At 41.4% G+C, this 252,341-nt stretch overlaps 8 protein-coding genes and 6 long non-coding RNA genes across 22 annotated transcripts in view; 9 read left to right on the top strand and 5 right to left on the bottom strand.

Annotated features, from left to right (window-relative positions):
* LOC143415651 (ICOS ligand-like) overlaps window positions 1-1,629 on the top strand; it is a 4,842-nt gene extending 3,213 nt beyond the window's left edge. Inside the window, exons 2-3 of the mRNA XM_076880977.1 lie at window positions 308-661; window positions 900-1,629. Coding sequence (XP_076737092.1) covers window positions 308-661; window positions 900-1,120 — 575 coding nt within the window. The 3' untranslated portion in view covers window positions 1,121-1,629. The remainder of the gene's footprint in view (window positions 1-307; window positions 662-899) is intronic.
* Window positions 1,630-9,146: 7,517 nt separating this feature from the next.
* Window positions 9,147-112,502, bottom strand: LOC112431480 (uncharacterized). Of its 2 annotated transcripts, XR_013096077.1 has the most exons (6): window positions 112,112-112,502; window positions 87,965-88,069; window positions 77,650-77,725; window positions 23,966-24,099; window positions 12,837-13,193; window positions 9,147-9,646 (listed from the first exon to the last, which is right to left on the bottom strand). It is a non-coding gene; the product is annotated as an uncharacterized LOC112431480 (long non-coding RNA). The 2 variants fall into 2 exon arrangements; XR_013096076.1 differs by lacking the exons at window positions 9,147-9,646; window positions 12,837-13,193; window positions 23,966-24,099; window positions 77,650-77,725; window positions 87,965-88,069 and adding exons at window positions 100,704-101,081; window positions 101,794-101,869; window positions 106,129-106,233 and having other exon boundaries at window positions 112,112-112,483.
* Window positions 16,148-63,249, top strand: LOC143415653 (uncharacterized). Of its 3 annotated transcripts, XR_013096074.1 has the most exons (4): window positions 16,148-16,288; window positions 18,564-18,917; window positions 19,039-19,310; window positions 19,580-20,517. XR_013096074.1 is itself a non-coding variant. In XM_076880982.1 (3 exons), the coding sequence occupies exons 1-3, from the start codon at window positions 16,219-16,221 to the stop codon at window positions 63,185-63,187; spliced, it is 609 nt and encodes a 202-aa protein (XP_076737097.1). In that variant the 5' UTR covers window positions 16,148-16,218; the 3' UTR covers window positions 63,188-63,249. The 3 variants fall into 3 exon arrangements, 2 of the variants coding, with proteins under 2 accessions (XP_076737097.1, XP_076737098.1); XM_076880982.1 differs by lacking the exons at window positions 19,039-19,310; window positions 19,580-20,517 and adding an exon at window positions 63,003-63,249; XM_076880983.1 differs by having other exon boundaries at window positions 19,039-20,517.
* Window positions 24,108-32,747, bottom strand: LOC105941400 (uncharacterized). Its single transcript, XR_013096079.1, has 3 exons — window positions 31,923-32,747; window positions 27,737-27,852; window positions 24,108-24,513 (listed from the first exon to the last, which is right to left on the bottom strand). It is a non-coding gene; the product is annotated as an uncharacterized LOC105941400 (long non-coding RNA).
* On the top strand, window positions 32,891-34,702 carry LOC101482210 (uncharacterized). Its single transcript, XR_013096088.1, has 2 exons — window positions 32,891-33,658; window positions 33,897-34,702. It is a non-coding gene; the product is annotated as an uncharacterized LOC101482210 (long non-coding RNA).
* On the top strand, window positions 49,800-54,953 carry LOC112431478 (uncharacterized). Of its 2 annotated transcripts, none has more exons than XM_076880978.1 (3): window positions 49,800-50,003; window positions 52,163-52,498; window positions 52,737-54,953. In XM_076880978.1, exons 1-3 carry the CDS (start codon window positions 49,940-49,942, stop codon window positions 52,973-52,975), a joined length of 639 nt encoding a protein of 212 aa, XP_076737093.1. In that variant the 5' UTR covers window positions 49,800-49,939; the 3' UTR covers window positions 52,976-54,953. The 2 variants fall into 2 exon arrangements, 1 of the variants encoding a protein (XP_076737093.1); XR_013096067.1 differs by lacking the exon at window positions 49,800-50,003 and adding an exon at window positions 50,542-50,660.
* Window positions 65,023-69,855, top strand: LOC112432810 (uncharacterized). Its single transcript, XR_013096087.1, has 3 exons — window positions 65,023-65,106; window positions 68,316-68,669; window positions 68,765-69,855. It is a non-coding gene; the product is annotated as an uncharacterized LOC112432810 (long non-coding RNA).
* A 3,481-nt stretch (window positions 112,503-115,983) lies between the features above and the next one.
* Window positions 115,984-120,065, bottom strand: LOC106676532 (uncharacterized). The gene is made up of 3 exons (XR_013096078.1): window positions 119,762-120,065; window positions 117,437-117,529; window positions 115,984-117,017 (listed from the first exon to the last, which is right to left on the bottom strand). It is a non-coding gene; the product is annotated as an uncharacterized LOC106676532 (long non-coding RNA).
* On the top strand, window positions 119,205-122,776 carry LOC112431559 (butyrophilin subfamily 2 member A1-like). Of its 2 annotated transcripts, none has more exons than XM_076880979.1 (3): window positions 119,205-119,394; window positions 121,135-121,476; window positions 121,715-122,776. In XM_076880979.1, the coding sequence occupies exons 1-3, from the start codon at window positions 119,331-119,333 to the stop codon at window positions 121,927-121,929; spliced, it is 621 nt and encodes a 206-aa protein (XP_076737094.1). In that variant the 5' UTR covers window positions 119,205-119,330; the 3' UTR covers window positions 121,930-122,776. The 2 variants fall into 2 exon arrangements, 1 of the variants encoding a protein (XP_076737094.1); XR_013096069.1 differs by lacking the exon at window positions 119,205-119,394 and adding an exon at window positions 119,823-119,955.
* A 5,357-nt stretch (window positions 122,777-128,133) lies between these two features.
* LOC143415698 (hepatitis A virus cellular receptor 2 homolog) lies at window positions 128,134-147,957 on the top strand. Of its 3 annotated transcripts, XM_076881082.1 has the most exons (5): window positions 128,134-128,294; window positions 128,929-128,985; window positions 132,836-132,916; window positions 134,098-134,454; window positions 146,478-147,957. In XM_076881082.1, the coding sequence occupies exons 3-5, from the start codon at window positions 132,847-132,849 to the stop codon at window positions 146,669-146,671; spliced, it is 621 nt and encodes a 206-aa protein (XP_076737197.1). In that variant the 5' UTR covers window positions 128,134-128,294; window positions 128,929-128,985; window positions 132,836-132,846; the 3' UTR covers window positions 146,672-147,957. The 3 variants fall into 3 exon arrangements, 2 of the variants coding, with proteins under 2 accessions (XP_076737197.1, XP_076737198.1); XM_076881083.1 differs by lacking the exons at window positions 128,134-128,294; window positions 128,929-128,985 and adding an exon at window positions 132,579-132,633; XR_013096130.1 differs by lacking the exons at window positions 128,134-128,294; window positions 128,929-128,985; window positions 132,836-132,916; window positions 134,098-134,454 and adding exons at window positions 145,245-145,425; window positions 146,025-146,342.
* On the bottom strand, window positions 142,555-145,479 carry LOC106676533 (uncharacterized). Of its 2 annotated transcripts, none has more exons than XM_076881081.1 (4): window positions 144,993-145,019; window positions 144,199-144,254; window positions 143,736-144,095; window positions 142,555-142,939 (listed from the first exon to the last, which is right to left on the bottom strand). In XM_076881081.1, the coding sequence occupies exons 1-4, from the start codon at window positions 144,995-144,997 to the stop codon at window positions 142,713-142,715; spliced, it is 648 nt and encodes a 215-aa protein (XP_076737196.1). In that variant the 5' UTR covers window positions 144,998-145,019; the 3' UTR covers window positions 142,555-142,712. The 2 variants fall into 2 exon arrangements, 1 of the variants encoding a protein (XP_076737196.1); XR_013096129.1 differs by lacking the exon at window positions 144,993-145,019 and adding an exon at window positions 145,465-145,479 and having other exon boundaries at window positions 142,557-142,939.
* Window positions 147,958-178,004: 30,047 nt separating the features above from the next.
* Window positions 178,005-195,591, top strand: LOC112431557 (beta-1,4 N-acetylgalactosaminyltransferase 2-like). Its single transcript, XM_076880941.1, has 7 exons — window positions 178,005-178,065; window positions 178,528-178,662; window positions 178,864-178,950; window positions 193,215-193,396; window positions 193,588-193,731; window positions 194,166-194,394; window positions 194,479-195,591. Exons 1-7 carry the CDS (start codon window positions 178,005-178,007, stop codon window positions 194,670-194,672), a joined length of 1,032 nt encoding a protein of 343 aa, XP_076737056.1. The 3' UTR covers window positions 194,673-195,591.
* Window positions 195,592-210,895: 15,304 nt separating this feature from the next.
* Window positions 210,896-226,189, top strand: LOC112431560 (CMP-N-acetylneuraminate-beta-galactosamide-alpha-2,3-sialyltransferase 1-like). Its single transcript, XM_024800206.2, has 7 exons — window positions 210,896-210,958; window positions 214,725-215,013; window positions 215,224-215,420; window positions 215,605-215,772; window positions 224,033-224,078; window positions 224,188-224,307; window positions 225,780-226,189. The coding sequence occupies exons 2-7, from the start codon at window positions 214,765-214,767 to the stop codon at window positions 225,945-225,947; spliced, it is 948 nt and encodes a 315-aa protein (XP_024655974.1). The 5' UTR covers window positions 210,896-210,958; window positions 214,725-214,764; the 3' UTR covers window positions 225,948-226,189.
* LOC112431561 (uncharacterized) lies at window positions 223,269-223,792 on the bottom strand. Its single transcript, XR_003022576.2, has 3 exons — window positions 223,663-223,792; window positions 223,443-223,587; window positions 223,269-223,360 (listed from the first exon to the last, which is right to left on the bottom strand). It is a non-coding gene; the product is annotated as an uncharacterized LOC112431561 (long non-coding RNA).
* Window positions 226,190-252,341: the final 26,152 nt, after the last annotated feature.

Below are 252,341 nucleotides of genomic sequence, written 5' to 3'. Positions count from 1 at the left end.
CCAGCAAAACAGCAGTTCTGTGTTACTGGCAGCTTCCATTACAATAACTGGCCTGCATTACTTCTGTAGGGGATTACTTTGCCAGTAATTCATTTTTCTGAGCCACCATGCCACCTACTGGCGGAAATCAATATCGCACCACTTAAGGTGGCAGCAAATGAGCTTTTCCCTCTGTGCTATGATGTAAACTATCATCACAACAAAGGCAAAAAGATGACTGGGGGGGGGGGGGGGGGGCAGCTGTAAAAGTGAACAGTTATACTTAGACATCTGTATCCTCTCTGCTCTGTGTTGTTTTCTCTTTTAGGGCACAAAAGCATCACAGCTGAGTCTGGGCAGGATGTCACTCTGACATGTGGAGCTCCAAACAAGAACATCATAGTGGTAGAGTGGAGCAGAACTGACCTGCAGCCAGATTATGTCCTCTTGTACCGGGATGATCTGTTTGTTCCAGACAACCAGCATCCATCTTTTAAGAACCGGGTGGATCTGCAGGACAGAAAGATGAAGGATGGAGACGTGTCTCTGATTCTGAAGGATGTGACGATTAATGACACTGGAACATACGAGTGTCGTGTCTTCATGAGAGGAGCAAACCGCAGGAAGAGAGCTCATCTGAAGACTAAGCCAATCACCACCATCAGCTTAAATGTTTCTCCAGGTGAGTGAGTAGAGTTGAGTGTGTGTGTGATCAGAGGTGAAGCTGCTTCCTGCTTGTTGATGTTTGTTTCTAAAGATGTTGTTGATGAGACTTTGTAGAAAGCAGCTGGTCTGAGTGATGTGATCAGAGTGCAGTAGATAATGTCTGACAGCAGTTTGAAGAGGAAATGGATTCTGTTCTGTTCTTCACTCATCACCTACCTGACAGCTGACACCTCACACCTGTTTCTCACCTGCAGGTCAGACAGGAGGACACACAGAGGATGGAGGGAAGGAGGCAGGGAAGGAGGATGGATCTGTTGGACTGAAAGTTGGTCTTCCAGTTGGGGTTATTGTTGCTGTTGCTGTTGTTGGTGTTTGTTTTTTGATCTACAGAAAACTTAAACAACGTAACCAGGGTACATACGAGCCTCCAGTTGAATGTCAGCCTGTTGGAAATGTCTCAGTGTTTTCCAGCTGATCTGAGACTCCTGCTGTTTCAGAGGTGACACTGAGCACTCAGGGTAAAGCCAGTTGTGGTTTTTCAATCATGTAAGTGAAACAGGAGCAAACTGAAATGTCACACATGCCATCAAGAAGTGGCAAAAAAGATTTTTATGGGTTTTAAATGTTCTTTTAATTTTAGTCCAGGAAACCTTTTCAGGTTTTATGTTTAAATGTCCATTATAGAGTTGGTTTTTATGGGTAATAGAAAAATAGTTCAGTAAGTTTAGTATTATAAAAGTCTAAACTGCTTACAAAACAAATGTAAGGTTACTAACATCAAACATGTTCTGTTTGTACTGTGAGCTGTAGCTGCTACTTCCTGCTCTCGACCTCCTGCTGAGCTAACGTCTCTTTAACTTTACTTTTAATATCAAACTACCTGCTGCTTCACTTTAAACAGATAAAACACTCATGTTTACATCACAGAAGCTTCTGATGTGTATTATATACGGCTTTAAGCACTGAACGCACTTCTTAACTTTGTTATTGCACACTGTATGTAATATATTTATTTCTATAAGTAGGAATGTTGTTTAGTTTTCTTTTTGTTTTTATCAGAAACCTTCTGACTTGTTGACTCAGTTCATGCAGTTTTCAGGGAGTTTCTGATTAAAATGTTTTTACTATAAAAGAGCCTTCAGATGCTGGTTGTTGTTGTTTCCTGGTGCTTTGTGAATAAACTCCATATTTCAGTTAAATCAGCTTCTCAGAAGTGACACTGAGCACTCATGGTAAAGACAGTTGTGGTTTTCCAATCATGTAAGTGAAACATGTGCAGGCATGTCACACATGCCATGAAGAAGTGCCAAAAAAAGATTTGTAATTATTTTTAAATTTTCTTTGGTGTAAAATGTCGACAAACATTCCAGGAAACATTTTCAGGTTTTATGTTTAAACGTACATCATAGAGTTTCGACCAGCTGCTGAGCTAACGTCTCTTTAACTTTTACTTTAACCCCCTGAGACTCAAACTCTTTCATGGCATTTTTAATTTCTCTTTGATATTTGGGCTGATTGGGACCTGATGAATGTGAAAACAAAGAATAACCAGATTGTTTTTTTGTTTTTTTTTAATCTGACATTTTCTGAGATTTAAAAACATATTAAAATTGGGTTGATCTGAGTCATTTAAACAACAACATCAACAACCAGGAAGCAGCTTCACCTCTGATCACACACACCCAACTCTACTCACTCACCTGGAGGAACAACACTCAGGTAGATGATGCTGATGGGGGAGTCTTCAAAAGGGCTCTCTTCCTCCAGCTTGTTCCTCTCCCGAAGACACGCTACTTGCATTTTCCAGCATCTGAAGTTGTGACATTCTTCAGAATCAGAGACACGTCTCCATCCTGTCTGTCCTGTAGATCCACTCGGTTGTTAAAAGATGGATGCTGGTTTTCTGGATCAAGCTGCTTGTCTCAGTACTAAAGCACACGTTCATCTTCCAGGTCAGCTCTTCTTCACTCTATAACTATGAAGTCGTTGTTTGGAGCTCGACATGTCAGAGTGACGTCCTGTGCAGACTCAGCTTTCTAGTCTGAAAGAGTGAAAGAAACACAGCAGAGAGGCTATGAGGGTCAAAGTGCAGTTACTCATTTTTACAGCAACGAAAATTAAGAGAAGCTGCAAACAGAGACATAAAGTTACTTAACCAGAGAGAGCACAACAGAACTCAGGCAGCAAAATGAAGAACGTTGTCAGAGGTGTCTTTTTGCAACTATCGCCATCTGGTGGCCTTCAGAGAGAATGCAGTCTTCGATGATCATGCATTGCCCAAGACACTCAGCGTGGTGCTATTATTAAAAGGTCAGATCTGTTACATTGTGGGTGTTTGTGCTCACAGGTACAAACTACAAGCATCAATAGACAGCCAGGTCATGTTCTTACATTCATACTGTTCTACTGACCACTCAAAGTGCGTTTAATTACTCGCACATTTACAAAGCAGCTTATTCTGGGCACTTCACCTTCCTCACATACACGACCAACCCAGAATCATCCAGTCCAAAGTGCCTCAGTGCAATCTTCACACAGAATAGATTCCCATGACAGGGTCGGGGTCTTCTTGACCTCTGTCAGCTCTGTCCCATAAAAACACACACACAGACAAGACGTGTAGTTTCCCCACAACCTTTTTTTTTTTTAATTTTATTGATTTTGAGGATCTAAAATCCATTTGAACAGATGCAGGTCATATTTCACTCACAACATCCCAGTTCACATTTGCCACTTTATTTTACATATGCTTTGTACATACAATGACGCAAAATGGTTTCTGTTCTGTTCTTTGAATAAAGGCGGATTTGACGTATGCAGATTGCGATAGGGGGCGGGAATGAACACATCCATCCATTCGCTTCCGCTTATCCTTTTCAGGGTCACGGGGGGCGCTGGAGCCTATCCCAGCTGTCATAGGGCGAAAGGCGGGGTACAACCTGGACAGGTCGCCAGCCTGTCGCAGGGCTAACACATAGGGACAACCATTCACACTCACATTCACACCTAGTGGCATTTTGAATTATCCAATTAACCTATCCCCACAAGCTGCATGTCTTTGGACGGTGGGAGGAAGCCGGAGTACCCGGAGAGAACCCACGCAAACACGGGGACAACATGCAAATGAATGAACAGTCTTGTCCAATAGGAAAGCTGGAAGGAAGCATGCGCAGGACTCTTTTCGCCATCTTTTTGACCGACCACGTGACAGCCTCCTTCGTTAGGAGTCGCAACTAAAGATACCTTTAGGTGCACCTCGTAAACTAAGCTATCTACATACGAAAAGACAGCAGATTGTTTTAAAGTCTTTATTTATTTTTCTTAAATTTCATTTGTTGGCATGAACACATCACATCTGTCATCACCTCTCTTGTTCCTTTTGTTCCAGCTTTTCACAAAGTTCAGTGCTGACGTCACAAAATTAAAATATGATCTAAAATTTCAATATCAAATTTTATCGTTAAATTTCCAGAAAAAGATCTTTGTTCGTCACGTCGCCAGGACCCTTGGAGATAGTTTTCATGTTTTATACACAAGAAGGTGATAAACAATGTTTGCATTGGTATAAGGACTTGCTTACGTATTTCTAAGACTATTATAACCAGGCTGTCACAGCAACAGAGTGCACCTAAAGGCAGCATCGCACTGACCAAAAGCATCCCAGCTTGTGGAAAAGACTCGGTCGGTGCCTCACTTCAGGTTCATGATGACTGCTGCAGCACCTTCGACGCTCTGCTGGACTTTTGTGTCCTTCTCCCTCGTTAGGTTTACCTGTGCAGGTGAGTTTTATATCAAAATCCTATTGATTCATTTCTTACTACAGCTGAGCGCTTTTAGTTGTTAGAGCTGTTTTAGTTTTGGCCGCTCACAGAGACGCAGGTCTCCTGTCACCAAACCTCTTCTGTCATGCGAAAAAGTGGGTGTTAGTTTATAGATGTACTCACACACGAACAGTTTGGCACAGTTACTTTGTGAACAGAAGATTTTTTTGTAAAACAAAGTTTATAACCGACCAGCAGAGGGAGTGTCGAGGCACAGCTTTCTAAAGAAATGTTCTCAGGGAGGCAAAATCAAAGTCATTTCTTTACAGATATGCAGGTGTTACATTCTGTAATATGTATCATACATACGGTTAAAATATATCAATTGTACACATATGTTATCTAAACTAATCTTTTTAACTTTATTTTCTTTAGCCCACATTTCATTTCCATTAAAAAAGCGAACTCTATATCTTATATAATGAATCAGCATCAAATCCAGATAACTACACAACATGAGGTGGTTCAGTCAGTTAGAACTTAAGTTTCACACAACTTTTCTATCAGAAATAATCAAATTGTCACATGCTTACATTTACACAGAACATCAGAAATCTGCAGCGTCATGAAAACATTTTTCAACAAAAACTTTAAACCTAAAGAAGCTGTCAGTCAAAAAATGGTGTTGTTAGTTTGCTAGGTGAGTCATGCTTCCCACACTAGTGATCCACAATCAATCTACACCTCCATCAACTATTATTTCTTAAATTCCTGCACACTGGTTCCTGCACACTCTGACATGAGCTGAAGCTGCTGTGGAGTAAAAACAGAACCTTTAAGTCATTAAAAGCCAAGTTTCTTTTCTCTTAGTAGAAGCTAAATTCATTCATGTCTGTGATTATTTAATTTGGGGAATAATAAGAGATGTTATTGATAATTGTTCTCTGTGTTATTGCAAACACTGTAATGTGATAAGGACTACAGTACATGTTAATCATGTCGGTAGTGCACACGAAGTCCATATAAATACATTCAGTTGAGCAAGAGCACAGAGCAGAAGTTAATACTGCAAATATATCAGATACACAGGCAGGTATTTACATTAATACTTGATCGTTGTTTATCATATCCAGCAGCTAATTAAAAAAACATCTCTCAAGTCATAACTTTAAAACTATGAAATAAATAAACAAATAAAATCATGAAACAATGTTAAAAATTGGGGTTAGATTTAAGACAGGATGAATAAACACACAGCATCTGCAGAATGTTTAAGGTGACTTTTAGGTAAATTCACAACATGGTGACAATAAATATCAGAGCTTTCTTTAATCACACACACACACACACACACACACACACACACACACACACACACACACACACACACACACGATAAAGTAAACACATTTTATTCAACTTCAAGCCAAATATGACCAAAGAGGACACGCTCTTTAAAGTGGATATATTCCAGTTGTAGCCACGCCTCTTTTGTGCCACGCCTCTTTTATGATTAAGAAATCAAACTTCTGAACATTATCGATTACTGGGTCTGAAATTTGTTTGGCTACACAAATAAAACTTCACAAATGTCACTTTTTATCGTTCATTAAAAACACTTTTTTTGGTTTTTTTTTCCTTGAGAAAATGACATTCTGGCCGCGAGAAGGCGAGTTTGCAATGTAATGCAGGTTTACAGAAGCTGGACTTTGTTTGATTTTGACTATTTTGTACTGAGTGATACACAGATGATAGAAAACTTCACAAACTTCACTTCACTGAAAGATAAAAACTTCACAAATGTCACTTTTTATCTTTCATTTAAAATATTTCATTTTCTTATCATTGCCTAACATTATACCAGTATAATGTGAAGGGTATGAGGCCTAGTTTCAATCAAATTTCCGATTAAAATTGATCAGAATTATAATATTTCTGACCGTTTGAGTCAAAATGATCCTGATTCAAATTGAATCGAAATTGGGGATTTAATCGATCTGGGACCTTGTGAATCGGAATCGAATCGATTCTAGAAATCAGTGACGATACCCAGCCCTAATTAGTATGAGGTTCAGAGGGCCTGGTGTATGAACTGAAGGCTCGCTTAATTATTTAATCATTTAATCACTCACTCGAACTGATTTAAATGTGCTGGATGATGACGATGGTAATTTGTGATGGTGAAACTGGGAGACAAAATTTTTTGGGCATCTTCTTGTCAACACAACCCAAGCAAGTTTATCTCATGCTCACAAAAGTGACAGTAAAGTTTAATTTTATTTTAAGTTTTGTTTTTAATGAAATGTGTTTCACACTCTGTTCAGGAGCTTTTATTCCTCTGTGTATTCTTATTCTGACAGATTCTAACAGGTCTGATGGTTTGATTCAGCCACAATTAACATGCTGGTTAATTGTGGCTGCAGCTTCTAATCGTCTCAGTGTTTTCAGCTGGTGCTAATTGGCCACACCTAGTCAGGTGTGGATAAAAGCATACCTGAGGCAAGCTTCCCGGCAGTGCACTAGTCTTTCCCTTGGTGGCACCAGCCATTTTAGCCAACCTGGTTTTCCATTTTAGGATGAAACCTCTTTTCACCCACACTCTGTTATTCATCTCCTTTTTTATGTTGCGGCTTTTGAGCCGGGTCGTAACACAGGATCAGAGATAGACTCTTCACTGTGATTGGCTGTTGTAGAAGTGAACTGTTGTACTGACTTTTAACATCTCTGCTCTGTTGTTTCCTTTTTCAGACCAAGAAATCACAGCTGTGTCTGGACAGAACGTCCCTCTGACATGTCGAGTTCCAAACAACAACGGTGAGACTGTAGAGTGGAGCAGAGCTGACCTGAGAGATAAATATGTCTTAGTGTTGAAAAACAAGAAGCCCAAAGAAGATGATCAGGATCCATCCTTTGAGAACCGGGTGGCTCTGCAGGACAAAGAGATGAAGGATGGAAATGTGTCTTTGATTCTGTACAATGTGACGGCTGCTGATAATGGAACATATGAGTGTCGTGTCTTAACGGAGGAAACACAATCATTGGATCTCATCTGCAGCATAACACTGAGTGTTGTTGATCCTCCAGGTGAGTGAGTAGAGTTGAGTGTGTGTGTGATCAGAGGTGAAGCTGCTTCCTGGTTGTTGATGTTTGTTTCTAAAGATGTTGTTGATGAGACTTTGTAGAAAGCAGCTGGTCTGAGTGATGTGATCAGAGTGCAGTAGATAATGTCTGACAGCAGTTTGAAGAGGAAATGGATTCTGTTCTGTTCTTCACTCATCACCTACCTGACAGCTGACACCTCACACCTGTTTCTCACCTGCAGGTCAGACAGGAGGACTCACAGAGGATGGATCTGTTGGACTGATTGTTGGTTTGGTAGTTTCTGCTGTGTTTCTTCTTGCTGTTGTTGGTGTTTTGATCTACAAAACACGTAAACGACAGAAGCAGGGTTCATACTAGCCTCCAGTTGAACTTCAGTCTGTTTGAAAGGTTTCAGTTTTTTCCAGCTGTTTCAGCTTCTCAGAGGTGACACTGAGCACTCAGGATAAAGACAGTTGTGGCAGAGTCAAATGTCACACATGCCATTAAGAATTGCCAAAAAAAGATTCATAATTATTTTTATATTTTCTTTGGTGTCAGATGTCAACAAACAATCCAGGAAACATTTAAACGTACATCATAGAGTCTCGACCTCCTGCTGAGCTAACATCTCTTTAACTTTTACTTTAACCTCCTGAGACTCAAACTCTTTCATGGCATTTTTAATTTCTCTTTGATATTTGAGCTGATTGGGACCTGATGAATGTGAAAACAAAGAATTACCAGATTTTTTTTTTTTTTTTTTTTTTTTTTTTAAATCTGATTTTTGTTTCTAAGAAAAATGAGATCCACATATGAGGACATTCCTTTTAAATTTCATAGAACAGTGTCAGTATAACGTCCTCGTACGTGGATATCAGGCCTTTGTAGAGTAAAATTCTGTATTTTGGTCTAGACGACCCAAAATGTGATGTCAACATGTGTGGACGTGTTACAGGCTCAGCTGTAGAGGGCGCAGCCAGATTATGATCCTGTAAAACAGGAGAGAGAGTGAACACAGGAACCACGCTGCTGTTCGCCTGATCAGTCTTACCAGAACCACAAGCTCACATGTTTCTTTCATGTTTATTTTTTTAATGTAACTTTGTGACCTGTTGACTCAGTTCGTGCAGTTTTCAGGGACTTTCTGTTTCTCATGTTTTTACTGTAAAAGTGCCGTCAGATGGTTGTTGTTTCCTGCTGCTTCATGAATAATTCTGCAGTGAAACTGAATCTGAGCTGGACCCAAACAAACCTCACTGAGCTGATGTGTAAACTGGATCCAAGCAAGAATCAAACTGCATTAAAAACCTGACAGAAAACCTGCTCACTGACTTTCTCTCACTTTGACTCTGAAACTGTAACGAGAGACAACATTTAGACATTAACTGTCATTATGTAACAAGTTTGTACAGCTGTAGTCTCTTGATGCTACGAACAGAAAACAAAAAATAAATAACTTGGTCATAAAAAGGTGTCGGTGTAACTGGCTCAACCAGGACTTTGCACGAGGGCTCAGACAGCTGTGTTCATGGTCGTACCTCAGTATTTACAGAGTCAGTGACCAATCTAGGACTGGTTCTATGTTCCCATCAGGAAAAGAAAACAACTCACGTTTTCCATCAGACATCTTTGTGAAACCCACAGAAGCACACGAGAAGATCAAGTGAGACCAAAGTTTATTGAACCTGCAGAGAAACCAGATCACTGCTGTGGAGACGACAGCACACTTAGAAATAACATAAATAACAGCAAAGTTACTGAAGACATGAAAACATGGATTACATCTGCATTTTAGTTACATAACACTTATTATTGTTTATGTATAAATTACGTCTTGGTCATGCTTTTATTCTGAAAGGCCTGATGAAGAAAAATTCTTTTTTATATAAAAATTTAAAAACTAAATTAAGTTAAATTTTTCCAGCTTCTTTATATAAGAAAATAACAAAAACTCTCCATTTGAACTTTCTGGCCTCAGTGCTTGTGTGAGGTTTCCTTCATGAGGAGAACAAACAGAATATAAACCAGTGTGTTTACAGTGAATGTGTCAGGTCTGAGCTGCTGTGTGGACCAGTTAGAGAGCAGCAGCTGGATCCCAGTGGTTGGACTGGTGGACGACTTCAGTGAGGAGTAGATGACATTTGGCTCTGGTAGAAACTCTGCACACACAAACACACAGGAGGAGAATATAAGCACAAATTATTATTATTGGCTCTAATTAGTAAACACAGAGTGAGTCTATAATGCTGGGCATACACGCTGCGATCTTTGGCCCATTTTGAGCCGATTTTTGAGTTGTGTGACCGTTTTGGTGATCGGCCCGAGTTTGACCTTCATCGTGCATCGTGTAGTATACGTGGGGTAACGAGAAGCCATTAACACCTCACGACCAGCTCCCGATCATCAGTCGCTTGGTCGGGAGGATTTCAAACCGACGGGTCACCACAGCAGCTCACACTGCGCACGCGCAAACACATAAATGTTGGTGCGAAGACAGAGTAGCACAGCAGCGCAGCGTGTGATCTGGACACAAGCGATGGAGGAACTTGTAGAACTTTTGAAAGCTCATCCGAGCCTTTTTGATGTGCCCTCACAAAATTATCATAAACACAACAACCGTGAAAATAGTTGGATTTACATTGAAAAGTCATGAAAAGAGTTCGATGGACATTGCTGCTCAATCACAGCTGCCTGATCAATGCCCCATATCGGTACTCACTGTGGATTACTAAATATACACATCTATAATTGCTAAACAATATGGGGCAATTATGACAGATTTAATTAATAAAGGCAAAACTAGCTTTATCACAGGACGTACAACTCGAGGCAGTATAAGAAGGACCCTCCAGATAATTAATTGGATACAAACAAAAAAGGACAGTGCGGCCATAATAAGCCTGGATGCAGAGAAGGCTTTCCACAGTGTCGATTGGAGCTTCTTGTATGCCGTGCTTGAAAGGTTTGGCTTTAATAGAAATTATGCCCACATCACACCAGTTTTAGCCAATCTACATTGGCTCCCTGTTAAATATCCTATCAATTTCAAAATTCTCTTGCTAACCTTTAAAATCTTAAATCATTTGGCTCCCAGCTATCTATGCGAACTCCTCCATTTGTATATCCCTAATAAGGCGCTTAGATCTTCCAATCAAATGCTCCTGACGCAACCGAGGCCTCGTCTGAAGTCCAGAGGTGATCGGGCCTTTGCTGCCGTAGCTCCCAGACTCTGGAATAACCTCCCTCCTTATATTTGTTCCTCAGAGTCCATCCAATCTTTTAACTTGTGTCCTAAAACTTATTATTTTAGTCCGGCTTTTGATTCAAACTAGTATGCTATTTTGTGGCTAGTTATGTTTGTTTTTTTACCCATGTTGTTCATATTGTTTCCTGCCCTTCTTTTAACTGTTTCTTTTATTCTGTCTTATGCTATTGTGCTGATCAACTGTGAAGCACTTTGGTCAACTTTGTTGCATTATTATGTGCTATAAAAATACATTTTCATCTGATTTGATTTGAAATCTATTTACCAATCTCCAGCTCGAATTAGAATCAATGGTAGCTTAACAGAGCAAATCTCTCCCGAGAGAGAGAGAGGTACTCGCCAGGTTTGTTGTCTCTCACCTCTTCTCTTCACTCTATACATTGAACCGCTGGCACAGGCCATCCAACAAAGTGAGGAAGTGAGAGGAATAAATATTAAAGGGGAAGAGCACGTCATCAGCTGATTTTCATCTTATCATACTCTATTTAAAAAAATCCAAATCAAACTATAATTCCACTGTTTAATGTAATTCATATCTCTGCCAAAAACTCGAGGTACAAAATTAATGTGACCAAAACTCAGATACTTGCTTTCAATTATTGGCCGTCTGAAGAGGTTAAAATAAGTTTAAACTGAACTGCAAAACAAATAAGATACCTGGATGTAACTGTGACTAAACAATTGAGTGACCTTAATAAAACAAACAATGATGGACTGACCACTCAAATTAAACATGATCTAAACCAATGGTCAACGCTTACACTAGACTTTAGTGCAAGAGTCACAACAATAAAAATGAGTATCCTCCCACAGCTATTGTACCTTTCCCAATACCTGCCAGTTGAGATCTCAGTGGAAAAATTCAACAACTGTGATAGGCTCATCTCTAGATTTGTATGGAGCGATCAAAGGCCTAGAATAAAATATTCAAAATTAATACTGTCTAGGAAGCAAGGTGGTGTGAGACTCCCTAATCTAAAGCCCAAACCAGACCAGCAATAAAGTGGAGTGATCAGAACTTTAAATGGAAAGATATTGAAGTAAAAGTACAGGATGTCCCAGTCCAGACTTTTCTTGGAAGTTTGCAACTTAAGAAAACTTTCCTATAACGTCCCACACTCTAGAGATGGGGTTTCGGCAGAGTTAAACAAAGTAAGTTGGAAAGAGAGGTTAAGACGTTAAACTGGGCTGATTATGATGTTGGTGTTGTACCAAGTGGACATGACTCAGGATCCAGGAAGTGGGAACAAAAAGGAATAACAGTGATTTGTACAATAATGAAAGATGGCCATTTGAAGTGAGAAGTGGAGATTATATGGCACCAAGGAAAATTAATGAACGAACAAAACATTTAAGGTTTATGTCTATAACTTTGTATATCCATATATATATGCATGTAGGAAAAGTGTGTATATGTGCTGGAGAATATGAGCAATGTAGGCATGCATATGGTAGTTGATTATAATTGGCACCCACATCTTTTATTCACATTAGTTAAGTTTGTTTTGAATGCATGTTTGTTGATTTCTCCTGAAATGTCTGTGTTTAAACTGTGACATAAACTATTAAATAAACTATTAATAAAAACTACAGTGTCAAAAAGAAAAAAAACAATAAATGTGTATAAAGTGCTTTAAATACTCAGGTAAAGTAGAAAAGCAATAAGAACCAGTTCATTTACCGTTTAACAATCCTACTACTGCTACATCACATAAATATTGGCAGGCTGCCAAAGAGCTGTGAAAAAGAAGGAACTTCCTGTTTCAAGCAGAAACTGTGTCCACACTAACTCTTCTCCATTTTGTCTTCACCTCCATATTGTGTTGACTCTACACTTCAACGCAGTACATTTATTTCATGGCTAAATTATTTATGCATGTGTCTCTTTTGTTTACTGTCAGTAGCTTAAAGATCCACAGTTATACAAACTCATTATAAAACAATAATTAGAATTTATCCTAAAATGTAACCAAACATTAAAGCTCGGCTGATTTTCTCATCAACAACATCTTTAGAAACAAACATCAACAACCAGGAAGCAGCTTCACCTCTGATCACACACACACTCAACTCTGCTCACTCACCTGGAGGATCAACTCTCAGGTAGATGATGCTGATGGGGTCATTCTTCAAAAGGGCTCTCTCCCTCCGGCTTGTTCCTCTCCTGAAGACACGATACTTCTATTTCTCAGCATCTGCAGCTGTGACATCCTTCAGAATATGAGACACGTCTCCATCCTTCATCTGTCTGTCCTGCAGATCCACCCGGTTCTTAAAAGATGGATGCTGGTGATCTGGATCAAACTGCTTGTCTCAGTACTAAAGGACATGTTCATCTTCCAGGTCAGCTCTTCTTCACTCTATAACTATGAAGTTGTTGTTTGGAGCTCGACATGTCAGAAAGACGTCCTGTGCAGACTCAGCTGGGACGACTTTCTAGTCTGAAAGAGTGAAAGAAACACAGCAGAGAGGCTATGAAGGTCAAAGTGCAGTTACTCATTTTTACAGCAGCGATAATTAAGAGAAGCTGCAAACAGAGACATGTAGTCACTTAAGCAGAGAGAGCACAACAGACACTGGAAGCTTAAATTGATCAAAATCTGAGTATTGCTAGAGATGGTACCCTTCTCCTTGTATCTTTGCCCCACCGGAGATGTGAACTCAGGAAGGGCAATGAAGACAGAAGTCGAGAAAACAGGTTCAACAAAATGAGACATCAGTGAATCACCATGTTGGATCATGTCAGTATTTTAAAGTAAGTGACGTCTCAGATTAACGGGCTACAGTCAAAGTGTGTAAAACAAACGGTGGTGAATGGAGCAGCTACAAAGTTCACTTTTCTTCAGGTCAGAGTTTGTGGATCAGGTGCTTTATGAAGGTTTTAATGGTCATTACAGGAACTGTAATGAAAGAAACTGTAATGAGTGAAAGAAAACTGTAGAAGCAATTACAGGTTGAATCTGGTAGTTGGGGTTGTTAGCTAAGATACAGTCATTAAGAAGCGGCACAACTAATATATCTACGCGAGCTAATTTACGATGTGCACCGCTAGAGTGGCCATTTATTTTTTAATGCACCTTCTCAGATTAATTCACTGCGTGCCGTGCCATCAGTTAACGCTTCGCGTGCCGTGCCCAGGGTTGCCGACCCCTGTTTTAAACCATTTTAGCCTTGAGTGTCCTGTCAAACACAACAGACATTAAAGAGATAAGAAATAGATGCTTTTAAAAATCTATTATGTATAATTACAAACATACTAGTTAGTATATACCCATATTGCAAATAACTCTAAAAAGTGTTATTTAAAAGCTTGATTGCTGTTAGAGAAATAAATTTTAAAGCGATTCAGATGCATTTTGGGACTCTGCATCTTGTCAGAAGGAATCAGCTCATACTCAGAAAGAAGGAGATGTGACTGGTCTGACAGAACTCTGTACCTGTGTGATTACAGACCAATCATAAATGGACTGGAGGGAGAGGTCTTGAGTCCTCCCAGTTGCACAAGACGTGTCATCTCAGAGAGATCACCATACCACGGTCATACTTTATGATGCTCTCCAGTACAGCCTTCTGCTTTCCTCTATATTTGAATGCAATGTTTGCACCTTGTGTTCCACGTCGTTTATTTAAAGCTGATAATTGACAGAGCTACAGACCCATGACAGCCTTACACAGGTAGCCAGCAGCTATGACCAGCACTACTTGTGCAGTTAATAAAAGGACAGGTAATGTTTGTCACGCTGTTGCACACACAGCACGCTCGTTTGTTTCAGTTCGTCAGTTGCAACAAGACAGCTTACCAACGTGTACGTAATAAGCTAATACTCCTGTGTGCTGCACACTACAGTGTACGCTGTACACCTACTTACTGGGTTTGTCGCATCAGTCTGTGTCTCTGAGTTAACTTGTGTTTCTCCTACAGCTCCGGACCGCTAAAAATGCGCGTGCTCTTTGTGAGCTCGTTCCCGGCTCGTAACCAGCACGTTCTGCCGTCAAGGGCGATCATTGGTTAAATGTGATCATGTGACCGATCCTTTTATTTAACAAAACTGTGATTAATAGTCAAATATTATTGTTGAGGGGCACAGACAGGACTCCGCACGCACACACACATTAAAAAAATATATTTTTTAAAAAAGTTGCCTCAACAAAAGGGCACTTTGGGCACCCATCATGAAAGGGGCGGGTGCTCAAGCCCCTCTAGCCCCCCCCCCCCCCCCCCCCCTCCACGTGCCTGGTAGTAGAGGCGAGAGGAAAGTGACCACTGTAGTGATGGGTAGCTGACGCCTCGTGAAGCGTTTCAGCACATTCCCCAAACTGTATCGATACTGTGTCGACACAGTGTTGCTGTTTTGCTCCAAACTGACACCTGCTGGACCTTAAATATCATTGAAGGCAACTTACTTGACACTGATTCAATGACCTAGTCATTCTTGTACACTGTAAGGTATTGTACTGTCCATGGAATCAGTTTATATGTTTTACATTGCAAATATTGTAGATATCTTTAAAATATATTGTAAATGACATTAAGTGAAAATTGAAATGAAAGTATTGTGAATTTATTATAAATTTCTATTCAGAAAAATAGGTTTATCCAGTGTTTTTGCATTCAGTCTATTGCGGGGTTTTTTTAAACCATTTCCACAGCTTTGGAAAACTCACAGGCATAGATGAAGCTGGGGTACACAAACTGTAAAGCCAGGTGGAAAAGGTTCAGATAAGATGTCTTCTTATTTCCCAGTACGTTAAAGGATCCTCTGATCTTGGAATGTTTCTCTCCGACACTCTCCACAATACTAAGGGGTTGGCAGTCCTTTATAATAAAATTCAGGACTGCCTTGTCCAGAACAATCTTCCTAGATGCTTGATTTCAAAATAATAAAACACATACGAATAATTAAAAAAAAAAAAGATAATAAAGCTGTTCAGTGTCTATATAGGCCGACTTGTGTTCATTCTCGGTGTGTTTGTCTCCTCATTTTCATGTTTGGCTCTGTAAAGCCCAAACACTGAGGAGGTGCTTTTGTTTGTGTAAGAAAGCTCCGCAGAACAGATGCAACATTTAACCTGCATAAAATGAAATAAATAATCTACACTTCAAGTCACATTGCTGTTTTTCCTATTCTGATAGATTACACTGAAACAAACAGATACCTTATTTTCAGTTAAAAGATCAAAATGGTCCCACACAGCAGAAACTTTTCTTTTTCTTTTGGGCTCCATTTTGTTATGGAGAGATGTTTTTTTTTTTTTTATCTTTGCGAGAGTAATTTTGTGGGGGTTTTGGTGGCGACTCATTTCGTTGTTAGATGCGGATGCGGTACCTTTTAAACACAGTTTGGCGCGTTGGCAATGAGCGAGACAGCAGCTATATCAATCACGTGACTTTTTCTTAAAGCGACGCTCGCTGGGTGAGCTTGAGCGTCGGTGTGTCAGTGTTGCAGGACCCATCACCACAGCAAGATGTGTCAAGGGAGAATTACATTGCTTCGCTCGGTCATGATTTTCTGCTTTATCTTGCTTCCGGTTGCGGGTGAGACAACTGTTCAATTATTTTAAAGCCAATTTTGACATTGTAAATACACGCCACAAATTTAAGAAAATAAAAAAACCCTGACTGTCTAGGTAGTAGACAGTAGCTTGTTGTTAGCTTGACATAGCTAACAACAAGCTTAGCTCGGCTGCTCGATAGAAAAAGTGTCAAGAGATAAACCGAGGGCTTCGAAAATAGGGGCTCTATTGTATAGTAAGCGCTGGCTCGCGGCTCTGCCTTCTGATGCTTTGTTGGCATTTTACCGGCATAGCAAATAGCATATACACGGTGGTGTGATGGCTGGCTGTAAGGCGTTGGACGCTCACAGCTGATGCTAACGTTAGCATGTAAAACTTTTTTTTTTTAGCATGTAAAACGACTACAAATAACAAAGGCGTCCTCTGGGGGGGGGGGGTCCCTTGAGGAAACTTAAAGCTCTCTCACAGTTGTAACATTGTTTTGCTCTCGGAAATGAGACGAGGCTCGGCGAATGGCTTCTTAAAAGCCCTTAAAAAAGCAGGGCATCAAATTAAATCAAACTCTTGTTGCTCCTCTCCACGGAAATCCTTACTAAAATGTGAAAGCTTTGTAAGATCTGAAGATTGCTATTAGTACGGCTTATTTAAACCCCCTTTCCACGTTGGGTGACACTACCGTAACTCTTCAACGCTGTGCGGAATCTAAAAACGGTCCACTAAATCAGCGACTCCACACTCAGATATACAAGTGAACACCAACTGTCAGCAGTGTATGACAGGAAGTGCTTCTTGGAGCTCTACTCGGGGCCAAAAAGCATGTGGAATTATTTAGAAAAAAGAGTTGCCCATAATAAAATGCAAAATGTGCTTTTTATTGTAAGGTAGACCTCATAATAATTCCGCGGTTGTCTGAGGAGGGTTACTTTTATTTCTTGTCCTTGATTGTTCTTATGCAGCACGATGCAGGTGACGTTAGTTCTTCATAACATTGTCATGGCGGTGTTTTAGACAACTTACGTTGACCTTCTTTTAAAAAAAAAAAAAATATATATATATATATATATATATATATATATATATATATATATATATATATATATATATAGATATATATAGATAGATAGATCCAAATCACTAGATCAAATCTCCACGCACTGTTACATTATATGTAAAATAAACTGCATTAAACTGAGTCCAATTCCTCGGTGTATGCTTCTCGTCGTGTCGCACAACTCAGCGCCACCTACACCATTTTCCCCCCACAAAGAAGCTCTCACACAAGTGAAGAGCGACACCAACCAGGGCAGCAGCCATGTTTGCGAATTGTAACCAGACGTGGCCTCTTTATAACTCTGTGCTCCGTGTTTTACTTACCCCGACATGCAGAGACTTTAAACAGTAAAAGCAGCTCATTTGTGCCTGATCCCGCACGGTGTTAAACATTAAGCGGTTGAAAGCAGCTGACATACTCCGTTTTCTCGACGCTGAGTACTGAGTTTAAAAAATAGCTCCGATATCCACAGCCAGACCCACGTCGTCTTCGGGTACGGAACATCCTCGTTTAAAGTTTTTAAGAAAGCTGTTTTATCGTCCATTAACGATAACACAACCGAACTTCACCGACAGACGCCACGAAGCGATTTCAGAGACTGGAACGAAGGGTGGTTCCTGTCGATCCGATTACAGAACCGACAGTCTGTTACAGCCCTCCCCCTCCCATTTGAACGGAGTCGTGCACGCGGACGAACACATTTGCATAAACAAAACGAAAACGGCAGGACAAGCGCGCTCACGCTACCCACTAGAAGAAAACAAAACAACGTTAAGCCCCCTCCCCCAGCACCTGCAGAGTTAAAACACAGGGTTACCGTGGATGCAGTAGCATAGCAACACTGGTTTCTGTCAAGTTTACCACACTTTAGGTGGTGCAAGTTTTTGTCCCTGTTCTGTTCTACTTAATAACCTCGCAAATATTACATATTTCTGAGGACAAGAACAAAGACAACAAATAAGCAGTTGTTCAAAGGTGTTTGCAAAAAATACTTTTCCCTTTTTTTCCCCCCTAAATCTTTTCAGATTGTGTTTTTGTTTTATTTATGACACTGGGAGCTAAACACAAGTTGTTTTGTTTTGTTGCTTTATTGCTCTGAATTCTGTGGTTCCTTAACAGGTATGTGGTCACATTTGTGTGATTCAACCAGCATAAACCAGAGAGCAGTTGTGTCTGTTCCTAATTCTAATTCTTGGCTGATGTAGAAGTGACTGTTTCCTCTCTGCTCTGTTGTTTCATCTTTCAGACCAAGAAACTATCACGGCTCAGTCTGGACAGGATGTCACTCTGACATGTCGAGCTCCAAACAACAACCTCATAGTTGTAGAGTGGAGAAGACCTGACCTGGGAGAAGTCTTTGTGTATCGCAATAACCATTTTGATTCAGATGACCAGCATCCATCTTTTAAGAACCGGGTGGATTTGCAGGACAGACAGATGAAGGATGGAGACGTGTCCGTGATTTTGAAGGACGCGATGATTAATGACACTGGAACATATGAGTGTCGTGTCTTCATGGAAGGAACAAATCGCGGGAAGAGAGCTCATCAAACTATTGACCCCATCAGCATCATCTACCTGAGAGTTGTTGATCCTCCAGGTGAGTGAGCAGAGTTCAATGTGTGTGTGTGTGTGTGATCAGAGGTGAAGCTGCTTCCTGGTTGTTGATGTTTGTTTCTAAAGATGTTGTTGATGACCTCACACCTGTTTCTCACCTGCAGGTCAGCCAGAAGACACGAAGCGGGAAAAGGATAGATCTATTGGGCTGAAAGTTGGTCTTCCAGTTGGACTTGTGGTTGTTGTTGCTGCTGTGTTTGTTTGTTTTTTGATCTACAGAAGAGTTCAGCAGGATTCATACCAGCCTCCACCTGAGCCTGTTTGAATAATCAGACCTTTTATTATTGGTTCTCTTCCAGCTTCTCAGAGGGGACTCTGAGCATTCTGGGTAAACACATTTGAGGATATCCTAAAATTAATTTCCACGACATCCAAAGTTTGATGTTAAGTGTCTGAAATTAGACTAAACATTTATTTATTCCAAACATTTTTTTTTTTTGTTCTTTAGAAAATGTAAATTAGATTATGTCAGTGAAACAAGAACAGACTGAAATGTCACATGTGCCTTCACGAGGTGCCAAAAGAACAGTTTCATGAAAATTTAAAATGTTCTTTTTCTTTGGTGTAAAACCTCAACAAACAGACCAGCAGATATTTTCATATTTAAACGTCCATTTTAGAGGACATTATTCCATGACATCCAAGGTTTGATGTTAAGTATCTGAAATTAGACTAAACATTTATTTATTCCAAACAGATTTTTTTGTGCTTCAGGAAATTTAAATTAGTTATTATAAGTGAAACAGGAGCAGACAGACAGACCACTGTGCCTTCAAGAAGTGCCAAAATAAGATTTTCACGAATTTTTGTATTTTCTTTTTCTTTGGTGTAAAACATCAACAAACATTTTCATAGTTCATGTTTATCGTCCATTATAGAGTTTTTAAGAAGTAGAAAACTGTCCCAAAGTGAAAGTTGTGCCTTTAGCTCCTCACTCGCTCATCGACCTCCATGAACACCAGCTGAAGTCTTCTTCAAGAAGTTTATCAGACTAAACTTGTCTTTATACTGTGAGCTGTAGCTGCTATTTCCTGCTCTCGACCTCCTGCTGAGCTAACGTCTCTTTAACTTTACTTTTAATATCAAACTATCTGCTGCTTCACTTTAAACACATAAAACACTCATGTTTATATCACAGGAGCTTCTAATGTTTATTATATTCAGCTTTAAGCACTCCACGCACTTCTTAACTTTGTTATTGCACACTGTATTCAATATATTTATTTGTATGAGCAAGAATCCTGTTTAGTTTTTATCAGAAACTTTCAGGCCTGTTGACTCAGTTCATGCAGTTTTCAGGACTTTCTGATTCTAATGTTTTTACTGTAAAAGTGCCTTTAGATGATGGTGTCTATTATTATAACGATTTCTCTTTAAAGTATGAATTCATATTGTATTAATTCAAAGTCCATCAGTACGTATATTTACCTTATACAATTGCATCTGCTGCTGTTCCACATGAAAAATTTTAATATTAGGATATTAAATCATGTTCATTGTATCTCACAGTGACACAGACAGCTGTGAACATCCCATTCATAATCAATGATTCATTCTTCTCTGAACTTTAAAGAAACGCATTAAAATACATTTTTCTTCATGTGGTCGTCTGCTCTGAGTCACTTTATAAATCTGCATCATACTATATTTTACTCTTACTGTATGAAAACGTGCTGTGAGCGCTTCAGATATGACTCTCAGCTCTACGAGCCGTAATTTTTTTCTTTACTTTACTGATGAGCTTTCTGAAAATGGTCGTCTGTGTGCAGATGAAGACAGATGTCACAGATGTTCTCTTTATTGCTCCTGACAGATCATCAGACATCAAACTTCACAGTAACTAAGACTCATGTGTGAAAGTGTTCCTGCTGCTTTTAAATCTGTGGCTCACATTAAGTTCGTTATCTGCTCTGAAGAGGACTGAAGTGTGTTTGGGTTCACCACAACAACTCAACGTTTCCATCAGACGTCTTTATGAAACCCACAGATGCACACGAGAAGACGTTTATTGAACCCGCAGAGAAACCAGATCACTGCTGTGGAGACGACAGCACACTGGGGCTGTGTCCCAATTAAGAGACTGCACGCTTGAAGTACGCATTTTAAGTCCGGTTACGTCACCGCCACGCAACGACGGCTGTCCCAATTCGAAGTGTGCTTCAAATGCATACTCCAAATGCGCCGTCGATTTCCCCAAATATCAAGCGTGGTCTGGTGCACGCTTCGTGGTCCCATATAGCCCACAATTCATAGCGCGGCGGTGGGTGTGGAGACTTGTGCCGCAAAATACGGCAGAAGGGAGCGGCCGAAGAGGTTGTTTTTTTTTTTTTCCAAAACTTTATTGAAATCATCAAGCGAACAGTCAGTCATTCCAGTTCAGTTTGTACAGTAGACATACAAGGCAAATAAGAGTAACAATATACAGTACAATGAAAGAAGGATAAATAAATAAAGGATAAGAAAAGAAAAAAAAGGGGGGAATGTGACAGACTTCATAACAACTTTGTACTTCAAAGTTGTGACAGCTCATTCGTTACACATTTCTGAATGAACTTCAATCAATGATAAACCTTTTTTATTGGAAGTTAATTTAAGAGAGTTTAAGTAATATTCAATTTCAATCAAAAACAAATTAAATGATGGGGTTTAGTTTTGAAATTTACATTTATGTATATGGAATTTCCCTAATAAGATGGAGCGGCCGAAGAGTGAACTGTCAAAAGTACTGAATATGACGTCACTTACTTATGTGCGAATGTGTAATAATTAAAGTCAGTCATATATCCACAAACACAACAAGCTGCAAGTCAGTGATATATGTATATGTGTGTGTATATATATATATATATATATATATATATATATATATATATATATATATATATATATATATATATATATATACACATATATATATATATATATATATATATACACACACAGTGGGGCAAAAAAGTATTTAGTCAGCCACCGATTGTGAAAGTTCCCCCACCTACAATGATGACAGAGGTCAGTAATTTGCACCAGAGGTACACTTCAACTGTGAGAGACAGAATGTGAAAAAAAAATCCATGAATCCACATGGTAGGATTTGTAAAGAATTTATTCGTAAATCAGGGTGGAAAATAAGTATTTGGTCACCTCAAACAAGGAAAATCTCTGGCTCTCACAGACCTGTAACGTCTTCTGTAAGAAGCTTTTCTGTCCCCCACTCGTTACCTGTATGAATGGCACCTGTTTGAACTCATCATCTGTATAAAAGACACCTGTCCACAGCCTCAAACAGTCAGACTCCAAACTCCGCCATGGCCAAGACCAAAGAGCTTTCGAAGGACACCAGGAAAAGTATTGTAGACCTGCACCAGACTGGGAAGAGTGAATCTACAATAGGCAAGCAGCTTGGTGTGAAAAAATCAACTGTGGGAGCAATCATCAGAAAATGGAAGACATACAAGACCACTGATAATCTCCCACGATCTGGGGCTCCACGCAAGATCTCATCCCGTTGGGTCAAAATGATCATGAGAACGGTGAGCAAAGATCCCAGAACCACACGGGGGGACCTGGTGAATGACCTGCAGAGAGCTGGGACCAAAGTAACAAAGGTCACCATCAGTAACACACTACAACGGCAGGGAATCAAATCCCGCAGTGCCAGACGTGTTCCGCTGCTGAAGCCAGTGCATGTCCAGGCCCGTCTGAAGTTTGCCAGAGAGCACATGGATGATACAGCAGAGGATTGGGAGAATGTCATGTGGTCAGATGAAACCAAAGTAGAACTTTTTGGTATAAACTCAACTCGTCGTGTTTGGAGGAAGAAGAATACTGAGTTGCATCCCAAGAACACCATACCTACTGTGAAGCATGGGGGTGGAAACATCATGCTATGGGGCTGTTTTTCTGCCAAGGGGACAGGACGACTGATCCGTGTTAAGGACAGAATGAATGGGGCCATGTATCGTGAGATTTTGAGCCAAAACCTCCTTCCATCAGTGAGAACTTTGAAGATGAAACGAGGCTGGGTCTTCCAACATGACAATGATCCAAAACACACCGCCCGGGCAACAAAGGAGTGGCTCCGTAAGAAGCATTTGAAAGTCCTGGAGTGGCCTAGCCAGTCTCCAGACCTCAACCCCATAGAAAATCTGTGGCGGGAGTTGAAAGTCTGTGTTGCTCGGCGACAGCCCCAAAACATCACTGCTCTCGAGAAGATCTGCATGGAGGAATGGGCCAAAATACCAGCTACTGTGTGTGCAAACCTGGTAAAGACCTATAGTAAACGTTTGACCTCTGTTATTGCCAACAAAGGTTATGTTACAAAGTATTGAGTTGTATTTTTGTTATTGACCAAATACTTATTTTCCACCCTGATTTACGAATAAATTCTTTACAAATTCTACCATGTGGATTCATGGATTTTTTTTTTTCACATTCTGTCTCTCACAGTTGAAGTGTACCTCTGGTGCAAATTACTGACCTCTGTCATCATTTTAAGTGGGGGAACTTGCACAATCGGTGGCTGACTAAATACTTTTTTGCCCCACTGTGTGTATATATATATATATATATCATAATAATCTGACAATACTATAATATTGGCCATATTATATTTACATTACCACAGTGAGATGACTTTAGTCTCATGAACAACATTAACTAATTGTTATTTACTAACTAATCTTAAATGACTGTTCAGCACAGAAATGAAGCCCAACAATCATGTTTTACAGTCCCGTGGTCTCAGCCTCAGATACTCAAAGTGATGTCATGACAAAAATGAATGACCAACAAAACTTTTTTTCTCCTTCATTTCTGTCAAACAATGCTGTATGCAACGTGTCTCGCGGTTAGTATCATGGTTGCTAGGCAATCTGAACAGTCCCATTTCACAAGCCTCTCACTTCCACACTAGTGCGCATACTTCAAGCGTGCAGACCCTGAATTGGGACACAGCCTTAGAAATAACATAAATAACAGGAAATTTACTGAAGACATGAAAACACGGATTACATCTACATTTTAGTTACATACCATTTGTTATTGTCTTAATGTGTCAGGTCTGAGCTGCTGTGTGGACCAGTTAGAGAGCAGCAGCTGGATCCCAGTGGTTGGACTGGTGGACGACTTCAGTGAGGAGTCGATGACATTTGGCTCTGGTAGAAACTCTGCACACACAAACACACAGGAGGAGAATATAAGCACAAAGCAGAGCCTCTCTGTTCTCTTTGTATACAGCAAAGCATCAGGACATGTCAGTGAACGCATCACAGTTACAATAATGTAACTTATTGAACTTTGACACATTTTGTGCAGGTGTGTCAGATCACACAGCATCTGCAGACACACAATCTTGTTTTGATACATTTTAACTGCAGGATGAAAATAAACTGATTAAATAACATCAAATTGCTCCATCTTAACAGGTTACTGGCACCAGAATATTTAGTGGAACTGGTGCTTGTGTCCCAGTCAGTGTGTACATCCTGAGATGCTGCAGCCACAAACCTGTTCACTGTTCCCAGCTCACACTTAAAGACGACTGAATGTTTGCTGTGAGGACTCCTCGATCCTGGGATGACCTGAAAATGGAAGGTACTCATGTTTAGCTGGACAGAGAAAAGTTACAGGAAGTCGTGATGTCGCTCTGATGTTGTTCAGTTTGTCTTGTACAACATTTTTCTGAAGTCTCATATAAAGACGTCGCTTCTCTGTTTTCTTAACAAAGTGGATTTTCTACAACAGTTTCAATGATAAGAAACAAAATGAATGACATTAGTTATGGAGCCTTTGGTAAATATTCAGAGAACAAGATGGAAAAACAATCAGTTACAGGAGCAAACATCATGCTGGCTTGAACACATATTTGTTGTTGAAGCTTCTCAGTATTTGAATCATGAAGATTTGTTAGTGTTTTTTTAATGAGTTCATCTTTTAAACCATTTTAGCCTCGATTGTCCTGTTAAACACTATTTAAACTTCTGTCTCTATAATGCAACAGAGTCAAGTTTAGCCTCTCTGCTAACTTCAGGCTAAAAACACTGATGACCTCCAACGCTGCCCCTCAGCCTCCTGGTAGAGGCTCCTATGGACCCAGCAGGGTGACAACAACACCCCATCAAAGGGACAAAGACACTGAGCAGCATGCAAAGAAGCCCACTCACTATAAACATCATGTAAGAAATAAGAACTACAATGGGATCATTGATGGAGCTGGACTGTTGTCAGAGTGCAGCTTAGAGGAGATTCTGAGTTTAGCAAAACCTCCTCATGGCTTAAAAAGTCTAACAAGTGTTAAGATTTCCTGTGAATATTACTGTGAACACTGACACGCTCTCCTGTTTTCAGTGCAGCTCACTTTGTTATTGTTACTCATATAGAATTAAATAAAGTATTCAAATAAAAAGTGTAAATATAGACTTTAATTAGCCAGTTTGTTATGCTGCACCGAACAAACGCACTACTCTCACATCTGGTGTGACGGGACACGAGCTCCAGCTCAACCTCTGACTTTACTGATGAACGAGTGAAAGTGAATTCCTTTGTTTAGTTTATTATTAGAATATGTTTGTTTGTTAGAAAGTGTTATAGATGCTATGTTATGTCCTACAGAGCAAATATTTCATATTCAGCCTTCATGAAGCGACCAGTTAAGTATTAAATCTTCTATAGCAATAATTCATCTTTGACGTTACATTATTTATATCATTTCAATGTATTCTTCATTTCACACATTTACATTGTTCTAAATATAATGTTTAAATAATTTTCATATTATTGAAATCAGGATTGTTCTGGTAAATTTACCTTTATGTAGATTTTCCTATATTAAAGTATTAAACCGTGTTCTTAATATAGTGTCATATTAATATATTTGGTACCATGTATTTACAGCATTTTAATATGTATGCAGTGTAAGTTACCGTAATTGTCGGGCTATAAGCCGCTACTTTTTGCACAAGCTTTGAACCCTGCGGCCTTTAGTCAGGTGCGGCTTTTCTATGGATTGTCCATGATTTTTGTCATATCGTAAGAGGAATTGTTTTGTTTGTTCCGCTGTTGTACGGCACTACGTTGCCTGGCGGAAGGGCATGTGATCAGACACACAGTATCTGGGTTCAAGAGTGGTATGTTGGTCACATGTCCGTCCGCCAGGCAACATAGTGCCGTACAAGTAGCACGAAAAACAAACTTCAAAGTAGCGCTACGCGTTCAGCAGGAGGCATGGATGATGTGCGGCAATAAACTTGCGAAAAGCAAGTTATGCTCAACTCCACCGGTGGAATCTGTCAGCGTGGAAAAGTGTGAAAACATCAATGATCACCAACGGATTTCGAAGGGCTGAATGCTGCATGATGGAGAGGAGGACACCGCCACGGCCCTTCAGAGGGTGTTCGACTCTGACACTGACAACGAGGATTTCTTTGGTTTTGAAAGTGACAACGAAGGAGAGAAGCTGAGAGTGGATGACGAAGCCATCATGAGCCTGTTTGTATCCGATACTGGAGAAGAGGACTTTGGTGGTTTTAGTGGGCAGGAAGATGGTGGTGAATGACTGACTTTTCTTCTTGTTAAAGCCGTGTCACTGCACCTGAGCCTAAAAGGTAGTCCGAATCTATTTTTCTGATGTGCTGTAGGTTATTGTTATGTACTACATTTGTTACTCGTTTATGAAGTACATGTTTTGTACTTGTAATTACTGCTACTTGTACATATACCTAAAAAGTTGTGCAAATATGTACCCATAACTTGTTTTTCAAAATATTAATAAAAGGGGTGTGTCTCCAAACAGCCATCTCTTTCCTGACAATTCGCTTTGTGCATATTCTCTTACATATGATAAGTCAACATTGAAACACCTGCGGCTTTTAGTCAGGTGCAGCTAATGTATGTACAAAACAGGATTTTCCCCTGATTTTAGCTTGTGCGGCTAATATTCAGGTGCGCTTTGTAGTCCGGGAAATACGGTACATGAATCTATTTGCCATGTCCAACAGGATTAGGTGAGGACAGTTCAGGTAAGAATGCTGTGCTGACATTATAACAGAAGGGTCACAATCATGGCAATATTTCTTCATCGTCTTGATGTCACTGTAGTGGCTACATTAATTTGTTACAGTTCTCTCTTTCTCTTATATTTAATATAACCACACTACGGATGGTCAAGCAACTGTTTTTATGCTTTGTCATTAGCAACAGCGATGGTAAAACCATGGCGTGGCTCAGCCGTCCACTTGTTTGTTTTCCACGTAAACCTTTCACAATAAAGCTCAAGATCCTGTTGAGACTTTCCAAAAAAAGAGCCGTCAGGTGTTAAAAAATAAACCTTAGACTCAAACGTTAGAACAGGCTTTTCCCCGCAGCACGGTGTGTAATAAATACTCAAAGAAAACGGCGGCTGTTACAACTAATATCTAATAATGTATAGCTTCATGCATCAGTTAAAACTCACAACTCCAGGTACACGACGCCCAGCTGGAAAGACCTCAAAGACCTCACACACGTCGAGCTGCCCGAGATTCACAGAATTTACAGAAAATGTTACATTTTTGTGATTTATATCGTTGTCGGGACGATAGATGTCTTATATCGGGATATGAGATTTTGGTCATGTCGCACAGCCCTACCAGTGCAGGTGCAGGGAGGGAAACCCCGGGTTAACTGAGTGAGTTGATAATGAGCTTCATATGACAGAATATCCTGATTACCAATGTTAGCATAAACCAATCTGAATAACAGAGATACACCCTGGGTATAATAAACCTGCTCTGTAGTGCAGGACCCAGGAGATCAGATTCTACTTACAGAGCAGACACAGCACAGATGTTTCCTTCATCGTCCTTCTCACTCATTTCAGCTTTTTCTCATTTCTGTCTCTGACACCAAGTAAAGTCGCCCTCTTCCTCTGAGTCTGTGGTTTTCTGTTGGTATAAAAGAGAGTAGTGGTAAGAGAAACTATATTAAAAAACATAGAACTTAACACACTGCAGTGTGTTAAACAGTTTGAATTAAAACCAAGACCCTTAAAGACCGAAAAGGTTCATATTTTCATACATGCAAATAATGCATCTTGCAAAAAACAGCATGGCAATACGTATGAGCCGGTTTCTGATGAGGATGATAGAGAGCATCAACCAGAGGACACAGACACATCTGATGAGTCTGATGAGGAGGTCACAAGTGCTAAAGCTGCTCCTGCTAAATATACAAATGGCTCACATGGCTCGGCATCAAACTGCACACTGGGCTCACCGGGTTTGCTGTGACAAGTATAAGTGTCTGTTTATGCCACTGACAAGAACGACATCATTGCTGTGACAAATCATGAAAGAAAAAAAGTCGATGGCAACATTTGGAATGAGACTGATGAGGAATAAATGGATTCCCATGTTTTTGTCTCTGTAGTTTACAGATTCAGCTATTATAGCAGTGATACCTTGATTGGATCAAACCATTCTGGAGGTTACAGTCAGACAACAAGCAAAACAAGCGCACCCACAACTTACACACACCAACCACACCCACCGCTCGTGTAACTCAGCTGAAAACCTGACAATAAATAAAGGTTTTAACAGTCCTCCAATTATCTGTTGCTTACTTCACTGCACAATAAGCCTGCACAATACAGTGAAGCTATAACATGAGAAAAATGTCCGTTAAAATATTTATTCCGTGGAGGTAGCTCGCCGTTATAAGGTCCTTGTCTGATCTTCAGAGGTGACAGCGTGGTCCCTTACCATGGAAAATGCTCCTTCTGGTTACACAAGCACAGCAATCCAGGCAAATATGAGACAGAAATCAGGGCAGCTTGTGATGCAAAAACCAGCTATTCATCGACTCTGCAGATTTACACAGGCGAGCCTGTGATTGGCACCCTATGGGAAATTTAGTGTTTCCAATGAACCTGTCCCCACTAAGTGCATGTCTTCAGTGCTAGGATTCTGACTTTGGAAAGGGCAGAGTAATACAGAAGTTTGTTTTTAACGCTATCATTTCTTTTTATTAAAAGCAGACATATGCACGCATGTATGAATGAGGAACACAGCACCCAATCTATCATTGTGAACTCTCCTACTAAACAGCAAAACCCAAAGTGACATTAAGCACATTCTATCTTTATTTTGCTTTATTTGTTGTTGTTGTTTTCCATTATCATTTATTTTAATAATTACCATCATATGGGCCAGCAGTCTCTCATTTGAGTGAGAGAAAAACACTGCTAGGTGAACTACAATCACATCAGCAGGGAGAGAGTGACACTGCCAGGAGAAACCCTCTCAACAGTGACACCTGCTGGCCAACTTGACTATCACACACCTAGATGACGCTGTTCTGTGAAACTGTAATGCAGACCAGCCGTGCAAATTCCAAACAAAGTCAATTATTATACCAGACTGTCAGTAGGTTTTGCTAGGTTTATGGCCAACTGTTGAAATTAGTGATAAGAACAAGATTAATAGAACGAATCCAGTGGGGCTGTTTGTTGTTGCTGTTGGTCCAGCTCCTGACTAGGGGGCGGTAATGATGGCTGGTTTGCCAACCGAAGAAGAAGGAGGAGGAGGCGGAAGAAGGAAGTACCTGTAAACATCGAGCACCCTTTTCTCGCTTTTCACGCTTGGAACGCTCGTCAGCTTCTCCAAATCACCAGCACGACATGGGGGGTTCGGAATGGTTGTACTTTCTCCTCGGTATCCTCCGTGTCTGCTGTGCCTGGTCTGCAGGTGAGATTTCAGGCTTGTAGCAAACTATTGCTAATGTGTTGTTAACGCGTGTATTACAGTTTTCTTCGACTGATTTGCATTGTCCGGGCCACGGTGGGAGCACAAGCCAGAGTACGGCACACTGCTGTTGTTTGTTTATAATCGCTAGCAGCCGATACTGGCTAACACCTGGTTAGCTACCAGCTAATCTGGTTAGCCGTGTGAAAAGAAGCGTGATTATTCATTCACAAGTTTCTACATTAAACGTAGCCCAACAATACGCCACACGGTCCCGCTAACCCGGAGTTAGCCGTGCGCAAACCGGTACCAATACATCAGCTGTGCCCAGAAACAGCTAACCTAGTCGTAGCCGAGCTACATTAAACAATGAATCAGAAATTCAAGTCGCTCTTGATGTTGGTTCTTTATTTTATAAAGCAGGGGTCACTAACAGGCGGACTGCGATCCGGGTCCGGAAACATAAGGACCCGAACCTACAGCAGTAACAGCGGCTCAGTTTTTCTGTTTTTGCGGTAGTAGCAGTGGCTTGAGAAACGCACAGACCAATTGGATGCGAGTTAAGCCATCCCACGTGATACCAGTAAGCGAATCAACCGTGCATTACAGGCAGTAAACACTGGGAAGCAAGTGACACATGAAAAATCAGAAAGAAAACAGATCGTGCCACATGTAGAAAGAAAGAGGGATAGACGAGTGCACCAGAGAAAGCTGAGAAAAACAGAACTGTTAACTGGAGAAAGAGAGAGAAAAATAAGGAGCAAATTGTGCTGTGCAAAAAAGAAAACCGGAGAGTGATAATAGAGCACTTAAGGTTCAGTAAATCCTGGGCTCCTTCAGATTTAATTGGTTGATCACACACCAAATGTGGTCCTGAAAGAGCAGTTTGACCTGGAGTACTCAAAGCACTCTTTACAACATGCCTCTTCACCCATTCACACCCACTCATACAAGCACTTGTAAACACAAGTGCAAACTAATCTACTAATCCACACACATTCACACTCCGATGAGGGCAATTTGGGGTTAGTATCTTGCCCAAGGATACTTGACATGCAGAGTGGGGAAGCCAAGGATCGAACCACCAACCTTCCGATCAGTAGCTGCTCTACCACCTGAGCCACAGCCACCCCAAATTTAGTATAATATTAAATTATAATTTAGTATAATATTATTATTTTGTGTCACTGTTTCACTAAAGTGTCACTACACAAAATGTTGCGATTCGGTTGTTACATTAATTTACTTTCCCCCCCTCACTAATAGTCTTTACATAAGGTGAAATGAAATTTTGTCATCGGGTCCCAACAAGAATAACACTATTATAACATGACATGAAATATTTAGTTAATATTTAGTGTATTTAACAGTAGTGAGTGAGTGTAACAAATATGAGTGAGGAGCGCTTTTACCCAGATACTAACATGTTTAGTGAAGCTGCGGACAATGAAACTTTTGGAAATTTTAGGGTTTATGATTCTTTTGTAGATTTTTTTTCTAATACTCAAAGTCCATCCATATTAAGGATTACTTGCATTGAAAAGTAAAAATTGTAACCTTGATTGAGCATTTCAGTCTGTGAACCACAAAACCTTACTTTCAAAATAGTGGTGATTTTAATTGTAGTACAGTGGTCCTTCGTTTATCGCAGGGGTTACGTTCCAAAAATAACCTGCGATAGGTGAAATAAAGTAGCAAACTTTACATTTTACAGTTAGAATAGATGTTTTAAGGCTATAAAACCTACACCGCCTTACAATCGGCGTTTTTTTTGCTGGTTTGTCGGTAGCGGCTCCTGAAACGCAAGACTGCCACACATCTGTTCGACCAACGCCAGTAGATCTGGAATCCCGGTGTTCTGACAAACCATCCTCCGTTGCCAAAACGTCCTACCGTAAGTAGTTTATGCACATTTCTGCTGTCACAGAGTAATTCCACCACAAATTTAACTACGGTTTGCCACTTATGTTTGCCCATCACAGTATGCTTGTAGCTCATATTCATAAAGCCAGGACGGTTTGGCACTTCATTTTACCGGTCAAAGTATGTTTCTAGATCTTATTAACAAAGGTAGGAAGATCTGCCACTTAATTTTAGCTGTTAAAGTATGCTTGTAGGTCACATTCACAAAGGTAGGACGGTTCGCCACTTAAATGCGTGTTGTGCTCATACGCAGAAACAACGGGTAGGATGGTTTGTCAGGTAGGATGGAGTCCCAGAACACCGGGCTCATGGTGTCCGTGGTAGATCTACACACACAGAAACAACCTTACCAGAGTCATGTTTCCCGTCTTCACCACTTTTCTCTTTCAATGTTCACGCTGCATGTCTTGATGGAATTGTCCGATCAGGAGATCCAATCCTTTCACGTTATTGTGATGGATGTGGTGTTTGTGGAGAAAACACCGGGAGCTGGAGGTTTAGCCTGGCCGCGCAGCAGATCGACATGTCCGCTTCTGCCTCAGCTCTCTTCGCCGTGTAAGTTGCTGCTGGTCCGGCTGACGATCCACGGCGAGCTCGGTGGTTTAAAGATTTCCTCCAGAGTGTTGTAGACCCTCTAAAAGAAATCGTTGTGATGGATTTAACACCGTTAATATGATGTCGGTTAGGTCTGGTCAGCTACCCGCAGTGCAGACAGCACGTCCACCCGCAGAGACTCGCAGGCTACACTCCACTGTACAGTCGCCATGTTTGCAGATTTCCTGTAGTCGTATCCAGGCCTCAAACACAAGCTCCTTATTCCTCTCTGTCTCCGCTCCATGTTCACTCCAAACAGCTTGTAGCTGCTTTGACAAACACACACAGCTCCTTTGTGACCGATTAAAGACGAAAACAAACATTTTATCGTCGAATAATCCGGAGACGGAGGAAACTTCCCACCGCGCTCATCGACGTCCAGAAACAACCGCGACGAAACAAAAAGGTCCAAATCCAGAATTAAGCCGAGTTTATCTCCAGGTACTCCTTCAACGTCGTCCGGCCACCACAGATGGACTTTCTGAGTTATATTACCGTCTTTATACCGATAATGTGCTGAAGATCGCGTCAAACGACGAGAGCGGAGGAGAACTTGTCGTCAGAGGGTTCCGGATGCGCGTTGTCACGTCACGTGATTCGTAAATTTAAGTTAAGACACAAACTGTCATTTTTGTGGGGTAGTTATTCATGTGTAAATGTATTTATTTATAAAATTTCAAACTATATCCAGTTGTGCATGCGATATCAGAGCTGTTGAATTATATGCATTTATCTAATTTTAACTTCAGCTCCTCTGCAGAATCTCAGATAAAACTTTAATTCTCCAATTCTGTAATATCGTGTCGAACGACATTGAAATAACAGAATATACAAACAGACTATGTAAAGATGTGTCCCACTAACAGGAGGACTCTGCACTAACTGTAAACAAATGATTAATAAGACTGACGAATAGAGAACAGCTGAGTGGGATGGATGGAAGCAAAATTTCAGCTGACATCAATTCATTGACACATTATTGGACATAAGAACATATTTATTACAGAGGATCTATTTGAATTTCAAGCAGAAAAAAACTGTAAATAAATCTAACATGAAGCTGTATTGTTTGCACTCTGTCTTTCACACTGTGATGTGAAGGCAGACTTCTAGTAGTTTTAACGTCTCTCATTTGTTTTGTTTCCTCTTTCAGACCAGAAAAACATCACAGCTCGGTGTGGACAAAACGTCACTCTGACGTGTCGAGCTCCAAACACCAACAATGATCTTGCAGAGTGGAGCCGAGCTGACCTCGGAGATGAATATGTCTTTTTGTACCGGGATGGGCATTTTATTCCAGATCACCAGCATCACTTGTTTAAGAACCGTGTGGACCTGCAGGAGACACTGATGAAGGATGGAGACGTGTCTGTGATTCTGAAGGATGTCACGACTGCTGATAGTGGAACATACATGTGTTGCATCATTGTGGCAGGAGCAACCTCATGTGAACCCATCTGCAACATAACACTGAGTGTTGTTGTTCCTCCAGGTGAGTGAGTAGAGTTGAGTGTGTGTGTGATCAGAGGTGAAGCTGCTTCCTGGTTGTTGATGTTTGTTTCTAAAGATGTTGTTGATGAGACTTTGTAGAAAGCAGCTGGTCTGAGTGATGTGATCAGAGTGCAGTAGATAATGTCTGACAGCAGTTTGAAGAGGAAATGGATTCTGTTCTGTTCTTCACTCATCACCTACCTGACAGCTGACACCTCACACCTGTTTCTCACCTGCAGGTCAGACAGGAGGAGACACAGAGGCTGGAGGGAAGGAGGCTGGATCTGTTGGACTGAAAGTTGGTCTCTCAGTTGCTGCTGTTGTTGTTGTTGTTGTTGCTTTTGTTGGTGTTGTGATCTACAGAAAATGTAAACAACAGAAGCAGGGTTCTTTCCAACCTCCAGCTGAACAGCAGCATGTTTGTAATGTTTCTGTTTTTTTCCAGATGATCTGAGTCTACGTCCACACGTACACGGGTATTTTTGAAAACTCAAATTTTTCTTCTTTTCTTTTTTCTTTTTTTAAATCCCGTCCACACATGCGTTTTTAAAAAATGTCTCCGTTCACATGCGAACGCCAAAAACAAAGTCAAACGCTGTCAAGAACATGCCACATCCTAGCCATGTATAAATGTTGGCCAATCAGAAGTCTAGAAGCCTGGGAGCGAAAGAGTAAGCTGTAAGGTTTTATGCAAACTTTAAGAATTTTAAGTTTTTGTGTTTTTCTGGTAATTTTGATACATATATTTATATTACAAAAGCGTCTGACATTTATTATATATAGCTTTAAGCACTGCATGCATTTAACTGTATTGGAGCACACTGTATTTAATATATTTATTTTGACTGCAGACTTCATTGGTGATGATGAGTAGGATTTTTTTATTATATTGTAAAAATGAAATGTAATTGACTTCGATTCATACAGTTGTTATGCTCCTGTTTCAGGGGGTTTGTGCTTCTAATGTTTCTACTGTAAAGATAAAGTGCCTTTTGATATGACTGTTGTTGTTTCCTGAATAAAACTGAAGCTGGAATCAAAGTGATCCATGTTTTGCTTGTTTGTTTTTTGTTTTTCTTGCAGTTTTCAGACAATTTTACTACAAATATTATTTTACCAATAAATATTAAGAATACATAATGACTCTCATAAACTGTGACAGAGTTTATAAACACAACAGCTGCTATAAATGTTGTAAAACATGTTTGTTTTAATTTGTTAACCTGGTTGTTTATGACTGCAGAGAGAAAAAACAAAGGATTTAACTGATTTTTGTATTTGTGAAATGTCAGAAAAAAGAGAGAGAGAATTGTTTTGTACTTTTTATTACTTTCATCATCATGCATACATTTCCTTAGTATTTGGTGGATTTGCCCTGAAATTGTTTCACTTGGGCCAGACATTTATGGTATCCTTCCACAAGCTTCCATCTATAATAGTTTGCTGGAGTCTTGACTCACTTGACAGAACTGGTGTATAAATAGATAAATAAAAACTTTGGGGTCATTAAGACTGACAAAGTGGAGTTGTGGTGTAATGTCGGCATTACACCACAAGAGATGTTTAAAGGGGTGGGTGCTCAGAGTTAAAAAGGGGCGCATTGAACCAGGCTGAATAACAGCAACACACATTCATCAAGAATCTAATATGGGATCACATCATACTATATTGCTGTTGTGAGGTGGCGACAAGGCAAAGCAAACGTAGCCGATGTTTTACCTGATGGGTACAATGTTGCTGTTGAGGGGTTTCTGCTGCTCCTGCTGCTGATAGTGCTGGAGGGCAGGGCTGTGCTGATCTGAGACTGTAGACATTAAACAGTCCATAGGAGAGATGGTAGCTGATTAAACAAGTGTCATGAGATAATAACACAATGCAAAGATTGGTGAAAGCGCTTGGAACAAGGGCTGGGCGATATATCAAGTTTTTTAAAAATATCGATATATTTTCATACGAGATATAAGATGTGACAATATCGTTTATATCAATATAGTATATGTTACATTATAAAATCCTTTCATTTTCTCAAAAATCAACAGTGCACCTTTTGTATGAATTCTGGTTGTGCTTACTGACCGCAAACCGATTTTATGTGGTACACGGCGCTCAGCAATCTCTCAAAAAATGTTTTAGTACGACTTTGTTAAGCTACGGGGCTGCACCGCTTGATGGATTGTCGGAGCATTACAGCTACTGTAGTCTGGTGCCTCGCGGAGTGATACGTACTGTACTTCAACCTAATATTACCGTATTGTGTGTGTAAGGGCCATAAATGGCACCTGTTAAGAGACATGGTTACAAAGAGGATTTCAAACTCAAGGCTGTCAGTCAAGCAGTAGAACTCGGAAATAGAGCAGCTGTGAAATCTGTCTGTTTGTTATTATGCTCATTGGCTTTTAATTTACATTTTGACTGCACAATTGTGAGCTTTTTGTTATGCACAAAAACGTTTTTATGGAGCATTATTATTTAATAAATGCTGTTAATTTATTTTTGAGTAAATTCTTCATGTACATCTATGCTGTATGTAAATAAAAGTTCCTGTGTGACTAAGAACTCTCTTTTTGTTCTTAACTTATGGCTTTAAAAAAATATCGAGATATATATCTTATATCGCCATCCAGCTAAAAAATATCGAGATATGAATTTTGGGTCATATCGCCCAGCCCTACTTGGAACCATAACGCAACAAAAAACTGTGAGAAATAAACTAGGCCCTGCCTGTGCCTCTTTGCCTCTTTTCCTCCTTCCATCTCCTCATCTCATATATCACTCCCAATTTGCTGTCCATCTGAGAACAAGACACAAACTGCTACACACTACAGTGTATGCTGTACACCTACTTACTGGTTTTGTTGCATTAGTCTGTTTCTCTGAGGTAATTTGTGTTTCTGCTACAGCTCCAGACCACCCAGGCAGAAAAAAATGTGCGTGCTCTTTGCGAGCTCATTCCACTCATAACGAGTGCGTTCTGCCATCAAGGGCGGTCATTGGTTAATGACGATCATGTGACTGATGCAAGCCAGATCGTTGTATTTAGCAAAAACTATGATTAATTGATAATATAATTTTTGAGAGGCACAGACAGGACTCCACAAGCACAAACACATTAAAAAAAAAAAGTTGCCTCAACAAAAGGGCACTTTGGGCTCCTATCAGGAAAAGGGGGAGGGCCCATCCCCCCTTTCTCTCTCTCCCTCCTGCTGTAACTACCACCCCTCCCCCCTTTCTCTCTCTGACTCCTGCTGTAACTACCACCCCTCCCCCCTTTCTCTCTCTCCCTCCTGCTGTAACTACCACCCCTCCCCCCTTTCTCAATCTCCCTCCTGCTCTGTTCCCGCGCTACTGCGAGTGTAACTACCACCCCTCCCCCCTTTCTCTCTCTGACTCCTGCTGTAACTACCGCCCCTCCCCCCTTTCTCTCTCTCCCTCCTGCTCTGTTCCCGCGCTACTGTGAGTGTAACTACCGCCCCTCCCCCCTTTCTCTCTCTCCCTCCTGCTGTAACTACCACCCCTCCCCCCTTTCTCTCTCTGACTCCTGCTGTAACTACCACCCCTCCCCCCTTTCTCAATCTCCCTCCTGCTCTGTTCCCGCGCTACTGCGAGTGTAACTACCACCCCTCCCCCCTTTCTCTCTCTGACTCCTGCTGTAACTACCGCCCCTCCCCCCTTTCTCTCTCTCCCTCCTGCTCTGTTCCCGCGCTACTGTGAGTGTAACTACCGCCCCTCCCCCCTTTCTCTCTCTCCCTCCTGCTGTAACTACCACCCCTCCCCCCTTTCTCTCTCTCCCTCCTGCTGTAACTACCACCCCTCCCCCCTTTCTCTCTCTCCCTCCTGCTGTAACTACCACCCACCCCCCTTTCTCTCTCTCCCTCCTGCTGTAACTACCACCCATCCCCCCTTTCTCTCTCTCCCTCCTGCTGTAACTACCACCCCTCCCCCCTTTCTCTCTCTCACTCCTGCTGTAACTACCACCCCTCCCCCCTTTCCCTCTCTGACTCCTGCTGTAACTACCACCCCTCCCCCCTTTCTCTCTCTCCCTCCTGCTGTAACTACCACCCATCCCCCTTTCTCTCTCTCCCTCCTGCTGTAACTACCACCCCTCCCCCCTTTCTCTCTCTGACTCCTGCTGTAACTACCACCCCTCCCCCCTTTCTCTCTCTCCCTCCTGCTGTAACTACCACCCATCCCCCTTTCTCTCTCTCCCTCCTGCTGTAACTACCACCCCTCCCCCCTTTCTCTCTCTGACTCCTGCTGTAACTACCACCCATCCCCCCTTTCTCTCTCTCCCTCCTGCTGTAACTACCACCCATCCCTCCCCCCTTCTCTCTCTCTCCCTCCTGCTGTAACTACCACCCCTCCCCCCTTTCTCTCTCTGACTCCTGCTGTAACTACCACCCATCCCCCCTTTCTCTCTCTCCCTCCTGCTCTGTTCCCGCGCTACTGTGAGTGTAACTACCACCCCTCCCCCCTTTCCCTCTCTGACTCCTGCTGTAACTACCACCCATCCCCCCTTTCTCTCTCTCCCTCCTGCTGTAACTACCACCCACCCCCCCTTTCTCTCTCTCCCTCCTGCTGTAACTACCACCCCTCCCCCCTTTCTCTCTCTGACTCCTGCTGTAACTACCACCCATCCCCCCTTTCTCTCTCTCCCTCCTGCTGTAACTACCACCCCTCCCCCCTTTCTCTCTCTCCCTCCTGCTCTGTTCCTGCCCTACTGCAAGTGTAACTACTGCCCCTCCCCCTTTCTCTCTCTCACTCCTGCTGTAACTACCACCCCTCCCCCCTTTCTCTCTCTGACTCCTGCTGTAACTACCACCCCTCCCCCCTTTCTCTCTCTCCCTCCTGCTGTAACTACCACCCATCCCCCCTTTCTCTCTCTGACTCCTGCTGTAACTACCACCCATCCCCCCTTTCTCTCTCTCCCTCCTGCTGTAACTACCACCCCTCCCCCCTTTCTCTCTCTGACTCCTGCTGTAACTACCACCCATCCCCCCTTTCTCTCTCTCCCTCCTGCTGTAACTACCACCCATCCCCCCTTTCTCTCTCTCCCTCCTGCTGTAACTACCACCCATCCCCCCTTTCTCTCTCTGACTCCTGCTGTAACTACCACCCATCCCCCCTTTCTCTCTCTCCCTCCTGCTCTGTTCCCGCGCTACTGTGAGTGTAACTACCACCCATCCCCCCTTTCTCTCTCTCCCTCCTGCTGTAACTACCACCCATCCCCCCTTTCTCTCTCTCCCTCCTGCTGTAACTACCACCCATCCCCCCTTTCTCTCTCTCCCTCCTGCTGTAACTACCACCCATCCCCCCTTTCTCTCTCTGACTCCTGCTGTAACTACCACCCCTCCCCCCTTTCTCTCTCTCCCTCCTGCTCTGTTCCCGCGCTACTGTGAGTGTAACTACCACCTCTCCCCCCTTTCTCTCTCTCCCTCCTGCTGTAACTACCGCCCCTCCCCCCTTTCTCTCTCTGACTCCTGCTGTAACTACCACCCCTCCCCCCTTTCTCTCTCTCCCTCCTGCTCTGTTCCCGCGCTACTGCGAGTGTAACTACCACCCCTCCCCCCTTTCTCTCTCTGACTCCTGCTGTAACTACCGCCCCTCCCCCTTTCTCTCTCTCCCTCCTACTGTAACTACCACCCATCCCCCCTTTCTCTCTCTCCCTCCTGCTGTAACTACCACCCACCCCCCCTTTCTCTCTCTCCCTCCTGCTCTGTTCCCGCGCTACTGCGAGTGTAACTACCACCCCTCCCCCCTTTCTCTCTCTGACTCCTGCTGTAACTACCGCCCCTCCCCCCTTTCTCTCTCTCCCTCCTGCTCTGTTCCCGCGCTACTGCAAGTGTAACTACCGCCCCTCCCCCCTTTCTCTCTCTCCCTCCTGCTGTAACTACCACCCCTCCCCCTTTCTCTCTCTGACTCCTGCTGTAACTACCACCCCTCCCCCCTTTCTCTCTCTCCCTCCTGCTGTAACTACCACCCATCCCCCCTTTCTCTCTCTCCCTCCTGCTGTAACTACCACCCACCCCCCCTTTCTCTCTCTCCCTCCTGCTGTAACTACCACCCCTCCCCCCTTTCTCTCTCTGACTCCTGCTGTAACTACCACCCACCCCCCCTTTCTCTCTCTCCCTCCTGCTGTAACTACCACCCACCCCCCCTTTCTCTCTCTCCCTCCTGCTGTAACTACCACCCCTCCCCCCTTTCTCTCTCTCCCTCCTGCTCTGTTCCTGCCCTACTGCAAGTGTAACTACTGCCCCTCCCCCCTTTCTCTCTCTCACTCCTGCTGTAACTACCACCCCTCCCCCCTTTCTCTCTCTGACTCCTGCTGTAACTACCACCCCTCCCCCCTTTCTCTCTCTCCCTCCTGCTGTAACTACCACCCCTCCCCCTTTCTCTCTCTGACTCCTGCTGTAACTACCACCCCTCCCCCCTTTCTCTCTCTGACTCCTGCTGTAACTACCACCCATCCCCCCTTTCTCTCTCTCCCTCCTGCTGTAACTACCACCCATCCCCCCTTTCTCTCTCTGACTCCTGCTGTAACTACCACCCATCCCCCCTTTCTCTCTCTCCCTCCTGCTGTAACTACCACCCCTCCCCCCTTTCTCTCTCTCCCTCCTGCTGTAACTACCACCCATCCCCCCTTTCTCTCTCTCCCTCCTGCTGTAACTACCACCCATCCCCCCTTTCTCTCTCTCCCTCCTGCTGTAACTACCACCCATCCCCCTTTCTCTCTCTGACTCCTGCTGTAACTACCACCCATCCCCCCTTTCTCTCTCTCCCTCCTGCTGTAACTACCACCCATCCCCCCTTTCTCTCTCTCCCTCCTGCTGTAACTACCACCCATCCCCCCTTTCTCTCTCTCCCTCCTGCTCTGTTCCCGCGCTACTGTGAGTGTAACTACCACCCCTCCCCCCTTTCTCTCTCTGACTCCTGCTGTAACTACCACCCCTCCCCCCTTTCTCTCTCTCCCTCCTGCTCTGTTCCCGCGCTACTGTGAGTGTAACTACCACCTCTCCCCCCTTTCTCTCTCTCCCTCCTGCTCTGTTCCCGCGCTACTGCGAGTGTAACTACCACCCCTCCCCCCTTTCTCTCTCTCCCTCCTACTGTAACTACCACCCATCCCCCCTTTCTCTCTCTCCCTCCTGCTGTAACTACCACCCACCCCCCCTTTCTCTCTCTCCCTCCTGCTGTAACTACCACCCACCCCCCCTTTCTCTCTCTCCCTCCTGCTCTGTTCCCGCGCTACTGCGAGTGTAACTACCACCCCTCCCCCCTTTCTCTCTCTGACTCCTGCTGTAACTACCGCCCCTCCCCCCTTTCTCTCTCTCCCTCCTGCTCTGTTCCCGCGCTACTGCAAGTGTAACTACCGCCCCTCCCCCCTTTCTCTCTCTCCCTCCTGCTGTAACTACCACCCCTCCCCCTTTCTCTCTCTGACTCCTGCTGTAACTACCACCCCTCCCCCCTTTCTCTCTCTGACTCCTGCTGTAACTACCACCCATCCCCCCTTTCTCTCTCTCCCTCCTGCTGTAACTACCACCCACCCCCCCTTTCTCTCTCTCCCTCCTGCTGTAACTACCACCCCTCCCCCCTTTCTCTCTCTGACTCCTGCTGTAACTACCACCCATCCCCCCTTTCTCTCTCTCCCTCCTGCTGTAACTACCACCCACCCCCCCTTTCTCTCTCTCCCTCCTGCTGTAACTACCACCCCTCCCCCCTTTCTCTCTCTCCCTCCTGCTCTGTTCCTGCCCTACTGCAAGTGTAACTACTGCCCCTCCCCCCTTTCTCTCTCTCACTCCTGCTGTAACTACCACCCCTCCCCCCTTTCTCTCTCTGACTCCTGCTGTAACTACCACCCCTCCCCCCTTTCTCTCTCTCCCTCCTGCTGTAACTACCACCCCTCCCCCTTTCTCTCTCTGACTCCTGCTGTAACTACCACCCCTCCCCCCTTTCTCTCTCTGACTCCTGCTGTAACTACCACCCATCCCCCCTTTCTCTCTCTCCCTCCTGCTGTAACTACCACCCACCCCCCCTTTCTCTCTCTCCCTCCTGCTGTAACTACCACCCCTCCCCCCTTTCTCTCTCTGACTCCTGCTGTAACTACCACCCATCCCCCCTTTCTCTCTCTCCCTCCTGCTGTAACTACCACCCACCCCCCCTTTCTCTCTCTCCCTCCTGCTGTAACTACCACCCCTCCCCCCTTTCTCTCTCTCCCTCCTGCTCTGTTCCTGCCCTACTGCAAGTGTAACTACTGCCCCTCCCCCCTTTCTCTCTCTCACTCCTGCTGTAACTACCACCCCTCCCCCCTTTCTCTCTCTCCCTCCTGCTGTAACTACCACCCATCCCCCCTTTCTCTCTCTGACTCCTGCTGTAACTACCACCCATCCCCCCTTTCTCTCTCTCCCTCCTGCTGTAACTACCACCCCTCCCCCCTTTCTCTCTCTGACTCCTGCTGTATCTACCACCCCTCCCCCCTTTCTCTCTCTCCCTCCTGCTGTAACTACCACCCATCCCCCCTTTCTCTCTCTGACTCCTGCTGTAACTACCACCCATCCCCCCTTTCTCTCTCTCCCTCCTGCTGTAACTACCACCCATCCCTCCCCCCTTCTCTCTCTCTCCCTCCTGCTGTAACTACCACCCCTCCCCCCTTTCTCTCTCTTCTTCCTGCTCTGTTCCTGCCCTACTGCAAGTGTAACTACCACCCCTCCCCCCTTTCTCTCTCTCACTCCTGCTCTGTTCCCTTTGCTAAATGATTTAATGAAATTTGTTTTCATTACATGTGTGCACACATTCAATCTGAATGTAAAGTTGTGTGTAGTGTAGTTTTAGAAAATGTAACAGACCAGCACACAACAAATGAGACAACAAACGAGAAGGATTTAGAAGCTCACAAGTGTTTCTTTCTTAAAGAACAGGCTCTGGTAATACGTACAGCAATGGCACGGTTGTAAGGTTTATCTAGGCACAAACCTATTGCTGGAACAGCCGAAACAATTCTACTGCAACTAGCAAAGCACTGGACACAGGTAGAACCCTTGTGTGATCTCGTGCACGAGGGAGGTGACCGAGATGGTGACATGTGACATCTTAAACAGGCATATATGTGAACAAAGAGTACTAGTCTGTGTGTACATGTAGGTATGTGTTTGTGTGTGTGTGTGTGTGTGTGTGTGTGTGTGTGTGTGTGTGTGTGTGTGTGTGTGTGTGTGTGTGTGTGTGTGTGTGTGTGTGTGAGTGAGACATTCTATGCATCCATCCATTCACTTCCGCTTATCCTTTCCAGGGTCGAGGGGGCAATGGAGCCTATCCCAGCTGTTATAGGGCGAGATGCACAGAGACACAGACAACCATTTGCACTCACAGATTCACACCTATGGGCAATTTAGATTAATCAATTAACCTATCCCCCACTGTATGTCATTGGACGGTGGGAGGAAGCTGGGAAGAACCCATGCAGGCTCTTCTTGCTGTGCGGCAACAGTAACGACCGTGCTGCCCTGAGACATTCTATCAATATGCAACTGATTATATACCTATAATAATAATAATACTAATAACGAATTGCATTTACATAGCGCTTTTTGAGACCCTTAAAGCGCTTTACAATTCCACTATTCATTCACTCTCACATTCACACACTGGTGGAGGCAAGCTACAGTTGTAGCAACAGCTGCCCTGGAGCAGACTGACAGAAGCCAGGCCGCCATAACGCGCTATCGGCTCCTCTGGCCAACACCAGTGGGTGGTAGGTGAAATGTCTTGCCCAAGGACACAACAACCAAGACAGACAGAGCAGGGCATCGAACCGGCAACCTTCCGGTTACAAGATGAGCTTCCCAACCCCCGAACCATGGTATTATGTGTTTCTAAGTATAAATGACAACCCAAAAATATAACCCTGACAACGATCACCTCTGGGTTTCAGCCAGGACCTAGGTTGCAGCAAGAGGATTTGACTTGATTATCAAAGTGCTCTCCTAGGAGTATACAGGCTGAGAAGTTCAGTTAAATAGCAATATTATTTACGAATTTTGAATGTAAGCAATAAAATCTTAAAATCAATCCAATATTTGATGGGCAGCAAGGATCGGGGTAATAGAATCAAACCTTCTAGTACCAGCTAAAAGGCGCGATTGGAGGCCCAGGTAAAGGGACTTGCAGTAGTCTAATTTTGAAGTAACAAATGCGTGTATAAGTATATCAAGATCCATTTGCAGTATGTAATGCTTAGCCTTAGAGATTTGTCGTAGTTGGTAAAAGCTAGACTGTACTACAGAGGATACTTGTTTATGAAGCTCTCCAAAAGAACACCTACGTTACGTACTGTATCAGAGAGGGAGGTAGCAAGGGGCCCAAATATATCGGCTAGTTGTCCTCGAGGGACGTGGCTATCAAAGACAATAATTTCCACTTTCTTTTCATTTAGAAAAATGGAGTTACTCGATAAACAGCCTTTGACCTCCCTCATACAAACAAGAAAGCAGTGTAGTGTAGTCAATGAACATTTTGAGCTGTTACTTGGTTTGTTACTTCTTGGGCTCGTTGTTGTTGCTCTCGTGATCACTTCAAAACTGCCAAAGAAGAATTTATCCAATAATCCTCCTTCTGATGAACCAGATGACAGCTGCTCTGAAATCAGAGTGTCAGGATGATGACAACAGCAGCCTCGTACAACATCAAGTCTTACATGGACCGGCAGCCATTTTTTTTTACTCTGTAAGCACTTTCTTACTACAAGCCTGACTCTCATGTGCCTTTATCTAAGTGTGTATAATCTGAGAGTCACACCCTCACACTATGATGGATCCATCAGGTCCAACTCAGGGTTCAGTTTCTTGTCCTTGCAGATTAAAGGTGTCAGGATTCAAACTGCTGTCCTGACCTAATCAGTAGACGACCCTCCTGAGCCACAGCTGCTCACAGGACAATCATCAGGCCTAAAAGGAAAAACTATCAGCAGCAGATGAACAGCATGTGAAAGTGACTCAGGACCTGAGAGATCCATGTGGACCTTCAGCTGATCATCTGCTGTTCATGAAGCCTCAGAAATGGTCTGAGTGGAAGGACGACTGTCAAGAAGCCAAAGAGGAGAAAAGGCCGAGGTTTGCCACATAACACAATAACTGCACTGAAAGCCAGTGAAGCACACTCAGGGAGTCTTTCTGTAACCTGGATTCACTTATGCTCACATCATGAATCATGATAAGAACACAGGAACAATAATTGACTCTTTGTCCACATCACATAAAGACAGACGAGCCTCTAACAGCTCTCTAGATGAGGAACTGCACTGAGCTCTGTGGACTCTTTACTTCAATCATCTTAAACTGTGATTATTGAATAATTCACAGTTTAACATCTTTATCTTTGATCCTGGCTCCTGGTGCAGCTCCTCAGTTCATCTACATCAGGACTCACTGTTCTCCTGCACACTTTGTTCCTCTACAACAACAACAACACAAATCATTGAGTTTTATTTATGGAGACTTTTGGAAATTGTGTGAATATTTTTATGATCTTCATGAGCCTCCTTGTTTCTTCTGTGGTTGAATGTGAATCCAGCATGTAGCTTTACAATAACTGTTGTTAATAAAGGGTAAAATTATGGTTAATTAAACTGTAATAAATATGTATTTTACTGCTGGGAGTGAAGTTTATATACTTAAGATGTTTGATCATTAAAATCTTTGAAAACTGAAAAAACATGATTTGTTTTGTCTGTTCAAAATTTCCATCTGTAAAATTGTAAAAATGAGGTCCTTCATATTCAGTAAAATTAAGATGTGAAATTAAAAGCAAAGGTGAATTTTACCTCTGTGTTGCAGGCAGAGGCAGAGCCAGACATTTTATACACCCGGGGCTTAGCCCTAAAGGGTAGTATGCATGTGGGATTGGGGGGGAGGGGTGAATGAGATATTTATTAGGCTTTGCTTTCATTAAAAAAAAAAAAAAGAATAGCTTCATATAGGAAAAAATATATATCACATATGCAGGACATCTTAAACTCCTTTTTTTAAGTTAAGCAGCAAGGCAGAACAAAATCAGGGCTGTATCAAGACGCAGGGACTAAACCCCAATTCAACCAGACCCAGAACTGATTGGGAATTAAAACAGGACTACTTAGGACTTAACCAAGACAGAACCAGAATCAAAACACTCAGAATCATCATAGACCTGCACTACACTTATTTTTTAATTCTACCAAAGTCCACTATTTAGATTCAGAAAGGTTTATTTAATTATTCAGCCTTGTTGTGCAAACAAGACACATTAACTTAATAAATATAGAATTTGAAAAATAGCAAACCTAAAAAGATACACTAGGTACTGGATACATGTTCTGATGAGTTTTGGCAAACAACCATTTGACTAACGTGTGTCTCACCTGCTCTTGTTCATCTCTATTCTGTCCTTATTCTCCATCTCTGTTCCTCTCTCTCCCTCTTTGTGCTGACAATCAAGCCAAACACCAACATCATCAAATATACGTCATCATCAAATATCTGGTTTCAATAGTTGAAACCAGATATTTACAAACTCTTCAGATAAAAACACAAACACTTTTTAATTGTAACATCAAATCAGACTAAATGTTATTTTTTTAGATTGATAAATATAAAAAACATATTTGTTAACTTTAAGAGTAAAGAGAGAAACTGTCTGTATTTCTTAATTGCAAATGGCACCAAATTGTATTCAAAACTGAGCCACACTTATGGAGCTCCACAGTTCTTTTCCTGGTTGACATCTCTTGATGTTCCCATGTCACAGAAACAGGCTCTGTGTTTTGCCTTATATGCATCCACAGCTGTGCCACCAGTTTACTCACATGGACTCTATTAACCTATCAGAAGCTTCTTCAGCTCAGAATGGAATCGTCTGGAGTTTCTTATTAATTAACAATAAACTTAGTGTATATGTACTCCTAAATTTGATGAAAGTGATAAAAAATAGAAGCTCTGTCTCTCTTTATTCTGACATTTAACTAATTCAAAAGATATTTCAATATTTATTTATCCAAAACAAGTTTACTCTAAATTGATGTTTAACAGTAAAAAAATGGTCTTGTGTTTTCCATAAAGTGTATGTAAATATCTGGTTTAAACTGTGGATATCCTGCTGTGTATTGAAATTCCTCTTGTTTCGCATAGAAATATACTGAACAACATACAAAGCATAATATATAAAATACTACCAGAGTTTTTTCTTTGAAAGAAGCTCCTTATGTCACAACGGGACTGAACGGACTCACGCGCAGGCTCTAGGTCTTGAAAGCACAAGAGTCTTTATTATGATACACCAGGTGATTATTTACAAAAGTGAGGGGAAAGCCGGGCTCCGGGGGTCCACACACGAACGGGAAAGACGCTGATAGTCACGCACACACACACTCCATCCACTCCTCACGCTCCTCTTCACACTCCAATCACTCGGGTAACACAGGGGTTGGTCCAGGGAATCTGTACACAGAGACACGAAGGGATTGTAAGGTAAATCGCTGTGAAAACACCCTAGAAGTAATTGAGCTGGGGTTACTTCTGACAAAACAACCCGGGCTTAAGCCCAGTAAGCCACCCCCTCCCCCGCTCCGCCACTGGTTGCAGGCATCGATTTCTAAATGTGTTTGTCAAATAGAAATGAGTTTGTTATTGAAAACACTGAAAATCTTTTCTCTGTTAATTTGCCAGTTAAATCAAAGTTAAAGTGAATTACAAAATTACAAATTTTAGTTTTTATTGCAGTTTTAGAAAGTTTTCCAATGTTTTTGGAAATGGGGTTTGTAAAATATAGACTATTATTAATGTCTACATATATTTCCATGTATTCATGTTAGATAGACAGAAGTTCCATAGAAAAAAGCGCTTGTACAAATGTGTATAAAGTGCTTTAAATGCTCAGGTAAAGTAAAAAAGCAATAAGAACCAGTTCATTTACCTTTTAACAATCTTATCATTGTTACATCAGAAAAATGAAACAGAAAAAAATGTACATTTTCAGTGTGGCTCTAAATGCAGTTTTACAGCTGACCAAAAAAACTGTCTATAAAGAAGAGTGGAGGGTTGATAGAAGGTTGAATCAGACCAAACACACAAAATTAAAGCTTAATTTGCAGCCGGTCAGAAGTTTGCTGTTCACTGCTCTTTTTTGTTTTCTGATCTTTTATAAATTAATATTTTTAAGATGGAAAATAAAAAAAAATGTCAGGTTGCCAAAGAGCTGTGGAGAAAGAAGCACTTCCTGTTTCATGCTGCAGGAGAGATTTCTCCAAACTAACACTTCTCCATTTTGTCTTCACTTCTATTTTGTGTTGACTCTACACTTCAATGCAGTAAATTTATTTTATATTAAATCTTTATTCATGTGTGTCTTTTGTTTTCTGTCAGTAGCACAAGGTGACCACAGTTATACAAACTCATTATAAAGTGATCATTAGAATTTATCCTAAAATTGAACCAAACTTTGAAGCTCGGCTGATTTTCTTTGCTGGAAAAAAGTCGACAAAGAAGAAAACGTGAAAATTCATTAAGTCTTGTTTCAGGGTGAATTCAACTTTAATTAGGATTTTTCAGCACGTCTTAAGAACAAAGACTGAGCTAACAAATTTTATTTTTAACTCATAAAACAAACTAACATGAATCAGAAGTAAAATCAGTAACGTGACAAACAAACTACATTAAACTCTGCAGATTGTAAATGTCAAATATTATATTCTGACCCCACTGTGGACCAGATTAAACCACTTCCTGTTTGAAAGGGACGTAGTATTTACTCCTCTTTAACTCAATATATTATTCAGACATCTATAAATAAATGAACCTAAAGCACGGTCACCAATGTATGTCTGTATTAATATGTTCATTTAGCTTTGGTCACTTAACTACACCCATCTAAAAATACTGCTTTAAAAGCATCATTTAATGTACAGTACACGATTATCTGAGCCTACAGTTTGCAACCTGAACATCCACTCACTGTGAAACTATGCTGCTACTTCAGTGGTTTTTTAACTGACATTAGAAACGACTGTGATTATTTTCCTGTGCTGAGAACTTTTAAGTCTCCCCACCTGCTGAATCCACTTTAACCTGACTGTACACATTTTACTGTTTACAGGCAAAGTCACCCTCTACAATGTGGACAACAGATAACATATATATAAAAAAACATCATGTTCTACTTCACTGATTCAAACTAAGGATTTAACATTTAGACTGAAAGGGTTTGTTAGAAATCCAGAAATTTATGTGTTGGACTAAAAAGTCATTTCTGATGTTTCTGAGTGTTTTTCTCTAATATTCTTATATTTTTAAACAGACTGTAGTGAAGATGATTTCTGAATGAGCTATAAATACAATGAAGAAATGAGCTGTTGTTGAAGTATCTTTATGACACTGTAATTGTTCCACATTGCAATCAAATCAGTCCTTTATGGTGACTTAAATATCCTCATACGACTGCAATGTTATATTTCTTACAACTTCTCCCGCCATCTTGGCCACATCTCTTTTTAAAAGGACGTTTTTAATATAAATGACACATTTACCCAGATAAATAAAGGAAATACATCAGTTGCTATCATTCATGAGAGAGATATATTAGAGCAATTTTTGACACATTATAGACAACAAGACCCTTTTAACCCTCATAATGTCCTCCCGATTGCCATACTCTTGTCCTCTGGATCAAAAACGACCCACCTCATTTAAGGTTTTTTTTTTAAAGTACATACACCTTTAGTTTTACTTAAAACCATCACATTACCACAAAATCCCCCCTTCATTTTGCGATTAAGGACCACCAGACCTTGTTTACATAAAAATATACCCTGGTTTGTTTGTGTTGTTTTGTTTTCGAGTGAAAATAAAATGTGGGGTCATTTTTGATCCCACAACACGAGGAAGTTGGGCGGAAAAATTTTTGACTGAAAGCTAAAACAACCTGCACTTGCAGTTTCCGTATTGATGACGCAAGTTCCTTCAAAATAAAGTTTTGCCTCGTCAGTCAGCAGGAAGTTATCCAAGGCTTTATTTTACTTAACTTTACTCTGAAAGCAGACATCGGTATTATTTCCGGTTAGTCCGGGAATCTTGATTTTCTCGCTTTTCTCCGCCTTCGTCCACTCAGGGACATCACAGTTCCACCGACGGTTTTGGCAGCAGGTCGCTGACACATCTGCCAACCAGTTCGGGCTTTGGCAACAATTTTAGGGTAAAATCAATTTTTCAGGAACTTTTTTTCTGCGAACTTTAGAAACACTCTGATCTGCGCACCCACAGAAGTACAAGTAATGGACCTGACATCAGCCTGCTGCTCTGTGATTTTCACCTGCCTTCTCTCGGCTGTCTGTTCAAGTGAGTTCAACTGATTTTTTGTTTTTTACACTGTAACTACACACTCATAACACACTGCGATCCACTGTAACTGTAACACTGACAACACACTGAGGTGGCAGAGATGGATCAGGGTGCTTGTGTTATGATCGGAAGGTCGGGGCTTCACCGCCCCTGAGGTATCCCCGAGTAAGGTACCGTCTGTACACACTGCTCCCGGGGCGCTCGCTGCTTCACTGACTGAATGTGTTAAATGCAGCGGACTCATTTCCTACTGGATTAATAAAGTACACATTACATTACACTGACAACACACAGTTATACTTGATTACGGTATCACAGCGACTCTTCCACTGCTCTTCTTTCAGTGTAAACTACGTGAGCAGTCTGCTGTCACTGTGAGCAGGACACAAATGTGTGAAACAAACTCCACATCTGTGCTGATGTTCGCTCAGTGTTGTACTTACTCTGAAGAGATTTAAAAGTGCCGCACCGGGGACGGGAAAATGTGACGTCAGAGAAGGGGGCGGGGCTTTCCGGAAGCTTCTAAAGCAGAGCAGAGGCCTGGTCCTCTCCCGGTCCTACTTCTTCTAAGTCGTCTGGATATCCTCGTTAAACTTTCTAACAATGCAGAGTTTTCGCTCGGAAGTTGTTTCTACCATCTCTTTAAGGGTTGAGGTAAAACGAAACTTTATAAACTAGAAAATCCGTCAGAAGAAGGAGCGAGTAAACGCAACGCTGTCACAAACGAGCCCGAGGTTTTCCTGCTAGTCTTAAAAAGGGTTGTACTTCCTGTCCCAGTGAGCAGGAGGAAACTGTCTGAATCGCTTCACATTTACATGGAAATGATCATTAATGCTGAAGCCGTGTGGGTATCAGTCACGGACCGGCCTCCCCTCGTGTGTTTTTCTATTAAGATCAGGATCATTGCCTGAAAAATGATGATGTTACCGATCAGATTCTTTCATGGTGGATCAAAATCTGATCTTCTCTGTGTTCAGAATTTCATCCATTCAGACAAGATCAACAACACTGACTGACACGCAACTGGCTGAGCAGCAATGCTTTTATTCCTTGTCCTGGATCGCCATCTTGTGGCAGATTTGGGAATTGTTTAGGAAGTATTTTCCTATTTTTGTACATTGAGGTGTCGCAGCTTCTTAGTATGTTTTTCCTGTCGATGTTTGTTATTAGTTTTTTTTAAACACGTACTATCACGTTGAACATAAAGTAAAGTTAACCTCTTGCAGCCTCTTCTGCAGCACAATCCAGCGTTACACAAACGTGCAGCACTGTGTACAGTCCGCCCTACAGGGCCGACTCCACAGCACACAAACCAGGCTGTGGCCCCGCCGTCTTTACTCTCTTCACCAGCCAGGGCTGAAACACGACCTCCCCACGCTGTGTGTCCGTGTTTACCACAACACGCAGAGACTCTAACATGTACCGAACGTGCTGCTTTGCTTTGTATTATCCATTAACAAGTTTGAGGAAAAAACATCAGCGTGGAGTCATGGATAGCCTTGGACCTTGAAATATAATTTGGACTTTAATGTGGAAATTTCGATGTTGTTCTCAAAAAATCTTTCTTGTATTAATGTTGCCCTGAGACTCTTTGATAGGAGTGACAGAGAGTCACTGATCTTCACTCTGCTTGGCTGCTGTACAAGAGACTAGTTGCATTTTAACCTTTAACCTCTCTGATCTGTGCTGTTTCCAGCTGTGTCTGGACAGAACATCAATGTGACGTGTCAAGCTCCAAACAACAACACAATCACAACTGTAAAGTGTAAAAGACCTGACCTGGGAAATAAATATGTGTTTTTGTATCGGCAAAAGCGCATTGATACCAATAACCAGCAAAATAACCATTATTTTAATGACATTTAAATCATGACTGAAAACGAGTATGAAAATTGTTAACGTGTGTTATCCATTTGAAAGCAAATTAAAATGAAAACCAGCGCAAAACATCGAACTAAAATAATAACGCTGTGAAAAAAACAACAATTGTTTAAGGTTACGCTGACACGGTCCTGAAATTCTGCTGGACTCATATGTTTCATGTTTCTCTTTGAGTGTTTTTGGATGGAGCCCATCACAATAATCACTGTTCTAGAAATGAAAAGTTGCATTTTAACCTTCGTGACCTCTCTGCTCTGTGTTGTTTCCTCTTTCAGCCCAGAAAAACATCACAGCTGAGTCTGGACAGGACATCACTCTGACATGTCGAGCTCCAAACAACAACATCACAGTTTTAGACTGGAGCAAACCAGACTTGAAAGATAGCTCTGTCCTTTTTTATGACAAAAAATTTAATACCACCAAGCAGCATCCATCATTTAAGAACCGGGTGGCTCTGCAGGACAGACAGATGAAGGATGGAGACGTGTCTTTGATTCTGAAGAACGTGACGGTTAATGACACTGGAACATACGAGTGTGGTGTCATCCAGAAACGTACAGATGGTTTGAAGCTCCTCTGCAGCATCACCCTGAGTGTTGTTGATCCTCCAGGTGAGTGAGTAGAGTTGAGTGTGTGTGTGATCAGAGGTGAAGCTGCTTCCTGGTTGTTGATGTTTGTTTCTAAAGATGTTGTTGATGAGACTTTGTAGAAAGCAGCTGGTCTGAGTGATGTGATCAGAGTGCAGTAGATAATGTCTGACAGCAGTTTGAAGAGGAAATGGATTCTGTTCTGTTCTTCACTCATCACCTACCTGACAGCTGACACCTCACACCTGTTTCTCACCTGCAGGTCAGACAGGAGGAGACACAGAGGATGGAGGGAAGGAGGATGGAGGGAAGGAGGAAGATGAAGGGAAGCAGGATGAAGTCAACAGTCATTATGGGCTGGTAGCTTCTGGGTTGTTACTTCTTGTCCTCCTTGTTGCTCTCGTGATCGCTTCAAAATTGCCAAACAGAAATTCATCCAATCATCTTCCTTCTGATGAACCAGCTGACATCTGTTCTGAAATCAGAGTGTCAGCAGGATGAAAACAGCAGCCTGGTACAACATCAAGTCTTACATGGTACTTATGCAGCCTTTTTACTGTTTGGACCCTCAAAGCACTTTGTTGCTACACCACTCAAGATGGCGGCGCACACTGTTGCAGCAGCTTGCAGCTCTCCGTCTCAGTACTCTTTTCTTTTCTTTAGTTGCTTAGTTTGTACATCCTTCTCATTTCTTTTTGTACTATCGGTTTCTATCGGTAAACACGGAGCTCTCTATGCTACTGAACACCATCAACAGCAGCGGGACGGTGTTCACGTAACTGCAGGTGATTTTAATAAGGTCAGCATGAAGACTACTCCCAAAGATCCATCAGCATGTGAAATGTCCCACCAGGGGAGAGATCACTCTACATCATGTTTACTCCAACATCGAGCCATACCCCTCTCCCACTACGACCAGTTGGACCACCTCTCCCTCCTGCTCTCCCCAGCCTACTCCCCCCTCAGACGCAGTGCCAGGCCCACCACAAAGACTGTTACAGCCTGGCCTGAAAGCTACAGGACTGCTTCACACAGACAGACTGGGACATATTTGAACACCAGGAGCTAAAACCTTTCACAGCACTGGACTATATCAAGTTCTGTATTGCAAATGTGACTGTGGACAAAAGCATTCGGGTTTTCCCAACATGTTCAGCCTGCTTCCTCAGGGATGCTACAGGTGCATCAGTACAAAAACAGTTTCTTCTCTAAAGCCATAACCACCCTGAACTCACACATGCACCAGTAACAGTTACACCACTGTGCAATCCCAAATTCTATGTGCAATAACCCGAACTGTATATACAAAACACTATTTATCTACTGTTGTTTGTACATTTTATATATTTGTTCCTGTTAATACTGTACATATGTTAACCCCCCCCCCACACACACACACACACACACACACACACACACACACATATGTTTGCACTGGGTCGGAGATGCTCTGTATCATTGTACAGCAACTGTATAGTGACAATGAATGAATCTATTCTCTTCTTATTCTCACATTTCTACTTGTTTCTTTTACCTGACATTCTCACACTCAGGGTTTGGTATCTTGTCCTTTAAAACTATAGAAGCCAGGAATCAAAGCACTGCTGCCTGTACCACCCGAGCAAAGCTGGCCACAGGACAAGTTTAAACAAAAAAAACAAACAAAAAAAACCCCACCCACAGATGAGGCAGCATGTGAAAGTCATGTCCTTAAGAAATGGGAAGAAATTCAGCAAACTCCTGAAACAGGACCTGGGAGATGTATCTGGACCTTCAGCTGATCTTTATCCTTCATCTTGGTTCTTGGTGCAGCACCTTAGTTCATCCTGAACATAAAACTAAAGCAAAGTGTTCTCGCCTCATTGTGAAACTCTACAGAGGCACTGTTAGATTTTCATGGTAGTCTAAGGAGCTTGCAAAGAAAAGCGTCTGGACTTCTTTAAGTTGCTTGAAGACGTTTCACCTCTCATCCGAGAAGCTTCTTCAGTTCTAAGGTCAAATGGTGGAGAGTCCCAGATCTTTCCAAGCTCCTTGACTACGATGACCTGGATGACTGAGAAGCTTCACAGACATTTTCATTGTAAGTCAACATGACCACAGCATTAGATCCAGATCAGGTCTTTGCTTCACAGACAGTCATCTGATCGTATCGAGGATATTTGGTTGTTTGGAGGTATTTCAGCTGAACGTCACTGACAACTTAGGACCACTGAGGTGTTTCAGAGTTCATCTACATTAGGACTCACTGTTCACCTGCACTCTCTGTTCCTCTACACTAGTATCAACACAAATCATCATGTTTTAGTTACTGAGACTTTTGGAAAGAGTGTGAACATTTCTACGATTGTAGCCTTTTTCAGGATATAGCTTTTTAATAACTGTTGTTAATAAAGGGTAAATATTTATTTTGCTGTTGGGATTAAAATGATTGTCTTCCAGATGTTTTGTGATTAAATTCTTTGGGAGCTGTAAAATTAAACATTTTCATGTGTGTTTGATGTTTACAGATGTGACTGCATGTTAACTGTAGTTTGATGCGTTTGCTGATTTGCTGACTTTGTTCTTTTAAATGTCAGGATAAATTTCTCCTCAGATCATCAAATATTTACACTAAAGGAGGAACTTTACATTTTTCACACTCCTGTGTTTGTTAAAGTGGAAACTGTAAGTGGTATATATTTTTACCCTCTGTGTAAGACTGTTTAAAAAAGAGGAACATCAACTGTTAGTCAGCTTTAGAAAGTTCATATCTAGAAAGCATAATTGAAATCCTTTGGGTTTTGAAATCAGAGCTGAAAAGTTTTCACTTTATTACACAGCAGTCATAAAAATAAGTTTACACATTCAGTGTAAGGCAGCACGGTGGTTAGCACTGTAGCCGCACAGCAAGAAGGTCCTGAGTTCAATTCCACCATCAGGCCGGGGTCTTTCTGTGTGGAGTTTGCATGTTCTCCCCGTGTTTGCGTGGGTTCCCTCCGGGTACTCCGGCTTCCTCCCACCGTCCAAAGACATGCAGCTTGTGGGGATAGGTTAATTGGAAAATCCAAATTGCCACTAGGTGTGAATGTGAGTGTGAATGGTTGTCTGTCCCTGTGTGTTGGCCCTGCGACAGACTGGCGACCTGTCCAGGGTGTACCCCGCCTCTCGCCCTATGACAGCTGGGATAGGCTCCCGCGACCCTGAAAAGGAGAAGCGGAAGCGAATGGATGGATGGACATTCAGTGTATGACAACATGAAAATCTTATTTTTAGGCCTTACCCTGCCTGGTCCTGACTAATGTTGGAAGTAAAACAGGTTTGACCAGGTTGGAAGTTGAGTGGGAGACTGTGGGGAACACCAGGAGTGCACAACATGTGAAAAGTATTTACAGAAGATATTTTGTGAAGTTTATTTCTGTCCGTTTGACGTTTCCTCCATACTGGATACAAAACAGCTGCTGCATCGTCACCGAGTCAACTTTTTTGTCTGACTGCTTTGTGTGTGAGGTTGTTTTTTCAAGAGTGAACTGTGCAAGTGAAAGGAACTCTTAATGCTTCAGCATACTGAGACATTCTGGACATTTCATGCTCCCAACTTTGTGGGAATAGCTTGGTGGGACATCACGTGTTTCACAGGTTTGAGATTCACTCATACTAAATGTCTTTATTGATTCGAGCCACTCTACACCTGTAAAACCATCTAAAAATATTAAGTTATTTAATATTTTCTATATCTTTGGTTACTTTAGAAATGTCACAGCATGTCAGACCAAAATACTGGAATCTGAGGCGATATTCCCTGCTGTCACGCGTGTGCTCGTTTAACCGGAACGTCACCTATACAAGCTTTGTTTGAGTCATAAAAAATATTCAAGCTGTTTGCACATGAGTTACCTTTCCCGGAAAGGTAACGCCTCGATACAGACGTTCTGTGTCAGATCACTACATCTTGTCTTGTTGTGATCGCTGACGTCTCGCTTGTGGTTTCAAATTCCTAAATGGAATAGAATAGAATAGAATAGAATAAACAGGACATTCCTAAGTGGAATGGTGTCTTTGAGTCTGCAACCATAAAATCAGAAATCGATATTCTAAAAGATGCTTATGTTTATGTTATTTGACATGTCGCCAGGAACCTTTGAGATATTTTCATGTTTTATAAAACTAAAGTGATAAAACAACATGAGCATTGCCTCAAGAATATTTTTATGTATTTCCTATTATTACCAGGCCGTTACAGCACGAAACACCCTAAACCTAACCTAACTGTGGTTATGGGGAAAAAAGCAGAGACAGTGCTTGAACCACAATCTTATCCTGTAAAATCAGCCTATTAATATAGGCTGATTTACATTTTACTAAACATGTCGTGGGTTATTGTTTTAGGCGGAGGTGAATTTTCAAATTGCACTCAAAGGCAGCACGTCGTTAAAAATAACTCCGCTCAACACGGTTTAGACAGAAGCTCATGAAACATGTTTTCTGTAGCATCTCCGTGGCTCTGCTGGACTTTACTGTCTGTCTCCCTCGTTGGGTTTGATTTTAAAATCTTACCGATTTATTTCTTACCCGCTGTTAGATGTTAGAGCGGCTTTAGTTTGGGCTGCTAACAGAGAGGACACTCTTTCCCTGGCAGCAAGTAATTCCAGAAAGTGAATGTTAGTTTTTGGATGTGGGGGAGACCAGTTGTAACATTTTTGACATTTCTGTCTGTAGCTTGGAGCTCTTTTAAGGTAGTGGATTCAAAATGTAATGCAAAGTATTTACATGTCTCTGCTATTAAATTGTTAAATTAAACAGCTATTTTCTTTGCAGCACAATTACTCATTGCATGGTAACACAAAGAGCGAAATGTTACAATTAACCCCATAGTCTGGGTTAGTTGTAACATATCCTGGGGTGAAATGTAACACAATGAAATAAGCTTACTGACAAAATCTTAACATGTAATCTTGGTTTACTCAACACATGAATGCACTTAGAGCCATTTATGTAGCTGTGTGTGTGTGTGTGAGACAGAATGCTGAAATCTAGCTTTTCTTCACCCCCCAAAATAGACAAATTATGGAATTTTCAACAACTGAATATTTCATTAATTTTGGGTAGTCCTCCTGGCTCAGTGGGCATTGTAAGCATTGTAAGCTACAACTCTTGCACCAACTTTTGAACATAAAAATGAAGCTGAATAAATGTAGTTGTGCACCAGCATCACAATTCCACTGCGATGTCCATGAGAAGAATTACTTCTTTTATGGCTTACCTTGGTGTGGTTTGCAAAGTGCTTCAGAAAGATGAGGAAATCTGTTTCTTGCACCCATCCTGATTTATTTCCACTACCAGTACTTCCTGCTGGTCCATCTCTGACACAGTGGTCTGCATAATGTATGTGTGGGAACACAAACAGTGGAGGAATGGCATTAACCGCATATACAAATGTGACCAGTGAACCTCTCTCTGCTGATGTCGTTGCCCCAACTTGTTTAATATAAGTTAAAGTAATAGTTTGGTAAGTTGTAACATCTGCATTATTGTTACAACTAACCCAGACTGTTGCTGTTACAACTGACCCAGACTCCTATAGCCATGAACTAGCTAACATTACAGCCAACGGCTAAAACACTAGCACTAAACACAATTTAAGTTTGATGAGTTTAACTGCAAAGCAGATAATTTTTCACATGTGATAGAAGAACTGAATTGGGCATTTACAGGATGAATCACATCATTTGACATTTACCCTGATTGGAGAAATTGGAAGTGTTACAACTGACCCAAGTTACAACTATCCCCAGTCTCCCCTACTCACACACATTTACAGTTTGTATGATTAAGTTGTGACAAGAAGAGTCTGCTGTAAACAAAAATGTTTATAACTGTATTACTCAAAGCTCATCATCACCATCAGTTCTGCCTTTCACAGCAGGCATCGCAGTGTCCTGTTGCTTCACTTTGAAGCGGCGTGACTTAAACATGTTTGCACTCCTGCATCAAAAACAGTTTTGTTGTATCGCGCAAGCTGTAAAGATGTATTATTCCTAATTCATCTTCTCCACAGTTCTGATAATGGGAAACCTACATTTACTTCATGTGCACCGTTCCTTAAACTGTGCACTGATATGCGCTCAGTTGTCTCTGAGTTAATGTGTGCTGAGCACAAAGAGGAAGTATCTATTTAATATTATTTTTAACACCAAGTGATCAGATCTTTTATGTGTCAGTCCGGTAAAGCAACGTGTTCATATAATTTGGAAACGTTAATGTTAATACAGCTGTTCCCTGTGTTACTACAGGAATGCAGTTTACATGCACACAAGTGCATTCAATTGAGCAAGATCGAATAGTAGCAGATGATACTGCACACATATCAGATACACAGGCAGGTATTTAGAGAAATATTTTATCGCCAAGGAAAAAATCAAAACAAAAAGTCACAAGTCTTAAATGTAAAACTACCAAATAAATGAAATGATTGACAAACAAGATTAAAGACAGGATAAATAAGATACCGTCCACGGGATGGAGGGTGGACAAAGGTCCTTCTCTTTATGTGTCTCCTTTATTTTCTTGTTATTGGATTTTTCCTCAGGTATGAAAGAGCTTGTTAGTTTTTCATTTTTTTATGTTTTGGGCTACTTTTAGGTAAATTCACTACATGGTGACAATCTCAAATCTTTCTTTAAATCACACATGTACACACGGCAGACAACATTTAACCAGACCTCCTCTCCAAGTTTCTATACTGCAGCTTGGCCTCTTATGATAAAGGAAAAAAACCAGCAAATTATTGATTACAGGGTCGGAAATATGTTTTGCTACACAGATGCAGGCTAATAAAAACAAAATGACACAAATGAAATGCTGTTTTACAGCAACTGGAGATACTTTATACTTTATGTGATACAGTGGTGTGTGTGTGGTGGCAAATGCAAAGGCCTGTTTAAAAAAAATAAAAAAGACAGGTGTTACATTTGGTAAATGCAGTAAGTATACACATGTTTCATATAAATATAGTCTAACTTTATATCTTTAGTGCACATAATTAAACATAAATCATCAATTTTGATTGTATGTGCTGTATAGCTTATATAATAAAGATGTAGCCCAATAAGTACAAAACAGTATAAAACCTTTTTGAATTTTTCTTTTTGCCTTGCTTGGTAACACTCTTTTCAGTATAACCGTATGTGTGTGAATTTACTTATGTTTTTGTATTACCACAACAAAAAAACTTAAAATTCTAAGTAGTAGTTATAGTTTTTTTGTGTAAAAATCCCAGACATGTTTAGTAAATTATTTTCATAACTAGAAAGGCAAATAGAAATTGTAATAAAATATATATATATATATATATATATATATATATATATATATATATATATATATATATATATATTATATATTATGTATATATATATATTATGTGTGCCAGTATAAAAAAAAAGTTTGTCCACCACAAGACAGAGGAGAGACCTGCAGGCCTGACAGCAGCTCCTGTTCTCCACCTGCAGAACTCACTATCAATCTCTCTCTCGCCGGCATCACTCCCAACACTTTCCCGTCTTCCTGAACAACCAAATCCCACAGATTGCCTTTTTTAAAAACTGGTCTGCATGGTACACTTTTCCACCAATAGCAAAGGGGGTACAGTCCCCCCCCCCCCCCCCCCCTTTCCTTTTCTTTTTTTTGCTCTTCACTGACTGTAGGAGTGAACGGTTTCAATTTTAACCTTTCTGCTCTGTGTTGTTTCCTCTTTCAGACCAGAAAACCATCACAGCTGAGTCTGGACAGAACGTCGATCTGACATGTCGAGCTCCAAACAACAACATATGTGTAAAATGGAGCCGAGCTGACCTGGAGCCAGAATATGTTCTTTTGTACCGGGATGATCTGTTTGTTCCAGATGAACAGCATCCATCTTTTAAGAATTGGGTGGATCTGCAGGACAGACAGATGAAGGATGGAGACGTGTCTCTGATTCTGAAGGATGTGACAACTAATGACACTGGAACATACGAGTGTCGTATCTTTGTGAGAAAAACACGATCATGGAAATCCATCAGCATCATCTACCTTCATGTTGATCCTCCAGGTGAGTGAGTAGAGTTGAGTGTGTGTGTGATCAGAGGTGAAGCTGCTTCCTGGTTGTTGATGTTTGTTTCTAAAGATGTTGCTGATGAGACTTTGTAGAAAGCAGCTGGTCTGAGTGATGTGATCAGCTGACACCTCACACCTGTTTCTCTCCTGCAGCTCGACCACGAGGAGCCAGAGATGATGGAGATGGAGTCAGAAGATATGATGGACTGGTGGCTTTTGGGTTGTTACTACTTGTGTTCGCTGTTGCAGCTGCTGTTGTGATCTCTAAAAAACAGAAGAAGGATCCTCCCCTTCATCATCCTCCTGATGAAGAAAAGAAAGAGATGATCTGAACCAAAGCACGACAGGAAAGAGCGCAAATTTATATATACAGCAAAGTGAAAGAATGAGGAAATGTCAACATATATCACAGTTACAGTAATATACAGGTATTTGTGTTTTAGGACAGGCTCATCTCAAAGTAAAGTTCTCTAAAATCTTTCAGCTGTATAAAAACTCAGGAATTCCTTTTTTCCTGAAGCTTTTCTCCATCATAAATTCATCACAGCAAAGATCCAAATGTGCTGCTCACACAGTGAACTGAAGCACTGATGGAGTCACACTTGTTGCTCTCTGGAGGATCAAACTGGTGTCAGGAGAAAAACTCCAGTAAAACCTTCATTTAGTGTTCACAACAGTTTAAACGTTTCGTTACTCATTTTAACAACAAGAGTTTGGATCATGAACATCTGGGTCTTGGACACATTTTCTGCTTGTGCTTTACATGATACACAGCATCGGCAGTTTGATATATTTTAACCACAGCATGAAAAATAAAACCATTCAACAAATTGCAAAATAAAAAGAAAGCCCTCCATCTTCAGTTTACAGGACAAAAGAGGAGGAGGCAGCTGCTGGGAGTTTTCCTCTTCCTCTTAATTTCGGTCTTAGTATGTGTGTACTTTTTTCCACAACTGCTGTAATGCTTTGAACTTGAGGTTTGTAACTTTCATTCCTGTAATGCTGAGACACTTCCTGTTCATAATAAATAACAAATTCTAACTTTAAGTACGGTCCAGTAGTTACAGACCGGGACCTGATCTGTACCGCGCATGTGCAGATGTTCTCTCCTTCTTCTGTTCGTTTAATGGCAGTTTACTCCCCAGTCACTCCCCTATCACTGTCAATTGCCAGTAAACTCTTTATCTTAAATGTCCCGGGCAGTCGAAAAAGAGGCAGGGTTGTCGAGAAATGCGAGGAGCTAACTGGGCTTTAACCGTGTCATTCAAATATATTAACTGTTGCAATGTTGGCAAAGAGAGGAAGTGACGCGCAAGATTTGCGCATGCGTGGTACCGGTCAGGTTTCCAGATCATACATCAGCAGTGATGCGGCCCCTGAATTTGGACACAGCTATGATACCGGAGACTAGGGCTGCACGATTTTGCATAAAATGAGAATCACGATTTTTTGGCTTAGAATTGAGATCACGATTCTCTCACAATTTTCTTTTCCAGTATAAATATTTATTGCACTTATTAACTGCACAACAACTTCGTAACAGTTGAGACTGAACATAAAAACAATAAATAAACATTAAAACAACAAATGTCTCACATTTTGCCGCAAAATGTTGTACTGCTTGAAATTCTGTCTCCACCGTTGCTCGACACTGCATGTATAGAGCAGGTAGTGAAACAATAGAAAAGTAGTTGCGGGACAGCACTGATCATTTTCCTAAACCGTTTTGCACAGTGACGACGGGAGCCTTTGGTCAGGTGATAAGTAATAGCCTCCGTAATTTCTTTGTGCCTGCGGGAGTTCAACGGATATGGGGAGGCGCTGTATAAGATTCCAGTTATTGAGGTTTGGGTGGTTGACCGGGACGGATTTTCTCCTGTCACTTTCTGGTCATCTCTCACGTGCTCTTGTTTTTTCCTTGCCAATTTTAGCAGCCAGCTGGCTTCTGTATCACGTGGTATAAGGCTCCGTCCTTGTTAATTGTTGAGCAGGAAGAGTGAGCGCTTGTTTTCATGCAGATTACGACCCGGATCAAAATACAGTACAATCAGCTGAAAGGAAGAAAATAGGGTCAAATTCGTACATGTGAGATGAAACTTGAGTAAAGAGTTTCACACTTATTTTTTTGCTATGTGCACACACAAATCTTTTTTTTTTACGCATACACAAAAAGGTCCCCTTTTCTTTTTCCCTTTTTCTGTTTCCTTTTTCCCTGTAAAAAGGTTCTTTTTACACATACAAAACTGATTTAGAAGTACAAAAATATTTATGACCACAATTTGAGCCCATAGTGATCTGACATACCAGCAGAAAATATATCAAAAGTTCATTAAGTTACATAATAAAACACTGAAAGTTACATTATTGTAACTGTGATGCATTCACTGACATATAAAGAGAACAGAGAGGCTCTGCTTTGTGCTTATATTCTCCTCCTGTGTGTTTGTGTGTGCAGAGTTTCTACCAGAGCCAAATGTCATCTACTCCTCACTGAAGTCGTCCACCAGTCCAAACACTGGGATCCAGCTGCTGCTCTCTAACTGGTCCACACAGCAGCTCAGACCTGACACATTCACTGTAAACACACTGGTTTATATTCAGTTTGTTCTCCTCATGAAGGAAACCTCACACAACCACTGAGGGCAGAAGGTTCAAATGGAGAGTTTTTGTTATTGTTTTCTTTTATAAAGAAGCTGGAAAATTTACTTACATTTTTTATATTAAAAAGATAACATTTTCTTCACCAAACCTTTCAGAATAAAAGTGTGACCAAGACATCATTTATACATAAACAGTATTTAACTAAAATGTAGATGTAATCCATGTTTTCATGTCTTCAGTAACTTTGCTGTTATTTATGTTATTTCTAAGTGTGCTGTCGTCTCCACAGCAGTGATCTGGTTTCTCTGCAGGTTCAATAAACTTTGGTCTCACTTGATCTTCTCGTGTGCTTCTGTGGGTTTCACAAAGATGTCTGATGGAAAACGTTGAGTTGCTGTAGTGAACCCAAACACACTTCAGTCCTCTTCAGAGCAGATAACAAAGTTCATGTGAGTCACAGACTTAAAGCAGCAGGAACACTTTCACACAAGAGTCTTAGTTACTGTGAAGTTTCATGTCTGTTGACAATAGACCTGAGAGTCGTCTGCTTATCAGACATTACAGATTTGATTTTAACAGATTTGATGGACAAAATCAATCTCAGGCACAGCTGGACTCAGCTTCTTCTATATCTACACGATGGATCGTAGTTCATTATAAAACATGATTTTTAAACTTATTTTATAACTAAAATGTTCAACAGCAAATTTCAATGAAGGAAGAAAAACGTGGCAACTCTATAAGGAGAATAGATTGTAACAAAGTCAAACTATTTTTTTTAATAGATACATTAAAATTTGGGGATATGAAAGAAACTCCATTAATAAACTCCCTGTATATACAGTGTGTTGGAGTTTCTTCTAACCATATGATGAAACTGTCTTCAAAAGAAAGCTCAGTGAATGCATCACAGACACATCTGCTTGTGCCCTCTGGTGGAAGGCTGTTTGACACTGGACCTTAAACATTCGTTTGGAGACCTCGGTAACAGACTCAACAGTTCTTCTGTCTGTAATATGTGGATCACTCAGTGTTTGTCTTCACTTACCCGCAGGTTTTAATTCAGGTGGCCATACAAAACAAACAAACAAAGCAAACAAACAAACAAAGCAAACAAAAACAAAACATTTGAGGGCTCTGAGGAGCTTTTACAAACCTCCATGTACTTAAATTCATGAGACTATAATCAGTGTATTTATTGATATTGTTTATGTCTGCAGGTGTTCTGTCAGCAGTGGGGAGATTGTTTTCACTGAGGTGACCGCTGCTTCCAGAAACATTACAGCATGATGAATAAGAGGCGTTACTCACTTTCTCATTAAATCTGCTTAATAATAATTTTAAATAAGTATGACTTAATTTAAATGTTTTTGCATTTGTTGTCAGCTTCATTTCTGCTGCTGGGTTGTTCAATAAATATACAAATATGGAAGAAAGATGACATGATTTTAATGTCAGCTCTGAGATTTAGACTTTAAACTGATCTTGGTACAGGCTGTTCAGTGACTTTGGGTCTAACCCTGAAGAATCTGTAGACATGGATGACAGGTACTCTCAGGTATTCTCTGCAGCACAAACAACATGCAAAGTGACACGCAGCTTGTGCTGCTGAAACTTTACCCCTTGGCTTTTTTGCTGTTGTCAGTAACGTGAAACTCAACAGATGCACATGAAACCTGATTCTTTAAGCAGAGAATATATCTCTCTATTATACATCGCCATGAAGTCTTCATTGGTTGTTTTTATTTCTTACATTTAATTTGGTGTGTTTTTAAACAGAAGGTCACTGACTCATTTCCTTTAAATCCTCCACCCACGGGTTTACAGTAAGTATCATTTACCAGAAAGTCTCTTTCTGTTTCACTCTGGACTCTGCTGCTCTGTGGTATTCATGCTCCTGTTAAACATGGGATATTTTAAAATCCTTCTGTTTTGTTTTCTAATTTCTGCATTAACAGGTGAGTAACGTGTTTATATTTTTACTTCTACAAGTTCTCTATCTATCTATCTATCTATCTATCTATCTATCTATCTATCTATCTATCTATCTATCTATCTATCTATCTATCTATCTATCTATCTATCTATCTATCTATCTATCTATCTATCTATCTATCTATCTATCTATCTATCTATCTATCTATCTATCTATCTATCTATCTATCTATCTATCTATCTATCTATCTCTGGCAAGCCTGGGAGCTTGAGAGTTCTGCGCAATATCTTAGCTGTTCCTAGGACTGCGCTCTTCTGGACAGAGATCTCCGATGTTCTTCTGGGAACTGCTGGAGCCACTCGCCTAGCCTGGGTAGCTCCGATTACCACAGGGACCACTGTTACCTTCACCCTCCACATCCTCTCGAGCTCTTCTCTGAGCCCTCGGTATTTCATGAGCTTCTTGTGTTCCTTCTTCCTGATGTTGCTGTCATTGGGAACCGCTACATCGATCACTATGGCCGAAGTCCCACAGGATCTTAGCTCGGTCATTCTCCACCACCCTAGGGGGCAGTCTCCCATTTTGACCTTGGGACTTCCAGGCTGTATTCAGCACAGATGTTTCTGTATACTGTGCTGGACACTTGGTTATGTGGTTCCATGTATGTTTCATGTGGCCTTCTTGTAATCAATCCACAAAGTGCACACGTTGGTCAGCCTGGTTTTACAGTCTCGGGCAATGGCTCGGTCTACCAATAGCTGGTGTATGTGCCTCTGGTATTCTTGCCAATCCTGGTGCTGTCCAGCTCTTCATACTGGAGACGCTTTCTTGGATGTCTGCCACTGTGATGGTTACTGTTTAGGGAGGTTGCTGTGGTCTTCCCTCAGATCCTCTAGCCACTGAGCATTGCCGTTATGGGTTGCATCCTTCTCCCACATGTTCTTCCAGTATTGCTCTATCTCCAGCCTTGGTGGTGCTGTTCCCCTGCCACTGAGAGTCCACCATGGCTGGTTCTGTGGAGAACAGCTGGTTTATTCTCCTGAGTTGTTGCTTAGCAGTTTCCAAGGCCTCAGGTATGGACAGCTTCCTGTACTTCTTAGGCACCTTCTTCATCGCACCTTTCTGCAGCTCCAATGGTTGGCTAACCTCCCTTCATGCTACCTTGACCTTGGTCTCTAGTCTCCCCATGGAGGTACCGCTCCTTGTGGCTGTTCAACTTTTAGCCGAGCATCTCATTGATCACTGCTGCCATAGTATTTTTTAGCTTGTTAGTCTTGGTAATCGTGGCTGTATCGTCTGTAGTGCTGCATTCACATCATCTACTAGATTTTCTGAGGGTGTTTCACGTAGTCTTGGTAACCGGCTACTGAGGATCGAGGTTTCAAGCTTCGCCATGATTTGGTCTCTCAGGTGAGTTTCTCTCGCACTCAACACTTCTTCTTCTATTGAACTTGGGGCTTGGCACCCAGTCTTGGGTGGGTGTGATTATATCTCCCCCCGACCTGTCGTCCATGTGGGATATGGTCCTTAGTGCAGCGTTCAGTACTGCTGACCATAGTATTCTATTAGCGCGATTAGTGCACGCTGTAGATATTACAGGTACTGTGCTATCATATCTATGTAATAGACTCCAATTTGTAAATGTAAATGGAGAGTCAATTAAGGAGCTTGGAAAGAAAAGCGTCTGGACTTCTTTGAGTTGTTTGAAGACGTTTCACCTCTCATCCGAGAAGCTTCTTCAGTTCTAAGGGTCAATTGGTGGAGAGTCCCAGATTTAAACCCAGTGGGCGTTTCCCCCCAAACAGGGAAAAAGGACCCCCTGATGATCCTCTAACTAATCACATGAGCCAAGGTGTGAAAACGGGTGTGGGTCACAATCAGCCAGGGTTTCGGGGGAGCTCATTGTGAAACCTGGCCCCACCCTATCATGTGATTATGTGATTTCCTGAGGTCAGATGGCCCAGGATCCCCCCCCCCCCCCCCCCATCATATTCCTTTTCAAGATTTACTTTCTTTAATCACTACATATATCTACATATATTTATAGATACATATATATTTAGTCATCTTTTCTCTTTTACTACGTCTCTCTAATATTTTGGTCTTTTCTATTTTTCTCTTTATTTTTTTATTATTTTATTTTATTATATTTTCTCCTACTGTACCATGCTGCTGAGTGACTGCTGCTCGTCAAACACATTTCATTGCAATGTTGACCCTGTGTGTCCGAAAGTCTCCTTATATTTCAATTGCATCGCTATAAGTGCAGTGTTAATTTCTGCCGATAAGTTCCACTTTGTTCTTACTCTTTGCTGCGGTGATGACGTCACATGCTTTTACGACGCTCCTGCCGTATCACGAGTCCGAGGAGCACTAGCCATGTTTTTCTCCATGAGTGTGGGGGAATAGCGATCTCCAGCCGTGTGCGTTCCTGTGCAAATGTGCACATCCATCTTTTCATGGCCGACCAACCTGCTGCAATTGTTAATGGACACACAGGTTCACCAGTTGCTTCTTCATAAAGACGTCCAGAATCCACAGACATTAAAGTTCATGTTTGGAAAAGTGACACAAGGAGGGAGAAACAATAAGGAACTCTGTTAAGCCTGACAACAACAGCACCACAGCTTAGCAAGAAGGGAATGAATGCAGGAAGGTTCACAATTCATTACTCAAGCCAAGTTAAAAGAGATTTTGCATGAAGTAATAAGTGCATTTCTGCCAGAGGTTTCTTCCTGTTAAAAGGGAGTTTTTCCTTCCCACTGTTGCCAAAGTGCTGCTCATAGGGGGTCATATGATTGTTGGGCTCTTGTACGATCTACTGTACAATATAAAGCGCCTTGAGGCGACTGTTGTTGTGATTTGGTGTTATATGAATAAAATTGAATTGAATTGAATATGTGGAGCATGAGTGGACACTGGACACTCCAGGACTTTTCCTTCCTGTTGAGTTTGGCATCTTTGTAAAAGGTCTCTACAGATTAGCTTTTGGAGACTGTGATTGTGTTTCTCTATGTTAAATATAAATATGGATAAAATATGAAATATGCAATGTAATTTATTTTTGTTTGATTGCCTCATTCTGTCTGAGTGAATGTTTTATTGTGGTGTGAATGGGAGCAGCTGGTAAGCCTTATTAATTAATTACCTTCGGGATTAATAATTAATAAAAAGTGTTTTGAAATGAAATGATAAAAACAAGGGAAAAACACATTATTTTCATGTATTCAGCTCTTCAGCAGGATGTTCAGGGGAGAGTTGGAGATGACGTCACTCTCCAGTGTCAGATTTCAACAGAAGAAATAATCTCAGTGCTGAAGTGGAGCAGAGCTGACCTGAACACAGACGGCTACGTCTACTTTTACAGGAACAAACGCTCCTATGAAAATTACCAACATCCATCTTTTCATGGCCGAGTGAAGCTGAGGGACCCGGAGATGAAGGATGGAGATGTTTCTCTGATCCTGATGAATGTTACATTTAATGACACTGGGATGTATGAGTGTCACATAGCAGTGAGGAAATCTGGGAGAAGTAAAAGAGTTCACACAGAGATCAGTCACTTCATTAACCTCACAGTTACAGGTGAGTTTGTGGAGCTCATCAAATGTAAACTAAAAACTCCAGCTTTATGATCCAGTTAGAATCCTCTCCATCTGTGACTTCTGCTTTCTCTGCAGCTGAAAGACATGAAAGCGTGTCGGAGAAACAAGTGATGGAAAAAGGAGATGGAAACATGCATGATGCTGAAAGGGTCAGTGCTCTGACTCAGCAGGCCATTATTCCTGTTGTTGTTGTTGTTCTTGCTGTTGTTGTTGTTGTTGTTGCCATTGGTTTTGTGGTACACCGACGAACTTGTCAACATAAGAAGCAACGTCTAGTCAAACTTCCTACTGAGGACTCAGCTGAAGTGTAATGAAGCTGCTACAGAAATGCATAAGCTCTGTTGCTGAAAACTAAAGCACGCTGTTACAGCATGAACACATTTATTTTTATACAACTTTTAACAAATTATTAGATCATCATCATAAACCGAGAAAAAGCACCCAGCGTTACAAACTGCTTTAATACGGGCTCTTCAGTGAGTTCTTGACTGATATAATATATCTCCAAAAGTTGAATCTGTTCATCATAGCGTTTTTGTGGGAGAAAGGTCATTGAGACTGTATATTTTAGCCATGATAATTGTCCCGCATCTTCACAATGAAATGAAAACAGTTGTTTTATTATTATGTCACGATACAACCTGATGTTATAATATTTAGAGGGATTGTTGAAGCTCACTGTGAACTAAACTAAACATGAATTAAACAATGCAAACAAATGTGTACTGAATGATCCCACCCTGGGAAGTAAATAGGAATAGATAAGTTTGTAACATTGATGAAAGTCAAAACTTTAATATTTTTGTTTAATGCTGCTCAAAATTGTTAGTTCGGTTATAAGAGCTGTTGAATTTTCAGGTAACTGTTGTTTTCATATCAACACTAAGTTATTGTTTGAAAATATTAAAAAGTCATTCACACTGATGCTGGTTGCCAGATGTGGTGGAAGCTGCTCTGTGACAATGAATGTATTTATATTTGGCTTGAAAGATCTGTGAACGTTTGCATTGGTGATTTTGTCTGTCTTTAAATATACATACAAATATACTCATAAAACAGAGCAAACAAAGGAAAATTAAAAAAAGACAAGAAATAAGAAACGTTATGTACTTTGTGTACTATGCACTATGCCTAATTATAACATGTTATTGTTATTAACACACCTGTGTGTAACATATATTTATCATTAAAATGCTTTAAAAAAATAAGCTTTTTTTGACACATGGTGTGCAAAAAAAATAAATCAAGGAACATTATATTACATATGTCACATTTCCCAGTGCATCTCATCGGCTGTCCCCAACATGTGTCATGAAAGTATCGGGGAAACTTCACACAGTGAGAAGAAGAAACAGTTGGTATTTCCTGTTTCTCACCCTGTGATTTATCAGAAAACCATCACATTATAAATCACTTCTTAAAACATGCCCCTTTTCAGTGGCCACAGAGTGACAGCTGATTTTTAAATTGTTTTAAAGTCTTTTCACATAAATGATTTTGTATTTTTATTCTGTTGTTAACTTTGGTCAGCACTTGCTGTTTTAAAGAACTTTACTAATAAAGTTGGCTTGGTCTATCAAATATGTAAATTAGTTATTTACTCAGGAAGTCTGAGTAAATATTGTTTATATTCCAGCTACAGGCCAGTATTCAACACAGTCACAGATGTGCATCAGTCAGCTTTTTGTTGATATTTATTCCTGCTGGATTCTGAAGTCTGTCTTCACAGCCACATCTTTTCCTCTTTTGATCATTTTTTTCCCTTCTCTGCATTTAATACTTTAATAATCATGCCGTCACGGTTCCTGGGCCTTTGACACAGCATTTGGCGTTTCTGTTGTGGACTCCTTCATTCTTTTTGGACTTTGAGATGTGGCTTATTTTTTTTAATTTTTTTTTTTAGTTCAGTCTGTTTGTTCCCTTATGTGTTGTTCTGCTTCTAAGTTTCTCTTATTCCTGTTCTATTCTCACTTTCTGGTGTCTTGCATGCTTGAGTTTAATTCTACATGCCATGTCTCCTTATCCTGAGATTATTATCAACTGTGCTCCCACCTGTTTCCTTTTCCCTCATTACCTGTTGTGTGTATTTAAGCTTTTCAGCAGCCATTCAGCCTTTTTAAAGACAGGAATAATCGTTGGGACCATTGTGTGCAACACTCCGGGAGCCGTTCAGTATGGCTTCCACTTCACAGAAAACTGTATGATGCCCATCATCATCCCGGGTCTGCTGATTTAAAATGATGCGTTCACACAATCCACCAAAATGAGATTATTTTAACCTAATTTAAGTCTGACTCTGCTTCCCTCCACGCTCAAAAGCCAGCATAAAAACTTTGTACTCAAGTGAGTTTCCATCAGCACGTCTCACACAGGCAAAGATGACGAATGACAGCTGCTGTGATCTCCTTCTGTTTTTGCTTTAAATTGAAAATGCCTTCAGGTGCTTCCGCCTCGACTTTTGGCTGCATAGTTTGCATTAATCCCTAAGAGAGAACTGATGGTGCTGGCTGTTTTTCATGCACATGAAGCCCATGAAGAAAATCACAAATATTTTGACTTAACTGCATATTACCTGCATCTTTCCTTACAGCGTCCTAAAAGTGAAAATGATCCCTTCCTTTAACAGACTCTGTAAATGGATCGTATTCCTTTGCCACGGAGTGAAGGGTGTTAGAAACTGCAGGTTGCTGAGTCTTCCTTTCCAGGTGCACTGTGGCCGATGATGCAGTTATTTCAGTCTAAAAAACACAACCTACACACTCAGTCGTTGGTCCTGTTTCTCCATCTCGTGCTTCTCCATCAGAGCAGCTGTCCCAGTTTCCTCTGTAATGCGTGCAGATGCAAACTGCCTTTACATTCGATGCACCATCCACAGGAGAAATATCCTCACCCACCTCGATTTGACTTCCCTATTTGGTCCTTACATGTGTCCCTGTGTGTAACTGAGGAAGTAACAGCCCTTGAAGTTTCCAAATGTGTAACAACACAAACTACCAAAAAAGGGAATAAATGACTCTTACAACATGCAGTGAAACACAGAGGCTTCCCAGAGCTGTCTGTGGTTTCTGTCTACACATAGAAGACTCTGACACTTTGACTCATTGTCAGTTTCATTTCTTTTAAGTTTTATTGTGTTTTAGAAACTAACTGTGAAACATTTCAAACATAAATACAAAATACAAAGAACAAACACACAAGTCAGACCTTTATATGATTCAGAGACAGACTTAACTGACTGTGTCAAGAGATTTTTTTCTTATGAATTTAACTTCAAGGTAAAATTTGTTATTTCACGTTGACATTTTACAGAGAAAACCATGAACCAGGTCAGACTTCAATCTCTGAGTCAGTTGTTCATTAACTTTGACAAACTTCTCCTCATTGGACCACAGATGCAAATCTATTTCAATATTCAAATAGTCAAGCAGGGACTTGACACCTTTATACTAGTGTACTTATTAAATGTGCACTCGTGAGTGAAAGAGGTGTGAACTTCTCATCTTGTGCTTTTTGGTAAAGCTGCTCTGTTTCCTTTCAATCACCACTTTCCTCTCTCAGTTTCTACCCTGCTGTCATGGATGGCTTCTCTCAGCATGCTCCTGTCCCTGTGTTTGATTTCAGCATCTGCCGGTGAGTTAAACCAGAAAACAGATTATTTCTAATTGTAAGTAATGTTTAATCTGTATCATTCTGAGTAATTTGTTTAACACGTTAAAAGATAATTTGAGGGGTTTGTTTGGAGCAGCAAATGTTGCAGTCATATAGTCTAAAATATAACATTTTCTGTCTTCAAATCACTGTTTAATCACCTGTTTAATCACCTGTCACCTGTTAACAACAGCTAATAATGTTAGCTGTTGTTAACAGTCTCTGTTTTGAAGGTGTTTTGAGGATTTTTTTTTAAAGGAGTGGAGATATTTGATCAGGAAAAAGCCTCAAATTCAGCCCTTCTGGATAAGTGAGAAACAAGATTCAAGATTCTTTATTTGTCACATGCATAGTTATACAAGTACAACACGCAGTGAAATGTAACCTGACACGCTCCTCGACTGTGCAAAAAGGGAGAGAAGAACAACATTATATATTATATACATTAAGTGACTGAACAGACTGAAACATAGGACCTTAGATGACCATGACCAATTCTGAATATCTATACGACGTCTGAATTTGATATGAACTGTGACCTAACCTGGACGTCAATATGACGCTCAAAATTTTGACTTCACACTGGGTAATTTTTTTGGGGGGAGCCAGGTGCAGGGAATTTGAATGATTAATAGATCAAATATTTTTTTATTTATAAATAGCAACATCGTTATCAACATGATAAATATGATAATTTATAAACAAACACAATTTATTATGTGTTAGCCTATTGATTTATTCAGGTTTTTTCTTTCTTATTTTACACTTTTCTTTAACTGTTTTATTTATTTGGATTAATCTTAATTAAAACGGTAATTTATTAAAGTGTATTTAATCACACACACACACACACACACGATAAAGGAAACACATTTTATTCAACTTCAAGCCAAATATGACCAAAGAGGACAAGCTCTTTAAAGTGGATATATTCCAGTTGTAGCCACGCCTCTTTTGTGCCACGCCTCTTTTATGATTAAGAAATCAAACTTCTGAACATTATCGATTACTGGGTCTGAAATTTGTTTGGCTACACAAATAAAACTTCACAAATGTCACTTTTTATCTTTCATTAAAAACACTTTTTTGGGGGGTTTTTTCCTTGAGAAAATGACATTCTGGCCACGAGAAGGCGAGTTTGCAATGTAATGCAGGTTTACAGAAGCTGGACTTTGTTTGATTTTGACTATTTTGTACTGAGTGATACACAGATGATAGAAAACTTCACAAACTTCACTTCACTGAAAGATAAAAACTTCACAAATGTCACTTTTTATCTTTCATTTAAAATATTTCATTTTCTTATCATTGCCTAACATTATACCAGTATAATGTGAAGGGTATGATATGGCCTAGTTTCAATCAAATTTCCGATTAAAATTGATCAGAATTATAATATTTCTGACTGTTTGAGTCAAAATGATCCTGATTCAAATTGAATCGAAATGGGATTTAATCGATCTGGGACCTTGTGAATCGGAATCGAATCGATTCTAGAAATCAGTGACGATACCCAGTCCTAATTAGTATGAGGTTCAGAGGGCCTGGTGTACGAACTGAAGGCTCACTTAATTATTTAATCACTCACTCGAACTGATTTAAATGTGCTGGATGATGACGATGGTAATTTGTGATGGTGAAACTGGGAGACAAAATTTTTTGGGCATCTTCTTGTCAACACAACCCAAGCAAGTTTATCTCATGCTCACAAAAGTGACAGTAAAGTTTAATTTTATTTTTTTTGTTTTTAATGAAATGTGTTTCACACTCTGTTCAGGAGCTTTTATTCCTCTGTGTATTCTTATTCTGACAGATTCTAACAGGTCTGATGGTTTGATTCAGCCACAATTAACCAGGATCAGAGATAGACTCTTCACTGTGATTGGCTGTTGTAGAAGTGAACTGTTGTACTTTGACCTTTAACATCTCTGCTCTGTTGTTTCCTTTTTCAGACCAAGAAATCACAGCTGTATCTGGACAGAACGTCCCTCTGACATGTCGAGTTCCAAACAACAACGGTGAGACTGTAGAGTGGAGCAGAGCTGACCTGAGAGATAAATATGTCTTAGTGTTGAAAAACAAGAAGCCCAAAGAAGATGATCAGGATCCATCCTTTGAGAACCGGGTGGCTCTGCAGGACAAAGAGATGAAGGATGGAAATGTGTCTCTGATTCTGTACAATGTGACGGCTGCTGATAATGGAACATATGAGTGTCGTGTCTTAATGGAGGAAACACAATCATTGGATCTCATCTGCAGCATAACACTGAGTGTTGTTGATCCTCCAGGTGAGTGAGTAGAGTTGAGTGTGTGTGTGATCAGAGGTGAAGCTGCTTCCTGCTTGTTGATGTTTGTTTCTAAAGATGTTGTTGATGAGACTTTGTAGAAAGCAGCTGGTCTGAGTGATGTGATCAGAGTGCAGTAGATAATGTCTGACAGCAGTTTGAAGAGGAAATGGATTCTGTTCTGTTCTTCACTCATCACCTACCTGACAGCTGACACCTCACACCTGTTTCTCACCTGCAGATCAGACAGGAGGAGACACAGAGGATGGAGGATGGAGGGAAGGAGGATGGATCTGTTGGACTGATCGTTGGTTTGGTAGTTTCTGCTGTGCTTCTTGTTGCTGCTGTTGTTGGTGTTTTGATCTACAAAACACGTAAACAACAGAAGCAGGGTTCATACTAGCCTCCAGTTGAACTTCAGTCTGTTTGAAAGGTTTCAGTTTTTTCCAGCTGTTTCAGCTTCTCAGAGGTGACACTGAGCACTCAGGATAAAGACAGTTGTGGTTTTCTAATCATGAAACATGTGCAGAGTCAAATGTCACACATGTCATTAAGAATTGCCAAAAAAAGATCCATAATTATTTTTAAATGGTAAATGGCCTGTATTTATATAGCGCTTTACTAGTCCCTAAGGACCCCAAAGCGCTTTACATATCCAGTCACCCACCCATTCACACACTGGTGATGGCAAGCTACATTGTAGCCACAGCCACCCTGGGGCGCACTGACAGAGGCGAGGCTGCCGGACACTGGCGCCGCCGGACACTGGCGCCACCGGGCCCTCTGACCACCACCAGTAGGCAACAGGTGAAGTGTCTTGCCCAAGGACACAACGACCGAGACTGTCTAAGCCGGGGCTCGAACCGGCAACCTTCCAATTACAAGGCGAACTCCTAACTCTTGAGCCACGATCGCCCCCTGGATTTACATTTTCTTTTTCTTTGGTGTCAGATGTCGACAAACAATCCAGGAAACATTTAAACGTACATCATAGAGTCTCGACCTCCTGCTGAGCTAACATCTCTTTAACTTTTACTTTAACCTCCTGAGACTCAAACTCTTTCATGGCATTTTTAATTTCTCTTTGATATTTGGGCTGATTGGGACCTGATGAATGTGAAAACAAAGAATTACCAGATTTTTTTTTTAATCTGATTTTTGTTTCTAAGAAAAATGGGATCCACATATGAGGACATTCCTTTTAAATTTCATAGAACAGTGTCAGTATAACGTCCTCGTACGTGGATGTCAGGCCTTTGTAGAGTAAAATTCTGTATTTTGGTCTAGACGACCCAAAATGTGATGTCCACATGTGTGGACGTGTTACAGGCCCAGCTGTAGAGGGCGCAGCCAGATTATGATCCTGTAAAACAGGAGAGAGAGTGAACACAGGAACCACGCTGCTGTTCGCCTGGTCAGTCTTACCAGAACCACGAGCTCACAACTCAGTCCCCACAGCACTCTGCTGCCCTCTGCTGTCCAGAGTGAAATGACCTCCCCTGTAATACCAAACCTCATTATACCAGCAAAGTGAAACATGCACAATCGCCTCCATATATCACACCATTTAACTCACAGTTGTGACCACAGATTTGTGTGGATCACAGACACCAGGTCCTAGGAGGTTAATATCAAACTACCTGCTGCTTCTCTCATGTTTGTATCAGAGGAGCTTCTGATTATTACAGCTTTAAGCACTGAACACACTTCTTAACTTTGTTATTGTTCTTTAATATATATACTTTTAATGCACGTTACAATAGTAGATGATGAGGTTTCATGTTTATTTTTTTTAATGTAACTTTCTGACCTGTTGACTCAATTCAGCAGTTTTCAGGGACTTTCTGTTTCTCGTGTTTTTACTGTAAAAGTGCCTTCAGATGGTTGTTGTTTCCTGCTGCTTCATGAATAATTCTGCAGTGAAACTGAATCTGAGCTGGACCCAAACAAACCTCACTGAGCTGATGTGTAAACTGCAAGCAAGCAAGAATCAAACTGCATTAAAAACCTGACAGAAAACCTGCTCACTGACTTTCTCTCACTTTGACTCTGAAACTGTAACGAGAGACAACATTTAGACATTAACTGTCATTATATAACAAGTTTATACAGCTGTAGTCTCTTGATGCTAAGAACAGAAAACAAAAAATAAATAACTTGGTCATAAAAAGGTGTCGGTGTAACTGGCTCAACCAGGACTTTGCACGAGGGCTCAGACAGCTGTGTTCATGGTCGTACCTCAGTATTTACAGAGTCAGTGACCAATCTAGGACTGGTTCTATGTTCCCACCAGGAAAAGAAAACGACTCACGTTTTCCACCAGACATCTTTGTGAAACCCACAGAAGCACACGAGAAGATCAAGTGAGACCAAAGTTTATTGAACCTGCAGAGAAACCAGATCACTGCTGTGGAGACGACAGCACACTTAGAAATAACATAAATAACAGCAAAGTTACTGAAGACATGAAAACATGGATTACATCTGCAGACACACAATCTTGTTTTGATACATTTTAACTGCAGGATGAAAAATAAACTGATTAAATAACATCAAATTGCTCCATCTTAACAGGTTACTGGCACCAGAATATTTAGTGGAACTGGTGCTTGTGTCCCAGTCAGTGTGTACATCCTGAGATGCTGCAGCCACAAACCTGTTCACTGTTCCCAGCTCACACTTAAAGACGACTGAATGTTTGCTGTGAGGACTCCTCGATCCTGGGACGACCTGCCTGAAGAAATCTGGCTCGCCTCATCAGTGTCGTCTTTTAAATCCTTGTTAAAGACTAATATATAAACTTTAACTCATCTTATTCATCCAGCTGTTGGAAGTTATTCACTACATGACGCTTGAGTCTGTGTGGCTGTAGTTTGATTCATATTTTACTCTTTGCTCTTTCACTCATCGTCTCTGGGAAGCACTCGTAACGATGGTTTGAAAAGTGACACAAACTTAAAAATAAAATAAAGTTTGATTGTGAGCAACAGATTTATGGTGTTTGTACTAAAAGAAGAGCAGCTGTACCTCTCAGCTCTGACTGTTTTTCCTTCTCTTTGACTGACGTCTTCAGTTCTCACTGCTGAGCCGACTGCAGCTGCATCTGCACAATAAAACACACACACAGGACGTCAGTGCACGATTGACTTTACCCAGAATCCTCTGCAGGAGAAAATGGAAGGTACTCATGTTTAGCTGGACAGAGAAAAGTTACAGGAAGTCGTGATGTCGCTCTGATGTTGTTCAGTTTGTCTTGTACAACATTTTTCTGAAGTCTCATATAAAGACGTCGCTTCTCTGTTTTCTTAACAAAGTGGATTTTCTACAACAGTTTCAATGATAAGAAACAAAATGAATGACATTAGTTATGGAGCCTTTGGTAACATATTCAGAGAACAAGATGGAAAAACAATCAGTTACAGGAGCAAACATCATGCTGGCTTGAACACATATTTGTTGTTGAAGCTTCTCAGTATTTGAATCATGAAGATTTGTTAGTGTTTTTTAATGAGTTCATCTTTTAAACCATTTTAGCCTCGATTGTCCTGTTAAACACTATTTAAACTTCTGTCTCTATAATGCAACAGAGTCAAGTTTAGCCTCTCTGCTAACTTCAGGCTAAAAACACTGATGACCTCCAACGCTGCCCCTCAGCCTCCTGGTAGAGGCTCCTATGGACCCAGCAGGGTGACAACAACACCCCATCAAAGGGACAAAGACACTGAGCAGCCTGCAAAGAAGCCCACTCACTATAAACATCATGTAAGAAATAAGAACTACAATGGGATCATTGATGGAGCTGGACTGTTGTCAGAGTGCAGCTTAGAGGAGATTCTGAGTTTAGCAAAACCTCCTCATGGCTTAAAAAGTCTAACAAGTGTTAAGATTTCCTGTGAATATTACTGTGAACACTGAGACGCTCTCCTGTTTTCAGTGCAGCTCACTTTGTTATTGTTACTCATATAGAATTAAATAAAGTATTCCAATAAAAAGTGTAAATATAGACTTTAATTAGCCAGTTTGTTATGCTGCACCGAACAAACACACTACTCTCACATCTGGTGTGAGTGACGGCTGTGACGGGACACGAGCTCCAGCTCAACCTCTGACTTTACTGATGAACGAGTGAAAGTGAATTCCTTTGTTTAGTTTATTATTAGAATATGTTTGTTTGTTAGAAAGTGTTATAGATGCTATGTTATGTCCTACAGAGCAAATATTTCATATTCAGCCTTCATGAAGCGACCAGTTAAGTATTAAATCTTCTATAGCAATAATTCATCTTTGACGTTACATTATTTATATCATTTCAATGTATTCTTCATTTCACACATTTACATTGTTCTAAATATAATGTTTAAATAATTTTCATATTATTGAAGTCAGGATTATAACAGAAGGGTCACAATCATGGCTGCAGCAAATATGAAGACGAGGCTCAATCAATATCAAATACAAACAATATTTAAAGTGAGTTACTGACTCTTAAACTTGTAACTTTATTCAGTAAAAACTGTTTATTCTACCAGTGTTGTAATAAAATAAGTTGTACCATCAATAAATAAACAGCTGCTGAGGACTCGTTGGTGTAGCGAAGGACTAATGTCCTAAAGAGTAATATAGTACACACTCCTTCCTGAGACGACTGAAGGTCCTCTCATTTCCAACACTGTTGACTCTGTGTTGCACACTGCTCAAAATAAAGGGAACACAAAGATAAGAATCCCAGATCTGAATGAATGAAATATTCTCATTAAATACTTTAGATAGTTGAATGTGGTGACAACAAAATCACACAAAATGATGAGTGGAAATCCAATGTAGCAACCCATGGAGGTCTGGATTTGGAGTCACACTCAAAGAGGAAAAACACTCTACAGTAATGTCCTTACAACAAGTCAAAGTGAAGCTCGGCAGTGTGTGTGGCCTCCACATGTCTGTATGACCTACAACACCTGGACATGCTCCTGATGAGGTGGTGGATGGTCTCCTGATGGACCTCCTCTCAGACCTGGACTGAAGCATCTGCCAACTCCTGGACAGTCTGTGGTGCAGTTGGTGGACGGAGCGAGACATGACGTCCCAGATGTGCTGGGTTGATTCAGGTCTGGGGAACAGCTGGACCAGTCCACAGCATCAATGCCTTCGTCCTGCAGGAAATGCTGACACACTGCAGCCACATGAGGTTCAGCATTGTCTTGCATTAGGAGGAAACCAGAGCTGCCCGCACCAACATATGATCTCACAGGGAGGTCTAAGGATTTCATCTTAGTACCTAATGGCAGTCAGGCTACCTCTGATGAACACATGGAGGGCTGTGCAGCCCCCCCAAAGAAATGCCACCCCATACCATAACTGACCCACTGCCAAACCATCATGCTGGAGGATGTTGGAGGCAGCAGAAGGTTCTCCACGCTGTGTCCAGACTCTGTCACGTCTGTCACATGTGCTCAGTGTGATTCTGCTTTCATTGCCAGGGGCAAACTTGCCATCTCGGTGTTCTCTGGCAAATGCCAAACGTCCTGCACGGTGCTGGGCTGTAAACACAACCTCCACCTGTGGACGTCGGGCCCTCATGCCACCCTCATGGAGTCTGTTTCTGACCATTTGAGCAGACATGTGTACATTTGTGGCCTGCTGGAGGTCATTTTGCTCTGGCAGTGCTCTTCCTGTTCCTCCTTCCACAAAGGTGGAGGTAGCAGTCCTGCTGCTGGGTTGTTGCCCTCCTACGGCCTTCTGATGTTCCGGCCTGTCTCCTGGTAGCGCCTCCATGCTCTGGACACTACACTGACACACAGCAAACCTTCCTGCCACAGTTCACATTGATGTGATCCTGGATGAGCTGCACTACCTGAGCCACTTGTGTGGATTGTAGACTTCGTCTCAATCTATCACTAGAGTGAAATCACAGCCAGCATTGAAAAGTGACCAAAAGATGAGCCAGAAAGCATCAGCACAGAGAAGGTCTGTGGTCACCACCTGCAGAAACACTCCTTTATCGGGATGTCTTGCTAATAATTCCCACCTGTTGTCTAATCCAACAGTGTGTGGCATTGATTGTCAATCAGTGTTGCTTCCTAAGTGGACAGTTTGATTTCACAGAAGTGTGATTGGCTTGGAGTTACATTGTGTTGTGTAAGTTTTCCCTTTGTTTTTGGAGCAGTGCATTTATTCTGTGTACTATTGTATTTATGTATTATCATCCTTTTCTATCCTTACTAGGGCTGTGCGATATGACCAAAATCTCATATCCCGATATAAAACATCTGTAAGAGCCAAAGTCAATGTTTATGTTTTTCCTTTTTGTTTTGGTGGCACAGGTGTATAGCTTTACCTGCGTCTCAGGTGATGGTATGTGGGTGTGGTCACAGTCTATTTACCTGAGGTCGGTGTTCGCAGCAGGTGTGTTGGGTGAGTGGTTTGTGGGCAAACTTTTCTGTTGACCGTCATTTTTTGGCACACCAGTTAATCCATGCGCTAGTTGGAAATTGATTGAAAGCGCAAATGTTTGTTCTTGTTTTGTTCTTAAAATAAATGCGCAAAGTACAAGTTCGACTCATTGTGGATTATTGGAGGCGCGTCACAGGGACACAACCAACTCAGCCGGCCGCGGCTTTATTTACGGATGAAAGTCGCAACATTTAGTCAACAGAAAAACTCTTGTCTTTTATTGCACGCATCAAAACAATGAAGAGGATTTTTGGACATACGTTTTGGAGTCACGGAGATGTCAGATGAGTGGACGCAGTTCTCAAATGAGTAATTGGAAACGGCACCGTCACACTGGCATGGTGGAACGCAGCGCAACAGACACTTCAGAAGCGGTAGGACACGCGGATTCACTCTGTGTATTATTGGATGTTTTGAACACAGTTTGTAAGTGTCATCGCTTGTCCATTGGGGACATTGGTTTGATCTGCGTTGTGTGCGTGCGTGTGCTTGATTTGGCAAGCTGGAGGACTCTGCTCTGGTTTTGACAGCCTGTGACGCTGCTGCGCAATGGTTTACACGGAAGAAAAGTATTGGCTGTGATCTATCTGTGAAGCTGTGGAATATAATGTTGTTTTGATGCATGTGAAAAAGTGACGATGAGTGAAATAAAAGAAGCCGAACATGAACTGGAAGAAAAAAGATCTGCAAAACTGACGGCTAAAGCGCTTGCTTTTAAAATGGAAACTTTGCAGAAAGAGCGAAAAGCTCATGTTAACAAGATTAAAGGGTTAACTCGTGATATTAAAGAATTGATGAACAAGGATGACAATGCAAAAGCTGTGCTGCTTAACTTGGAAAAACTGAATGATTTGTATAAAAATGCCAAAGCTGTTCATGATGCATTCATTTTATTGATTCCTAAAGATGAACAAGATGCTCATATTGACTGGTTTGGACGCATAACAAAATGTAATGATGATTTTGTTGAAGATGTGAAACAGTGGCTTCTTGAAGCTGGAAGACCTTTTATGGAAAAAGACAATGAAGCTGAGAAAGTGCCTACTGCTGTTACTTTGGATGTGCCCGTTTCTGCTGAGACGGTTTTATCAAAGGAGACGGTTTCTTCCACAAATGATAAACATAACATCTTAACATCCCCAAAGCAGGTTAAAACAAATTCTGACATACAAGATGAAATACAGCCAGGTGACAGTGTTTCAAACGTAGGAAGCAAAAAGAGTAAAATCAGTTCTTCAAGCTCAAACTCCAGAGCATCAAGTACAACATCAGCACGAATAATGGCTGAAGCTGAAGCAGCTGCTCTGATGGTAAGGCAAAAAGTGCTTAAGGATAAACATGCCTTGGAGGAACATGAAGCACAGTTAAGGAGACAGCGGGAGCAACTGGAGCTGGAAACAAATATAGCTGCCACGGTTGCAAAAATGAAAGTACTGGGAGGCTCAAAAGGATCCAGTATTAAAAGTAAACTATCAAAAATATCAGATGGTATGGAGTCATATTTTGAAAAGGGACAGAAGGTAACTCAAGTGTTGAATACTAGTCCGGATACTCCTGTACATGAAAGGCAACATGTGCATATCTTTAGGGAGCATAATGTTGCAGACTCACAATCTCTCTTAACCACAGGCAGAGTTCCAATACAACCTCAGACTCTTTCTGAAGATCCCTTGACATATCAGTCAAACATTAGAAATTCACATGAAAATAAACATGTACCTTCTCAAATTTCTAGTCATGAAGAAGACTGTAACATCTTATCTGTCATGAGTAAGCAGAACGAACTCACTGCTTTATTAATCCAACAACATAGTCTTTCTTCATTGCCTAAAAAGGAGATCCCAGTTTTTGATGGAGATCCACTTCTGTACCAGACTTTTATTAAATCGTTTGAACACAACATTGAAAGCAGAAATAAAAACCCTGGAGATTGTCTTTATTATTTGGAACAACACACAAAGGGTCAACCAAGAGAACTTGTAAGAAGTTGCCTACACATGACTTCAGAAGCAGGATTCAGAAAGGCGAAGTGTTTATTACGGCAGCATTTTGGGAATGAACATAAACTTGCCACGGCTTACATGAGCAAAGCACTTGCTTGGTCTTCAATAAAAACAGAGGACACGAAAGCTCTTCAAGCTTACACAATATTCCTAAGAGGCTGTTGCAATGCTCTGGAAGATCTCAGTTATATGCAGGAGCTTGACATGCCTGCCAACATGTTAGCTATAACAAAGAAACTTCCCTACAGGCAAAGAGATAAGTGGAGAACTGCAGTCTGTGATTTCCATGAGAAGTGTAATCGACAAGCTACATTTAAGGATCTTGTGGAGTTTTTAGAAAAACAAGTTAAGATCGCATCTGACCCAGTGTTTGGGGACATCAAGGATATCTGCACGACAAACAGAGACACAAGAAAACTTAAGTCTCAAACTCACACAAGATTCAAAGAAAGTTCTTTTGCTACCTCTGTGATGGCATCTGAAAAAGAAAATAACAAAGTTAAGGAAAAGGAAAGAATAACACAAATGAGGAGTTGCTTGTTTTGCAAAGGTGAACATACCTTAGAAAATTGTCAAGAGCTGGAAAGAAAAACGCAAAAAGACAAAATCACTTTTCTAAAAGAGAATGGAGTCTGTTTCGGATGTCTTTCTAAAGGTCACATTAGTAGAGACTGCAAAAAGCGCCTCAGGTGCAAGACGTGTGGTTTAAAGCATCCTCAAATGTTACACATCTATCAAAAGACAATGAGTAAAGAACAAGAATCAAAGGAACAAACTCAAAATCGTGCCATAGTCTCTATTCAGACCAGTGCTCTTACTGGGGCCGGTAAAGATGAATTCAAACTTTCAATCGTGCCTGTGAAAGTTAAGGCCAAGAAAGGAAATGTAACATTGTACACCTATGCATTTCTTGACCCAGGCAGCACTGCATCATTTTGTACAGTAAAGCTGATGAATAAGCTGAAAATTCATGGAAGAAGATCCAACATTCTGTTGAGAACTATGGGACAAAATAAAGTTGTTGAAACGGATATTATTGCAGATTTAGAAGTTGCTGGACTAGACGGAAATGAGTTTTGTGATCTTCCCATTCTTTATACTCAGTTCACTATCCCTGTCCATAAAGGAAACATTCCTCACCACAACGATATACTCCGGTGGCCATATTTGAAGTCTGTACATCTGCCAGAAATTGACTCTGAAATTGATTTGCTAATTGGCTCGAATGTGCCAAAGGCTCTGGAACCACTGGATGTCATTAGAAGTGTTGGAGATGGACCGTATGCTGTTAAAACTGTCCTTGGCTGGACAGTGAACGGACCTTTGGGTGAGACTCAAACTGAAGTTCACAATCAGCCACAGATAAGTGTCAATAGAGTTTCAGTGGTGAAACTTGATGAGCTGTGGAATCAGCAGTTTAAAACTGATTTTCCAGAGTGTGCCAGAGATGAGAAAGAACCTTCTAAGGAAGACCAACAGTTTTTGGATAAAGTTTCCAATACTGCTAAGCTACATAATGGTCATTATTATATTGGACTCCCATTGAAAGACTTAAAGGTCTGCATGCCAGATAATAAAAGTGTCGCTGAACAACGCCTTCAGAATCTGAAGAAAAGACTTATGAAGAACGCTACTTTTCTGCAGGACTATAACAGCTTTATGTCAGATATGATCTCTGAAGGTTATGCAGAAAAGGTACCAGAAGACAACTTAGAATGGACAGATGGCAGGAAATGGTATTTGCCGCACCATGGTGTTCTGCATCCGCAAAAGAAAACCCTTAGAGTGGTGTTTGACTGTGGAGTCAAGTATCAAGGAGTGTCGCTAAATAGCAAGCTCTTACAAGGTCCAGACTTGACCAGCACGTTAATTGGAGTTCTGACAAGATTTCGTAAAGAACCTGTTGTCATTGCTGCAGACATTAAGGCCATGTTTCACCAGGTTAAAATACCAGAGGAGGATCGAGATATGTTGAGATTCCTTTGGTGGCCCAACGGAGATTACACTCAAGCCATGGTTGAATACAGGATGACAGTACATGTGTTTGGAGCAACTTCATCTCCAAGTTGTGCAAATTTTGCACTAAGGAAATGTGCTGAAGATCATAAACAACAGTTTAGCCTTCAAGCCGTGGATGCAATGTTGAACAACTTTTACGTCGACGATTGTCTCGTCTCAGCAGCCACAGAAGAGGATGCGATCGATCTTTATCATGAACTCTGTGCCATATGCTTGAAAGGAGGCTTTCCACTGAACAAATGGATAAGTAACAGTCGTAATGTGTTGGCTGTAATACCTGAAAGTAACAGAGCAAGCAAAATAAAGGATCTAGACTTGATCAGTGATGAACTTCCGGTGGAAAGAGTTTTGGGCGTTCAATGGTGTGTGGAGTCTGACGTTTTCAAGTTCAGAATCACTCTAAGAGATCGACCTTTGACAAGACGTGGCATCCTTTCTGTAGTCAGCTCTGTTTATGACCCTTTAGGAATGTTGGCACCAGTAATCTTAACTGCTAAAAAGATTCTGCAAAATCTGTGTCGAAAAAAGATTGGATGGGATGATGCATTACCTGATGCGGTTATACAGGAATGGACTATTTGGATGCAAGAGCTCTACAAGCTGGAGGAGTTCAAGGTTGATCGTTGTTTTAAAACCAACAGTTTTGGAACTGTAAAAACTGCTCAGTTGCATCATTTCGCAGATGCATCTGAGGACAGCTATGGAACATTGACTTATTTGTTACTAAAGAACGAACGAGACCAGGCACGCTGTGCATTCATTATGGGAAAGGCACGTGTTGCTCCTTTAAAACCAGTTACAATCCCTCGAATGGAGTTAACTGCTGCCACCTTAGCAAGCAGAATGGATGTAATGTGGAAGAAGGAGCTGCAGATGGAACTGAAGGACTCAGTATTTTGGACTGACAGCACCTCTGTACTGAAATATATCTTCCACAACTGCAACAAAGACAGAAATGGTGCAACCCAAAACGAAACTTCATGCCAGGAGACATTGTAATCATTGTTGATGATTCCGCACCACGGAATTCCTGGATAACTGGAAAAATAGAAGAGACAATCCAGGACAAAAGGGGATTTGTTCGTCATCTTCGGATCAAGACAAAAACTGGATTCCTAAACAGACCTATAAATAAAGTCTGTCTGTTGCAGGAAACAGAGAATATTTAACATATTGGACTGACTGGATAAACTTTAAGTGACCTACTCCTTTTATTTATGGGTTACTAACCTCACAGATGGTGAACCACAAGTAGTAGTACTGATGCATGTTGCACTAAAGGGCGATTGAAATGTTTTATGAACAAGCAAATGACGTAAAACTTGATTATTTCGTAATTATTATTTAAAAGATAATAATTAGGGGCCGGTATTGTAAGAGCCAAAGTCAATGTTTATGTTTTTCCTTTTTGTTTTGGTGGCACAGGTGTATAGCTTTACCTGCGTCTCAGGTGATGGTATGTGGGTGTGGTCACAGTCTATTTACCTGAGGTCGGTGTTCGCAGCAGGTGTGTTGGGTGAGTGGTTTGTGGGCAAACTTTTCTGTTGACCGTCATTTTTTGGCACACCAGTTAATCCATGCGCTAGTTGGAAATTGATTGAAAGCGCAAATGTTTGTTCTTGTTTTGTTCTTAAAATAAATGCGCAAAGTACAAGTTCGACTCATTGTGGATTATTGGAGGCGCGTCACAGGGACACAACCAACTCAGCCGGCCGCGGCTTTATTTACGGATGAAAGTCGCAACAACATCTATCGTCCGATAACGATATAAATCACAAAAATGTAACATTTTCTGTAAATTCTGTGAATCTCGGGCAGCTCGACTTGCTTGAAGTGTTTCCAGCTGCACGTCGTGTAGCTGGAGTCGAGTGTTTTAACCGATGAAACGATACATTTTTAGACATAAGTTGTAGCTGTTTTGCTTCTCATCCATAAACACTGCATACTCTATCACGTGATTCAGTTTATTTTGAGAAGTCTCAACAGGATCTTGAGCTTTATTGTGAAAAGTTTATGTGGAACATAAACAAGCGGACACACGATGGTTTTACAGTTGTTGTTGCTAACGACAATGCATAAAAACAGGCGCTTGTCCGTCCGTAGTGTGGTTATATTGAATATAAGAGAAAGAGAGAAGTTTAATTAACATAGCCACTACAGCGACCGTCAAAACCATGAAAAAATATTGACGTAAACAGTTTATTTTACGACACCACGAAACAAACGATAGCGTAAACTGAAACGATATATCTGGTTATATCGAACAGCCCTCATCCTTACTCTCTCTATCCAAGCACAATACTGTTGAACTTATTCTCAGTTTATCTTCTGTATAGTTGTAAACATGTATATTTGAATTTGTTATATTTTCATGTCATTTTACAGTGTTTTTCACCTTTGAAGGAGGATGTTTTGTCCCACTGTTACCTGAGTGTGTATTGTTTGGTTGACAATAAAACTCGACTAAAGCAACAGAGTACTGGTACAGTACTAGGTTTGCTAGTACTACATTACTGTATATTGCTCACACACACACACACACACACACACACACACACACACACACACACACACACACACACACACACACTCTTCATCAGCAGCAGACAGTCTCTTTGATGTTGAGACATTTATCCATAACTGTGTGAAAACAGCACATGTGGAGGTGCAGGGAGGGAAACCCCGGGTTAACTGAGTGAGTTTTATCAACTCATATCAGCTTCATATGACAGAATATCCTGATTACCAATGTTAGCGTCAACTAATCTGAATAACAGAAATATACCCTGGGTATAATAAACTTTCTCTGTAGTGCAGGACCAGATCAGTCAAAGTACAAGAATTCAAACAAACACAGAGATTCTACTTACAGAGCAGACACAGCACAGATGTTTCCTTCATCGTCCTTCTCACTCATTTCAGCTTTTTCTCATTTCTGTCTCTGACACCGAGTAAAGTCGCCCTCTTCCTCCTTCCTGTTGGTACAAAGAGAGTCGAGGTCAGATACATTAGAAATATATACAACTATTAACACACTGTAACGGTTACTCTCTTCTAACACGTGGTATGGACGCCCTGTTACTTAAAGTTGCTACAAAAACACACAGATAGTTTTTTTAAAGAATATTTCCAAGATGGACGTCTGATCGACATCACGGATGTTACACCAGTGTCCATTTGATGAACCTCTTCAGCATCACCTGCGTACCCCTGTTAGACTTTCTAACAAGAAAAACTTTGTGTTTATGAATCATTTTCTTAAAGAATAAAACATTGGAAATATTAAGAGTTGGAGAAAAAAGAAGAAAATGCAGCAGTCCTCCAACAATTTCTTATCCTACTAGTGAAAAAAGTTCCATCCCTGGATTTATAATGCTGATGTCAGGAACAGAGAAGTGATGTTTGTACAAAGCCAACATATACAGATGAACATATATATGAAAAGCTTAAACATGTTGTTTACTTCTTTAAATAACAGGCTGCGGTTTCTGCTTTGCATACATGAAGAAGAAGTGCTGCTTTCTCTTCACATTCACATTAGATGTTTAAACTAAAATGAACCCATCCACTCTCATCCACTTCAGTCTGTCTCAGGGACACATGACGCTGTTACGACTCATCGAGCGATGCCACCGACCAGCCAATCGGTGACATCACAGTTTAGTACCTGCTCAGATCGCTTGGAAACCCGGCCGAGCAGGTACTAAAGAAATACCTGGTACCAGGTACTGATGACCATTCACACTCACATTCACACCTCTGGGCGATTCAGAATCACCAGTGAACTTAACCCCACTGACTGCATGTCTGTGGACTGTGGGAGGAAGCTGGAGTACCTGAAGAGAACCCACACAAACACAAGGAGAACATGCAAACCCCCCACAGAGACCAGGTGGTGGATGCAAAGCCTGGGTGTCACCATGTGGCCCTCTTAAAAATGTATTTAGGTACTTTAAATATACACAACATGTAAACTATAAAAATAATAAATAAAAGTTATAATGCTACTTATGTCAGCTGTAACTCTCATCTGGACTCTAATTTTACAGTTTTGTTTTTATTATTAAGTGTCAGTGCACTTATGTTAACGACAGTGAATCCTTAAGCTGTCATCATCGATTTTCACCTGTCAGCCTCATTCTGTCCTTTCTGAAAGTCTTCAACAACTCAATTATGATGTGACTGGAAACACAATGAAGACAAAATATTAGGTATAAAAAAACTGACTGTGGAAAATTTATTCTGTTTTATCAACATATATAAACACATTTATGGATCTGACTGTTGACTAGCATGCAATGTAAAAAAAAAAAACTTAAAAAACTAAAAAAAAAAAACCCAAATGAACAGTTATAAGTAATAATAATAATAATAATACCAAACATACATTTTTATACAAAGTAGAGCCGATCATTGCATTTATGAATTTATGAATGATCAGTTTTTTCTAAACTTCTAAAGAAGTAATTTTCAATGTTTCTATTTATTTCTATGTGTAATGTCTTTACTTATATTGGTAAGTAGAGTTTAATGAACGTGATTTATGACGAGTTATATATAAAGTTTAGAAATGAGCTGTTTAGCAAAGTATCTTAAATACTACGTTATTTGACACATTTCACATATTATACACCAACAAGTCATTTACAGCAGTGTTGGCCAATCATTTTTATGCAAATACCAGAAACCAGTTCGGGGCACAACCGTATTTGGCGCCGTTACCGTCCCGAGCGAACGTCGTCACAGAGGGGACACCGGACAAGATGGATACCGGAGTTCTTACGTCGCTCTTGGGGATTCTTTTCCTCCGTTATAGCGCGTTTGCATCAACAGGTGAGATGTTACTCTTAGATTGCTGCTGAATTAATTTGCCGTTAGAGCCACCGAGACTCGCCGGACATATTTCGGCTGAAACCTCACATAACAGAAAACATTCACTTCGCTCAAAGTACGGCAAGCGATAGCGAAGCGACACATAACGTTAACATGGCGGTGCAAACCAGAGTAGCCGGCAAAAGCGGACTGGTCCCGGATTACTTTCACATTTATAACAGGGGATTTTAGTCCGGGAAACCTGAAGTCGGTACTAATATAATACTATTAACATGTGCAGTGCCCTACAAACTCGAAAGATACTTTTCGACACCGTGTCGCGCTATGCTAGCCATCAGCAGCAAAGGAGGAGAAGCGCTACCGCCGCGAGGCTTAATGTTCGCGGCGGGTCGGCTGGCTTCACCCCTGGCTGCACAAATCACGGTTCACTTGACCGCGTTATGTCAGGAAAGCCACGAAAGAAGTACTAAAACTCGAGGAGACGCACAGCTGTAGCACTGTTTGCTTATATTGTGTGTGGTTGATTTAAACATCAGAGCCTGGTAAGGTAACAGCCATTTTTTTCTCTTGCATCAAGTACCTGCTGAGAACATCACTGTAGTGAAGTTTATCTGAGTCGTCCCCATCCAGAATCCCTGGCAAGGTCGGGGCAGATCTAGAAGGGTGGCATGTGCCACCCCGAGTGCCACCCTAGTTTTGCACATGACAATGTTGTTTACTAAAGTAAGATAGCACTTTGAGCCTAGCTACAGTTATCAGTGAATATAAGTTCTAAAGCTGAATCTATTGCTTAGTGTTACCCAATGTTCCCTCTAATGTTTCATGTGTCTGAGCGAACACACAAACTCCCTGAGCGATCCCTTGGACCACTGTGAGCAACAGCAGACGTGTGCACTGTGGTCACGCCAGCATCAAATCCATCCAAGTTACATGGTTTATTAAAATAATCAAATTACAACATTTACATTTATGTTAGACTACGTTTAATTAACTGCTTTAGGCGCTACCGTAAAGACTGGTGTAAAAGCGCAAGGAAATTTATGCGGCGGATAAGAGGCGGCTGGCTTGACCGCGGCTCACAAATGACGGCTCACTTTACCGCGGTGTTGGCACGGGGTCGTGGGCCTGATGTCTGAACTAGGATCATTGCATCATTTAGTCAGCCCCGTCACCTGCATCTATCTGACTCTGATTTCTCAGAGGGAGCAGTGTAGTAGATGAAGAGCTGATGGTGAAATCAGGAGCAAAAACTAATGAATGTTGGTTGAATTGAATGTTGGCCTGGTCAACACAAGTTCAATTCAATTTTATTTATATAGCGCGAAATCACAACAGCAGTCACCTCAAGGTGCTTTATACTCTAAGGTAGACCCTACAACAATACATGTCCAGGAAGTTCATGTCGTGTTCACAAAGGTGATGATTATGTGAACAGAGGTGGACCTACAACATGGCTTCATGTCTACAAACCCACAAAGTCTTACAGCAGTAAGGATGCACCCGTGTCATCCATGTGATCTGCGTGCTCAGAGCCTGGCTCTACAATCACCTGGACACAGAGAAACCTTGATGTAGATGTTTGATGAGCTAAAGTCCACAATATTAAGATTATGTGTATACTTTACTTTAACGATCCCTGTGGGGAAATTACTCTTTCTGCATTTGACCTGTTCACTCAGTGAAGCAGTGAGCAGCCACTGAGCAGGCGCCTGGGGAGCAGTGTGTAGGAACGGTACCTTGCTCAGACATACTTCAGGGTAGCCGTTCAGTGGACTTGAACCCCCGACTTTCCGATCATGGGGCGACCACTCTGACTGACAGCCTACACAGACATAAACTTATTATCATAATTTCGTTCTGTGGTCACCAGAAAAACAACCTGAAATAATAACCTGAAAAACATTGCATCTTTCTGAGCATAAGAACAAAAACAACAAATATGCAGCTGTTCAAAGGTGTTTGCAAAAATATTATTTGTCTTAAGTCCTTTCAAATTGTGTTTTTGTTTGATTTCTAACACTGGGAGCTAAACACAAGTTGTTCTGTTTGCACTGAGATATGTTTAGACTTTGTTCTTTATCAAGAATTTATCGCTTTGTTGTTCGTCTGAATTCTGTGATTCCTTAACAGATTTTAACAGGTCTATGGTCACGTTTGTGTGATTCAACCAGCATAAACCAGAGAGCAGTTGTGTCTGTTCCCCACTCCGATTGGCTGCTGTAGAAGTGACTGTTTCCTCTCTGCTCTGTTGTTACATCTTTCAGACCAGAAAACCATCACGGGTCAGTCTGGACAGAACGCCACGATGACATGTCGAGCTCCAAACAACAACTTCACACTTGTACAGTGGAGCAGAGCTGATCTGGAGCCAGAACATGTTGCTGTTTACAAGGGTGGACAGTTCCTTCCAGATCACCAGCATCCATCCTTTAAGAACCGGGTGGATCTGCAGGACAGACAGATGAAGGATGGAGACGTGTCTTTGATTCTGAAGAATGCAACGAGTGCTGATAGTGGAAAATACGAGTGTCGTGTGTTCAACAGAGGAACTGTGCGCAGGAAGAGAGCCCTGTCAAAGATTCCTCCCATCAGCATCATCTACCTGAGAGTTGATCCTCCAGGTGAGTGAGTAGAGTTGAGTGTGTGTGTGATCAGAGGTGAAGCTGCTTCCTGGTTGTTGATGTTTGTTTCTAAAGATGTTGTTGATGAGACTTTGTAGAAAGCAGCTGGTCTGAGTGATGTGATCAGAGTGCAGTAGATAATGTCTGACAGCAGTTTGAAGAGGAAATGGATTCTGTTCTGTTCTTCACTCATCACCTACCTGACACCTCACACCTGTTTCTCACCTGCAGGTCAGCCAGGAGGACGGAAGGAGGCTGGAGTCAATAAGCATTATGAGCTGATACCTTCTGGGTTGTTACTTCTTGTGCTCGTTGTTGTTCTTGTGAAGAAGTTGTTGACAGTGGCAGCTAAAGTGAAGAAGTTGCTGGTGCTGGTGGCTAGAGGGAGACAGTTGTTTAGGGAGTTGTTGGCGCTGGTGGCTAGAGGGAGCGAGTTGTTGACGGTGGTGGCTAAAGTGACGGAGTTGCTGGAGGTGGTGAATAGAGGGAGGGAGTTGCTTTGGGACTTGGTGGAGGTGGTGTTTGACCTTTTGGAGTTGGTGTTTTGATCTTCAGAAAGCTTAAACCACAGAAGCAGGGTTCATACCAGATTCCATTAGAATTTGAGTCTGTTTTAAATGTTTCAGTTTTTTTCCAGCTGATCTGAGCTTTAATCATGAAACCTAAACGCCTATTAATTAATTTTAAGTTGTTTACAAATTGTCCAAAGAAGAAGTTGTACCTTTAGCTCCTCATTGTCTGTCCAGTCTGTGCTGAACTGCGCCCTCCGCTTAGCCTTGTCAGGGTCACGGGGGGTGCTGGAGCCTATCCCAGCTGTCTTAGGGCAAGAGACTGGGTACACTCTGGACAGGTCACCAGTCTGTCGCGGGTCTAACACAGAGACAGAAAACCACTCGCACTAAAACCAATTAACCTAACTCTGTGGAAAGAAGCCCGAGGACTCGGGAGAACCTGCAAACTCCACACAGAAAGACCCCGACCTGACGGTGTCATCAGAGCCTTCTTGCTATGAGACAACAGTGCGAACCATCATGCTCCACACGTCTTAACTCTGTTACAGCACACTGTTTTTAATATATTTATTTCGTAAGATTTTAAGAGGGATGATTATTTATTTTGTTTGATTATTTATTTTGTAAAAGTGAATTTTTCATCAGAATCTTTCTGAATTGTTGACTCGGTTCAGTTTGTGGTTCTAATGTTTCTACTGTAAAGATAAAGTGCCTTTGATATGGCTGTTGTTGTTTCCTGAATAAAACTGAAGCTGGAATCAAAGTGATCCATGTTTTGTTTTTCATGTTTGTTTTTGTTTTTCTTGCAGTTTTCAGACAATTTTACAACAAATATTATTTTACCAATAAATATTAAGAATACATAATGACTCCTATAAACTGTGACAGAGTTTATAAACAAAAGAGCTGCTATAAATGTTGTAAAACACGATTATGTTTTAGAATCAGAATCAGAAAGGGTTTTATTGCCAAATGTTGAGCAGGTTAACAACATTAGGAAATTGCTGCGGTGCTTCAGTGCAAACATACTGTCAGATAACGCTTAAATAGACATGAAAAAAATAAGTAAGAATAAGAATTAAAAGTGCTACGTAGAAAGCTATGTGCATGAGATATACATGATATATACATGAGAATTAAGAATTAAGAGTGCTACGTAGAAAGATATATACATGAGTGCAGGTGGTGATCAGTGCCAAACATGGAATGATGCAGTGACACAGCGTAGGGTCATGTGTTAATTTAATTGGTTAACCCGGTCTTTTATGACTACAGGGCCCTATTTCAGGAAGCCAGTTTAGTGCAAACTCTGAGTAAGTATACCCTGAGTGAACGAAAACTCTGGGTTTGCGGTTTCACAAAGCGAGTTTAGATTCATCCTGAGTGAGTCACTATGACTATGACATCCTCACTCATTTAAGCTATTGTACATTTCTGTCACTGACACTAACTAAATGCTCTGTCCTTGGAGTGTGTGGTTTTCTATGGGTACAAAAAAAAAATGGAGGTGGTAAGGAATTATTTTAAAGCTATATCACACTGTAGTGCCATTTTATTTTCTTAAAACACTTGAATTAAACCCTGTTACTTAAAAGATGCTACACAAACACAGAGGACCAGAAAACACGAGTGTAGTGTATAAAAGCTCCACAGTGACCAATAACCGAAAATACATATAAGTAAAAACTTCTTAAAGATGAGCTGATTTTATTTTTCATCTGAGATGATCTACTTTTAGAAAACATTTCGAGACTGAATAGTTGTCGGATATGTTTGAAGTCAGGAATGTGACTCCGGACTCTACTGACTTGTCATTGGTGTAGAGAGCAGCAGGTGGGCGGGTCAAGAAAGGACACATTTAAGAAAAACTAACACAGCAGCGACTGTGGACAGACTCTAATCTGGTGTCACAGAGCAGCGCTATGGATGCAGGACAATCTGTCTTGATCTGCGGGATCATCTTTGCCTTTCTTCTCTTATTCACGAAAGCAGGTAAGATTGAACTGTTACAATAAGTTTTTATAAAGTCAGCAGCCGTGTGTATTTATCATCGTGTCACCTTGCTCAAATAAACTGTCTTTACTGTTAGTGTAAATACGTAAAACAAATCTAAGAGATTAAAAACCTGACAGGATGGAGCAGTGATGATTAGCACACTTAGTTTGCGGGGTAGATGGAAACTCCTGCTTCGGTCTGTGGGGGCTTTAACATCAGGACAGCCATGCTGGTTACGACCGGTGTTCTGACAAACCATCCTCCGTTGCTAAAACGTCCTACCGTAAGTAGTTTATGCACATTTCTGCTGTCACAGAGTAATTCCACCACAAATTTAACTAGGTATGACGGTTTGCCACTTATGTTTGCCCATCACAGTATGCTTGTAGCTCATATTCATAAAGCCAGGACGGTTTGGCACTTCATTTTACCGGTCAAAGTATGTTTCTAGATCTTAGGTAGGATGATTTGCCACTTAATTTTAGCTGTTAAAGTATGCTTGTAGGTCACATTCACAAAGTTAGGATTGTTTGGCACTTAATGTTACGCGTCAGAGTATTTTTCTAGCTAATATTCACAAAGGTAGGACGGTTCGCCACTTAAATGCGTGTTGTGCGCATGCGCAGAAACAACGGGTAGGATAGTTTGTCAGGTAGGATGGAGTCCCAGAACACCGGGCTCATGGTGTCCGTGGTAGATCTACACACACAGAAACAACCTTACCAGAGAGAGTCATGTTTCCCGTCTTCACCACTTTTCTCTTTAAATGTTCACGCTGCATGTCTTGATGGAATTGTCCGATCAGGAGATCCAATCCTTTCACGTTATTGTGATGGATGTGGTGTTTGTGGAGAAAACACCGGGAGCTGGAGGTTTAGCCTGGCCGCGCAGCAGATCGACATGTCCGCTTCTGCCTCAGCTCTCTTCGCCGTGTAAGTTGCTGCTGGTCCGGCTGACGATCCACGGAGAGCTCGGTGGTTTAAAGATTTCCTCCAGAGTGTTGTAGACCCTCTAAAAGAAATCCCTGTGATGGATTTAACACCGTTAATATGATGTCGGTTAGGTCTGGTCAGCTACCCGCAGTGCAGACAGCACGTCCACCCGCAGAGACTCGCTGGCTACACTCCACTGTACAGTCGCCATGTTTGCAGATTTCCTGTAGTCGTATCCAGGCCTCAAACACAAGCTCCTTATTCCTCTCTGTCTCCGCTCCATGTTCACTCCAAACAGCTTGTAGCTGCTTTGACAAACACACACAGCTGCTTTGTGACCGATTAAAGACGAAAACAAACATTTTATCGTCGAATAATCCGGAGACGGAGGAAACTTCCCACCGCGCTCATCGACGTCCAGAAACAACCGCGACAAAACAAAAAGGTCCAAATCCAGAATTAAGCCGAGTTTATCTGCAGGTACTCCTTCAACGTCGTCCGGCCACCACAGATGGACTTTCTGAGTTATATTACCGTCTTTATACCGATAATGTGCTGAAGATCGCGTCAAACGACGAGAGCGGAGGAGAACTTGTCGTCAGAGGATTCCGGATGCGCGTTGTCACGTCACGTGATTCGTAAATTTAAGTTAAGACACAAACTGTCATTTTTGTGGGGTAGTTATTCATGTGTAAATGTATTTATTTATAAAATTTCAAACCATATCCAGTTGTGCATGCGATATCAGAGCTGTTGAATTATATGCATTTATCTAATTTTAACTTCAGCTCCTCTGCAGAATCACAGATAAAACTTTAATTCTCCAATTCTGTAATATCGTGTCGAACGACATTGAAATAACAGAATATACAAATAGACTATGTAAAGATGTGTCCCACTAACAGGAGGACTCTGCACTAACTGTAAACAAATGATTAATAAGACTGACGAATAGAGAACAGCTGAGTGGGATGGATGGAAGCAAAATTTCAGCTGACATCAATTCATTGACACATTATTGGACATAAGAACATATTTATTACAGAGGATCTATTTGAATTTCAAGCAGAAAAAAACTGTAAATAAATCTAACATGAAGCTGTATTGTTTGCACTCTGTCTTTCACACTGTGATGTGAAGGCAGACTTCTAGTAGTTTTAACGTCTCTCATTTGTTTTGTTTCCTCTTTCAGACCAGAAAAACATCACAGCTCGGTGTGGACAAAACGTCACTCTGACGTGTCGAGCTCCAAACACCAACAATGATCTTGCAGAGTGGAGCCGAGCTGACCTGGGAGATGAATATGTCTTTTTGTACCGGGATGGGCATTTTATTCCAGATCACCAGCATCACTTGTTTAAGAACCGTGTGGACCTGCAGGAGACACTGATGAAGGATGGAGACGTGTCTGTGATTCTGAAGGATGTCACGACTGCTGATAGTGGAACATACATGTGTTGCATCATTGTGGCAGGAGCAACCTCATGTGAACCCATCTGCAACATAACACTGAGTGTTGTTCCTCCAGGTGAGTGAGTAGAGTTGAGTGTGTGTGTGATCAGAGGTGAAGCTGCTTCCTGGTTGTTGATGTTTGTTTCTAAAGATGTTGTTGATGAGACTTTGTAGAAAGCAGCTGGTCTGAGTGATGTGATCAGAGTGCAGTAGATAATGTCTGACAGCAGTTTGAAGAGGAAATGGATTCTGTTCTGTTCTTCACTCATCACCTACCTGACAGCTGACACCTCACACCTGTTTCTCACCTGCAGGTCAGACAGGAGGAGACACAGAGGATGGAGGGAAGAAGGATGGAGGGAAGGAGGATGGAGGGAAGGAGGATGAAATTGGTAGAAGATATCATGCTGGACTGGTAGCTTTTGGTTTGTTACTTGCTGTGATCATTGTTGTGGTCGCTGTCGTGATCTCTAAAAAAAGGAAGAATGATCCTTCCTGATGAAGAAGCAATGAAGGAGATGATCTGAAAGAAAATAGGATGACAGGAGAGAGAGAGATAATACATTAAACTAGTTAAAAACGTTTAACTATAAAAATGACATATTTATACGTATAGATAGATAGTTGTATGAGGGTAACATCACGAGGAGAACAAACAGAATATAAACCAGTGTGTTTCACACTGAATGTGTTCAGGTCGGAGCTGCTGTGTGGACCATTATAGCTTTATATCAGAACCTGTTTTGGTTGGAGATTTATGTAACGCAAACTGTCAGAGAAACTCTTGAATCTATGTTGGTTCCTCTTGATGTCAGTGCTGACTTTGATCCTGTGGATCACTGCAGACGCTTAGAGACATTGATAGAGACTCTGAGAGTTTCTAACTGGATTAAATTGCACAGATGGAGGATTCTTTGTACGTGTTGATGAATCTTCATCCAGGAGCTACAAACTGAACTGTGGCACAGAGGTTAAATCTGGGACCAGTGCTTTTAACATTTACAGGCTGTAACTTTGTGATGTCATCAGGAGGCACAGAATCAGTACACATTAGTACACTGATGATACACAACTTTATGTTGTTGTGTCTCCTGATGACACAGAGCCAGTCAGATCTCTCGGCATCTTACATATTAATTCCTGGATGGCAGCAAACTTCCTCCAACTCACTCAGGACAAAACTGAGGTTTAATCAGCAGCTCTGAAGCTCAGAGAGAAACTTCATAACAAACTTCAGACTCTTCCACTAAACCTGTGTGAGCAGGTTAAAAGCCTTCAGGTCTTATTTGATCCAGAACTCACATTTGAAATTCACATTTAAAACTTTTGTCAAAAATATTCTAAAACTAAATTTTCACAGAATATTGCAACAGTGCAACAGTTTCTCTCTCAAGCCAATACAGAGACCTTGACTCCAGTTTTCATCTCCTGAAGGACTGATTACTGAAATGCTTGTTTTTCTAGTTTTTCAAAGAAATCTTTGTCACTGATGTCAGTGCAGTTTATGCTTCAGTGGGAAATCTCTGCTGATTACTGTGATTGAAATTTTCACCAGGTGTTGGTAACAATATCCAATCCACACATGCAAAGCAATCAAACCATAGATGTCCATAAATTATCTGTAATGATAAGAAATGTCAAAAGTATTGAGCATGTTTACTGAAAATGTTTTTAATCCTTTGAACATCCTTTGAGCCTTTGTTGGTGATGATTGTTTTAACGTTCCTCCTGCACGGAGAAACTTGTCTCAGGTGTGACTTTGGTCCATTCTTGGCTCTTTGACTGCATTTCTCGCTGTTTTCTTGGAAATAATTGTACCGGCTCCACGTCTTTCTGTATCTCTTTGCAAGTGCTCCAGATGTGGCCTCAGAATTTCATCTTCTTTTGTTTTTGTGGCCCACATTGGCTGTGATATAGACATCAGTGTGTACGATGATGTTATGACTGATGGATGAGAAACAGGACTTCTGTATTTAAAGTGTGTACTGTACATATTTGTAGGCTGAATGCTGACCTCATCCACAGAGCACTGAGGTGTGAGTCAGTAACTGAGAGTCACGGCTGTCTGCACTCTGAGAGGATGATGACTGTACAATTACTTTTTCTGTGGGTTCATTGGTGCTGAAGTTCAGTACAAACTAACCACCTTTGAGATGAAGTTGCATCATGGAGCTCACAAATCTGCAGCAGCTGTGTGATAATGTCACGTCAACATGAACCAAAACATCAGAGGAATGTTTGCAGCACTTTGTTGAATCTGCTGTGAAGAATTATAGCAGCTCTGAAAGTTAAAAAAAAAAGAAAGACCAAATTCAGTACTAGGAAGGTGTACCTAATAATGTGGCCAGTGAGTGTATATGATTGTAATGAAATAAAACTTGTGAACTTGTTTGTATATTTTTGTGGTGTTCAGTGTCAGTGAAAACGTGTGACAGAGATTTTCTTGTAAAGAGCTGAGCACTCCTGATCCTGTGTGAAGTGGAAACATTAAACCTTGAGTGCTGCAGACTCAGAGATGGGCAGCCTGTTGTTGCACTTTAATGTCAGTAGATGGCAGCACAGACCACTTCATCTTGGTTGCATCAAATGACAAACTCACTTCCTCAGAGTAAAACCTGAAAAAAATAATGCCTTTAAAATGAATATCACCTAAACTATCATCTGCTTTGAGTTGACGTCACACCTGTTACCCATCACACCGTGATATTTCTGGTAGCAGTGGTCACTTCTGGTGAAAACAACCCACCTGCAGCCCTGACTGCTGACAGAGCTGCAACAAGCATCAGTAAATGTATTACAGTCTCATGAATTTGGTGGTTGGTAAAAGCTGCTCAGAGACACATGTTGTTTTATATGTGAGCGACATCCTGATTTCAAATCTGTGGGTCAGTGAAGAGAATCACTAATGGACATGCGCAGTGGAGGGTGCTCTAACATAAACGTGTGACTGTGTGTTGAAAACAATTTCACTCAGAAAGTAAAATCCGACACATTGCAGATGAAGGCTGTTTATTAATGGAGTAAAGGATCTCCATCATATTACAAAACACACTTGTACCTGTGAAAAATAGTGAAAAATATAAATTTATAAGATATTAATCTGTGTGACAAACCATCCATAAATGTGTGTTAATATTCAGATTTTAAATAATGTTTATTTTTATGTTCATTGTCTCTCACAGTGACACAGACAGCTGTGACATCAAACATCACATAAACAGTGATTCATTCCTCTGTGAACTTTAAATAAACACAATAAAGAGATTGTATTTGACTCCTTTCACTTTAGTCTGACTTTATGAAAACTTGCTGCTGAGCACTTTAGTTATAAAGCAGAGGTTAAAATGGTGATAAAAAGTCAGTAATAATGAAATAAGAGCCATCCTGTAGATGCAGACTGAGTTTAGTCCAAGGATATAAAATGTGTTACCATCAACCTTGTAACTGTCTGATAATCAGACGTCTCTGATTAGTTATTGACTTATTTGAGTGATTTCCTTTCTGACAACGATTGTCCGAGTCTCCAGGATGTCTCAGGGAGCTGCTGTGTGGACCAGTTAGAGAGCAGCAGCTGGATCCCAGTGGTTGGACTGGTGGACGACTTCAGTGAGGAGTAGATGACATTTGGCTCTGGTAGAAACTCTGCACACACAAACACACAGGAGGAGAATATAAGCACAAAGCAGAGCCTCTCTGTTCTCTTTATATACAGCAAAGCATCAGGACATGTCAGTGAACGCATCACAGTTACAATAATGTAACTTATTGAACTTTGACACATTTTGTGCAGGTGTGTCAGATCACACAGCATCTGCAGACACACAATCTTGTTTTGATACATTTTAACTGCAGGATGAAAAATAAACTGATTAAATAACATCAAATTGCTCCATCTTAACAGGTTACTGGCACCAGAATATTTAGTGGAACTGGTGCTTGTGTCCCAGTCAGTGTGTACATCCTGAGATGCTGCAGGCACAAACCTGTTCACTGTTCCCAGCTCACACTTAAAGACGACTGAATGTTTGCTGTGAGGACTCCTCGATCCTGGGACGACCTGCCTGAAGAAATCTGGCTCGCCTCATCAGTGTCGTCTTTTAAATCCTTGTTAAAGACTAATATATAAACTTTAACTCATCTTATTCATCCAGCTGTTGGAAGTTATTCACTACATGACGCTTGAGTCTGTGTGGCCGTAGTTTGATTCATATTTTACTCTTTGCTCTTTCACTCATCGTCTCTGGGAAGCACTCGTAACGATGGTTTGAAAAGTGACACAAACTTAAAAATAAAATAAAGTTTGATTGTGAGCAACAGATTTATGGTGTTTGTACTAAAAGAAGAGCAGCTGTACCTCTCAGCTCTGACTGTTTTTCCTTCTCTTTGACTGACGTCTTCAGTTCTCACTGCTGAGCCGACTGCAGCTGCATCTGCACAATAAAACACACACACAGGACGTCAGTGCACGATTGACTTTACCCAGAATGCTCTGCAGGAGAAAATGGAAGGTACTCATGTTTAGCTGGACAGAGAAAAGTTACAGGAAGTCGTGATGTCGCTCTGATGTTGTTCAGTTTGTCTTGTACAACATTTTTCTGAAGTCTCATATAAAGACGTCGCTTCTCTGTTTTCTTAACAAAGTGGATTTTCTACAACAGTTTCAATGATAAGAAACAAAATGAATGACATTAGTTATGGAGCCTTTGGTAACATATTCAGAGAACAAGATGGAAAAACAATCAGTTACAGGAGCAAACATCATGCTGGCTTGAACACATATTTGTTGTTGAAGCTTCTCAGTATTTGAATCATGAAGATTTGTTAGTGTTTTTTAATGAGTTCATCTTTTAAACCATTTTAGCCTCGATTGTCCTGTTAAACACTATTTAAACTTCTGTCTCTATAATGCAACAAAGAGTCAAGTTTAGCCTTTCTGCTAACTTCAGGCTAAAAACACTGATGACCTCCAACGCTGCCCCTCAGCCTCCTGGTAGAGGCTCCTATGGACCCAGCAGGGTGACAACAACACCCCATCAAAGGGACAAAGACACTGAGCAGCATGCAAAGAAGCCCACTCACTATAAACATCATGTAAGAAATAAGAACTACAATGGGATCATTGATGGAGCTGGACTGTTGTCAGAGTGCAGCTTAGAGGAGATTCTGAGTTTAGCAAAACCTCCTCATGGCTTAAAAAGTCTAACAAGTGTTAAGATTTCCTGTGAATATTACTGTGAACACTGACACGCTCTCCTGTTTTCAGTGCAGCTCACTTTGTTATTGTTACTCATATAGAATTAAATAAAGTATTCAAATAAAAAGTGTAAATATAGACTTTAATTAGCCAGTTTGTTATGCTGCACCGAACAAACGCACTACTCTCACATGTGGTGTGACGGGACACGAGCTCCAGCTCAACCTCTGACTTTACTGATGAACGAGTGAAAGTGAATTCCTTTGTTTAGTTTATTATTAGAATATGTTTGTTTGTTAGAAAGTGTTATAGATGCTATGTTATGTCCTACAGAGCAAATATTTCATATTCAGCCTTCATGAAGCGACCAGTTAAGTATTAAATCTTCTATAGCAATAATTCATCTTTGACGTTACATTATTTATATCATTTCAATGTATTCTTCATTTCACACATTTACATTGTTCTAAATATAATGTTTAAATAATTTTCATATTATTGAAGTCAGGATTATAACAGAAGGGTCACAATCATGGCTGCAGCAAATATGAAGACGAGGCTCAATCAAATACAAACAATATTTAAAGTGAGTTACTGACTCTTAAACTTGTAACTTTATTCAGTAAAAACTGTTTATTCTACCAGTGTTGTAATAAAATAAGTTGTACCATCAATAAATAAACAGCTGCTGAGGACTCGTTGGTGTAGCGAAGGACTAATGTCCTAAAGAGTAATATAGTACACACTCCTTCCTGAGACGACTGAAGGTCCTCTCATTTCCAACACTGTTGACTCTGTCTGTGTTGCACACTGCTCAAAATAAAGGGAACACAAAGATAAGAATCCCAGATCTGAATGAATGAAATATTCTCATTAAATACTTTAGATAGTTGAATGTGGTGACAACAAAATCACACAAAATGATGAGTGGAAATCCAATGTAGCAACCCATGGAGGTCTGGATTTGGAGTCACACTCAACGAGGAAAAACACTCTACAGTAATGTCCTTACAACAAGTCAAAGTGAAGCTCGGCAGTGTGTGTGGCCTCCACGTGTCTGTATGACCTACAACACCTGGACATGCTCCTGATGAGGTGGTGGATGGTCTCCTGATGGACCTCCTCTCAGACGTGGACTGAAGCATCTGCCAACTCCTGGACAGTCTGTGGTGCAGTTGGTGGACGGAGCGAGACATGACGTCCCAGATGTGCTGGGTTGATTCAGGTCTGGGGAACAGCTGGACCAGTCCACAGCATCAATGCCTTCGTCCTGCAGGAAATGCTGACACACTGCAGCCACATGAGGTTCAGCATTGTCTTGCATTAGGAGGAAACCAGAGCTGCCCGCACCAACATATGATCTCACAGGGGGGGTCTGAGGATTTCATCTCAGTACCTAATGGCAGTCAGGCTACCTCTGATGAACACATGGAGGGCTGTGCAGGCTGTCCACCCCATACCATAACTGACCCACTGCCAAACCATCATGCTGGAGGATGTTGGAGGCAGCAGAAGGTTCTCCACACTGTGTCCAGACTCTGTCACGTCTGTCACATGTGCTCAGTGTGATTCTGCTTTCATTGCCAGTGGCAAAGTTGCCATCTCGGTGTTCTCTGGCAAATGCCAAACGTCCTGCACGGTGCTGGGCTGTAAACACAACCTCCACCTGTGGACGTCGGGCCCTCATGCCACCCTCATGGAGTCTGTTTCTGACCATTTGAGCAGACATGTGTACATTTGTGGCCTGCTGGAGGTCATTTTGCTCTGGCAGTGCTCTTCCTGTTCCTCCTTCCACAAAGGTGGAGGTAGCGGTCCTGCTGCTGGGTTGTTGCCCTCCTACGGCCTTCTGATGTTCCGGCCTGTCTCCTGGTAGCGCCTCCATGCTCTGGACACTACACTGACACACAGCAAACCTTCCTGCCACAGCTCACATTGATGTGATCCTGGATGAGCTGCACTACCTGAGCCACTTGTGTGGATTGTAGACTTTGTCTCAATCTATCACTAGAGTGAAATCACAGCCAGCATTGAAAAGTGACCAAAAGATGAGCCAGAAAGCATCAGCACAGAGAAGGTCTGTGGTCACCACCTGCAGAAACACTCCTTTATTGGGATGTCTTGCTAATAATTCCCACCTGTTGTCTAATCCAACAGTGTGTGGCATTGATTGTCAATCAGTGTTGCTTCCTAAGTGGACAGTTTGATTTCACAGAAGTGTGATTGACTTGGAGTTACATTGTGTTGTGTAAGTTTTCCCTTTGTTTTTGGAGCAGTGCATTTATTCTGTGTACTATTGTATTTATGTATTATCATCCTTTTCTATCCTTACTAGGGCTGTGCGATATGACCAAAATCATATCCCGATATAAAACATCTATCGTCCGATAACGATATAAATCACAAAAATGTAACATTTTCTGTGAATTCTGTGAATCTCGGGCAGCTCGACTTGCTTGAAGTGTTTCCAGCTGCACGTCGTGTACCTGGAGTCGAGTGTTTTAACCGATGAAACGATACATTTTTAGACATAAGTTGTAGCTGTTTTGCTTCTCATCCATAAACACTGCATACTCTTTCATATGATTCAGTTTATTTTGAGAAGTCTCAACAGGATCTTGAGCTTTATTGTGAAAAGTTTATGTGGAACATAAACAAGCGGACACACGATGGTTTTACCGTCGTTGTTGTTCATGACAACGCATAAAAACAGGCGCTTGTCCGTCCGTAGTGTGGTTATATTGAATATAAGAGAAAGAGAGAAGTTTAATTAACATAGCCACTACAGCGACCGTCAAAACCATGAAAAAATATTGACGTAAACAGTTTATTTTACGACACCACGAAACAAACGATAGCGTAAACTGAAACGATATATCTGGTTATATCGAACAGCCCTCATCCTTACTCTCTCTATCCAAGCACAATACTGTTGAACTTATTCTCAGTTTATCTTCTGTATAGTTGTAAACATGTATATTTGAATTTGTTATATTTTCATGTCATTTTACAGTGTTTTTCACCTTTGAAGGACGATGTTTTGTCCCACTGTTACCCGAGTGTGTATTGTTTGGTTGACAATAAAACTCGACTAAAACAACAGAGTACTGGTACAGTACTAGGTTTGCTAGTACTACATTACTGTATATTGCTCACACAAACACACACACACACACACACACACACACACACACACACACACACACACACACACACACTCTTCATCAGCAGCAGACAGTCTCTTTGATGTTGAGACATTTATCCATAACTGTGTGAAAACAGCACATGTGGAGGTGCAGGGAGGGAAACCCCGGGTTAACTGAGTGAGTTTTATCAACTCATATCAGCTTCATATGACAGAATATCCTGATTACCAATGTTAGCGTCAACTAATCTGAATAACAGAAATATACCCTGGGTATAATAAACCTGCTCTGTAGTGCAGGACCAGATCAGTCAAAGTACAAGAATTCAAACAAACACAGAGATTCTACTTACAGAGCAGACACAGCACAGATGTTTCCTTCATCGTCCTTCTCACTCAATTCAGCTTTTTCTCATTTCTGTCTCTGACACCAAGTAAAGTCGCCCTCTTCCTCCTTCCTGTTGGTACAAAGAGAGTCGAGGTCAGATACATTAGAAATATATACAACTATTAACACACTGTAACGGTTACTCTCTTCTAACACGTGGTATGGACGCCCTGTTACTTAAAGTTGCTACAAAAACACACAGATAGTTTTTTTAAAGAATATTTCCAAGATGGACGTCTGATCGACATCACGGATGTTACACCAGTGTCCATTTGATGAACCTCTTCAGCATCACCTGCGTACCCCTGTCAGACTTTCTAACAAGAAAAACTTTGTGTTTATGAATCATTTTCTTAAAGAATAAAACATTGGAAATATTAAGAGTTGGAGAAAAAAGAAGAAAATGCAGCAGTCCTCCAACAATTTCTTATCCTACTAGTGAAAAAAGTTCCATCCCTGGATTTATAATGCTGATGTCAGGAACAGAGAAGTGATGTTTGTACAAAGCCAACATATACAGATGAACATATATATGAAAAGCTTAAACATGTTGTTTACTTCTTTAAATAACAGGCTGCGGTTTCTGCTTTGCATACATGAAGAAGACATGGTGCTGCTTTCTCTTCACATTCACATTAGATGTTTAAACTAAAATGAACCCATCCACTCTCATCCACTTCAGTCTGTCTCAGGGACACATGACGCTGTTACGACTCATCGAGCGATGCCACCGACCAGCCAATCGGTGACATCACAGTTTAGTACCTGCTCAGATCGCTTGGAAACCCGGCCGAGCAGGTACTAAAGAAATACCTGGTACCAGGTACTGATGACCATTCACACTCACATTCACACCTCTGGGCGATTCAGAATCACCAGTGAACTTAACCCCACTGACTGCATCTCTGTGGACTGTGGGAGGAACCTGAAGAGAACCCACACAAACACAAGGAGAACATGCAAACCCCCCACAGAGACTCCCCGACCAGGTGGTGGATGCAAACGCTCAGTGTCACCATGTGGCCCTCTTAAAAATAGATTTAGGTACTTTAAATATACACAACATGTAAACTATAAAAATAATAAATAAAAGTTATAATGCTACTTATGTCAGCTGTAACTCTCATCTGGACTCTAATTTTACAGTTTTGTTTTTATTATTAAGTGTCAGTGCACTTATGTTAACGACAGTGAATCCTTAAGCTGTCATCATCGATTTTCACCTGTCAGCCTCATTCTGTCCTTTCTGAAAGTCTTCAACAACTCAATTATGATGTGACTGAAAACACAGTGAAGACAAAATATTAGGTATAAAAAAACTGACTGTGGAAAATTTATTCTGTTTTATCAACATATATAAACACATTTATGGATCTGACTGTTGACTAGCATGCAATGTAAAAAAAAAAACTTAAAAAACTAAAAAAAAAACCCCCCAAATGAACAGTTATAAGTAATAATAATAATAATAATACCAAACATACATTTTTATACAAAGTAGAGCCGATCATTGCATTTATGAATTTATGAATGATCAGTTTTTTCTAAACTTCTAAAGAAGTAATTTCTAATGTTTCTATTTATTTCTATGTGTATTGTCTTTACTTATATTGGTAAGTAGAGTTTAATGAACGTGATTTATGACGAGTTATATATAAAATTTAGAAATGAGCTGTTTAGCAAAGTATCTTAAATACTACGTTATTTGACACATTTCACATATTATACACCAACAAGTCATTTACAGCAGTGTTGGCCAATCATTTTTATGCAAATACCGGAAACCAGTTCGGGGCACAACCGTATTTGGCGCCGTTCCGAGCGAACGTCGTCACAGCGGGGACACCGGACAAGATGGGTACCGGAGTTCTTACGTCGCTCTTGGGGATTCTTTTCCTCCGTTATAGCGCGTTTGCATCAACAGGTGAGTATGAAACTCTTAGATTGCTGCTGAATTAATTTGCCGTTAGAGCCACCGAGACTCGCCGGACATCGTTTTTCAGCTGAAACCTCACATATCAGAAAACATCCACTTCGCTCAAAGTACGGCTAGCGATAGCGAAGCGACACATAACGTTAACATGGCGGTGCAAACCAGAGTAGCCGGCAAAAGCGGACTGGTCCCGGATTACTTTCACATTTATAACAGGGGATTTTAGTCCGGGAAAACTGAAGTCGGTACTAATATAATTCTATTAACACGGGCAGTGCCCTACAACGGGAGAAATTTACGGATAAAAAATAACTCGAAAGATACTTTTCGACACCGTGTCGCGCTATGCTAGCCATCAGCAGCAAAGGAGGAGAAGCGCTACCGCCGCGAGGCTTAATGTTCGCGGCGGGTCGGCTGGCTTCACCCCTGGCTGCACAAATCACGGTTCACTTGACCGCGTTATGTCAGGAGAACAACAAAGCCACGAAAGAAGTACTAAAACTCGAGGAGACGCACAGCTGTAGCACTGTTTGCTTATATTGTGTGTGGTTGATTTAAACATCAGAGCCTGGTAAGGTAACAGCCATTTTTTTCTCTTGCATCAAGTACCTGCTGAGAACATCACTGTAGTGAAGTTTATCTGAGTCGTCCCCATCCAGAATCCCTGGCAAGGTCGGGGCAGATCTAGAAGGGTGGCATGTGCCACCCCGAGTGCCACCCTAGTTTTGCACATGACAATGTTGTTTACTAAAGTAAGATAGCACTTTGAGCCTAGCTACAGTTATCAGTGAATATAAGTTCTAAAGCTGAATCTATTGCTTAGTGTTACCCAATGTTCCCTCTAATGTTTCATGTGTCTGAGCGAACACACAAACTCCCTGAGCGATCCCTTGGACCACTGTGAGCAACAGCAGACGTGTGCACTGTGGTCACGCCAGCATCAAATCCATCCAAGTTACTTGGTTTATTAAAATAATCAAATTACAACATTTACATTTATGTTAGACTACTTTTAATTAACTGCTTTAGAATTAATTTAAAAAAAAAATCTCGTTCATGAGCTGTGTAGTATGTTAACACTATTGAAAGTAAAAATAACTTGAACTCCAATTTTGAAAACACAACTTTATTTATTTATTTTTTTTATAAAGCTCTGACTTGTAGTATGAGTCTGTGGTCTGGGGGAGAGTCCTGTAACTCTGTCTGCAAAATACAGTAAATAATGACCGATGTTGGAGAATCAGAATCAGAAAGGTGTTTATTGCCAAATGTTGAGCAGGTTTACAACATTAGGAAATTGTTGGGCAATTAATAATATAGTTACTTCTTCAAAAAAGTTACTGAGTTTTGCAAGCAACGAAGTTTTTTGCAGCTGTTTACCTAAAAATGCAGCCAAGGCGTTTTTAAATAAACACTTCAAACTATTTACAGAACAATCAGCTGTTCTACATCAAATTTGATGCCACACAAATTATTTGTGCCACTCCAAAAAATTATTTCTGTCCACTAGGAAATAAAGGAGAACATCACAAACCTGATACCTGCAGGCCTGACAACAGGGGATGTATCACTCCTGTAACACCTGTAACACTCAGCAGTCGCCTCATTGTTCTGACACACACAACAAAACTATTGACTACACTAGGGCTGTACGATATGATCACAATTTCATATCCTGATATAAGACATTTATCGTTATTAACCCTCTGGGGTCCACGGACACGCTGCACCTCCAAATCACATGACTGATTTAAGCTGACATAACAACAAGCTGCAGCCACGCTCAGTCTCTATTTCAGACAGTGTTAAAACTTATTGCAACACCTGATTGTTCTCTCATTTTAGTTATAGTAGTATTTTTAAATGGTTGTAGAAAATAAAAAAAATAAAAAACAGCAGGTGTATTGGCTGCATTTTTAGATAAATATTTGAAAATGTTTACAAAATGTACAATATATATTTGCATTTAAAAAGATAGTACTCGAATTTTATGTTTTTTGCGTGATTTCAGATGAGTTGTGTTAATACAGTATGCCAATTTTAAAAAAAAAAAAAAAAAGCTAAATTCAGACACATGAGGTTGAGCTGAGAAGAATGACACCAAGCAAGACACGGGGAAAAAGAAACAATTTAAAGGTGAAATACACATGTTAAATCAAAAGCAGTTAAAATGGCCAGTTATATGTTGGACCTCAGAGGGTGAACACAAGAAATCATGAAAAATTAGGTTTAAATCTTTGTTCATGACAATGCAGATTTCTGACATTTTGTGTAAATTCAAGGTTCTTCATTCGTCAGATGCATATACAAGTATAACACAGTGAAATGTAAACCTGACACGCTCCTTGACTTGTGCAAAAGGGGGGAGAGGGGGAGAGAGGAAGAACATTATAAATAAATATATATATACACATTTGGTGAATGTGCAGTAGCATGTATGCAGCAAGCTTCTCGCAGTGGGGATGATCTCCTCCGCTAGCATATTGACAAAACATACTGCTTCTTCCGTAAACTCGTTGATGTCGACTGCGCATGCTCAGTCTACATCGTTGAGTGCGTCCTGTAGCGTAGCTTCTGATTGGGCAGACCAACGTTTCACCTCCCTCGTGGTTACTTCTTCCCTCCATATGCTTTGTTTATACTGGGGAATGAGGAAGATGGCGTTGTGGTCAGTCTTCCCGAAAGCCGAGTGTGAGACAGCTTTGTAGCCCTGCTTGTACTGCGTGTAGCAGTGATCCAAAATCCGATCCCCCCTCGTCGGACACCAGACATGCTGGTAGAAATTCAGCATGACTTGTCCGAGGTTCTCTTTATTAAAGTCTCCTGCTACAATGAGGGCTGCGCCCGGGTCCTTGTTTTGAAGCGAACTCAGCACATCATGTAGTTCGGACAAAGCCATACCTGTGTCCGCTTGGGGTGGGATGTAGACCACCGTGGCGATGACCGAGGTGAACTCACGGGGCAGATAGAAAGGGCGGCACTTAATGCTCAGGAATCCCAGATGTGGCGAGCAGCCGCTGCAAAGAGTAGAAATGCACCTGGCATCACACCACTTTCTGTTTACCACACTCCTCCACCTTTGGTTTTGTTTGACTCTGCCGTTCTGTCCGCGCGGAGCACAAAGAATGAATCCGACGGAGTTACGGCCTGGTCCGGCACGATGGGGTCAGTCATGTCTCCGTGAAGCGCACAATGTCGCTGTCCCTCATGTCACGTTGGAAGGTGACTCTTGCTCTTAGGTCATCGAGCTTGTTCTCCAAAGCAGTCAGGAAGGAAAAATCGCCCCATGTTGTTAAGCTTTCTGGATTTTATATTTATTGGGCTACAGATTTATTCATTATACGGACTACACGGTACATAAACTCAAAATTTCACGTGTATATCTAAACTGTATAGTTACGTGGACTGCAGAAAATAATTAAGTTGTAGACTATATTTATATGAATAGCATGTATATTGAATCATTTTAACCATATGTAACCCACCCCTTTGTGTTCGAAAAAAAAAGGCTTTGATTTTGCCGCACATTTGATTTCTTTGCCACCCTAAGAAAATTTCTCTAGATCCGCCCCTGGTCAGGGATAAAAGAAAATAGGTCCTGTTGATATTTGGGCTTCGTTCCTCCTGTTCCAATAAGAAGTAATCCCTCACTTGAGAATGCACTCAAACTTTAACATTTCCGCAGCAATTTGCTGAAACAACCTCTGAACCAACAACAAGGATGTAAGACTTCCTAAAACTATAACTTCTTTTTCTAGGAGGTTCCACTTTATGGTAATGTAACGACATCCAACTGTAACTTTGTCACCAAATTAAAACATCACTACTTGACTAGCTGGTTGTAAAGAAAGCGGAGTAACCTGGAGCCTGACCAGTGCGCGCTCCCGACGCTGGGGAACGCTCCGTCGGTGATAAATGGCACAACGCTCAACCAGAGCAGCAGCCATGTTTCAGCGCTACAACCAGACGTGAAACACGACCTTCTTGTGACTCTGCGTGTCTGTGTTCTACTTACCCCGACATGCAGAGGCTCTAAAAACATACTAGCAGCTCCTTTGTGCCTGATCCCACACGTCAGCAAACATGAAGACGGTGAAAGCTGCTGATAAGCTTCGTTTTTTCGACGTCACGATTAAAAATAGGCTCCAATACCCAAAGTTAAGCCCACGTCGTTTTCGAGTAAAGGGCATCCTTGTTTAAAGCTCCTAGCAAAGCTGTTTTCCACCGTCCACGAACGATAACACAAACGTTGATAACACAAACAGCTTCTCTTCTCACGGAGAGCAACCGTGTAGCGAGGTCACAAAGATTGCAGCGGAAGCGCGTTCCCTGTGTGCCTGCAGAGCGAGCCGACGATCGATAGGGAGCAGTGTACAGTATGGTACGTACTACAGCGCTCCCCCGGTTGGCACGACCGCGGTAAAGTGAGCCGTCATTTGTGAGCCGCGGTCAAGCCAGCCGCTTCTTATCCGCCGCATAAATTTCCTTGCGCTTTTACACCAGGCTGCACGGTAGCGCCTTTTCGCTTTATATGCCGATTGAAAGCCTAGACGCACGCGGGCGAATAGTCACACGCGCGCGCGCACAAATTACAGCCCAATACAGTCAATACAATTATGGAAATTTCAAAAATTCATTAAAAATCATCCTGAGTAGTTGAGGTCCAACTTTCAACACATTCCTTCTCTGGGACACCTACTGTACCTGTGTGTCAAGTTTCATCCAGATTTACTGCAATATTACTCAGAAATTACAAGAAACCTATATTCAACGCAATACAGCCAATACACTACAATTATGGAAATTTCAAAAATTCATTAAAAATCATCCGGAGTAGTTGAGGTCCAACTTTCAACACATCCCTCCTCTGGGACACCTACTGTACCTGTGTGCCAAGTTTCAGCCAGATTTACTGTAAAATTCCTCAGAAATTAAAGGACATTTATATGCAATTCAATACAGCCAATACACTACAATTATGTCAATTTTCAAAAATTCATTAAAAGTCATCCTGAGTAGTTGAGGCCCAACTTTCAACACATTCCGAAAAGGCGCTACCGTAAAGACTGGTGTAAAAGCGCAAGGAAATTTATGCGGCGGATAAGAGGCGGCTGGCTTGACCGCGGCTCACAAATGACGGCTCACTTTACCGCGGTGTTGGCACGGGGTCGTGGGCCTGATGTATGAACTGGGATCATTGCATCATTTAGTCAGCCCCGTCACCTGCATCTATCTGACTCTGATTTCTCAGAGGGAGCAGTGTAGTAGATGAAGAGCTGATGGTGAAATCAGGAGCAAAAACTAACGAATGTTGGCCTGGTCAACACATTTTCAATTCAATTCAGTTTTATTTATATAGCGCCAAATCACAACAACAGTCGCCACGAGGCGCTTTATATTCTAAGGTAGGATGTCTGAAAACCTACACAGACATAAACTTATTATCATTATTTAATCATGTGGTCACAACTTAATAACCTGACAAACATCACATGTTTCTGAGCATAAGAACCAAAACAACAAATAAGCAGCTGTTCAAAGCCGTTTGCAAAAAATTATTTTCCCTTTTTTAATAAATCTTTTCAGATTGTGTTTTTGTTCTATTTCTGACACTGGGAGCTAAACACAAGTTGTTTTGTTGCTTTATTGCTTTGTTGTTCGTCTGAATTCTGTGGTTCCTTAGCAGATTTTAACAGGTCTATGGTCATGTTTATGTGATTCAACCAGCATAAAGGAGAGAGCAGTTGTCTCTGTTCCTCACCCTGATTGGCTGCTGTAGAAGTGACCGCTTCCTCTCTTCTCTGTTGTTTCATCTTTTAGACCAGGAAACCATCACGGCTCAGTCAGGACAGAAGAACGTCACCCAGCCATTTCGAGCTCCAAACAACAACATCATAATAATTCAAGAGTGGCCCAGAGCTGACCTACATAAATGTGCCCCTAAGTACTGGAATGGACACTTTTTTCCACAAGAGCAGCATCCATCTTTTGAGAACCAGGTGGATCTGGAGTTGTTGTGGCAGTTTTTGGCGATGGCGTTTGTCCCGTGCGTGTTGGTGAAGTTGGTGATGATGCCGTTGGAGGATTTTTTCGATTTGGTGGTGTTGATGGTGTCAGCAGTGGTGTTGAAGGAGGTATTGTTGTTGTTTGTGGAGATGGTGTTTGAATCTACAGAAACATAAACAACAGAAGCAGGGTTCATACCAGCCTCCAGCACCTCAACTGATCCTTTTTCTTTCAACGACTCTACTGCCTCCTCCCCCTGTGCCATTCATCAGGAGACACCTACCCACAGCCTACACTGCAGCCTCTCCATCACAACTTACCAGGGGCGAAGTCAGCTGATGAAGATGAAAACCAGGAAAGCCATGGGCCCGGGTGGAGTAGCTTCCACTGAAGTCCATCAAGCAGGTTGGGGAGGAGAGGATGTTGTCTAAGCTAACATCCATCATGGACAACACCTTCTTGGCCTCCAAACCCTCTATGACCCTCTGGTATTCCTTCCAACTGTTGCCAAAGTGCTTGCTCATAAGGGGTCATATGATTGTTGGGTTTTTCTCTGTATCTATGAAGCGCCTTGAGGCGACTTATGTTGTGATTTGGCGCTATATAAATAAAATTGAATTGAATTGAATGGTGGAATTGAACTCAGGAGCTTCTTACATACAGTTCATGCAGTTTTTAGGAGATTGTGGTTCTAATGTTTTTACTGTAAATAAAGTGTCTGTTGATATGATTGTTGTTGTTTCCTGGTGCTTCCTTAATAAATCTGAGCTCGGGATCAAAATAATCCATGTCTTGTTTTTTTGTTGCAGTTTTTCACAATGTTACTACGAATATTTTTTTTTTACCAATAAATATTAAGAATACATAATGAATCCCATAAATTGTGACAGAGTTTATAAACACAACAGCTTTTATAAATGCTGTAAAACACGTTTATGTTTTAATTTGTTAACCTGGTCCTTTATGACCACAGAGAGAAAGAACAAAGGATTTACCAAGTGCACTGATGTGCAGACACGTAAACACTGAAACCTCATCCAGATGTTTCACACATCACATAAAACTGATTTGGATGTTTTCTTTCAACTAATGTGACAAAAACATACTTTAATGCATGTTTTGCTCTAAACGGCTCCCAGATCTACAGGATGTTAATTCTCCTGAGTTAACATCCTGTAGATTTGGGACCAGTTCCCTTTTTCCATGGATGCAGTGCTGGTGACCAAACTAGAACTGGTTCTGTGTTCCCATCAGGACAAGTCTGGTTCTGCTGAGAACAGGAAACTGAGGCTGTGATTCACACAGGCTCACCAAAGTCTGACAACAGCAGACTGGAGAAACATTTCCAGGTCTGATGAGTTCTGATTTGTGCTGTGACGGTCACATGGATCCATCCTGCCTCGTATCAGAGCATCGATTAAACACCACAGCGTGTTGCTGCTGACTGCGTTCATCTGTAACCATCCTCTGATTGCACTCCATGTCACAAAACTCAAATCATCTCCAGCTGGTTTCTTGACCATGACGATGAGTTCACTGTACTCAGGTCGCCTCCAGTCTCCACATCTCAAACAAATGTGTTGGAACGAGAGATTCACATCATGTCTGTGCAGCTGATAAATCTGCAGCAGCTGTGTGATGCTCTCACATCTACATGAACCAAAGTCTCAGAGGAATGTTTGCAGCACCTTGTTGAATCTCTGCTGTGAAGCATTAAAACAGTTCTGGAGGCCGAAAATCAGTACTAGGAAGGTGTACTTAATAAACTGGCCAGTCAGTGTATATTACTATAATTACATTTTAAAAACTGTAAACACAAATCTGTGGTCATATATTTTGTTGTATTCAGTGTCAGTGAAAACATGGTGCTCCGACTCAGACTCAGTTTCTCTGTTTTTTAATCAGCTTCTCATTAAAATTCAGACTTTATTCAAATGACCACAACCAGGGGGCACTTTAATGTAAACAGATGCCTCTGTGATGCATTTACTGTCAGTTTTGTAATGTTCACAGTCTGTTTAGGAGATCTGAAACACATTTTACATAAAGACAGTTGTGAAAGTGAAATTGTTCCTCCTGCTTTTAGTTTGTGGCTGAAGTTAACCTGTGTGATGTCTTTATTGTGGATGAAGTAACTGCAATTTTCTGCTGATGCATTTGTAGTAAATGACAAAGTTTCAGATCACAACATCCACAGAGACGTGAAGCTTTGTGTTTGACACGTTTTAACCACAAGATTAAACACATGAAATCATGAATCTGACTGTCTGCTGACACTTCCTGGAGAGTGAGGATGAGGAAAATCCCTCCATCCTCACACAGTTTATATAAAAAGAGAAATGTTAATGTTTTTCCCCTCTTCCTTATACTTTTACTTCAGTCTCAGTATTCCACGATTATCACGGGGCAGTGGCAGATCCAGACCAAACTAACCGCAGGCTAATATTTAAATGTTTAATATATTAAGTGAATTTATTTTCACTCATTTATATAAAGATCCAAAAGAATTTCAAAGTAAAGGTTTCACATACTGCTCTTCCTCATACCTTTACTTCAGTCTCAGTATTGCTGTATAGTATTCCACCTCCCACACCCAGGGTTACCGAACAAAACAAGGAGAGCAATATTTCATTGTTTTATATATTAATTGAAAATATTTTAGGCACTAACATAAAATCAAAAATAAATATCCAAATGAATTTCAAAGTAAAGGTTTCACATACTGTGCATGTGCACAATGTTTAAAATCCACGTCTGACATATTTGGTGGCCTGAAACAGGCAGAGTCCATAATTACAGAGAATCCAACGATGACTTTCATACCAGCTTTGATGGAAGCTGCGTCTCCTGTCCCCCATTAATGTGACTGGAAATGTCCTCAAACTGGGCAGCACTGGTGGATCATCTTTGTACGTCTGATAAGAGATGAATGCAGAGCAAACATGAGGCTGTAACTGAGGACAATAACTGATCATTGTTAACTTATTACTTTATTCTGTCATTATTGTTCATTACTGTCAGTTACAATGACTGTATGAATTGTAATGACACGACACTCGCAGTCACACAGGTCTGTTCAACATCACAAACCGCTGGTTGTCCCTCTTCCTCTCCCTCACAGCTCGTCTTCCTCCTCACTCTCAGGACTGTCCCTCTCTGCATCCTCTCCAACTAACTCCTCTGTCTCTCTGTCATCCTGCTCCTCAGCTCCTCATCATCTCCATCCTCTCTCTCTACATCGTTCTCTACTGGCCCCTGTCTAAAGCCACCTATGCACAGGGGGGGTTATGTTCAGGGATTTATGATGTTTGTAGTAAAAGAAGAGCAGCTGAACCTCTCGTCTTTGTTTTTCTTCTCTTTGACGATGATTCGTCCATCACTGACGTCTTCTTTTCTCACTGCTGAGCAGACTGCAGCTGATCGCTCTCTGCACATGAGACACACAAAGATAAATAAACCAGTGCAGGTTTTTGCAGGTAGAACAGCTGTTAGCAGTGCTGCCACACGTGTGATATAAAGAAGAGTCGTAGCATCACAAACATCTTTCTTAGAAACTGGCAGCAGTTTTCAGCAGCTCACATTTTACTACAAGGTCCAAAACCAAGACTCTTTCTAACGTTACACACACACTACAATCAGCACTGTGGTGAGAAATGAGCTTCACACATCAGTCCTGTGGAGCTCAGGGTCAATGTTGTAGCTGAGATTCATTTACATGATGCTTGGATTCATTCACTGAATTCTACTTTTACTCCACCTGTTTGCTGTTTGGTATAAACACACTATAAGCAACATGTTGTGAAGACACTATGGCAGGATAGCTCGTGAAACATCTGCTCACATCTGGTTGAATTCAGTTGTGTACATCCACAAAGAGCAGCAGGTCAGCTGATCACAGCCTGGACACTGAAAACCTGAAGCTCACGTTAGAAACGACTCTGATTATTTTCCTGTGCTGAGCCACTACAAACACTTTGAATGTTCCTCACCTGCTGAATCCACTTTAACCCTGACTGTACATATAAAACATCTTTGTTTTCCTCTGCTCATGTTCTACTTCACTGATTCAAACTGAGAATCTATATTAGAATGAACATTTAGACTGAAAGAGTTCATTAGAAATACAGAAATGTGTGTGTTGGACCAAAAATTAATTTCTGATGTTTCTGTGTTTTTCTCTAATATGTTTTATATAGTTAAACAGACTGTAGTGAACAGCATTTATGAATGAGTTATAAATGAAGACATTTTTATTTAGAAAAGCATTTGATTAATTTTTTCTTATGCTGTTTTTATAGTTTTATTGTTTTACATTGTTTTATTTACTGTTATATTGTTTTATATTCCCATTTTCTGTGTTGTAAAGCACTTTGTGATTTTTATCTGTGAAAAGCGCTATATAAATAAATTTTACTTACTTACTTACTTACTTAAATAAAATAAAGAAATGAGCTGCTGTTGAAGTATCTTGATGACACTGTGTAATTGTACCACAATGTAATTAATTCAGTCCTTTGTGGTGACTTAAATATCCTCATACAACTGTGATGTTATATTTCTTCAAACTTCTTGGCCACATCTCATTTTAAAAGGACATTTTAATATTAATGACACTTTTACCCATATATATATATATATATATATATATATATTTGATATATATATTTGATATATATATATATATATATATATATATATATATATATATTTGATATATATATATATATATATATCTATCAAATATATATATATATATATATATATATATATATATATATATATATATATCAAATATATATATCAATATATATATATATATATATATATATATATATATATATATATATATATATATATATATATATATATATATATATATCAAATATAACTGATTGCAGTTCTATTCTAGTGACAGAAATATTCTTTCTTGCTCAAAATAAGTGGATATCGTTCATGAGAGATATAGACCTATTTAAACAAATCTCTTTTAAATTCCCGCGATGATATCTGGCACATTCCGAAAATTACGTATTAGCAACTGATAGGCTGAAGGGCTGGGCGGTCCCCGCCAAAGTTCATTTATATGAAGGGTTTTAAGGATTTTAACAGCAGGTCGCTGACTGTAGATCAGTTCCGGCTTTGGCAACAATTTTCCAGTCAAATTTTCAGAAACTTTTCCCGCGAACTTTAAAAACACTCTGATCTCAGCACCCACAGAAGTACGAGTAATGGACCTGACATCAGCCTGCTGCTCTGTGATTTTCACCTGCCTTCTCTCGGCTGTCTGTTCAAGTGAGTTCAACTGATTTTTTGTTTTTTACACTGTAACTACACACTCATAACACACTGCGATCCACTGTAACTGTAACACTGACAACACACTGAGGTGGCAGAGATGGATCAGTGCGGTGCTTGTGTTATGATCGGAAGGTCGGGGCTTCACCGACCGTGAGGTATCCCCGAGTAAGGTACCGTCTGTACACACTGCTCCCGGGGCGCTGGACTGGTGGCTGCTCGCTGCTTCACTGACTGAATGTGTTAAATGCAGCGGACTCATTTCCTACTGGACTAACAGCAGCCCGCTGTCACTGTGAGCAGGACACAAATGTGTGAAACAAACTCCACATCTGTGCTGATGTTCGCTCAGTGTTGTACTTACTCTGAAGAGTCCCGCACGGGGGGGTTGACGTCAGAGAAGGGGGCGGGGGTTTCCGGAAGCTTCTTAAGCAGAGCAGAGGCCTGGTCCTCTCCCGGTCCTACTTCTTCTAAGTCGTCTGGATATCCTCGTTAAACCTTCTAACAATGCAGAGTTTTCGCTCGGAAGTTGTTTCTACCATCTCTTTAAGGGCTGAGGTAAAACGAAACTTTATAAACTAGAAAATCCGTCAGAAGAAGGAGCGAGTAAACGCAACACTGTCACAAACGAGCCCGAGGTTTTCCTGCTAGTCTTAAAAAGGGTTGTACTTCCTGTCCCAGTGAGCAGGAGGAAACTGTCTGAATCGCTTCACATTTACATGGAAATGATCATTAATGCTGAAGCCGTGTGGGTATCAGTCACGGACCGGCCTCCCCTCGTGTGTTTTTCTATTAAGATCAGGATGGTCTTCCATGGTCTCTTGTGTTCTGGGGGCCTCTGGATGTCTGGAGTTTTGATCTCCTCCATACCCGTTTCACACCCTGGAGGACGGGGCTGTGGCCCCCCCACACTCCCTAGCAGATCATTACATGGAGAAACCTTTGGAATGCAAGCATGCTGATCCACACAGGTATGCACACATGGGTATTCACAGACGCGGACTAAAGCTTTCTTGGCTGCTGCCTCAAAGCACACTGTGCGCTGTCTATCTTGCGTGCTGCACAATATCGTTTATTACTTAGTAAATACTGATATCTATGACTAGCTAGTTTATTGTGATGGTGCTTTGTTTTCTCTATTATTATGTTGCTCTTTGTTGTTTGCTGTCTCCTCTGTTTGTTTGTTTGTTTGTTTGTTTGTTTGTTTTTTCTCCATACAGGTGACCCAGGAGTTTTTTGTTTTTTTTTTTTTTGTCTCTCTTCCCCCCCCTTCTCACCGTCTCTTCTCCCCTTGGGTTTTCTTTCTTTCTCTCCCCCTCTCTCTCTCATTCATTCCCCCTGTCCTATTTATTAAAAAAAAAAAAAAAAAAAAAAAAAAAATGACAAAGGATGAACTGAAGCTCTGCCATCACGTAATGTCGCATACTGCTGTTTCTGATGTCATTTATAAAAAAAAAAAAAAAAAAAAAAAAAAAAAAAAAAAAAAAAAAAAGATCAGGATCATTGCCTGAAAAATGATGATGTTACCGATCAGATTCTTTCATGGTGGATCAAAATCTGATCTTCTCTGTGTTCATAATTTCATCCATTCAGACAAGATCAACACCACTGACTGACACGCAACTCCAAAAACTAACAGAGCCTCCATCGTGTTTCACTGATGGCTTCAAAAATGTACAATTTTGATTCATCATTTAAACCTTTAACCTCTCTAATCTGTGTCGTTTCCTCTTTCAGTCCAGGAAAACATCATAGCTGTGTCCAAACAGAAGACCATTCTGACATGTCGAGCTTCAAACGACAACAACATCTTAGCTGTAAAGTGGAGCAGAGTTGACCAGAAGGAGGGATATGTCTTTTTGTACCAGGATGGGCACGTTATTCCAGATTATCAGGATTCATCTTTTAAGAACCGGGTGGATCTGCAGGGAAGACATAAGAAGGATGGAGACGTGTCTCTGATTCTGAAGGATGTCACAACTGCAGATGCTGGAACATACAAGTGTCATGTTGCCCAGAAATCAGGGGAACCTATGAGCCTCATCACCACCATAAACCTGAGTGTTGTTGATCCTCCAGGTGAGTGAGTAGAGTTGAGTGTGTGTGTGATCAGAGGTGAAGCTGCTTCCTGGTTGTTGATGTTTGTTTCTAAAGATGTTGTTGATGAGACTTTGTAGAAAGCAGCTGGTCTGAGTGATGTGATCAGAGTGCAGTAGATAATGTCTGACAGCAGTTTGAAGAGGAAATGGATTCTGTTCTGTTCTTCACTCATCACCTACCTGACAGCTGACACCTCACACCTGTTTCTCACCTGCAGGTCAGACAGAAGGAGGCACAGAGGATGGAGGGAAGGAAGTTGAAGCGAAGAAGGCAGGAGGGAAGGAGGATGGATCTGTTGGACTGAAAGTTGGTCTTCCTGTTGGCGTTATTGTTGCTGCTGTTGTTGTTGTTGGTGGTGTTTTAATCTACAGGAAACTTAAACCACAGAGTCAGGGTTCATACCAGCCTCCAGCTGAACAGCAGCCTGTTTGAAATGTGAAAATAAGATTTTCACAAGTTTTTAAATGTTATTTTTGTTTGGTGCAAACATCGACAAACAGTCCAACAGAGAAACAGAGTCAGGATTCAGGATTCGCCTCCTTGAACTCTCTCAGAGGGCTTCCAGCTGACCTGAGTCTCCTGCTGCTGTTCCAGCTTCTCAGAGCAGAGACAGACGAGGACATCCTGGATTTGTTGTTCAGCATCTTTGTGAACGATTTCATCACGTTGTGTTGAACAGTTTTAAAGATGGATTCATTCCAAAAGAAGATTGAACTAATGTCGTACATTTCCTTCTTTTTCTTTAGTTTGCTTGAATTTCAGACGTGTCCTGTTTCTACTGTATGTGTAGCTGTTAGCTCGTGACCTCTGCTCCTGCTGAGCTGAAGCCTCAGACTGTTTCTGTAGTTTAAATAGACATCTATAATATATATTTGTATATATTAAATTACACGGAGCTTTTATTTATTTCTGTTTATTTATACACTTTTAAAATTATTCCTGGTACAGATTTTATTGTTTTATGTTATTATTGATAAAAAAATGAGTTGGTTTTTGTATACATGAATTCTCTTTTATAAAAAATATTTTCTAACCTGTATTCCAAAACGTTGGTTCTGTTCGTCTGGACGTAGCTTGTAAATGTCCTGTTTATAAGGTTGGGGAAACCTGCAGTCACTTGGATGAGTGACGAAACGTTTCTCCCACTGAAAACACCACGTCCAGGTGAACAGAGTCAACTTTTGGAGATTTACTTACCTGGATGATTGAACATGCATCAAGGCCCTTTCTCACCTGTACAGTCTGTTTTTGTTCTGTAAATAAAGTTTCTTAACCTGAATGTTGCTTCCTGTTGCTTCATGAGTAAATCTGAAATGAAACTGAATAAGCTGAGCTGGAATCAGTCAAAAGTGAGTTTGTGTGAAATCATCTTTGCTTCTGCTTTTAAAGTGAGTTTTTCCCAACTATCGCCATCTGGTGGCCTTCAGAGAGAATGCAGGCGTCCATGTTTTATGCTGTGTCTACAATGTATCAGTGTGGTGCTATTAGTATAAGGTGGGATGTAGATTTTGTTACATTGTACCTGTGAGCACAAACTACAGGCATCAATAGGCAGGTCATGTACTTACATTCATACTGTGCTACAAACCCCTCAAAGTGCTTTTAATTAACCACATATTTATAAAGCAGCTTATTCTGGGCACTTCATCTCCCTCACATACACGACCAACCTAGAATCTTCCACTCCAGAGTAGCTGAGTGCAAACTCCACACAGAAAAAAAGAAGCCCAGCAGGATTTGAACCTAGAACCTTCTTGCTCTGACAGGACAGCAACAACCTGCACCACCTATGGCAGAAACTGGATCTGTGCCAAAGCACCATCTCTCATGGCGCACTCTGACATCTGTATGACCTGTGCTGTTTTCTTTTTCACTCTAGGGAACCTTGGACTTTTGAGTCTTTGTCCTTCGTGGGGTTTACCTGTGCAGGTGAGTTTGATATCAAAATCTTATTAATTTCATACGACAGCTGAGTGCTGTTGGCTGCTCACAGAGAGGATACAGGTCTCCTGTCACCAAACCTCTGCTGTCATGTGGCAAAGCAGATGTTAGTTTTTAGATGTACTCACACACAAACAGTTTGGTGCAATTAAGTTGTGAAGACAAGATTTTTCTGTTCATAACTCAGCTGTCACCAGCAGAGGGAGGAGTCGAGGCAACGGCTGATCTAGAGAAATCTTCTCAGGGTAGCAAAATCAAAGTCATTTCTTTACACATATTACAGAATGTAACATCTGCATATGTATCATATACATGGTTAAAATACAGGAAATATACTTGCTGCCTACTTTATATAAAAAAAACTATTGTTTTCTTTAACACTCATAATTAAATATTTCACTTAAATAAAAAAGGTGAACTGTTTAGCTTATATGATAAATAAACATACAATACAGAAAGCTACACGACATGAGACGGTTCATTTACAAACACTAGTCTAACTTAAGTTTCACACTCTGTTACACAATACTAACCTGATCTGCTTCTGTTGTTATAGACTGTACGTGGTTCCCACTGGTCTGACATTTCTCACTTTTACAGCTTTCAAACTGTGCTTTACCTTCTTTGTTATCTTTATTTTTTTAGCAAACTATTTTTTATTAACATTCTTTATTAACACAACTGATCTAAAAAAACAAAACAAAACATAAAAACCTACTGGGGAAAAGTTATTTTTTACTGTAAAAACCTCAGCTGTGTTTATTGGTGGTGGTAGGTAACGTCCGTGCTGCATTCACATCATCTAGTAGATCTTCTGAGGGTACTTCATGTAGATTTGGTAACCAGCTACACTGGATCCAGGTTTCAAGCTCAGTTCCTTTCGCACTCAACAATCCTTCTCCTATCGCACTTGGGGCTTTGTACCCAATCTCGGGTGGGAGTGATGATATGTCCCCCCTGACCTGGCGTCCTGGCTCCCCCTTGCCATAGCATTTGTGTTGTACCTCATCAATCTCTAGCTGTGAGAGCAGTTCCTTCTGTCGAATGTTGGAACACTGAGCTACTGGTTGTTTCACCATCCATGTGGATGTTGGGTATCGAAGACCCCATAGGTCCCTCTTCCTGTCCATGTACCTCCTTCTGCTGGGGTTACTTGTGTAGTAGCGTTCTAACAACACCCTGTTTTCATCGCTTGCACACCAATGTCTTCTTGTCCAGTAGCCACTTCTCATCAGGGTGTCCTGGTTCAAATTTGTGAGATGCTTGTTTTAGTGTCACACCAGTCCATGATTTCACTTCTCTAATCATTCCTCACATGCTCCATGATGTCCTCTTATAATAAAACATCAGACTAAACCAAGTCTGCAACTCTTGAGGTCAAAAATGTCCTCCTGTGTCCAAACTATGCTCATAAAGCACGCTGTCACATGCTTTCAATTTTATATAAACCCTCCTACAAAGCATGAATGTTAACAGTAAATGTGCACGACAAACAAATAGAAGCACTCAGAAACCATCTAGATAACTTTTATGTCAAAGGTCATGGAACATAAAATCATTGTGCATCATCTTATAATAAAAACATTTAAAAAGTTTGCTGACTTTATGCAAAAAATAAGGTTTCAAATTCTCCTGCAGATTGAAAATCAAATCAACCTTATGCAAAAGTTCAATAAGGAAGATCTGTAGTTACACATCTGTCTGCTTTCCAGGTGTTGGCACTGCTTTTCAAAATGGTGATAATGTGACAGACATCACATCTTCTTAAGAAATCACACACAGAAACAATGAAGGGCAGAAGGTTTGATACTCTTAAAGAACTGAAATAAACTGAATAAAGAGGGCGAGCTGTTAAAGGAGTCCTCTGCGGTTTCTATATTCCAGCTGTGGCCACAGCTGTTTAACCTCTGCATCCTCTATCAGCTGTCCTCCAGATGCATTTTAGGACCTGAGACATACTTCCAGCTTCCAGATATGTAAAGTACATCCTTACCAGAAGCTCGGGTCTCAGAAGGAAACTTACAGTCTGTTTGTTCTACTGTAACATTAAAGGTCAAAGGTCACATGAAAACTGTCATGCATTGGGAAAACTAATGCTCCACTGCTGCCATCTGCTGGTTGCTATCATGAAGTGACTGATCTTCCCATTTACACACAGTGCATATATTCGGCGGCCACTTTATTAGGTATACCTTGCTAGATGGATGGATGGATTGTTGTCACGTTCAAGAAATTACATTAGTTACATGGCACTTTATCCTGCAGGAATCAGCCTCAGCCGACACTGTGGTTATAAAGTGATGCACACAGTCAGTTAGAATACTTCAAGCAGGCTGTGGTGTTTAAACAATCCTCAGTATGGGGTCCAAAGTGTGCCATTAAAATATCCCCCACTACACCACCAGCACCCGGTTCTCCCTTCTGCAGAAGCAACAGGATCATGCTTCTGCAAAACTCCTCTGTGATCTGTGTTGTAACTCTGAACTTATCCATATGATCCTGTTTCTGATTGAATTCTCTAAAAAGTTAAATTTTCAACGGTTTATGTGAGTCATCTTCTTCCTTTTCAGAGCAGAATGTCAGGGATATAAAAAGGTTCTCAACTTCACTGGATCCACTTCATCATGTCTGCATGCCAATCGGTAGTGATTTGACACACACGCACAATGACTGATCAATGGTCATGAGAATTTGCACAATTATGATGAAGGAACTGACCTCACAGCCCATTGTTCCTTCAGTGATTCTAGTTTCAGTCATTATGCAAATGTACTGTTTATAAGATTGGGGAAACCTGCAGTCAACTGAGACTGAAGAAGTCACTTGGATGAGTGACAAAACGTTTCTCCCACTGAAAACACCACGTCCAGGATGTATCGTCCAGATGAACAGAATCAACTTAATTATAGAAGTTTGTTTTTACAGTACTCACAGAGAACAGTTACAGCAGCAAACATGTTGCTGCAAACACCAAAATGTCTACAAATAATTTATTACAGATTTGTAATAAGATTTGCTTCAACTTTATCTAGTAGCTGAATTTTGTTTAACCCTTTTTTATTCATGGATTTTCAACAATGATTTCCTGAATCTTTCTGTCAAACACTAGTTTAATTTCTCTACACTAGCAGAAAAGCCAAAGACTGTACAAACATGGCTTCTGCTTGGCCTGACTCAAGGAATTAGGCTTAGAGTTTGAATTTGAGAGGATTGTTGTGAAAAACAAAAACACACCATCATTTACCATTGTTCACGTTTTTATTCTGAAAGGCCTGGTGAAGAATTTTCTATTAAGTATGAAAGATAAATTAAATTTTTATGGCACCATCTTCTTCTTCTGCTTCTTTATTAAAGAAAGAAGAATATCTCTCCATTTGAACTTTCTGGCCCTCAGTGGTTGTATGAGATTTCATTTCATGTTCATCTCCTTTGTGAGGAGAACAAACAGAATATAAATATATAGAATTTAAATATAAATGTGAGAACCAGTTAGAGAGCAGCAGCTGGATTCCAGTTGTTGGACTGGTGGACGACTGCTGGGCTGAGCAGAGCCTCTCTGTTCTCTTTATATACAGCAAAGTGAAAGAATAAGGACATGTCAGTGAACGCATCACAGTTATAACACAACTTTCTGTTTTGGGTCACATAAATGTTGAACTTTGGACACATTTTCTGCTGCTGCATGAGCAGTACATGACAAGTATCAGATCACACAGCATCTGCAGAGACGAGCAGCGTTGTTTCTGATACGTTTTAACCACAACTTGGCTCGGAGTGAAATCTAAATACTGCTGCACTCACTCTGAACCCTGATGAAGAAAGAAGAGGAGTCCCCGGAGCAGAACCAGGAAACACTGAAGAGATTATATGTCTCAGCTGGCTGGAAACTCCTGTTCCCTTGGAAAGGCTGGAGGAGGCGGCCTGGGAGAGGGAGGTCTGGTCTGTTTTTAGGCTGCTGCCCCACTGACCCGGCTGTGGATAAGCTCACATTTTACTAGAATGAGGATGTGTGCGCACTTTTTTTCCTACTCTCTCACTTTGAACTTGAGTTTGTTTGTTTTAACTTCTTTTCCTTTCTTTTCCTGTTCATAGTAAAGGAAAAGTTCAATTCTGATTAACAGATTTTTCATCTTTGTACTAAAAGATCAACAGCTGTACCTCTGTAGTCTTTGACTGTTATCTTGTGTTCGATGATGATGTCATCCATAAGTGACGTCTCCCCTGTCTGAAACACACACAGAGGACATCGGTGCAGACAGTGCAGTCCTGTCACTGACATAACCTCACAAGTATCAACAACACAAAAATAAATCACATTAATTATAGAAGTTTATTTTTACAGTACTCACAGATTTAATTTAATTTTAATTTAATTTAATTTATTACAGATTTGTAATAAGATTTGCTTCAACTTTATTTAGTAGCTGAATTTTGTTTAACCCTTTTTTATTTATGGATTTTTACTGACTTTTACTGACTGACTTTACTGACTCAAGGAATTAAGCTTAAAGTTTAAATTTGAGAGGACTGTGGTGAAAAAACAAACAAACAAACAAAAACAAACCATCGTGAATGAAATGATTCAAAATCAAATTTGGGATCATATTTTTTTTATCTTTGCAATGAAAATTTCTTTACTCCTTCTGTCTTTGCAGTTTACTTTCATTTTACTGGTTCTGCTGAGTCACTGGCCATTCCAGCAGAAACCTGTCATAAAGTCTCTGGTTCCTTTTTGCTGTGTGCGTCTTGTTCCTGCCCATCACTTGTTATTTATCCTTGTAAAGAATAAGAAGTGACACTGGAGCGACACAGAGCCCTTATCCTCACAGTGCAGCGGTGGATTCAGCCTGTTTAAGGTAACTAACAATGCTAATGCTGTCAGACACTGAGGCCTGTTGCATGCACACACAGTGTTCGAGCAATGGCTGCAGCCCACAGCCTTTAAAATAGTGATTAAAATCCTGTCTGTAAGCAAAGTGTCATCAGACACTAATCTTTCAAACACTTGAGATTAAACTGAGCTGACAGTGAATCGTTCCTTGTATTACTGCACAAGGGGAAGACTGGAGATGACAATAATGATTTAATGAATTTTGTTTTCATTACACGAGTGCACACTTTCATTCTGAATGTAAAGTAAATGACCTGTGTAGTTTTAGGAAATTGTATCAGACCAGCACACAACAAACATGACAACAAATGAGAAGAATTTAGAAGCTCACAAGTTTTTCTTTCTTAAAGAACAGGCTCTGCTAATACTAGTGTGTGTCTGTGTGTGTTTTTGTGGGTTGTCTGTTCACATGTCTTAACTAGATTATTTCCCATTTAAAGAAACAAACAAAAGAACAACATGCATTCAATTATTTCATTGACCCATAGTTCTCACTTTGCAAAGGCAGTCTGATTAAAGTGTTTGTTTACATGTGAACAACGTTAAAATACGTCTGTTAACAGTTATGTTTTTACAATCTCAACCTGATCACCATCCAGCAGGAGGATCAGTGAGTCCTGAGGCTGTGCTACCAACCAGGATTTCATCTGATCCAGGTAACTTCAGGGTCTCTGTACTGCTGGGGTAAATCACCACGGTAACTTAATCAGATTGGAGATCAACAATACTGTAGTTTAGCTTTTTCTCTCACGCTGCTGATTTTGTATAAAATACACAACATATATTTTAACTTTACTTACTCAGTAAACCCTGGTTAAACTAAACAAGTTGAGCTTTGTGTGACTGCTTATTCTGAACAACAGTGTTGGGGTAAGATACTCTGGGTGTGCTGAACTCACTACAGACTTTACCTCAGATGTGTAACTTCTGACTCATAAATATATGTTTCAATCTATGCAGTGTTTCAAAATTCAAATCAATTTGACCACAAGCAAAACCATTGTACTGATTTCTAAGTAATTTACACACAATTTACTGTCTGTTTCACAAGTCTGATCCTCATTTTGCTTCCTGTGAGCACACATGTCTAAAAATATGTGTACTATTTTTAACTGCCCAAGACGCAGAGATCTATGGGGCGCTGTTTGTAAAGTGAGATATGCTGAAATTAACTGAAAATGTTTTCCACATTTAGCTCAAAAACCTACAAAAAATGTTTTTTTTAGTCATTTTTACAACATTTAGTAAAGTATTTGTAACTTTTCATATTTAAAACACAATTTTAAATGTGAAATCTAAATATTAAATTTTAAATCTAAATGTTAAACGTGGTCAGGTTGTGTCTGCTCTCCCCGTCACTTGTCACCACCATGAGCTGCTTCACTTCTTGCCTACAAGCATGTCCAGTGATTTAGCTGCATAGATAACATAGCTTCACAGCTGACCTTGGCATCATCCACCAGAAGGGGAGTCCTGCCATACTCAGATTCATACCCTGGCCTGGGAGACTAGGTCTCGTCAGATAGGGAGAAGCCAAGGTTCGCTCCACAAGAGGGGCATAATCTCCGCTAACCAATGGGACCTCGTCACTCTGGTTAGAGTGGGAGAAATTAAGGCCAGTGGAGGAAACGCATAAAGCAGAGCATGTGGCCAATTGTGAGCTAATGCATCTACCTCTAGCAGAGCCTCCTGGTCCCTCGGGGAGAAATACAGTGGACACTGAGCGTTCTCCATTGAGGCAAACAGGTTGACCTGTGACTGGCCAAAGCGGGTCCAGATTTGGGTCACCACATGTGGGTGCAGGGTCCAGTCCCCGTACTGCGGTTCCCCTTGGACATTAAGTCTGCTCTCAAGTTCAGAGCTCCTGGAATGTGAATATCGCTCAATGACAACAGAGTGATGCTGCCTGCTCCACATGATCAGTCTGCGAGCCAGCATGTGCAAAGGAAGGGACCGTATCCCGCTCTGTCTGTTGATGTACGCCACAACAGTGGTGTTGTCTGTTCTGATCAGAACATGGCAGTTTCTTTAATGGGAAGAAAGTGTCTCAGTGCTAGAAATGCTACTAGCAATTCTAGCCAGTTTATGTGAGCACCCCCAGTTGCCGCTGTGGCACCCCAGCCCGTGAGACTCGCGTGCGTGGTCACCACCTTTCTGGCTGTGACAGCCCCCAGTGACACCCCCTGAGTGAGAAATCTGGGATTTCTCCAACAGTGGAGTGAACTGTTTCTCCAACAGTGGAGTGCCACAGCACAGTCTGCTGTGACTCTGATATGGCGGTGAATATGGTGCTTTCGATTCAGTCTCAGTGATGCTACCCATGGCTGAAACTCCCTCATATGCAGTCTGCCAAGTGGAATGACCGCTAGTGAAGACGCCATTAATCCCAGCATCTGCAGAAGTCTTCTGAATGGGAGATATCTTCCCACCTGAAAAATGCCGGCATGTGTGCATTTTTTAAATTCTGTCCACAGAGAGAGTCACTCTGTACAAGGTGGAGTTTAGAGTTATTCCTATGAAAGAGACGGTCCCAAAAAGGCCAGCGGGGTCAATGCTTTCATCCAGAATGCCAGTTCAACCATCTTGCCCTCTCCTGTAGGACAATGATGCTGAGAGCTCTGCCCGCCGCTTGTACTGCTGCTCTAGTGAGGTGGAGACACTGGTCCGTAACGACGGCCAGCTCTTCCCACGGCTTGCTAGCATCCGAGTTTGCAGCAGTCTGGTCCTGGAGCTCCGCCAAGTAGGCTAGCAGGAGCGAAGGGGCGAAGGGATGGACCAGATGACATGGAAAGTTTCTAGTTTGGGTGGAGATGAGATGCAACCAGATTCTCCACTGTGGGAATTTGGTAGATGCCCTTCTCTTTCATTCCAGCGCAGTCAAACGCCGCTGCTCCCTGCACGGGGTTGGGTGACGAAACCCCGTCACATGCTGCTGCTTTGCCCAGCAGCATGTGACCTCGTCCACGCATTCAGGGAAAAGCGGTAGTACCTGCTTAGTAGTGCGCTGTGCTTTGGGGAGCCTTTTACCCTCGTATCGTGATGTGGAGTTCTCCATTGTCACAGTGGGCCATGGGATTGCCAGCTTTTCAGCTGCCCATTTTGCAACATCAAATAACTCTATGCCGCGGGACTATGTGCCGGGGTTATCACAGTCGGGCCCTTGTGTCGCAGAATTCCAAACAGAGGGGGCAAAGAAAACGTTGTCATCCTCGTCTGAGATGAGATGTTCCGACGCTCCCTCAGAGGTTTCCCTGAGTAGCTCGTCATGAACCTGAATGGAATCCGATAACATAGCTTCGCAGCTGATCTCGGCATCGTCCACCAGTGGGAGGACAATATCCATCTCATCCCCACAGCTGGTGCCTGGTGTGGCTGACTCAGGGTGCCTCATTGGTGGGCTGATTTGAGATAGCTTTGGGTCCTTCTTTGACAGGCTAGCCTGACGGGCTAACCTTCAGCAAAGGCTTTTTAGGGTGTGTTCACATGAACCCAGTGTGGAAATAGCCACTTGGGCGTGTTGCAGCCCGAGGCACATCACACAAGCGTCATGTGTATCTGAACCTGAGATTTTGCAACCGCAGGGGCAAATTCTGGGCAGCGGTTTGCAGTCTGCCATATTAAGGAAGTTTGGTGTAGCTAGCTTGGAATGGCTGGACAGCTGACGCTGATCTTTTTTCTTCTCTCGGTTGGGTAGCTATGGTGAGCTAGTATGACCTAGCTGACCTAGAGCGTTCCCCATAGTGAGACACCGAAACGAGTGTTTGAAAGAGAACGGACCCTCCGATGTTTTCAGCCAAATCGCTGGATGTGCAGAAGTGAAGCAGCTCATGACGGTGAGAAGTGACCATCAGGGGAGAGCAGACACAATCTGACCACTACCAGCACACTTTTGCACCGGAGGATTTAGTAAAGCTTTTATTTTGGTATTTCCGTTGATCCGTACAATAAATTTTCATGTTAGCTAAATATTTAGTTTCCTGTAACATTTACATTTAATATTTAAATTTAAATATGACATTTAGATTTAAGATTTAGCATTTAGATTTAAATATAATATTTAGATTTAACATTTAATATTTAGATTTAACATTTAAAATTGTGTTTTAAATATGAAATGTTGTAAAAACTGCCCCGAAAAAATGTTTTTGTAGGGCTTTCAGTTAAATGTGGAAAAATGTTGCCGTTAATTTCAGGATGTTTCACTTTACAAACGGTGCCCCATAGAGATCACGTCACATGCCCACATTTATGCTACTGTTAGCACTTTGTGCTCTCATCTAACATGTGATATCCTGTCATATCAGGTAATTCCTTCACACATTTGCTGAACATAAACATTTTGGAGGGTAAATAATCACTATTCACTGTTAGACATACACATTTGTAAATCTTAGTTTATGTTTGTGGATCATATCAGAAGCTTTGGTAACATAAACATCTTGTGTATTTTCAGTCGACTCAGCTTCTCTTTTAAACTATGTAACACTCTGAATTTGGGATCTGCAGGACAACCTGAGATGGATACTTGCAAATCTGTGATATTCTGCTGGATTCTGCTCGTCTGCTTTTCACCGGCTGAATATGCAGGTGAGACCAGCAGGTATCACTGTGTCTACTACTGGGAACTGAATTGCTTTCATTGTCACTTATATATATACAATTTAGATTATTAAATTCAAAATAATTAAAAAGCTCATTTACACCATGTTCCCCCCTTATAGCACTTTTTGGTCTGCTGATAGAAGGAGGGACAGAGGGAAGTACTGAATAGTTGTTGGTGAGCAGGAATATTTCATGGGATGTTGACATAGCAACTTTTCCCGTATTTATCTCACACACATATTATGTGAGAATTGTAAAGAATGACCAAGAGGTAACAAAAATAGTACCAATAATCTTGATAATGATGATAATAAAGACAGGTTTGTGCGCATGTGCTGTTGGGCCAATGAGACTCACTGATGAGATAAAGTTAAATTGTGATTTTTTTTTTGTGACATTTACTTATTTAAAGTGTAATAACTTATTTTCAAATCGTCTTTAATACATGTAAGTTCCTACAGCTGTGCTTGATGCAGGAGTAGCAATAAGTCAAAGAAGCTGTCCACCTTTATAGTACCCCGACTTACAAAATTAATACGTTCCTGGGGGTCTTTCGTATGTCGAAGCACCCATCGCGCCTTTTGAATGAACTATAGGCTAATTGCTAACGGCAACAACAATACGTCGTTCAAGTGGAACAGCAAAGCCAAGGGGTTGTCACATGATTCTGAAGGCACTTACAGTCATTTTATAATGACTGTAAGTACATTTATCTTTTTCCACACACTCACAGCTCCAGCAGACTGTGAATGCTAGTTGTTGATATAGATTAGATATAGATATATAGATATAGATTTGTTATTCCCAGAAGTTTGCAGCTCTAATGTGGATAAAATTCCCCTCAGGTGAAAATAGTGGACACATATTAGCATTAAGGACGTGTCTTAAATGTAATTAATCAGTTTGTATAGTTATGGTAAGCAACTCTCTGCCTACACTCTTATAAATGTGATTAAAGTGAATTATTTTTGGCTCTAATTAGTAAACACAGAGTGAGTCTGCTGCTCGAAAAGAGCAGTGAGGGAACTGTGGCTCAGGTTTAAGGTTCAACCATCATCAACCAGAGCACAGTAGTCTCTGATCATCTTCCTGATTGGCTGCTGTACCAGTCAAGAGTTTAAACTTTGACCTTTAACCTCTCTGCTCTGTGTTGTTTCCTCTTTCAGACCAGAAGACGATCACAGCTGAGTCTGGACAGAACGTCACTCTGACATGTCGAGCTCCAAACAACAACATCATTGTTGTTCTAGAGTGGAGCAGAGCTGATCTGGAGCCAGATTATGTCCTCCTGTACCGGGATGAGCAGTTTGTTCCAGACAACCAGCATCCTTCTTTTAAGAACCGGGTGGATCTGCAGGACAGACAGATGAAGGATGGAGACATGTCTTTGATTCTGAAGAATGTGACGACTGCTGATAATGGAACATATAAGTGTCGTGTCTTCGTGAGAGGAGCAAACCACAGGAAGAGAGCTCATCTGAAGACTAAGCCAATCACCACCATCAGGTTAAATGTTTCTCCAGGTGAGTGGTGAAAAGAGGTGAAGCTGCTTCCTGGTTGTTGATGTTTGTTTCTAAAGATGTTGTTGATGAGACTTTGTAGAAAGCAGCTGGTCTGAGTGATGTGATCAGAGTGCAGTAGATAATGTCTGACAGCAGTTTGAAGAGGAAATGGATTCTGTTCTGTTCTTCACTCATCACCTACCTGACAGCTGACACCTCACACCTGTTTCTCACCTGCAGGTCAGACAGGAGGGTCTGTTGGACTGATCGTTGGTCTGTCTATTTGCGCTGTGCTTCTTGTTGCTGCTGTTGTTGGTTTTTTGATCTACAGAAAACATAAACAACAACAGAATAAGGATTCCTACCAGCCTCCTCGAGCTGAACAGCAGCCTGTTTGAAATGTGTCAGAGCTTCTTTTTTTTCCTCATCTGAGTCTCTTGCTTCTCTTCCAGCTTCTCCAAGGTGACACTGAGCATTCAGGGTAAAGACATTTGAAAATGTCAGGTTATAATAATAGTTTTAATAATCAGAATCAGAATCGTGTTTATTGGCCAAGTATGCAGACACATACAAGGAATTTGGTTCTGGTAGATGGTGGCTCTCAAGCACAGCAATGTAAATCACACACACACACACACACACACGCACGCACGCACACACACACACACACACTATGTGCGTCTATATATACACTACACATGCATACACATACATACACAAAGCTGTGTAAACCAACTATAAATAACTCATCTAAACTTATATACATAAAATACAGAAATGAAATGAGGTGGAATGAATACTACAGAATGTACATAATAAACAGAAACAAGAAAAGTGCGAGAGAGCGCAGTACCGAGGCTGCCATCCACGGCGCCATCTTGAATGACCAATAATAATAGTTTTTAAGAAGTAGAAAACTGTCCCAAAGTTAAAGTTGAGCCTTTAGCTCCTCACTCGCTCATCGACCTTCATGAACACCAGCTGAAGTCTTCATAAGTAGTTTAGTTTATCAGACTAAACTTGTCTTTATACTGTGAGCTGTAGCTGCTACTTCCTGCTCTCGACCTCCTGCTGAGCTAATATCAAACTACCTGCTGCTTCACTTTAAACACATAAAACACTCATGTTTATATCACAGAAGCTTCTAATGTTTATTATATTTAGCTTTAAGCACTGCACACTTTTTTACTTTATTATTGCACACTGTATGTAATATATTTATTTCTATGAGCAGGAATCTTGTTTAGTTTTCTTTCTGTAACAATAAATCTGTTTTTATCAGAAACTTTCTGACCTGTTGACTCATTTCATGCAGTTTTCAGGGATTTTCTGTTTATAATGTTTTTTTTTTTATAAAAGAGCCTTCAGATGGTTGTTGTTTTCTGGTGCTTCATGAATAATCTTGAACTGAAGCTGAATAATTTGAGCTGGACTCAAACAAACCTCACTGAGCAGATGTGTAAACTGGATCTAACTCCACTTTCTCTGGTTGGTTAACCAGCAGCTGCTTATCACAGGATTGGCTCAGCTGCTCCAGCCTGATGACCGTGACTCTCTGAGCAGCACAACAGGACTTTACAGTGTTTCCTGTTTCCTTTGAACACTCATCAAAGTGTGGTTGTATGAGGGTAACATCATGAGGAGAACAAACAGAATATAAACCAGTGTGTTTACAGTGAATATGTCAGGTCTGAGCTGCTGTGTGGACCAGTTAGAGAGCAGCAGCTGGAAACAGTCGTCTGAAAACAGATTTATCATCTAAAAGAAGAGCAGCGTCTTTTACTGTAAGCTTCTCTTTAGTGACGATGTCATCCATAACTAATGTCTCTGCAGGATCACTGTCTGCACGGTAAAACGCAAAATGCAGGCAAAATAAATCACATATGGATTTTTTTTACTATTCAAAGAGAACATTTACAGCATAAAAACATCAGGTTGTTGCTGCAGATAACAAAACGTCTACAAATAATTTATTATAATTGATAAAGAACAGATTTGTTGAAACTTTAGTAGCTGAACTGGGAAAGAATGTTGATCCCTTTTGTAATTCAGGGATTTAAAACAATGATTTCCTGACTCTGTCTGTCTGAAATGTAACACTAGTTACATTTCATGCAAAAACTGTTAGGTCAAAGTGGAAGGCAAGGACTGTACAAACATGGCTTGTGCTTGGCCTGACTCATAGAATTAAGCTTAGAGTTTGAATGTGAGAGGACTGTTGTGAAAAAAACAACAACAATTCACTCTAAAGGTCGCCCAGCAAAACATGATAACAACATAATGACTTGTGATCATTTGTCAAGGTTTTCAGAGTTTAAAGGACAGTCTGGATTCTGTTAATCTGACAGTTGCAGCCTGCAGTGGATTTGATTTGTTTGGATTTTGGATCTGAGCAAAGATGAGAAAACTGCAGTCTGTCCTCGTGGAGTTTCTTACTTTGATTCAATGAGAAGAGCAGAGCCAGGAAGGAAGAGCCTGGCTTAGAACAAGGACTATGTTCAGGTGTGAGCTACACTACAGTAGTGATGGTAAATTTGATTCTTTTTACTGAATGGAGTTTTAATGAGTCACTCACCAAAGTGAATCGGATTTTTGAGTCATTTGATTCACTGAGTCAGTTGACCAGAGAGTTAAAAAAAAAGTACATTTTCACTCAAACTTAATTTGTTTCTCTTTTCATGTATATCCTACTGCTAAGATGAATGATTCTAAAAAAAAAAAACCCCCAACTATTTTATAGAGCAAAAAAGAGCAAAAACATTTCTAAAATTAAGCAATTTCCTATCAAAATTGCTTAATAAACATTTATTTTGTTTATTTTTTTTTATTAGTATTCTCCTTAAATGTGTTAAATATATATTTTCTCATCTAAATGTCCACTGAAATGTGCGCCAGGGGGCGGTAATGCGCCTTAACATTGGTTGCCAACCAAGAAGAATAAGAAGCTGTGAGCCAGGAGGGAGGGGGTGAGTGAGTGAGTGTCACTACCCGATCCGTACCGGAAGCCCGATCGGTACCCCGCATGCGCAAATCTTACGTCACTTCCTCTCTTTGCCAACATTGCGACATTCAATATATTTGAATGATGCGGTTAGCGCCCAGTTAGCTCCTAGCATTTCTCAACAGCTCTGCCTCCTTTTCGACTGCCTGGGACATTTAAACAATGGATAATCCGTATACAAAGAAATTCATGCTTTTCTCCTCAACAGAGAGCGTCCCCCGATTGAGCAACAGCGCCGTAAAATAAGAAGAATGGCGCCTAATTACAGAGTTAATAATGCAGACTTTGTAATATCTCACGTGTAGATTCATCAGCCAGATTAAGTGTTTACTGGCAATTGACAGTGATAGCGCACATCATCATCACTATTCCAACAATCCTCTCCTCACAGACAAGCATAAACACACTCGACTATCGCTAAATCAGATTTAACACACGTTTGTAATGACGCTAATTCAGTTTATAATAGGGTTTATTCGCTCGGTCAGCAGATGGCGGTATCCTCGTACACTGGGGAGTACACTGCCATTAAACGAACAGAAGAAGAAGAAAACATCTGCACATGCGCGGTACGGATCGGGTAGACTCGATTTGTACGGTCAGACTTTACACATGCGCAGTAAGGATCGGGGAGTCCTGATCCGTAACTATCTTTTTATTTTTCGTTTTTGTCTACATTGTACTGAAATGCTTCATTATTGCAAAGATTTTAAGATATACTTGTTATTCTTAACATCTTAACAGATACTCTGGGCTGTAACTATCGTAAAACACTACGACCGGAAGTAGAAACCTTTCGCGCATGCGGGGTACCGATCGGGTTTCCGGTACGGATCGGGTAGTGACAGGGAGCATTCGTTCGCTCTATAGTAGCGGCCGCCATTAGCCGGAAACTGGAGCTTGGCTGTGCCGCGCTATGAATTCTGGGATATGGTGGGCCACGAAGGACACACCCGACCCATCCTTCAAATTCAGGGAAAAGGAGGACGCATTTGTCGGCTGCATTCGGAGGAGTCTATGAATTTGGACAGCCTTCGGCGCGTCGCTGTGACGTAATCGGTCTACAAATGCAGCCTCAGGAGGATGCAGCCCATGAATTTGGACACGACCTATGATTCAGCACAGGAGGGAGGGGGTGAGTAGCTCAAATGTGTTGTTAGCATGTTAGCAGAGCGATGCTACTGTGAACGGAGGAGCTATTTTCTTGATGTGAGCTTCTACTCAGGGTTTTTTCTTCCAGTTCAGAGCAGAAATTTTTTGTTAAGATACTGGATGTTGTGTTTTTTCTCCACAATTTTAATTATAAGCTAGATACATTGCTGCTAACAGCAACAGGGATGAGTCAGTGAGTCCGTTGGGCTTGTGAATCATGATTCATTAGTCAGTAAAGTGATTCTCGAGTATTGAACGATTCAATTCAACAGACAGATCTGTGTCTACAGTTTGAAACAACTCACATCCAAAAAATGTGAAATGTGGAGCACTGCTTTCAAATGAAAAAGGTGGAAAACAATAACTCACTAAAAACCCCATTCAAAAAAGTAAAATTCTGATATTTTTCAGGATTTTCAAAATGTTTTTTAATGTAGTTTTAAAAATAAGTAAACTTCAAAATCAAATTAGGGATCATATTTTTATGTTATCAATAAAAATTTACTTTGCAGTTTACTTTCCTTTCATTGGTTCTGCTGAGGATGTTCCAGTAGAAACAACCTGACGGAGGAATGTGAGCTATGCAGTGATGTAAGGAGCTCTCTGATTGGTTAGAGAGAAAGCGCGTCACCAGAGTTACTTTAGGCTCTGGTTTCTTGTTGCGCTGCAGAGTACAGGCTGTTGTTTCTGCACGTGGCGTGTTATTCACACTTGTAAAATCTTCAGCTGTGACATATGAAGAATAAGAAGTGACAGTAGAGCGACACAGAGTCTTTATCCTCACAGTGCAGCGGTGGATTCAGCCTGTTTAAGGTAACTAACAATGCTAATGCTGTCAGACAGCACTGAGCTGTTACATTCATACACAGTGTCTTTAAAATAGTGATTAAAACGCTGCCTGTAAACAAAGTGCCATCAGACAGGATGTCATCACTAAACTTTCAAACACATCAGATTAAAATGAGCTGACAGCAAATCGTTCCTTGTATTACTGCACAAGGAAAAGACTGGAGATGACAAAAATGATTTAATGGATTTTGTTTTCATTACATGTGTGCACTCATTCATTCTGAATGTAAAGTAGTGTGTAGTGTAGTTTTAGAAAATGTAACAGACCAGCACACAACAAATGAGACAACAAGCAAGAAGGATTTAGAAGTTCACAAGTGTTTCTTTCTTAAAGAACAGGCTCTGGTAATACGTGCAGCAATGGCACGGTTGTAAGGTTTATCTAGGCACAAACCTATTGCTGGAACAGCCGAGACAATTCTACTGCAACTAGCAAAGCACTGGACACAGGCATATATGCGAACAAAGAGTACCAGTGTGTGTGTGTGTGTGAGTGTGTGTGTGTGTGTGTCTGTGAACAACTACTAAGGATGAGACATTCTATACATCCATCCATTCACTTCCGCCTATCCTTTCCTGGGTCGCTGGAGCCTATCCCAGCTGTCATAGGGCGAGATGCACAGAGACATAGACAACCATTTGCACTCACAGATTCACACCTATGGGCAATTTAGATTAATCAATTAACCTATCCCCCACTGCATGTCATTGGACTGTGGGAGGAAGCCGGGAAGAACCCCCGCAAACATGGTGAGAACATGCAAACTCCACACAGAAAGACCCCGGCTTGATGGTGGAATTGAACTCAGGACCTTCTTGCTGTGCGACAACAGTAAAGACCGTGCTGCCCTGAGACATTCTATCAATATGCAATAGATTATATACCTCTAAGCATATATGATAATGATAATAATAATGGATTGCATTTATATAGCGCTTTTCAAGACCCTCAAAGCGCTTTACAATGCCACTATTCATTCACTCTCACATTCACACACTGGTGGAGGCAGCTACAGTTGTAGCCACAGCTGCCCTGGGGCAGACTGACAGAAGCGAGGCTGCCATATCGCACCTTTGGCCCCTCTGGCCAACACCAGTAGGTGGTAGGCGAAGTGTCTTGCCCAAGGACACAACGACCAGGATAGCGAGAGCAACCTCCCATTTACAGATGAGCTTCCCAACTGCCAAACCAAACAGTATTATATGTTTCTAAGTATAAATGACAACCCAAAAATATAACCCTGACAACGATCACCTCCGGGTTTCAGCCATGACCTAGGTTGCAGCAAGAGCATTTGACTTGATTATCAAAGTGCTCTCCTAGGAGTATACAGGCTGAGAAGTTCAGTTAAATAGCAATATTATTTACGATTTTGAATGTAAGCAATAAAATCTTAAAATCAGTCCGATTTTTGATGGGCAGCAAGGATCGGGGTAATAGAATCAAACCTTGTAGTACCAGCTAAAAGGCGCGCCGCTGCATTTTGGACAAGTTGTAGTTTATGAAGAAGGGAGGACTGGAGGCCCAGGTAAAGGGAGTTGCAGTAGTCTAATTTTGAAATAACAAAGGCATGGATAAGTTCTTCAAGATCCATTCGCAGTATGTAATGCTTAACCTTAGAGTGCAGCCTCGTACAACATCAAGTCTTACATGGACCGGCAGCCATTTTTTTTTTTACTGTGTAAGCACTTTCTTACTACAAGACTGACTCTCATGTGCCTTTATCTAAGTGTGTTTAACCTGACAGTCACACTTTCACACTCAGGTGGATCCATCAGGTCCAACTCACAGTTCCGTTTCTTGTCCTTGCAGATTAAAGGTGTCAGGAATCAAACTGCTGTCCTGATCTAATCAGTAGACGACCCTCCTGAGCCACAGCTGCTCACAGGACAATCATCAGACCTAAAAGGAAAAACTATATATATAGTATATAGTATTTCACTGTAGTAAAATACAATAAATAATAACTAAGAATGGAGGGGCCTATGGAGATTGGACATCTGCCGAAGTATTGAACAGAAGAACAAAATATTGCACAAAAGCAAGAAAGCAGCAACATATTGCTTGTATGATTGTATGGGAGAGATCTGCTCACACTCTTAATTTGCATTAATTGTTCTGACAGCCCACAGGAAGAAGCTGCTCTTTAGTCTGTTGGTTTTGCACCTGATGGATCTGAACCCTTTTCCAGAGGGCAGGATGTTGAATGGGTGGTGGTTAGGATGAAGGTGCTCTTTCATAATCGCCCTGGATCTGGAGAGACATCTAGAGCTGGAAATGGAGTCCAGGGAGGAGAGCGGACAGCCGATCACCTTCTCTGCAGTTTTGATGACCCTCTAGAGTCTCTTCTTATTGGCTGTTGTACAATCAGCGTACCGCACAGGGATGGCGTGCACCAGCACACTCTGGATTGTGGCACGATAGAAGGACACTAGTAGGTCAGTCTGCAGCCTGTTCCATCTCTGAACCCTCATGAAATGGAGGCGCTGCTGAGCTTTCTTCAACAGGGCTGATGCAAGATCAATTATTAAACTGTACAAAAAGTCAACAAGTCATCTTTAGAGAGCAGATATTAAATCTTTGGGTCTTGAAATTAGCAGAAAGGAATTCACTTTATTACTCAGCAGCCATCTTTTTATCAGACATGAAGAGACTGTTTGTTCCCTGACAATCGTTCAGCAGGAATAAAGCAAGGAGACACAGAGATTTGCACATATGTGAAGGCACTACTGATTTTGGCTTAAACAGGAGCTACATTTGCTCCCATCCCCTCATGAAGAGAAGAATCAGGAAAGAATTTTACTTATAAAATTGTAAAAACCAGTTTCTTCACTTTTAGAAAGATTAAGATGTGAAATTAAAAGAAAAGGTGAAATGACCCAGTGTTAAATTTACCTCTGTCCCAACTGCGTTGATAGATTTTTAAATGTTTTATCAAATAGAAATGAGTTTGTTATTGAAAACACTGAAAATGTTTCTCTGTTAATTTTCTTGTTAAATCAAAGTTGAAGTGAATGACCAAATAACAGATTTTAGTTTTTATTACAGTTTTAGAAAGTTTGCCAATGTTTTTGAAGATGCGATTTGTAAAATATAGATTATTAATATCTACATATATTTCGATCTATTTGTGTTATACAAAAATGACTTGCATAGAAAAACATACAAAAAATGTTTTTGTGAATTTGTGTGAATGAGGTAAGTTGAATAGTGTATGAAAGCAACATATAGAACCAGTTCATTTACAGAGTTCGTATCAACTAGATCAAGTAGACGTCAAAGGCAGGACGTATCTTGGTTTAGTGACTTTGTCCCTGAGAGTTCATGAAACTTGACAGCTGTACAGAAATTTGGCACTTTTCTAAGCACGACACAAAGTAAAGTGCACACAATCAGAGCGAATAATGCTGCTGCTGTCAGGCCAATTACAATAATCTTCCAGTCCTTTCTCTCTTCTTGTGGTGGTGAAGTTGGTCTCTGGGATGTGAGTTGATCAGCAGCTGCTGTAAAAGACATTAACATATTTACTTGTGCAGAAATAAAATAAGAACCATCAGGATGTTTGACATGAACAACTGTTGAAATCTCCCAATTCTTTGAATCTTTGGGCTGAAGGAAGGACAATACTCGGTGTATTTATGCTCAATCAACAATCATTTATTTCCATACAATTCAACACTTAAGAGCATAAGGACCATCATGATGGGGAGACATGCCTGAAGAGGGTCACAGCAAGTCTCAAAATGGTGACGGGTTGCTCAGCTTTTTATAGTCTCTAGTGGCCCCCACCTAGTCGTAAAAGACCAAACATTAACATTCTTTCTCTCTTACGGCGCCTAAGTTATGACCTCAGCAGTTGTTCCTCTGCTTTCTGTAAGGTGGGGGTGTGGAATGTGGTCTGTCTATCTCCCCTGTCTTAGACACAGAGTCTCCTGCTTACAACCTTTCTCTTCATGATTCAACAATTAAGCATGTAATACATTCACAGCAGATCAAGGATACAGAGTGATGCACACTTATCTAATAAACTAATCAGTGAATATGTTCTTTTAACTCAAAAGTATAATGAGAACTAAACTACATACAGATCACACACTCTATATTAAAGGGTATAATATGATCTACAGCAGTATCATCCTTCAACTACTTTGATTACATATATAAGGTAACATATAATAACAGAATAATATCACACAACACATCATGTTTTTCAGTCATAAATCATAAACATGGCAAATAAAAGTTTAACAGACCATAAATATAAAAGTGATTGTTCAGTTTTGACTTGTTAAAACTTACCAGTGACGTTGAGTCTGCAGCTCGCAGAGCTGAGACCATAATCTGTGTTTACTTGACACTTGTATTGACCAGAGTCCTCAGTCCTGAGTCTGCACAGCTGGAGTCTGATTCGTCCTTCTCTGAGGGCGTCTTTGTCACCCTGAACTCGTCCTGAAAACTTTTCATCCTGAGACTCTGAGACTTCAGCACCATTGTGGACATGATACAGAACTGAGAGTTTATCATCAGTTATCAGTTCACAGTAGATGTTTAGATATGTGGGGGATCTGCCTGTTTCTACTGTGAACGTCCACTCCAGTGTGATGTTGTGGTTCTCCTCTGCCTGACAGGAGGTCTGAGTCACATTCACTACAAATGATCCTGTTGAGGAGACAGAGAGAGAGAGGAGCAGACACTCTGAGAACTGGAACAAACCTGTTGTTGTGGTTTTAATTTGGAGTTCATGAAGTGAACTGTAACTAACCAGAGACACACGAGGTGAGGATGAGGACCAGCGAGATCCTGCAGATCATCTTCTCCCTGTGTGGAGAAAGAGGTGAAGAGTCATGAACACATGAGGTCAAAGTTCAGTTACAACAGGAACAAAAACAGGCAGATGAGAACCTGCAGGAACATCAAAGTCAAATTTAGATTTTCCTTAATCTTAATTATGCAAATTCTCATGACCATTGATCAACAACCACTGACCAAAACCCACTCAATGGCCATGAGTACAGTAAGATTAAGGAACTGACCTCCCAGCCCATTGTTCCTTCACTGAGCTGGTTACAGTCATTATGCAAATGTCCTGTTTATAAGATCGGGGAAACCTGCCGTCAGCTGAGACTGAAGAAGTCACTTGGATGAGTGACGAAACGTTTCTCCCACAAAACGCTACGTCCAGATGAACAGAATCAACTTTTGGAGATTTACTTACCTGGATGACTGAAAATGCATCAAAACAATATTTAAATATAGAAACGGAAATAAAAGCACTTTTAATGTTTCCCGAAGCTCAGTATTTGAAACAGAGTTAAATTTCACTGCTGTAAAATTTTAATTACATACGTTTGAAACAACACTTTACAAATTGATCTTTAGGTTTAATGGCAAGAAACCCTCAATCTCACTGTAATAGCCGAGAGAGAGAAAAACAGCGGTGCAATTTAAAATCTTACAACACAACCATAAACGTTTACAACCTAAAATAACTTCACAAACTTAACAAATGCAAACAAAGATCTTTCACCCAAAATATTTAAACATATACTTATTTACATCATAACTATACCTTGTGGTATAGGGGGGTGCTTCTTCTTCTTTGTGTTTAACGGCGGTTGGCAACCAACGTAAAGGAGCAGAAGGGGGGCTGCTAATAACAAAATAAACTTTTATAAACTCCGTTACCTGCGTACCGCCAAAACAGTCAAAATCAAAATTAAACCCGGAAGTGTTAGTTACCACACTTCCGGGGGATGGTCTCCTCAAGTGTCAGCCAGTGTCAGCGAGCTAGTGAGTGATTGACAGCAGCCTTATCAAATCTAAGGCAAGATAACAGGCGTGTCAACATGTTGCCTCCAGTCTTCCAACATAAACCCGTTCGTGCAGTCTGAGTGTGCTTCATTAGCGTCATGAAACATGTTTGCTGTAACATCTCCGTGGCTCTGCTGGACTTTACTGTCTGTCTCCCTCGTGGGCTTTACCTGTGCGGGTGAGTTTTATTTTAAAATCATATCGATCTATTTCTTACCCGCTGTTAGATGTTCGAGCTGCTTTAGTTTCAGCTGCTCACAGAGAGGACGCAGGTCTCCTGTCAACAAACCTCTTCTGTCGTGTGAGAAAGTGGATGTTAGTTTTTAGATGTACTCACACACGTTTACATAACAGTTTGTATAATGAAGCTGTGAAGAGAAGAGTCTGCTGTAAAAGAAACAGTTTATAACTGCATTACTCATCCTCCCTTACAACCTCATTTAAGTTTGCGGTTGTAAGGCAACAAAATGTGGAAGGGTTATAGGGGTATGAAAACTTTTTCAAGACATTGTATATGCAGGTATGTGTGTGTATGTTGGTGTGTTTGTTTCATATCAGAATCAGAAAGACTTTATTTATCTCCAAGGGGAAATTAACATACAACAGAGCAGCATGAAAGACAATAAGAACAGGCAATGTGTGTGTGTGTGTGTTTAAGCTGTCTGGTGGGCCATGTAGCCTGATGTGCTGCACCCAGTGTGTACACTTCTCTCTTGTCTAGTTCATAAGCTCTGCCTCACTCTGATTGGCTGCTGCTCTGTGTTGTTTTTCTTTCAGGCCACAAAAAACATCACAGCTGCATCTGGACAGAACGTCAATCTGACAAGTCGAGCTCCAAATAACAACATAGTAGTAGAGTGGCGCAGAGCTGACCTGCAGCCAGAATATGTTCTTTTGTACCGAGACAAGCAGTTTATTCCAGATCACCAGCATCCATCTTTTAAGAACCGGGTGGATCTGCAGGACAGACAGATGAAGGATGGAGACGTGTCTCTGATTCTGAAGGATGTGACGATTAGTGTCGTGTCTTCATGAGAGAAACACGCTCGTGGAAACCCATCAGCATCATCAGCCTGAGTGTTGTTGATCCTCCAGGTGAGTGAGTAGAGTTGAGTGTGTGTGTGATCAGAAGGGAAGCTGCTTCCTGGTTGTTGATGTTTGTTTCTAAAGATGTTGTTGATGATGTGTGACATGATCAGCTGACACCTCACACCTGTTTCTCACCTGCAGGTCAGCCAGGAGGACACACAGAGGATGGAGAGGAGGAAGATGGAGTTGGTAGAAGTCATCATGGTCGACTGATGGCTTCTGTTTTATTACTTGCTGTGATCATTCTTGTTTTTGCAGTTGTGATCTCTAAAAAACACAAGAAAGATCCTCCTCTTCATCCTCCTGATGAAGAAGCAAAGAAGGAAATGGTCTGAAGCAAAGCACCATGGAACAAGAGAGAGAGAGAGAGAATACATTAAACTAGTTAAAAACGTTTAACTATAAAAATGACATATTTAAACGCATAGATAGATAGTTGTATGAGGGTAACATCACGAGGAGAACAAACAGAATATAAACCAGTGTGTTTCACACTGAATGTGTTCAGGTCTGAGCTGCTGTGTGGACTATTTTAGTTTAATATCAGAAGCTGTTTGAGTTACATTTCATTACCCAGATGGTGACAGCTCCACACCATCTGATAAGTTTTGGTTATTTGCTTGCGGTTAAATATTTATGTAAAGCAAACTGTCAGAGAAACTCTTTGATCTGTGTTGGTTCCTCTTGATGTCAGTGCTTTGATCCTGTGGATCACTGCAGACGTTTAGAGACAGTGATTGATACTCTCGGAGTTTCTAACTGGATTAAATTGCACAGATGGAGGATTCTTTGTACGTGTTGATGAATCTTCATCCAGGAGCTACAAACTGAGCTATGGCGTTCCACAGGGTCAGATCTGGGACCAGTGATTTTAACATTTACAGGCTGTGATGTCATCAGGAGACAGAATGAGTACACACGATTACACTGATGATGTTGTTGTGTCTCCTGATGACACAGAGCCAGTCAGATCTATCTGCATCTTACATATTAAATCCTGGATGGCAGCAAACTTCCGCCAACTCACTCAGGATGTGGAGACACTGACTCCTCCTTTCATCTCCTGCAGGGTTGCTTACTGCAGTGCTCATGTTTTTAGTTTTTCAAAGAAACACTTGTCACTGCAGCTGCTTTAAAAATCAAGTCCACAGCCTTAATTACACCAATGTTATCGTCTCTGCAGTCAGAGTCGTCTTTAAGATCCTTTTACTTGTTTTTAACACTCAGTGTTTCAGGACCTTCTCATCTTTCAGATTTACTTTTATGCTACGAGCACTTCAGAGCCCTCAGGACAGGAGACTGTTGACCATCTTTTATTTATCATGCTGCACTTTATTACTTTATTTCATTTTACTTTTGATGTATTTACTATTTTCTTTGTTTATTCACTTTTCATGTAGTAGCCTTGTTCTGTTATTTATCATTTCTTTTTAATCTCCAGTGTTTCTGTATGATGAGTGTCTGATGTCCAGGTATGTGAGTGGGGATGGAGGGGTGATGAGAGGGTGTAGTGAACTTGATGTATGTGTATTTTTTCTGCTTTTAATGTGTACATCATTTTGAGTGGCTTCCTTACTGTGTGAGAAGTGCTATGCAAATAAAGTTTTGAGTGATATAATAAGATTAGGACTTGAGGCATTTATACACCAAGCACATTGCAAAAAAAAATCACAAAATGCAATTTTAAAACTTGCCCTGTGAACGAATATACATGACAAACATGTTGTGTTTTGGGTAAAATTCGTGCTGGATTCAAACCCAGGACCTTGTTGCTGTGAGGCACCCGGTGGTGATAACAAAGACCTCAGTCCTGCAGAGCAAATGTTTTACATTCTGCCTGATTTGTTTTTCTTCTCCATCATCAGTGATCAGAGGTCTGCACTGTGAACCAGGATTTAGTCTCATCCAGGTAACTTCAGGGTTAACCCTGGTTTTACTGCAATATTAAGATGGTTCACTTCTCATTCCCAGTTTAAGCTTCAGTGGGAAATCTATGCTGTGACCTTACATGTAACCTGATGTTTCTACACATTGAGTTGACAGCAGGTGTGGCCAAGATGGCGCCGAGTATGGCAGCCTCGTCGCGAGCTCCCCCAAGCAACGGCTTTCTTCTGTGTTTAATTTTACTTTTCCTTTATTTTTTCACGAGCAGCACTTGTCTCCTTGTGTATGACCGACAAACCTTACTGGACATAAAAGACGGTCTTTCTTATAACTTTCCGGAGTTCAAGTTTTGCAACACGGACGCTCCATTTGCAGACCCCCCATTCATCTCACCTGAGACGCCTTTGTTCTCTGTCCCTGGAGGCCGCAAATGCCGACGCAGAGGGAGAAGATCTGGCGTTCTGGTTCGACTGAGACGGCGCACTTACAGACCACCATTACCCAGTTTATTACTGGCTAATGTGCAGTCTCTGGAGAACAAGCTGTGCGAGCTTCGGGCACGGATCTCATTCCAGCGAGAGATGCGGGACTGCTGCGTGATCTGCCTCACAGAAACCTGGCTATCGGACAAGGTACCGGACTCCGCAATACAACTGCCGGGGTTCTCTGTGCACCGCGCGGACAGGTCACAGGAGCTTACTGGGAAAAGCAGTTTCATGATCAACAACAGCTGGTGTGATTATGCGAACGTGCACCCGGTCAAATCCTTCTGCTCACCGGACCTGGAGTACCTGATGGTTAAGTGCCGGCCATTCTGGCTACCGAGGGAATTTACAGCAGTGATTATTACGGCTGTTTACATTCCCCCACAAGCCGATACTGACCGAGCACTCAGGGAACTGTACAGCGCGATCAGCAGTGAGGAAACCGCACACCCAGAGGCGGCGTTTATCACAGCCGGAGACTTTAATAAGGGAAACCTGAAGAAAGTCTCACCAAAACTCCATCAACACATTCCTTTTAACACACGTGGAGACCGGCTTCTCGACCACTGTTACACCTCTTTCCGGGATGCGTACAAAGCCCTCCCCCGCGCCCCATTCGGCCAATCAGATCACTGCTCCATCCTGCTCCTGCCCGCCTACAGGCAGAAGCTGAAACAGGAAGCTCCAACCCGGAGGGCGGTGCACTGTTGGACGGACCAATCGGAGTCTGCGCTGCGGGACTGTTTTGATCACGTGGACTGGGAAATGTTTCACGTAGCCGCAAAAGACATTGATGAATACACAGACTCAGTCTGTGGATTTATCAGGAAATGCGTGGAAGATGTCGTCCCATCCAGAACAGTTAAATCCTTCCCAAATCAAAAACCCTGGATTAACGGAGATGTTCGCGCGGCACGGAACACCGCCTTTGCCTCCGCGAACACATCGGACTACAAACACGCACATTACCAACTCCGGAAGACGATCAAAGCAGCCAAACGTGAGTACAGGGACAGGGTGGAACAACAGTTTGACAACCCTCGGAGTATGTGGCAGGGTCTAAACACGATCGCAGACTTTAGAGGGAAACCCAGCACACCGCAGACCACGGCCTCTCTGTGTGAGGATCTAAACGTATTCTACGCTAGATTCGACACAGCGAACACCATGAGACCGGACAGTGTGCGCACCGCGGATGACGTCAGTGCGCACACTGTGTCTGAGGAGGATGTGCGGAGGTGCTTCAGGAAGGTGAACGCGCGCAAAGCTACTGGTCCGGACGGGATTCCCGGCCGCGTCCTCAAGTCATGCGCGGCTCAGCTGGCTGGAGTGTTCACACACATCTTCAACCTTTCCCTCTCTCTGTCTGTAGTCCCAGCCTGCTTCAAAATGGCCACCATCGTCCCTGTACCCAAATCCTCCACCATCTCCTCATTGAACGACTGGCGACCTGTAGCCCTGACCCCCATCGTGAGCAAATGCTTCGAGAAGCTGGTCAGGGACTTCATCTGCTCTGCACTACCTGACTCACTAGACCCTCTACAGTTCGCATACCGCCACAACAGGTCCACTGATGATGCCATAGCCCTGACACTACATACTGCCCTGTCACACCTGGAGAAGAGAGACACGTATGTGAGGATGCTGTTTGTAGATTACAGCTCAGCATTCAATACCATCGTTCCTTCGAAGCTGGACAGGAAACTGCAGGATCTAGGACTGAGCAGCTCCCTCTGCAGCTGGATCCTTAGCTTCCTGTCTGACAGACGCCAAGTGGTCAGACTGGGCAGCATCACCTTATCCCCCATCACACTGAACACTGGTGATCCACAGGGGTGTGTACTGAGCCCTCTCCTGTACTCACTCTACACCTACGACTGCACAGCCACTAACAACTCCAACATCATTGTGAAGTTTGCGGACGACACTACAGTGGTGGGTCTTATCACCAACGGTGATGAGACGGCTTACAGGGAGGAGGTCAGCGCCCTGACCCACTGGTGCCAAGACAACCATCTCACCCTCAACGTCGCAAAGACAAAGGAGTTGATAGTGGACTTCCGGAGGTGCAGAGAAGTACACACCCCCATCACCATCAACGGCGCTGCTGTGGAGAGAGTGAGCAGCTTCCGTTTCCTTGGAGTACATCTGGCTGAGGATCTTACGTGGTCAGTACACACAAACAAAACAGTGAAGAAGGCGCAGCAGCGCCTCTTCTTTCTCAGGAGACTGAAAAGATTCGGCATGAGCCCCCGCATCCTCAGGACCTTCTATCACTGTGCCATTGAGAGCATCCTCACTGGATGCATCACCACCTGGTATGGCAACAGCACCGCCTACAACTGCAAAGCTCTCCAGCGAGTAGTGCGGTGCTCTGAACGGATAATTGGAGGTGAGCTTCCCTCCCTCCAAGACATCTACAGGAAGCGCTGCCTGAGGAAAGCGGGGAGGATCATCAAGGACTCCAGTCACCCCAGCCATAAACTGTTCAGACTACTTCCATCAGGAAGGAGGTTCTGCAGCATCCGGTCCCGTACCAGCAGACTGAGAGACAGCTTTTTCCATCAGGCCATCAGACTGCTGAACACGTCATAGACACCTCAGCTTCACTACGGGAACTGCAACACTATGCACTCCACACTGTACATAAATGCCACTTGTTTTGCACATATTCAACTCTGTATATTTTATATATTTTATTTATTATTATTTATTTATTTATTTATTTTTTTACTATTTAAATTGTAAAAATGTGTATACACACACACACACACACACACACACACACACACACACACACACACACACACACACACACACAGTATCTCTTACATCTCTTGGTGAGATGTAAAATGATTCAAATCATTGTAGCTTCTGATGACAAGCAAGATGACCTGTCATGGTCCTGCCACATCAACTCCCTGGTTAAGAAAGCCCGTCAGCGTCTCTTCTTCCTCAGAAGACTTAGAGACTTCCATCTGCCACTGAAGGTGCTCAAGAACTTCTACTCCTGCACCATCGAGAGCGTCCTGACGGCAAACATCTGCACCTGGTTTGGGAACAGCACCAAGCAGGACAGACGAGATCTGCAAAGAGTGGTGCGCTCAGCCGAACGCATCATTCAATCAGAGCTCCCTGACCTGCTGTCCATCTACACCAAGCGGTGCAAGTCCAAAGCTAGGAAGATTATGATGGACCTCTCCCATCCCAACAATGGACTCTTCTCACTGTTGAGGTCTGGGAAGCGCTTCCGCTCCCTTAAGGCCAAAACGGAGAGAATGAGGAGGAGCTTCTTCCCCCAGGCTATTCAGGCCCTGAACCAGGTGTAGGACTGGACTCTCACACACATCACCACACGCACCACCACACATTTCCTATAATCCTATAATTCCTATAATTTATGATCTTTATAACCTTTATAATCTCTTCTGCTATTTGCACATTCTTTACTGTAAATTCCCAAGTTAATTTGTAAATTCTGTAGTAAACTGTAAATTGTAAATATTGTAAAACTTTTCTTCTGTCATTTAATGGTCGGGCATTGTACAGCTACAACCATTTCACCCCCATGTCATACTGTGTATGGTTGTGTGTGTGTGACAAATAAAATTTGAATTTGAATTTGAATTTGATGCCTGTGGTTAGCTTCTATCTGAAACCGGAAGGTCGCCGGTTCGATCCCTGGGCTCTCTGTCCTGGTCGTTGTGTCCTTGGGCAAGACACTTCAGCCTACTGGTGATGGCCAGAGGGGCCGATGGCGCAATATGGCAGCCTCGCTTCTGTCAATCTGCCCCAGGGCAGCTGTGGCAACAACCGTAGCTTGCCTCCACCAATGTGAGAATGAATGAATACTGGCATTGTAAAGCGCTTTGGGTGCCTTGAAAAGCACTATATAAATCCAATCCATATTATTATTCTACCTGTCTGCAATCTCCTATTACATTTTCAACCCTGACGTTTAATAAATGCACCTCTGCCACTGTGACGTATGACTGTTCTCCCCTGCTCCACATCAAAAAGTCTATGGAACGCCTTTATGATGATTGGGATAGTTCAAGGAAACTTTCCCCCTACTATTTGTGTGCTTTTCCTGATAGGAAAAGGAGCTAATTACAAAAAGTGCCTCAGGAAATCCTAAGAAGAAATCAAGGAAAAGAGGCTGTAGGGTTGGCATCCAGGTACATATTAGATGAGCCTCCAGATCAGAGATGAGTGGACTGGAGGTGTCCTGAATTTTGCTGCCAGTTACCCTTCCGGATGTAGTTGGAAACATGCACTCATAGCCACTGCAGCCTGGCCTTTTCTTTTGTGATGCTCTGGATTCTGTTGATTTGGGCCTTACCGCTGTGTCCTCATAGCTTGCATCGCAAAGCCAGTGCCTGGCCGTTTGGCTGGTTCCGTAGCACAGCTACACACACAGCTAAACACCTTGTCCGATTCACGTGATCGGACAAGGTGTTTGCTGTCACTCTCACTGAGACCAGCTGTTGTGAAATCTGTGCTACCAGTGTAACCCAGGTATTTTTTGAGTGTGGGATTTCTGATGATTTGGTAGTCATTGAACACACCACAGCCTTCCGTTCATCCGATGAGGTGCATGCTGCTCTCGTGCCCTCTGTGAGCTGGAATTTCGGGTACATTTGATATTTGAGTCGCTGTAAATAGTTTTAAAAAACCTTTATACTTGAAGTTAATGTTTTAATGTGTTGTTAGCAGTGTTGGGTAAGTTACTTTAAATTAGTAATTTAGTTATATTACTACTTACAGTACTTCTATCAAAAGTAACTCAGTTACTTCAAGTTACTCGTTACTTTCAAAGTAACTAGTTACTAGGGAGAGTAACTTTGGTTATACTCAGAATTCTCTTGTTAATGTGTTGCTTCTGTAACTGGATACCCAGCCAGACTGCCAGTCTTCTAGCTTGCTTACTTGCCACAAGTGCACTGTGCCACCTACCAATAGAAAGGAAAAAATAATGTGCATATTTCCACGCCACCATGATTCTAGCCTAAATTATAAAGCCTTTGAATGAAAATAAACAATGTTGTGACAGTGATGTACACTCTTTTGATGGTATATATGCATCAATCTATCAATCATTTGTTGTAAGATTCAGACAATTATTTTTTACAAGCTAGATATTTTAAATGAGAATAAGAAAGAACAGTATTTCTTTGTGCCCCACCTTTCCTGTTAATGCCCTACCTGGCCCTCCTTGCAAAACTTTGCTAGACCAGCTGTCAGCTACTTAGAAAAGGATCCTGGTGTTATTTGTCTCTCAGAAACAGTTCATAACTTCTCTTCAACTCATTCATGTCACCTAAAAGGTAAACCTGTTTCTCCATCACCTGTTCAGCTCTGATGATTCAGTAAGGACATCTCCTGGTTTCATCTTCATGTTTCCCTCTCACCAGATACCCAAACCGACATCATGACCAGCAGCTTTTACAGCTGTGACACCTATGCCCTAGATCATAGGTGTCAAACTCTGGCCCGCGGGCCAAATTTGGCCCGCAGCCTACTTACATTTGGCCCGCGAAGCCATACCAAATTACTATCAGAGCTGGCCTACTGGTATTATACAGCTAATATATATATTGTTTAGTATTAAGCTTTGCTTGTTCCATTCTACCATATACAAACTTATATCATTAAAAGATTATACTGACTACTAAGTACAATTTTCCTATTAACAAGGACAGGGAGGGGGAGAGAATGAGAGAAGAAGAGGCAGCTTTGCAGCAAAGACAAAGAATAACTCCAGCTTTGTGCCTTTTTCATTGTAGCTGGAGTACGGGACAAACTGTTCCTTTTCACCTCAATACGAAACGCGTAATATTTTCTCTGAATACAAGACAATTCCGTTTTTTAGGGGATGGTTGGCAACTCTAATAATTAACCTTATGAACAAAATAAAGTTCAACATCAGTAACATCATAGCACCCACCCAGCTGTGTAGAAACTAGCTAGTACCCAGTACAAAAAAGTCAGCATAACGAAAAAACAAACTACACCTAAACTAGGTTTATATCTAACCCAGATAGACTGCAGGTCATAACTTCTTACCTGAAATTCAGTTCACCTGACACGCGGACCGGCGGCCGCCTTGGGTCTCTCCTTCTTCTCCTACCTCCCCTTTCCCTCATCCACATGCTGGCCTCCACCACTTGCTAATGTTACTGAATCTGTGGAAGCTCCGCGATAGCCACCACATGAAGTAACAAATAACGAATTACAACTATTTTCAGTTGTGGATGATAATGGGTTCAGAAACTTTATCCATGCAGGCCCATATGACAGAGAATGTGCGTCTTCTTTGTGTTTTCGTATTTTTTCATATTTATATCTAATTGTGTTGTGGTTTGCAGTGTTTTGTGTTGTTTCTGATCATCGGGCAGAAAGTGATTGCCGTCTGTGGGCGCACAGCTGCTTAAACCTGCAGCACCCAGATTACTTACGTACACAGCTACTTCTGTACAACTGATTCGGTACGGTGCAGTAAGCTGAAGACAGCTTCAACCGTCTGTTGAAAAATAGTAAAGCGACCACACTGCATTTTCTTGTTAGTAACGGGGTTGTAACGATAGAAGTTGTAATTAGTTATATTACTCGTTACTGAAAAAAAGTTAGTAACGCCGTTACTTGTAATGCCGTAATTCCCATAACTGACTATGACGGACAGCAAACTGCACCCAAGCTCAGCTGGGGTGGTAATATGGGGCTTGGTAGGGGTAGGGCAAGAGGCCGTGGTGGCTCGGTGGGTGTGAGGGAGGCACCTGGCACAGAGACTGTTATCAGCAGCAGCCTCAACAATACACTGGTCAGCTACAATGGGGCAGACGGTGACCCCAATACCAAGCACCTAATCCACACATGACACCACAATTGCCACGCTGGGAGGCCAGCTGGGATGGGTGGATGCAGTGACACACAGAGAGGCTGGGGAGACGGGGGAAAGGCAGACCCCTTACTCCCAATGACGGTGAATGGACTGACTCTGCCGTTCCTGGTTGATACAGGAGCCACATACTCCACCATTTGTGAGGCTCCAGGAGAGGCGCAATTATCTGGGGACGAAGTAACGCTGCTTGTCACAACGCCTTTAAAGACTGAAATTGTGAAAGTTGTGACGCACCCGTATGTGATTTCAGCACAGGTCCCAGTGGACATGTGTGGGGCTGATGGATTGACAGTGACATTGTGAGGTGGCACTCAGCTTCCATGCATCTCTACAGGAACCAGAGGTCAATGGCTGCTGTCTGAGGACACTGAGCAAACAGTTGACATCTGGGCCCGGCTTACTACGTCTGACGGCATCCTGGCTCATTTTCAGCTCTGGCGGGCCTAGATAATGGCCTTGGATGTCTACTCTCCTCCCATTGATCCATACCACGTGACTAGGGATGGGTACCGGTGTCCGGTGCCATGATGGCACCGGTTCTGACATAAACGGTAGTAACCAGACCGAAAAGCAGCGCACATTTCGGTGCTTTATTTCGGTGCCTTTTTTCCTGAGCTGTGATACACTTTAGATTCTAGCCAATCATTTTACGTTTCTGAGGATAGTAGGCGGGGCCAGGTACGTACATTCTTGTAGAGCAGAGCTACAGATTAAAAATGCCCAAGGCAAATCGGTCAAAAGTCTGGCTGTACTTCACAGCAAAAGATGCAAACTCAGCAGCAACAAGTGCTTTAAGCTGATACTGTGATACTGTGAAAGGAGGTAACACCTCAAATCCGATGAAACACCTGGCAACGCATAGCGTTTGTTTCTTTTAAAGCCGAGAAATGCGCCGTATTTGATAGCTTGCTGCGTGACCTCACACCGAGCACATCTACTGCGGTTGTGGTGCCTGTTATCGGACCCGGAGTTAGCAACATTCCCCAAAAACACGAAGAGGAGAGTCCTGGCCCCTAGCCCTGCCAGTGTAGCAGAAATAATGATGGATGATGATACAGCAGCAGCTGTTCTTCTCTGCGTGAGTAGCTTAATGTTGTTCGTGTGTAATTTACATTGAGTAGGCTAACCACGTTATTAAATTAATGCATGTAAGGTGAACTAGCAAACACCTTCATAGTTACATGCAGCTGTCTTCTTGTTTGATGGCAGATACTCCCTTCACCCTGGCCAAAAAGGCTAAAATGACCAAAGAAAAAGTGGAAAACAGCTAAACTGAGAGGTTTTTGGACAAAGTTTGTGTTTTTTCCATTGTTTAAGCACTGCTTCCAGCCAAGAGTGATACCATATATGCCCCATAGCGGCAGAAAAGGCTAACATTGTTATCTTTTGACAAAAAAACAGCTGAACATGAGAGGTTTTTGGACCAATTTTGTGTTCCCACCACTAACACATGACCCTACACTGTGTTCACTGCATCATTCCATGTTTGGCTCTGATCACCACCTGCACTCATGTATATATCATGTATATATCTATCTACTTAGCACTTTTAATTCTTATTCTTATTTTTATTTTTCTATGACAGTATGTTTGCACTGAAGCACCGCAGCAATTTCCTAATGTTGTAAACCTGCTCAACATTTGGCAATAAAACTCTTTCTGATTCTGATTCTGATTCTGATTTAAGCACCGGTTTGAGCACCGTTTAAGCACCGGCACCGTTTCAAAAGTACCGGTTTGGCACCGGTATCAGATAAAACCTAAACGATACCCATCCCTACACGTGACCCTCTTTTATGACTGCGATAAAACTGAGTGGTATAAAGATCTGTTCTTTGAGTTTCTTGAAGGTAAATCTTGGGAGATTTGTTCTAGAGACATTTATGTGGGATCTCAGGGTGTAGATTTGGCGTCTACAATACCGTCACAGGTCTGAGGTGGAGGAGGGTATTGCGTAGACCATTGAAGATCTGTTGAAGGTGGGGGTATTCCTGTATGCGGCTAGGGTCAACTTACACAAATCACACAATGTACCTGGACGTGTGCTCAGAGCCTGTGCTGACCAGCTGATTGATGTCCTAGCAATCATCTTCAACATCTCCCTGAACCAAGCTTTTGTGCTGCATTGTTTAAAAACCACCACCATCAGACCTGTATCAAAGACAGCTACACCCTCAGAACTCAATGACTACCGACCAGAAGCATTTACTCCAATCATCATGAAGCGCTTTGAGGAGCTAGTCCTGAGTTACATCGAGAGCCAGCTCCCCCCCAAGCTGGACCCCCTACAGTTCATATACTACTCAACTGTTGACTGAGAATGCTGTTCATTGATTTCATCTTAGCATTCAACACCATCCCTCAACAGCTGATAAGCAAGCTGGACCTGCTCCAACTCAACACCAGTGTGGGAATAACGACGTTACAAGTAACGGCGTTACTTTTTTCAGTAACCAGTAATTGAACGAATTACTATTTCTATCGTTACAACGCTGTTACTGTTACTAACAAGAAAATGTGGTGCGGTCGCGTTACTATTTTTCAACAAACAGACGGTTGAAACTGTCTTCAGCCTTATTTCAGTTGCACGGAAGTATCAGTCTATATCTGCTGTAGACTGATATACTGTAGCTGTCTACATAAGTAATCTGGGCACTACAGCTTTAAGCAGCTGTGCGCGCTGCCGCGGATGGCAATCACTTTCTGGCACAACAGCTGGAGCTAAGGGGGTGAAACAATCGCATGAGTGCTGCTGTTTGACTGAGGAAGAATAAAGTAGTCATGGTAAGCATATCACATGACCACTTAAAGATTACAAAGCAACAAGGTGATATATACCAGTTTTAAAATTGTGTTGATAGGCCACGTAAAACCAGAGTCATGATAAACAATATATATGTGTTTTTTCCTGAATAGTTTCGCCACGTTTACTGTCTAAGGACAGTGCTTGCAAGCAAAACCAAAAAAGCCCATTCATGTTAGTGGAAAAATGCACCATGTCGACCAATCAAAAAATATGGCAACATGACATTTGGTTGTTTTGGAAGAGGGGGAAGTTTTTGGAGTGATGGCGAGAAAGAGAGAGAGTTTTGAGATGTGAGATTTGTGACGTTTAGCATGTTTGGAGTGTGTAGTTAATATGTTGTCTTGTGTAGTTATTGTGTAGTGTCGTGGATAGTTTTGTGTTGTGTGTCAGAACAATTCCTGGAGTGATACACCTCCTGCTGTCACACCTGCAGGTATCAGGCTTGTGATGTTCTCCTTCATAGTGGACAGAAATTTTTGGAGTGGCACAAATAATTTGTGTGCCATCTTATGGAATGCAGAGCAGCAGATTGTATGTAAATAGTTTGAAATAACAAAGGGTAAAAGGTAAATGGCTGCAAATAACTTTGTTGTTTGGAAAACTTGTGCATATGATTTTAAAATTGACAATTTATATTTGCATTTAAAGTTATGAAATGTGATTCATTAAGCATGTTTGTGGTTGTTACAGTAAAAAATATAACTTTTTCTACTTGGATTTTATGTTTTTTGTCTGATTTTAGATCAGTTGTGTTAAAACAGTATCTTGAATTGAAAACATAACTGTAAATTCAGACACGTGAGTTTGTGCTGAACAGAATGATTCCAAACAAGTTAAAGTAAATAGTTTTTAAAGGTGAAATGTAGAGGCAAAATCAAAAGTAGTTAATAATGGCCAATTATACCCTGGACCCCAGAGGTTTACATGTTTTGGGTTTTTTTTTTAAGTAATGTAATAGTTACTTTTCAAGTAATTAATTACTTTTAGAATCTTGTAACTCAGTTACTAACTCAGTTACTTTTTGAAGAAGTAACTAGTAACTATAATTAATTACTTTTTCAATGTAACTTGCCCAACACTGCTGAACACCTTCACGTTCAACTGGATTCTGGAATTCCTCACTGAAAGATCCCAGACAGCACAGGTTGGAATACAATACTGTCAAGCCCAGTGCTCTTGACGCTGCTGACCCACGACTGTACCTCGAGTTCCAACACAAACCACCTTATCAAGTTTACACCACAGTGATGGGACTCATCAGGGACAATGATGATGCTGCATAAAGAGAGGAAGTGCAACAGCTGGCACTTTGGTGCAAGGATAGTAATCTTTTAATGTTGACAAAACAAAAGAACTGATTCTTGACTTTTGGAAGATGAAGGCTGTCCATCTCCCACTCAGAACTGCTGGTGTCACAGTAGAGAGAGTGAATAGCACCAAATTCCTCGGTTTTCACATCACAGAGGTGCCTGGGCCAGCAACACAAAATCAGTAACAAAAAGAGCCCAGCAGCGCCTACACTTCCTGAGATGACTGAAGAAAGTGCACCTCCCCAAACCCATCCTTAACACCTTCTACAGAGGCACCACAGAGACATCCTAACCAGTTGTGTCACAGCCTGTTATGGAAACTGCCGGAACAAACTAAGCAATTTTTACACAGACATTTTTGTTTTGACTTCATTTGGACAAAAGCTTTACATTGTTTTTTCTTTCAAGGAGAGAACTCAGATATAGATACAGAGTTTGTTTGGGTTTTTTTTGCTCGGCCCTGAAAATCTTAGAAATATCATATCTAATGAGATTCTTACTCTGAATGGCATTACCTTGGCCTCCAGTAACACTGTGAGAAACCTTGGAGTCATTTTTCACCAAGACATGTCCTTCAAAGCACATATTAAACAAATATGTAAGACTGCTTTCTTTCATTTGCATAACATCTCTAAAATGAAAAATATCCTGTCTCAGAGTGACGCCGAAAAACTAGTTCATCAAGGCCAACGAGGAAGATGAACTGGTTTTTCAGCGTCTTCTTGTTGGTCAATTGTGACAGCTAAAGAACCAAATGGGACAGGCAAAAAAAACAAAAAAAACAAAAAAAAAAAAAACTAGTTCATGCATTTATTACTTCCAGGCTGGACTACTGTAATTCATTATTATCAGGATGTAAAAACTCGCTGAAAAGCCTTCAGTTAATCCAAAATGCTGCAGCAAGAGTCCTGACAGGGACTAGAAAGAGAGAGCATATTTCTCCTGTTTTGGCTTCCCTTCATTGGCTTCCTGTTAAATACAGAATTGAATTCAAAATCCTGCTCCTCACATACAAGGTCTTAAATAATCAGGCCCCATCTTATCTTAATGACCTTGTAGTACCATATCACCCTATTAGAGCACTTCGCTCTCGCTCTGCAGGCCTACTTGTTGTTCCTAGAGTATTTAAAAGTAGAATGGGAGGGAGAGCCTTCAGTTTTCAGGCCCCTCTTCTGTGGAACCAGCTTCCAGTTTGGATTCGGGAGACAGACACTATCTCTACTTTCAAGATTAGGCTTAAAACTTTCCTTTTTGCTAAAGCATATAGTTAGGGCTGGACCAGGTGACCCTGAATCCTCCCTTAGTTATGCTGCAATAGATGTAGGCTGCCGGGGGATTCCCATGATGCATTGAGTTTTTCCTTTCCAGTCACCTTTCTCACTCACTATGTATTTTTTTTTTTTTTTTTGGATCTATAGCCATCAGAATTGTTGTCTTGAGGCCAAGAAAGATGCCAAGCGGATTTATTTTACCAAGTGGATCATCATGGCCTTGCCATATTGGTCCATTTGGTTGACCTTTATTATAATTATGAATTTATTTTATTTTCAGTTGCAAACGGGACAGACATAACTGTGGGATAGGACAGGGGGAAAGAATGAAAGAAAACCAAAGGGGGGAAGAGACGGTGAGAAAGGGGGGAAGAGAGAAAAAAAACAAACAACAAAAAAAACTCCTGGGTCACCTGTATGGAGAAAAAAAAAAACAGAGGAGACAGCAAACAACAAAGAGCAACATAATAAGAGAAAAAAAAGCACCATCACAATAAACTAGCTAGTCATAGATATCAATAGTTACTAAATAATAAACGATATTGTGCAACATGCAGGATAGACAACGCACAGTGTGCTTTGAGGCAGCAGCCAAGAAAGCTGTAGTCCGCGTCTGTGAATACCCATGTGTACACCTGTGTGCATACCTGTGTGGATCAGCATGCTTGCATTCCAAACGTTTCTCCATGTAGCAGATCATTACACACCATGTAATGATCTGCTAGGGAGTGTGGGGAGCCACAGCCCTGTCCTCTATGGTATCAAGCAGTTATGGAGGAGATCAAAACTCCAGACATCCAGAGGCCCCCAGAACACAAGAGACCAAGGAAGACCCACAGAGGGGCAGCCGCGCCACTGTCCCAGTAAGAGCTAAGGAGAGTCCCAGATGAGGGCTCATTAAGCAGCCGCGGAGCAGAAGCCAGGGGGAGTTGCAGTGACGCGCCCGTGAGCTCCGCCGGCAGCCAGCTGTGCCTGAGTGACCGAGCCCCAGGCCGAGAGGCCCGGGGCACCCCACCTCCGAAATGGCCCGAGCGAGCCCCAATAAGCGGCCGCCAAGGAGTGAGCCGGTGTGACCTGCGACTGCAGGTTATCCACTAGGTTTTGCAGTTTGTACCAATATACAGTGGGGCAAAAAAGTATTTCGTCAGCGACCGATTGTGCAAGTTCCCCCACTTAAAATGATGACAGAGGTCAGTAATTTGCACCAGAGGTACACTTCAACTGTGAGAGACAGAATGTGAAAAAAAAATCCATGAATTCACATGGTAGGATTTGTAAAGAATTTATTCGTAAATTTACTGGGCAAACAGTTTAGAATTATTTGTAAGTGTATTTCCCACAGTATTTTAAAAATATTGAAGATTTTAAGTGTTATTTCCCATATTATAAGTTAGAAAATATGAAAAAGTTTGAGTTTATTTCCCACATCGTATGAGTTGCAATATGTAAAATATTCACACCATATTTTTTGCTAATAGTGGAGCCTGCCACGCAAGTGATCAGATTCTCCACCCTCAGCAAAATGAGCCCATTCATTTGTTTTATTTTGTCACAGTAAAATAGTTCTGGACTGGATTGACTCGCTAGAATCCTTTTAGACAGGGACTTACGACCTGATCAGGTCCCCACAGGTAGCCTTCTCCTCAGCCAGTTGAAATCTGGAAAGCCCACCTTATTTTTGTTCTTCCTGAGAATTTTCAGCGCTGTTATTCACTGTTGCAGGCCTACTTAGAACAAAAATGAGTAAAAAGAGAGCTGATTATTAGCTCATCAAAGCACAAAACAAAATCACCTGACAGGTTTTCTCTAAGTGCACTGTTACAAAAATAATGGGCCCCTCTCAGACAGCTCAGCTCAATGCTTAATCAAACTCCCTCCATTAAAATAACAAGACCATCCAAAGCAAACAACAACCTCAAAAATCTTAAACACAGAACATTTTGCCACAAGTTCTTCAGGGTCCTGTCACTCCGAAGTCAACTGACATAATTTCACCTGCTCAATACACAGAAAGTCTTGTTAAACGCCACACAGTCACAGTGTCTCCTCCAGTGCAAGCTTCACTCACACAGTTCCAAGTTCCTCTTTTTCTTTTCCTGTCCTGAGTCATTCAACTACTTTGCATACTGAGTCATCTCTCAAGAAGTTGCCGTGACAAGAGAAATACGTGTTCAAACATTACCACCTTATTAACCCTTTACAGCCGATCAGAGCGGGCACGCTCTGTTTTGCGTAACTATTTTTAAATCCCGGTAGCTCTGCAACCACGTAAGCTAGCGCAATAATTTTTTTGCATATGAAACTGGAGGAGTTGTACTTACATCTTATGCCATCAGCTTGTCCTAGGTCACAGTTTCCTTCCACATATAGCTTTGCAAAAACTGCATAAAAAGCGCTTGCAGCAACAAAAACATGATATTCCAGAAACACGCTTCGCCGATCCGATCAGCTGTTTGTAACACTTCCTACGTCCATCAGCGCGAACTATCACATGACCGCATGACCTGCCCGAAACTGGAAGTGACGTCATTTTGCGGAAATGTAGTTTTTTTTTACCATCGTGGCCTCATGAGCTTATACTTGTGTTTTTAAAAGTTATGTTTGACTTCATGACTTTCTGTGTCGTTTCTGGGATGCTTAGGACTCATATTGCACTGCTGGAAATAGTTTATTTTGATGCATATGCTGTTATTTTGCAAATTTGCAGTATAATATTTATTTTCGTTTTTCCTGCAGTATATAAAAATTGGTGTATTTCAAAAATAAAACTGTGAAGACACTTAAAATAAATTTCCTGTGGTGGGAAACTAGTTTGTGCAACTTTTTTGTATTTACAGTTTTGAGGGATAAGCCTCTTAAATTTCTCTAACTAGAAATATATGTTAAAAAAACAAAAACGATTTTCAGTTTTTTTGTAGTTTATTGCACTTTTTTGCAATTTATGTAATTACTATGCACCTAATGCAGACATATTATTAAAGTTTGGGCTATAATGGTTGTATTGATGTATAGCAACTTGAAATGCTCCCAAAAATGGCTCCACAGCATGTAAAAATATAATATAAGCTCTGGCGGACTTGGTTCTATGGTAGGTCTTAAAGGGTTAAATTATTTTATTTCTTTCTACAGTGATCACTGGTTTTGATCACTCAGTACGAGAGCACTCCTAAGTCACTCTTTTAAAACTACTTTAATCGCTGTTTTCTTTTTTTTTTCTTTTTCTCTCTCCCATAACTCACTCCCTTGTCATATAGCTTCTTTTTCAGTTATTCCTCAGCTTCAAACTCAAGTGTATTTTATTAAACTTTCACACCATTCTATCACTCATACAAATAGCAAGCTGATCTTCGTTGTGTATGTTTGTGTTCTAAGCCGGGTTTAATCAATGTCTATGCATTAATCTCCACGAGCTTGTCTTGTCTTTGTAAGGTTAAAGCATTTTCTGTTTGTGTGTGTGAGTTCATATATGTTTCTTTTTCCAGCGTTTCAGACTCCTTCACAATTTTCCCTTTAAACAGTCAGTTTTCTCTTTCCCAAATTTTGATTTCCCACCTTAAATAACACCATTCCTTGTCCTCAGCCAGAAGTTAGGGCCCACTTGTCAGGTTTATGGAGATATGGCGCTGTGAATAATTCAACCAGAAAGAGAGGGAGTGTTTTCTCTCTTTAGCTCATCACTAGTCATTGTTAATGACAGTGTTGGAATGTGGTCTGCACTGGTGGAAAATTAAGAGAAACACAAACATTCAACCGGCCTGGGCACACACACACACAGCAAACATGCCCTTACATGATCTAAATGCATTTCAGCCAGTTGTGCATGAGAGCGCTTTGGCAGTCTTTGAGTGATTCACAGGTTGCTTCATTTATGGGAGGAGCTGAAAATGATGAAGTCCGAAGCCTCGCTGCCCGGCTGTACCACGTGACTGGTTCAGGAAGTGGTTCGAACTTTGCCGCGAGCTATGACAGATATAAACCCCTCAGACTGCATTCAAAATGTGGGTGTTTGATGGAGAGTTGCGGTTAGTGAGAGTTTGGAGGTTTATGAGAGTGAGGAGAGAATGGAGCCAGCTAAGAAGAGGAGGATGTCCTCCCCTGTGTGGGAACATTTTGATCTTATTCCTCCCAACAAGGTATGTAAATTTCTACAGAAGATGTATGTTATGTTACAAAGTATTGAGTTGTATTTTTGTTATTGACCAAATACTTATTTTCCACCCTAATTTACGAATAAATTCTTTACAAATCCTACCATGTGTATTCATGGATTTTTTTTTCACATTCTGTCTCTCACAGTTGAAGTGTACCTCTGGTGCAAATTACTGACCTCTGTCATCATTTTAGGTGGGGGAACTTGCACAATCGGTGGCTGACTAAATACTTTTTTGCCCCACTGCATGTAAAAATTGTGTATGTTTCTGTTCTGTGTCTTGTGTAATGTTTCTTTGTATATGTGTTTTTCTTGCTGTTATTACACCCAAATTTCTCCTTGTGGGACAATTAAAGGATTATTCTATTCTAAAATACAGGTGAGCCTATATGGATAAAATTATTTCATGATGAGAGCCAGGCGCATAAATAATTAATTAAATGTGTCAATAATTAATTAATTACATGTGTCATAACTATTTATTTAATCAATTAATTCCAATTTTAATTCATTATTACCACATTTAATTAATTATTTAATGGTGTATATAATTAATTCATTATGGCAGTCCTGGCACTCCATAAAGCCTAACGATAGTTTTGTCTGAACTGATAAAACATGACACATAAAATTAGTGAAGATAACCAGTTAAAACGGTGTGTTACTTAATTCAGCACCATGTTAAGCACACTGAACGGATGGCACCACAGAGAAAGAGTCTTATAATTTATGTCACCAAAACATAAAAATTAAAGTCCAAGCACAGGAATTTTTGTTTACAGTGTTTTATTTTAAAGCAGTGACATTTTTTTTCAGAGCGGCTTTTAATCTCATCAAACCTAGTTCCTAAACTAGGTGCCATTAGTTTAGGAAAAAAATGGATTGTAAAATTTAAAATACATCCACTTTTTTGGCAAAAAAAAAAAAAAGAAATAAGAAAATGTTTCAGTTTTCTACTTAAATTGTCCAGACCAGAACCGCCAAGATGGCCATTTTTGAGTCCTTGAACTCTGTTTAATAAAACAAACACTGGATTTTGGAGCATGTGGGATCAAAAGAAAGAAAGAAAGAAACAAACAAACTGGCCCAGAACCACTCAATTTGAGAAGTTAATATAAAAGTTAATGTAAAACCACTGCTGTTCAAGTTTGCCTAGCGTGGCTCAAGAGTTGGCAATTCGCCTTGTAATCAGAAGGTTGCCGGTTCGACCCCCGGCTCGGAAACTCTCGGTCTTTGGCCAGAGGGGAATTATAGAGTGGAATTGTAAAGTGCTTTGAGGGTCTCAAAAAGTTCTATATGAATGCAATCCATTATTATTTAAACCAACTGTTAACTGTATATTTCTGTACATTTAAGTATTATTATTCATATTGCCGTATTCATTGACTTTGTTTATAGGTAATTACATTGTTTAATCACATTAAAATGTTCCTAATTTAATGTTTAAAAGCACTTGAAAAAGGCAAAATCCCATGTAAAATTAGGGCAACAAACTGTATTGTCATTACTGAAAATAACCGTATTGTCATGAGAAAGTTATTTTCTGTTATTTTCTGGTATTATTTTGGCACCCCAGGTGCTGGAATATCACTGTAATTTTAGGATTTTTTTTTACGGTGCATTACAAACACCAATACAAAGTGGTGTACATGTGAGAAGTGGAACAAAAATCATACATGATTCCAAACATTTTTTACAAATAAATAACTGCAAAGTGGGTTGTGCGTAATTATTCAGCCCACTTTGGTCTGAGTGCAGTCAGTTGTCCATAGACATTGCTAATGACTAAATAGTGTGCACCCGAGTATGATCTAATGTCAGTACAAATACAGCTGCTCTGTGACGGCCTCAGAGGTTGTCTAAGAGAATATTGGGAGCAACAACACCATGAAGTCCAAAGAACACACCAGACAGGTCAGGGATAAAGTTATTGAGAAATTTAAAGCAGGCTTAGGCTACAAAAAGATTTCCCAAGCCTTGAACATCCCACGGAGCACTGTTCAAGCGATCATTCAGAAATGGAAGGAGTATGGCACAACTGTGAACCTACCAAGACAAGACCGTCCACCTAAACTCACAGGCCGAACAAGGAGAGCGCTGATCAGAACTGCAGCCAAGAGGCCCATGGTGACTGTGGACGAGCTGCAGAGATCTACAGCTCAGGTGGGGGAATCTGTCCATAGGACAACTATTAGTCGTGCACTGCACAAAGTTGGCCTTTATGGAAGAGTGGCAAGAAGAAAGCCATTGTTAACAGAAAACCATAAGAAGTCCCATTTGCAGTTTGCCACAAGCCATGTGGGGGACACAGCAAACATGTGGAAGAAGGTGCTCTGGTCAGATGAGACCAAAATGGAACTTTTTGGCCAAAATGCAAAACGCTATGTGTGGTGGAAAACTAACACTGCACATCACTCTGAACACACCATCCCCACTGTCAAATATGGTGGTGGCAGCATCAGGCTCTGGGGGTGCTTCTCTTCAGCAGGGACAGGGAAGCTGGTCAGAGTTGATGGGAAGATGGATGGAGCCAAATACAGGGCAATCTTGGAAGAAAACCTCTTGGAGTCTGCAAAAGACTTGAGTCTTACTTGCTTTTTTACGTCCTTGTATTCTCACTTCTTACTTTCTTACTTCCGACTTCTCGCTTTCTTAGGCTGCATTTTAAGGCCCATTACGTCACACAGCGACACGACGAAGGCTGTCCCAATTCAAAGGCTGCTTGAAATGCGGCCCTCAGATGCGTCCTTTATTTCCCTGGATTAGAAGGATGGGTCAGTGTAGACTCCATGGCCCAACATATCCCAGACTTCATAGCTTGGCGGTGGGTGTGGATTATTTTTCAGAAAAATACGGCGGATGGCTGAAGCGGAGCGGCCGAAGAGTAAACTCTTAAAAGTAAGTACTGAATATTGTGTCACTTATTTATGTGCAAATGTTTAATAATGAAGAACATTAAAACATTACTGTTGGCCACATGTTGGCAAAGTTATGTGATGTTAGTGATGTTAGAACTTTGTGCATTAACTTGGTTTTAAAGCCTTTACTTTAAAATATATGCACTTCAATAGTTGACATTAATCTTACAGAGAATGTGATGATTTTGTGGATAATTAAAGTCAGTCATATATCCACAAACACAACAGGCTGAAAGTCAGTGATGCTGCTTGGTTTGCAGTCCTGAATATCACGGCATAAGCAGGATTCACTGCAATGTTGATGTTAGCTATGTTATATTGCTGCCTCTGTTCGGTGGTGTCGAGCCAAATGAACTTTAAAGTGTGTTTGAACGAGCTGACGGTTCACTCGTTAAGCTGAAAGAAAGATGCTTTAGTGTTATGTGTTTGTATACTTTCTGCCCAGTTTGATCCATTTAGCAGAAGTCAGCCTGTTTAAGGCTATTCCAATAAAGGAATATTTCATATCAGTCTACTCGTCATTCTTTCAGAAACAGTTTTCACAGCTCGTACATTTTCCTTTTTACACATGTATGTAAGCATTGAGCCAAATGTAATAATGCCAACATATTAAATTGATGTTGCAGCCTATGACACATACTCTGTTGATAACAGTTTGCATGTAACAGATAAGCAATGTATTTAAGAAGGTAATAAATGTGACAAGTACTTTTGACTTTGTATCTTCAATTTTTCAAATCTTGAGAGGGAAAATATAGGAAATCTGTGTGTAGATACTGAACCTTTAGAAAGACATTTTTGTCCCTTTTAAGGGTTCTTTTTTGTACTTTATACTAAGGGTACAACTTTGCCCTTTAAAGTACAGGTTTGACATGTAAAAAGTACAAATTACAAGGGTACAAATCAGTACCCACAGTTTAGGCTACAGAACGGTACCTTAGAGGGTACCACCCTAGTGACATTGTACCGCTATAGGTACATTTCTGTACTTTAATTTCTGAGTGTTTATGCTGAGTTTTCCAGTCTTTCGTGTTTACTGTTGCATCAAAGGACCTGTAAATTTCACATAGCCATCTAGTCAAATTAGCTGTACTGTCACACTGTCAGGGGAACAACTGACGCCTGACTCAAAAAAAAGCTGTTGGCTACAATGAAAACTGGTTATGCTGAAAACTACCTTTATGTACCTAAATGTTTTGAGAGAGAAATATCTGCTTATTTGTACTGCTATTCTTCGTGCATGCACATACTACATACTGCTACACAAGGACCAAAATCCACAAATTATCTAAAACAACAAGAAAAGGTAAATGACATATATTCAGACTTTGGTTTTGTTGTTTGGATTTTTTCACCATGTTTTTTTAAAGCATGGAGCTGTGTGGGTGTATCAGAACAGTTGGTTGAGCTTTTATTCTGCTGTTTTTAACCTTGCTCAGTGGTTCCGCCTCCTTATCGTACCACATCGTAACACTATATTGTCTTCTGTGACATCATTTACCTGAAAAGAAGAACACCGCACCTTTTATAGTGTACAAACTTATCAACAATTACATTCAAGTTGTTCAAGTTTTTCAAGAACGGCTTTTCATTGCTCGCTCATCACTTTTTCTTATTGTAGCTCCATAAACAGCAGGAAGAAGAGGTAGGAAATGAGCTATTATCTATACTTTTGACATACTCAAATATAAAAACCCAATATCTTTGCAATTACATAAATAAGTTATGTAATTTAAAATTTTCTGATACTTTCTGATTCTGGCACTGTAGGTATTCATTAGTTTTGTTTAATCATGCACCTGTCAAGGAAGTTTGTCTTTGAAGTAAATAGTCCTTTACCACAAAAAGGGAAAGAAGCCCATACTTTTATATTTATATACTTTATTAGGTACACCTGCTGGACAGCTATTTAACCCATGTGTTCAGGCTTTTTGGCACGTAAACATGGTCAAAACAAGCTTCAGAAAATGCTGATTGACCAACTCTACACATAAAACATTGTATCACTGAGGCAAGCAAGAGGTAGTGGCTCTCCCCTGAGGTTTCACCTTAAAACTAAATTTCTGGATCGTTATGTCATATGAATAATCTTACTCCAGGTAACTGTACTCTGTCTTTAAATATGCAGCCAATGAAAGTCTTCTTTTTTTTTTTACCTTAATATCATGGTGTGCTTTAAATGTTTTGGGTCAAAGCACACATTTTTTTTCTGAGCACAGAAAAAAGTAAAACTGTAAATAGTTTTTGTTGTGTGTAAATTATTTTGATCATTATTGTTTCCCTCATCTGTGGAGACTTGGAATATTTTATATATTTCTTAGAGTATTTTTAAAAAGATTTCAGATGGTTAAAGCCTGTGGGTCTCCATATGTTTTCTTATGAGTGCATACAGAAACGTATTAACAAGAACAAAAAAAGGCACACCTCTTTAGCAAATACTTGTTTTTTCAGTCACTGAAGATATAGGATTACATTGTAATCTCCTATTCAAAACTGCCTTACAGGTGTGTGTGTGTGTGCGCGCGCGCGTGTGTCCTCTAACCACATATAAGAGGTGGAAAAACCAACCAGTTTCCCTCGTAAAAAGCATAATAAAATTAAGAACTCTTAAACAGGTCTGGGTTGAGCGTCGTGTAAAACTTGGTAAGACTGGCACATACCTAACTTGCAGTGAGACTACCTGTGCCAAGGTGACTCATGGAAAATAAACTAGAAAAATTTGCATTTCCTGCGAAAATGCAGTGTGGATGCTTTAAAGCTGAAGCTGTATCAAAAACTAGCTGAAAAAGCTGAAAAGTTGCAGAAATTGTAAGAACTTTGCTAAAATGTAAGAACTTAGAAGAACTTTGTAGTCTCTTTCTCATAATGACGACTTCCCTATCAATATCATTCTTTCACCGTAAGAGACAGCAAGCTTTGGTGAGCAGTCATGGAAATTTTCAGGTCTCTGTGGAAATCCATTAAAAGGACATGACGAGAGAAAAAAGTGGTTCATTTCCAGAGTTTGAAATCTGACGAAATCTGAGCGAAGGACGAATTTCCTACCGTCAAACAAGTCTAACTCATTTCAGAACAGTAATAGGTGAGAAAACAATTCTTAAATTGTGAGCGTCAGGAGTGTCTGAAGATATACTGGGACAAGCCTTATGTCTTAACTTTGCTTCGTTAAGGAGATATGACGATTCGAATATGCCTGTCATTACAGAAATCAAGCGGTGATTTTGAACAAGCTCTCCATTGACTTTCTATGGAGAGTTTTGCGACTTTGTGTTGGTCTGAGGAGATTTGCCAAAATTCTATAAATCCCACAACAATGACAGTGACATTTTCGGAAAGCCAGCAAAAATACCTACGTTTTGATGTATAATTTGCGGAAGTTGAGTGAAAATTGAGCAAGTAGTAAGAAGTTATTCGGACATGAAGAGAAGACTGCAAAACCTTCAGTGGCACACTGGAAGCCAAGTGCATAGCAACCATAACAACCCATGTATTTTGTGAAAAATCACAATTTTGAAACTGAAAACTTTAAAAACACTTAGAGCCCCAGAGAGCAGCCAGTTGGCTTTTCTACCTTTAAAACCCTCCTACCAGCCAAATGGCTTTTAGCTAGGCTTTAGCTTCAGCCAAGTGGAAGCTAAATTGGCTAGTCATTCATATGTAAATTAGGTTGTTACCTGGGAATTCTGGAGGGAGGGGAGTGGGGGTGTGTGAATGAGGGGGTGGGGGAGCTGCTAAAAGCTGTGAACTTCCTTTTGTTTTCGTCTTGATGCATTCTCAATCATCCAGGGAAATAAATCTCCAAAAGTCACCAACTTGGAGTGTTTCAGTTTGCCATCTTAGGGAGAAATCAAATGGCCTGTAAATGGCCTGTATTTATATAGCGCTTTACTAGTCCCTAAGGACCCCAAAGCGCTTTACATATCCAGTCATCCACCCATTCATACACACATTCACACACTGGTGATGGCAGCTACATTGTAGCCACAGCCACCCTGGGGCGCACTGACAGAGGCGAGGCTGCCGGACACTGGCGCCACCGGGCCCTCTGACCACCACCAGTAGGCAACGGGTGAAGTATCTTGCCCAAGGACACAATCAACACACATGCGTGTATGTCCTTTGTTGGGGACCTGTCATCAAAGCGTAGATGTTGCATGATGTCTTGGAAGCGGTTTTGTGGCATAGTTCCAATGATCTGTGGGTTTCCCAGGTTTGCTGACCAGCAGTCATGTAGTGATGGAACCCTAGTAACCCCCCCCCCCCCCCCCCCCCCCCCCCCATTGCAAGATGACAATTGCATCCACCTCAACACAAAAGGAAGTTCACAGCTTTTAGCAGTTCCTGACCACCACACACAAACAAAAAGGCAGTTGGCAGTTAGAAATCAGCAATCATTCACACACCCCCACTCCCCCACTTCTCAGGTAACGACCTAATTTACATATGAATTTATGCTAAAAGACTACCCAATTTAGCTTCCACTTGGCTGACAGAGGGTTAGAAAAGCCAAAAGATTTGAAAAAGCTGATTTATACCTGAATAGCCCAATAATTTGAGAACATTTTGAGGTTTGAATGGTTGTTCTACGTGAAAATATGAGGAAGTAGTTAAGTTTCAAAAACAAGAAAATTATAGCAGAATTGCAGAAGTTTCCCATTCATTTCAATGGGACAAATTAAGCTTAATATTTTAAAAAGGATAATAGTGAAAAATACCAAAAGACACAGCCATCATTAGCAGAAATAGCAGAATAGTTTAAAATTTGAACGGTGAAAACCGGCTGAAAATTGTGGAAGTAGTTAAGTGCCAAAAAGTGTACGGAAGTCCCAAGAGGAACTCAATAGTGTGGATGCTTAAAGCATCCACACAATAAAGAGAAACAGGAACTCAATAGTGTGGATGCTTAAAGCATCCACATAATTAAGTATTCTGATCTCAATATTTTTCCAAAATAATCATTTTGATCCTACTTGTGCAGAGCTAGTTTGCAATGATAAAAACAACATTCTTTTAGTTGAAATTATTGCAGTTATTTATTTTCAAACAGACAAAGCAAAAATGAATTGCGCCTTAAAATTGCAGTCTGTCTGAACACAGGCAGATGGCGCTAATTCTGACATACTGCCTGGACTAATGGACTAATCTCTTTCAATCCCATGAGCCCCTTGGCAGCCAAAAGGACTTATAGTATTGAAAGATACAGGCAATAAACTGTCAAAATGTGTTTTCCAGTGTTTCTGTTTTTCTGGGGTTTTTTTTATGTGTAATATATCTTTTTATATTGGTAAACCGATTGTAGATAATTGACTTTACAAAAGGCTTATATATAAAATAAAGAAATAACTTGTGTCGCAAGTATCTTTATGATTCCATGATATTGTGTCTAAATTTTATTCATTTGGGTCTTTTCTGCCCACTATCATTATGCTACTGCTATATTATTCTTCAATTTCTGCTGGCCCCTTGGTCAGCTGACTCTTCAAAAACACATTTCTAATGTAAATGAGACTGTTCACCCGAATAAATAAAAGACATCAAAATGTTGACAAGTGATTTACAACAGCTTAAATATTTCTGGCAAGTACTGGAAATTACTTTTTGGTAATAACACACAGAGCTTCAACTGAGAGACATGAAAGGCAGGATGAATTTTTTACAGAGGCAAAAAAAAGTAAAAATGTAAAAAAAAGAAAGTTTTTGTTCATTTTATACATGTTCAATCATATCTAAGATGTGAGTCAAGACATAACATGTTTTATATGACTGATTTGCAAAATGTAACTATTTAGATGGTAAAGATTTTGCCTTTGTTAATTAATCTACTATAATGTGTGTTTGTGTGTATCGACAGATGTCTGTCTGTACAAGCTCAAAGCTTTTTGTGATTGCTGTTGTCGGCGTGCTGATCATTATTTTTGCATTCTATTTCGGGAATTTGTGTGATGGGACAAGTGCGCTAGCCTACAAAAAACAAAGGTAAAGTATTCCTGTATCCTTGTGGTGTGTGTGTGTGTGTGTGTGTGGACATAAAAATATGATATGTACGGTACACATTTTTCTTTTCATGGCAAATAGACTGAAGCAACTGAGTGAGAAGGATAAACTGATGTAGCTAAAACAGTGCTGTGCTGAAAATGACCAGTGCACAAGATTTGTAAAACCCTGATAGTCTGCACGTCAATTATGTATTGATTATTTGATAGTGGGGTCAGCACGGTGGCACAGTGGTTAGTGCTGTTTCCTCACAGCAAGAGGGTCCTGAGTTCAATTCCACCATCAGGCCGTTCTCCCCTTGTTTGTGTTGGTTCTCCCAACACAAACATATATATATATATATTCAGATAATTACTTATTAAAAGTGAGACATTTTAAATGAAAATAAGAAAGACAAGTATTTCTTTGTGCGCCCCTTTCCCTGTTAATGCCCTAACTGGCCCCCTGGCAAAACTTTGCTAGACCCGCCCCTGCACAGTTACCAGCTGTCAGCTATGTAAAAAAAGGATACTGGGGTTATTTGTCTCTCAGAAACAGGTCATAACTTCCCTTCAACTCATTAATGTAACCTAAAAGGTAAACCTGTTTCTCCATCACCTGTTCAGCTGTGATGATTCAGTAAGGACATCTCGTGGTTTCATCTTCATGTTTCCCTCTCACCAGATAACCATACCGATATCATGACCAGCAGCTTTTACAAACATCAGCTGATACTAGAAAGTAATATTAGATACATTCTAACAACAGCTGATCAAACGTGCTGCTATTTATTAACGCGACATCCGCTGGTTTCCTCTTTCTGGCGCAAAGTGGGTGATAAACAAACAAGAGAGAAAAGCCGATCAGCTGATCATTGATCAGTTTCATGATTGAAGTAGGAACAGGAGAGGGAGGGGAGAGAATGAGAGAAGAAGAGGCAGCTGTGCAGCGTAAAGATGCATAATAAATCCAGCTTTGTGTCTTTTTCCATTGTAGCTGAAGTCCGGGACATACTGTGTTCCTTTTCAGCTCAATACGAAACACGTAATATTTTCTCTGATTACGGGACGATTGGCAACTCTACTAACTAACCTTGTGAATAAAATAAAGTTCACTATCAGTAACATCATAGCACCCACCCAGCTGTATAGAAACTCCATCATGCTAGCTAGCACGCAGTATGAGTTATTGTAACTGACGGTAAAAAGTCAGAACAACGAAAATAAACTCGACCTAAACTTGGTTTATATTTGACCCAGATAGACTGCAGGTCATAACTTCTTACCTGCAGTTTAGTTCACCTGACACTCAGGTCTCGGGTCTCTCCTTCTCCCTCCCTTTCGCTCATTCACTTGCTGGCCTCTGTGAAAGCTCCGCCGTAGAAACCACTACCAAACAACTGAGTTATTTTTACACATCGGCCAGTATCTGGCCAATCCACCAGCTATCATTGTTTATACTGTTACAAAAACAAACAAACAAACAAACAAAAATAAAAATGAAAAATCACCATCGGCTCACTGGGCAAATGCCAGGTATGCCCAAAGGCCAGTCCAGCTATGGTCTGTGTGCCAAATAACACTTCAGAGTGCTCAGCCTTCTTGGGTTAATTGGGTGGAGTGCTGGGAATTGCGCCACCTGGTGATCAGTTGTGGCAGAAAATTCTGGACAGACCTGGTGAGGGTATGCTGGGGGCAGGGGCCATGAAGAGAGAGAGAGAGTATGCATTGTATGCAAACAGCTACCAAACAGCCATCATAATTCGTCATACAATGAGAACAGGACAAATCAACAATGGACAATGACTAATTAATATTAAAATCTGTAACATAATGCATTGTTTGGAGTTTAGTCTGTTACTGTTACTATTTTCACCATTTCTTCTTGGAGCAACTGTAACACACATAATTTCCTTAGGGAGTAATAAAGTATTCTGATTCTGATTGTTTCAGGATGACCTGCCATTATCCAATGACACATCTGCTTATCTGTATCTTTTGCTCGTTTCGCCGCCTTGCCTTTTCTATTTTTTTCTAAACTGAGCAACTGATGGCTTTGAACATTTCTTGTCCATCTTCCTGGTTTTAATTTTGCACTCCAGTATGAACACAACTTGAGGATCGCCACAACTTAACCTAATAGACCTGCATCTTAGTTCACAAATTCACTTTGTCTAAGGTGTATTTCTGGGATTTCACACAACCGAGGACTCAGATTGTGAGGACATAATGGGCTTGGATTTACATCATTATGAATGAAATGTGCTCTATTTGGAAGCAGCCGCCCCCCTCCCCTTTCAATGGGTTGTGTGTGAGACTTTAAATCATCAAACTGTAAATTATAAATTTTAAATTGTTATTGATCCCTTTACCCCGAGTCCTAAAGTGTATATTTATTTTCTTACTCTTCTTATATTTATTGTTTGTTTACTTGCACTGCTGTAACTGGAGCCTCGTCTCTCTATATACTGAACTGTATGTAGCGGAGATGACAATAAAGTTTACTTTGACTTCAGGGCTCTCGCACTCACTTTTCACGTATAGAATTTTGAAAAAACATAGTTTCAAATTATAAGTCTGCAGCCCCGCCCTTTCCTCCCTGTGTTGCAAGCAGCAGGTGCACCTTGCAAACGGAGGGCGCCCCTACTCTCAGCAAATGTGCGATAGAAAACCAATCGGTGTCTATGCCATCTCCAGTATGCGCTGGCTGATGTCAGGGCAGCATGAGTATGAGCAATTCTATTTTTTTGCCGATGCCCGTGATGCCGCCCCTCACCACGATGTTGCCCCGGGCAACCGCCCGTGTCACCCGTATCAAAAACCGCTACTGCGTCAACCGTTGTTTACAGCGCAGTCGGCCACAGTTTTTTTCTTTTACTTACTTCCGAAAAGAAAACGTCATTTATGCTATCCAATAGGCTACTGAACAAATTTAAACTTTCTAAAATCATGCAAAATTGCAAAATGCTTAGCTGTATCACTAATAAAACCTCTGTAACTTTGCTCTGCTTCACTTTAGCAGAATCAGGTAATGTTCAAATGTTAATGACTTTCTTTTGTTTTTGAATATTTATAAGGTTATCTGCTATAAAATCCCAGGCCAGGAAAATCGCCTTCATCTTTTTCTGTGTTTTTGACACAAAGGCATCTGCTGTGATGCTTACACCTTTGATTAAGTCTTGCAAGTGTCAGCTTTCTTTTTATAGATATAAAAATATGGAAATGTACTGATAGTTGATCAGAATTATAATATTTCTGACTGCGGCAAAATTTCACCGATTAAAATCGAATCGAATCAAATTGTGGATTGAAACTATTCAGGACCTTGTGAATCGGAATCTAATCAATTCTAGATATCAGTGACGATACCCAGCCCTAAACATGACTCAAGTGCGGGACCCAGGCAAAACAAAGCAGAGTAATCAGTTAAAACCTTAATTCAATCTGGAGATATTTACAAATAATTTAAACTGTGGCAAGTGACTAATTCAACTTGAACAAACACAAAACAAGAGTGATCTTTTGCATGGGCAAGAGTCTTGACTAAACACAAAGATCAGATTAACTTGAGTGAGTCCTGTCAGTAGCACATTAAGCTAGCCAATATTACTTTTTTTTTTAGATAACATCTGTGTAAAATAAAAATTGTAATCTCAAAAGACTGATAAAAGTTAGAAGACAAAGACATATACATGTATTCCTTTTCTTACAAGGTATCTTGACACCTTTTAAAAAATCCTACCCTGCAAAACTTTTTTTTTTTTTTTTTTACACCTGCTAAGTTATAATGGTTTTCCCTTTAACTTGCCTCCATAGCTCCATACAATTTCAGAAATTTTGTCCCCTCAATCAGCGTAGTATTGGTGGTTTTACATGAATCTTATTTAGTAAAGTTCAGGACTTCATATTCTTGTTGTCAGTTATCAGTAACTAATGTATTTTGGCTGGGCAGCACTGGGCAGCATGGAAGCATGGTACTTAACACTGTTGCATCACAGCAAGAAGGTCCTAAATTCATCTCCACCATCTACTGTATTTTTGTGCGGAGTTTGCATGTTCTCTCTGTGTTTTCACTGGTTCTCTTGTATACTCTGGCTTCCTCCCAGAATCCAAACACATGCAGTTAATGAGGTTAGGTTAACTGGTGATTCTAAACTGCCTGTGAATGTGAGTGCCAATAGATGTCTATGTATGTATATGTATATATATTTATGTATATGTATGTGTTAGGCCTACGACGGAGTGGCGACCCACCCTGTTCTCCCAATAAGGATAAGCACAAGAGAATGGATGGGTGAATAATTTAATTAGGAAAACCACTTTCCTAATTAGTCAGAATAAATTACTCTGAATTAAAGACTACTCCTGTTATATTATAAGTCCTTTCAGAGAAATTACCAGCAGTATTATATTACTGTGAATAATATATAATTTGTCACATCTATTGGCACTTAGCCATAACCAATTAAACTTCATTTTAAAGCTAATGTAAAGTTGTTTGGTTTGAATTCACAGGTTCTGGAGAGACAAAACTGACTATTGAGTCTAGCACCTTGTCGGTCCTCAATGACCTGCTGGCCAAAGTGTCCTATACCAGCACCATCTACCATATAAACACTGGAGACCTTGGTATGTGTCAAAAATGTGAAGAGCTATAACCCCCATTTTTAAATGACAATTGAATTTGCAAAATGTCGTGTGCATTTTACATTATCATTAAAAAATTTAAAATAACTGAAATAATGAGTCCTGAATTGCTTCTTTGTTATTTTTCTTCAAACAAAAGTCCCGCTTGTTCTGAACCTAAACAAATGTTATTTTTGTGTTCAGTCACTTTCCAGTTTGAAAACTATGAAGCCGTGTTTCCCATTACCATCCAGCAGCCTCATGTACCAGTCCTGTATGACATGGGAACAGGTAGAAGTGTACTCTTTATCAGGGGTCAAAAGCCAAGTCCATCCATCCATCCATCCATCTTCATCTGCTTTATCCGAGGCCGGGTCGCGGGGGCAGCAGCCTAAGCAAGCACCTTTTTTTGCTCCTCCTTGAATCGCTACCTTATCATGGTGGAGGGGTTTGTGTGTCCCAGGGATCCCAGGGGCTATGTTGGCTGGGGGCTTTTGCCCCCAGGTAGGGTCTCCCATGGCAAATTGGTCCTGGGTGAGGGACCAGACAAAGAGCGATTCAGAAGACCCTTATGAAAAAGATATCGAGGGAACAGTTTACCCTGCCCGGGATAGGGTTACCGGGGCCCCGCCCTGGAGCCAGGCCCGGGGAGGGTGCCCGAGGGCGAGCATCTGGTGGCCGGGCCTTAGTCCATGGGGCCCGGCCGGGCACAGTCCGAAGAGGAGACATGGGCCCATCCTCCCGCAGGCCCACCACCCGCAGGAGGCGCCATAGGGGTCGGGTGCATTGTGTGCCAAGTCCATATTCATTTAAATGCTTCTTTATTATTTGCATCTTGTTTATCATTGCATACAATTAAGAACATTAGCTATGTTGAGGCAGAATCACTGTCTCCTTCCATCATTGTCATTTTCTCATTAACTTACACTAGTGGACCCCCCCCCCAAAAAAAACAAACAAACAAACAAACAAACACTATACTCTCAAAACTCTTCTTCATTCCTAGTTGTTTCCACCTGAAACACTTTGCTTAGTTAAGAACTAGTAACTGATTAGTTAGAAATATCAGCCTAAAGATGTAGGAAATCCACAAGAATATAATAATTATGTCACAATGTTTGAAACGGACTCACGTGCAGACCAGGTATCCTTGGCAAAGAGAAAGTGCGTTTATTTACAGTGAGACACCAGGTGAGGATATATATACAGTGCAGCGGGGGAAAGGGTCCGGGGCTCCAGGGTCCAGGGAGAAACAGGGATTAATCCAATACACGCTCCCAGTGGGTTCCAAACACACACTCACTCGGGTCCAGGGCAGACCTATATACACACAGAGAAAGAAGTCCAGGTTAGGGATAGTCTCAAACTCACAGATACTGATTCAGGTTCAGGTTCAGGTTCAGGTTATGGTTCAGAGGGACTGACGCTGATGGCTCAACGATCCAGCGAAGGATGACACAGGTCCTTCATCATAAATAGTGCTCCAAATCAGCTGGGATTGGCTGCAGGTGTGACTGTGAGCACAGGTGCGTGGACCAGGGGTGGAAGCCCGTAATGAGCACTGCCCCAGCAGAGGAGAGAGAGTGCAAAGGAAAAACAAACAAAACATCTTGCCAAACACAGAGTCAGCCACTGAGGCACAGGGACCATGACAGTACCCCCCCTCAACGGGAGCCTCCCGGCGACCCACCAGGCGACCCACCAGGCTTACCCGGATGTGAACGGTGGAATTCCCGCAGCATCCGCTTATCCAAAATGGCCGCTCGCGGGACCCAAGAACGCTCCTCCATGCCATACCCCTGCCAATCCACTAGGTATTGAACACCACTCCCCCGGCAACGTGAGTCCATGATGCGGGTGCGAGTAGGCGGGCAAGCCATCCACAATCCGGGCAGGAGGCGGGGGCCTGGAAGGAGGGCACAGAGCGATAGGTTTGTAGCGTAAACGTATTCGATGGAACGTTAAGGACAATTTCCTACACAGCAAAACAAGACACGAGTAGGCAAAGTTCTTCTTCATGTTTCTCGTGCACGGGAGAGAACCGGACAAACGCCGTTCCTTCGCTTGACCCCAGTCGCTCTCGTCCGCTCCCCCGTAACACTGCTCTTTTAGTGAGGTTACATGAATATACATAGGTTCATTAACATATGATGTCTACATACAAACAAAGAGTACCTTGCCTGTGTGTGTGGTCAGAGTGTGACCCCATAAATGACTTCCTGCTGGTCTGGAAGTCCAGCAGTTCATCTAAACAAAAGGCACTTAGACTAAAACAGATAGATACATAATAATGTGTGGCACCCACAGGCAATGCCGCCCACAGTGCAGGTAGCAGGAAGAATGGAGGCAGGAACGGTCCTTCCATCTGAGGCTGAGAATTGACGGGACAGGGCGTCTGCTTTGATATTTCGGGATCCAGGTCCAGTGATCCAGTGAAAAACAGGGCCCACCTTGCTTGTCGGGCGTTGAGTCTTTTGGCAGATTGCAGGTAGGCCAGGTTTTTATGGTTAGTCTAAACGACAAAGAGTTGAGCCGTGCCCTCTAACCAGTGCCGCCACTCCTCCAAAGCGAGTTTTATTGCCAGCAGCTCTCGGTCTCCAACGTCGTAGTTTCGTTCCGCTGGGGATAGCTGGTGGGAGAAGAAAGCACATGGATGAAGTTTACCTGTCTGTTGCTGTGACAGCACGGCCCCCACACCTGAGTTAGAGGGGTCGACCTCGACCAATTCAATTCAATTCAATTCAATTTTATTTATATAGCGCCAAATCACAACAAAAGTCGCCTCAAGGCGCTTCATAGATACAGAGAAAAACACAACAATCATATGACCCCCTATGAGCAAGCACTTTGGCGAGAGTGGGAAGGAAAAACTCCCTTTTAACAGGAAGAAACCTCCGGCAGAACCAGGCTCAGGGAGGGGCGGCCATCTGCTGCAACCGGTTGGGGTGAGAGAAGGAAGACAGGATAAAAGACATGCTGTGGAAGAGAGACAGAGGTTAATAACAGAGATTCAATGCAGAGAGGTCTATTAATACATAGTGAGTGAGAAAGGTGACTGGAAAGGAAAAACTCAATGCATCATGGGAATCCCCTGGCAGCCTACATCTATTGCAGCATAACTGAGGGAGGATTCAGGGTCACCTGGTCCAGCCCTAACTATATGCTTTAGCAAAAAGGAAAGTTTGAAGCCTAATCTTAAAAGTAGAGATAGTGTCTGTCTCCCGAATCTAAACTGGAAGCTGGTTCCACAGAAGAGGGGCCTGAAAACTGAAGGCTCTCCCTCCCATTCTACTTTTAAATACTCTAGGAACAACAAGTAGGCCTGCAGAGCGAGAGCGAAGCGCTCTAATAGGGTGATATGGTACTACAAGGTCATTAAGATAAGATGGGGCCTGATTATTTAAGACCTTGTATGTGAGGAGCAGGATTTTGAATTCAATTCTGGATTTAACAGAAGCCAATGAAGGGAAGCCAAAACAGGAGAAATATGCTCTGTCTTTCTAGTCCCTGTCAGGACTCTTGCTGCAGCATTTTGGATTAGTTGAAGGCTTTTCAGCGAGTTTTTTGGACATCCTGATAATAATGAATTACAGTAGTCCAGCCTGGAAGTAATAAATGCATGAACTAGTTTTTCAGCGTCATGCTGAGACAGGATATTTCTAATTTTAGAGATGTTGCGCAAATGGAAGAAAGCAGTCTTACATATTTGTTTAATATGTGCGTTGAAGGACATGTCCTAGTCAAAAATGACTCCAAGGTTCCTCACCGCGTTACTGGAAGCCAAGGTAATGCCATCCAGAGTAAGAATCTGGTTAGATACCATATTTCTAATATTTTCAGGGCCAAGTACAATAACCTCAGTTTTATCTGAATTAAGAAGCAGAAAGTTAGCGGCCATCCAGGTCTTTATGTCTTTAAGACATTCCTGCAGTTTAACTAATTGGTGTGTGTCATCTGGCTTCATGGACAGATAGAGCTGGGTGTCATCAGCATAGCAGTGAAAATGTATGCTATGTCTTCTAATGATACTGCCTAAGGGAAGCATGTATAATGTAAACAGAATTGGTCCTAGCACCGAACCCTGTGGAACTCCATAATTAACCTCAGTGTGTGAAGAGGACTCTCCATTTACATGCACAAATTGGAGTCTATTAGATAGATATGATACAAACCACTGCAGTGCAGTACCTGTAATACCTACAGCATGTTCTAATCGCTCTAATAGGATATTATGGTCAACAGTATCGAACGCTGCACTGAGGTCTAGCAGGACAAGCACAGAGATGAGTCCACTGTCAGAGGCCATAAGAAGATCATTTGTAACCTTCACTAAAGCTGTTTCTGTGCTGTGATGAGCTCTGAAACCTGACTGAAACTCTTCAAATAAACCATTCCTCTGCAGATGATCTGTTAGCTGTTTGACAACTACTCTTTCAAGGATTTTTGATATGAAAGGAAGGTTGGAGATTGGCCTATAATTAGCTAAGACTGCTGGGTCTAGAGATGGCTTTTTGAGTAAAGGTTTAACTACAGCCAGCTTGAAGGCCTGTGGTACATAGCCGATTATTAGAGATAGGTTGATCATATTTAAGATTGAAGAATTAATTAATGGCAGGACTTCTTTGAGCAGTTTTGTAGGAATGGGGTCTAAAAGACACGTTGATGGTTTGGAGGAAGTAATTATTGAAGTTAACTCAGAAAGATCAATTGAAGAAAAAGAGTCTAACTTAACATCAATGGTACTAAGAGTAGCTCTAGATATTATTACATCTGTGGCAAATGGCAAGGCAAGGCAAATTTATTTGTATAGCACAATTCAACAACAAGGTGATTCAAAGTGCTTTACAGAGACATTAGAAACAAAAACAAATAAAAAGCATGATTTAAAATTGATTAAAACAAGCAAACAAACAAACTAACTAAACACACACATTCACATTCACACCTGTTCGCGCGATCTGAACCCTTATCATAAGGGGAGCTACCAGTCCTTCTGTGGACGAGCTAATTTCTATTTTAAATTCCCTGAATTTAAAATACTCTCTAGACCCAGTCTAGACCCAGCTGGGGAGCTACCTAGAGCTCTAAACCCACTTAACAAACAAACAAACAAAACAGTATATAAAATCAGTAGTTAATGTAAGTTTTGAAATTTAAGCTTAAAAGTGTGGATTTGGTGCTTTATTCAAATGCAACTGAGAATAGGTGAGTCTTCAACCTGGATTTAAATAAACTGAGTGTTTCAGCTGATCTGAGGCTTTCTGGGAGTTTGTTCCAGATATAAGGAGCATAAAAGCTGAATGCAGCTTCTCCGTGTCTGGTTCTGACTCTGGGAACTGATAAAAGACCTGATCCAGATGACCTGAGGGATCTGGAAGGTTCATACTGGGTCAGGAGGTCACTGATGTATTTTGGTCCTAAACCATTCAGAGCTTTATAGACCAGCATTAGAACTTTAAAGTCTATCCTCTGACGGAAGGGCAGCCAGTGTAAAGACCTCAGAGCTGGACTGATGTGGTCCACTTTTTTGGTCTTAGTGAGGACTCTTAGTGAGGACTCGAGCAGCAGATTATTGGTAATTTTTTCTCTAATGATAAAAATTTTATTTGTGAAGAAGTTCATGAAGTCATTACTAGTTAACGTTAAAGGGATGGTTGGCTCAAAAGAGCTCTGACTTTTTGTCAGCCTGGCTACAGTGCTGAAGAAAAACCTGGGGTTGTTCTCATTTACTTCAATCAGTGATGAATAGTAAGATGTTCTGGCTTTGCGGAGGGCTTTCTTATAAAGCAGCAAACTATTTCTCCAGGCTAAATGATGATCCTCTAGATTTGTGACACGCCATTTCCTCTCCAGATTACGAGTCATCTGCTTTAGGGTACGTGTTTGAGAATTATACCACGGAGTCAGGTACTTCTGATTTGAGGACTTAGTTTTCACAGGAGCTACAGTATCCAGAGTCGTACGTAGTGAGGAGGTGAAATTATTAACAAGATAATCGACCTCTGTTGGGGTAGCGTTCAGATAGCTGCTCTGCTCTGTGTTGGAACAGGGCATTGGAGATGATAACAGAGGGTGGATTATATTCTTAAACTTAGTTACAGTGCTTTCAGAAAGACATCTACTTTGATAAAGTCTACTCTTCACCGCTGTGTAATCAATTATTGTAAAAGTAAATGTTATCAGGAAATGATCAGACAGGAGAGGGTTTTCAGGAAACACTGTTAAATGTTCAGTTTCTATGCCATATGTTAAAACAAGATCTAGAGCAGGGGTGCTCAATCCCAGTCCTCGAGAGCTACTGTCCTGCAGCTTTTAGATGCATCCTTGTTCCGACACAGCTGAATCAAATGAATGGCTTGTTATCAGGCCTTTTCCAAACTTGATGGCATGCTGAAGAGGTAATCAAACATTTGATTCAGCTGTGTTGGAGTAGGGATGCATCTAAAAGCTGCAGGACAGTAGCTCTCGAGGACTGGGATTGAGCACCCCTGATCTAGAGTGTGATTAAAGTGGTGGGTGGGTTCTTTTACATTTTGAGAGAAACCAATTGAATCTAATAACAGATTAAATGCCATGTTGAGGCTGTTATTTTTTGCATCTACATGGATGTTAAAATCACCGACAATAATTATTTTATCTGAGCTCAGAACTAAATTAGATATAAAGTCTGAGAAATCAGACAGAAACTCTGTGTAAGGCCCAGGTGGACGATAGATGATAACAAGTAAGACTGGTTTCTGAGTTTCACAGCTGGGGTGGACAATGTTAAGCATCAGGCTTTCAAATGAATTAAAAGTCTGTCTTGGTCTTTCATTAATTAATAGGCTGGTGTGAAAAATTGCTGCCACACCGCCCCCTCGGGCTGTGCTTCGAGATTTCTGGTTGTTAGAATGACTCGGGGGTGTTGATTCATTTAAACTAACATAATCATCCTGCTGCAACCAGGTTTCTGTAAGGCAGAGTAAATCAATTTGTTGATCAATTATTAAGTCATGTACTAACCGAGACTTGGAGGAGAGAGACCTAATATTTAATAATCCACATTTCACTGTTTTACTGTTTGGTTCAGATGTGGATACTGTATTGTTCTTTCTTTGTAATTGTTTATGTTTAAGTTGTTTGTTGCTGGTTTTTAGTTTGTTTTTTGTCTTTTTGGAAGCTGACACAGTCTCTATGGAGATGGGTTTTTGGGGGGGTAGCAGGAGGAGAGAAGCTGCAGAGAGGCGTGTAAGACTGCAACTCTGCTTCCTGGTCCCAACTCTGGATAGTCATATTTTGGGGGGTTTAATAAATTTGTCCATATTTCTAGAAATGAGAGCTGCTCCATCCAAAGTGGGATGGATGCCGTCTCTCCTAACAAGACCAGGTTTCCTCCAGAAGGTTTGCCAATTCTCTATGAAGCCCACATCGTTTCTGGGACACCACTCAGACAGCCAGCAATTTAAGGAGAACATGCGGCTAAACATGTCACTCCTGGGGCCTGTTCTTCGTACCTCGCTAAGTAAGTTAGCTGGATTTGATTGTTGACGATTTCGCGTGATCTTGGATCGATCGCGGCCACGCAGGTATGTCCGCTTCATTTATACGAAAGCAACAGCAATATTCCACCACTGTTTCACCATAAATAAATAACATCAATGTAACTAAAGATAATGCAGCACTTGATCCTTTTATTGATGTCACACAGATACATACAGGTCATTTCCTAAAAAAGGGAAATGTACTATTAACATTCTATTACATGTATGTGATTATTACAGATGTAATTCATATTTTAGAGTAGTAATTGTAAATTACTTCGTGTAATCAAGATGAGAGACCACGGCTATAAAAGCGAAGGTGGATTTGGGAAGTCTGTCGCAGCCATGTCCTGTCCGTATACGCGAGCCACCCATTGCGGAAGGTGCAAGATTGATAAGGAGAGTCCTCAGAATCCAGCGTATATTGCGGGATAGACAGGATCCTTTAGCTCAGCGCGACAGTGTGCTCATTGAGAGATATCGATATTCCCGTGAGGGTATTATTCACTTAACCAACTTGTTGACGAGGGGGTGCAGGACCACCACCTGTCTTTTTTTTTGCTCTGCCCTTTTCTTGGTTGCTGTTATGAACAAACAAACAGATTATTTCAGGGTCTCTTTCCAAGAGACGAAAAGCAATATAAGTGATAAACATTACCATTCTGTAGAATATTCTTATATTTCACTTTTACTTGTTCCCATGTTCTAGTGGGTCCTGTTGTGGCTCTAATGTGAAAGGGGATATAATATAACATATTTTAATATAATGTAATATAATATTGGATAATATAGTGTAATATAATAAATCTATAAATAAATAATAAAGTGACTGAATAGTGGTATTGTCATGCGCTTTGGGTGCCTTGAAAAGCGCTATATAAACCCACTCCATTATTATTGTTATTATTAAATTACTTACGAGTTTAATTTGTCAGCAACTTTCTGCCAGCCCTCTCTCCTTGCTTTTGCAGCCTTTGCAGTGTTCCCTTGCGTTTTAATTAAACTCTGAAACTCCTGAAATCCCGCACTCAAGAGTTCTTGCTCTGCTGCCGGAAAATACCGAGCGCGCCCCTTCGACATTTTCGCCGACCAATCAGCGGGTTGCCGATCAATGTTTCTACTATCGATGCGTAGCCCCTTTTACGACACCCAGTGATGTCACATTACTGCGTCCAGCTGTACTAATCGTCAACAACAGGTGTGTTCGGGGAACCGGATTAGCGAGCTCACGGTTAGCGCGATGGTTTGGTCTTGGATGTGTCATTTGATCTTGGATGTAGTAAGCGACGTATGAAGAACGGGCCCCTGGTCTGATTGGGGAGGGGACCAGAGAAAACTACAGAGTCCGACATTGTTTTGGCAAAGTTGCACACCGATTCAATATTGATTTTAGTGATTTCCGATTGGCGTAACCGGCTGTCATTACTGCCGACGTGAATTATGATCTTACTGAATTTACGTTTACCCTTAGCCAGCAGTTTTAAATTTCCTTCATTGTCGCCTGCTCTGGCCCCTGGAAGACAATTGACTATGGTTGCCGGTGTCTCTAGCTTCACATGTCTGAGAACAGAATCGCCAATTACCAGAGTTTGACCCCCAGCGGGTGTGTCGCCGAGTGGGGAAAAACGGTTAGACACATGAATGGTGGTGTACCTGGGGCTTCTGTTTAGGACTATGCTTCCTCCTCACCGTGACCCAGCCTCCCTCTTTCCCCAGCTGCTTGGGATCTGCCGGGGAACAGCTAGCGGGGCCTATGCTACGAATGAAGGGTGCGAAGCCAAGTCTCCAATTCAGTAATCCTGGCCTCCAGCTGCAAATATGCTACATTTGTTACAGATATCATTACTGCTAAAGGAGGCCGAGGAGTAACTAAACATCTGACCCAATGAGTAAGAAAGTGCAGGAGGGACAGGTGAAGTAGCCATGGTGCTAATGAGTCGAGTTTCTTAAAATGACTAGTCCCAGTAACAAAGGCGCTTGTCGACTTAGAAATTGAGGGAAACTCACAACAGACCTGGCAGAACATCATGTTATTTAGCTCGTCATATTCCAGCCACATAAATTATTTTGTCCATGAAATCAAAAAAGCTGTGCTTTCCTTTTGCCTCATAGTCTGAGTTGTCATAACTTTTCCGATTTGTGGTAAGCTTTTCTTTGGCTGCCCCTTCTTCACCCTGACCTGTCTTGTTTGGCTCTGCAGAACTAAAATACCTGTGTAAATCCATCTGCTTTTACACACATACTTACATAATGATCAGCAAGTCTCTGCACGATCAACCTCTATCACATTTAAGCTTGCTGCAGGAGATTTCACTTGTCATGTTTGATAGTAAGCTAACGATTGATAAGAAGATGCCAAAGGAATTGGTGCGCAATTAATCTGTGACTTACCAATCAGTGCTGCCACTCTCTATACACAGTTAACATATTTCCAATGTAACATACGAAATAAAAAAAACCCTCACTATAGGGTTTGACAAAGTCTTTCAGTTACAATGTTCCTATTACATATTATTATTATTATTATTATTATTATTATTATTATAATTAATAAAAAGAATCTGTTTATTGTATAAGATTAAAATAAAATGATAAACTTTAAGGGAAATGTTTACTGAGGTTATAAATCAAGTGAGCATAAGGGTAATGTTTTGAGACTTTATTACCAGTGTTGGGAAGGTTACTTTTAAAAAGTATTCCCACTACAGTTTACAGAATACATGCTCCAAAATGTATTTTGTAACGTATTCTGTTACATTACTCAATGAGAGCAACGTATTTTGAATACTTTGGATTATATTAATATATTATCAAGCTTTTTACAACTACATGAATGAACTATTGCTGTGTGATTTCTAATTTTTAATGAAGGATACTCACCATACCAACACCAACTAGATTTTTAAATCTTAATATAAAATGTGGCCACTTTTTTTTTTTTTTTTTGGGGGGGGGGGGGGGATAATGCAATGGAATAATGCAAACTAAAACTACATAATAATTTCACAATCTTTAATTAGGGGTATAACATGGCATAAGATAATATAATAATCTCACAGTGCCCACAACTTAATATTTTGTTGCACAACCTTTTGAGGCAATCCCTGCAATCAAACAATTCCTGTAACTGTCAATGAGACTTCTGCACCTCTCAGCAGGTATTTTGGCCCACTCCTCATGAGCAAACTGCTCCAGTATTTTCTGGTTTAAAAGGTGCCTTTTGCAGACTACATGTTTCAGCTCCTTCCAAAGATCCTCAATGGGATTGAGGTCAGCGCTCACAGAAGACCACTTTAAAATAGTCCACTGTTTTCCTCTTAGCCATGGGTGTTTTTAGCTGTGTGTTTTGGGTCATTGTCCTGTTGACCTGCGACTGAGACCAAGCTTCCTGACACTGGCCAGCACATTTCTCTCTAGAATCCCTTTTTTTTTTTTTTTAAGTGACATCAGAAAAAGCAGCATGTGACATCACGTGATGGCGGAGCTTCAGTTCATCCTTTGTCATTTTTTCTTTTTTTTTTTTTTTTAATAGGACAGGGGGAGAGAAAGAAAGAAAACCAAAGGGGAGAAGAGACGGTGAGAAGGGGGGGAAGAGAGAAAAGAACAAACAACAAAAAAAAAACTCCTGGGTCACCTGTATGGAGAAAAAAAAACAAACAAACAGAGGAGACAGCAAACAACAAAGAGCAACATAATAATAGAAAAAAAAAGCACCATCACAATAAACTACCTAGTCATAAATATCAATAGTTACTAAATAATAGACGATATTGTTCAGCACACAAGATAGACAGCGCACAGTGTGCTTTGAGGCAGCAGCCAAGAAAGCTGTAGTCCGTGTCTGTGAATACCCATCTGTACACCTGTGTGCATACCTGTGTGGATCAGCATGCTTGCATTCCAAAGGTTTCTCCATGTAATGATCTGTTAGGGAGTGTGGGGAGCCACAGCCCTGTCCTTTATGGTATCAAGCGGGTATGGAGGAGATCAAAACTCCAGACATCCAGAGGCCCCCAGAATACAAGAGACCAGGGAAGACCCACAGAGGGGCAGCTGCGCCACTGTCCCAGTAAGAGCTAAGGAGAGTCTCAGATGAGGGCTCATTCAGCAGCTGCGGAGCAGAAGCCAGGGGGAGTTGCAGTGATGCGCCTGTGGGCTCCGCCGGCAGCCAGCTGTGCCTGAGTGACCGAGCCCCAGGCCGAGAGGCTGGGGGCACCCCACCTCTCTAGAATCCCTTAATAGTCTTGAGATTTCATTATACCCTGCACAGATTCAAGACACCCTGTGCCAGATGCAGCAAAACAGCCCCAGAACATAACCGAGCCTCCCCCAGGTTTCACAGTTGGGACAGTGTTCTTTTGTTGATATGCTTCTTTTTTTCCATCTGTGAACATAGAGCTGATGTGCCTTGGCAAAAAGTTCAATTTTGGTCTCATCTGTCCACAGGGCATTCTCCCAGAAGATTTGTAGCTTGTCAACATGTAGTTTGGCATACTCCAGTCTGGCTTTTTTATGATTTGTTTTCATCATTGGTGTCCTCCTTGGTCGTCTCCCATGTAGCCCACTTTGTCTCAAAAAGTGACGAATGGTGCACTGATGTTTCTTGCGCATGAAGTTCAGCTTGGATGTCTTTAGAAGTCTTCCTGGGCTTTTTTGTTACCATTTGGATTATCCGTCTCTTTGATCTGTCATCAATTTTCTCCTGCGGCCACGTCCAGGGAGGTTGGCTACAGTCCCATGGATCTTAAATTTCTGAATAACATGTGCACCTGTAGTCACAGGAACATCCAGCTGCTCAGAGATGGTCTTATATCATTTACCTTTAACATGCTTATGATTATCTTTCTAATCTCCTGAGACAAATCTTTCTTTTGCTTCCTCTGGTCCATGTTGAGTGTGGTACACAACATGTCACAAAACAACACAGTGATTACCTGGAGTCCTATATATATATGCCTACTGACTGATTACAAGATTATAGACACCTGTGATGCTGATTAGTGGACACACCTTGGATTAACATGCCCCTTTGGTCACATTATTTCCATTCTTTTCTAGGGGTACCATCATTTTTGTCCAGGCCTGTTTCATGCATTTATTTTTTAAGTAATTCACTTGAAGCATGGTTGTGTCACGGCTGGGGCAGCGGTTGTGTCACGGCTGGGGCAGCAGTCGTGTGGTTGAATGAATGAGGATCCAAGATGCAGATGGCAGTGGAGATGTGAGTGGAGCTTGATTTACAGTGAAAATAACAAAGGTGAGGACAGAACTGAACATAAACCTAAACTGGGAAAAACTAACAAACAAACCTGAAAACATAAGGACACCGGGAGATATACAGAGATGGCAGATGAAGAAGGCTGGGCAGAGAGACGCGGAGAAACACTGAATTAACACGGAGTCACACAGAGGATTTACTGAGAAGCACAGACGATGCAACGAGGAACACAGGCAGACACACACTATAAATACACAGAAGGTAATGAGGGAATGGCACACAGGAGGGGAATACAGCTGAACCTAGTTCACCAGACGAGACACAAACCTTCAAAGTAAAACAGGAAACAAACAGTCTGTTTTACAACACAAACACAGGGACACGAACAGCGCAAAGAGGACAGACACAGGTAAGGCTGATAAAACACTAAACTCCAGGTTCAACCCTAAACTAATACAAAATCACAATTAACACAAAACACATGGTGAAATCCAAAGGAAACAAAACGCTGGGTCAAAATGACCAAGGCTCATGACAGGTTTAAAAGCAGGGTTTGACTGTCATTGTTTAATATTTATAGATTTTTTATTTATTATTACTTTTGTCAGATTAAAGTTATTTCTTTGACCATTGTGAGTTTTTTGATTGACCAAAGGTTACCAACTATTTTGTCAACAAAGTAACTGTATTCTCAATATCGCCTTTTTAAACGGTAACTGTAACGGAATACAGTTACTGATATTTTGTATTTTAAATACATAACGCTGGTACATATACTCCCCAACACTGTTGAATACATTAGATTTTTTTTAAACCGGAGAATGCACCCACTGCTGGTTATTAGAAGGAATGCACATTTAATTTAGTTTGAATGATTCAGAAATGATTCAGGGCTTTCGCTTTGGTGGCCTCAGAATCTCATCTCTGATTTTGCGGATGATGTGGTTCTGTTGGCTTCATCGGGTGAGGGCCTCCAGCTCGCACTGGAACGGTTTGCAGCCGAGTGTGAAGCAGCGGGAATGAGGATCAGCACCTCCAAATCTGAGGCCATGGTTCTCAGCCGGAAAAGGGTGGAGTGCCCACTCCGGGTCGGGGATGAGTTCCTGCCCCAAGTGGAGGAGTTCAAGTATCTCGGGGTCTTGTTCGCGAGTGATGGGAGAAGGGAGCCGGAGATCGACAGACAGATTGGGGCTGCAGCTGCAGTAATGCGGACGCTGCACCGGTCCGTCGTGGTGAAGAGGGAGCTGAGTGTAAAAGCGAAGCTCTCAATTTACCGTTCGATCTACGTCCCTACCCTCACCTATGGCCACGAGCTGTGGCTAGTGACCGAAAGAACGAGATCGCGGATACAAGCGGCAGAAATGAGCTTCCTCCGAAGGGTGGCTGGCCTCTCCCTTAGAGATAGGGTGAGAAGTTCGGCCATCCGGGAGGGGCTCAGAGTAGAGCAGCTGCACATCGAAAGGAGCCAGCTGAGGTGGTTTGGGCATCTGACAAGGATGCCCCCTGGGAGCCTCCTGGGTGAGGTGTTCCAGGCATGTCCCACTGGGAGGAGGCCCCGGGGCAGACCCAGGACACGCTGGAGAGATTATATCTCTCGGCTGGCCTGGGAATGCCTTGGTGTTCCCCCGGATAAGCTGGAGGAGGTGGCTGGGGGGAGGGAGGTCTGGGCCTCTTTGCTTAGGCTGCTGCCCCCGCAACCCAGCCTCGGATAAAGCGGATGAAGATGGATGGATGATTCAGAAATCTAATGCTACTCTGTGCCATTACTAGTAATCCATCTTTTATAACAATATTCTCTGTATACTTCTGTTTGTTAGATATCAGCTCTCAAGTTACCATTGTCACAAAGACCTTCCTGCGCTACAAACAACTGAGGGTGTTGTTGGATAGTATCCGGACATTCTATAGTAACATAAAAGTGATTATTGCAGATGACAGCTTAGAACCAGAGAGCATTACTGGAGAAAACATCCAGCATTACATCATGCCTCCAGCACAGGTATGGACATGCAATAATTTCATGATTTATGAGTATTTAGCAATATTTTGGACTAAAATTACATTTATAGAACATAAGATATGCAATTGTCGATTCAATTTATGGAAGATTTATCAAGTACAATTTCAGTTAAACCATCAAACCAGGTACCATTCCAATATATGAATTTGGAATGTTTTTTTTTTCCTCAGGGCTGGTTTGCAGGCAGAAATCTGGCTGTGTCACAGGTTACCACCAAGTACTTCTTGTGGGTGGATGATGACTTTTTGTTTTCTGAGAAGACAAAGATAGAGAAACTTGTGGAGGTGATGGAGGCAGTCCCAGAACTAGATATGGTAAGGATAAAATAGCTTGTGTTGGATCGTTCAGTTTGTTTTAACTGGTTTAAGTAGAACTGTAACAGCTACAGTAGTAGGCTGATGACCCTAACGTTGTACTTTTAGAATATGCAGCCTTTGTTGTTCACCTAGGTTTTTGTATTCAGGTGGCAAAAACTAACAATTCTAACTGACACAGAGAAAAATTATTTTCAAGATTCAAGAATTAGGGTGAAGGGGTTGGGATGGTATTTTTACAGGTGATACCGTACACTTAATGAGTTAAAAAAGAAGGGGAAAAGAGGAAGAGAGCTGAGTATGTAACAAACTGAGATGGTCTTTTGTTTTCAAAAGTAATTTAAGATTATTCTTCTCAATCACCAGGTTTGAACATCTGTTACATCTGTTTAGGGTTGACTTTATAATGAGTTGTTTGGTTTTTCTCTAATTAGGTTGGTGGGTCAGTGCAAGGGAACAAGTTTCACTTTTCTATTCTGTATGAGGAAGGAGATGAAAACGAAGGTGGCTGCCTCTACAGGGAGTCTGGTGGTAAATTCCATTCCCTTCCTAGTTACCCACAATGCCATTTGGCCAGTGGAGTGGTCAACTTCTTCCTGGCTCGTACAGATGCCATGCAGAGGGTGAGATGTGACCCGAAGCTCCAGCGAGTAGCACATTCAGGTAAGTCCAGATCTCAAAACAGTTTACATTGAAAATTGCAGTATAATTTTTTGTCAAATGGCAAATCTCTCTTTCTGACTTTAGAGTTCTTCATGGATGGCATGGGCTCTTTGATGGTTGCCTCATGTGGTGATGTGACAATTGACCATCAACCTAAAACAGAAGAAAACCGTAATCCTACCTACAACAAATTCAGAAGCCCTGGAAGAAATGATGCAGAATTCAAACTGCAGCTTCACTTTTTCAAAAACTACCTTAAGTGCATTAGATATGGATAGAAGACTATAAACGAGCATAAGGGTCAGTTGTTGTCATACATGTTGCACTTCATCTGAACATTTTCTTATCTTTCATTTTTATTGTTTTGTCATTGTTCCAGAATTGACAGAGCTTGGGATTATAAGTGAAAATAGCTATTTTGTGGCTTTCTGTTGGGTTTTATTGTTCCTGATTAGATTTTTTATTTATTCTATAGAAAGTTTGATGTCTTATGCTATTGTTAATAAGGTTAGGGTTGTCAGTGTTGACATTGTGGAGGACTATAAATACCTTGGAGTACACATTGACAATAAACTGGACTGGGCTAAAAACACCACAGCACTTTACAGGAAGGGCCAGAGTCGTCTCTATTTTTTGAGGCGACTGAGGTCCTTCAACATCTGCCAGAAAATGCTGAGGATTTTCTATGAGTCTGTTGTGGCCAGTGCGATCCTCTATGCTGTTGCATGCTGGGGGAGCAGGCTGAGGGTCGCAGATGCCAACAGACTTAATAAACTGATCCGTAAGGCCAGCAATGTTGTGGGGATGGAGCTGGACTCCCTCAAGGTGGTGTCGGAGAGGCGGATGCTGTCCAAGATAAAGACAATGTTGGATAACACCTCCCACCCACTCCATGACATGTTGGTCAGTCACAGGAGCTCGTTCAGTGAGAGACTGAGATTACCGAAAAGCACCACTGAACGACACAGGAAATCATTCCTGCCTGTGGCCATCTCCCTGTACAACGCATCCACTTAACACACTGTTTGCTGCTACAACTACACATGTTTCTTTTCCAAATATTTATTTATAAGTGACTTATGTATGTATGTATGTATATATATGTATATATTGTACTATTCTTAGTTAGCGTATTGTCTGTCTTGTCTTAATGTTGGTTTAAAATGGAGCACTGTAACAAAAAATAATTTCCCCCAGGGATCAATAAAGTATTCTGATTCTGATTCTGATTTAATCTAGTATATTGAACTTTTATTGTTCTGTTTTCTGCACTATTTCTTTTTCTTCAATATATCAATGCTTTTGTTGCTAGCAGATAGTCATAATCACCCATAGTTTGCATGGATCACACAAACACTTACTATTTACTCTCTGGACATAAAAAATGAAAACCAAAAATATGTGACACAAATCAGAAATGAATAAAGCTCACTTTTAAAGAACTCTTCATAATTTCAGTACTGTTTAAATAGTAAATGGCAAGTGCTTCTGGTCACTGTCATACAAAAAATGCATACAAAATATGTGGAATTCGGAATCCTGCTAGGGACGAAAGCAATAGTAAATGGTAAATGGCCTGGATTTGTATAGCGCTTTACTTAGTCCCTAAGGACCTTTAGACTGCTTTACACAACATTCAGTCCAAGGGCGTAGATTTGGGATGGACGGAAGGGACATGTCCCCACCAATCATTTGATCTATTCGAGTAAAGAAAATCAAGAAAGAGAAGAAGAAACGATCTGTCAACGTCTCATTCACCCAGCGGTGCAGAAAGAGTTAAATTACGTCCTCTACTGGAGTCCTACCTCATGTGACAAATATGGCCAATGTGATTGGCTATGCCTTTCAGGGAGTTCTGTTTAGTTTTAGCAGCGGCAAGCCTGCGCTGCGAGGAGGAGAGGAGGATGGCAGTGCAAAGGAAGAACTTGGATATATAAGTATTTTTCAAAGAAACCTGTAAGTCACTTAAAGCCAAATTAACTCATAAAATGTGTCCGTCATAATAACGTTACAGACTATGCTAGGCTTTGGCTCACATCAGTCTCAAATTGTATGTAACCATGAATAATGTGTTTTGTAAACTAACTGCACAACATGCAGCACTGTTAGTTCTCTCAGTCTCAGAGCAGCATTTCTAATTTTGATTGAAACTGTCAGAGAAAACGGCAGCCTCGAGCGAGCCAGGATATTAGTTTACAGAGGCTGTTAAAATTATATGTCTAACGTTAAAATGTTGGTGACACAATAATTTCATCCTAATGGCACTGACATATTCATAGGTAAATTTTTGAGACAGTCATGATTTTGCAAATATCCACCTTGTAGTGCAGTTTGCACAAATTGTTTTAAAAATGCACTCACCCTACAAACGTTACTGATGAGTCAAGATCTGCACAAACTGACAGAAACACTGAAGCAGCTCCACATTTTATTCTTATTGTCATGTATGACCTATTTGTCCAGTGGCGTGTCTAGAAAATTTTTGTTGGGGGGGGGGGGGGGGGGGGGCAGGTGCACAGATTTGGAGAAGGGTGGAAGATGTAATTGGCAGAGAATGTTTAAAAAAAATTCTACCAACCATTAACCATAATTCAATATCCCTATAAACCTAATAACCGAATGTGCTTTTAACTCTTATTAGAATGAGACTTTAACCACTACGATGCAAAGTTTTTAGATACTGCGTTGATAAAGTACAAGAGATACAATCAGTGCTTTGTCAGTGTTTACTCAGCATTCAAGGACATCAATATTTGCATAGTATTTTTACTGACATGTAGTGCACATATGTTTTGGGAAAAACATTTTTTAATATTAAGATACGAACATTTGTAACAAACAATTGACAAATTAGCCAGTTCCAATGTAAAACTTTCTCTGCCTGTTAAAAAAAGAAGATAATCTTCTCACAAACTGGTGTTTGATTTTGAAACAGGAAAAAAGTGGGGAAACAAATGAAAAGACTAAAATTTGAATAAAACCTGAAAGCAAGTAAATACTTTCTATGCTGCCTTATGGTAAACTTTGGTAATATTGATCAAGAACAACACTGGCTGATGATGAAATACAGTCAGCTGGCATGGTGACACTGCCAGTATTAACCTGCAGGGCTGGACTGGGACAAAAAAATTGGGCATTTTTACTACAGACCGACCCACCAGGTAGTAAAGCCATAAAGACTTTGATTGAAAACAAACCCTGTTGTGACAGTGATGTACACTGTCTTGTTGGTATATGTATGATTTCTATTCATTTTACGTCAGATAAAAACTTTGGTTGTAAGATTTAGATAATTATTTAATAAAAGCTAGATATTTTAAATGAGAATAAGAAAGAAAAGTATTTCTTTGTGCCCACCTCTCCCTGTTAATGCCCTACCTGGCCCCCTGGCAAAACTTTGCTAGATCCGCCCCTGCACAGTTACCAGCTGTCAGCTACATAAAAAAGGATCCTGGTGTTATTTGTCTCTCAGAAACAGTTCATAACTTCAACTCATTCATGTCACCTAAAAGGTAAACCTGTTTCTCCATCACCTGTTCTGCTCTGATGATTCAGTAAGGACATCTCCTGGTTTCATCTTCATGTTTCCCTCTCACCACATATCCAAACCGATTTCATGACCAGCAGCTTTACAGCTGTGGCTCCAGCAAACATCAGCTGATACTAGAAATTAATATTAAATACATTCTAACAACAGCTGATCAAGCTTAAACGTGCTGCTGTTGTTTAGCGCGACATCTGCTGGTTTCCTCTTACTGGCGCAAAGTGGGCGATAAATAAATGAGAGAGAAAAGCCAATCAGTAAATTTACATCAGCTGATGTAAATTGTTTCATTAGTGCATATTTGACAATGAATCTGAATTGACACGTCTCACTTTTTATATGGCACAAATCAATTTGTTATTTTATCAGGTGACAATATGGGGCGATCGTGGCTCAAGAGTTGGGAGTTCGCCTTGTAATCGGAAGGTTGCCGGTTCGAGCCCCGGCTTGGACAGTCTCGGTCGTTGTGTCCTTGGGCAAGACACTTCACCCGTTGCCTACTGGTGGTGGTCAGAGGGCCCGGTGGCGCCAGTGTCCGGCAGCCTCGCCTCTGTCAGTGCGCCCCAGGGTGGCTGTGGCTACATTGTAGCTTGCCATCACCAGTGTGTGAATGGGTGGATGAATGGGTGGATGACAGGTTGTGTAAAGCGCTTTGGGGTCCTTAGGGACTAGAAAAGCGCTATACAAATACAGGCCATTTACCATTTTACCATTTACAATATGTCCTAGTGCAGTCAGAGGGGAAGAGCCAGGGCCAAAGGTGAGGCACATCAAGCACAGAATAATAATTGTAATCTGAGGATAAAACGCATGTACTGAGGCTGAAAGAAGCTTCAGTGCTCTCAGAAGACTAAAAAGATGGCTAAGGTTAACAATGACTCAAATGAGATTAAACAATGCTGCTGTATGTCCACCAGGAGAGACTGGACAGTATAGATGTAAAATATATGTGTCAGCAGTTTATCTCAGTTAATGAGAGGGGCAGGTATGTGTTTGGCTCCTTCACACAGTGGACATTGAGTTGTTGTGTGGGACACCAGTAGTCCATGTCTGTTGCTGTAACAGTAGTTCATGTTTAGAATAGAAAATCTCAGCTCATTGATTTGATCGGGGCAATAGTGCCTAAAATGTTGCATCATTTTGCTGAGAGATCTTTTACTTTGTGGTCATCTTAGATGAGTAGTTTTATGGACAAAAACCAGCAGGTCATTCAGTGTTCCCTTAGTGCCAAAATATAACACATGTTGGTGTAACTGAAGTAATGTTGTGAAGTCCTTAAAGTCATATTCTTTTATTGTCATGACTGTATTTGAAGCTATTTTTATTTTTGTATGATACCTGATATGGATTATGGCTGAAGTAAACTAAAGCCTAAAATACTTAGTCATTTATTTAATAGTAAATTAACATTATATAATTCACATATAAAACTATGAATTGTGATTTTAAATGGTTTAAAAGCACGTAGAATAGCATGTATATTTCTCCTCTTTTTTATTAAGAAGCAAAATCAAAAAGGAAAAAAAAAAAAGAAACAGGGCAGAGTTCGGTGGTTGAATCATCCGTCCCCACCAATGCCAAAACCAAATCTACGTCCTTGATTCAGTCATTCACACACAGATGATGGCTAGCTACATTGTAGCCACAGCTGCCCTGGGGCACACTGACCACCAGTAGGTAACGGGTGAAGTGTCTTGCCCAAGGACACAACAACCGACACTTTTCCACGTATCCCCTGACAGAGGCAAGAAAGCAATGGTAAGGAGAGTTACAATGCAGCAATGGTAAATGGCCTGTATTTGTATAGCGCTTTATTTAGTCCCTAAGGACCCCAAAGCGCTTTACACGTTCAGTCATCCACCCAGTCACACACTGGTGACGGCAAGCTACATTGTAGCCACAGCCACACTGGGGCACACTGACCACCAGTAGGTATCGGGTGAAGTGTCTTGCCCAAGGACACAACAACCGACACTTTTCCAGCCGGGGCTCGAACCGGCAACCTTCCGATTGCAAGACGAACTGCCAACACTTGAGCCATGATCGCCCAGAAATAGTGACTGTCAGCATCCTCCATTAACCATTCCCAACCAATCACAGGCTAACATATGATAAGAGCTTCAGTTACCTTAACTTAATGCTGTTTACAGTTTCTTTTCTGACCAAGTCCTCTTTATCATCTCTCCATCAGTTGTTTTGAGGTATCTATAAATACGTATACAAAGACCTTAAAGATTTCTCAGTGTTGGTTTATATGTTACACCCTGAAAAGGGGCTGAAAAGGGGATAAGTCAATGATGACGCTCAGACACGATGCTTCTCCTTCAGCAGCTTCATTGCGAATGATTCAGAAATATAAACATACATACAAAAGTATTAAACATCCTAACAACGATGTACAGTCTCTGTTAGTTGTAAGACAATATATCTCAAGACTGTTTTCTTTCCTTTTCTATAAGTTACAGATTAAATTGAATGTAAGAGTTTACAAAAACAGGTTATGAATCAATAAACAAAGTTAGATCATTAAACTGAAATGTACAGAAAATAAACAAAATATTCATATAAAAATACTAATAGGCATTTGTCCCTTCACACAAAATAAACATGTTCTTTGTCCAGATCAAATGCAAAATGCACACAATGTATGTTTCATACACAGTCTGGCACGATAAGGCTTCATGCTAGCCACCAACAGAGCGCTTAGCTTAGCTTGCTGCTTATAGCTTATCCTAACATCACAGTTAACACAGGTCATCTTAGTATTCCTAGTATCCTCTTGGTACATTTGGAAACACGGTCAGTACAACTCAACATACATATTTGTAAAGTCCAACAGCAGAATTGCTCAATTATTACCTGAAAGGGGATAAGTCAATGATGACGCTCAGACACGATGCTTCTCCTTCAGCAGCTTCATTGCGAATGAGGCATCGTGGCCAGAGCTCCCCCTTCCGGCAACGGCAGACATAACTAATCAATCATGATCACTAAATCACATGGATTATTCCCCAGGCTCGACAAGTGGATCACAGATTGCATTTTACACAGGTTGTAGTCACATTAAGGATTATTATCCAGTTGAACATAGTCATGAACTCTTTTAACTATTTTAGCCTGTGTTACATTACGTCTCTTAATGGGACTTCTTTTACCCTTGTTTATAGATTTACATATTTGAAATAAATTGAATAATATATTGGGTAACTTTTAACCACAACTTTTTTACTCCATTATGAACTTCAACAAATAATCAATCTATCACATATAGACTATTGTAAGCTTGTTAAAATTATATTTGTTGTTTCAATACTGCTGTGTGAAGAACTGTTGGTCCAATAAATAAATGTATTTTTGCACTTTTACTTTGCTTGGGGATTTTTATTCAGCTTCATTCGTTTTTGTTTTGTATTTAAAATTTTATCTGCACATTCCCTAATATGAATCAGTTGTTTCTGAGAAAGTTTCTCAACCTGGCAACTAGGGCTGCACGATTTTGCATAAAATGAGAATCGTGATTTTTTTGCTTAGAATTGAGATCACGATTCTCTCACGATTTACTTTTCCAATAGAAATATTTATTGCACTTATTAACTGCACATCAACTTTGTAACAGCTGAGACTGAACATAAAAACAACAAATGTCTCACATTTTGTCGTTGCCGCAAAATGTTGTACTGCTTGAAATTCCATCTCCACCGTTGCTCGACACTGCGTGTATAGAGCAGGTAGTGCAATAATAGAAAAATAGTTGCGGGACGGCACTGCGTAGCGTTTGTCTAGGGTGTTGATCATTTTCCTAAATCCCTCGTTTACCACAGTGTTGATGGGAGCCATATCTTTGGTCAGGTGATAAGTAATAACCTCCGTAATTTCTTTGTGCCTGCGGGAGTTCGACGATATAGGGAAGTGCTGTATAAGGTTCCTGTTATTGATGTTTGAGTGGTTGACCGGGACGGATTTTCTCCTGTCACTTTCTCGTCATCCCCGTGCTCTCCGTTGTTTTTTCCCTGCTAATTTTAGCAGCCAGCTTCTGTATCACGTGGTATGAGGCTCCGCCATTGTCATTTGTTGATCAGGAAGAGTGAGCGCTTGTTTTCATGCAGAGTACGTCCCGGATCAAAATGCGGTACAATCGTCGTCGTCTTTTTTTTTTATTTTAATCGTTGTCATTTGGAAATGAGATCGCACATAAGTATGAAGTGAGATCGCGATTTTCTAACGATTATTCGTGCAGCCCTACTGGCAACCGTTTGAAATACCTCTGGGCCAAGTTAAAGTCAACCCCAAACCCATTTCAAGAATTCCAGAATTTGTAATTTGATTCCACAAGTTTTTTTTTCCTAAAAAAAAGTCGCTAAAAAAAGAAAAAGCCCAGATAAAGGAGCAGGTTTGGAATTGTGACATTAAAAAAAAAACAATAATTGCTAAAAGAAATTTAATTTGTAGTTCTAAATAAACTCTAAATAGACCTTTTTTACTCACTTTATGTCTCTTCCACGATGTTATTTCTCTCTCCAACAACATAGATTACAATTAGATTAGAATGACCAATTATGCAAATTAGGCGATGACGTCATTTAGCGACTTCTAGCGACTTTTAGGACAACCAATAGCGATTTTCCTTACTGAGGAGTTGGCAACACTGGGCGTGAGTGGGGATATGATACGTATCCAGGAGTGAACAAAGATTAAGAGTTTAGGTATTTTATTAAGAGTTTAGCTTACCTTACAGAAGGATTCTGTGATACTTCGAGAGGGTAGGTAAAGATCTGGGTATCATGGAGCTGAGTAGCGAAAATCCAGTGAGTATTGGTCACTTCTTAATGTGAGCTGTCCAGATTTATTTCTGACTTGTACATACAGTACGAACAGATGAACTATACAAAACAACAGAACATTAACACAAAAAGCCAAGGGTAAAAGAAAAAGGTAACAATTATAAGAATACACGCACACACGCACACTTTAACCTGTCCACACTACACCTGTAGCACAGTGCTTGTTGCAGGCCTGATTTGAAGTTCGGGTGCGGTGAGACCTAAACCTGATGGCCACTTCACTCAAACCGAGCCATAAAACAAAATACGTGCACTTTAGTTCCAGTTAGTACTCACGAGTCCAATGAGTTTGTTAGTGGGGCAATCAGAAACGGGCAGTTGGCAGTTAGTTCACCAATAGTGAAGACAGTCAGGTCAAGAAAACATCCGGTCCATCCGGGCAGAAACCTCTCTCTCCCTCTCCTTTCAGAGCGTCCATCAGCTTATTGCAGACAGGGAGGGCTACACATAGCTGTGGAAAGAATGTCATTCACATCATCAAAGTAACCGTCACATTTTCCCAAAAACACAGTGTAACAGCATCACCAACTCATAACCTGTAAATACAGTTTTCTTCACACATAAACCCAGAAATCCTGTAGTAGAAAAATATTAACTAGTCCTCTTATAAATCACATGATCAAACACATGAAAAACTGTAATGCTGTAGAAAAGAAAATACAAATGTTAGCGCTGCACACAATTTTCCTCTGTAAGCAACACAAGGTAGTGAATAACACCCCTGGTGGATGCACAAACACAGAAAGTGGCATTTAAAAGGTTAAATCGTCACGCAACCTCGAATGTTGCTGTCATCCTTCTGCTCCTGTAAAAAGTAGCACATAAATTCATCTGCACCTTTGTCAGGTGGAGGTTAACCTTGAGTCGTGGTCAAGTCTTGTCAGTTTTTACCAGTCAGTCAGTTTGATTTTTATTTCCATTCATTCATTCATTCATTCTTTCTTTCTTTCTTGATAGTGGAACCTGTCGTCACATTTAGTTTCCACTGTCAGCAAAATGACATCATTTCAAAAGAAAAAAAGAAAAACTTTAGATCGGATTACCTCGCTGAATCCTTTTTAGGCTCTAATCGTCCCAAATAAGTGGCTTTCTCCAGAGCCCATTTTAATGTGGAGAAACTCACTTGTAATGGTTTTCTCGACATGTCGTATAGCACTTTTCATTCCCGACGTGCAGATCTGCTTAAAGAAAAGAAATTCACAAACAGAAATCAGTGCCTGTTCAAAAAATGAAAAATAACAGAGATTATCAAACAAAACTTTCAGTGCACTGTGAAAGTATCAAAATAAAAAAGGCATCATTAAGTCATGACACAAGCTCCTCATCTCAGGAGGGTAAATCATACCATTAGCATGGTTTATCATACCATCATACTAATTGGCAGGCTCAACTTCACAACAAAAGAAAAATCATCAGCTAGATTCACTCCAAACCAACCATCAGCTGCACAACACACAACATAACCCTAATGTCCTATTAGCTATGAGTTTAATCCCCAGGTCTGTGCTTTTCACTCATTTAGGCCACAGATCTATTTTATTCAGTTTTCCTTTTTCCCTTCATCATAAAACATGTGACATGTTGTCATGCACTTCACAAAAGACGTTTGTTCTGACGTATTCAGAGTTGTGTATCTAAATACAGGATTCACTCGCACATCAAAACAGGAAACTCAGTGTTTTAGAGTCTCCACTCAACACACAACAAACTCTAACATATCCCATTCACTCGTGCTAGAATTCAGTCACCTTTCATTAATCTAAGAACGATCAACTAATTTGCATATCAGCTATTAACCCACTAAGTTGACAGGACGACAGAAATGCATGTTCAAAATATTATCACAAAAATAGAATTTCCCTCATACAGTAAATCACTTGTGCTGCATCAATCAAGCAGGAAGCTTCTCCCAATTTACCATATCAACAACTAAATTTATTGTCTGATCACTGGTTGGTCAAACCAGAATCTTTTTTTCCCACAAAGTTAAACTGTTGTCCTGCAACCTAGAGAGTCAATTTTTTGCATTGGATAAATTCAGCATTTGATAACAAGTGTCTGTTAAATTCACACTATTTTAACACTGATGAAAGATAACAAGCTAATTTTCATTGCATGTGTGTTTGTGTTATTAGGCAGGTTTAATGCATGTCTTTGGAGCTGCATATCCAACAGAGCATGTTCTTAAAGCTGCCTTTCCTACACACTTCTCTGCTATTATTTGATCATGTTGTAACTAATTTACTATGAGTCCACTGGTCTTTGCATCACACTAAGTGACTTGGACAAGATGATAGACAGACTCACATGTTTAGGATGTTGTCTAATCTTCATGAGCTCTCTTGTGTTTGGAAGTGTTAGTAGGGTTAATGCATGTTCTGCTTGTGTGTGTGATTTTGTATATGTTTCTTTTTGCAGTGTTTCAGACTCCTTCTCAATTTTCCACTTAAGCAGTCTGTTTTGTTTTCCCCTGGTTTGCTAACCCAAATTTTGATTTCCCACATTAAATAACAAAATTCCTCTGTGTTCTCACCACTTACTCTCACTCTGTTGTCCTCTCCCACTTCAACAGTCCAACAGCCGGCAGTTCTCCTTCAGCTTTGTCCTGTGTTCCACTGTCTCTTCTTGCCATTTTACTCCAAAGGTGGCAAATGTCAAACTCCAACAGTCTCCTCAGTTCTCCTCAAACGTTCTTTTCACATGCACAGTGAATTTGCAGCTTGTTGGAAACACAGTGCCATTCATCCAATCGGGCAGGATGACTGGTTTGCTCTTCTAGCAAAGTTTTGCCATGGGGCCAGGTAGAGCATTAACAGGGAAAGGGGGGCACAAAGAAATACTTTTCTCTCTTATTCTCATTTAAAATTTCTAGCTTTTAACAAATAATTATCCGAATCTTACAACCAAAGTTTTCATCTGATGTCAAATTTATAGAAATCCATTATTGTACATAGTAATATTTTTTAGGGTCCCATCATAATTTCTTCAGAAGTAAGTACTGTACATGATGCCAGTATTTTCCCACATTTTCTAGATACTGTACTAGTACTTTGTGTAAAATGTCATCAAAAAGTCAGTTAAGTTTTATTCTTTCTCACCTGTCTTTCTGTCTCCTTTCACTTTTAAAAGTTTGCCATGTTAGGAACAATATTTTGCCCTGCCATGCTGTTTATTGATGTAAATAAATAGTTTATGAAAATATCACTAAATCTGTCATTTATTATTTTTAATATTCAGTAATGATCATGTCTCACCTCTAGCCTTCTCTGTCTTAATTTCATGTTTCCACCATATGTTGTAGATAGTTCAGGAAGTTAACTCAACCAAGCAGCCTTTGGGTTTCGGCTACGTACTGTTTATAATACCAGAATAGGGAGGATGGTGTAGGTTTAAGTTTATTAGATTGATACATATGTACTAACAAGACAGTGTACATCACTGTCACAACGATGTTTGTTTTCATTCAAAGGCTTGATGGTTTTACCTATAATACCTGGTGGGCCGGTCTCTAGTTAAAATGCTGATTTTTTGTCCCAGTCCAGCCCTGCTATATACATTTTGCCTCCAAAATAATAGAAAATACAATGCAAAATCCAAAGTGCAGTCATAATCCCCTGTAACTTGTTCATGAAAAAAAAAAAAGAAAAGTATAGATGTTTGTTGCTAAAGGGTTATTGAATACATTTGATAGTCATACTGGATACCTTTCAAGTATACCTTCCAAGACAAGTCATAACTTTCCATAATAAAGATTGAACAAGTCTTTAAATAAACAGATGTGCCTGAGAGCAGTGTGTTTGATTTGCGTTCTTTTTAGGAATGCCAATTTTCCGCCGATCCATTCTTGCTTATCCTTATCAGGCTTGTGGGGGATTCGGAGCATATGCCAGTTATCATAGGACAAGAGGCGGTGTTAACCCTGGACAGATTGCCAGTCTGTCACAGGGATATCACAGAGGAACAGATAACAGTTTGAACTCGCTTTCACACCTATGGGCAAATTAGGATCACCAGTCAACCTAACCCTACTATGTATATCTTTTGGAGGAGGAAGCCAGAATACCCAAACAGAATCCAGGCAAATACGGGGAGAACATGCACGAAAGGCCCCAGCTGGATGATGGAATACATATTAGCCACCCATCTTAATCGTTTCTAAAATAGATGTACCCTGGAATGTACTTTATATATTTATGTCACTTAAATTATTAGTTATTTTAGTTATTTTGTATAAGAAAATTGTGTTTGTTGCTTTTATGTGTGTGTGATTATTTGTTATTGCTCAGCTTGTAAGATAACATAGTCATTGCCTCATAACAAGTTTACAATAGAAGGAACATGTTCTCATTTCACCTACCGATAATGATAAAAGTGGGGGAAGCATACGGACCTTACTTCCAAAGTTGAATCTGGGAAGTATTAACATAATGCCTTCAGTAGGGTACAACACTAAAAATGTTTATGGAACCAACTTTAAGGTATAAAGGTGAATTACAGCACAATAATTACTTGGGCTCGTAATAAGACCCTGGCCAGAATCAGAAGACACCAAATTTGTATGGAGCCAAATTATTGAGCAGCAATAATGATCTGGACACAATGTTAACTTTTGAGTAGCCAATCTTGTATTGTTACAAAGTATAACAGGTATTTGTCCAATTTGTACAGATAAAGTATAAAATAAAATAAATAGTGTGCACACTCAAATAAAATAAAAGTACTCGTTGGGGCCCTTTAACAATTTAGAGTTAAGCTGGCGATAGCCAACTTCAAAGGTCCTTGTGAGTGTAACTGGAATGTATGAGTGTGTGGTGTGTATCTTCTTTGGGGTAGATCGTCCTCAAAGTGGTTGGCTCGCCATCTATCACAACGGAATATCGTCCTGGTCCTTGGACTTTTCCGTCCTCTCCAAATACCTGACCTATAATCCAGGTCATAAAATGTACATTCTAATCAGTCTGTTTCAGATGCATTGTTTAAGGTTAAAATACAAAATCAAAATATTGCATCACCTCATATTCATTGCATCAACATCTTAAATCTTATCAGTTCTGTTGTACAACATTAAATTTTCAAGAATATCAAATATGAGAACTAAACATCTAAGTTGCTCAAATATTTCTCTATTCATGTAAACATTAATTAAACAATACTTATGGTAAGTAACCATTGACATTCAAAATACAATACACCATAACAAATTCAGAACTATGTGCAAATAAGCAACAAAATATATATGTGAGTTCAGTTCTGAGGCATTAAAGCAGTGTGCTTAATTTCTCCACACTATAGGCCTATTCGAGAGAAAGAAATGCACTAAAAATTACCCTCTACATTACTTTAAACTCACAATGAACTGACAAAAATTAGCTTTAGAGCAGCTAAGAACTAGGAGCTTTCCTCTCCTCAGGAACTCTCTGCAGGAGGGGGAGATACAGGAGAGGTGGAGGAAGATCTCAGCCTGGGCGTCTATCGTCTCATGTAATCTGGAAGATGAGTGGATGGGGGGGTTGGTGCAGTTTTCTCTGTGGTGGGGTTGGGTGGACTGTCCCGGGCTCTGTGGGGCTGGGGGGCGCTGCTGCGCTGGGCCCCGGTCTGGATGGGTCTGGGCCCCCTTTCCCTGGCGGGTCGCGGAGTATGGGAGTGCCTACTGGGGTCAGCGGGGGAGCTCGCCCCAGGGAGGGGTCACCTGCCCCTCCCTTCCTTCCCTCCCCATCTCCAGCTGCCTCCCTCTTCCCGCTCCACCACAACCACCCACACATGCAGGGCCTTGGAGTAGGGGTATGTCACCAGGGTGCAGAGGAGGCTACCCCCCCCCCCCCGTCCCCCGTCCCCTTTTGGCTGTGTACACCTCACCCCTGGCATCGTTGCCCACCTCTCAATTTTAAATACACGTAGACATTGAGGGCTAGCAGGAGGGACTATGCGCTTACCTGCTGCTCTCTGGCAGGTAGCTCCATGCCCTCCTGGGTTTTAAATGCACCTTAGAACACACATACATCAACACTACAATGAGTGGGTGGAGGGAGGTTTGGAGTCTTCTCTCACCCCCGTTCTCTGCGGCCTGCTGGAGCGGGGGGGCTAGGAGGAGTTGGCCGTCCGACTGCGGTCTGGGGTGTGGGGCCTCCCTGCTGCTGCGGAGTCGGGGCGGTCTGCCTCTCCCCAGGTGGGGTGCCCCCGGCCTCTCGGCCTGGGGCTCGGTCACTCAGGCACAGCTGGCTGTGCTCACGGGCGCGTCACTGCAACTCCTACAACTCCAACTCCTCCAACTCTTACTAGAACAGTGGCGCGGCTGCCCCTCTGTGGGTCTTCCTTGGTCTCTTGTGTTCTGGGGGCCTCTGGATGTCTGGAGTTTTGATCTCCTCCATACCTGCTTCATACCCTGGAGGACAGGGCTGTGGCTCCCCACACTCCCTAGCAGATCATTACATGGAGAAACCTTTGGAATGCAAGCATGCTGATCCACACAGGTATGCACACAGGTGTACACATGGGTATTCACAGACGCGGACTACAGCTTTCTTGGCTGCTGCCTCAAAGCACACTGTGCGTTGTCTATCTTGCGTGCTGCACAATATCGTTTATTATTTCGTAACTATTGATATCTACTGCTAGCTAGTTTATTGTGATGGTGCTTTTTTTTTTCTCTTATTATGTTGCTCTTTGTTGTTTGCTTTCTCTTCTGTTTCTTTTTTCTCCATACAGGTGACCCAGGTGTTTTTTGTTTGTTTGTTTGTTTGTTGTTTTTCTCTCTTCCCCCCCTTCTCACCGTCTCTTCTCCCCTTTGGTTTCCTTTCTCTCCCTCTCTTTCTTTCATTCTTTCCCCCTGTCCTATCCCACAGTTATGTCTGTCCCGTTTGTAGCAACTGAAAATGAAATAAATTCATCATTATAATAAAGGTCAATCAAATGGACCAATATGGCAAGGCCATGATGATCCACTTGGTAAAATAAATCCGCTTGGCATCTTTCTTGGCATTAAGACAACAATTCTGATGGCTATAGATCCAAACGGGACAAAAAATAAATAAATAGAGCAGCTAAGAACATGTTGCTCACCGTTGCTCTGTTTCACAAAAGCCCAACACACACTGGCGTTGGAATTGCAGCAGCTCTCCGGATGAAAGGTGAGTGGTTAGCCTGTGAGACACCGAGCTAGCATTAGCATGATCGCGACGGTAAGTCTCTACAAGTTTGTTCTGCCGGAATAACACTCGTCTTACCGACGTTGCTTCTCTCCTTCATCCAGCCACTCGACTCCGGACTTCCAGCAGGTAAGTAGGCTGGCTTTCCTTCCTCTCAATTCTGAGTTTTTCCTCTCTTTTGTCCGCGGATTTCTCGGTTTGAGTAGCAGATGCCTCCACTCCTCTTGCTGAGATGAGAAAAAACCCGGGAGCATCATGCACCTTCACCTGAAACGGGTTTCTAACCTTATGTTGCTCATTTTAATTAACAACACATTCCCTGAATGACCTACATCAGCTTCCAGCTTAAAGCAGAACAATAAGTAACCGGCACCAAAATCCTCATAAGCAGAGCTATCAGTTCCTGAGGGTGTAATATTTAAAGCCATTGTGTCTACAAATCACCACAGACCAATGTAAACAGTATCACTGTTTACAGTATCTCTGCCAAACACAAACATGTGTTTTTATCAGAGAAAAAGCTTAAGATCATTTCTAAACACTTTATGTGAGGATTGAGTGAAGAGATTTTAGGACAGAGTCAAAGTTTTAGCACTGTGCTCACAGCTGTGACCCATCCACACATTACAACTATGCACTTGTGTTGATAATATTTTTGCCCATCATTCCAAAAAAACAGACACAACAGATGCTAAAAATTGCCTGCTGCAAGCCTTAGGGAATAACATTTGTGTGATTCATTTACAAATTCTTCTCTTGAAAGGTAAACTCTTATAAATAAATTTGCCATAAGGCTGGGGGTTAAAATATACCCCCAATCATAAAATTGAGGTGAACTAAAATGCCCTTTTGTAGTCCAGCTCCTGCACATCTGTAGTAGATAATTACAGGGCTTCACCACAAGGAGGAAGCAGTTCTGAGTATGCCAGGATACTGCAAGTCTTTACCACAAGGTAAAGTTTTTCAGACAAGAAAGAGACTGCAGACTGATCACATCTCACAACTACTCTCTCCACTTTCTTTGTATAAAACAGGTTAGTGTTTTCTGATCTCAACACATTTATAACGACACAAAACTCTTTTCTATGTTATTATAATGAAGTTTTTATTTTATCATTATTTCTATTTTATTTTTTCTTAAATGTAGCTCCTAGACACTTTTGATAGAAATTAGGACAGAAAGTCTTGAATAGATTGACAGATCTAATTTCCATATGATAGAATGATCACTCATGTGATTCACTACTTTAAATAAGGTGTCGTGTACTTTTATTTTGGGAAATGGCTCAATGTGTTTTTATTTATTTCTGTTAGTTCTTTTTACATATAAGATTAAACAGATGGTTTAAAAAAGATTACAAATTAGGTAATCCCAGTGTTAGCATTGCTGCACAGATATATTGGTTAAGCTGGGCCAGTGCAGAGTTCAGCTGCAAGTTGCAGCATTTTTCAGATGCGACAGATACTTTGAAATCAGACAGATAACATTAACCTCCTAGGACCTGGCGTCCACATATGTGGACATCAGATTTTGGGTTGTCTAGACCAAAATACTAAATTTTGCTCTAAAAGGGCCTGATATAACTTACAAGGACATTATGGTACCAGCAAGGTTCGTACGGGTGCTTGAAATCCTTGAAAATGCTTGAATTTTAATGTTGTCTTTTTAAGGTTTGAAAAGTGCTTGAATTTCAGATGTGCTGCTTGAAAGTACAACTGTATTTCCTTCACCACAAATAACTATCTGATTGAATAGTTTTCTTGTCAGATAGAGAAATAAAACGAGTCGCAAAATGTAGAGGCGGAATTTCCCCGCCTGGCTGTCTGTTTCAATATGTGACCCCGCCCCTCACTCGGACAGTTGGGGATGAGTGCGCTAACATATCTCTAGGTCGCTGTTTTAATGAGTGTTTGATTAGTGATGGTAAATTTGATTCTTTTCTGAATCGAGTTTTAATGAGTCACTCACCAAAGTGAATAGGATTTTTGAGTCATTTGATTCACTGAGTCAGTTGACCAGAGAGTGCAAAAAATGTACATTTTCACTCAAACTTAATTTGTTTCTCTTTTCTGTAAGAAAAGAGATGTTTTACTGCTAAGATGAATGATTCTAAAAGAAAACAACAATTTTTTAGAGCAAAAACATTTCTAAAATTAATCTATGATTGAGCACAGGAGGGAGGGGGTGAGCGAGTCCTGAGTGATTCGCTTGCGATTCAGCACAGGAGGGAGGGGGTCACTGAGTGAGTGATTCGTTCGCTCTATGATTCAGCACAGGAGGGAGGGGGTGAGCAAGTCCTGAGTGATTTGCTTACACTTACGATTCAGCACAGGAAGGAGGGGGTTAGTGAGTGAGTGATTTCTTCGCTCTAGTGAAATGCGAGTGAAATTCTTGTGTGCGAGCTTCACAAGCAAAAGAGGTGTGCAAAAAATACAATAACATTAAACAAGCAAAATATAAGAATGGCTAAATCTGAGAGTAATAAATATATGTACAATATAAGAGTGTATGCATTACTGGATGTATATACTAAATGTGTTTTTCTACGCGTGTGTGTGTGTGTACATATTTTACAAATTAAATAGAGTAAACAATATATAAAATATACAGAGGTTGGTAGTTGGATATTGTGCAAAACAAGTGGCATTTATATACAGTGTGGAGTGCATAATGTTGAAGTTCCAGGAGTGAAGGTGAGGTGTCTATGAAGTGTTCAGCAGTCTGATGGCCTGTGGAAGAAGCCGATGGAAGAAGCTGTCTCTCAGTCTGCTGGTTTGGGACCGGATGCTGCAAAACCTTCTTCCTGACGGAAGTAGTCTGAACAGTTTATGGCTGGGGTGACTGGAGTCCTTCATGATCCTTCCCGCTTTCCTCAGGCTCCGCTTCCTGTAGATATCTTGGAGGGAGGGAAGCCCACCTCCAATTATCCGTTCAGAGCACTGCACTACTCTCTGGAGAGCTTTGCGGTTGTAAGTGGTGCTGTTGCCATACCAGGTACCAGAACCGCTCCATTGAGGATGCTCTCAATAGCACAGCGATAGATAAGGTCCTAAGGATGCGGGGGCTCATGCCAAATCTTTCCAGTCTCCTGAGAAAGAAGAGGCGCTACTGCGCCTTCTTCACTGTTTTGTTTATGTGTCCTGACCATGTAAGATCCTCAGCCAGATGTACACCAAGGAACCGAAAGCTGCTCGCTCACTCTCTCCACAGCAACGCCGTTGATGGTGATGGGGGTGTGTACTTCTCTGCACCTCCGGAAGTCCAATATCAACCCCTTTGTCTTTGCGACGTTGAACCAACACATCAAAATTCACCAGGGAGGATATGAAAAGTGGGAGATTAGCCTTCTTAGACATTCCATCAGTAATGGGGCCCATCTAAAAGCTGATGTGTACCGTAAACCTACACATACCGATCATCCACTTGAGCAAAAACTGGGTGTCATCAGGACACTACAACACAGAGCGAACACCATCCCCACAGACACAGCGACCAGGGAAGCAGAAGAACATCACAGTAAGAAGGCCCTGAGTAAATGTGGTTATCCCAGCTGGACTTTTGTCAAAGCTGGGAAGGCGCCAAAAGAAAGTTCCAGCTGATCCAGGAGAGATGGACAACCGCTGCCTAAGTGAAAACCTGTAGTGATCCTGTATGTGTCAGGAGTATTGGAGCAGTTCACACATTTTTTCTAAACATTGTGTCTGTGTGGCTTTTAAACCCCAAAACACGCTGCACCAAAAATTGGTCCACCCCAAGGATTGGGTCCCCCGACACAAACAGAGTGACATAGTGTTGGGTCTGTGCTTCCACAGGCCCTGCTAATTTAGAAATTTATTCTCGTTAACGACAAAAACAAGACAAACATCTTCAACCGGCTTTTACTTGCAAGCAAGGGAAGGTTGGTTGGAACCAAGCTCTTGGAGCTCAACGCTCCTCACCTGTCTCCAATCCAACTTCTTCAACAAGCAGTCCTCCTCGCAGCTATTTATTTCCATGACAGTTACAGTTTACGCAGGCCCCTCGTAAAACCCCCTATTGTTTTAAAAGGTGTGTGTGTGTTACAAATTTAAGAAACACAATGACAACATTTAACAATTTGACTCCAACACATAGTGTACCCTGTTAAGTGCCAGGAGGATTTCCAGGATTTATACATCGGGGAAACCAAACAACCTTTGGAGGAGGAACGCTGGTTTTAGCAGCAAGTCAAGGATGCCATTTATGTAAAAAGGGAAAGACCATCTCTGAATTGAGGAGAGGGCCTTAGGGTACATATTTTGCCATCGTACAATGCTGTGATTGCAGCCATTCCCCAACTCTCTGTGAATGGTACTCAAGGCCATTGATCAGTGGGCTTTGATCAGTGGTTGTTGATCAATGGTCATGAGAATTTGCATAATTATGATGAAGGAACTGACCTCCCAGCCCATTGTTCCTTCAGTGGCCCGGTTTCAGTCATTGTGCAAATGCACTTCTTATAAGAGTGGGGAAACTTGCAGTCAGCTGAAGACTGCAGACTCATCCAAGCCTGAAGAAGTCACTTGGATGAGTGACAAAATGTTTCTCCCACTGAAAACGCTATGTCCAGATGACCAGAATTAACTTTTGGAGATGTGGAAGTAACAATTAGTTCAAGCATGTTTGTAGACATTAGTTACATCCTATCATTTTGGATGTAACAAATTGATTTTAATATTGGCTAAGGTCTTGTTTTGGTCTTGTTTGCAGCGTGATGACGTGATTCTGTATGGTCATGTGTTATCACATTGTTAAATCCTGTGTTTTGTGTGTATCTACAGAACGGATCAGATCCTCTTTCAAGAATATCAAGGTGTGAAGATGCTTCAGAGGAAACTATTAGTTTTTTTTGTCTTGCTGTGTGCCACTGCCATTGGAGTCTTTTCTAGAGCTTCGTGGATTTTAAATGTGTACCAGGATTTCTTCCCCCCTCAGAATGAAAGTGTTTGTGCCTGCAACAAATGTTTAATGGAATATGACCCATGGCTTAGTGAACTTATGAAAGAATCTCCTGAGCCCTTTCTATCACCCACAAACAATATCTCAGAGGATACATTTAATTGGTGGAAGGTAAATGTTAACTTCTGTATTTTAAACGTATGTATGTAGGTGTGTATACTTTTTTACTGATTTCAAAGACAAGTCGTTATCATCTTTTTAACCAAATTTCCAGTGCTAATAGGGATGGTTTTTTTTTTTATAAATATACTCTCAGAATAATCAGTTAGTAAAAAAAAGCTAGTGAACTCAACAAATTAATTAAATACTTTTTTATGTCAGAAAATACAGACAGACAGACGCAGCTTCGCTTTCTACAATAAAACAGTGAACAAGGTTTTTCAGATCTTCCCAACCAAAGTCAATTTCACAAGATCCAGCCCTGACCTTTGTAGAACTTGTGCTGTGGTTGGGAATTCTGGTAATCTCAATGGATCGCGTTATGGACCACTGATAGACTTTCATGATATTGTCATAAGGTAAGAGTAGAACATACTGTTTTGAAATCTTCATGCATGTGTTATCTTTAAATATCTGTAAGCATTGCTAAAACCTTTAAAACTCAATTGAATAAGATATTTTCTTTCCCCAGTATGGATGTTCATTCTACATATATCATCCAATAGATGATAATATGAACAATATATCCTCTGTGCTTTTTAGAATAAACCTTGGGCCCACAAAAGGCTTTGAAAGAGATGTTGGAAACAAAACAACATACCATGTGATGTATCCAAGGAGTTTCAAAAAATTGGACAACACCACACATCTTGTGTTTTTTCCATTCAAAATTTCCGATCTACTGTGGCTTATCCGGTCTTTTACTCAAAGGTATGTGTGTATTACAAAGGTAATATTTTTATTTGGTTCTGTATCTTGGTTATTTAACATTTATAATTTGAAAGTGTAGTCTTAATGCATAACTGCAAGACAAAACCCTTTGAATATACACTTTTGTATATTTCACATTAGATTTTGTAAAAGGAAAAAAATGAATAAAGGAAGGAGAGCCCACAAGAAATAAAAGTAATGGGAAAAAAATGATCAGAATCTGAATCGCATTTATTAGCCAAGTATGCATGCACAAACACATACAAGGAATATGGTTCCGGTCGCTGGTGTCTCTCAAGCACAACCATGTAAAATAGACAATATATGAGCAACACAATGAACAATATACATAAACCACAATATAAAAACATCTAAATCCCTATATACAGAAAATACTGGATTACAGAAATGAATACCACAGAGTGTACATAAACTGCAGTTGCAATCTGGCAGTGTGAAGCAATGTGACAGTTCAACGGTTTAGGAGGGAAATAGCAAGGGGAAAGAAACTGTTCTTTTGTTGGGTGGTCCTGGTCTGCAGGCTTCTATACCATCTGCCAGAGGCAGCAGGTCAAAAGGTCTGTGTCCAGGGTGTGAGAAATCTGTGATGATTTCCTCTGCCTGGTTCTTAAGAGGTACGGTCTGCTCCTGTCCTTTTTAGTGGCTGCTCCATACCAGACTGTGATGGAGGAGCACAGGACAGACTCAATGACTGCAGTGTAGAACTGGATCAGCAGCTCCTGTGGAAGACTATACTTCTCCAGTTGTCTCTGGAAGTGCATCTTCTGCTGTGTCTTTTTGAGGATGGAGGAGATGTTAGTCTCTCACTTCAGGTCCTGGGAGACAGTAATACCCAGGAACCTGAAGATCTTCACAGTAGACACCGGGCGGTCTGATATGGTGAGATGGAGCAGTGTTGATGTTAATGTTTCCTGAAGTCCACTATTATCTCTACAGTCTTAAGCATGTTCAGCTCCAGACTGTTCGGACTGCAGAGTACCAGCGGCTCAACTTCCTGTCGATACTTACAGAAAGACATAAAAGAGAGAAATAGAAAAGTGACATGTATTGAGGTAGGTCGGAGGGGGGACAATGTAATTTCACATGAGATAAAGTGGCAGTAGTGAGCAGCAGTACAAATTTGAGCAGTACAAGACTAAAAGTGGCAATTAGTGCAATATTGTCTCATGAAGGGTTTGTTGAATGGATCCTGACCATCGTCTGTGCTTATATATAATATATTATATTGTTGCTGCAGCCGTGCGGGTAGCTGGTCTCAAAGGATCCTGTGGGCTGGTTACACATGGTCTGCTGTTGTGAGGCTGGTTGAATGTACTAGTGTTGGATGTCTCGAGACCACTTTTACGTGGTCTTGGTGTATATGTATATATGTGTTTGTGTGTGTGTATATATATATATATATATATATATATTGTTAAGGTTCAGATATTGAGGAAGGAGAGTACAAACACCATGGTCCAGAAGATCTTGGTCAAACAATTTGATTTTTAATGAATACACACGTGTGGGAAGACGACTCTGTACGCAGACAGCAATCGATCTTCGACTTGATCAAAGCATACACAGATTTTTATGGCATCAGGGTTTGATTTAACGACGCCCCTTCATGCGTCACCGACAGAATATATATATACGTCAAATCAACCACAATGACTTTTAACACAGTTCGAAAGAACATCATCTTCTATTTTCATGGCCGGTACTTCCTGTCTACCTTTCAGTTCTTGTCTTGAAGTGAATTGTTCCTCTTTCTTGCCGAGACAACAAGGAACGGTTCCTCGTTTACAGAGACACTTTCGCAGTTACAACCAGACATGACTAACCTCTTTCCTATAAATAAATCTAACTCATGTGTGTGTGTGGGTGTATGTCACGACCTCACTCAGCCTCTACAGTGGGGCAAAAAAGTATTTAGTCAGCCACCGATTGTGCAAGTTCCCCCACCTAAAATGATGACAGAGGTCAGTAATTTGCACCAGAGGTACACTTCAACTGTGAGAGACAGAATGTGAAAAAAAAATCCATGAATTCACATGGTAGGATTTGTAAAGAATTTATTCGTAAATCAGGGTGGAAAATAAGTATTTGGTCAATAACAAAAATACAACTCAATACTTTGTAACATAACCTTTGTTGGCAATAACAGAGGTCAAACGTTTACTATAGGTCTTTACCAGGTTTGCACACACAGTAGCTGGTATTTTGGCCCATTCCTCCATGCAGATCTTCTCGAGAGCAGTGATGTTTTGGGGCTGTCGCCGAGCAACACGGACTTTCAACTCCCGCCACAGATTTTCTATGGGGTTGAGGTCTGGAGACTGGCTAGGCCACTCCAGGACTTTCAAATGCTTCTTACGGAGCCACTCCTTTGTTGCCCGGGCGGTGTGTTTTGGATCATTGTCATGTTGGAAGACCCAGCCTCGTTTCATCTTCAAAGTTCTCACTGATGGAAGGAGGTTTTGGCTCAAAATCTCATGATACATGGCCCCATTCATTCTGTCCTTAACACGGATCAGTCGTCCTGTCCCCTTGGCAGAAAAACAGCCCCATAGCATGATGTTTCCACCCCCATGCTTCACAGTAGGTATGGTGTTCTTGGGATGCAACTCAGTATTCTTCGTCCTCCAAACACGACGAGTTGAGTTTATACCAAAAAGTTCTACTTTGGTTTCATCTGACCACATGACATTCTCCCAATCCTCTGCTGTATCATCCATGTGCTCTCTGGCAAACTTCAGACGGGCCTGGACATGCACTGGCTTCAGCAGCGGAACACGTCTGGCACTGCGGGATTTGATTCCCTGCCGTTGTAGTGTGTTACTGATGGTGACCTTTGTTACTTTGGTCCCAGCTCTCTGCAGGTCATTCACCAGGTCCCCCCGTGTAGTTCTGGGATCTTTGCTCACCGTTCTCATGATCATTTTGACCCCACGGGATGAGATCTTGCGTGGAGCCCCAGATCGTGGGAGATTATCAGTGGTCTTGTATGTCTTCCATTTTCTGATGATTGCTCCCACAGTTGATTTTTTTACACCAAGCTGCTTGCCTATTGTAGATTCAATCTTCCCAGTCTGGTGCAGGTCTACAATACTTTTCCTGGTGTCTTTCGAAAGCTCTTTGGTCTTGGCCATGGCGGAGTTTGGAGTCTGACTGTTTGAGGCTGTGGACAGGTGTCTTTTATACAGATGATGAGTTCAAACAGGTGCCATTCATACAGGTAACGAGTGGGGGACAGAAAAGCGTCTTACAGAAGACGTTACAGGTGTGTGAGAGCCAGAGATTTTCCATGTTTGAGGCGACCAAATACTTATTTTCCACCCTAATTTACGAATAAATTCTTTATAAATCCTACCATGTGAATTCATGGATTTTTTTTTCACATTCTGTCTCTCACAGTTGAAGTGTACCTCTGGTGCAAATTACTGACCTCTGTCATCATTTTAAGCGGGGGAACTTGCACAATCGGTGGCTGACTAAATACTTTTTTGCCCCACTGTATGTCACCTCTCACTTACTGTCTTGTCCTTAAATGCTCTTTTTCAATTCACCTGTTGCACTTCTGACCTTTCACCAGAACAGAGGCTCATCCTAACTGAGACTATGTATATGTCATCTACTAAATAAATGTTTTAATCAAGAGCCTCTACTAAGAGCTTAGTAAAAGAATATAAAAGTATAACAGACAATTTGAATAACCTAGTAATTCAAATAGCCTCGTCCAACCTGCTTCTCAGAATACTTAGACTGCTTTCGCTTCTGCAAACTCTCTGCAACTCTCTGCAACTTCCTGTCAGCCTGCTGCACTTAGTCTTTCTAAAAGACACACACTGTTTAAACCTCTGAATACAATATCAATGCTGCAGATTCTATTATTAATGCAATGGTAATGATGATGATTATTTAACAATAGCAGTAAAATAATTTCCCTGCTCCACAATATATATATATATATATATATATATATATATATATATATATATATATATATATATATATATATATCACTGGGCTCCTCAGGCACTCTTCTTGGCTGCAGTGGTTATTATTATATTTACATGCTTCCAGCTCCCGTTTTTACTCGATGACAACTCGTACTTTTTCTCCCTCCTCGCGCTCACAGACACATAACGTGTATGGCAGTCCATTCTCCCTGCAGCATGGACTACACTGCCTATGATGCTACATTCTTTAGAGCTATACCTGTAGCATTCTGCCTATTAGCTTAGCATAACAATAACAAAAAGGCGCTCTCTCACCCAGGAAACACGCAGAGAGAGCTTCACCCTGTAACCATGGCAACCGTAACGCTGCCGCCTGGAACAACAGAACGTAGCTGTCAAACAAAACCCAAACAGTCCTGACCCGCCACAACATGAAACAGGGAAGTACCGCCGTGTAGTCCATTTATTTCAACAAAGTAACTGTATTCTAAATACCACCTTTTTAAACGGTAACTGTAACGGAATACAGTTACTCATATTTTGTATTTTAAATCCGTAACGGCGGTACATGTATTCCGTTACTCCCCAACACTGTCCTTGGGCAAGATACTAACCCCAAGTTGCTCTCCGATACATCCATTGGAGTCTGAATGTATGTGTGAATGCTTAGATTGCATATTATAGAAGGAAGTGCTTGTATGAGTGGGTGTGAATGGGAGAATGATGCATGTTGTATAGAGCGCTTTGAGTACTCCGGGAGAGTAGAAAAGTACTATATAAGAATCAGTCCCTTTACCATTTAAGAGCAGACTGCAGAAACCTCCCTGAACAGGATCCAGTATGCATCACAGTGGCAGACTTTCTTGTGGACCAAGAAAGGGTCTCAAGTATAAAGAGTTGGACACCACCAAGCCCTGACATGAATCATGCCTAGTGGTTACTGAAGCTAATTTCACTCCTCATAAACATCTGACAGCACAAATGAACCAGCTGCTACAGTAGATGCCCTGCTCTACCGCTTGAGCTACATGTACCCAGTATAGTTTCTTTCCACTCTGTTCCTGTTAGTGATAAACTACAAATTTACCCCAAATTACTAAAATATTGATATTTTAATATGAGAGTCGATTCTAGAACATAAATGAGTGGTATCAGAGGAATTGATATTTCAGTATCGATCCGCACATCACTAATCCGGGCAATCAACACCCATGCCCTGCTGGTGAAGAGAGACCTAATGGGATAATAACATGGTCAAAGGAAGATATAGAAGCCACTGATATAAAAAAAAAAAGGAAGCTCATCACCTTGCATATATCCAGCTCCCTGAGACTGTACGCTGTAAGCAAAAGGAAGAAAGCTGAGGACTAGTGGCTGTCAAAACCACTGTCCAGGATGAAACAACAAACATGAGAACATCAGGAAGATGGCCAAGACCAAACTTAGTTTGGTTAGTAAATACCTCAGGCAGCAGAAATCCAAAAAAGAAGAGGAGCAAGAAGAGGAAATACCATGGGACAACAGGCCCCTGCATGGTATGTAGCACCGTCAGGTAAAAGAAGTGGCTGATATCCAGAAATCCTACCAGGGGCTAGACAAAGCTGAACTGAAAGACAGCACGGAGAAATTAATAATGGCACCAGAGAAACAAGCTCTGAGCACTAGATGCCGGGGGGTGTCTACAACAACAGACAAGAGCCTAGGTGCAGGCTGTACCAAGATGCCCCTGAAAGAATCCAGCACATAACAGCAGTGTGTAAAATGCTTGCAGGCAGGGCATACATGGAACTCTATAACAAAGTGGTCAGCATAGTGTACAGAAACATCTGCGAATATGTGCCCTACGGTGGTTGAGAATGGCTGATCAAAGATCCTCTGGGATTTCCAGATACAAACAGACAAACTGGTGAATGTTAATGTTCGTTTTCTTTCTTTAAGGAAATACACAGCCATGTGATATGGTACTCATTCCACTGAGCTAAATGGGCGCCCCTGACTAGCTTTTAAAATATTTAATTCATTTTAGAAGTTTCGGCGTTGCACCTTGATGTGAACCAGCGGTCTACTTTACGAAAAGGACCCCTTAAGCGGGTAATATCCTGTAAGTGGTTTTATACCACAACAAAAAACAAGTATTATTATTATGACTATCCTCTTATGGGAAATGATGTGGCCAGTCCTGCTTTCTCCCAAGTGGAACTTCTGCACTGCATCCACGTCTGACCTCATCTTGCATTTCCTGCTCCTTTCCTGAAAAAAACACCTCCCTCCCTAACCTTGTTGTATTAATATTATCTAGCAATTCCTAGCCTGTTGTTTTCTACTTATAACCTAAGTCTGGGACATTCTGTTCAGAGTCCCTTGGCCCAGAAAAATATTACCCTGACTTATATTAGTTATGATGTATAAAAATGTTTGCAAATTCCTCTGGAGCTCAACTTGTCAGTCTCAATATTAAATTCAATTATGGGTCTGAATTGACATTTTTCAACCATTACCTCCGGTTGCAAAACAGCCCCAGAGCATAATTTTATTACCACCATGCTTGTCAGTTGGCACAGTGTTCTTAGATTTAAGTCTCACCACTGCTTTTCTAAACACATCACTTTATGGCCTAATAGCTCAATCTTTATTTTGTCTGACCATTTGTTGTTGTTGCCCAGCTGCAAATTTTAGTCAAGCATGAAAGTGTGTATTTTAAACTAAATGTGAAATTGTAGTTCACTGTAGACAATGGAGCTTTGTGTTCCAGCAGTTTCCAGTTCATGACAGGCTTGAACCTTGGTGGTTGTGGGTTTTTTTTAACTGAACATCCTAACCAATATCCTCTGACATTTTGAGTCATCATTCAGATCTTAGCAAAGTTGTGACATGTTGAGACAAAATTCCTTCCCACAGCCCCAACAGATTGAAAATTTGTTGACAGTCCTGTGCCAGGAAGCCAGCTAATTAAAATTACCTATACTACCATCAAGAAGAGTGGTGAAATATCTCATCAGATTTATATCAAGATCTTGTTTACGGCTTCCAAAAGCATGTAATCAAGCAAATAACTGGCTATAATATAATACTAATGGGGGTATGTAAGCTTTTTTAACCCTACACAGTTGTATGAAAAAGTGTTTCAATCCTGAATTCCTATTTTTTTTTACATCTTTGTCAGAAATGTTTCAGCACTGCGCTGATGCCTTTACCAAACAGTCTTAAATTTGGATAGAGATTCACAAAAACATATCTCAGGGTTAGTTTTCAAAGCGGCTTAATCCCGATGAGAAGTATTGAACTGCCATCTTAAGTAGTGTTCGTGAAATCAGATAGATCAGCGGGAGGTTTGGTAATCAGGGCAGGTGCGTGGGTCAGAGGCGGGAACCTAAGATGAGCTCCACCCAGACAGAGGAGAGGGGGAGAGAAAGAGCGTACAACAACAATAAAACTGTCATGCACCACAGTGCGCTCACACAAATAGGATCCAAAAGGAGACTCAATAAGTCAAATGCGAGCAAGAAAACAGTTTATTGCTTTAACAAAAGGTGACCCGGAACAACCAAAGAAACAAAACGAGGAACTGAAGAAAAAAAATGGGAAGATAAACGACACAGGGAAGCCATAATCAGGACCATGAGAGGCTGCAACAGAAAGGGGAGAAAATTACTAGTGAGCTGGCAAATAGGGAGACACAACAAGACAGGGCTTTTGTAATTGGCTTACGATCAGAGCTGGACAGTGGGACTCGGAAGGGGGGGGAAGTGTGTCCGTGGGAAGCGAATCCGAGGAGGCAAGGATGAGGTCAGATGATGCACTGCTCGCAAGCAGGAGGACAGGCAGGTAGCAGGCTCAAACGCCGGATCATACCCTAGGCACATGAAGGCAGAATTAACGCAGTTCAAATGACACATATGTACAAAGCTTTTGCGGGAAGCCTAGTTACCCCTGAGGGGTGATTAACAGACTGGCGTGGAGCATCCGTCAGCGTGGGTTAAATAGTCCTCCAGGTAATTGCCCAGAATGGAAAGCAGGTGTGCAGGTGATGGCCCAGCCCGGAGGTGTGGCCACCAGGGCAGCCCACACACTCCACAGACATAGGGCCACAGACCATGACAAAAACATAATATATACACACACAGTTGTGTCATGGTCTCGGTGCCTCCCTGGCAGTGTAGAATTAGAAAACAAACAAACAAACAAACAAACAAACAAACAAACCATTACAAAAGCACAAAGGTAAACTGCACCATATTTTAAAATGCAGTTGCATTTTTGAGCTTGGACTTATTTCATGTTATTGTTATATCCAACAGGCAAAAAGAAACTGCTAAATCAGGTGTGAAAACTAACACGAATTTGGTGAGTAGAATGACTTATTCTTCAAACATCCAGAATATGATATGTCATAAGAAAGGTAATTCTATTATTTACTAAACTGTCATTGAAGTCTAACTGTAATCTTTAATAGGTGATGATCCTCAGCCCTGCTTTCATGAAATATGTCCATTATGTTTGGCTAGAAAAGCATGGGAGGTATCCATCCACTGGCTTTCTGACTTTGGTTCTCAGCTTGTACTTGTGTGATGAGGTAGGTTCAAGGAACAGATATGATAATTCATCGCTACACCATTCATTATTGGCCCATTGGTTGTACATGAGAGCATAGATATCATTTCCAGTTTAAGCATTACCACAAGGGATCTTTACCATCTGGTTATTTCTAGAGCAGAATTACCTAAATACCATTAAACTAGCTGGGACAATATCCCTTATTTAGATTTGACAATCACAGATAGACAATCTGTGATTGTATTTGGAAGGCCTCATAGGGAATTGAATTTGGAAGGCCTCATCGGGAACTGGCAGTTGCCCCTAGGCTGGATGACGCGTGTACTAATGAGAAGTGAATGAATTAAAAAGGTGTGGAGGTTGGAGCATTAAAATGAGAACCAAATTTTACATTGCAGCCATTCCCCAACTGTCTGTGAATAGTACTCCTGGAGAATTGATCTATGATCATACAAATGTGTGTATTAATAATCATAAAACTGACCTCAAAGCCGATTGTTAGCGAGTGATGCTCTCTTCAGTCATTATGCAAATGTACTGTTAAGGCTTGTGAAACCTGTAGGACATTTTTACCAATGAAAATGCTATGTCCAGATGAATAGAATTAACTTACCAAGATTTCCATACACAGATGATTGAGGATACATCAAGACATAAGTTTTTGAGGCTTTTACTTTTAGAGTCCTTTCCTCCAAGGAAATTAGGGGACCAAGGGATTTGCCTCCCGGTCCTTGGTCCCCTAATAATAACTTTTTTAAGAGCAATGCAGAACACATTAGTGGGGGGATAAGCTCACTCTTTACACTGATGCATCAATCAGTTAATCGGTCAGGAACAAGTAACTATTAACCTTGATTTCTTTCCTATTTCTCTTTCTTCAGTTTATCTGTTTATTATTAATTGTATGTATTTAATATAGTTTTATACTGTTACTGTATTTGCATGTTGAAGTGTTTGTTTCTTGGCCTTTCCTATTGCCTTGATAAGGCTCTTGGTATGAGAAAATTCCAGGGGATGGTGAGGGTGCTAGTAGTAGAATTTATGATAAGTACTGACAATCCTAACTTACACAGACTGTATTTTTATTTTTTGGTTTTAATAAAATATACTTAAAAAAGAAAAAAAGAAAAATGGAATGGCAAATCACCTGCACTGCATTAAGCTAAAGCACAGGTGTCGAACTCAAGGCCTCGAGGGCCGGTGTCCTGCAGGTTTCGATGTGTCCTTAATCCAACACAGCTGATTTAAATGGCTAATTTACCTGCTTAACATGTCTTGGGGTTCTCCAGACGCCTGTTAATGAATTAATCATTTGATTAGGGTGTGTTGACCCAGGGTGATATCTAAAACCTGCAGAACACCGGCCCTCGAGGCCTGGAGTTCAACACCCCTGAGCTAAAGCATGTTAATGAAATCTGCAGTGTCTATAATCTATAATTATTTTATGTTAATTTCATTTGTGATTAATAATCCACATTTTTGTGTCTTCAGGTTAATGTGTTTGGATTTGGAGCAGACAAGAAAGGAAACTGGAATCATTACTATGAGGAAATCAAAAACACACGTCTGAGAACTGGACAACATCCTGGAAAGCTGGAATATCAATATATCGAGAAACTTCATAAGCAACGGAAAATTCATTTTTTCAGAGGATGGTAATCTGGCTTTTGGTGTCCCTCGAGGGCATTAAGATAAGCAGCCCCCAGAACTGTAGAATTAAAATACTTAAGAATAGTAGATCTAAAAAGAAAAAAAAAAAGTGTAGTTTTGTTCATTAGTTGCATGTTGGGTATCAGAGATTACTTATTTTTGGAAGTGTTTACATACAATAAAGTCCTTTCAGTATACCACCATACAAAAGATCTTTTCCATTTTGTTCATAAAACAGTTTTACTCCCCTTCGGCAACTTATTCTTCATCATACTTTGTCCAGTATATCCACTATCTGTCCTCTGCACATGTTGAAACCATTTCAGTCTTGTCTCTCTAGCTACCCTATCTGAGCTGTTCCACTGATATATTAATCTCACACACACACACACACACACACACACACACACACACACACACACACACACACACACACACACACACACACACACACAGTATCTCTTACATCTCTTGGTGAGATGTAAAATGATTCAAATCATTGTAGCTTCTGATGACAAGCAAGATGACCTGTCATGGTCCTGCCACATCAACTCCCTGGTTAAGAAAGCCCGTCAGCGTCTCTTCTTCCTCAGAAGACTTAGAGACTTCCATCTGCCACTGAAGGTGCTCAAGAACTTCTACTCCTGCACCATCGAGAGCGTCCTGACGGCAAACATCTGCACCTGGTTTGGGAACAGCACCAAGCAGGACAGACGAGATCTGCAAAGAGTGGTGCGCTCAGCCGAACGCATCATTCAATCAGAGCTCCCTGACCTGCTGTCCATCTACACCAAGCGGTGCAAGTCCAAAGCTAGGAAGATTATGATGGACCTCTCCCATCCCAACAATGGACTCTTCTCACTGTTGAGGTCTGGGAAGCGCTTCCGCTCCCTTAAGGCCAAAACGGAGAGAATGAGGAGGAGCTTCTTCCCCCAGGCTATTCGGGCCCTGAACCAGGTGTAGGACTGGACTCTCACACACATCACCACACGCACCACCACACATTTCCTATAATCCTATAATTCCTATAATTTATGATCTTTATAACCTTTATAATCTCTTCTGCTATTTGCACATTCTTTACTGTAAATTCCCAAGTTAATTTGTAAATTCTGTAGTAAACTGTAAATTGTAAATATTGTAAAACTTTTCTTCTGTCATTTAATGGTCGGGCATTGTACAGCTACAACCATTTCACCCCCATGTCATACTGTGTATGGTTGTGTGTGTGTGACAAATAAAATTTGAATTTGAATTTGAATTTGATGCCTGTGGTTAGCTTCTATCTGAAACCGGAAGGTCGCCGGTTCGATCCCTGGGCTCTCTGTCCTGGTCGTTGTGTCCTTGGGCAAGACACTTCAGCCTACTGGTGATGGCCAGAGGGGCCGATGGCGCAATATGGCAGCCTCGCTTCTGTCAATCTGCCCCAGGGCAGCTGTGGCAACAACCGTAGCTTGCCTCCACCAATGTGAGAATGAATGAATACTGGCATTGTAAAGCGCTTTGGGTGCCTTGAAAAGCACTATATAAATCCAATCCATATTATTATTCTACCTGTCTGCAATCTCCTATTACATTTTCAACCCTGACGTTTAATAAATGCACCTCTGCCACTGTGACGTATGACTGTTCTCCCCTGCTCCACATCAAAAAGTCTATGGAACGCCTTTATGATGATTGGGATAGTTCAAGGAAACTTTCCCCCTACTATTTGTGTGCTTTTCCTGATAGGAAAAGGAGCTAATTACAAAAAGTGCCTCAGGAAATCCTAAGAAGAAATCAAGGAAAAGAGGCTGTAGGGTTGGCATCCAGGTACATATTAGATGAGCCTCCAGATCAGAGATGAGTGGACTGGAGGTGTCCTGAATTTTGCTGCCAGTTACCCTTCCGGATGTAGTTGGAAACATGCACTCATAGCCACTGCAGCCTGGCCTTTTCTTTTGTGATGCTCTGGATTCTGTTGATTTGGGCCTTACCGCTGTGTCCTCATAGCTTGCATCGCAAAGCCAGTGCCTGGCCGTTTGGCTGGTTCCGTAGCACAGCTACACACACAGCTAAACACCTTGTCCGATTCACGTGATCGGACAAGGTGTTTGCTGTCACTCTCACTGAGACCAGCTGTTGTGAAATCTGTGCTACCAGTGTAACCCAGGTATTTTTTGAGTGTGGGATTTCTGATGATTTGGTAGTCATTGAACACACCACAGCCTTCCGTTCATCCGATGAGGTGCATGCTGCTCTCGTGCCCTCTGTGAGCTGGAATTTCGGGTACATTTGATATTTGAGTCGCTGTAAATAGTTTTAAAAAACCTTTATACTTGAAGTTAATGTTTTAATGTGTTGTTAGCAGTGTTGGGTAAGTTACTTTAAATTAGTAATTTAGTTATATTACTACTTACAGTACTTCTATCAAAAGTAACTCAGTTACTTCAAGTTACTCGTTACTTTCAAAGTAACTAGTTACTAGGGAGAGTAACTTTGGTTATACTCAGAATTCTCTTGTTAATGTGTTGCTTCTGTAACTGGATACCCAGCCAGACTGCCAGTCTTCTAGCTTGCTTACTTGCCACAAGTGCACTGTGCCACCTACCAATAGAAAGGAAAAAATAATGTGCATATTTCCACGCCACCATGATTCTAGCCTAAATTATAAAGCCTTTGAATGAAAATAAACAATGTTGTGACAGTGATGTACACTCTTTTGATGGTATATATGCATCAATCTATCAATCATTTGTTGTAAGATTCAGACAATTATTTTTTACAAGCTAGATATTTTAAATGAGAATAAGAAAGAACAGTATTTCTTTGTGCCCCACCTTTCCTGTTAATGCCCTACCTGGCCCTCCTTGCAAAACTTTGCTAGACCAGCTGTCAGCTACTTAGAAAAGGATCCTGGTGTTATTTGTCTCTCAGAAACAGTTCATAACTTCTCTTCAACTCATTCATGTCACCTAAAAGGTAAACCTGTTTCTCCATCACCTGTTCAGCTCTGATGATTCAGTAAGGACATCTCCTGGTTTCATCTTCATGTTTCCCTCTCACCAGATACCCAAACCGACATCATGACCAGCAGCTTTTACAGCTGTGACACCTATGCCCTAGATCATAGGTGTCAAACTCTGGCCCGCGGGCCAAATTTGGCCCGCAGCCTACTTACATTTGGCCCGCGAAGCCATACCAAATTACTATCAGAGCTGGCCTACTGGTATTATACAGCTAATATATATATTGTTTAGTATTAAGCTTTGCTTGTTCCATTCTACCATATACAAACTTATATCATTAAAAGATTATACTGACTACTAAGTACAATTTTCCTATTAACAAGGAGAGGGAGGGGGAGAGAATGAGAGAAGAAGAGGCAGCTTTGCAGCAAAGACAAAGAATAACTCCAGCTTTGTGCCTTTTTCATTGTAGCTGGAGTACGGGACAAACTGTTCCTTTTCACCTCAATACGAAACGCGTAATATTTTCTCTGAATACAAGACAATTCCGTTTTTTAGGGGATGGTTGGCAACTCTAATAATTAACCTTATGAACAAAATAAAGTTCAACATCAGTAACATCATAGCACCCACCCAGCTGTGTAGAAACTAGCTAGTACCCAGTACAAAAAAGTCAGCATAACGAAAAAACAAACTACACCTAAACTAGGTTTATATCTAACCCAGATAGACTGCAGGTCATAACTTCTTACCTGAAATTCAGTTCACCTGACACGCGGACCGGCGGCCGCCTTGGGTCTCTCCTTCTTCTCCTACCTCCCCTTTCCCTCATCCACATGCTGGCCTCCACCACTTGCTAATGTTACTGAATCTGTGGAAGCTCCGCGATAGCCACCACATGAAGTAACAAATAACGAATTACAACTATTTTCAGTTGTGGATGATAATGGGTTCAGAAACTTTATCCATGCAGGCCCATATGACAGAGAATGTGCGTCTTCTTTGTGTTTTCGTATTTTTTCATATTTATATCTAATTGTGTTGTGGTTTGCAGTGTTTTGTGTTGTTTCTGATCATCGGGCAGAAAGTGATTGCCGTCTGTGGGCGCACAGCTGCTTAAACCTGCAGCACCCAGATTACTTACGTACACAGCTACTTCTGTACAACTGATTCGGTACGGTGCAGTAAGCTGAAGACAGCTTCAACCGTCTGTTGAAAAATAGTAAAGCGACCACACTGCATTTTCTTGTTAGTAACGGGGTTGTAACGATAGAAGTTGTAATTAGTTATATTACTCGTTACTGAAAAAAAGTTAGTAACGCCGTTACTTGTAATGCCGTAATTCCCATAACTGACTATGACGGACAGCAAACTGCACCCAAGCTCAGCTGGGGTGGTAATATGGGGCTTGGTAGGGGTAGGGCAAGAGGCCGTGGTGGCTCGGTGGGTGTGAGGGAGGCACCTGGCACAGAGACTGTTATCAGCAGCAGCCTCAACAATACACTGGTCAGCTACAATGGGGCAGACGGTGACCCCAATACCAAGCACCTAATCCACACATGACACCACAATTGCCACGCTGGGAGGCCAGCTGGGATGGGTGGATGCAGTGACACACAGAGAGGCTGGGGAGACGGGGGAAAGGCAGACCCCTTACTCCCAATGACGGTGAATGGACTGACTCTGCCGTTCCTGGTTGATACAGGAGCCACATACTCCACCATTTGTGAGGCTCCAGGAGAGGCGCAATTATCTGGGGACGAAGTAACGCTGCTTGTCACAACGCCTTTAAAGACTGAAATTGTGAAAGTTGTGACGCACCCGTATGTGATTTCAGCACAGGTCCCAGTGGACATGTGTGGGGCTGATGGATTGACAGTGACATTGTGAGGTGGCACTCAGCTTCCATGCATCTCTACAGGAACCAGAGGTCAATGGCTGCTGTCTGAGGACACTGAGCAAACAGTTGACATCTGGGCCCGGCTTACTACGTCTGACGGCATCCTGGCTCATTTTCAGCTCTGGCGGGCCTAGATAATGGCCTTGGATGTCTACTCTCCTCCCATTGATCCATACCACGTGACTAGGGATGGGTACCGGTGTCCGGTGCCATGATGGCACCGGTTCTGACATAAACGGTAGTAACCAGACCGAAAAGCAGCGCACATTTCGGTGCTTTATTTCGGTGCCTTTTTTCCTGAGCTGTGATACACTTTAGATTCTAGCCAATCATTTTACGTTTCTGAGGATAGTAGGCGGGGCCAGGTACGTACATTCTTGTAGAGCAGAGCTACAGATTAAAAATGCCCAAGGCAAATCGGTCAAAAGTCTGGCTGTACTTCACAGCAAAAGATGCAAACTCAGCAGCAACAAGTGCTTTAAGCTGATACTGTGATACTGTGAAAGGAGGTAACACCTCAAATCCGATGAAACACCTGGCAACGCATAGCGTTTGTTTCTTTTAAAGCCGAGAAATGCGCCGTATTTGATAGCTTGCTGCGTGACCTCACACCGAGCACATCTACTGCGGTTGTGGTGCCTGTTATCGGACCCGGAGTTAGCAACATTCCCCAAAAACACGAAGAGGAGAGTCCTGGCCCCTAGCCCTGCCAGTGTAGCAGAAATAATGATGGATGATGATACAGCAGCAGCTGTTCTTCTCTGCGTGAGTAGCTTAATGTTGTTCGTGTGTAATTTACATTGAGTAGGCTAACCACGTTATTAAATTAATGCATGTAAGGTGAACTAGCAAACACCTTCATAGTTACATGCAGCTGTCTTCTTGTTTGATGGCAGATACTCCCTTCACCCTGGCCAAAAAGGCTAAAATGACCAAAGAAAAAGTGGAAAACAGCTAAACTGAGAGGTTTTTGGACAAAGTTTGTGTTTTTTCCATTGTTTAAGCACTGCTTCCAGCCAAGAGTGATACCATATATGCCCCATAGCGGCAGAAAAGGCTAACATTGTTATCTTTTGACAAAAAAACAGCTGAACATGAGAGGTTTTTGGACCAATTTTGTGTTCCCACCACTAACACATGACCCTACACTGTGTTCACTGCATCATTCCATGTTTGGCTCTGATCACCACCTGCACTCATGTATATATCATGTATATATCTATCTACTTAGCACTTTTAATTCTTATTCTTATTTTTATTTTTCTATGACAGTATGTTTGCACTGAAGCACCGCAGCAATTTCCTAATGTTGTAAACCTGCTCAACATTTGGCAATAAAACCCTTTCTGATTCTGATTCTGATTCTGATTTAAGCACCGGTTTGAGCACCGTTTAAGCACCGGCACCGTTTCAAAAGTACCGGTTTGGCACCGGTATCAGATAAAACCTAAACGATACCCATCCCTACACGTGACCCTCTTTTATGACTGCGATAAAACTGAGTGGTATAAAGATCTGTTCTTTGAGTTTCTTGAAGGTAAATCTTGGGAGATTTGTTCTAGAGACATTTATGTGGGATCTCAGGGTGTAGATTTGGCGTCTACAATACCGTCACAGGTCTGAGGTGGAGGAGGGTATTGCGTAGACCATTGAAGATCTGTTGAAGGTGGGGGTATTCCTGTATGCGGCTAGGGTCAACTTACACAAATCACACAATGTACCTGGACGTGTGCTCAGAGCCTGTGCTGACCAGCTGATTGATGTCCTAGCAATCATCTTCAACATCTCCCTGAACCAAGCTTTTGTGCTGCATTGTTTAAAAACCACCACCATCAGACCTGTATCAAAGACAGCTACACCCTCAGAACTCAATGACTACCGACCAGAAGCATTTACTCCAATCATCATGAAGCGCTTTGAGGAGCTAGTCCTGAGTTACATCGAGAGCCAGCTCCCCCCCAAGCTGGACCCCCTACAGTTCATATACTACTCAACTGTTGACTGAGAATGCTGTTCATTGATTTCATCTTAGCATTCAACACCATCCCTCAACAGCTGATAAGCAAGCTGGACCTGCTCCAACTCAACACCAGTGTGGGAATAACGACGTTACAAGTAACGGCGTTACTTTTTTCAGTAACCAGTAATTGAACGAATTACTATTTCTATCGTTACAACGCTGTTACTGTTACTAACAAGAAAATGTGGTGCGGTCGCGTTACTATTTTTCAACAAACAGACGGTTGAAACTGTCTTCAGCCTTATTTCAGTTGCACGGAAGTATCAGTCTATATCTGCTGTAGACTGATATACTGTAGCTGTCTACATAAGTAATCTGGGCACTACAGCTTTAAGCAGCTGTGCGCGCTGCCGCGGATGGCAATCACTTTCTGGCACAACAGCTGGAGCTAAGGGGGTGAAACAATCGCATGAGTGCTGCTGTTTGACTGAGGAAGAATAAAGTAGTCATGGTAAGCATATCACATGACCACTTAAAGATTACAAAGCAACAAGGTGATATATACCAGTTTTAAAATTGTGTTGATAGGCCACGTAAAACCAGAGTCATGATAAACAATATATATGTGTTTTTTCCTGAATAGTTTCGCCACGTTTACTGTCTAAGGACAGTGCTTGCAAGCAAAACCAAAAAAGCCCATTCATGTTAGTGGAAAAATGCACCATGTCGACCAATCAAAAAATATGGCAACATGACATTTGGTTGTTTTGGAAGAGGGGGAAGTTTTTGGAGTGATGGCGAGAAAGAGAGAGAGTTTTGAGATGTGAGATTTGTGACGTTTAGCATGTTTGGAGTGTGTAGTTAATATGTTGTCTTGTGTAGTTATTGTGTAGTGTCGTGGATAGTTTTGTGTTGTGTGTCAGAACAATTCCTGGAGTGATACACCTCCTGCTGTCACACCTGCAGGTATCAGGCTTGTGATGTTCTCCTTCATAGTGGACAGAAATTTTTGGAGTGGCACAAATAATTTGTGTGCCATCTTATGGAATGCAGAGCAGCAGATTGTATGTAAATAGTTTGAAATAACAAAGGGTAAAAGGTAAATGGCTGCAAATAACTTTGTTGTTTGGAAAACTTGTGCATATGATTTTAAAATTGACAATTTATATTTGCATTTAAAGTTATGAAATGTGATTCATTAAGCATGTTTGTGGTTGTTACAGTAAAAAATATAACTTTTTCTACTTGGATTTTATGTTTTTTGTCTGATTTTAGATCAGTTGTGTTAAAACAGTATCTTGAATTGAAAACATAACTGTAAATTCAGACACGTGAGTTTGTGCTGAACAGAATGATTCCAAACAAGTTAAAGTAAATAGTTTTTAAAGGTGAAATGTAGAGGCAAAATCAAAAGTAGTTAATAATGGCCAATTATACCCTGGACCCCAGAGGTTTACATGTTTTGGGTTTTTTTTTTAAGTAATGTAATAGTTACTTTTCAAGTAATTAATTACTTTTAGAATCTTGTAACTCAGTTACTAACTCAGTTACTTTTTGAAGAAGTAACTAGTAACTATAATTAATTACTTTTTCAATGTAACTTGCCCAACACTGCTGAACACCTTCACGTTCAACTGGATTCTGGAATTCCTCACTGAAAGATCCCAGACAGCACAGGTTGGAATACAATACTGTCAAGCCCAGTGCTCTTGACGCTGCTGACCCACGACTGTACCTCGAGTTCCAACACAAACCACCTTATCAAGTTTACACCACAGTGATGGGACTCATCAGGGACAATGATGATGCTGCATAAAGAGAGGAAGTGCAACAGCTGGCACTTTGGTGCAAGGATAGTAATCTTTTAATGTTGACAAAACAAAAGAACTGATTCTTGACTTTTGGAAGATGAAGGCTGTCCATCTCCCACTCAGAACTGCTGGTGTCACAGTAGAGAGAGTGAATAGCACCAAATTCCTCGGTTTTCACATCACAGAGGTGCCTGGGCCAGCAACACAAAATCAGTAACAAAAAGAGCCCAGCAGCGCCTACACTTCCTGAGATGACTGAAGAAAGTGCACCTCCCCAAACCCATCCTTAACACCTTCTACAGAGGCACCACAGAGACATCCTAACCAGTTGTGTCACAGCCTGTTATGGAAACTGCCGGAACAAACTAAGCAATTTTTACACAGACATTTTTGTTTTGACTTCATTTGGACAAAAGCTTTACATTGTTTTTTCTTTCAAGGAGAGAACTCAGATATAGATACAGAGTTTGTTTGGGTTTTTTTTGCTCGGCCCTGAAAATCTTAGAAATATCATATCTAATGAGATTCTTACTCTGAATGGCATTACCTTGGCCTCCAGTAACACTGTGAGAAACCTTGGAGTCATTTTTCACCAAGACATGTCCTTCAAAGCACATATTAAACAAATATGTAAGACTGCTTTCTTTCATTTGCATAACATCTCTAAAATGAAAAATATCCTGTCTCAGAGTGACGCCGAAAAACTAGTTCATCAAGGCCAACGAGGAAGATGAACTGGTTTTTCAGCGTCTTCTTGTTGGTCAATTGTGACAGCTAAAGAACCAAATGGGACAGGCAAAAAAAACAAAAAAAAACAAAAAAAAAAAAACTAGTTCATGCATTTATTACTTCCAGGCTGGACTACTGTAATTCATTATTATCAGGATGTAAAAACTCGCTGAAAAGCCTTCAGTTAATCCAAAATGCTGCAGCAAGAGTCCTGACAGGGACTAGAAAGAGAGAGCATATTTCTCCTGTTTTGGCTTCCCTTCATTGGCTTCCTGTTAAATACAGAATTGAATTCAAAATCCTGCTCCTCACATACAAGGTCTTAAATAATCAGGCCCCATCTTATCTTAATGACCTTGTAGTACCATATCACCCTATTAGAGCACTTCGCTCTCGCTCTGCAGGCCTACTTGTTGTTCCTAGAGTATTTAAAAGTAGAATGGGAGGGAGAGCCTTCAGTTTTCAGGCCCCTCTTCTGTGGAACCAGCTTCCAGTTTGGATTCGGGAGACAGACACTATCTCTACTTTCAAGATTAGGCTTAAAACTTTCCTTTTTGCTAAAGCATATAGTTAGGGCTGGACCAGGTGACCCTGAATCCTCCCTTAGTTATGCTGCAATAGATGTAGGCTGCCGGGGGATTCCCATGATGCATTGAGTTTTTCCTTTCCAGTCACCTTTCTCACTCACTATGTATTAATAGACCTCTCTGCATTGAATCATATCTGTTATTAACCTCTGTCTCTCTTCCACAGCAGGTCTTTATCCTGTCTTCCATCTCTCTCCCAACCGGTCGCACTCCCTGAGCCTGGTCCTGCCAGAGCTTTCTTCCTATTAAAAGGGAGTTTTTGTCTTCCCACTGTCGGCAAAGTGCTTGCTCATAGTAGTGATGGGATTTCCGGCTCTTTTTAGAGAACCGTCTCTTTCGGCTCCCAACCGGCTCTTCAGGTTGTTTTAATTAATTTATTATTATTATTATTATTGTCTTCATAAAGACACATTCGTTAACCGTTTATTAATAGGATCTTTGAGCTACAACCCGGGGTAGCGGTCACGTCCGGTTGAGGGCTCTGTTGGCTCTCAGGTGACTGTTTCCTCGCGGCTGCGTGCAGCGGGGCTAGGGGAGGGTCTGTGCTGACGGACGTGGGTTACTGACCTGGCAACCTGGCTTCCCCTGGGTGGGTCCGGGATGGGCGTGAGGTTCTGGGGGCGCTCCATCTCTGGGCTGGGGCCCGGGCCGGGCCTCGGGGGCTCGGGTCCTGGTTGGTGTGTTGCCGGGGTTGTGGGCGGGTGGGTGCATGGGGGCCCGGCCCTGGAGCAGGGTGCCGCCGGTGCATCGAGCCGCCTGGGGGGCTCTTCAACTGGTGGGGGGGATGGTCACATCTTGCAGGAGCTTTCTTCTCTCAGGAACTCTCTGCAGGAGGGGGAGATACAGGAGAGGTGGAGGAAGATCTCAGCCTGGGCGTTTACCGTCTTATGTAGTCTGGAAGATGTGTGGTTGGTGGGGTGGGTGCAGTTTTCTCTGTGGTGGGGTTGGGTGGACTGTCCAGGGCTCTGTGGAGCCGGGGGGCGCTACTGCACTGGGCCCCGGTCTGATGGGCCTGGGCCCCCCTTCCCTGGCGGGTCGCGGAGGGTGGGAGTGCCTACTGGGGTCAGCGGGGGAGCTGGCCCCAGGGAGGGGTTACCTGCCCCTCCCTTCCTTCCCTCCCCATCTCCAGCTGCCTCCCTCTTCCCGCTCATCCACAACCACCCACACATGCAGGGCCTTGGAGTGGGGGTATGTCACCAGGGTGCAGAGGAGGCTACCCCCCCCCCCCCCCCCCCCCCCCCCCCCTGTCCCCTTCTGGCTGCCTCTGCCTCAATTTTATCCCACAACTTAGACATTCACATTATTCACACTCTCATTAAACATACATATAGGATCTTGGGGGTGGGCACAATCACGGAGTCCAAATCACCATCAGGGTGTATACCTCACCCCTGACGTCGTTGCCCACCTCTCAATTTTAAATACACTTAGTCATTGAGGGTTAGCAGGAGGGACTATGCGCTTACCTGCTGCTCCTTGGCAGGTAGCTCCATGCCCTCCTGGGTTTTAATTGCACCTTAGAACACATATGCATCAACACTACAATGAGCGGGTGGAGGGAGGTTTGGAGTCTTCTCCCACCCCCATTCTCTGCGGCCTGCTGGAGTGGGAGGGCTAGTAGGAGGAGTTGGCCGTCCGACTGCGGTCTGGGGTGTGGGGCCTCCCTGCTGCTGCGGAGTCGGGGTGGTCTGCCTCTCCCCACCGCAGGGAAAAGGGTAACACCACCTGGGTCTGGGTGCAATTCCCCCCTCCAGGGGCAAGGGTACCTAGACCCGGTTTGTAGAGTACGCTTGGGGAGTGTGATTGTGTGTACAGCGTCTCTTTATGTCTGTCTCCACGTTGGTTGAGTGTGGAGTGAGTGCATATGAGAGCATGAGGGTGGGAATGGATGTTTGTGTCTGTGTGTGCCTGTATGTCTGTGTCTATATGTCAGGTTGGGTATCAGACGCCACCTCTCTGGGGACACCTCAGGCCCTCCAAGGTTTGGAGGCCTATCTCCACCCACCACCACTTCCCCTGCCGGTGGCGGACTCCCTCAGGTGTCGGTGTGTTGGTGGTTCTTTGTGTCTGGGGGTGGGCGTCCGGGTACACACCGGCTCACTCCTTGGCGGCCGCTTGTCGGGGCCTGGGGCCTGGGGCTCGCTCGGGCCCCTTTGGAGGTGGGGTGCCCCCGGCCTCTCGGCCTAGGGCTTGGTCACTCAGGCGCAGCTGGGGGCCGACGGAGCTCACGGGCGCGTCACTGCAACTCCCCCTGACTTCTGCTCCGCGGCTGCTGGGCGAGCCCTCATCTGGGACTCTCCTCAGCTCTTACTGGGACAGTGGCGCGGCTGCCCCTCTGTTGGTCTTCCATGGTCTCTTGTGTTCTGGGGGCCTCTGGATGTCTGGAGTTTTGATCTCCTCCATACCCGCTTCACACCCTGGAGGACGGGGCTGTGGCCCCCCCACACTCCCTAGCAGATCATTACATGGAGAAACCTTTGGAATGCAAGCATGCTGATCCACACAGGTATGCACACATGGGTATTCACAGACGCGGACTAAAGCTTTCTTGGCTGCTGCCTCAAAGCACACTGTGCGCTGTCTATCTTGCGTGCTGCACAATATCGTTTATTACTTAGTAAATACTGATATCTATGACTAGCTAGTTTATTGTGATGGTGCTTTGTTTTCTCTATTATTATGTTGCTCTTTGTTGTTTGCTGTCTCCTCTGTTTGTTTTTGTTTGTTTGATTTTTTTTTTTTTCTCCATACAGGTGACCCAGGAGTTTTTTTTTTTCTCTCTCTCTTCCCCCCCCTTCTCACCGTCTCTTCTCCCCTTTGGTTTTCTTTCTTTCTCTCCCCCTCTCTCTCTCATTCATTCCCCCTGTCCTATTTATTAAAAAAAAAAAAAAAAAAAAAAAAAAAAAAAAATGACAAAGGATGAACTGAAGCTCTGCCATCACGTAATGTCGCATACTGCTGTTTCTGATGTCATTTAGAAAAAAAAAAAAAAAAAAAAAAAAATAGGATCTTTGAGCTCAACGGTAATTAATTAGTAGTGGAAATAATTTCTGGTTCGCATTACATTACATTACATTACAAAACATTTTTTAATATTAAAATACGAACATTTGTAGCAAACAATTGACAAATTAGCCAGTTCCAATGTAAAACTTTCTCTGCCTGTTAAAAAAAGAAGATAATCTTCTCACAAACTGGTGTTTGATTTTGAAACAGGGAAAAAGTGGGGAAACAACTGAAAAGACTAACATTTGAATAAAACCTGAAAGCAAGTAAATACTTTCTATGCTGCCTTATGGTAAACTTTGGTAATATTGATCAAGAACAACACTGGCTGATGATGAAATACAGTCAGCTGGCATGGTGACACTGCCAGTGTTAACCTGCAGGGCTGGACTGGGACAGAAAATCTGGCATTTTCACTACAGACCGACCCACCAGGTAGTAAAGCCATAAAGACTTTGACTGAAAACAAACCCTGTTGTGACAGTGATGTACAGTCTTGTTGGTATATGTATGATTTCTATACATTTTACGTCAGATAAAAACTTTGGTTGTAAGATTTAGATAATTATTTAATAAAAGCTAGATATTTTAAATGAGAATAAGAAAGAAAAGTATTTCTTTGTGCCTTTCCCTGTTAATGCCCTACCTGGCCCCCTGGCGAAAGCCACTGCTTCATTTGAGTTTTGGACGAAATGGATTCTGGGATATTGCATTTCGTCATTTCAAGCTGATTCGAGACCAGAACAGCCAATCAGATATTTTTGCATCCAAGTCTGTAATTGGCTGGTTTTGTGGCACAAATATAACGGTGTACAGAAAGAGTTGAACGCGCACGGGCAGAAATGTTGAGAGCGCGAGCAACACATTGCGAGCGAGCGCAAATACAAAAACTGAGCGAGAGGGGCTGCTATCGTGTGTGTTTATGGATAATAGCAAACACTGAAATACATTTTTTGCACGCAGCAATGAATTATGTTCACTCAAATTCAGCTTTTCTTCGCTCAAAATAAATTTCTCCTCAAAATGCAACACTTGCACCTGCAAACTTTTTTTTACTTGCGCTCAAATTTTTTTTTACGTGCGCTCAGAATAGTGGCACAAAAATAACGTCATAGAAAGCTTGCTGAAGAACTCGAGTTTCTTCTCCCCCCTCCATGCTGTCAGACACTTGAAAGTGACCCGCACGTGCTTCTCAGCCAATCACAGCGGTACAGACACCCAGCCTTCCGGTTCCATTAAACTCCTTCCGTTTCCACTCTTTCATTCACATATATTATTCTCTTGCATACATATATTTTCTTCGGACATGTATGCATTCTCTTCTTACATACATATATTATTTGTGAGATTAAATGCATATTGAATGCATGTTGTGAAAAAATCTCATGAGAACTGAAGCTGAAGTAATGATAATGAACAGTACTGAGTATTTAAAGCAGTTGGACTGCCCATTAAAGTTAAAGCAGTTGAACTGCTGAGAAAAGTTAGAGCAGTTGGACTGCTGAGTGAATTTAGTTTGATAGGGAATTGGTCATTTTGTGGGTTAAAGTCCCCATTGGTTTTAGGTTGGACCTGCGTCAGTCATACTCTTGTTTTGGGGTGTTGACTGTTGTTTCAAAGTATTATAAATTATTATAGAACGGCGGTTGGACCGTTAAGAAGCGCATAGCCCGGAGGTTACGCTCCCTCCTTCGCCCTGTCGGCGAACAGGGTTAGTTCAGTTTGGCTTAACTGTGGGGTACAGGGCATCCTGGAATAAGCTAGGAGTTAGAGGCTCCTTACCGTTTGGAACGGCATCTGCGCTTTTTTGGGCAGCAAAGGTTGGACCTTGGGTGTTGGACACTTTTAAATTCAGTTAGGGACTTTAGAGATGAGGCCAGAGTAGTAATACGATGGCACCTGTCCAAGATGGCGGCCAACCAAACCGGTTTGACAACCGGTTTGACCGGTTTCGTGCGTGTGCGCATGCGCGTTCAGTAATACGATGGCACTAGTCCAAGATGGCGGCCAACCAAACCGATTTGACCAGTTTCGTTCAGGTGTGGAAATACCACAGGGGATCAGAGGGGTTATATGAGTTTATGTGTTTTTAACGGGGTTTTAATTTAATCAAACCATAGGGTTTTTAATTAAACTATTTTTATCACTTAGGTGTATCGCAACATTCAGTTATGCATGTGTTCTTAAAAGCAATTCTTTGTTTCTTGTTTCATTCTTGGCGGAGTGGAAGCTGTTTTGGTTCACAGTGCGCCTTAACAAAGAGGGTGTGCTCTAGTCAAAAGTGTTGGTAATAGTGTTTTAATCACACTAATTTTCTAAATCTGACAATGTCTCAGCTTGCAGTGAGGCATGCATTTTATTTTATAAATGGCACAAATGGGAATTTCCATGCGAACAAGGGCCCAGCCTATTGTTTAAAGTGGCCGGTATTGGCTCTTTTTGTAATTCCTCAACAAGGTAAATGGGGCAGGTGTACCAGTCGGGTGGCGACCCCGCCTATTGTCTGAAGTATCGGCTCCTTTGTAATTCCTTGAGAAGACAAAAGCCCTGAAGGGTCTCATTTAAATTGATTGGAGACATACCTTTTCTTTTTGGAAACACCCACCCTATATAAAAAAAACACGCTCAGAGCCCGAAACCCTGAGCCATTTACGCCTCAAGATTCGCTGCAGAGCACACCATTTTCTTTGCGATCATCAACACTAACATCGTTCTTTATAACATGGCCATCGTAAACGGTAAGTAAAACAAAACCTATTATTGGATTTTTAAAAAGTGTTATGTTAACATATTATAGGATATTCAAACTATTTTTTTTCCCTAAAACAAAAGCTTAATTTTTAGGAGTTCGGGAGAACGGCCCAGGGCCCTTTTCTTTAGAAACGGGCGCTTTTACAGCTGGAACTAGTCCTCTAACAGGCACAAGGTGTGTACAGCATTACTGGATTTTAAAACGTATGTATGTTTTAAACTAGCGATTGTTTTAAATTATGTAATAACGTTTTTGTTTGTTCCAGGGTTAACAAACTGAGCAGGAAAACATTCAGACACCGCGACCACAGAGCCCAACCTTACATCAGGTGTGTATACAACGGGATGTATAGTTGTGTATTATTTTTTCAAAAGAAAAAAAAATTAAAAAGAGGTTTAAACAATTACAAATGTTCTAAACTGACCGTTTTACACCTACAGAGCCACGCCAGAGAACCGGGTGTGTGGAGAAGCAGGACCATCCCGAATAACGCACACTACAAGGTAAGCATAGGCATATATAAATTAGATAAAAAGAGATAGAGAGGGAGACACGCTTATTCAGTTTGAAATGGGTACATGTATAAAATGTTTTAACACATGTCTATCTATCTTCACAGACTGCAGAACAGCACCCCTCCTCATAATGATCAGGACACCGTACGATTCCAGACGTTTTTGGAATGTTTAAGCAGTATCGACCTCCCAGAACAACAAAAACCTGGAGCTTTGTGCAACAGTGGAGAGTCAGAACAGATCTTCATCAGCGAACCTGCAACACCCCCGAGTGAGTGGCTACCTCGCGATTTCTCTGATGTTTTTGAGTACAGTATATCAGATTTTGATCTAGTTCATATACCCACCACCCCAGAATGTGACAGAAATAGCATTGATTCACACATAGATTTTGAAGAAGGCGGCATAACAGACTCTCAAATATCACCGGCGTATGATGCTTACATGAAGCTTCCAGACGCTCAGCCTGCTGAACAGAGTCATATAGCTTCAATAGCTGATAAAGTATGTTTGATTGAAGCTAGACTCAATCAATACCACCAAGAAGCACAGGTACAAAGGCAACAGTTTACCAAATTCATAAACAAAGTGTGTAGTACATTAGACAACATCTGCTATGTTCTATTTAAACCCAGATTCCTTTTATAGTTTGCAGTGAAATTTCTTAAACCATTGTTTAATGGGACAGAAGTACAAGTCACTCTTTACTAACACACTGTAGATAAGTTTATTGCTGAACGACACAGCTAGCAGTCCCACACACTCTTTAGATTTTTGAAGTTTTGTGTGTGATGGTTTTGCCTCTCACACCTTACCCCTTTCTCCCAGTATCACAACAGTATGACTCCCAAAGTACGACTCAGTAAACAAACAAGGACTCTAAACTCAGAACAGAAAGATACAGTTGAAAGATTAGTGATATCTTTTATGATGCGTAATAAACTACACCCTCTTCTTCTCTGTATTTATGTTGTTTGTGTGCGTGCGTGCGTGCGTGTGTGTGTGTGTGTGTGTGTGTGAATGCCTTAGAAGTCAAAGTATACATTAGCCATACTTACAAAAACATTTTTAATTTCATTTAGAACTGAGATTCTAAGTTGTAAGCAGAAATCGTATGCTCAACCAGGAGTATGTTTCCCCACTTTCACAATGCTGAGGCATCAAATCCATGATCCAACAGATGGTTTGTCACATGTGGGCGAGAAGGGCAAGCCAACCCTTACTTACACAACCTCACACACTATAGATTTTTAAAGCTCTTGTGTACAACGGTTTAGCTAAAGATATAACTTCTACTTTTGATAAAGATCACTCCCTCTGCATATTTCTTAAGAAATGAAGTGTCTTTACTGGGATATTTATTGTCAAACTATGCGATTTTCCAAATGTGTGTGGAGTAAAATGTTGTGACCAAGAATCATTCAGGATTAACAACACAAACTGTTTTGATAGCAGAAACAGTCTGTCTTATAGTTCCCATACTTTACCGCTAGTTTTACAAACACATTCTTCTTCATATCGGTTTAATTGGTTTTTTATGAAACTGATTTTTAATAGTACAACCAAGGTCTAACTTTTCCTAGCTCCCCAGTATAAATGCAAGAATTTTGCAGACTTTATTGAAACTGTCACAATTTAACACTCAATGCCATAAACAGAGTTGATCCATGTTTCTATGGACAGTGTTTCATACATCAACAGCTCTGAAAATCACTTTTAAAGTAATGTAGAACATGATCTCTCTCACTCTCAGCGTCTCTAAAAAACCCAGCAAACTGACAATCACCTCTAAACAAGGGGTCAGTTTATAGGCTTTTTGTTTGTTTGTTTGTTTTGTTTTTTATCAGCCGCAACACCATGTAATGCATGGATGTTAGACTCTTTCACCAGACCATGTTGCTAGCCCAACCACCAGGCTCAGGGTCTCTGAACTCTAACCCTGGCTCTGGCTGCCAAATGTGCCTCTGACCCTCTTGTGCCTGTTCACCACCAGACTAAGTTTGTACTCTCACCTACTAACATTATTTTATTACAGGGCAATATTCAGCTAGATTACTACTTTGACTTTCTTACTTTGAGCACATTTCCGAGCCCATACATTATCAAACTTTTACTTGAGTATTTCTGACACCAGCTATACTTTTACTTAAGTAAAAAAAAAAATGCCTGCACTATCGGTGTAAAGCTGTCTTTAATTCTTTAACAGTTCATGCAACAATTATAAATTAAACCTGCACCACAGCTAACTCTTTTTCATAACCAATAACAGGTGTATTTCTTAGATCTACAGAAACAGCCAAAACACTCTGCTTGTATAATGCCATATTCTCTCCCAGCGTACCCTTGTCTCACAACAGGGTGATTCCCAAAGTACGACTCAATAAACAGAGACTCTAAAACCAGAACAGAAAGATAAAATTGGAAGATCAAAGATTAAGGTTTGTGTTTTTATAGCACAAAGTAAACTGTCCTCCTCCTCAGTGTGACGCAGGGGTGCAGAGTCCATCCTTCTCGCTGTTTTGAGATAAAAAAAAAAAAGGTTTTGGAGGAATGAGACGGCGGTCTTGTTTTAAAATAACAGAAGGTGGGGCGTGATCCTGAAGTGGATGATCTTAAAGGGCGGGTAGGATATGTAGCGTTTGAAATGCAAAACGTCTCCTTATCAGCTGGAAATATTAAAGCCAGAACTTGCAACATGATACTTTTTATGATACAACATAAATACAGAGAAGAAGAGGGTGTAGTTTATTACGCATCATAAAAGATATCACTAATCTTTCAACTGTATCTTTCTGTTCTGAGTTTAGAGTCCTTGTTTGTTTACTGAGTCGTACTTTGGGAGTCATACTGTTGTGATACTGGGAGAAAGGGGTAAGGTGTGAGAGGCAAAACCATCACACACAAAACTTCAAAAATCTAAAGAGTGTGTGGGACTGCTAGCTGTGTCGTTCAGCAATAAACTTATCTACAGTGTGTTAGTAAAGAGTGACTTGTACTTCTGTCCCATTAAACAATGGTTTAAGAAATTTCACTGCAAACTATAAAAGGAATCTGGGTTTAAATAGAACATAGCAGATGTTGTCTAATGTACTACACACTTTGTTTATGAATTTGGTAAACTGTTGCCTTTGTACCTGTGCTTCTTGGTGGTATTGATTGAGTCTAGCTTCAATCAAACATACTTTATCAGCTATTGAAGCTATATGACTCTGTTCAGCAGGCTGAGCGTCTGGAAGCTTCATGTAAGCATCATACGCCGGTGATATTTGAGAGTCTGTTATGCCGCCTTCTTCAAAATCTATGTGTGAATCAATGCTATTTCTGTCACATTCTGGGGTGGTGGGTATATGAACTAGATCAAAATCTGATATACTGTACTCAAAAACATCAGAGAAATCGCGAGGTAGCCACTCACTCGGGGGTGTTGCAGGTTCGCTGATGAAGATCTGTTCTGACTCTCCACTGTTGCACAAAGCTCCAGGTTTTTGTTGTTCTGGGAGGTCGATACTGCTTAAACATTCCAAAAACGTCTGGAATCGTACGGTGTCCTGATCATTATGAGGAGGGGTGCTGTTCTGCAGTCTGTGAAGATAGATAGACATGTGTTAAAACATTTTATACATGTACCCATTTCAAACTGAATAAGCGTGTCTCCCTCTCTATCTCTTTTTATCTAATTTATATATGCCTATGCTTACCTTGTAGTGTGCGTTATTCGGGATGGTCCTGCTTCTCCACACACCCGGTTCTCTGGCGTGGCTCTGTAGGTGTAAAACGGTCAGTTTAGAACATTTGTAATTGTTTAAACCTCTTTTTAATTTTTTTTTCTTTTGAAAAAAATAATACACAACTATACATCCCGTTGTATACACACCTGATGTAAGGTTGGGCTCTGTGGTCGCGGTGTCTGAATGTTTTCCTGCTCAGTTTGTTAACCCTGGAACAAACAAAAACGTTATTACATAATTTAAAACAATCGCTAGTTTAAAACATACATACGTTTTAAAATCCAGTAATGCTGTACACACCTTGTGCCTGTTAGAGGACTAGTTCCAGCTGTAAAAGCGCCCGTTTCTAAAGAAAAGGGCCCTGGGCCGTTCTCCCGAACTCCTAAAAATTAAGCTTTTGTTTTAGGGAAAAAAAATAGTTTGAATATCCTATAATATGTTAACATAACACTTTTTAAAAATCCAATAATAGGTTTTGTTTTACTTACCGTTTACGATGGCCATGTTATAAAGAACGATGTTAGTGTTGATGATCGCAAAGAAAATGGTGTGCTCTGCAGCGAATCTTGAGGCGTAAATGGCTCAGGGTTTCGGGCTCTGAGCGTGTTTTTTTTATATAGGGTGGGTGTTTCCAAAAAGAAAAGGTATGTCTCCAATCAATTTAAATGAGACCCTTCAGGGCTTTTGTCTTCTCAAGGAATTACAAAGGAGCCGATACTTCAGACAATAGGCGGGGTCGCCACCCGACTGGTACACCTGCCCCATTTACCTTGTTGAGGAATTACAAAAAGAGCCAATACCGGCCACTTTAAACAATAGGCTGGGCCCTTGTTCGCATGGAAATTCCCATTTGTGCCATTTATAAAATAAAATGCATGCCTCACTGCAAGCTGAGACATTGTCAGATTTAGAAAATTAGTGTGATTAAAACACTATTACCAACACTTTTGACTAGAGCACACCCTCTTTGTTAAGGCGCACTGTGAACCAAAACAGCTTCCACTCCGCCAAGAATGAAACAAGAAACAAAGAATTGCTTTTAAGAACACATGCATAACTGAATGTTGCGATACACCTAAGTGATAAAAATAGTTTAATTAAAAACCCTATGGTTTGATTAAATTAAAACCCCGTTAAAAACACATAAACTCATATAACCCCTCTGATCCCCTGTGGTATTTCCACACCTGAACGCGCATGCGCACACACACGAAACTGGTCAAATCGGTTTGGTTGGCCGCCATCTTGGACTAGTGCCATCGTATTACTGAACGCGCATGCGCACACGCACGAAACCGGTCAAACCGGTTGTCAAACCGGTTTGGTTGGCCGCCATCTTGGACAGGTGCCATCGTATTACTACTGGCCAGAAACTGTTGGACAGATACTGGTTAATTGATCACAAAAAAGTTGGACTTTTTCGGTTGGACCGTTAACTTAAATTTGTCAAAATTAAAAAAAAAAGGCGCTAAATCTGTCAGGCCTTGCAGTGATTGTAAATATAAGACGTCTTTGTAATATAAAATAACAGAGCTTTGTGTGAGACTGTGTGTGACGTGCAGCTGCAGCGCTGCGAGCTATTTTTAGACTGTGTGTGAACATGCAAATGAGGTGGCTGCTGTGAAGCGCACAGAGGACTTTTGCTTCCTGTTTAGCGTGTTTTTGAGTTTTATAATTATGATTTGCAAACAACGATACATGCCTGTAATTAAAACGCTGATTTTGCTGATTATAATATTACAAATAAAGTTTTGAATGACTACGGTGAATGTTTGATGTTTGGCTGGGTTTTGATATAGAAGAGACAAATCGTGCATGATTTAGACCGGCACTTCAGTCGGGAGGGTAAGATTGAGTGATAAATACAGCTGTGATTTGTTTCAGTTTTGTGGTGTGAAGCAGGATTTATAAGATTTTTAAGTGACTCTTGGTTCAGTTCAATAATATAGGCAGTTACATTTGATTTACGGTTACGATTATTACTGGTTTTATAAGTTCATATTAATGGAGGATTGTGGAGACGTGAAGACAGCTTTGCAGCTGCTGGTGGTGAGTAGCTAATACTTATTTTCCACCCTGATTTACGAATAAATTCTTTACAAATCCTACCATATGAATTCATGGATTTTTTTTTCACATTCTGTCTCTCACAGTTGAAGTGTACCTCTGGTGCAAATTACTGACCTCTGTCATCATTTTAGGTGGGGGAACTTGCACAATTGGTTGCTGTAAACCAAGATGGCGCCGCGTATGGATGCCCTGGTGCTTCAGTGCGTTACTTTTGTCTTGTTTTTGTGCATTTCTTCTGTGTCTGGGCACTCCTCTGGATATTCTTACACCAGAGAAGAGCTCCTTAACTGCAGGACTACAACGCCTGTGGATTTATTTCCAATATTTGTCGCATCTGCGGCAGATTTACTGCTGACTCTGATCAGGAAAGTGAGACGTCGAAAGAGAGGTAAGCGAGCCGGCGTACTCGTGCGTTTGAGGAAACGCGGACTGAGAACGGCCCTTCCTGGGATCTTCCTTTCTAATGTACGCTCACTCTGGAATAAGATAGACGAACTGGCCCTGATGAGAAGCATGAACAGAGACTTTGCCTCCTCCTGTGTCTTATGTTTTACGGAGTCGTGGCTCAGTGAGGACATCCCGGACTGCGCGCTCAAGCTGGAGGGCTTTCATCTGCTGCGCGCGGACCGGCAGGCCGCTCTCTCCGGTAAAACCAAAGGTGGAGGTGTCTGCTTCTACATCAATAGTGGCTGGTGCACAGATGTAACAGTGATTGCTCAGCACTGCTCTCCCTCTCTGGAATATCTTTTTATTCACTGCAAACCGTTTTATTCTCCGCGGGAGTTTGCTTCATTCATCCTGGCCGCTGTTTACATCCCGCCAGACGCGGATGCGCGAGCAGCTCAGTGCGCACTCGCAGAGCAGATTCTCCACACAGAGCGGACATACCCGGACTCTCTCATCATTGCTCTCGGGGACTTTAACAAAGCCAATCTGAGCCATGAGCTTCCGAAATACAAGCAGTATATTAAATGCCCGACCAGAGAGGAGAGGACATTGGACCACTGCTACAGCACGATCAGCGGGGCCTATCGCGCGGTGCCGCGCGCTTCACTCGGACTTTCTGATCACGTCATGATCCACCTAATCCCCGCGTACAGACAGAGGCTGAAGCTCTCCAAACCTGTCGTGAGGACCAAAAAACTGTGGAGCAACGAGGCTGTGGAGGAGCTTCGCACGTGTTTGGAGACCACAGACTGGGACACATTGAAGGCTGCTTCTAACAGCTTGGACGAGTTTACGGACACTGTCACCTCCTATATCCACTTCTGTGAGGACAGCATTGTGCCATCACGCACCAGGGTGAGTTATAACAATGACAAACCCTGGTTTACCCCTAAACTCAAAAAGCTGTGGCTGGAAAAGAGTAAGGCGTTCAAAAGCGGAGACAGGGACTGCTACAGAGAGGCCAAGTACAAGTTCACTAAGGAAGTGGACATTGCCAAACATCAGCACTCTGAGAAGATGCAGCAGCAGATCTCAGAGAATGACTCGGCCTCTGTGTGGAAAGGTTTTAGGAATATTACAAACTACAAGCCTAAAACCCCCCACTCCACTGACGACTTGCTCTTGGCCAACACCCTCAACGACTTCTACTGTCGTTTTGACGAGCCATCAGGCAGCCTTCACACCTCCAACGACCCCAACAATAGAGGCACTTTGGACACTCATTCCCCCACCTCTCCCCCCTCCATAGAGCCATCACCACCTTCAAACTGTTCACCTACAACACCCCCCTCCTCACCCCACACAAAAGAGGATTTCACACCACCTCCTCCGACCACAACTCTTCATATTCATGAAGCAGATGTGAGGAAGCAGTTTAAGAGTCTGAATGCTCGGAAAGCTCCCGGCCCAGACGGTGTGTCTCCTGCCACCCTCAGACACTGTGCAAACGAGCTGGCCCCAGTGTTTTCTGGCATCTTCAACTCCTCACTGCAGGCATGTCATGTGCCTGCCTGCTTCAAGTCCTCTACCATAATCCCTGTCCCCAAGAAACCTAGGATCACTGGACTAAATTACTACAGACCCGTGGCTCTGACATCTGTGGTCATGAAGTCATTTGAGCGCCTAGTTCTCTCCCATCTCAAGACCCTCACGGCCCCCCTCCTGGACCCCCTGCAGTTTGCATATAGAGCCAACAGGTCTGTAGACGACGCCATCAACATGGCCCTACACTTCATCCTGCAGCATCTGGACTCCCCAGGAACCTACGCCAGGATCCTGTTTGTGGACTTCAGCTCTGCCTTCAACACCATCCTTCCAGACCATCTCCGAGGCAAGCTTTCCCAGATGAATGTGCCTGATCCCATCTGCCGGTGGATCACTGACTTCCTGACGGACAGGAAGCAGCACGTGAGGCTGGGGAAGAATGTCTCGGACTCCCGGACCATCAGCACCGGCTCCCCTCAGGGCTGTGTTCTTTCTCCTCTGCTCTTCTCCCTGTACACCAACTGCTGCACCTCCACCCACCAGTCTGTCAAGCTAATCAAGTTCGCAGATGACACCACCGTCATTGGGCTCATCTCTGACGGGGATGAGTCTGCCTACAGGAGGGAGGTTGAACGTCTGGTGTCCTGGTGCAGCCACAACAACCTGATGCTGAATGCCCAGAAGACAGTGGAGATTATTGTGGACTTCAGGAAGCACACAGCCCCACTCCCCCCCATCATCCTGACTGACACCCCCATCACCTCTGTGGACTCATTCCGCTTCCTGGGTACCACCATCACCCAGGACCTGAAGTGGGAGCCCACCATCACCTCCGTCATCAAGAAAGCCCAGCAGAGGATGTACTTCCTGAGGCAGCTGAAGAAATTCAACCTGCCAACACGGACGATGATGCAATTCTACACCGCAATCATCGAGTCCATCCTCACCTCCTCCATCACCGTGTGGTACGCTGGAGCCACTATCAGGGACAAACAGAGACTGCAGCGTGTTGTGCGCTCTGCTGAGAAGGTGATTGGCTGCAGACTCCCATCTCTGCAGGACCTGTACACCTCCAGGACACTGCGGCGTGCAGCCCGGATCTCAGCTGACCCTTCTCACCCTGGACACAGTCTGTTTGACCTGCTCCCCTCAGGCAGGAGGCTCCGGTCCATTCGCACCAGAACCTCTCGCCACAAGAACAGTTTCTTCCCCTCTGCTGTTGGACACATGAACAATAACCACATGACTGTCCCCGCCACTAACACATGACCCTACGCTGTGTCACTGCATCATTTCATGTCTGGCACTGATCACCACCTGCACTCATGTATATATCTTTCTACGTAGCACTCATAATTCTTATTCTCATGTATATATCTCATGTATATCTCATGCACATATCTTTCTTTCTACATAGCACTTTAATTCTTATTGTTTGCACTGAAGCACCGCAGCAATTTCCTAATGTTGTAAACCTCAACATCTGGCAATAAACCCATTCTGATTCTGATTCTGATTCTGACTAAATACTTTTTTGCCCCACTGTATATAGCTTGATGTTTGCCTTGCACTCCTTTTACTCTGACCACAATGAGTAGGCGACTGACTGTTGAAGAGGTTCTGGTCCGGGTTTTGGACATGATGAAGAGGGTACTGAAATTGAAACAGAGATAGGGGCAGAGATAGATTTTGATCCAGACTTTGAGGACTCTGACCAATCAACAGATGGAGAGGCACCCGAAGAACAGGCACCTGAGGAGACATTCCAGTCCAAGAGTGGACACTTGCTCTGGTCTTCATCCCCCCCAGGACAAAGGAAGTTGAAAGGAAGTATATATATATATATATATATATATATATATATATATATATATATATATATATATAATGTTCCACCCCCCCCAATTTTTGCACATGTCGAGGAGCGTGTCAGGCTACATTTCACTGTGTGTTATACTTGTATAACTATGCATGTGACAAATAAAGAACCTTGAACCTTGAACAAGACCAGATTCCAGATAAAGAATTGCAAAACAGTCTGGCTCCTGGCATGCAAAATATGAAAAAAGAAATGTGTGACTTTAGTTGTGTGTGCACTAGAGTATCATGTAGTGCAGAACAGAAAGTATAAAACATTCACCCTAAAACTATTCGAATGTTGTTGGGGGAAAACTCTGTAAAAAACCCAGGAGAAATAAAGACACAATGAGACAAAGTTACTTTCTTTATCAAACGTGTACACGGGTGAGCTGCTAAGAACAACTCACCCCATGCACAGTGGCTTGGTAATTTTTATAGGCACAGAGCACAGAGACAGTGAGAACAGGATAACAAATAATAAACAGATAAAATAAAACAACTCCATATATGGTGCTAGTCTCGTCAGCAGAGAGCTAGGGAAGATAAAACAATCTAAAACAATATGTCCCAGAAACAAGATGTGTTTGCTGGGAAAGTCTAAAAAG

This window comes from Maylandia zebra, unplaced genomic scaffold (genome assembly GCF_041146795.1).
Source record: "Maylandia zebra isolate NMK-2024a unplaced genomic scaffold, Mzebra_GT3a scaffold02, whole genome shotgun sequence".
Lineage (NCBI taxonomy): Eukaryota > Metazoa > Chordata > Actinopteri > Cichliformes > Cichlidae > Maylandia > Maylandia zebra.
This window is presented reverse-complemented; position numbering and strand designations above follow the sequence as displayed.

Bases quoted from the DNA above. Each gene is read 5' to 3' on its own strand.
- LOC112431560 (XM_024800206.2), top strand. From the start codon at position 214,765: ATGCTTCAGAGGAAACTATTAGTTTTTTTTGTCTTGCTGTGTGCCACT. The intron at 215,773-224,032 runs GTATGTGTGTAT...TATATCCAACAG, and splicing joins ATCCGGTCTTTTACTCAAAG to GCAAAAAGAAACTGCTAAAT. The intron at 224,308-225,779 runs GTAGGTTCAAGG...TTGTGTCTTCAG, and splicing joins GCTTGTACTTGTGTGATGAG to GTTAATGTGTTTGGATTTGG.
- LOC112431478 (XM_076880978.1), top strand. From the start codon at position 49,940: ATGGACCTGACATCAGCCTGCTGCTCTGTGATTTTCACCTGCCTTCTC. The intron at 50,004-52,162 runs GTGAGTTCAACT...TTCCTCTTTCAG, and splicing joins TCTCTCGGCTGTCTGTTCAA to CCCAGAAAAACATCACAGCT. The intron at 52,499-52,736 runs GTGAGTGAGTAG...TCTCACCTGCAG, and splicing joins GAGTGTTGTTGATCCTCCAG to GTCAGACAGGAGGAGACACA.
- LOC112431559 (XM_076880979.1), top strand. From the start codon at position 119,331: ATGGACCTGACATCAGCCTGCTGCTCTGTGATTTTCACCTGCCTTCTC. The intron at 119,395-121,134 runs GTGAGTTCAACT...TTCCTCTTTCAG, and splicing joins TCTCTCGGCTGTCTGTTCAA to TCCAGGAAAACATCATAGCT. The intron at 121,477-121,714 runs GTGAGTGAGTAG...TCTCACCTGCAG, and splicing joins GAGTGTTGTTGATCCTCCAG to GTCAGACAGAAGGAGGCACA.
- LOC106676533 (XM_076881081.1), bottom strand. The intron at 144,096-144,198 runs GTTAGTTACAGT...TCTCCTCAACAG, and splicing joins CCTCACCTCGTGTGTCTCTG to GATCATTTGTAGTGAATGTG. The intron at 142,940-143,735 runs GTAAGTTTTAAC...TGTCTTTTACAG, and splicing joins CTGCAGACTCAACGTCACTG to CAGCTGCTGATCAACTCACA.
- LOC143415698 (XM_076881082.1), top strand. From the start codon at position 132,847: ATGGATACTTGCAAATCTGTGATATTCTGCTGGATTCTGCTCGTCTGC. The intron at 132,917-134,097 runs GTGAGACCAGCA...TTCCTCTTTCAG, and splicing joins TTCACCGGCTGAATATGCAG to ACCAGAAGACGATCACAGCT. The intron at 134,455-146,477 runs GTGAGTGGTGAA...TCTCACCTGCAG, and splicing joins CAGGTTAAATGTTTCTCCAG to GTCAGCCAGGAGGACACACA.
- LOC143415653 (XM_076880982.1), top strand. From the start codon at position 16,219: ATGTGTCAAGGGAGAATTACATTGCTTCGCTCGGTCATGATTTTCTGC. The intron at 16,289-18,563 runs GTGAGACAACTG...TTCATCTTTCAG, and splicing joins TATCTTGCTTCCGGTTGCGG to ACCAAGAAACTATCACGGCT. The intron at 18,918-63,002 runs GTGAGTGAGCAG...TTGTGTGTGCAG, and splicing joins GAGAGTTGTTGATCCTCCAG to AGTTTCTACCAGAGCCAAAT.
- LOC112431557 (XM_076880941.1), top strand. From the start codon at position 178,005: ATGGTACTTAACACTGTTGCATCACAGCAAGAAGGTCCTAAATTCATC. The intron at 193,732-194,165 runs GTAAGGATAAAA...TTCTCTAATTAG, and splicing joins CAGTCCCAGAACTAGATATG to GTTGGTGGGTCAGTGCAAGG. The intron at 194,395-194,478 runs GTAAGTCCAGAT...TTCTGACTTTAG, and splicing joins CCAGCGAGTAGCACATTCAG to AGTTCTTCATGGATGGCATG.